Source organism: Amblyomma mixtum, chromosome 2 (assembly GCF_055824585.1).
Source record: "Amblyomma mixtum isolate Tamu chromosome 2, ASM5582458v1, whole genome shotgun sequence".
Lineage (NCBI taxonomy): Eukaryota > Metazoa > Arthropoda > Arachnida > Ixodida > Ixodidae > Amblyomma > Amblyomma mixtum.
Window position 1 is genome coordinate 283508217 of NC_143013.1, and position 239708 is coordinate 283747924.

The 239708-nt window shown below is 45.8% G+C and overlaps 17 protein-coding genes and 1 long non-coding RNA gene across 34 annotated transcripts in view; 11 read left to right on the forward strand and 7 right to left on the reverse strand.

The window, feature by feature from the left end:
* The first annotated feature begins 2302 nt into the window (after nt 1-2302).
* LOC149364266 (glutathione S-transferase-like) lies at nt 2303-7349 on the forward strand. The gene is made up of 3 exons (XM_089570062.1): nt 2303-2468; nt 5624-5898; nt 6863-7349. Exons 2-3 carry the CDS (start codon nt 5633-5635, stop codon nt 7260-7262), a joined length of 666 nt encoding a protein of 221 aa, XP_089426188.1. The 5' UTR covers nt 2303-2468; nt 5624-5632; the 3' UTR covers nt 7263-7349.
* A 3834-nt stretch (nt 7350-11183) lies between these two features.
* Nucleotides 11184-19499, forward strand: LOC149364267 (glutathione S-transferase-like). Of its 2 annotated transcripts, none has more exons than XM_089574204.1 (3): nt 11184-11282; nt 17160-17441; nt 18989-19499. In XM_089574204.1, exons 2-3 carry the CDS (start codon nt 17176-17178, stop codon nt 19386-19388), a joined length of 666 nt encoding a protein of 221 aa, XP_089430330.1. In that variant the 5' UTR covers nt 11184-11282; nt 17160-17175; the 3' UTR covers nt 19389-19499. The 2 variants fall into 2 exon arrangements, with proteins under 2 accessions (XP_089430330.1, XP_089430329.1); XM_089574203.1 differs by lacking the exon at nt 11184-11282 and adding an exon at nt 11344-11476.
* Nucleotides 19500-38167: 18668 nt separating this feature from the next.
* On the forward strand, nt 38168-39822 carry LOC149364268 (glutathione S-transferase Mu 2-like). The gene is made up of 2 exons (XM_089570063.1): nt 38168-38452; nt 39421-39822. The coding sequence occupies exons 1-2, from the start codon at nt 38184-38186 to the stop codon at nt 39806-39808; spliced, it is 657 nt and encodes a 218-aa protein (XP_089426189.1). The 5' UTR covers nt 38168-38183; the 3' UTR covers nt 39809-39822.
* Nucleotides 39823-46842: 7020 nt separating this feature from the next.
* On the forward strand, nt 46843-47585 carry ND-B17 (NADH dehydrogenase (ubiquinone) B17 subunit). Its single transcript, XM_089570064.1, has one exon. It carries the CDS (start codon nt 46982-46984, stop codon nt 47504-47506), a length of 525 nt encoding a protein of 174 aa, XP_089426190.1. The 5' UTR covers nt 46843-46981; the 3' UTR covers nt 47507-47585.
* A 369-nt stretch (nt 47586-47954) lies between these two features.
* LOC149364270 (uncharacterized) lies at nt 47955-96783 on the reverse strand. Of its 7 annotated transcripts, none has more exons than XM_089574205.1 (28): nt 96622-96783; nt 91125-92093; nt 87537-87716; nt 82813-83027; nt 81148-81241; nt 80753-80842; nt 79697-79788; nt 79498-79575; nt 79170-79349; nt 78185-78301; nt 76867-76923; nt 72059-72151; nt 70880-71050; nt 69918-69992; nt 69111-69202; nt 68654-68826; nt 68017-68129; nt 66636-66760; nt 65166-65257; nt 63642-63754; nt 61562-61839; nt 60399-60550; nt 59605-59750; nt 58034-58208; nt 57619-57872; nt 56908-57124; nt 55503-55797; nt 47955-54461 (listed from the first exon to the last, which is right to left on the reverse strand). In XM_089574205.1, exons 1-28 carry the CDS (start codon nt 96632-96634, stop codon nt 54002-54004), a joined length of 5109 nt encoding a protein of 1702 aa, XP_089430331.1. In that variant the 5' UTR covers nt 96635-96783; the 3' UTR covers nt 47955-54001. The 7 variants fall into 7 exon arrangements, with proteins under 7 accessions (XP_089430331.1, XP_089430334.1, XP_089430335.1 ...); XM_089574208.1 differs by lacking the exon at nt 96622-96783 and adding an exon at nt 95839-96091; XM_089574209.1 differs by lacking the exon at nt 96622-96783 and adding an exon at nt 95988-96065.
* PolZ2 (DNA polymerase zeta subunit 2) lies at nt 96443-108498 on the forward strand. The gene is made up of 7 exons (XM_089574212.1): nt 96443-96473; nt 96975-97093; nt 98174-98379; nt 100542-100636; nt 104804-104883; nt 106404-106496; nt 108353-108498. Exons 1-7 carry the CDS (start codon nt 96458-96460, stop codon nt 108395-108397), a joined length of 654 nt encoding a protein of 217 aa, XP_089430338.1. The 5' UTR covers nt 96443-96457; the 3' UTR covers nt 108398-108498.
* Nucleotides 108499-108842: 344 nt separating this feature from the next.
* On the reverse strand, nt 108843-111036 carry LOC149364272 (60S ribosome subunit biogenesis protein NIP7 homolog). The gene is made up of 5 exons (XM_089570065.1): nt 110901-111036; nt 110669-110755; nt 110434-110572; nt 110034-110174; nt 108843-109162 (listed from the first exon to the last, which is right to left on the reverse strand). Exons 1-5 carry the CDS (start codon nt 110954-110956, stop codon nt 109043-109045), a joined length of 543 nt encoding a protein of 180 aa, XP_089426191.1. The 5' UTR covers nt 110957-111036; the 3' UTR covers nt 108843-109042.
* A 229-nt stretch (nt 111037-111265) lies between these two features.
* Nucleotides 111266-120429, forward strand: LOC149364273 (required for meiotic nuclear division protein 1 homolog). Its single transcript, XM_089574213.1, has 13 exons — nt 111266-111364; nt 111778-111858; nt 112871-113013; nt 113488-113669; nt 114017-114056; nt 114513-114613; nt 115991-116088; nt 116523-116587; nt 117260-117336; nt 117766-117886; nt 118827-118943; nt 119427-119464; nt 120369-120429. Exons 2-13 carry the CDS (start codon nt 111780-111782, stop codon nt 120427-120429), a joined length of 1122 nt encoding a protein of 373 aa, XP_089430339.1. The 5' UTR covers nt 111266-111364; nt 111778-111779.
* Nucleotides 120430-120508: 79 nt separating this feature from the next.
* LOC149364274 (uncharacterized) lies at nt 120509-123970 on the reverse strand. The gene is made up of 3 exons (XM_089574221.1): nt 123721-123970; nt 121802-121968; nt 120509-121491 (listed from the first exon to the last, which is right to left on the reverse strand). The coding sequence occupies exons 1-3, from the start codon at nt 123925-123927 to the stop codon at nt 121359-121361; spliced, it is 507 nt and encodes a 168-aa protein (XP_089430347.1). The 5' UTR covers nt 123928-123970; the 3' UTR covers nt 120509-121358.
* A 159-nt stretch (nt 123971-124129) lies between these two features.
* Gos28 (golgi SNAP receptor complex member Gos28) lies at nt 124130-134767 on the forward strand. 3 transcript variants are annotated; one of them, XM_089574214.1, is made up of 8 exons: nt 124130-124218; nt 125433-125538; nt 126451-126529; nt 128589-128785; nt 130173-130244; nt 130341-130370; nt 132728-132810; nt 134357-134767. In XM_089574214.1, the coding sequence occupies exons 1-8, from the start codon at nt 124188-124190 to the stop codon at nt 134479-134481; spliced, it is 723 nt and encodes a 240-aa protein (XP_089430340.1). In that variant the 5' UTR covers nt 124130-124187; the 3' UTR covers nt 134482-134767. The 3 variants fall into 3 exon arrangements, with proteins under 3 accessions (XP_089430340.1, XP_089430342.1, XP_089430341.1); XM_089574216.1 differs by having other exon boundaries at nt 134379-134767; XM_089574215.1 differs by having other exon boundaries at nt 126478-126529.
* A 376-nt stretch (nt 134768-135143) lies between these two features.
* Nucleotides 135144-152725, forward strand: Arl6IP1 (ADP-ribosylation factor-like 6 interacting protein 1). 3 transcript variants are annotated; one of them, XM_089574219.1, is made up of 7 exons: nt 135144-135300; nt 138404-138534; nt 139396-139515; nt 142655-142772; nt 144979-145063; nt 147743-147901; nt 149464-152725. In XM_089574219.1, the coding sequence occupies exons 1-6, from the start codon at nt 135268-135270 to the stop codon at nt 147856-147858; spliced, it is 603 nt and encodes a 200-aa protein (XP_089430345.1). In that variant the 5' UTR covers nt 135144-135267; the 3' UTR covers nt 147859-147901; nt 149464-152725. The 3 variants fall into 3 exon arrangements, with proteins under 3 accessions (XP_089430345.1, XP_089430344.1, XP_089430346.1); XM_089574218.1 differs by having other exon boundaries at nt 149488-152725; XM_089574220.1 differs by lacking the exon at nt 149464-152725 and adding an exon at nt 148436-148586.
* Nucleotides 152726-154103: 1378 nt separating this feature from the next.
* Ttd14 (TRPL translocation defect 14) lies at nt 154104-173282 on the forward strand. Of its 2 annotated transcripts, XM_089574223.1 has the most exons (13): nt 154104-154414; nt 159655-159722; nt 160232-160269; nt 161220-161257; nt 162316-162444; nt 163094-163188; nt 163390-163494; nt 164038-164115; nt 164220-164315; nt 165176-165272; nt 165501-165592; nt 169098-169213; nt 170405-173282. In XM_089574223.1, exons 1-13 carry the CDS (start codon nt 154357-154359, stop codon nt 170691-170693), a joined length of 1299 nt encoding a protein of 432 aa, XP_089430349.1. In that variant the 5' UTR covers nt 154104-154356; the 3' UTR covers nt 170694-173282. The 2 variants fall into 2 exon arrangements, with proteins under 2 accessions (XP_089430349.1, XP_089430350.1); XM_089574224.1 differs by lacking the exon at nt 160232-160269 and having other exon boundaries at nt 154371-154414.
* A 2228-nt stretch (nt 173283-175510) lies between these two features.
* LOC149364278 (fidgetin-like protein 1) lies at nt 175511-186492 on the reverse strand. The gene is made up of 15 exons (XM_089570066.1): nt 186291-186492; nt 185269-185345; nt 185127-185180; nt 184474-184562; nt 183441-183720; nt 181956-182008; nt 181653-181720; nt 180364-180529; nt 179676-179776; nt 179469-179548; nt 178594-178664; nt 177946-178107; nt 177778-177833; nt 176277-176541; nt 175511-175717 (listed from the first exon to the last, which is right to left on the reverse strand). The coding sequence occupies exons 1-15, from the start codon at nt 186464-186466 to the stop codon at nt 175580-175582; spliced, it is 1836 nt and encodes a 611-aa protein (XP_089426192.1). The 5' UTR covers nt 186467-186492; the 3' UTR covers nt 175511-175579.
* Nucleotides 186493-190134: 3642 nt separating this feature from the next.
* LOC149364279 (serine/threonine-protein phosphatase Pgam5, mitochondrial-like) lies at nt 190135-192965 on the forward strand. Its single transcript, XM_089570067.1, has 5 exons — nt 190135-190286; nt 190667-190845; nt 191363-191577; nt 192238-192368; nt 192793-192965. The coding sequence occupies exons 1-5, from the start codon at nt 190135-190137 to the stop codon at nt 192941-192943; spliced, it is 828 nt and encodes a 275-aa protein (XP_089426193.1). The 3' UTR covers nt 192944-192965.
* Nucleotides 192966-195597: 2632 nt separating this feature from the next.
* Nucleotides 195598-204250, forward strand: LOC149364280 (uncharacterized). Its single transcript, XM_089568660.1, has 6 exons — nt 195598-195702; nt 196498-196570; nt 197362-197456; nt 200021-200074; nt 201149-201199; nt 204014-204250. Exons 1-6 carry the CDS (start codon nt 195598-195600, stop codon nt 204248-204250), a joined length of 615 nt encoding a protein of 204 aa, XP_089424786.1.
* Nucleotides 204251-207703: 3453 nt separating this feature from the next.
* On the reverse strand, nt 207704-214690 carry LOC149364281 (glutathione S-transferase-like). The gene is made up of 3 exons (XM_089574225.1): nt 214530-214690; nt 209329-209610; nt 207704-208511 (listed from the first exon to the last, which is right to left on the reverse strand). The coding sequence occupies exons 2-3, from the start codon at nt 209592-209594 to the stop codon at nt 208115-208117; spliced, it is 663 nt and encodes a 220-aa protein (XP_089430351.1). The 5' UTR covers nt 209595-209610; nt 214530-214690; the 3' UTR covers nt 207704-208114.
* Nucleotides 214691-220719: 6029 nt separating this feature from the next.
* The window catches only part of LOC149364282 (uncharacterized), a 25005-nt gene continuing 6016 nt past the window's right edge, over nt 220720-239708 (reverse strand). Inside the window, exons 4-13 of the mRNA XM_089568662.1 lie at nt 238836-239061; nt 237397-237442; nt 235310-235429; nt 233556-233666; nt 232074-232151; nt 230790-230873; nt 226141-226321; nt 223874-224041; nt 222219-222353; nt 220720-221211 (exon numbers count right to left, since the gene is read on the reverse strand). Of these exons, the coding sequence (XP_089424788.1) occupies nt 221080-221211; nt 222219-222353; nt 223874-224041; nt 226141-226321; nt 230790-230873; nt 232074-232151; nt 233556-233666; nt 235310-235429; nt 237397-237442; nt 238836-239061 (1281 nt within the window). The 3' untranslated portion in view covers nt 220720-221079. The remainder of the gene's footprint in view (nt 221212-222218; nt 222354-223873; nt 224042-226140; nt 226322-230789; nt 230874-232073; nt 232152-233555; nt 233667-235309; nt 235430-237396; nt 237443-238835; nt 239062-239708) is intronic.
* Nucleotides 227454-230314, reverse strand: LOC149364283 (uncharacterized). Of its 5 annotated transcripts, none has more exons than XR_016289166.1 (5): nt 229246-230314; nt 228618-228806; nt 228390-228505; nt 228052-228216; nt 227454-227949 (listed from the first exon to the last, which is right to left on the reverse strand). It is a non-coding gene; the product is annotated as an uncharacterized LOC149364283 (long non-coding RNA). The 5 variants fall into 5 exon arrangements; XR_016289164.1 differs by having other exon boundaries at nt 228355-228505; XR_016289165.1 differs by having other exon boundaries at nt 228052-228505; nt 228618-228765.

Below are 239708 nucleotides of genomic sequence, written 5' to 3' on the forward strand. Positions count from 1 at the left end.
GATTGGCAGAAGTAGGCGAAGGGAGGCCTGTGGACCGTCCTAACTAGCTCCGACGTCTGCATATCTGTAGGGTCGAGCAGGGTGTACAGCCCTGCGGATTACCGTGTAGGCTGTGCGCCTTTGGACGCTTTCCAGTCGTGTCATGGGACTCGATTGATGGGGCGACCGCAGACTTCAGCGCAGTATTCCAGCTGCGGTCGCATTAGGGCAGTATATAGTACGGGCAAGGCATTCGGCCTAGCGCCACGGCAACGCGTCGCGCAAACGCAAGGGCACGCCTCGCTCTGCTCACATCTTCCACATGAGCGGTGAACATAAGTGCCGGTCTAATCGAAATCCGAGCACAGTGGTTTGACAAGCTTGGATATAGGTCGATCAGAGCTACTTGTCTGGCCCGAACACACGCGTCTCATGTTGTGGGTATGGGGGGGGGGGGGGGGGGGGGGGGGGAGCGAGTACGCAGTGGAACACCTGAAACACAGTTCCACTGTTGTGCATATATCTAAAGCACTGTATTAAGCAGGCAGTAAAACATATCAAGTTAAGTTTCTCGCTTCCTCTGTTTGCGAAGCTCAGCATCTGTCAACGTATTCGGGACCACACGTGCTGCATTGTGGCCTTTTGTACCTTTCGTCAAAATGAACGAGCGCGTTAAGCGATTTAGGCAGCTTAGTTCAGGAAAGACAAAGGAGGGCGGAACTGCCGGTATTAGCGGCAGGCGCCTGCATGCTGCGCCAAGATTCAGAAACAGAGCAGAGGCAAAGTTTCTTTATTTCGAATTATTTTTCTGTCTCCGTACTCCTTACGTACCCTCTAAAAAAGGATGACATAGTTAAATGCTGAAATAACCGGTGAGTATGCAGTGTAAAAATGGCTTCGGCGAAAAAAAAAAAAATACAGAGCACTAGTGCAAAGGCTTTGAGTTCTTAGCACAGAAGTCAGGTGCATCTTAAGGTATACACGCTTTGACCGCAGACGCGAACCCTGTGAAGCTGCAAAGAAAAATAAATAAAATGCTGATTAATTTCTATTCATTGTAACTCTTTCAATGCTGACCTCCCTCAAGTTTTTTGTTTTGTCATTATTTCATCCACGTGCAGAGGGGTACTCTTGACCGGGGGTCTCAAACACGCGTCCCAGGAGGCTTTTTTGTGGAAACCCCTTGGCATCAAATATTTCAGCTTTTGCACCTAAAACGTCATCCCAGTGGCCTCTTAACCTAATATGAACATCACTGCATGTCTTCATTATTGTTTGCCGCTTTCTAACCGCCTGGATGCTTACCTTGTAGTACTTGCAAGTCATTGAGTAGAGGTCTATTAAACATACTTTCTGGGCAAATTGAGGGGTGGCCATCTTCTGTATATTTCTAGCTTTGAGTCACAGTCTGGCCTTCGTTACGTCCAAGGCAGCAGAAAATTTAAACTGGCCATAAGCTGTTCCTCCTCTTCCGGATACAGACCCGCCAGAAACAGAAGTGTGCCGATGCGGCCTCAGCTCCGAGACGAGTTTGAGACCCTTGCTTAAGATCTTCACGAGTCGATACCTCTTTCAGTATTACACATCGTAAACATTAATATAGCATCATGTGTTTCTGTGCGTTTAGTTATGCATGCACTGATGTGCGTGAATTACGGTTTCGTCTGAACATGTACACTTGTCCTCGATGTTCCAGTTCGTAATGCGCAAGACGCCTGGGTTAAATATGCTAAAAATTCTGATAAATGTCCCAAGACAGCTCCTAGAAAGTACACGGAGTATTTGCAGTTATTCCAACCACTGCGATCCACATGCATACGAATCGGAAGAATAAGCTTAGCATGAGCGGGGCGCATACTTTGTTTTATATATGAGCGAATCCCAATTACGGAGAGGCAAAAACAAAGAAAGACGTAAGATAGCCGAGCTCGACAATGCGGAAGTTAACGGCCTGTCTTAGCGCATCCGGTTTGGAACGCTCAGCCCTTTGTGCAAGGTATGTGCGAAAAGAGCAAGACAAACGGCCGCGTACACACTCCGATAAGCGCACGCGCAAGAACGGAGCGAGCCCAGTCTGAGACGCTGCACTGACTGCGAGACTGCGCCGAGGTCAAAGCACCGTCAAAGAATTGGTGGAGAGAGGGGAGCCGCGCCGCACCACAGCCCTACAGCGCGTAGTGGAGGGGGTGTTGGTAGTGTAGTGGGCTTCGTCCGGTTCCCTGTCTAGCCGCCATTCCTACGCTCTTTTTATTTCTGTTTCTTTATCTCTACTTTGGCGGGCGCTTGCTTTTCTTGTATGTTGAGTCACGTGACGCGACAAGAGAGAGAAGGTTGGACCGGCTTGTCTGGCTGCCGCGGTTTGGCTTCGGTGGCGGGAACAGTTCGCCGGCAGTTGCGTGGCGTGCCGAGGGTCGTCTGCGTAAAGGCAGCTTACAAAGGAGAATCGCCACTTCGACGGACTTCTTATTCTTTGCACGACACTTTCAGTGGTAAGTGTGGACTCCTCGTCTGAGCGAATGTATGTGGAGTGTGCGGCGAAACGTCGGGTAAGCGGCCGTGAAACATGCAAGCGTTTAGCGTGTACAGAGTCTGGAGAGCGGTTGTGGTTCATGGCATCTCAGCCGCCATCGTCACGCCCTCCCGTCTGTAGCAGCGGTCAGCCAGTGCCTGCCTCCGAGCGCTGTGAGCAGCAGCTTGCTCGCCTCGTCGACGTTCAGAACCGTGCATACTACCGACATTGAATGAAAGGTTTATTTGGACTATTGGGGCCGCAGACAGCAAGATGAGAAGATTTTAGCTGAGAGAGATTGAATACTCTATGCTTTCACACCACTTCTGATACTTTCGAAGTATTGAAACCGCTTTTGACAGGCTAACAAATCACCACGTCAGAGTGCGCGGAAAAATACTCTGACGGCGCGCCAAGCGTCGGGCGCGTCAACGGAAAGAAAATGATCTGACTTCCGAGTCAGAAGGAAGACTCTGCCAACTATAAAGACTGCGTAAATGACGTAAGCGGATGCAGATGCCCGTCTTCGTCGAAACATTTCGTGCTTAATTTCGCTTCCGGCAGCAAGATGGGCTTTGTTTTATCTTCAGTGCATCGTGGCGATGGTGCCACGCAAAACCGCGCAGGGATGTCGGCGCCGGTGATGAAAAAGAGTTCGGCCAAAGTCTGCAACGGTTGTAGACGCGTAGTTTCCTGCTTTAAAACAGTTAAGGAATTTCATTATTCCCGGTGTATGATTTATAATTTTTACCTGCGCTTCATTGCATAACTTGGAAAGGAACGTTAAAGGATCACTTTAGTTTACTGTCAGCAGTAAGGAATAATAGCATACCAGTAATTTGCTCCCTAGAAAAAGAAACAAAAAATGCAAAAGCAGCGGCACGAGGGACAGGAGCAGTGGGTGGTTAAAGTGGAGTCGCTAATGCATGCGGAAATATTCCGACGAGACCGGCCTACCTGAACTGTCCTTGAGTAGCACCTTGCTAAAAAGAGGGGTAGGTGTGCGATTTCAAGGCCGCAGAATTGCTCCTGATAGTTTGTCATTCCACCCGGCTTAGACAGTTTATACAGACCAATGCAAACGCGAGTGAAGGTATATCGGTAATACGCTGGCGGGGGTAATTTCGTTTCTCAAATGGAGAAATGTGGCAAGTACGCCATGTCTGTTTGTCGCCCATGTAAGAGAAAGGCAGGAACATCGACAGGCTACTATGGTTGTAGCCTTTTGTTCCTGTCCTAATATCCTTTTGTCCTTCCACATTTTTATAAGGACAAAATGCTTAATGAGGAATTCTGAATGAGTCGGCACGATCGGTAAAGTTTGTCCGGCCTGGGCATCAGGAGTGCCGGTAAAGCGCCTTGAAGTTCTGAATCCGCCATCTAGGATGACTTGCCCCGAAAACACTTTCTGTCTTCGCAAAATATTCGTCGTTGGTTGCCAGAACAATGACAAACTTTGTGACAATGCTGTGTCAGACCTGAGACAAAGGATAATTCAAGCAGACCGGGACCGAATTCCTGGTATAGGTTTTAACCTTGGTTCTATATAAGGTTCTCAGTAATCGGCCTCTACCTCAATGTGGCCGCTTGTTCATCACCTGCTTGGAGGCGTGAGCACGAACATGGACTCTATGCAGATAATGCTAATAACTGAACCTATTTTATCTAGACTACACTACAGTGTCGCATGTCTAGGCGAAAAGCGTTTTGTTATCTGCAACATCGGTAAATAAGTTATATTGCCAGGTTATTTGGTGATGTATGCTTAATTAGAACAAGGCGCTTGTGTTAATCGTCTGTTATTTTGTGTCGTCTATGTTGCTTCTTGTTCAAATTGGGAAACAACAGCACTATGGGCACGAATTTGGGAGCGAACAAAATATTGTCACTTGGGGTCTTTCACATCGTTCGTTGCAATATGACTGCACCGAATGCCTGTTATCTCTTCACATCCGTTACTTTTATTTGTATATGCCTATCAAGCTCGCAATTACCTGCAAACACCGTAAAAACGCCAAGGACATTTCGAGCGGGCCCGCAGACGGCGTTTCCTGTTTATCGTCCTTGCAACCTGGCACCGACGGCGCCTTTCCCTGCTTTTATCTCGTCTGACAGCTCTACGGAGAGTGGGCACTTCTTTATCTCTGAGAATAACGCCACGAATAGAAGGTAGCGCTGAACAAATAATAACGGCGAAAAAGTAAGTAAGCGAAAGCGAAGGCGGAGAGAGAACTCAAATTGCAAGAAATGAGCCCAGGATTGACGTCATTAATATTTCCGCTGCTCCCTTCTATTCGGGCTCCTTACTAGAGCATGGGAACGCACAGCGGGACGAACGAAACAAAAGCATCTCGCTGCGTGGGCAACGACCCGTGCGACGCCAAGTATACAGCTGCCGGACGTCGAGGATCACGATAGACGGAGCACGAGCCTGTTTTAGGGCACCACCCATACTGCCTGCCCAGACGGGATAACTGGTCAGGGAACTGGGTCAGCGGACCAGTTATCTATACAGCGCTCATTTCAGAGACGCGGTTCATTAGCCCCATCCGAAATTTTGAACGGCCGAGTCGAGTACGCCACCAGGATACATAGGAGAGAGACAGGCGAGGACTGTGGTGGTTGTTCTGTAATGCTTAGATGTTTGTCTTGCACGGAACACTATTACGAAGAAATGAACACATTGATACCGCTTTAAGTACTGCTCACAAAATATGTATGCAGGGCTGTGGAATTTGCCGATTCATGCAAGTTGCATCTATTTGATTTGTGGAATACTTCAACTCTCCAGCGATTAATAATCGTTCCGACATTTTAGATCCCTTTATTTAGCTTACTTTTGTTCCATTTTCATGAACCGTCCTTCTTTCTGGTCATTTTTGGGGACAGATTAGTCTCCGGCGGTTTTCGGTCAAGGTCGAACTTGGTGTTTAAAAGGACCGGAATTATGCAGGCTCCACAGACCTTACATGTTACCATAGTCCATCAATGCTTCCTTCATAGTCCTTCAAAAGCGTTGAAGGACTATGATGTTACTTTACCAAGGATCCAGACTAGTTGATCGTGTTTGCCTTCTCAATATTTGGCACATCTACATGAATGCGAAACTTTCATGACTCACTTTTTCACTTCCAGCTCAGCGAAATGGCTCCCGTCGTAGGCTACTGGGACGTCCGTGCCCTAGCTCAGTTCATCCGCAACCTCCTCGTCTACAAAGGCGTCCAGTTCCAGGACAAGCTGTACAAGTTCGGTCCGGCGCCAGACTTTGATCGCTCCGACTGGCTCAAGGAGAAGTTCACGCTGGGCCTGAAGTTTCCCAACTTGCCGTACTACATCGACGGAGACGTCAAGATCACCCAGAGCTTAGCCATCCTCCGTTACCTGGGAAGGAAGCACGACCTGGCTGGAAAGTGCGTGCCCAGTTGTGTCATATTATCATATTTTGTCAAATAGAACTTAGTAGCGAAGGGAACAGGGTAAAGGCGATTTGTAAAAAAAAGAAAAACTTGCAACAGGGTGCGATTCATATGAAAAAATGCATGTTGGGCGTTACCTCTGATGCTGCCAGCGTACGACTTATTTGCGAAGTTGATAACTAAGCGGGGTGGGTGGAAGGGAAGTCAACTACTTAGTCTGACGAATGGAATAAAGTCATCGGGGAGCAAGGGATAATATGTGGTGGTAACGCAGCGCAGTGGTAGTCGCAGTGAATTCGAAAGGGATCTTCATCGTTATTTATGTTCTTGCCGACAGTAGGACAACTTTATTTGTACCATTTAGAGGCATTATCCAATGCTAGGGATCTGCATTGGAGACCTTAGACCAACTACATGATGGAGCCGTAGGCCTCCGATCTGACAATTTTACGTAGTTCAGGGAGAATTCGTAACACTCAAGCACGAGTGCGCCTACAGGGGAATAAAAAGGGAACAAGCTGTTCTCTAGTGTTCTTCCTTTTTTTGAAAGGGAGTGCGCTAATGTACTTACAGCTTTCTCCATTTTTCTCCTTTCTGTTTAAGTGAATGGTGACACACTGTTGGGGCTGGTGGTGGTAGTATAGTTTTAGGGCGTTTAATTTCTTCTGTTACTTGAGAAGAGGCCATGAAATACGTACTAGATTGAAGCGCGCAGTTGGCTTAACATTTTAGTACGTTCAACGGCTTTGAACCATTTTAAAACAGACGGCAAACATGGACACGCGGGAGACGGCCGCAGCTTCCACCCGTTCCTGTTCGTAAGTAGCGCGGGGACTTTGCCGTGCTAAAGCATCGCACTAACTGGCCCTCACGCAACAGTCGTCATGACGGTCTAAACAGTAAAAAACTTAGAAACACCAAACATAATGTGTCTGAAGTCCTCTCTTCACTCTTCTAGGAACGAAGAGGAGACCCTGGAGCTGGACGTCCTCGAGCAGCAGGCGCGGGACCTGAACATGCGCCTCCTCTACTCCACGGCGCCCAACCCGAACCACGAGGAGGTCCTGAAGTCGTACGCCGACAACATCGACAACGTCCTCAAGCCCTGGGAAGAGCACCTGGCCAGCCGCAAGTGGGCGCTGGGAGACAGGCTGACGTACGTGGACTTCCTGCTCTACGAGGGACTCGACTGGCACCGGGAGTTCAAGGCCGAGGCCGTGCAGCGACACCCGCACGTGGTCGAGTACCTGAAGAGGTTCGAGGAGCTGCCCAACCTGAAGGAGTACTTCGCCTCGGACAAGTACCACAAGTATCCCATCCTGGGCCCGTTCAGGAAGTGGGGATACGAAAAGAAATGAATTCCAAGCGAGGCCGCTCACGCCTTGTTGCCGTTTCGTACATGCCCCTCAATAAAGATTCTATGCCGTTCATGAATGAAGGTTGAATTCAGATCTAGTTTACTGTTAATATCAAGAAGCCTCTTTAAGCATGAAGGCATGGACAGGCTCTGGACTTTGTAAGTCCGCTGGCCAATGTTTAAAGAGGAGCTTTGCAAGCTTCAAAATTCGTTGGTATTGCGGCACTGAACACTGTTTTGAATGCTAGTTGCAACGCTTGGCAAAACAAATTTGCATTTGTTTCACAGAGATAGCTACGCAAGGGGCCTCCTCCAGGGTAAGCGGCACCGGTGCAGTATACGTAGTAACCGATGTCTCTTCCGCTCTCGTGCTGTAGAAAAAGACCTTATTTAAGGGAACCAGGGCCACGACCGACTTGTAGTTCGTCGAGTCGGTGCTCAACGGCAGGTGGTAGTTAAGTTAACGATTAGTCGCGAGATGCTGCTCGGGTAGAGCAACCCGGGTCTCACAAGCCCCACCAGTGGCTGTGTTTGAAACAGCCACCTGCCAGTGCAGGGGTGCATTGCTTAACCACTAAGCCAGTAGCGGTATAAGCACCGCCTGCGATCTAGGAAAGTATACAATGACCATTTCCACTTATATAGGCATGAAGGCGGAACCTAGGCAGCAGAGAAGGAGTGTTGTGCGGGAGGGAGTAGTTGCGCACAGTACTCTTAAGTGAGGTTAATCGTTACGTGATGGTGAAAGAAAGAACAGACTGCGAATTGGTACTCAAAGAGGACCTCAGGGTGCTGAAGGGATCCATTAAAGCTATCACGTCATGCCCTCAAGACGTAGCTTAAGCGTCTTTTGAAAAATTTTTTTTTTTTCATACCTAAACGAAGCATTCTATACCAGTCGATCCAGGTGTGAAGCTTGAAGCCGCATTCCCTTTCAGCATGGCTGCTTTTCGCCCAGCCGTCTTGCGCACAGCTAAGCCAAGACGAGGGTGGTACAGTCAGACATAAGTGAAGCAGCGCGAAAGAAGAAGCCCGAAGGCGAAACGAAGAAGGGACAGGAAAGAGCGCTCTCCCTTCTTCGTTTCGCCTTCGGGCTTCTTCCTTCGCGCTTCTTAACTTACGTAAGAATGGACCAACTATCCCCCCAAAAAGTACTGATCTTATCATCACTGATAAAAGTTAGCGCAATACAAAAAAATTGCCGACGGTTACGTTACTACGTAATGGGAAATTTGAGCGCAGCTCATCTGCTGTTTCAGCTTTTCGATAGATTGAGGCAAATAATTCGAGCAAGACATGTTCGTACGATTACAACTTATTTTTCTCACATTTCAAGAAACACTATACTAACAGTTATTGATTCTCATGAGGGAAGCTTTGTGGTCGGAGAAATAGATGGATATATGCTTGACTTGCTGCACGAGTGCCTATTTCTCAAAGACGAGGTCTATGCAAGTATTTCGCGAGGTTGTCACAGCCGTCGGAGGCGTTACTAGCGAGAGGAACGGGGTGTTCTCCCGCATAAGGGTTAAGAAATTAATGTTTGTCTTTACATCTAGATTAAACTCCCCACCAACCCTGCGATGTCAGTGCGCGTTAAAGAATCCCAGGTGGTCGAAATTTCCGGATCCCTCCACTACGGCGTCTCTCATAGCCTTAGTCGCTTTGGGACGTTAAACCCCATAAACCAAACCAAACCACCCTGCCATCCTGGCAGGTGGCATTTAATGGTTGATTGCGAGAGTTCGCTCATCGATGTCAGCGCTAACGCATGCAGCCCACTTCTCTCTCTCATCACCCCACGTACCTATGAGCGCGATTCAGGCGTCCGCTGACCCAGGGCGCCAGTTATGCTTCGGAGTGTAAAACGTTGTCAACGCCAATGAACACAATGAACGTCGATGGCGTATGGCTTCAGCACCGCGTTTCTGGCACAACGTTGTCAATGCCTGCAGCCACATCTCTCTCTCTCTCTCATCACCCCACGTACCTATAAGCGCGATTCAGGTGTCCACTGACCCAGGGAGCGTTATGCGAACTCCCTTTCCTTAAAATGGCACAACATTGTCAACGCCAACGCATGCAGCGCTTATCTGTCACTACCGCCACTTGGCTTAAAGCATGATTGAGGTGTCCACTGTTCCAAGAGGGCAGTTATGCGTCTTTGCTTTGCTTTACAAGCTCCCGCTCCATTGGTTTGGCAGCTTAAAGCGCGAGGAAGGTGTCCACTGCTGGTTACGACAGACAACGGCGACGGCGACGCCGTGAAACGCAGAAACGGGCGCCAAAGAGCTGCGCTCTTAAACAATGAACGTCGACGGCATATGGCTTCAGTGCCGCGTTTCTGCCACAATGTTGTCAATGCCAACGCATTCAGCGCACATCTGTTAGTATCGACAGAGTCGTCCTTTAATACTTTGGTATCGCCATGTAACTTAAATCACGAATGAGGTGTCCACTGTCCCAGGGGGTTATGCGCCTTTCCCTCGATTTCGAAGCTCCCGCTCTTCATGGGCTTCGTAGATTAAAACGCAGCTGTGTGCACTGTCCCAGGGGGCCATGGTTATGCATCTTTATTTTCCTGTCTTTATCTGAAGGTCAAATGAAGGTGAAATCTTCAGACCCGGTTATCTTGGCTTTACCTAGCGTAGTGAAGCTTTCGCTTCAAAAGGTGCCGTAGTGTAGGGCTCCGGAACAATTTCGGCCACCTGGGGATCTTTAACGTGCACTGACCTCGCATAGCACATGGGCGCCTTTTGCGTTTCGCCTCCATCGAACCGGGCAGAGAAACCAACACAACAGGACGCACTATGCAACTGCACCACCCGGATCAACAACTCCTACAATTCCAAACCTCCATTCAAACGCTGCCGCCGCGGTCGGGTACGAACTCGGGTATACACCGGCTCAGTAGCCGAGCGCCCTAAGCACTGAGCCACCGCGGCGGGTCGGGGCTACTTGGAGTTACAGTATATGCTACCAAAGGTAGCATTTGGTAGCATGTAGTACAGTAACTCAAGGGCTACTCTATTGCGAGAGCAGCGCCCTCACGGTACAGCCCATGGCGCCACCACCACACGGGCGCAGTGACACGTTCTGTGGCGCCGTGGGCTGTACCGTGAGGGCGCTGCTCTCGATACGCAGTGACACGTTCTGTGGCGCCATATGGGCCAACGTTGATATGGGCTGTACCGTGAGGGCGCTGCTCTTGATATAGAGAAGCGCCGCGTCCATAGTCGACAGCATTCTATATTTGTCAACCAGAGGGCGCTCTCTTAGCTCTCAGTCGTGCGGTTCTTCCAAGGAAACTTCAACTCTGCGTGAGACAGTCACTGCTGACGTCGGTGTCGCTCTCAGCTGCCCGATGTCGAGAGGAGAAGCAGACGACGACAAACGACAAGAAGCGTCCATGATGGCGACGGTCGCTGTTTCCACCGCAGCTCTCTCACCCGGCGGCAGGTCCGGGCTCACCGGTGTCGGGACGGGCGGCAGCATGGACGCCGAGCTGCAGACGCCGGTGAACCTTCCAGCGAGGCTCAACAACCGGACGGGCCTTCACGTGATCGTCCGTGTGCTGGGCGTTTCCATCCTCGGCTGCGCGCGTATGCTGACCCTACTCACCCACCATCCATGGCAAGCTAAGGGTGAGCACGGACGATGTCGGCGTCGGGACGGGAGGCAGCATGGACGCCGAGCTGCAGACGCCGGTGAACCTTCCAGCGAGGCTCAACAACCGGACGGGCCTTCACGTGATCGTCGCTGTGCTGGGCGTTTACATCATCGGCTGCGCGCGTATGCTGACCTACTCGCCCACCATCCATGGCAAGCTAGAGGTGAGCGCGGACGATGTCGGCGTCGGGACGGGAGGCAGCATGGACGCCGAGCTGCAGACGCCAGTACCTTCCAGCTATAGGCTCAACACCGGGAGGGCCTTCACGTGATCGTCGCTATACTGGGAGTTTCCATCCTTGGCTGCGCGCGTATGCTGACCTACTCGCCCACCATCCATGGCAAGCTAGAGGTGAGCGCGGACGATGTTGGCGTCGGGACGGCGGCAGCATGGACGCCGAGCTGCAGAAGCCGGTGAACCTTCCAGCGATGCTAAACATCCGAGCGGGCCTCTACGTGATCGTCGCCATGCTGGGCGTTTCCATCCTGGGTTGCGCGTGTATGCTGGCCACCATCCACGTCAAGCTGAAGCGAAACGCCGATGACGTGCGTAACTACATAGCGTCCCGGGACAATATGGCCGACCATCACAGGAATGGCACCGGTGTTGGGGCAGGCACGGACGACGTCCGTCTGGATATATTTTAAGTAGAAGATTGCGACTATAGGTGCTGGCCGCGAAGAAAAACCTGTGCAGCACGCATGGTAGCGCGCCCTGGGTTGTTCAGAGAGGACGATGAACTGGTCTTTTGGCCTAAAATATCTTCGGCCAGTATTTGTAACGTGAAAATATATATTATTCGTATTCGTGTATACGGCTTCGATTATGTGATAATCTTGGCGATGGCGCCTCTCTTTTGCGGGTTGGGCAACATTATTTTTCTTTCTCTTTCTCTGCCCGCAGTAATATTTGTTGGTGCCTGTTGCGCATACGGAGTCACGGTTGGTTTCTTGTAAAAAAAAAAAAAAACGTTGCAAACAGCGAGATAACGAAGCCGGTTTGAGGTTACTGAGGACGCTATGCAGATGCAAACCAACCATGTGAGATAACGCACCAGTCCCGTGCCCTTGGCAGGTAAAGTGAAATATACCAGTGCAATATTCGCGCTTAAAAGGCATTTTTGCATAAGGCCGCGGCAGTTGAATTGCGATGGAGGCGAAATTGTAGATGCCCGTGTACTGTGCGATGTCAGTGCACGTTAAAGAACCTCAGGTGGTCGGAATTTCCGGAGCCCTTCACTACGGCGTCTCTCATAGCCTTAGTCACTTTGGGACGTTAAGCCCAATAAAAAAAATGCCGACGATTACGTTACTTCCTAATGCGAAATTTGAGCGCAGCTCATCAGCTGTTTCAGCTTTTCGATAGATTGAGGCAAAGAATTTGAGCAAGACATGTATGCAATTACAGACAACTTATTTTTCACACGTATTCCTTCAAGAAACACTCTACTAAAAGTTCTTGATTGTCATGAAGGAAGCTTTATGTTCGGAGAAATAGATGGATATATAAGCTCGACTTGCTGCACCAATGCCTGGTTCTCAAAGACGAGGTCTGCGCAAGTATTTCGCGAGGTTGTCACAGCTGTGGGAGCCGTTACGAACGAGAGGAACGGGATGTGCTCCCGCATAAGTGGTAAGAAATTCCCGCCTGTCTTTATATCTACATTAAAGTTCCCACCCACCCTGCCACCCTGGCAGGCGGCAGCGTTTCTGGCACAAGGTTGCCAATGCCAAAGCATGCAGCGCACATCTGTCACTACCGCCCGCCACGTAGCTTGAAGCATGATTGGTGTGTCCACTGTTCCAAGAGGGCAGTTAAGCGCCTTCCCTCTGGTTCAGGTGTCCACCGAGATGTGCGAGACAGATACTGCGAATTTCCTTTCCTCAAAAACCAATTTACAAATTTTACCCCCTGCTTTCCAAGCCCCCGCTCTATTGGTTTCGCAGCTGTGGGAGACAGATACTGCGCATTTCCCTTCCTCAAAAAAAATACCGAAGACACTGAAAATTCTAAAGTGTGCTTGGCGTAAGCCGTCTGGTCAACCTACTGTCGCTTCCCCGAACCGCTTGGCGCGGAATCACTGGGCCGCTTCGGAGCCATGCGTCTCACTCACTCGACTGCAACGAGACGTCTGGCGAAGGAACGATGGTGTAGCTGCCACCGCCGACGCGCGCGCGCTCGTTCTACCGCTACTGTGTGACGTCATGGTTGCTATGCACAGCTGCGCCCCCCACTGACGCGCCGGTTGCTAAGGAGGGGAGGAGGTTGCGCTTTTACTTTCTCCTTTCCAAGCACCCGCTTTATTGCTTTGGTGTCCGCTGGTTACAACGGACAACGGCGACGGCAACGGCGACGCTGCGAAACGAAGAAACGGGCGCCTAAGGGCCGTTTCACATGCTGCGACTAGAACGAAAATAGTCGGCCTAGTCGGTGACGTCGCAGTGCGATTTTCGCACAGTGCTTTCACATGCAACGCGTACCCAGCGAATTCGGTCGGAGGGACACGCAAGGTTGCTCGATGTTCGCATAGGCAACCCACGATTAAACGCGACAGAAACGCTGCACGGAATGTGTTGATGATGTTATGACCAGCGCGTTTTTAGATGCAAGGCAATATTTCGTATGTTTTGATTAGAAGAAACAGTTTTGCTTACGCCGCGGGAACAACTCTCACGTGACCCCACGCCGAGACGGCGCGTGACGTCACGTCACGTGCGAGTTGTTGCCGCGGCCGGTCTCGACGCACGTGCGCTCTCGCTCGCGCGCCTGGAGACCGGTCGTGGCCGCGGCAGCTGCTCTCGCGTGACGTCACGTCACGTGCCATCTCGGCGCTGCCCATTGGTCAGTCGCAGAGCGAACACACCGACGCTGCGACTGGATTCCAACCGGACGGAACTTGGTGGCACGCCGTCTGCGGCTAGACCGACGGCCCTCCCCAGTCGCAGACCGACAGAATTCGCAGCGTCGCAGGCGAGAATCGCATGCATGTGAAACGGGCCTAAGAGCTGCGCTCTAAAAAAGTCACGAGAAAGGAAGACGGGACGACGCGCGTCTTCCTGTCTTCCTTTCTCATGATTGTTCTTGTGTTGCGCTAACTTTTATCAGAGACTATGCACCAACTCGCCCACCAACAAGTTTAACTTGAGTGATACCATTCGCCTCACCCTTCACTGCGCAATCCTGACGGTAGCTGTAGCGCGAAATATTCTCTAGTCGTTGACCAAGGGTATATAAAGAGAGCGTACTTGTAAAATGTATAGATCCTTTGAGACTACACACGGTACGCCGCGAAATACGACTCATTATAGCATGACTTGTATTTTCCTTGCGCCTTATGCCTTGCACTTACAGATGCCATACATGCAAAAATATTGAATTTCACTTGTGTACGAATGCATTTCTGATGAGTCATCAACAATTCAACAGGAAAACAGCATCATATCTGTTTTAACATTAGATCCGCAACAGACTTTCATTTGAGTTCACTTGAAAAACTTATCAGCTTTTCGGGATAGTAGCATCACGAATAATGCAAACATTTATGGCGCTTCAACTGCTAGTACAGATGCATTGCTGAAGTTGTCGGATGAAGGCAGCAGCGTTTCGAAGACGCCCCCTAGAGGTCAAAGGATCCGACTATGTTCAATTTGACATATGTCCCGTGTGTGTCAAAAGTGACAGTGTTGCAATATTCCGTGTAACGATTAAAGTCTCTGTATGAAAGTTGTTATGATCCAAACCTCGCTTAATTACACTGCTTGCATATGAATTTTTATCGGTCAGTTTGGTGCAAGATCTCCGAAAGGGCTGTCACTACAACGACAGGCAGAAACTCGCACTATGAGCAGAGCCCTCAAAAATACACTGTTATCGTGCAAAGTGCTATCCAGGCAAGGACAAAGGATCTTACGCCTAATGCTGGGTACCAATAGATAACAGGGGCTGTTTACGGTCAGCGAACTATCTCAAGATGTCGGCAGAACAATGCGCGGTCGAAAGGAAACGCCTCGCTAAAGCGCCACCATCACTGCAGGTCAGCAACCTGCTGCGCTTTAGACGCACTGAGTGGCTGTATTGGAGGGGAAGGCTGCTATACTTGGCACCTCTGATACTGACGGCACTGCAGCAGTATATAACCACACCTGAAGCATACCACCCTCACTTCTGGGAGCACGTACCAGCTCGAAAGCACAACAAGGCTTCGAAGGCGTCCTTGAACAGCGGTTTAAAGGTACCGTAAGAATAATTGCGTCTAATCGTGGGATCTTTTCCGCTTGGGTGTGGAGAAGCTTAGCGCTCAAATAGTGGTGTTGAGTATGTCTCTGTGGCTCTTCCTTTTTCCGATGCTGGGTGGATGAGGCTTAGACGAGCATGTAGAAACTAATATGTTTCTCATTCTTTGTGCATCAAATATCTCTAATGCTCACTGCGAGATAGTGTAAGAGAAAGAACCTTCATTATAGTGACGCTGAGCGTCTATGCCTAGCTGAACGCATTTCATGTGTTCTTTGTTTCGATATTAACAGTGCGCCTGTTAATATCGATGACGTCATCGAAGGTATCGGTACATTTTTAACGCATAAACGCCTGGTACGAAGGAAAAAAACCGACACCGAAGGCAAAACCTGCCGAGCGTTGTTTGGCTGTATCCAACGAGATAAGGCACGGTGGGTCTCACGGCAGCGGTAATTTGAAATCATACCTTCGTGACGTCACCCTGAACTTTCCCGCACTCCTTCGGTGCATTGAGGAGAAGCGCAAAATTCAATCGGTTACGTAACTATTTTGAATGATAGTATAAAAACACTTGGCATGTTTTACCTACAGCCTATATTGACTTGAATCCTTGAATATCGAGAAATTCTCAGAAAGTGGTGCAGTTGCCCTTTAACTTCATACATCCCTGGGAGTCCTCATACCACTCCTGGCGCTGTGGCGCAGCAGTTAAGCAATGCGTCACTGCTCTGCGATGGCAGGTGTTGCCATTGGTTGGGCTTTTGCGAGCCAGGTTGCTCTTCGCGGGAAACCTATCATGACCAATCATTTATTTAACTACCGCCTGCCACGGTGCGCAAGTTGCGATGACGCCACAAGGTTACGTGACACAGGTGTTCCACCTGCCTCCTGCTTCTCTGTGGTTTTTTCGTGGATTTTTCGCTTATGATCAACGACGCCGACGGCGCGCCAGATTTTCTGCTACAGGAGCTCCGATAATGACCTCGCGTTGAAACTAGGAGAATGCCCCTCATGCCTCTGACCCTCAAAGGCACAGAACTGCTGGCCGGAAGCCGGCGAGACTGTGCGGAAGGGACATGGTGCACGTTCCAGTATACATGCGCTCGAGCATTGAAGGAGGCCCAGTAGTTTAGGCTAGACTAATATAAGAATTATTGGCTCTCACGCCTCTGCTAACGCTCAGTTACATTCCCGTTACACACTCGTTAAAGTCTTGTGTGTTTTTTTTTCTGATATATCTTTTTTTCCAGTGTTCGAAAACGCAGATACGATGCAGTTATCACAAAATCTTCCTCTAAATCTTCTTACAGTCCTGAGCTGCTTTTCTCTCCGGTGGATAGTAGTTGCCAGTTTTCTAGTTCATTGCTACGAGGCAGCGCACAGAGGCGACGAACAAGAAAAGACACACAACAAGGCGCTAACTATCAAGTGAATTTTATTGGCAAAAAATATCTTAAATACCGCTGTTCTGCACGTCAAGCGGTTGCAGATCACGCGGAAATGGTCAATCTGCAAACGTGTCAATGAACGCGAATTTCTGGTGTAGTTTTCTGGTGGTGCCCACATGCCTCTTTTTTTTTCCTCATTCCTTTTTGCCTTCTTTAATTCAATACCCCTTTGGTGAGAGCTTCTTAGAAGCCAATAAAAGCCACGAGCAAATTTGTAAGCAACACGTCTCAGGTAGTGACATAAATAAAGGCCGGGCTGTGTGCATGATTGACATAGCAACTGGAGTTTAGGGTCAAGTGGGGGAGGGGGGGGGGTGGAAGGACGGCATCTACACTCAGGAATCCGCCACGAAAGTGTATTCAAACTCACATAAACGGCCCGCACTTTACCTATCGATCATCTGACACCCTTTTACGAAGCCCGGGACTCTCATCTCCACCGTGCCCACCCCGTTACCAAAAAAGAAAAGGATGCTGTGGCGCTAGTGCACGGCACGCCAGTAAGCCTCCCTATACCATTCCATATGACGACCTACACTTTCAGTTTTCATCACAACGGAATGGCTCCCGTAGTGGGATACTGGGACGCCCGAGCCCTAGCTCAGTCCATCCGCAACCTCCTCGTCTACAAAGGGATCCAGTTCCAGGACAAACAGTACAAGTTCGACCCGGCACCAGGCTTTGATCGCTCCAACTGGCTCAAGGAGAAGTTCACGCTGGGCCTGAAGTTTCCCAACCTGCCGTACTACATCGACGGAGACGTCAAGATCACCCAGAGCTTGGCCATCCTCCGTTACCTCGGAAGGAAGCACGACCTGGCTGGCAAGTGCGTGCGTCGTTATGTCACGTGCTCAAATCTGTTCAACTTTGACTTAGACAGTATGGTACGGTTCATTAGGAACTTTCATACGTACCTTTCATGCACACAGTAGACTTGTGAAATACAGTAACGAAAACAATTGTAACCAACCTTACGAAGAAAGTCTTGAAGTCAAAATACACTAGGGGCCTTGTAAGCTATGTTAAAGGGTCAGTCTACTCACCGAGATGAGTGTATAAATAATGGCATATTCTAGTAGTTGGCACCCTATAACATCAATAACGAGGGAACTGCTCCCAGTTTAGGCAGGAATTTATATTTTATTTCGGCGTTAAAAGTCGCGTAAAAATGCATGGTGGCGACCCCAAACGTTCATTTTGTTCAAGCAAGTGGTAGTCTTTTTTTGTAGAAGCATAAATGAATATACTACGTACCGTTAGTATGCCCCAGTGTCACAGTACCGTACGTTTTGTTCCAGTAAACTGTAGAAGGCGTACCGCTCGCTTTTTCTGTAAATCACATGAATATTTATAGTTATACGTACGCTAAACGCAGGCAATTTCCCAGTTTTAGTTCAGCGTATGCTAGCAGAGACGCAAAAATAAACTCAGCCTATAGTGGCGCCATCTGGTTGTCAGGACGGGAACCATTGCTGTAAACAAGCCGACTCTCCACTTAAGCCTAGAAGTGGCAGAATCGTCACTCTAATTATTTAAATAAAGCGAATTTCTCACTTATACGTTTTCTTGTAGGCGAGATGAGACGAAGCGAAAGACCGGCGCCCCATTTATGTCCAGTGAACGCACTGAAAAAGGTAGCAACAACGAGGATTCAGTCCGAAGCGAGAGGTCCAGCTATAGAGGCTAGTCCAGCTTCGACGGACGCCGCCATGTTTGTCGCCGCGCGGCGGAAATCCAGTTGGTTGCCAGATGAGACTACCATCTCATACAGATGTGTTTCCACATCAATAAATTCTATTTTAAAATGTTCTACCGCACTTCTTGGCACCACAGCTGGCTAAACGGTAATTTGAGTAAAGAGCTATCGGTCACCGCAAAGAAAATATGGCCGATAAAATTCAGCCATATTTACCTCGAGTGACCGGTCCCGAACGGAACAGATGACCACTTCGTATAAAAGCCGTTCCTTGATGTCACTTCCCTGGCCGAGGTGACTCAGCAGCTATGTTTGGCTGCTGATCAAGGTCCAACGTTCCATTCCAGCCGCGGCGGCTGCATTTCGATAGAGAAAGAGTGTGCACACACTGTTATAGCAGCATTTGTTGTAGTACAGTATATACAGACGGCACAAGCTGTAGGCATGGAGCTAAAAAGATGGGAAGCAAAAAAAGAGGACTTGTCGTCAACTACGCTTGTCGATATGCGAGCTCAGCAACTTGAAGCTCCTCCTCCCTTGTTTTCTTGGTTTCGTGGTGTCAAGAAACGCAACTTCCTACCCTCTATCATTGACTACTATTAAGGATGCAGTTTCGGCACCAAAAGATGTAGGTGTAAAACAAAGCTCATAAAATGTCTTCCTCTTCACCCTTCCAGGAATGAGGAGGAGATCCTGGAGCTAGACGTCCTCGAGCAGCAGGCGCAGGATCTGTGCATGCGCCTCATCCTCTCCACGGCTCCCATCCCGAACTACGAGGAGACCCTCAAGTCGTATGCCGACAACATCGACAATGTCCTCAAGCCCTGGGAAGAGCACCTCGCCAACCGCAAGTGGGCGCTGGGAGACAGGCTTACGTACGTGGACTTCCTGCTCTACGAGGGACTCGACTGGCATCGAGAGTTCAAGCCAGACGCCATACAACGCTACCCGCACGTGGTTAAGTACCTGAAGAGGTTCGAGGAGCTGCCCAACCTGAAGGAGCACTTCGCCTCGGACAAGTACCACAAGTATCCCATCCTGTGCCCTTACAGGAAGTGGGGCTACGAGAAGAAATAAATTCGAGTAGCGCTGACTGTTGGGCAGTTAGTGAATGATCACCGCAAGGTCCTGTCTGTGTTGCGCAAAGTTTTCCTTGCAAATAAATGGATGCTGTGTGGCGCTGTTCGTTACCTGTCGTCCTTTCGTTGTACCTGTCTACATGACTAAATAAAATTTCTGTGCCGTCGGTGATGGGTGACGAAGAAAAAAACGAGAATAGATATCCCGTAATAAATTACTTGTTATTATAAGCCCGTAAGTTCTTTGTGCTTGTAGGCATGGACGGGCTGTCGATGTTATAAGCTTTCCTTGCAATGTTTAAAGAAGAGGTGTTTTGCATGCTGTATATGGGCATTGGTATCGCTGCACTGAAGTCTGTTTTTAACGTTTGTTGCTGTCAGCATTCACATTTCTTACGAGCCACCACGCGGTCCCAACACGCCAGCACACGACATTTAACGCTCCTGCTCAGCGACCACGACGCGCCCCGCATCCTAACATTCTCCTACGAGCGTCCCCCTTGACAAGCCACGATGCTGCTCCTTACGGCAGCGGAGTCGTAAGGAGAAGCATCTGCAAGTAACACGTCTGGACTTGTCACAAGAGGCCAGACAGCGAGGCGCCGTTTCCTCCTCCCCGGACGCCAGCGCGCGCGGCAAGATTTGAAGCAGTTGGCCGCGCGGTCGCTGGTTGGTCCTTTCGGAGTGCCGCCTTTGGATTGGCCAGTTCGGAGGGGCCACCGTTCCTCAGGCTATAAAAGCCCCACCGCTGCAGCATGAGAGAGAGACGACCGGGAGGCGCCGACGATACGAGACGCGTCGGCGAGGCCCTCCCAACTCTGCAGATCCGCCGAACCTCCTACGTATCAGTAATCCAGTTATCTCATTCTTCTATCCTTAAGTCCTAAAATAAACCTGGTTTTCTTAATTCGAAAAGAATCCGGCCACTTCTTGCTAACATTGCAATCCTCGGCAAAACGAATTTGCATTGTTTTCTAGGCGATAACTACGTGAGGAGCTCTCTCCGGGGTAAACCTCATCGGCATAGTATTCTTGCTGAAAAGTTTATTCCAGAGAGGCTGAGGACGAACGCCTGAAGGGAGGAAGATTCACAAAGGTTGCTGGCTCGCTCTACCATTTGTACCGTGCATTCGTCGAGTGTAGAGTCCAGTGAGCAATGCGACGCTGAATACTGTCGCGACTTACCCGCGGATTACTGAACCTGCCAGCGCGAATGAGAATGACTCTAGGAAGGAGAAAAGGGAAGCGCTGTTCTCGCAAGTGAAGTTTATTGAAGCAAATAGGGATTGCATAGCAAAACCAAGCAACCCTGCAAAACAAATAAACACCAAAGTGCCTGAAGAAATTCATATGTCATGAACGCCCCTGGAAATTGCCTTGATAAAGAAGATCAGGGCGGTTATTATTCGATATAACTAATAATTCGATATATCCGGGTTCGGCTGTAGCTGTGCACTTACTGAGACTTGGTTGTCAAGATTAGTTTTTACGCTATAAGTTTGGCGCTGCTGACGCACATCCTTCCACGATACGATTCAGAAGTTCATGGCTTGCGAGGCAAAAGCGTGAAAAGCTAACCAAACTTCGGCTCAAAAGAAAGGCAGGTCCAACGAGACAAAAATTAAGTTTACAGTGACGCTCAGGTTCTGCCAAAACTTTTGTGTCGCATTCATCGACGGCAATTTCGAACAAATTGGCTGCTAGGTGAAATATCCAACCTCTCTGTCCCCCACGGACCAACACTGACTTGTTTGACTCGTGCCACGCTTTGCAACTGAATGCATATATTTTTTTTCTCGTTCTTTTTTGTAAACTGCAAGTTGCCATGTGATTTTTCTGACTTATTCCTTCTGTACAGTGCCCGTCCTGCTTAGACCTAACCATGGTCTGCGTATGTACATAAATAAATAAATAAATAAATAAATAAACACAACGAAGTTAACCTCCGACGCCTTTTGAGTGTGCTAGGCACGTATGAATTAAAGTACACGATACAATTAATGTCATCGAAGCTGAGAATGGCACTAGGCTGTACATGTGATGCGACGAACTGATAACCTATGGTCTGTTAAAGTAACAGGGTGTCTAAATCAGACCGTGATATCAGAGCAAAACTTAATCTCAGGCATGCTTCCACAATTTTTTTGCAGTCATTTTAGCTTCCGGTACTAAGCTTAAAGGGATACTGAGGCGGTTTTCGAATCAGCTAACCTTCTAGGGTTTTGAAGTAGTGTCATTGCTGATGACGTCTGTGAAATTATTTTTTCGATTTTGGCTAAAACAGTGGCGCAATCACCAATTAAAAACGCGATGTTTAAATTTCCCGCGCCCGCGCGAGCGCAGGAGAGGGGAACAGCGGAGAGGGAAACCTCGTCCATGTCGGCCAGCGTGACGTCAAGTTGAGGAGCCGGGGATGCTCGGCGCACCCGAGCGCGCTTTCAGCGCGCGTTGTTTCTCGTGCTGCATGCGTTGTTCCTCGTACTGCGTGCGTTGTGACGTACAAAGCGTGTCAGCCGACCTTGAGAATCAGATTCAACAGGTACTACTCTGCTTGAGTGTCCACGAACAACTACGGCCGCGACTGTGTCGTCTTCCACTGTTTTCCGCAAGATCACAAGCTCGCAGCGCAACCGCTCGCTGCTGTGACGAAGAATTCAAACCGACTAAAGCAAGCTCGAAACACTTTCGTAAGAGCGGCTACAGGCAGAGCTTGTCCTAGTGTGATCTCTGGAGATTTCTGTCGAAAAGGTGCGGCTGAACCATGACACAGTTCCATCGATTTCCTCGCGCATAAGAGGCGTGTCACCATTCCGAAGAAGCGCCTCTTTTAAAAGTAGAAACATGCTCACTTAGCCCCTGGAGAAACCTTATAGAGGCTTAAGCATGTGTCGATCTCCTCAGCTTAGGTGCGGCCAGACCACCTGAGACGTGCTCAGCAAGGCTCGGTTAGTGATTTTATACTCGGTTCGACGTGTCCAAGCAAGCAAGCAAGCAAGCAAGCAAGCAAGCAAGCAAGCAAGCAAGCAAGCAAGCAAGCAAGCAAGCAAGCAAGCAGAGCAAAGCACAATAAAGCAAAGCAAGCAAGCATCGAAGCTCTTCATATGCGGCATCTCGTTTAATCCTAGCTAAGCAATTAAAATGAAAGCGTTCGACGTTGATTTCGGATGCAAATTTATGAGAGAAATGAATGCCAACCGAGGTTTTGCAAAAAAACACCGCAACCTTACTCGGTTTCTTCATCAAGTTGTGGCAGCGGGCGAGTTGCAGTAGCTTGGCTTTTAAACACACATACAGTATAGTTGGCAACTACTTCACTGAACCTAAACTGCAAATCTAGGAAGGGCGAACGTTTCCGAGGCAGCGATTAATATTTTCTGGCATCTGCTGAACGCGCCAGGAGAGAAGCGTATTTGTGCGCGTATTTGGCTTGGTTTCCAGCGCACCATGATTGCGTCACTATCTTGTGGTCACATGCCTCGCCGTGCTTGGCCACTGCGCTTCGCTAATTTTGACACCAACTTTGTGCTCCTTCATCGTTTCCTTGAAATACTTTCTTGCCCCAACCTGCAACGCCGGGTACTGAGAAGAGGATTTTTTGTACACAGTGCTTTGGGTCTTTTCTTTAGGATGACGCTCTTCCGGGCGAGCCAGGAGGCGTCCGGTAGTGGTAATTGACTTGAGTATTGTTCGCACCCCTTCCTTTCCGAGAATACGAGCCGAGGTTGTGCTGGCACCTTTTACGCATGGTCTACATCGCGTCTTTGACGCTGGCGTATGCTTGTGCTAGGCATAGAATTTTTTGCTTGTGTCTTTTTTGGTTTCAGGCGATACGTGGAATGAGCAAACTGTAGTATCCTTTTCTTCGGTGGTCAGTAAAAAAAAATAGTGGCCGTATTCGCTTTTACAACGACACGGAAAGGTGCGATCTGCCCTCAACGCAGCGCCGGATCCGCATCGGCAGCTTCTCCAGTCCTCAAAGTGACGTCACGACCTCTCTTGACCAATCACGGGCAGCGGCGCGCCGCGCGGCGTGCCCCGCGGCACAGGCCGCATATTTCGGCTAAAAAAGGCAATTCGCGCTTGTTTTTGCCTTATTTGGATGCGATATTTCAGTATACAGCATGAAGAACTATAGGATGCCGCTGCCAGCCCGATTTTCAGAAAAAGTGCTTCAGTCTCCCTTTAAGACTCGTTATGCGCATGAAAGCGGCAGTCTCGAAGAAATCCCTAGATGGCAAATGATTTCACCATGTCTAGCCTGCAAGGCGGTACTCATGCGTCTCAAATGCTCCCTGCTGTAATAATTCGCCACTTGGAAAACACATCTACACATCTTAGTTATAATGCGGAAGCCGCTTAGAGGATGCTAACATTCCAATCTTCTTGTGTTATTCTGGCCCATTTGAGACATCTGACAGTGCTTTTACTGCCACGATAGGCAGAGGTCCACATACGAGCAGTGCGCTCACAGATACCTTGTCGTTGCGTAAGGCGTTACGCAGCCGAGAACAAAAGGTACGTCTTTACGCCTACCTCTTGGTTGAAGTATTGATAACAGCGTCCGCCTACGCCCAGCGGAATTTGAAGATGCCGGCAGAACAATGTGCGGCCGAAAGGAAACGCCTCATATTCACTGCAACTCAGATATCTGCTGCGCTTTCGATGCGTAGAGGAGTCGAAATCGCGATGTTGGTGAAAAAACGCCATTTAGGCACATCCGCTATCGGCACTACGGCGGCAGTATGATAACGACGGCCGCTCTCATCACTCGCCTCTGGAAACACGTTCCAGCTAGAAGGATCAGAGGGCTGCGGCGGCGACATCGCACGGTGTTTTGAAGGTAACGTGTGAAGAACCATCTTTCAGCATGAGCCCTCTCCGTCTTTGGCTGCAGAAGCCGGATAGTACTCTAACGTACAGTAGCCTCTCAATGCGGAATTTCTCTGGGGTTCTTTGCTTCCGCAGGATGTAGAATGCAATATTCTTTCTTCATTCGTAAAAGATCCCCAAGCAATGCTGACAATGCCTTTCAGTTATTCATGACTTGGATACGGACTGAGCACTTGGTGTATGTATTGCATGAAAGGCACAGTGAGCAGCAAAACTGATGATCTCAATCTTGTGCCTTATCCTTTTTGCGCCTCGGTAACCTGAATGCTGTAGCTGTACCCTCCAGCTGTTGTCCAGTCAATCTGCGTCCACTTAAAGAAGATAACATCTCGTTACGCTGGACACGAATGCAATTTAAGGTTGGTAGTAGGCTTTCTTTTGATATCAGTTGCATACAATAGCAATGGTAGTGCAGAGTGAATGATGCAGTCTTCGTCCTAACCTCTTAATATTTATTTGCTAGACATTTATAAGTGGCACCTCACCGTCTTAGCAGATGCAATTCAGTTTCTTACAGTGGTGTCAACCCCTAGCTTCATTTAGTACGGAATTATGTTCATTGGCATTTTGTGAAGAGGCGCAAGAGGTATAGCACGATTGACCTTTATGTGCCTGCACCATGGGAAGTTCACTGGATGGCTTCAGCAGTATGCCCTGCACTCCTTAATTTTTTGATCTGCATGTACAAAGGTCAATACAAATTTTCTAGTGAGCTGTGAAATATGTCATGCTACTCCGAGTGCCTCGTACCTTTTAATGTGTTCCTGAACCTCAGCATAACGGTTGTCGTTTCGCTTCCGCCGACATGCCAAAGTCTGTGCAAAAACAGCATTGCGGGCAGTCAGAACAAACGCGGCAAGTCACCCCGTGCTTCTGAAAGTCTCGATGTGGCGTTTTCGCTTTGAAGGGACAGTAGAATTGTGCGGTGCCATCGCAGATGCTGCTAATCAGCCGAAATCCGTTTGTCTTGACCGTGGTTATCTTGCCTCTTTTATAGCTTTTTTTTTTTGTTCCGAATGCTTTCAATGGGTGCTTTGCAATATTCGCGGTCTTTTGCTAGTCCAGAAATTGTCAAAAGAGAGCAAACAAGTGGAAAAAGAAACGCCAAGTTGCATTGGTTCGGCTATCGGCCAAAAAAAAAAAACAAAACAAAACTATTTCGTTAATTTACTTGGAAAACGTAGAAAGTATTTTGTATAGAAAGCGCTAGCTACTGGCTAAGCATCTGTCGACGACCTTTTTCGTACACGAAAATCTTAGTCACCTGCATCAGGACCGGTAAACAAAGCAACCGAGGAGAATGGCTGTATGGGAAAGGTATATCCACTATATTAACGTGAGACAAAATTTAATCATCTCCCTATTGCTTGGCGTGCCTAATAATGTAACAGTTCTCCGCGTTTACACGACTCATCAGTGGATCGTTAATGGCGGGCCCGACGAATCAGTGTCTTAACAATACCCTAACTTTGCCCAGACAGCCAAAAAGCATATGCCTTAAATTTAGCGTTAACTACATTAATTCGTGATCTTTGCCGATTATCGCCTCTCAGCATGATCAGTGTATCCCTAATTTTCCATACATGACAACACCTAATTAGTAGGTCTCCGAACCATATCTTTAAATCCATTTCTGCATCTCATTAACATCCAAAAACTTCAATCGCTTTCGCATGTGACAGCGCTTTCGCGGAGATTCTGAGGTTTAATAACGTTGCTCCCATCCTCATTATGTCAATATTTTTTCTTCCTTAGTTCCTCTCCAGAAGTCTGACTACAAGCGACTAGAATTAAATTGGAGAGTCTTACTAAAGTTCGTTAACAACACATGGCCAAATCTTTCTAAGCGTCATTTAAGTGACACTATCTCAACTCATGGGTGAATTTATGTGGCACATATCCAATACCCCCTCATGCTTGCTATACGTCAAGCAAAACCGCCCCTTTTTCGACGAAGAGCACGCCTTTCGTTCAGAGATATCTTAGCAAAATCGGCGTTTTTTGGAGTCACTGTCAATTTTTATCTAAACCAATGACCGGTATCCTTCAAGTGCGACATTTATCATCTGTCGTTGAGAGGCGCTCCAAGCTGCCTTTATCGCCGCGATCAGCGGGTCGGCGTGGCGGGTGATAAGAACGAAAGAGAATGGAAATAGAACAGGCACCTCTTGACTGTGTTCTGTGTTCTGGACTTAAGTTACCCACACATACTTTCCTAGACAGCCCCAACCCCTGTGAGCGGGCTCTTCTACGATCAAATGATTGTCAATAGCCAACCAAGCAAGAAAACCCTGCAATCGTAGTTATCAATTTCCTTTTCACTTTTTCTTTTATTTATTTTATTCCTGCTATTAAAAATGGCTTTAAGAGCTGTCTCTTATCTTGTATTCTGTCTTGTATTTACCTAACCGACCACCGTTCGTTTTCTTTTGTATGCTTTTGACACGTTTATCTTCGTAACATACCAGTCATGCCTTAAGACCCGGTCGTCTCTTAGCTGACGACTTCGCAGATGATTTACCGCAGATATAGTTTTGAATAGCAAATGTTACAACCCCTAAAACGTTACCTGCTATCAATCAGCAAAGTTACCGGAATACACTCTGGTAGAATGAGTTGAATGTTTACACCAAAGAAGACTGCACTGTTGGGCGAACTGCATGACCTAAGTTAAAAAAAAAATATCGCTGATAAAATAATGTTTGAGCGAACAAATATTGTACAGAGTCGGACACACCGAGAATGCGCAATTTAGCGTTCCTGTGCTGTCATTATGCATTCGCCTATTGTTATCGACAGATTAATTAGCAGCCAACAAGTCTCGCTCGTGACCATAATAAGCTCTCACAGCGAATTCAAATGCAACCCTGAACTTTCGGTAAAAAAAAAAAAAACGCAGATTTTGCATTCACCGCGAGCGATGCATTTTTGCATTTTGTTTGCAGAGCAACGCACTATGAACGATGGCGATAGCATTCTTCTAGTTAGCATTGCAAGAGGAAGAATGAAACCTTTGGTCGCAGTAATTTCTACCTCAAGATGCGGGATTTTCGCGGTTACCAGAGCTGCTCTATAAACGACGGTAATTTAATAGTCGTTTCTATGTAAGCTAAAACTAAGCATGGTGAACAAATAGGCCTCAAATCGCGGCTTATGCTTCTCAAAAAGATTAGACAGTCGGAAAGTAACCGTTGTTCAGCTCGAAATGTCAGAATACCTATCAATAAGCTGAAAAGGCCGTATACTGCAGCCAGCTTGAATTAACGGCTCGCATTTAAAGTACTAAGAGCAGTAACCTATAAAAAGCGAAGAAAGCGCGTCTGACTACAGCTGCTTCAAATAAGCACTGCTTTTCAGTGACGCGCTTTTTTTAACTGAGCATCTGCTGAGTCCAGATTTCGAGTCTTTGCTACACGGCCCAGCACATGCGCGCATTGTAATGTCGCCGGATTCTTTCTGCTTTTTTTAGGGTATGGAATTCTTTTGCTCTGCGCTGCTGAATTAGAAAGGAATATAGCAGCCACCACGTTAGCTTTTTTTTTAACACAGCATTAACCTTCGCATCACTCCATCCCCCCCGTGTTCGCAGTTCCGTTGAAGCCGGTAGCAAAATCACTGAGCGGCAAAGCTGGTGAAGTAAACATCAAGGAATGCGTGCGGGAGCATTCGGAAGCAAACGAGCGCGGAATTTTCGTAATTCGTTTTACTAACAACACATGCATCACTGCGTGCTCTACAGGAAATAATTACACTCACAAAAAAACACCGGAACATCTCGCTTTGCATAATATTCTCGTCAGGCCCCAGCAAATGTTCGGCTTGCCAGCGCTAATGTTTTTTTTTTTTCAGCTAATCCAAATGCATTTCTAAAATCTGGGTGTTTCCATGAATGTACACAAAAATGTTCGCAGCTGTAGGTTCGACAGTTATTCCTTTAGTTTTAGTTTAGTTTTCCTTATTTTTAACACTCATGGGCCTCTGGTCCCATAAATAGTGCAACAACGTTTTATGCCGTATATTTAATTGAATACATGCACGCCAGAATTCGTATTTAAATTGAAATTACAAATTATATTGGCACGAAAAACTTGGCAGCTATTTGACCACTGGGAGCAGAAATCTGATTTAGACAAATCAACCGATTTGGGAGGCTGCTCAGACAGCCCCTATTCTTTCACTGTTCTTGAAAATCTGACTACGCGGGAGCGCACTGAGTACTGTCCGGCTTCAAGCCGTGCTTAGGCTGCAAAATGTATGTGCTTTTTTTAAATATCCCGTAAAAGTGAAACGTGCATTATAATTTACGCGGTGTTTGTTCTGTTTTTATGGCAACATTAAGCGACAGTGTTCATGTACCTTCCCAGAGCTTTTTAATGATATCATCTGCAAGTCCTCATAGCGCTTCTAATGCAAAAATCCGAATGTTCTTAATGTGCTGAACTTTGGAGTTTAGTGACCATCTAGGATAGAGGATTGTCACGTCCCCTGCGGCATTCAAGATGAACTTTTGAAATATAGTGAAAACGTAGATGCAATGAAGATCAAGAAGAGGGAGAACGACCCCAACAGCTGATTATTACACCCATAGGTGGCGCTACAAATTGATAACCTACAGACACCGGTCACAGATTCTGGACGAATTTTGATTCAGAGTTTAGTTACTGTTAGGATTTATTATTTATTATTATTTACAAAATACTGCAGCCCGAGGGCCAAGCAGAGTGGGCAATTTAACAACAGCCAAAGATCACACCAAACTTCAAAGAAGAAAGAAAGAAAACAGACAAACACTACAAAACACCTGAATGATCAACATAAAGGCAGTCAAAAGTAAAAGGTTGCTGTATGAACAACATTGTCAAAAAGAAAAAAAAAAACAGGAAGAAATATTATAAAACACCAGACGTAGGATTCCAAACAGAACTCAGATGATAGGGGACAAGCGTTCTTCAAAATCATGAACATTATGCGCGGAAAAGACGAGAGCTGGCAAGCTGTTCCACTGAGCGATAGTGCGAACAAAAAAAGAGTTTTTAAAGAGGTTTGTACGGGCAAAGAACGGCGTAAGGCTGTGGTCATGAACGTTCCTAGTATGCCGGGTTAAGCGTGGGCGCAGGTAGTCCTTGGAAGAGAAATTGAACTGTTGGTGATAAAGTGAAAAAAGAAATTTTAACCTAGCGAGTGCTCTTCTTTTTTTCAAGGATGGAATATTATTTACAGACATGATGGCGGACGGTGAAGCATTCCGATGATAACTGTTGAAAATGAACCGGATTGCTTTTCTTTGTATCATCTCTAGTGAATGCATATCTTTTTTGAGAAATGGATCAACTAGCATATTCAAGTTTAGGTCGAATGTACGTGTTGTATGCTAATAGCTTCACGGACTGTGGGGAAGACTTTAATTTGTGGCGGAGAAAGCCAAGTTTCCTTGCAGCAGCAGCGCAAATTTTGTCGACGTGACTAGTCCAACTAAGGTGCTTATTTAATGTTATTTAATGTTTAATGTTAATTTAAGGACTTCGATACCATTCAAAGGCGACGGTAGGAGTAGTGCAAGGCTGCATAACTTTAATATAAAATGCACACGTCTAAAATGAACCCAGTAAACGAAGCGCGTGACAACAAAACGGCCGTCTATATATAATGTCGCGCGGTTTGGAAGGTGCGTAGTTCTTAAATGCTAACACATGCCGTCGTCATTGCTCGTAATGGGGCTAGCAAGGTTTTCGCCTTAATACTACTTTCTTAAGTGCGTTTGAGAAAATTGGAAGTACAGAAATACAGTAGTTTCATTAAAGTTTATTTATATCGCCATGCACCTTAAAAATTACTCAAAATTTGGCGTCCTTCATCCTGCTTTATTAAAATAAAGAGAGGGAAAGACGCAAATTGAAAATAAAAGCTTGAAGCGAGGCTATAACATCGGCTGCTACTTGGTTAATTGACTTTATTTGCAGGTAACTGTGATCAAGAGTGGATGTGGACTTCAAGTTGATTAAAACAAAAGCTTTAGATTCCTAAATGCACTAATGATAGTAGAAGGTGCTACTTCACAACTTCCCGTGGCGCAAAGCCGGTGAGAAAGCTGTTAATTTTTTCTGTAAGGGAATAACCAGATAGGGCTGTACCACCGATAACTAATGACCCTAGGTTCCGGTTATTTGCCTTAATAAACACATCATTCTGGAATTTCCGCCGCTGTTTAGTATCGTTCTTGTTGTTACTCGATAGGCGTTTCTTATATATGCTTGCTTCGCTCCCCGTAATTAGTTATTCGCATTATAACGATAAGTTCTAAACAAAGTTAAATAAACAGGGCTTCGAACACAAAACGCTTCAAACAGCTTGCTGTAGCCCATCGTTTCCGTGCTTTACATGGGTAACATCGGTTTTCCAAGAGAAACGTTCATTATATATTACCGTCAACATGTTCATAAACAACTCGTAATATTAGTCAAGGTGTGAACAGTCAAAAAGAACAGAGATCCAGTCCGTGAAAAGTACAGTGTCGAAAGCGGTTGAATGTCTCACTCATGGTACACAGGTAAAAAAAATCTGACAATCAAATTTCTTAGCAGGTGTTTGCACGTAGTAAAAAACAAATATCGCACAATGGCCACTATTATCACAAGAAATTGTTCCAGTATGGTGTACAGAAGAAAAAATGTCTACAATAAAAAGATAAAGCGTGCTTGAAGAAATTATCATAAACCGAGTAGGCGGTATTAAATATAAAAGAAAAACATTTGATATGTCTATCTCGGGAAAACTATTGGAAAAGGGCTCCAAGTCTGCATGATGTTAAGGTTCAAACCATCGCCAGCAGGTGTAGGACATTTCGCTCGATAACTAAAATTAAAAAAGAAATGCATGAAACTCCAAAAACGCGTCAGGGTGTTCCTGACGGAGATGCATGAACAGTAGATGGAACCTTTATAAACTATGCTGAAAAATAAATAGTACACATAATTAAAGTGAACAAACATCAGAAACGCTGAACGAAAATTATCATTACATACACGCGAAAAAACTGGAACACATAAGAAATTCAAAAAAAATTGTTAATTATTTCATTACTTAAAACGGAATCCCGCGTTGGAAGGGTCGGTGTCTTACTGATAATTCCGATAATTATACTTAACGGCCGCAGCCATTTTGGCTTTGCGAGATGGGAAGGTTTTAGCAGTTCTTAAACTACAGCCTGCAGCAACTTTGTACAGCTGGCGAGACGATAAGGGAGCAATAACATAATTTAAGTGAAAGGTTAACTCAAGCTCTTTAAGCAGAGCCATGGGATAAAAAATGCTTGTGAGATGATCATATGTGAGGGCAACTCCGAAGAGCTCCAGCTGTCCGCGCTGTCGGTTTTGTTGGGGTAATTTTAAAAAAAAAATTATAGAGGATCAGTGTGATTGATAGGGCAAAGTGCGTTTACACTAGTGTTGCACCCGGATAAGGCAGCTGCCGCTGCTGATGGGTTCAGATCTTGCAAACGGGTGGCGTGAACCAGTCCGTCAATCACCGTGTCACACACCATAACCCCTCTCCACTCTCCCACCCTCGTCACCCGTCGCTTCCTGCCCTCTCTTTTTCTTCCCTCTCCCATTTACCTCTCCCTCCACTCATCTGCAAGTCCCTCTCTCCACATTGCCACCTGCCAACCGAGGCTTCGGTAGCATCGGACCCACCACGTGTCTCATGTTTACAATCCAAGCACCAGCCAAAGCCTGTAATAGGCTAATCTCAAACCCACTCTTAGCGAAAAAGAGATGGGCTAAAAATGCATTCCGAACATATTGTGTTGATTTTATATTTATTTCGTATTTTTTGTCCCTATGCTTAAACTGCAATGCGATGCTTTCTAAGTATACTAGGAATATTATTTTGAGCTCTCTTACAACACGTCAAAAATACATTCTTGCCCGCTTAGCGTATTTATAATGGATCAAAAATATACTAAAATATACATTAAACACATTAAATTACATTAAAAATAGACTAAAAATATACTTTTAATGCCTTAAATTTTATTTGCTTCGGCTTAAAGAAAGGTGTAGTTGACGGCGTCACCGGATGGGACGGGTTAATGTGAACAGCATGAACTAACGACCGACCCTGCTATGTGAGCATAAGGAGCCCATCCCTGAGAAGACGCGTAGTTACCATTAATTAAAGAGGCCTACGACATTGCAGAGCCACGTGACAGAATTGGGACGGGAAAGATGTCTCCACACAGCAAACGCCGGCAGAAAATGACGCAGTAAACAAGTGCTCCGACAAGTGCCATGCTTGGCTTGCCCTATACGTATATGCCCACCGAGAGACGGCGCGTTACCTTGGCAGGTGATGCATTTTTTAGTGCCGTACTGGTCGCGTTTGACTGACTGGCACGCACCCTGTGACTGGCACACACCCTGAGCTCTATAGGCTGAAGCGCTGATCTAGTTCACGGACTCAACTGAAGCGAAAACCGCTCATTAAAGCTCGGCAGAAAACAGCGCACTGAGACGAGAAGGAGACGACACACCCATCTTTTAAGCGCTGTTTTCTGCCATGTTTACTCTTCACCAATCAGCTAAAGTAGGCAAGTATACTGCAGGACCAAGTAGGCACGTAGATTAAGTCTCATTTACGAGTCTCATTTCGATAATTTATGCAAAAGTCTGGAATTCAGCTTTAGGCCGCCGCGGTGGCTCAGTGGTTACAGCGCTCGGCTGCTGTCCCGAAAGACGCGGGTCCGATCCCGGCCGCGGCGGTCGAATTTCGACGGAGGCGAAATTCTAGAGGCCCGTTTACTGTGCGATGTCAGTGCACGTTAAAGAACACCAGGGGGTCGAAATTTCTGCAGCCCTTCACTACGGCGTCCCTCGTAGCCTGAGTTTCATTGGGACGTTAAACCGCCATAAACCAAACCAATCCAGCTTTAGAAAAGGTGAGCCAGGCAGCAAACGGGCGACCTTTGCGAAAGCGGTTATTCACCCTGCCGCATAACTTCATATATTATTCACCACGTATTATATGTCACTATCAACTTTGACAAGCTTCTCGCACGCTCGGCGCACGCAGTCGTCACGACTATAAATGTTTCTCTCTGGCATATAAAAATAACTTAGGCTCCAGACTTCGAGAAAGGAAGTTTGAAACCTGTGACGACGTAGTTACATACCTGCCTGAGTCCACGCCGCCTGCCGCCACGGTTTCCGCAGCATCCTAGGAAACTGCGCTCAGGAAAGTTAACGCCTTTGAGCTGTTTAGATTTCGACGAACTTGTTTTAACGCATTTGAGGTGAGTATATCATACTGGCAGCAAAGTGCATTTCGTGCAAAAATTGGTTGGCAACGGTGCCTCTCGTATGTTAAGAAGCCAAAGGATATCGGCAGCTACCGCGGAAACTAGCCGATGTTCTATACGTCGCCACAAACTGTAACGACACAGTTGGTGTGCCTGTTTACGCTAAGTTTGCATGATGTGGCCCATATATGCCAGCTGTTGCTGTTCATGTAGTCATGTATTATCTTGGACAGAAGTGCCCAGGACATGCAAACGCCCGCAAGATATCTATCGCTGGCGGCGCTATATATTTTCTTATCGCCGGGTCCATTCCTGCCGGAAGGGGAGGTCACTTAAGATGTGCCCCGAACGATGTTTCGAACATACGTGAAGCACTGCTCACAGCGCAAGCAGCAGCGAGCTCCTGTTAAAATTCAAAAAGAAATGCAGGTTGCCGACGCCTTATCTGTGTTGAGCACACGTTGGCTCACATCAGCGCTTTTAATGAGAAAGTAAAAGCTTCATCAGGAAAAAAAAATGCGCCATTGACAATACAGTTCGCCCACTGGATGGAGGGAAGTGACGTCAGCAGACCGGAAGTGGGGTCACCTCCGCTAAAGGCATCAACAGCTTCTAATGCTATAGCGTGGCCAACACGTAAGGTAAATAGGTGTCCCTGTGAAGTTTTTGATTGTGGAATTGATGCGGTGCTAGAACGAGAACATCAGCTCACCTGGAGTGACAACAAAATAAAATGACGGACACACCGCCCCTGCACCATACCTACATCCAAACTGTTTTCATTATCTAGCTTTGCATGGTGTTAAGTTTTGCCTATGTAGACTCTCTGTTCTCGTAAGAAATATTTTAGATGATCAATCGCTTTTGCGCCTGCTTACGACTACCGCTGATGAGGAACATCGGCCCACCAAAGGAGTGCCGCACCAAATCAGGCCCTGTGCAAAATGCTGATCACACCGTCATGTTTTAAGCCATCAAATCGAACAGCGGTTTAAAACGGTGGCTGCGGAGTTGAAAATTCTAGAGGAAATTAAGCCCGTGGTAATGCGGTAGATCAGCGCTGTATAACTTGCCAACATTGCACTTTTGCAATTGCTGCGTTTGCTTTGAATACTGCTACCACGCACGAGTGGTGACGATTGTGTACTTGTCTTGACAAGGTTACGAGTGCTTCGTGTAGTGAGAAATGTGTTGGCTTAACCATCTTGCCGTGCACCACTTCTGCGGTCAGCGTCCAGACAGCATTCGTACTCTGTTCGATCCGTCTCACGTTTGTGGCCCTTGAATCCAGCATACGTGCAGCGTTCAGAGCACGGCTCTCCGCCTCGTTTTCGGCCTTGCAACGCGACCACTGCGCCACGTCATCGCTGGCGTCATCGCTGCTACTGCACAGGCTCGCATGATGCCGCGCTATGCAGCCATTTAAGTTAACGCGAGGCACCGTCTACGCGCGTGATGTGATCACGTGATCACGAACGCTTTTTGGTGAAGAACAGGACAAACACTACTATGGTTCTTCCGGGAATGTTCGCTTTAAGAGCTTGCATTGTAAAAAGCAGAATAGTGGCGCTAAAAGGGAAAAGGCAGAATTACTCTAACAGGGACATTGCCAGGAATTCGGGACACGCGTTTCTAGTCCCCTTGGATGCACCACGCGCCGAGCCGTCGCCACTTCGTTTACTTACCTTCGTTGCACCACAATTACGACGGATCCCGTTCCCGACTCCGACAACAAAGTTGTCGCAAAGAGCTACGGCCTGCACTTCAGCGACCTCAGCCCCACACAGCGTGCGATGATTTTTTGAGTGCTGAGGCGGTGGGTCTGTAAGGACAGTCGCGCAGCTGCCGACGCTGTCACTGCCACAGCCGAGCCACCGCCAAAACTGATGAGTAGCGACAGGCACGCACGGACATAATTAAACTCTGTAATGATAGTCCTCCTAGCGCTGGTTATGCAGCCCAGCGTCTTGGTACGTTTGCTAACATGGAGGCGCGTGGAACAATAGCTTTCCGCAGGCGTTTTCCTTGCCGCGGGTGCAGGCCGCTGCATGGACTTCGTCCGAGGTACACTTAGAAGGGCACTTGGAGATCCTATGCTGCTCCGCACTTGTAAATCGAGGCGCGTCAGAAACACGGTAAAACATACCGAAACTCAGCTGGCCGCCTGTTGCGCCGCCAAGTATATTTTCTTTGACTTCCAACATTCAGGTTCTCTTTTTTTTCGTCTGTGATAAAAGTGCACTAGCCGTTTCAAATCAAAGCTTGTATACTTCAATGACGATCAAACGCGTAACCTTCATGCACGTTTGTTAGCCTCAGAGATCTGTGGCTATTTTTCTTGTTTCGTCACCACGCTTGCCCTTGCGAGACTAGCCTGTGGCTGCAATACCTGTATTTAAGTTCTTGTTTTCTTCTACCTTATACATAGGCTTTGTTTTCAGTAAGAGTGGTCTTTTTATGATAAGGAGGGGGTGTTCTATCGATGCAAGAAAACTTGAATTTCTCCTCAGCACCCCTTTAAGAGAGGCAAAAAAAAAAACAAAAACAAAGGAGGAACTATCAGCTACCTGTCAGGCCCGGGTATACCTTCGCACGTTAATGAACGTGCGTTGTACTCGAGACCTCACCTATTTGCGAATAAAGTCGCGCTTTTGCGTGAGCCCAGGGCCCGTGCTATTGTAACCGCAAATGGTAAAAAACAATACTAATACTTTGTCTTGAAATTAATTGCTACTGGCAGTGAAAGCCGCATCGTTAGTGTGAGCAAATCAGAAGAGGGGGTTCCCAGTCGTATTTCGTGAACGAACGAGTTCACTCTGCCAAGCGGGCTTTTGAATGTATTCCAGTAAAGTAGAAGTTAACTGTAGCTCTGAATTTGTTGTTTCATCAGACTCGTTTCTTTCTCTAAAAGTTCTTAGCATGTTAGTAGGATGTGTAACCGATTAGCCTATTTGCTATTGCAGGCTACGACTCCCATTTCCCAAAAGAGGCAAGATGGCGGCAGATGCAGACGAATTTGCAAGAGCGCTGTCACCAGGGCAAAGCAAAGCATTGGAATGACTTTAGTTACGAGTGATTCATCCTAGCTCATGATGTATGCATACTTCCAAGGGCAAGGCGCGAGTGACGAACACTGGCAGAATGTGCCTATATATTTTTCGATCGTGAGCGCATTCCATAGCTCTGCGAAAGAGCTTAAAAGGTCGGCCGTTAGCCCGAAAGCCATCCAAAGGTCACGGGTTTTGCGGAGAACGTGACATTTCAGTTAGTGCTGCGAATCTGCATTCTGTTTCCTCCGGGCTTTTTCCGCGTCCGCTACGACGTTCGCTACGAACGGCGGCATGATGTCGGCGAAAATTGACTGCTGTTTGCCGTGCCATCGAGTTGCCGTCGCTAGCGCTGACACTGATCATACCCAACAATTCTGAACAAAAGCATTTTTGAACTGGAGAGAGTTCATGAGCTTAATTTTTTTCCTATATTGTCAGATTTCATTGTAACAATATATCCTCAGAACTCCTGTCGGCAGGCTTGAATTTTTTTTTTTTTTGCTATTAACGTTCTTGATATCCTAAAAAGCGTTCCTCATTGGTTTTCTTCTCGATGCGAACGATGGAAACACTACAAAATATTTTGCTACAAATCGAAAAAGTGGACGATTATACCTTCAAAATTTCTATTAGTACCTTAGAGTTTTCCAACATTCAAAATTTTTGTGCAAGAATGTTGGACCTGCAGCTTAAACCTAAGCGGCCTAAATATTACCAGAGTTCTCACATCTCCCGACCACCAGAAGCGTTCTGGACAGATATATCCTGTCTTTACAAACTTCGGGGTTGCAGGGCTTCGACGCAACTGCGCTCGGCCGGCCTGTTGATTAAAAGCTAATCCATAGCGTAAAACGAGTTGCCAAAATAACCCCAGAATGGGTTAATGCCCGTATATGCGGTATTGGTCATATTCTCTATCATAGATCGCTGGGAGTTCTCATACCACCCTCTCCACATCGCCAACAGATGGAAGGATGGACAGATATTAAAGCGAAAGCTCTACTCTTCGCATTACAACTCCCAAGGACAAGTTTAGTGCGCGTTTGACCTTGGGCTGGTGCTTCATACCACGTGACTCGATGTGGAGAAACTCCGCAGCTGCGCTCGCTCTGAGCCTCGCCGATCGCTCGGAGCCTCGCCGCTGCTGTACTACGCGACCAGCGGGGGTATAACAGGTGCTTCGCTGGCGCTCGGTCACTCAGTCTCGCCATGAATGAGGCGCGCGCCGGACAGACTCTGGCGCCAAACCATACGTAACCATGTTTAACAGAGCTTTCGCTCGTATCACTAGGTGTAACAAGCGCTAGTTTTTTTTTCCAACGCGGTAGTTCTAAGGCTAATGCATTCAAAAGGAAAGTCTTCTACAGGGCATAACATAATGACAAAAGCATAAATAGGTGCCTTATTTATTAAAAACACCTTATAGGGCATCGAGTAAACTTTATCACTAACGGTATCATAACTAGTGGTGTTACAAGCTGGCAGTATATTGCTAACAAATCTCAGTGCTTTTGTCTCCTTTTTCTTTTCTTGCAGCACGAATATCTAGACTCCGAGCATGGCCACTCCAACCGTAGGCTACACAAGCGCCAGGGGTCTGGCCCAGAGCATCCGCAACCTGCTCGTGTACAAGGGAGTGCATTTCCAGGACAAGCGTTACGAGTTTGGGCCCGCGCCGGCCTACGAGAAGCAGGGCTGGGCCGCTGACAAAGCATCGCTGGGACTAGCCTTCCCGAATTTGCCTTACTACATTGAAGGAGACGTCCGACTCACGCAGACCCTCGCCATTCTACGTTACCTCGGAAAGAAGCACGGTCTTGACGCAAGGTCAGTGCCGGACAACCCTTATATAGACATGGTCTATAGGCAGTCTATAGACTTCTTATAGACTCTGTTGCCTTCCTGTACATATTTATTTTGGTCTATTCATAGTCTATAGACAAAAGTCTACTAAACGTGTATGGCCCTAAATATATAGATTGTCTATAGACTGTCTATAGGAATTGCATTGCCTATAGACTGTTTTCTAGGGTTTGTCTATAGAGCGTCTATAAACTTCATAGACAGAAGTCTATGAGCAGTCAACATGACAGCAGCGAGGAGCACTGCCATCGAGCTGCATGGTTTAACAAATGTACAACTTCTGATAACGCTTCAGATGAAGCAGTCAGGCTCAGCGTTGGTGGAGTTCGTGCATAGATGTTTTCAAGGATGAGTAGTGCCAATACACAGGAGCAAGAAAAAGGGGACGGAACTTGTCAAAGCTTCGCACACATATGGAAGCTCGAACGAATGTTGTTGATAATGATGATGATTATTATGTTTGTAGTAACCAGCCGAGGGGAGTTTGCTGCAGGGCGAAGGTGTTCCCTTTAATGGTCTTCACTGCAACACCCTCCACAAATCCCATTTTCCTCCAAAGCCCATTAGCGGCTACAGAAAGCTGGAAAAATTCTAACCATAGTCCTACTGTGGCGCTCTCCAATCCTAGACTTGGTTCCCTTTTTAATCGCGTCTAAACTGCCCCTTAGTAATGGACAATGGAGAACCAGTCATCCGACCTTTCTATAAAGTAACATACATGTTGTTCATGTCCATTTTATTCTCTTAATTCCAGGTCTGATCTCGTAATGATGCTCTCCTGCCATCTCTTACGCTTATTTCTCTTCCATCGCTCACTTTCCCTTCAAACTGCATCAATGCATGCAGCCTTGCAGGATCCTACGTAACTGCTGAACCTCAGGGTCACTCTTCAAATTGCATTGCTCTTCCCCGTCCGTTGTTGACTGGTGCAGGACTGAGCGGGATGCCATAGAGCTGTCGGTTCTGGAGCAGCAGGCACACGATCTGCAGTGGCTCCTCGTGCTGACCTCCATGAATCCTAACACGACCCAGGCCCGCGAGTCGCACGAAAAGAAGTTGGCCGACTGCCTGAACCAGTGGCAGAAGCACCTGAAGACGCGCAAGTGGGCCCTCGGAGACTCGCTCACCTACGTGGACTTCCTGTTGTACGAGGCGTTTGACTGGAACCGCCACTACGCTCCCGGGATGTTCGAGGGGCGTCCCGAGATCCTGGACTACTTGAAGAGGTTCGAGGAGCTTCCCAAGCTGAAGGAGTACTTCGCTTCGGACAAATACACCAAGTGGCCCATCATGGCCCCGTACATGTTCTGGGGACACTAGTAAACACAACCACACCCATCAAGCCTCATGACATTGCCGGGAGGGAACTTTAAGTTTTATACAATAAAATTATTCTCTCCCTATGTCGTCAAGACCAGTTTGGAGTTAGCACTGTCTCCATAGTGCTACTCTCATATGCAAAGTTCGAAGTAACACTCTCCTCAACCCATAATGCCCTACAACTTTGGATGGCGTGACACAGCTCACTGTCCCAACTGTCCAGACATCAGGGCAGACAAACAACACACTATCTACTGATTTAACACTGCCATTACATCTCCTTATTTCCCATACCCCCTCCCCCTTCCTTTCTGGAGTGCCGGGCTTCAGCTACAGTGGCGGATCAAGCGCTCTTCTTCACTGTTATTGTTGAGACTGAAGGAATGATGAGAAGGAAAGTGCACGGGCCTGCCCACTGTCTTGAGCTGAGACACAATCGCTGCCACGTGCAGACAGAGGATAGTGGAAATATGTGAGTTAAAATATGCATAATTAAATATATATGGGTAAGTGTCAATTAAAGGTTCACTGCACGATACCCAGTGAAAAAAATGGCTGAGGCTTAGCTTAGTTTAAGCCTAGTCAGATGCGAAGCATATTGTCGCCGAGTTGCATATCGAGCACGCCGCTTGGCTAGACGTTCTTCACGCTCTTCATCAGTCTCTGTAGCACGCCGCAACTTTTGCTTCTCATTCCAACGAGCAGCCCTGTCTCCAGGAGGCATCTCTATCCCGTGTACACCTAGCAGAGGCAGGCGCACCCCCTTGTATACCGCCGCTCCAGCATCACGTGTTCACTACAGCGCACCTAGCGGCAGAAGCAGGAAACGCATTGGTCGCGACGCCTCGCGCGACGGCGCGAGCTGGGGCCCCGTTTCTCCTATGTCGTTACGTCACGCATCACGTGGTCCTCCTTGGTCGCGACGCCTCGCGCGACGGCGCGAGCTGGGCCCCGTTTCTCCTATGTCGTTACGTCACGCATCATGTGGTCCTCCTTGGTCGCGACGCCTCGCGCGCCGGCGAGCTGGGCCCCCGTTTCTCATCTGCTGTGACGTCACGCACCACGTGGTCATTCTTGGTCACGACGCCTCGCGCGACGGCGCAAGTTGGGCCAATGGTTGGGCCCCCGTTTTTCATCTGCTGTGACGTCAGGCATCACGTGGTATGACATGGAGGTCACGAAAGGTCAATGGTAACGACACCGCCGCGCTCGAGAAGCTGGGTTGGGCTATTTTAGTATGCTTCGCATAAAAAAAAATTGGCAGTGGTTTAGCTCTGGTTAAACCTGGAGGATTGCGAAAGCAACGAGGAGAGAGAGAGGGAGAGAGGCGACGGAGAGCACGCGGCAGCGGCGGCGGCTCCGGCACGCTAGCTATGCGCTGCTACTGCGCGTGCGCAACTGGCGAGCGCGGCGGCGGCACCTCTGCCGCGCAGCGACGGCGGCGGCGCGCCAGCTGTGCGCCGTGTGACGTCACCACTCCTCGCGCATACGCAGTATGGCCTTTCGTCAGCTCCGCGAAATGGCTCGGCGACTTGCGTAGTGTTGCTTTCGCAACAAAACATTAGCCAGTCGCGAATGGTACTTGTAGCGTAGACTTTGTCATAACAAGCTTTTTTTCCCCAGTTATTGATGGTTATTCATGCTATTCCCCCTCTCTATCTTATAATTTGATAAATTGCCGTGACATTTGCCTCACAGAGTCGATACGAAGGGACGCGTAGTGCTGATTAGTGTGCTCTCAGCATTATAGGCTGCTCTAACTGTGTTGAAACTTGGCTCACTTGGCGAGGGTGGTTGTAATGAGGCAGTGAGAAGAATGCGTTGACCTCAACGACATCAGCGCCTTGGAAACAGGCACCTCTTATTCCCTGTCGTATAATCTCGGCGGCAGCCACTGCTCCAACACGAGTATAAAGGACGCAATAGCGGAAACAAGCGGCGCAGTTCGTCGATCTCTGGCAGCATCGCATCACTGTTCGTGTAAATCAGTAAGAATATGAGTGCTTTTTTAACTTTTTGACTTCCTTTTAGTCTTTAATAGAGCATAGAGAAAATTTCAGGAGTATGTCTGCTCCGTTGTACCTTCGCAATATATACGTGAGCTCAGACGGCTTAGACTTGAGGTTTAGTATTATTCTGGCAAACTTGGCTTATGGACATCCTATGGACATCTGTTCATTAGCGTCATCTGGGGCTCATTGGTAGCGACGCCATGGACGCCTATCATTGACTGCGGATTACGCAATAATTGTTGTATATGTTAGTGCGACAGCATTAAAGTAAGCCTCATTTGAGAAAAAAAAATGCGTAGTCGGCCACGTAATTCTCAAGACCGGAAGTGACGTCAACAGACCAGAAGGGATTACTATGCATTACTATGTTTCTCGCTGTATCTTGGTTGCGACCATGTCGCCCCCTCCAGATAATTCAAGGAAACATCTAACCCACAGCGAGATGACCCGACGAGATGCCTGGTTGTGTGCAGACAGACGTAAGGGTCGGCAAACACGACCACGAAAGGATGACACAAAACTCGATATGCAGGCATCAACGTGTTATCGCATTGCCAACACATAATGTAATTAGGTATCCTTCTGAATTTTTTTTCTAATAGAAGGTCATGACCGGTCGCTGTGATCCACACTTGCTCCCTGATGCAAATGCGCTGCATATAGTTAGCACAGGTTCTAGAAGTGTTTTCGTACAACCGCACTTTAGTGTGAAAGTAAAGAGTGCCTTTCTTATTTGGCTGTGTAGTTTCACCTCAGTGTTCATTCAGTTGTCAGTGGTATGTAGAATAAAGCGTTTGTTTTGTACAGCTCAATTCCGGATGAAAATCTAAACCAACCAAGCAGTTTGGTTTGGTTTATGTGCTTTAACGTCCGTAGTGAAGGGCTCCGGAAATTTCTACCACCTGGGGTTCTTTAACGTGCACCAGGTCATTCTTGGATCTTGGTTAAAAGAAAAATGGAAGAATGGTTTATTTGGGATGGCTTATCACGAAACACTGCTTATCCTCTTCTTATCGCTATCTTGTTGATTTGTATGCATTCTGCTTTTTAAATTGCTCGATATCAGATAGCTACAGGTCAGTGAAGGTAGTCTCCAAGCACGGCACTGTATTACGTTTGTTTCGAGTGAAACTGCAGACTGCGAGTTGGCGTAGTTCTATTATTTCAGTCAGCATCCAATAGACCAGACAAACAAGAAGTTGGCAACACTACATCTTCCTGTCCGGTTATTGTTTTGCTGCTGCATGCTGGTTGGAGTTAATGTCCCTTGAGTTATTCCAACTTTTTTATATACATTACGATGAAATCAGAGTAGGAAAATGAGGGTCACCTACCTTCAGTTTATCTGAGACGAATGAAATGTATAAGAATTGGTGTGCTAATTTAAGTGATTGATCAGAGTAACTATTGCTGAACGCAAGGTCCTGGGATCGAATCTCGACCGTGGCGGCTGCCTTTCGATGGAAGCGAAATGGAAAATCGTCCGCGTACTGTGCAATTAGAAAGCTATAGCATAGCGCGATACGCGATCCGCTACCGTAAACCGCTTCCGCGGGTCGCCAATGCGCATGCGCAGATCGCCCGGAGAGCACCAGATGGCGCTAGGTGCCGGCAAGCTGCGAGCCCACCTGCCGCGCAGGAACCAATCAGAACGTGCGCACTGATGACGCGCTGTAGCTGATCACAGTAGCGGATCACGCTATGCTATAAGGCTCTATTAAACAGGAGCCCTCCATTGTGCCGTCCATCGTAGTTCACGTTAAGCTTCAGCACGTCAAACGTCAGTCGCGTTGTGAATCACTCATGCCATTCCCGAAACTCTAAATCTGTGTAAGGTAAAAAGAATCCACCTCCTTACTTTTCGAGACCTTTTTCATCTTCAGGGGAGTCGGCAATAAACAAATAAGAAGTAGACCCTCCAGACTGGATACCTTTTGCAAAGATGGTACCTTTCTGTAACGTTATTCTCTAATACGTCTGCTGAAAAATCAGCGTCTCTTTATCGCGGAAATATCGGTATGGCACTGAATGACACATCATGCTTTGTATTTGAATGACACGTAAGTAACGCGGTGAGAATCTTATAAAAAGTTTAATGCGGAGATGTTGACAGATGAACGTGTCTTCGGTCTGCTGAGCAAGTTCATGCTTGTCTTTTTCTGTAACAAACATGTTTCTCTGTCTGCATAGCCGCATTCCCTTCAAGAATTTTTTCACACCATTCCTCCTGCGCATTCAATGCGCCAAGATACAGTTCGTTGTCTTATTGTTTCGCCTCATGGCGCGCCTGCAGCTGTAGGTAGCAGGAAAATCCAGTTCTTGGCTACACCAACGCGAGAGGGCTGGCCCAGAGCATCCGCAACCTGCTTGTGTACAAAGGGGTCCAGTTTGAGGAGAAGCAGTACAAGACTGGTCCGGCGCCCGGCTTTGAGAAGATCGGCTGGGCCCAGGACAAGTTCAGCCTGGGCCTGCAGTTCCCTAATTTGCCCTACTATTCGGATGGCGAGGTGAACTTGACGCAGAGCGTCGCCATCTTGCGCTACCTGGGGAGGAAGTACGACTTGACTTCCAAGTGAGTCTTGTGAAGATCGGTGTTGCTTAGTGCGGTTCGCAAGGTTGATTTGGTTCCCGTGCCTGGAGTATTATGAATTTTAAACCCAGTCCTGCGGCAGCATATCCAGTGTTGTCGGTAACGCGTTACCGGTAACGCGTTACTTTTTTCGGTAACTTAGTAACGTACTCGTTACCATTTCGGAACTGTAACGGGTAACGTACTTGCGTTAACATTTTCCGGTAACGTGATGTGTCATGTTACTAGTTACTTTTTTATTTCAATTGTCCCCCTCCGCCTCTTTTTCAGAAAAAAAAAAACGCCGAAATTGGTGTTGCAAATAAACAAAACCTACGGGTGCTCTCGACGACGCACTCAACTAAAAAAAAAAAAGCACGAACACCGTGGGCCAAATGTGGCCTCATTCGTGTCCCTCTCGCGAGGTGGCGTTATCGACGCTGTTGGCCCGGTCTGGCCGGTCTCTCGTCACACGAACTATCGCTATCAGATGAGCGCGCCGTGTTTCAAGCCACTTTACGCCGGTAATTCCTGTTTAGCGAAGATATTTCCAAGATAGGGCACAAATATTATTCTGAATGTGCAACTACAGTGGCATTAAGGCTGCGCGAACGGTCCTGGGCGGCAGAGATGCGATCGGGATGTCTGAATCATTAGCTATTTCGATGAGACATCTGGATCTTGGTCGGGTATAGTTTTTTTGTTTCATTTACCTCCTTACAATCTAAATGACTCTTTGCTTACGGTGGGCCACGAAACGGTAGATGAGTCGCATGTTGCCGAAAATATCGAAACCTATGGCCATATATGTACGATTGGTTTGAAGCAAGATAGTCAAAGATGCATATGTGCCTTTTAAAGGGAGATGCAGCAATACCACAGTGAAACTTCAACGTTATTAAGGTCATAAAACGCGAAAAATGACGGTAATAGCAGAGGTCAGATTGAAAGTAGTTTATTCAGTTCATATAAGAAAAAAAAAACATATACATCTTAATGGGAGCCACTTTTAATGGGCCAAACAGTTACAAGAGACGTGCTTTTTTGTTTGCAACAGCCACCTTCTCCTTGCTCTCTAAACGGTGATTAACATCTCTAGGGAAAAAGTGCATTCTTGTAGCAATAACAAAGTTCAGTATCTAACAAGTGAATGCCGACATGTGTTCAGCACAACCCAAGCGAGCAAGGCTGCACTTGTCTAGCTCTTCCAGCACTTTCCAGAAAATGTTTGCAGGCGTGGCGATGGTCAGTGTGAATTGCGGTCGCACATTACGTAGAACGCTTATCTTGCCTTGGTTTGGGAGCAGACAGGTCGACAGCTCGGCCGCACCGACTCACGGACGCATAGCTCGGGTGCACCGACGCTGTTGCGCTTCTGTGTTGAGTTGCAGCCGGAGCCAACGCCGCACGAGCTACGTCGCTCGAAACGCACTTATATAAATGTGGCAAGCACACAGAGGAGCAGCGGCCAACTTGCAGCGCAGTTTAACACCAACAAAAAAACGCCTGGCAGAAAAACGCTTCGCTGTAATCTTCGCTGACATGGTCAGCGTGGCTACTCTTCCTTCATGCTCTGCCAATTGACCTTGGCTCTGCCAAGAAGCCGGTCAAACATAGAGTTCATGCTTTGGTAGCATATACAGTAACTCTAGTCAAACAGCGACGAGAGCGCCCCGCTCGGCGGTACAGGCAAGGGTGACATCCGCGGCGTCGGAGTTTGCAAACTGGAAAAGTAATCTAGTAACGTTGCTAGTTGTATCCGACTATAAGAAGAACCAACAACATTGGGCTACTTTTTATGGTGCATTTGTTGTGCCACAAACACTGATGAGTACAAAAGGTTATGGCAGTTATGGCAACATAGTAAGAGCTAAAGCGAAGCGAGAGAGAGGGAAACTTTACTTTAAGAAAGACTGGCGTCGCGAAAAGGTGTAGTTGGTGTAATCCTCCCATCTCTATGGTGGGCCGGCAGTACGCTCAAAGCGGCGTTCAAATCACGCGCGCCGGCATGTCATGTGGTCAGAGAAAGACAGAAACAGAAGCTTTGCCCTCTTAGGGCAAAGGGGCAAAGCTTCTCCATTTCCTCGCCAACCTCCTAGGGCAAAGCTCTGCTGCCACTTCCACTGTTTTTTCCGGATATACAAAAATATAACAGTTCTAAAGGCTCGTGATAAGATGAGTCATATTTTTCATCCCAAGATTACGCCTTTCGGCTGTTTTGTTTCTCATTTCTGCCTGTACTTCTGCCCCGTTTCCCGCGTGCGATCACCACACATATTACAGAATTTGTAACGTAATATTCGTGCACCTTTGGGGTCACACTTTTTGTTCAGTCCGAAATTTAAGGTTTCTGAAAATAAACTTTACGAAGTTGTACATTCTAATTTTGAAACCTCACTAGCGCCGCTATACTGGCGCACTATTAAAATACTCAGTGCGACGATTCTTGCAGGCTCGGGGCCATCGTCGTTTTCGGTACCTTCACGGGCGAGCAAGGTGAAATTGTTCTTTCGTCTTTTTCGCTGCAAAACATATCCACGCAATCGAGATACTTTCATTCGATAAGGCGCTGCGATTGTTAAGGTCGCCGCCATGGACCCTAGCCAGCTGCCACACTCGCATACGGGCGGCGTGCGGCCCATGAACGTCGAGGGACGGTTCGGCAACGAAAGGGCCCGACTGTCCGGAGAGTTCACTGACGCCGACCGCGCTTGGCGAAAGAAATGGCTCGAAGACCAGCATCTGTCACCCAACGAGCCGCGAAAGGTGCCCGAGTTGGAAAGATCCCTGAAGAACCCGTTCCGCCGATTCTACCGTTACCCGATGGACGCTCTGTTCGGCCGTCTCGAGCCGGTACTGGGTTCGCTCTGGGCTCCCACCTTGCGTTGGGTCATTCCCAAGGTATTTTTCCTGTACGTCGGCGGCCTTGTCCTGGTGTACAACTACAAGTACAACCAGCACACCTGGCAGCGCCACAGCGGATTAGTGGTGCGGTCGTCGAGATCAGCTGTGTACCCCGGAGACCCCGAGTGGCCCAAACCGACCGACAGGACCAAGCCTTCGGATTACGCAGACTACGGCTTCAAGAATAGGGAGGCCCTGCGCGATCGCGTCTAACCAACGTCCTATTCAGTCTCGTCATGTCAAGCGATGGAGAAAGATTGCTAGAATAAATGCTAGTTGAGTGTCCATCTCACTGTGCTTTATCTTTTGAGGGCAGCTCGGGGAGAACCAGCCACACTACGCACCGGCGAGTGGAGACTTCACGCCGGGATCCGACGAAGCTAACCATAACTTTAGAGATTAGCTTCACAAATATAACGCGTCGAGGAGTGCAAAAGGCAGACATTCAGTGCATCCTTGCAATTGTGGCAGACGCGTCAAAGAAAATGCACGGAGGTGCTGCGCTTTCGCTTTGCCATTGTTAGCATTATAATTAGTACCAAGGCACTCAAAACCTATTGGCAACATTGCAAGGTGAATGGCGACAACCAGAAAAGTCCCATTCGGTGCACAGATTTCATGGAAAGTTTGACTGTGTAAAAAGAAATACAATGCAAGGCTGTGTATAGACAAATTTGCTTTATTGTAGAAGTGTAATGCTTACAGAAGTAAACAAACTTTACCGAAAGAAAAATTTGTTCTAAAAGTAAAGGTGGTGGGGCAAAAATGTGCTCTTCTAACCAACTAAACAAGAACAAGGCAGGCTATTTTGTTTTTCTGCATATCAGTGTGTCAGATAAGCACTTCCATGCAATGCTTGTAAAACGATGTTGCAAAACTGTGCAATTCAAGGTGTGCAGGCATTGCAAGCTAACCGAAAGGAGACTTTTAAAGGGTTCCATATAAAAGCAATGGTAAAACCCATGGCAGTCGCATGTTTAATACCTATCTTCAAGAAAATAATACATACAAAGCTAAAGTAGATGCTGCCTTTGTTTTGAACTGACTTGGAATAGGCTGCAGTCGAGTCTGCATAGCCATGCAACAAAACTCTAAAGAAAAAAAAAGGCCATCATCAAGCTAATGTGAGCTTGTCGAGAGTATACAAAGATTGTTTCTTGCTTGTTTCTCCACAGTGTAGTACACACAAGACATGCTCACGCACATGGACGCAATATATATAATATTTATATATATAATATGTATATATTTATGTACAGAGGAGGCATTAAATTACACGCAAACAAGCTTTTCCTTTTCGCTAGAATGCTTCGTTATGCTGAGAAAAAAAACAAACACAAGATGTACATGAACAATGTAAAAATGGAGGTTGGCAAGGAATCTCGCAAGCGAAGCGGACAATGCCACACATAATGCACAAAATCACCACGACGGGAGCAGGACAGAAATTCGCCACAAATGGCGGCGGCACAGAGCAAGCTGCAAACGGCATTTTGCACAACTCTCACAAATAAACACAAACACTGTGCAGCTGTAAAGGGTATCATATATCCCGTACAAAATACTTAAAAAAAAAAGGAAGCAGCTAACCACAGTTCCGCAACGCAAATGTGGGCACGCAGCCGCTTCTGTTGGCTATCCTTGCAGTTCTAGAGAGACGGAGATTCATTGCGGCGCTATGCAAATACAGCATGCATGCACGCACACACACGTGGGCGTACATGCGTTTACTCTTTCACTGCTTGGTACTTTCTTGATGGCTTGTCCTACGACACCCTACAAGGTTCTCAGTACAATGAAACCTCGTTATAGTAGCAATAAGAGTTCCAGCTGAAGCCACTATACTGACAGGCACGAGAAGTGCCCAGTTTGTGGCATAGGACTTTGTTGTTTTTTTTGTGCACCCAACTACAAGGAGGTTTCACTGTGCTTTACGAGGTTTCATTATGTCTACGGCACACACAGAAAATGCCAAAATAATAACGAGAAGCACACCACTTAAAACATCTTCGGACAAGGTAATACTGGCGATCAAACAGGCACGCTTGCGAGCAGGAGTGAGTAATGTGAAGAATTATGCTTCTTATCTGTGTTCTTCTAGGACATGGCAATTATGCGAACACTGCTAGACTAAAACTGACAAACTTGAGGCACAAGAGCGGGTTGCTGTACATCACTTAAAAAAACTTGGCTGCCATAGGCAGGTCAATGCTTTCAGCTCTTGTACAACACCAGAAAAGGAAAGAAGAAAAAAAAAGTCTCATGCCATCAACTTCGAGCACTAACTTTCCAGCGGTGATGGCTGGCGTGATGATAAAAATGCACGCAATGATTAAAACTGGCATCTTTGCTACGCTCTGGTTCCCGCTGACACCGGCCTTCCGCTTTGCCAGTATGAATTGTTACGCAAGACGCTTCCGGCTTCCAGCTCGAAATAATCGTTGAAACTGTTTTCTGGCAGCAAACGCAGCCTGCGGTGGCTTGCCGACACAGCAAGGCCAACTTGAGCACAGAGTTGTTGGAAAAGGAAAAACTGGCAGTTTGAGGTGGGGCAGCATCTGGAGAGCATTTGGTGGCATCCGAGAACAAAGTGACCTGACCCCCCCCCCAGTGCAACCTTGAAAACCATATAAAAAAAAAAAGAATCCGGCACACAAACTGAAGGTGCTGAAGCTAAAACAGAAGTGTTCAAAATGGGGCAAGCATTTGCACTAAGTCACAAAAACTAACATATTACCCCCCTTTCGTTTTTTCCGGCACAAAATGGCACCGTGGCCAGTTTGGTCATTGTAAAGCTTTCAAACTAAGCGAAGCCACAGCGCAAATTACAAGGAAAAAAAAAAGAAAAGTAGCTCAGCGTGCAATTAAAAGCAAAAATGACTAGCAAAAAAAGCAACTCACTCCCATCAGTTTTCAGACATGGGTCAGCCTCGTCAAGCTTTGGTGGCAGTTCAACACAGCCCACAGAAAACGTGCATGCTAGAGTGCTTTGCTCTTGTATTAGAAACAAAGAGAAGCTTTCCGATAAAAGTATATAAACCGTACAAGCCGAGCAAGCTTCCAAAAGTTTTTTTTTTTAGAGGAAAGCTTGCCAAAGAACAGAGCTCACACGCAGATACGCATGCTTCCTTGACGCACAAAAATAGTGGCTGGCGTAGGCTTTGGCTATTTCAGGAACAAAGTACAAATGTGTAGAGAAATAACTAAGGAACACAAACAGGCAGAGCTACGCCAAAGGATTCAAGCCAAAGCAACATGTAAGATGAACAGATTAGTGCCTGCCTTCCCAGAAAAAGACCCGTTTTCCACATCTTGTGTGCACCCATGTTCACACCGGGGAACGTGCAGAAAATAGTCACTTGGCATCATGCCCGAAACAAATAACTAAAAGTACATCAAGTCCTGCTGCTTATACAGAAGCAACATAAAGCTTTCTCACATAAAAACTTTTTCTACTGCAGCCTTGCTAAGAAACTGCCCAAACAGTAGCGTCAAGGCCTCAGTTCACACATACACGCCTTTCCAAGTATACTGCTTGTTGTGCGTTGGCAAGGTGAATGCTTAACTGTTGTGATTACATGCTCGCAAACAGTAGTGTTCCTCCCCCAGTTTGCAACGTTCCAAAAAGCATGTTTTGACACAGCTAAGGAAGCAATGGAAAGGCGATAAGTTGTGCGAAGAAAAGACACAAGCTGCTCACTGTGTTTGCATGCTATTACACTGCCAAAGGTTCGAAACAGAAAAAGTTACAAAAAGCCTGCACACAACGCAGTAACACCTGCTTTAATTAAGGCAGTAAATGTAAACACACATCAGTTTTACACCAGGGTCTCCACCAGAAGAAAGCCGGATAATAATTGGGGGCTTTCAGCTAAACGATAGAGGATTCAAAACTTCGAACAAGCATTGCAGTACTCCTGTCACAGGGGAGAATTTTACTTCATGTGAAGTGAATGAGATTTTGTACATCGAATGTCATTTGCCTTCTTTCTGTGGTGCTATGTGGTAAAAAATAATGTCCTTCGACGATGGTAGCAATGGAAATCGGAGGACAGTATACTACTACGAATGAAGAAAGAAGAAAGCACCTAACGAAGAACTTTTTTCTTTGACGTTTGTCAGATTACACTTTTGAGATGTTTATTTTCATTCCTGACCGAGTGCAGTAAATACGCATTCATTTCAGAACTGAATGCAAGTGAGTTCGCAAAACTCGTTCGATCGTGAATATTATTTGGACCAAATGTGATTAAACAATCACGTGCAGCAGCCAATTAATGATATTACAAGCTAGTGCCATTCAATTCAAATAACAATTTTCCACTCTGACAGGAGCGCAACTTTGTGGAGGAAAATAGTAAACTGCATGCGGGCTGTGAATCCATGAACACTGCTATTCTTGCACGGAAGGCTCACCGAAAGCAGCAATAGCCTGGCTCAAAAAAAAAGAGGCAAAAACAAAATGTTAGTCACGGGAATAAACACTCGGGTTGGGTGATGAAACAAGTTCCATTACCAATAATGGTATTTGTGACAGGCGCACAGCTACCAATGATCATGACCACAGATGGCACTCTTCTGCAGAAGTTTGCTGCTATTTTTGGTACTAGCTTTGCTTCTCAGAGAAGCACACAGCGTTACAACAATTGCTGACCCCCAGCCGTTTTGCTTTCTTCCTTTGGTGTCTTTTGAGGCTGTGAAGCTTTTTATTTTGAAACAATACCCGTCTCATAACTATAAAGCTCTGATCATTTCACTTCTTAGCGAACGGCATATGGTTCACAGCCCAAAACTATCCAAGAATGTATCCTGGTTGCTTTTTTTTCAGGAAGCCGTGAGCCATGGTTAGAAGTACTAAAAAGAATGAAGTAACCTTGCAAACTGATTACGCCAAACCACGACAGAAAAGATAAAACGTGCAAGTTCCATACAACCTAGTAGTTCCCCACTTCTGCACACAACTTGGGGAATGCCTCCACAGTCCCAGTCTAACAGCAGTTGCAGAAACAGAAAATTCACTGGCTGTTCCCCACTAGCATACAGCTATAAAGACAAGCATGTAAAACAGCATGGCAGGTGTGCCTCTTTATAAAATGTATCTCTGTCTGTAAACAAACCTTGAATAATATTTACAGACTCAACCATCCACATGAACCAAGCATTCACTGAAAATGAGAATGAAACCACAAAAAAGCTGCTCTGATCATAGTCGCGGAGACTCTGAAGCAAACGAAAGCTTTCACCCAGAAAGTCTTCTTCGACAAAGCCTGTTCTTCCCGTCAAGGATGACAGAAAACAGGCGAATATACAGTAACGAGGCAGAGCCACGAGGAGTACAGAAACAAAAATTTGGCCGCCACAAGATATGTGCGAAACTGGTGAAAGGGGGCAGCACGGAAAAAGGACCACATGCTGCAAGATGTATACGTGTGCATTCCAAGAGGTTGACCTCATACTTTTGTTACCAGTGCCTCTGAACGCTCCCCATGAAAAAGGCTCCCGCGAAAGCTGGAGAGTTTATCACGAGAATGCAAGTTTGGCTGCGTACACAAGGACAGTGAACAACGTACGACCAAAATACATGCTCAATAATGTACTGTAAAATGTGAAGCTTTTAGCGCTGCTTGACCGCTGCCTTGTGTTACACACTTACATGTTGAAAACTGAACAGCACAGTGTGAAAAAAAATTAAAATTAAAATATGCAGCTTCACCCTGCCAAGAAGGTTGGGGCCCGCTAAACACTTACTTCAACCGTAAGATGGGGCCCATTAAAACAAACCCTGTGGGAACAGATGGTGCTAGCTTTCAACCAAGTTATTATGTCATTGCACAAACTCACCAGTACCAAACTCTCTTGCCAACGCGGCATGGGACTCATCGCCAGTGGGCCTGTGTCACCTACCCAGATCGTAGCAGCTCACTGAAATCTCTTCCAAAGATGGAATAGGAGTGCATGACACACAGCTTGGAGGTGAACACTGCGCCAGCACTGGCAGACTTATATTAGACGGCAAACAAATTATTGTGCGTGCCGGTTCAATGAAGCTTTCTTGAAAGGAAAGCTCAGCTTGACCCAACCACTGTCACAGCAAATGTGGAGATAGTTACGAGTGTACAATCTGCCAGGATTGTACATCTCTCTCTCTAAAACTAGCACCCGTCCTAGCAGAGCCGCTAGCTGCATGTCTTCCTTGCCCATGGCACACTTGGCAGTCCCCATCACCTCACCAGCTCAGCAGTGGCCACAAAAAGGCTTTGTCATGCAACACATGAAAAACCCCCATTTCCAACTGTTGATGAGCTGCAGAGACCATCGCTCCACTACAGCCAAGCAACGTGGTACCTCTACAGGGATGATAAGATAGACAACACTACCGTCAACATGACAGTCTCGGCCCAAAACTAGCATCGATGGCCAGCTTTTTAAAGCTGAGCGACGATGTGCCAGATTGCAATCTGTTCTCCTAGAATCATCTCTGGATTATCCCCTTCCCTCCCTCGTCCCCAACTCCAACTCACTAAACATGCACACACGCACACGACAACCTTCACAGCTGAGGAGCATCCTACAGATAAGGCTCGCACACAAGTTGCCGGAGAAGAAGCTGGCTGCACCACCACACGAGGAAAAAGCCTACGGTTTTCCGCCTGCACGCGTCGCAAGAGAGCGCCACCGAGGGAAACAAAGATCGAAGAGGCCACGGCCTCAGACCTTCATCTCCCAGATGAGCACTAGGGCATCGCCGCTGGGTGAGGTAGCCAGGTGATCGCCAGCCGCCCTGCGCCAGTTCACATAGCCGCAGCCACCCGTCAGGGTGAGCAGGGTTTTGCTCTGGGGGCCACCGTCTGCGCCACCTGCATGGTGTGCCCCCCGCGACGATGCGGGAGGGCCCCGCCGTGGCTGCCGCATGGTGCCGTAAGCTGGTCCCTCCACTGACGACAGTGATGGAGATGGTGAAGATGCGAATGACGACTTGGGCCCGGCGTCTGACGAAGATGATGAGGTGCCAGCCGCTGCTTGGATCACAGCGGTGCAGGTTGCCGCCGGAGGTTGGGTCGCAGCGTTGGCATTGTGTGGGTCGCAGGTGGCTGCGGAGGAGTCCGAGTCTCCCGACACCTCCATGGTTGAGAGGTCCCAAGAGCGGGGCCGTCCGGGACGGTGTGATCTGCGATGGAAGTACAACTAGCATGTTTGCGTGCTGCCACCAGTGTTGCAAATTTGCAAACTGAATTCCACAAGGTTCTGCGCAATTATTTTATTGTGTACTGTTTTTCTGTCGCATCTTGATGATATGAATCTCAAGGCATTGCCAAGAATATTCCTATCGCCTGAAATTCGTGTACCTTCAAAAACGAACAAAACCCACATGCCCAAGCACAAGAAATAAATTCACAGAAATCTGATAACAGCTGATGGGATTTATTTACAGTTGCAGACCATGGAGCACTGGAGGCGACTGGTAATAGTGACACTAGCAATGTGCATGCAGTGCTTCGTGCTCACAAATGAGTTGACAGGCTGCGCATTCCTATCGTCCGTAGTGGCACAGGAGAGTGTTCAGAACAGCCGAAATTGTGCACATTGTACACAGTGCACTTACAGCTGGGGAATTTCAAAGATTGGTATCAAGCCAAAATTCGTATCTACTGTGATCACACCACAGAGACTACTGTATTAATGAAGACCACAAGACAAGATATGCTTGCTCAAATCACATAACAACTGAGCGGCTCAATCCCTATACACAGGCCCAGCCATTTCCTGCTATTTTTACACTGCCACACTGCTGTGCCTCGTGGCTTCTCTGCCTCTGCACAGGATTGCAGTGATACTTGTTGGAACAATCACTGCAGTCAATGAAGCAGAGATACATTGCTGACTGATGATATAAAAGCTGCCTGTGGTATAACAAAGTCATAAACCAAGGCGAACCACGGCAACACCAGTCTCTGCAAGACATTTTTAGCAGCTGATGGTCCTTGTATGGGCCAAGTTGTGAAAATCCCTTTCTGGACCGCACCACCAAACGGATAACACAGCGAGTATTCAATCCAGTATACAAAAAAAAGAAAAAAAAAGAAAGGAAGAGGTCAGAGAGAACACGCCTGAATTCACATCAAACGCCATAAGCACAGGCTCTGAAGTCAGTGAGCAATGCATGAAATCATCTCTGGTGTGGTTCCCGAACATGCCATTCCTCTCTCACCTGCGCCCCAGGGTGGCAAAGTGGAAGTGCATGAGCTCGGGGTCACTGCGGTTGAGCTGCTCGTGGCTCTCGTAGTCCTGCACGTTCATGAGGTCGGCGTACAGGCCGTACACCTCGCTACGGCTCGCCTCGGGGCTGCTGCCGCTGTCGTTGCCACTGTCAGTGCTGACGCCACCCGCGCTGCTCAGGGTCAGCCCACTGCTGCCAGCACTGCCCCGCGCACACAGAGACAGGCCGCGTGGGAGCGTCTTGGCGCCCGACATGTGCACATTCTCCGTGGCTGTGCGGCGCAGGGCTGAGAATGCAAACGCGGCATTTGTCAGCATGTCCCGACGCCATAGCAGCACAACATGGCAGATAAAAACAGATTCTCCTCATAATGTGCTCATTTCCACACAGACAGACTCTGCTAACACACAGCATGTGCTTCTGAGCACGAAGGCAAAAGTCTTCCACTTCTGTTGGCAACCACAGCAACTTGAAATAGGGGTCAAAGGGTATTGTTGCTACAAACGGTGAGTCCCTGTCTCCTCGTCCCTACTGTCACCAAGCGTGCAGAAGAGCAACATACATGTCGTCTATCTGCCAGACGATGAACGTAGGAAGAAAGACGACTGACCAAAGAAGCCTCAAAATTTGCGGCAGTGTTTTCTGTTTGAGAATCGAGCATCGTTAAAATACACAACACAGTAAAAATGTATTTTCAATAGTGACAGTGTGATACTTTCTGTGATACCTAATACCAATACACAAAATGTATCGAAAAATAGCACTGAAGATACATATATCTTCAAGTGCACAACGCAACTGATTGTTGCCAAAAATTGCACAGCTTCATCCATGCAAGACATCAACACCATGCAAGAGAAAGTGCCTTGTCCAGATGACTGAAATTTCTTGTATGGCAGTAGAAGACGAGACCAAGAAATCTACATGACAAACTCAGCTCACTTCTGCGTAATTGCATGCTCTTTTTTTTGTTATTAAATTTGAGCACAAAAAAAATAAACTGAGACGGCAGGTGCTCCCAGCAATGGGCCTTATGGGGCCCAGGTTGCTATTCCCGAACGACCAATCATTAATTTAACTGCCACCAGCCCCGGTGGGCAGTTTGCTCACTATCCAGTGGCCTTATTGTGAGGACACTGCAAGGCCACGTGGCCTAGGGAGGCCCACCTGCCTCCTAGGTTGCTCTCTGGGCACCACCGGCCAGAGTCGTGCTCGTGACTTTTTTTTGTTTACAATGCTGATGCCGACAACACCAACAATGGATTTCCTGACAACGGGGCCTTTAGCGCCATCGCTGTAAAAATCCCGCCTCGACTCTCCTCCTCCCATTCATGCATACAGGTGCCTCAACAGCAAGCTCCCATCCAGGCAGTGGCGCACAGAGAACACTGCTCACCCCTTGTCCCCAGCTTGTGACTGGCCGGCGTTGAGGGCAGCACGGAATCAGACTTCTGCTTCGGCACGCCACTGGTGCTGGCTGCATCCAGCTCCGCCTCCTCAGCTGCAGCCTCTTCCCCTTCCCCATCCTTCACCGCTTTGCCCAGCTCCTCCTCTTCTTCTTCGCCTTCCTCTGGCAGCTGCTCCGTGCCTGCCTCCTCGGGTGCAACTGAGCCCTGCGAGTGCGTTAGCTGGTGTCAGTGTACAGTCTAAATGCCAACACACCATGAAATAAATGCAAAGGTAACATAAATTTGGCACGGCACAATAGTGCGTCTCTGTGAGCACCATCTGTACTTTCAATGATCGAAACACACCAAGAAGGGTCCTTTTTGGCAGCACGGGAAAACACGGAGCAAGACAACAGGGGCAATGCACAAATTATATGGTTGCTGGAGACAAAGTGACATGTATTTTGTGCAGTTTCCTGAAATAAACTATTGTTGAAAGTTAGTGTCGTCCCATTGTCGAGCTCTGTGTTGTCCCATACTGCCAGACAGGACAAGCTTTATGCCAGTATGAACCAATGAGCCCAGCATAAAGTTTTGCACCACCTTCACTTATAACAGCCAACGCTGTAAAAAACCAGCGCAGCAGCAGATGAAACAACCACTGGCACTAGCGACAGACATGCTAGTCAAGAGGGGGCCAGGGGGCGTCGTCCACTGACCCTGTTGTGCTGCTGGGCTCTGCTGGACGAGCGACGTGATGGGTGCACCCGAGGCTGGAGGCACAGTAGGAAGGTGACCGGCCCCCGGTGTCCGTGGTGCGCCAGGTAGGTGCGGCCACCCAGGATGGGCACGCCCTCGAGGCGCGGCAGCGGCAGTGTCAGGACCACGCCAGCACTCGTGCCAACCCACAGCAGGCCCGGGCCGGCCACCAGGGAGGTCACCGTCACTGCTGGTCGCACGCTGCCTTGCTTGGCTGTGCGCACGTTGTGGTAGTATGCGGGAAGGGAAGTGGAAAGAACGCTCATAAAATTTGCCCCCCAAGAGAAGTGGGGACCGACAGAAGCCATCAAGAACGCTACCAAGGACTCTTACTTTCGCTGGCTTAGAGAATTACGAACACAGCCCATTACTCACCCGAAAGGAAACGGTTAACGCCTTCAGCGACATCGACATCTTGCAGATGCTGGAAAGTCTCCGTGTGGTAAAGGCTAATGCGCGAGGAGTTCTTGAGTGCGATCCAAAGTCCCGTGCCCGAGTGAGCCATGAGGTAGGCTTGGCCGCCTTCCTCTTGGTCCAACGTATGCGTCCTCTGCAAGACAAGCACTCGTCAGTCACAAAATCACAGCTGCACTCACGTCTACAAGCTTGCGTCAGTCAATTTTATTGCCTTAAACAAAGATGGTATCATCGTGCAAGTCAATGAGGTCACATCACGCATCAAACAGGTCTGATCATCAAGCATGCGCAGATAACCGACTGTTTGGGGCTGAAACAAGTAATGAAAGTTTCACAGTGAACCTATGCTGTGTGCTTGTGTGTCTGCTAAGTCCTGGGAGGACTTTGCTTTCTCTACAAAAACTTCACTTGACTGTCGTGCAAAGAGTTCCAGTGTCGTTAACTCTGGACTCACTGGCTGAAAATCAAAAATGACTGGCTGTAAATTTTGCCCATATCACATTGATGGCAGCAGAACTAAGCCATATTCTTGCTGTAATAAGTGCATTCATGGTCCCTTCCTCTGCAGAAAGGTGTGCATTATAAATGGGCAATTACCATATGTTAACACTGCATGCAACCACCCCCGGTACCATAAAGCACGGTACACTCAAAGCTCCGATGACAGCACATTATACAAGATTCAGTGAAGTGTTCATTTCGAGTAATACCGCATTTACTCGCGTAATGAACCCACTTGTATTACGAACCCACCGCCCACATCTGTCAATGAGAATTAACTTTTTCTTAACCTCGCGCAAAAAAAACGGGCGCTTCACCATCAGGGCCAGTGTCCAGCATGTTCACTTACTCTCGTTGCAATTGGCCACCGCCATCAACTATCGCAAAATCATCGGATCACGTCATGACACAGCGAACACCTTGTGAAGCGAACGATGCAAAACACCAGCCACACAAGAATAAAAAACATACGGGCATACAATTTAGTCGACCGTGCACTTTTGTTGATGACGGACGGACAGGCGGGCAGTCGAGCGGGCGGCAGTAGGGTCACTGGAAAAATTTTTTAGAGTACCGCGATCCCCCTCTGCCCACCAATGAACTTGGACGGCATAAGGCTGACTCTGCCTGATGCTCCCAGCACGAAAATTACTCAGAAGTAATTGGAAGCAATTATTTTTGTAACTCATTTAATACCTCGTGCATATATGCAGGTCCTGTAGGAGATCCCACAGACTTTCTACGGTCTCTGCTCTATGCAATTCCCTGAAAATTTTTATGCTTGCTCCTCTCGCAGCATTGTGCTACGGCGGCCATATTAGTTCCTAGCCGAGCGGAGCTAGGAAAAAGAATGCGGCATTCCGAAAATTTTTCAGTTACTCTAGGTGTGAGGGCGGGCAAGCGGGTGTACAGGCGGACAGACATAATGAAATTTTGACTCTTCCACTTACCCCCAAATTGTTGTCAACTCAATACGCGAGTGAATATGGTATCTAAGTGAGAAACAACGAGAAGTTGAGGGAGCGCACCTGTATGTCTGACGTAAATGCATCGAGCACGTAGATCTTGTCTGCACACGCACAGTAGAGCAGGGTGCCGAGGGGAAGGAGGGACGTGATGGGCTCAGTGCCCAAGACGAGCACACCGGGAGAGTTCAGGTCCCAGCCACCAGTTGCTGCGTGTGCACAGGAGAATAAGAAAAGAAATCACACAAACTTCATTCCAGAGGATAGGCGTACGGCCCCCATTTTGCGGCAGTGCAGTGTGGTTACTTCACCACCTGAATGTGGTCATCTCATCCTGAAGTTGTCTGTACTCGAAGTTATCATTTTGACGTGATGCAGCACATGATGTGGTACTCGAGTGGGGCTGAAACAGCAATGAACTGATGGCATTTGCCATGTTTTCCCCGTTATTAGCTTCCCTGAATTGCCATATTTCAACCCAAAAGTTGAATTTCAATGCCTTCCTGTGCAAGCAAAAGGGGCAGATAGGCAACATAGGCCAGCATAGGTTCACTCATTGTTCACAAAAGATCACCATTTTTTTTAAACATCTTCTTTTAAGACACTACTTGTTTTTCTTCAAACTTTGTTTATCAATGTATTGGACCACTCCACAACAGTAGATGCAAGTTAAATTTCTTGTACACAGAAAAAGAAAATTTCCTTTTTCTTCCAAATTCCAGCCTGCATAGCTAACAGCCAATCAACGCAGACAGTACTAAGCTCCAGATATCGTGCAACACCTGTGCTGCAAGTGCTCAGAGGCAGGCCTCGTGGAGGCCTGCACGACAACTAGGATGAAGACAGGGTGTGCTAACCTGGGTCCCTCTGGTAGATGTTGAGGGAGCCGTTGCTCAGGGCCACATAGACGCGTTCACCATGGTACAGTATTTGAGTGACAGGTGCCAGCACTGTAGTGCTGCCCACTTCAGTCCACTTGTCCGGAGACGAGGCCAACAGGAGGATTAACCTGCAAGGAAAACAAAAACAGACATCCATCTGACACTGGACAAACCACAGTCACTGCAGGACAGAATTCTTGTCAAATACAGTTGAATCTCAATGATACAAATCTCACGTGGCATTGAAAAATAGTTCCGTCATCCAAAGCTAACAAAATCCATTTTCATAGCCAAGAGAAATGCATTCACACAGATCTGTTCACAGCTGACAGAATTTACAGTTCGCGCTGCATTCTGTGCGAATGGCGATTGTACTTCGGTGATCACTAACCCGCAGCATGAATGCATGGGCCATGGGCTGACTCTCTCTGCTCACAGTGTGTGCCATACAACTGGTGATCTGTGCGAGCAGCACGAGGGTGTGGTCGCTGCCTACAAGTTTGCATCATCCATAATGGCTTGGGAGGGTTATTAATGACAGTTATTATGGCAATTATTAATGCGTGAGTACTATTTCACTCTGTCGATGTCAGCAAAGAGTGCCCTCAATTTTGTCCGCACGGTTTTGGCGTTCTCTGATGATAAATGTCTGAAAGTGTGATTGTGACAGATAGTGTGTGATAAAATGTTTATTACCGTGAGAAAAATTTGGTTAATGAAGTAATTACTTAAACACTAAAAAAATACACTTAGACGTCAGAACAGCCATGGACGTTGACATAGTGTGCGGACGTTTCACTTTTGCATTGCTCCAATGTGGATTCCCACAGTGATTTCAAATTTATTGCAGCAGTTCTTGTGGCAGTTTTCGAGGAAGTACTCGTTGAGGTAGGCAAATGGGTAAGTACCTCATGTAAAGTCCCTTACACACCTTTCACAGCAAAAAGCCACATTCTCAAAGCATGCTTTGTTAAGGAACAAAACGAGATAACAGGAAGCCTGCATGGAACCATCAAAGCGAAACAAAAATCACCAGGGTCGTGCAAGCAATTTAGAGCCACTATTTCCATTGGCAGCAATGGCTCTGCACACACTGCGAGAGCAGGGCCAGGCTGGCTGGTGCACTAATGTGGCCGCACCTCTTGGTCTCGGTGGTGATCCAGACGGTTTCGGCAGCACCTGGCGGCGGGGGCTGGGGTGGGCTGACCTCGGGGTCTGGGGCGGGCGGCACCGCCTCCATGGCGGCAATGCGTGACTCGGGCAGGTCGAAGGCGCCCACCGACCGCAGGGCTATCTGCTGCAGCGACAGGATCACCAGGTGGCTGTTGACGCCGTCCGTGCTGCACAGCCAGAGGAACTGGCCCCGCAGGCTGCCCGGGGTGGCCGGTGCCACGCTGTAGAAACAGCCACACTTCACCTGCAGAGGTTGAACAGAGAAAGAAAAATAAATAAAAGGCAAGCTTCATCATCTCTGTCACTGATGAAACCTAAAACGTTAGCGCATACCAACACAGGATACTCTTCTCTCTATTGCCCTGGTCTACACTAGTACGCGAACAATTTTTGGTTGATCAGAATGAACAAGGAACGAAACGAACAATTCGATACAGCCGAAAGTCCTAACAGTAGACTCCCTTTAAGACGAGCTTGATGGGACCAGACAATTTGTTCATCTAATGAGCAGTTCATTTTAACAGAAGTGCCCCTAAAAAAGATATTTAAGCATGCTACATGCGTCCATATGTATTTTACATGAAAACAATGAATAAAATAGCCTTTCACAGAGGGGGTAATTGCAAATTATTCTACTTGAAAATGGCACTAGTCTAGTTCTCTTTTTTGTTCTCACTGTACCCCATAGTGGATGCTATTTGTGCTTTTATTCTGATCTGCTCCCTGTCCTGCTCTGAACACTTCGAAGGTGTCCAGCACGGTAGCCGTGCATCTATCTCTTATCTCACTCCTTTGACAGCACAGCTGTTACTAACTCCATAAAAGGCAGACCACCAGCCCTTCTGTGCGCCGCAGGCAATGCACGCAGTGCCGATAACTCGTCATCTCTGCACCAAGTTAACGGGTGTTATGGTACCATGTCAGTTGAAAATGTGGTCCCGGAGTTTTCGAGCGTCACACAAACGGATGCACTTTGCTGATACATGCAAAGCCAATTGCCAACGGGGGGCGCGTGGGAGGTAATATGCTGCACATGATGCACACACAATGCTGAGACCTCTGCGCCAGTGTAGGCGCGACGGTGCCCTGCCTTTCCCGCATTAGCAAGAAAGCTTCTCCCCCACAAGACAGCTTCCCCACCGTTTATCTGAAGGTGCGGCGAAGCCATCTTATGGGGGTGCAATTCATTGAGTAGAAGCGTTGTGCATGTACAGTTGAAACTGGATATATATCTAATTCAACGTACAAAAAATGACAATAAATAAACTTATCTCTCACCTAGAAGCGAGAAAACACTGCATTCACACTAGAGGCGCACTTACTGAAGCGACGTGTCGACCGCCGGCGTGCTGGTAGTGCACTGCTTGCTAGACTTTGCTAGGTCTAACCTGCTTCACATTGGAGTTACTGCAGACAGTGCTTTGGAGCTATCCACCATCTATCATAACTTCCCTAATCCTGTTACGAGTGCACTATAAACAGAATAACTGCTCATTATAATTAAGGTACAGTTGGTTTACATAGTGCCTTCGGCAGCGAAGCATGCCATGCAAGGGCTGCTGCTAGGCTTTAGATAGTGAGGCTAGCTTCACTGCATGATAGCCATGTGGCGCAGAAATGAGCACAGGAGACCAAAGGCAAGCCTGAAAAGCACCCTACGTTCACCTAGTCAGCGAAGTCTGCACAGAGAACCCATCTCCGAGCATGGAAAGTGATCAATGAGTGCTGTTGCCACTAAATGCCACTTGCAGGGGCACGGCGCGCAGTTCGATAAATAGAATGACTGGCGAAATTCTAGTTCAGTGAACAGCGTGACTTTTCTACACTTTCACACAGGGTTCTCAAGGGGATAATCTGCATGTATGTACAGCCAATAATTCAAAATATCCGGGCTCAATATATATATGGGCTCAACTGTATTTTTCTTTCTTTAACAGCGCTGCACAGACATCCTGCGAGTCCCCTAAAGCTACCTACAGCTTTATGGTCACTGAAGGGCGTAACAGGCAGACACTCATAAGCACACGCTAGGGAAACTGCAGTGACCTCTGTGGGTGTAGAGGCTGGGTAGAGGGGCGTCAATCGGACGAGGAGAGGTAGCTTGCTAGACGGCCGCTTGTCCTGTTCTGGCACATCCCAAGCTGGCATGTTGTTGGGGTCTGCAAGACACAGCAAGAGGCAAGGTGAAGTGCAACAACAGCGTCACCAAGACCCCTCCAGAACACGGGCACTCTGGAGTGAAAATGGTGCAATTCCTAGGCAATTGCCTGCAAATTAATTCAGGTCCTTTAGCTTGCAGTCACAAGCTACGCATTCAACACATATCTCTTCACCTCTAGCTGCAAATGGCACAGAGCAATTTCAATGACTATACATATACAGACCTCAGGAAAGCACTATCAACAAAAATGCTCTAACATAGGGATCCCAAACATGAAGAAAGTTTTATCTTACACGAGGAAAGAAGATTTTGATTTTGATTTATCAGGGATTAACGTCCCAAAGCAACTGAGGCTATGAGGGATGCCGTAGTGAAGGGCTCCGGAAATTTCGACCACCTGGGGTTCTTTAACGTGCACTGACATCGCACAGCACACGGGCCTCTAGAATTTCGCCTCCATTGAAATTCAGCTGCCGCGGCCGGGATCGAACCCGCGTCTTTGGGGCCAGCAGCCGAGCGCCGTAACCACTGAGCCACCGCGGCGGGTGAGGAAAGAAGAGAGGGCAGCATACTCTTGTTGCTGCTTATGACCTCATCAATTCTGCTGCCTGCGACATAGCCCGGGATGTTGAGGTAACGTTTAATATTTAAATAACACTTGTTTTTAATAATTTTTTTCCATGTAATTTTAATATCTCACCTGATGTTGATGGTCTAATAAACTAGTTCTTTTGAATTAAGCAAACTCAAGTTAACGAGAGTAAATTGCACAGAAAACTGGTGGCTACCCCAACAGTGACTGTTCCCTGACCTCCCTGATCCTCTCATTGACCAAGTAAAAAATAAATGCCTCCCTCTCCCCACACCATTGCATCATTCGGTACTTTTCACAACATTAATACAGCTGTGATATATGTAGAAAAAAGAAACCCAGACATTAATGGCATGGCACTTGTGGACCAAACAAAGGCTGGAAACGTTATGGCCACGGAGCTAATATGTTTGAGATCCCTATTGTAGTACGTGGATTGTCATTCACACGGCACATCTTGTGATAAACATTGCCTTTGCTGGCACAGCTAGGTCCAGCTAATCAACCGCAGCCATTTTCGCATTATGAGTAGTAATGAATTTTTATTTGCTGTGACCAACAATGCGTGATCTGAACGCTTCAGTGTTGTACACATGCTCAAAACATGCACCACACATTCACTACAGCCAACAGAAATTGTCACTGACTGCTGTCGTGCAAAAGGAGACTCAGCCTGCAACGAAATCAAATATTTGCTCCAAGATACCTGTAAAGAAACATAAAGAAATGCTGGAAATAAACAAGAACATGCCATTTGTGGCTAATGGTATGACATTTGTGATCAGCAGCGAATGCAGAAAGGAAATGCCCTGCCTACCTAGAGCCAGCTTTGCTAGGCGCAGGTCTGTCGTCCAGTCCCTCTTTACAGCAGGGCTTGAGAGCTGAAAACTGACTTGTACTTTCTGGGACCTGCATATTCAGGGTGTTGAAACAGAAATCTTTAGCGCATTATTTACTTTGTTCTTCCGCATTCGTAGCTACAGGATATGCAAGAGCACAGGCACCGACATCTCCACGTGACAGCCCTAGATCTGCTAGACAATTCAGTTCGCACACAAAGCTGCATAACAAGCACCTGTTGTACAACAGTAAAAGCTCATTAATTCGAACTTCAAAGCACTGCAAAAAACAAATGAATTATCTGAATGACCTCTAATTATGAAATCACCCTGAAAAAAAACTAACAAGAATCGTTGCATCATGGTAAATGTATTGAATGAAAGACTGGCAATGCTTGACAGCTTTTGAGATGCGTACGGCGCAACAATGACTATTTTTCACATTTTGTCGATGCTTTATTGCACGCATACTGTGCAGAGCACCGTAAGAAGAACTGCTCTGAAGTGGTACGGGTCTCCCCAGCATCCTTCATGGGGCGACACTGTGGCAGTGAAGCTCCACCACTACTGCATCTCACCCCTCACAAGTGAGAGCGTGCATGTAAGGAGGCTTCACCGCACAAACACGAATGGCTCATGACGTGTGCGCAGTTTCGGAGCAGACAGAAATCATGCAGACAAAAACGCTGAGCGGCACTGAAGATCGGAGGTGGGGTTTGAGAAGTGGATAGAAAAGACTTGTGGTGACAATTAGCTGGCTGATGTGGGCTGGTGCGAATCTCAGAGAAGCGGAACCGAAATTATGCGGTCTGAGTGTTCATGGAAACAGGGTTGTCCGTTCGTATTCACGCCAGGCACTGCACATACGTCACATGTGCGTGAGCGACTCTGCAGTATGGAATTCAGGTTTGCGTAGGGCTACTTGGACGACTGTTTGCCGTGCCAGCCATTCTTTAACACGGCCTCCCTTTGGCAGCCTGTTCAAACTGATCAGTGCAAGACCTGTGGCGTCCAAATTAACGAGCGTACAGTGCCATAGAGTTACATGGGCACTGTCCAGAACCATGCTGACATTTCAAATTATCCCGATTTTCGAATTACAGGGGTCGAATTAATGAGGTTTTACTGTAATATACCGCAGCTGCCAAAAAGTTGCTGCAAACAGATTCTATCATATGCATATCACTCCATAGAACTTAACATGACAGCAAAAATAGCACATTTTGGCTGTGATTGAAGATGAAGAATTGGCGAACTAAGTACTGTACAACACAGGTAAAAAGATCATGGCACCATTGGGCAGCAATGCATCCGCAAAAAGCACAGTGTTGCCTGGTAAGACCGCCATGGGAAGAAGGCATCAACTAAGAGCACAGGCTCTAAAACTGAGGGTAAAAAAAAAAGAAAAAAAAAGCCCACCAAAGAAAGAGTTTGAAACCAAGCCCTACTTTGACTTCTGGGGAAGAGCCAGTTGGAGGCAGCAGCTGTCAAGCAGGGTTATCTCTTCATCCTTCTGGCGCACGGCATCCTGAATACTGCGCGCCATGCTCTGCACGCTCTCCACCGAGACCTCCTGCAAGACCAGGAGGAGGGGACATGACAGGACTCAACCGGACAGGGAAACTGGCTTGTTATAATTTACCTCTCCAAAAACTCGCACCTGCGAGTATTTCAAATGGTGCCTTCAGTTAGTTCCAATGTCCTGCTCCCTTATGAAGCTCACCAGAGAAACGGCCCAAGAGAGCAGAAGTGAAATACAGTAGAATATCGATGATACGATCATGGCTGGGGTGAATTCGTAAAATTCCCTGGCCAGTGTACACTGCGTGCAATGTGGTGAATCTCGGCTGTCAAGGACACTCTCCAACCCCACTACGGACGATAGGAACATGCGAGATGCGACTGCACCCTCGAGCACTAAGCACTGCCCGGGGCTGTAATTAAATTAAATCGTGTCAGCCGTAAACAGATCTGCATGAATGCATCTGCCATGCCTCTGGATATGTATTTTATTCGTTTTGGATGATACGAATAGTAGGCTGCCTTTAAGGCGAACTTGAAGGAACCACGAAAATTGGTCAGAAGTTGGTCTCAACAGAAATGCCCCAAAAATAGGAACTTCATAGCAGCGTGTACACATTCACAATCGATTTTTCTGATTCTGCGTAGTCCAAAATTTACTGTTCAAAAAACTAAAATAGATGCTCGCTATAAGCCTGGCTTTGTTCTTCATCGTTGCCATGACACTTGAGATGCATGATGGCATGCTCTTCGTTGCCACCGAGATGGCCTACAAAGAACAGTGCGCGATCGTGCTGAAAACTGGACAGCTACAGCGTCCACCACGGTGCTTCCGCTTGCTTCTTCCAATGGGTCTCTTTTCTTGGTCTTTGTGACTGTCGTTGCCCATGGGAACAGACTGTTCTTACTTTGCACAGCATGACGTGAAGCCACGTCGGAATGTCTTGTACCAGAGTCATGGAAAGCATGACTCTAGCTCAGACACAGTCAAATATTATCCCTTGCAAACTAACATAAGGAGCGGCAAAGTTTGCGATTTTTAAGGTCAGTTTTTTGCAAAAAGCGATTATTTTTTAAGTTCACGCCTAGCGTAGCGCACAGCTCAAAGGTGTGTGAGCGATTCTTAGCACAGAAGTCAGGTTTTTGGTAGGGCTATTGACAACCTCTTGCCACTCCAGCCATATCTAGATACAGCAACCCTTTAAGAGCCTGTTTGAATTAACCAGTGCAGGTCCTCAGAAAGGGGTGCGAGGGCCCACTTGCTAGTAATCAAGCGCTGCGTCATCATATGCATCATGCTTCACTCACCGAGTAGGGTCTCCTGAGGGATTTGACTAGCACGGCAATCCTGCTCACAACTTCCAGGTCGTGAACCAGGTCGGTGAGCTCATCGTAGAGCACTTGCATGGAACCCGAGCCCTCTGCACAACCAAGGGAGAACCGTTATCAGAAAACTGCACGCATGGCCAGTGGTGTGGCCAGAAATTTCGTTCGGATCCAAGATGTGTTTCAACCAAAGAAGAAGAGGCAAAAGAGAGGATGCAACAGGGCTGTTTATACAGGTTTCACAGGTGAAAGGCTGAGCCTATACGGGACCATGTAACACTGAGTGCATCCAAGAGACTCTCTGCCTGTGCAGGTGTAATTGAATCCCAGGGACCCTCACTAAATATGATTCTGTATATGATCAAGTCCAAAAGAGATGTCAAATCTGAATCCTTGTGAGCCTCCGTGTGATTTGAGCAACTTCGCTCGAGTCCAAGTGCGTCCAAGGAAGCATTAGTCTTAGTGACAGTCCAACGAACACACAACGAGCCTTACTGAGATTGAGCAAGCTTGAGAGAGTCTGAAGTCAGTCAACTTATGTCAGTCTCTGTGTCAGCACCGGTGAATCGGTGAATAAACGTGAGCCTGCGGGACCCTGCCAAGTCGCAGCCACACCCACCAGGGTTCCCGAGGGGCACAAGACGCCCCGCAGAGTTGCGTGCCCGCCCGGAGGAGGCGAGGAGGTTGCGAGTGGCCGGGGCTACGTCCTCCTGCACGTCCACGTCTTGCAGAGGCACCGCCCACTTGAGACTCAGCCGCTCCCTGCCCCCTTGGCCTCCTCCTTCCGATGGCCTGCACGCACGCATGCAGATTCCGTCATAACAGTGCATGCCAAGACAGGTGTATGGAGATTCCATCATAACAGTGCATGCCAAGACAGGCTCAGTGAAGCAAGCTCCAGATTCTTACAGAACAGCAAACTTAAACTTCAGCGATAAATAACCATGCCCCACCCACATGAGCCACATCTAACACCCAGCAAGCCTAGATAACATTCTGATTGACAAATGAATGCAGGAGTCTTTGGTAACTAAGTGCTGCAGCCATCGCTGTAAATGTAAAATACAAAAGCTTACCTTGAGGTCACCGTGACGCAGACAAGAAGGTCATTCAGCAGGAAAATGCGACGCGCTTTCGACTTGACAACGAGCCCGCTCTGGTCGACTTCCTGCAATGGACGGAAATCATGTACAAGAAACACACAAAACAATTAAGATGTCTTGCTCATCCAAGCGTGTAATCACAAGAGACAAGCTGCAGATACAACAGAGGAAATGAAAAAACTGTAGTCCTGCACTGATCGTCCAACAAAACAGAAGCACACAAGTGTCGACTGGCACTTATAAAAGCTGGAACAACCAACAAAAGTCAAATAGACTATTAACATTGAACAGAAACAGCGTCCAATTAGTAACAGCGAGGTACGATTTTCAAAGCACCGACATTTGGGAAGAAACCCTAAATGTTCGACACAACTTATCCATACAGTTCCTAAAAATTTCTGTACGCATCAATGAATGACACAGTGGGCTGTAAATGCTTGCAATAGACTGCACCATCTACGCACTTGAATGTGCATTAAAATGCTACCAACTCCTACTGTACAAGACCAAAATCCCAAGAGAAAGTGTTCAGTTAATTAAGTTAACCATTATTAAGTTAAGAACAAGTAATTATTTTGAATAAATAAATAAGCTGCTTTTCAACAACCGGTTACAAAAATATAGCCTGCATACATACTATGCTACTTGCGTGCGCTTCTGGAACAATACATTCACCATTTTTCAACAAAACTACCAGTGGAAGTTGAGGGACTTCGCGAATTCCTTTTCTGCGTTTAGGTTTCTGTCACATTCTAATCATATCCGACAGGGTTCACTCACCAGCTGAAGTACGTCATCTTGCCGCAGAAGGAAGTGATCTGTGCTGTCCACCGTTGAGGAAGCTGCTGCTAATGCCTGGGAGACAAGAATCACACTCAGTACACACTGGCCTCTATCGACCTGACCAAATCAATATTCAGACATTACTCAAGAACTAGGTGTCAAACAAACAGCGCAGTCTCCACAAAGCTGCAGCTTTCTGGCAGTCCTTCTTGTAACAAGTTCCACGAAAAGGTTCTGAAATGTGGTTCGACTCAAACAAAAACAGAAATGTTTAACCAGGACACCACGCTGTAATGAGTAAGCAAGTGCTGAAGTGTGGGGATATAGCAAACAATAAGTTGTGTCATTACGTTTGCCCGCAGGGCAAGTTCAAACCATTTTCACATCACTTTTACACACTCAGTGCTCCGCTCTAAAACTGAGCAGATGCGTTTGCTTGAATCTGTTGTTTTCACCACTATGATGACCAGAGGTAACTAAAGATAAAACCAGACAAGGTTCTGCAATGGCTTGCAGCTTTCATTAGCACAGGTGTTCATTTCACATGTCTTTCACCAGTCCATTGTACCCTCCCTTGTTTTGTGACTGACATTCAGTCTTACAATTTGCTTAGCCACTCTCTCTAGAGGCTAGTCATACTGTAATAAATACTCATAGCAGATTGCTTCACCATAGAGTCATTCGCCATTCATTGAATTTCGGCGCCTTTTGAGGAACCATGAGTGTGCACGCTCTTTTTTACATGAATGCTGGGCAGAATGGGACAAAAGCCAGGACATGAAGGGTTCTCAGCACCTTCGTGAACGCCGCTGTGGTTCCTCCAGGACAAAAAACACTTAGAATCCCTGTATTACAGAAACAGCGGTTTGGTCAAGCACACCAAAAGCAAGGCCCATACACAGCCAGAGCCTAGACCTGCAGTAAAAACACTGTTGCCCAGCGACGGCAATGATGCCTACCTTCAGCGAGAACTTGGAGCCCAGTGATCCCAGCACCTGGAGCACAGCGTGGTGCTGCTCGGCAGCGCGCTTCCGCTCGTTCAACGCCTCCGCCAGCTGCTCCAGCTGGGTGAGGGCCAGCTGCAGGTACATCCGGTCATCGTGGCCCTTCGGTGTCTGCTTCAACAGGTCCTGCAAGGAGAGCACGCGGTGGCATATCGGATAAGTCCGTGGCAGAGCGGAGACCAGCATCGGAGGTCCCTTGAACTGCTGGTACTTCAGAAGCCCGACAAAAAACTGACTTGGCCTACTCTGACCGAACTTAACTTTCTTTTTTTCTTTCCTAGGCATTGGACCATTCCGAATCACTTCTCGCCACATCAATCAACACTTGTTCATTTTCACAAGACAGGCATTCACACTCAGTGCTGTCCGCCAGTTGACACCCACAATGGTACTGGCCAGCACACCCTTAAAATCATACATAAATCGATATAAATTGCCAGTAGTCACCAGTATCTGCACTCCATTAATATTCTCTGGCATTCATTCAAAGTCCACAAACACTGACCATTAGTCATGTTCACATCTGATCAGAGTGCTGACCCACACCTCTGTGAGGAAACAAGTGCAAGAAGGCACGAGAGAGGAATTAGCCAGGCAAGTTGGTACATGACATAAAATTAGCAGAGTAACAGACAGAACACAGAAGGAAGAAAAAGGAAGGAGGAAGGAAGACACACCAGCGCTGATGTATGTCTTCCTTCTTCTGTGTCCTGTCTGTTGCGCTGCTAATTTAAATTTAAGAAAGCATAGGAGCGCGTGCCGAGCCGATGCAACTGCCTCAAAAAAGTAAGGGTACCCATTTCATCAAGAAGTTTGTCCCATGCCGAACTAAGCAAGAACTTTGGTTGGTTGGTTTATGGGGTTTAACGTCCCAAAGCGACTAAGGCTATGAGAGACGCCGTAGTGGAGGGCTCCGGAAATTTCGACCACCTGGGGTTCTTTAACGTGCACTGACATCGTACAGTACACGGGCCTCGAATTTCTCCTCCAAAGAAATTCAGCCGCCGCGGCCGGGATCGAACCCGCGTCTTTCGGGCCAGCAGCCGAGCACCATAGCCACTGAGCCACCGCGGCGGCTGCAAGAACTTTGAGGAAGCGTTAAAACTTGCAAAAACAGCAAAGGGAAGGCCCCACCTGAAGGAGCAAGATGAACTGAGGAAACCTCTGCACGGGCTTCACCATTAGTCCAAAGAAGGATAGCCGGTCAGGACTGTAGATCTGCTTGATCTGCCATGGGGGAAAAAAAAAGGCAGGAAACAAGCATTCGCATCACTGATTTGCCTTCTGTAAATGAACAAGCACCACTTTGATATACTTCTTGACAGCAAGGCAAACTCCTGCCCAAATCTAGTTCATAAGATAAGGTTTCTATAGCATTATTGCATGGAGCCATGACAAATAGCTACATTTTATCTGATGCATTAGTAACTAGCTATGACTTGAGACACAGATCAAAAGAAGCAAAAAAGTAATTTGCAGGGGCTACCATCTCCTAAGAAAACAGCACTGAGACAAGGCCTCACAGCAAATAGAGCAAACTGTCCTCGACTACCTTCTACAATGGAAAGGGACTTTCGATTTGGTCAGGGATACTCCAATGATTTTCTTTGAATCCAACGACAAAAAGCTGATAAATTTCACTTCACATTGCAGTATACTGGAGCATATTTAAAATACAACAAAACACTTGGCCTTTACGGACATAGCTAAAGCAGTGAACCATGCAATTACCATTGCCCAACTTCCTTGGATCCAAAACTTTGTGCCTTTCACCTCTCAGAACAATCAATAACACACATGCTTAGGCGTGCTACTTTTGCAAAGCTAAGCCTTGCAGTGAGTCTTAAAGTGTAAGGGGCACAACGGCTTGGCACATGGAAACTAAACTCGTCATAGGAGAACCAAAGATGCAGATATACTATACGAGCACAAAGCTTCTATCAAACAGAAATGTGTGAATAGCATGTTCGAGTGAGCTGGAGATCATTAAGAAAGCGCAGCCTCCACAATGCATTATCATTTGGGAACAATAAAAATAAAAATGTGCATGGATGAGAAGACGATGCTACATGGGTGCAAAAGCAGGAAAAAAAAAGTGAACACGTGCACAGGTGCTGATAACTGCTGCGGCAGACAGAAATGTAATGAGTAAAAATAATTACACAGGGATAGCTCATAATCCAGAAGTTTGAAAAAAAAAAATGGTCAGCAAAAACAATAAAAGCACTTGCATGTTTAAAACAGAACACGTGATTGATGATCATGTAAAGTATATACCCAGAAAATAAACATTAATTTATAAAACTTGATGAAAAGAAAGCATAACAAAATAACTAATTCTGTGCTGACTGTTCCACTTTTTGAGTTGAAGGGCCCTAAAACATTTCTGCACCATGGCAAATAACCCACCCAATCGCTGGTGACACGACAAAGAACATCTGAGCTAAATACCGTATTTAGTTGAAAGCAACGTGACCACGATCTAATCCGATTGTCGATTTTCATGGGCGAGTAAAGGAAAACACGAAAGGACAGGAATGTGAGGAACTATGCCACAGTATACAGAAAGATGAGTACAAGTTTACAAACAAAAGTACCTAAGCAGATAGCCTTCACGCGACCTTTCTGTTTCAAGAGAGCTGCACAGAAGATGATCAGATAAGACCGATATGGAGATAAGTACAGAGACCTGCTGCACCATCACCACATATATGCCTTGTCATAAAAACGAAATCTCCCCCAGCTGCTCAACCGAGCGACAAATCATGCCTCTAAAACGTTGGTGGCTGCGTTCACGGAGCCGTTGAAAAATTGCAAGAGTTCGATGTTGGCGAAAAGTGCGTCAGATAGAGATATCGAGGTAGCGAGAGCACTTTTTCACGTGCAATAGCAGAGCCAAGCTTTAAGTGCACCTGAAGCAGATTACTGCCATTAGCGTGCTGCATCAGCTGCACTGCGAACGTTGAGGGGATCTGCTGAAATTTCAGAGAAAGAAAAGAAGGCCTTTACGATGCCTTCAAGTTGCGCGTGCTCTGTTGTATTTCTTTGTGATGATGTGTTGAAACTGCGCTTAGTATGCAAGTGCGCTGTCTCCAGCAAGGAGTTCTTAACTGCTCGGCCACTGCTCCGGCATGTGTTGGCTGCTATTTGCGGCTCGGAACTTCCGTTGGTCAACCAATGCGATTATCTAACTTTTTTTTTTTCCTGTTTCACAAAGCTGGGAGGACGACCTGTATGACACGTCAACCAAAATATGAGTAAATACAGGATAGTACGCTTTTGTCTCCGCATGAATATTTGATTAAAACGCGAGGTGCGACTTTACACTGCTCTTTTCGGTAAAAAATACTCGCGTTACATTCGAGCAAATAAGGTACAAATGTTCGCTGCATGGAAAAGAATCTGCAAGCCTGCTCTGAAACTGGCATTACATTTTCTGTGTCCACTTTAAACCCCTGCCCTCAATTAGTAGTTCTATGCTCCTATTGTGCCACAGCCCACAGGTGGCAGCGACTGGGCCGGATTCCTCCAGTATCACGAGCAGCAAGTGCCAATGGTGGCAAAGCGGCCGAGACAGCAAGCGGAGTAAATGTGGCAGGCGGCATGCCTTAAGGCCGGAATACATGGAGCGTTTTTACCGCGGCGAGTCGTCGATTTTCGCCCGACGGCGCAGATTTGACGCCCGGCGTCGAAAAAAACGCCCGCCGCCGCCGATCAGGACAGGCTAGATTTTGACGCGCGGCGTCGGTGAGACCGGAAGCGGCGGCTGAAGCGAGCCAATAGCAGCGCAGCAAGCCCGCTCTTCCGGTCCTCTGCCTGCCGCCGCCAACATGGCCGCCACGGCCGTCGAGCTACGCAGTGTTTTTGGCACGGGAATGTTATTGTCGTGAAAATAAACGCTTCATCAGGCTTGAAATGTCGCTTTTTTTGGAGTACACGGCCGAATCTTGGATAGGAATGCCTGCGCTCCCTCCCTGAAGCGAATGTGTCGAAGAAAACCGCAGCCGCTGGTGTCCGCGGCTGAGCGGGCGTCGAAAGGTACGCGACGGCATGCATTCGAGCACGAAAATCTTTATAGATACTTAAGCGCCCGTGCTAAATTTTGTACAGTGGTGTCGAAGTGAAACTTTCCTGATTTTAACAGAATGGTCAGCGTCGCTGTTCTCACAGACCTCCTTGCACAGTTGGTGTTTGCCACTTGTTGATCACATTTGCTTTCGCGTCGAGGGATGCGCAGCGGCGCGCCGCCGCTTCAACGCTCCATGTATCTCCAGCCCGGCGTCGCGCCGCCGCGACGTTTTCTGCCGCGCGAATGTCGTCGGAAAAAACGTCGCATGTATCCCGGCCTTTAAGGGGGGACACTGGTCTTGAAAAAAAAAATTTTATTAATGAAGTCACAGTTACAAAATCTTCCGGGAATATGTATTTTTGTGCGCTGATTCTAAATATCTCTAATTTCATGTAAAACAATTCCTTGAGCATTTATGCACTTTTTATGCTAGTATTTTGCGAAGAGTTTTGAAGAAAATTTGCTGTGGGAAACTCGCTGAAATATATGCCATTGGGTTCTCTTGACACCAAGGAATACAATAAGGGTGAAATTGTCTTCCTGCCTATCATAGAACTTAAGTTATAGAGTTTTGAAGTTGTCGCTTCAGAAATGAGACGGAAAGTGTGTATTCCTGTTTCTGAAGTGGAAGCTTCAGTACCCTATTACTCAAATTCTATGAGAGCCAGGATGATAATTTTAACCTTATTGTATTCCTTGGTGTCAAGAGAACCCAATGGCATACATTTCAGCAAGTTTCCCGCAGCAAATTTTCTTCAAAACTCTTCGCAAAATACTTGCATAAAAAGTGCATAAGTGCTCAAGGAATTGTTTTACATGAAATTGAATGACATATCTAGAATCAGCGCACAAAAATACATGTGCCCTGAAAATTTCATAACTATGGCTAAATTAATAAAATTTTCTTTTCAAGACCAGTGTCCCCCCTTAACCGGCCACAAGAATGTTAGGCATGTGAGCAAAGAACAAAGGAAAATATAAAGCGCATTCCCTGGGCTAACAACCTCAGGCATCTCACAGTAGCAGCACATACGTGCAGCTTAAACCATAATAAGAACAACGCAAAGCATCGAAAACTGATGGCATTTTGTGATGGCACTCACTGATGGCATTTTTCTGATTTGTAAGTTCCTTAATATAAATTGGTTTTGAAAAATTCTCAACGCAGGCAATTCCAAGCAGTGCCTTATCATAATCAAAACACTGAGCAACTCTGAAAAAAGGGTCTTGGAGCTGCTTTCAGAACATGCAAATAACACAGCAATTAAGAAGGGATGAACCACCACTATAGACAGATTCAAAAGAAGCAAGGCCAGTCAGATAATAAAAACTCCCCTACAGCCAGAATATTGCAACAGCCAGTTACAAATCAGAGCATTCGGAAAACGGTGACAAAACGTAGAATATTGCAACAGCCCGTTACAAATCAGAGCATTCGGATAACGGTGACAAAACGTAAAGGCAGTGCCATGACACGAAGGCTAGCACAGCAGGAAAGCCAGTGGTCTCGGGGACACATTTCAGCATGAGCTGTCTCTGTATGTCGTATGCTGACGCAGGAAACAACTTAAAAAATAACGGTGGGTGCCAAATAAAACGAGGAACAGTGAAAAACCAAAACTGAAAACAAGCAACAGGAAGTATGAACTGAAGGGTGACAGGATGTGCCTTGAGGGTCAGCCAGGGCGTGTCTGGTGGAGAGGGTTTGGAGAACAACTCCGCAGGCCACATGTATGGCACACACGACAGTGCAGTAGATGGGGCAGCATTCGAGTGCATTGCAGGACGGGACGATGGAGGAGCGATGCATCTCCTCCAATGTTCGCTGCATTCTCTCGTTTTTTTTTTTTTTTCTTCCCGACACACTCCTCACCTTGCAAGGATCCCTTCCCGAGCCCGATCCTTCTTCTGAAGGCGGCGGGGCGCGCGACTGAGAGCGTCACAAACGAAAACGAGAGAGAGAGAAGGCACACAGGGAACAATTTTCTTACACTCAACCAAAGTGGGCAACGGACGAGAGCAACAGCAAAACCTGCAACCACAACATGACCACCAATAAACTGGCATCTCAGCTGACACTGCATCACTCGCATGGCGCAAGGTCAAGGAATTGGTGCCTCACTGCCGCAAAGGGCATTTATGCATGTCGGGAAAACTCTCCATGCACCACATTCCACTGAAGCATTCAAACCACGCACTTGATGAACCTGAACATGATTTCGGTTGGTTTATGGTTTGGTTTATGGGGTTTAACGTCCCAAAGCGACTAAGGCTATGAGAGACGCCGTAGTGGAGGGCTCCGGAAATTTCGACCACCTGGGGTTCTTTAACGTGCACCGACATCGCACAGTACACGGGCCTCTAGAATTTCTCCTCCAAAGAAATTCTAGCCGCCGCGGCCGGGATCGAACCCGCGTCTTTCGGGACAGCAGCCGAGCACCATAACCGCTGAGCCACCGCGGCGGCCTGAACATGATTTCACAGGAGGTACTGCGAAGCATCTCTCCAACAGTTGGAAGTATCAGTGCAGGCACAGCTGTCTCCAACAGGGCTAATGTAAGAACATTTACGGTATGCAAAAAGATAGTTATTAAGGCGTTCTGAAATTAACTTGTGGCAGGCTCCTGCTCTCTTCTTCACACCTCCAAACAGCTGGCATGCAGCCAAAGTCGCATCCTCAGAGGTGCCCCATCGGCATATAACACTGCTGTAATAACTTTCCGTGACTATGCAAACTAATGCGGCATAAATTAGCGACGTGTGGCTAACCAGCACAGACTCTGCACAGGCCCACCAGATTTGTATTTAAGTGATAATTTAGGACACAGAAGGAATAAAATGCACCGTTTCCTTCTTCTGCATCAAAGGAAAGGCCTAACAAGCTTCGAAATTTTTTTTTCCCTATCATGCTGCTCGAACCGCAATGTAGTGACACAAGAATAGCATGCCTGGTAATAAGTTTAAAATGTATACAATACATGTGAATCAATAACATTATCAAAGAACCTGAAAATTCCAGCACAATTCCCATCTCCTTGGTCAACAGGCAAAGAGCCTGGGGGAGCAATGTATCTGTGCGGGAACACCTACTCAACAGACATGGCATGAAAATCTTCAGCACAGCCACAAAGCACCATTAATGTGTCTAACAGTGCACATAAAAAAAAAAGAAAAGAAAAAGCCTGACATACCTTGAGAAACTCTGCAAAGGCAGATTTGCTTTTAGCTGCCTGCTTTGCCGTCTCCATGGCTAAGCTGAAGTTGTTGATGAAGTCACTGTAGATGTCCAGTACGATGGGCTTTGAGAACTGAAAGGATCCAGATTGTACAAAAAGAAAGAACGGTGCTGTCAGCAACAGGAGTACTGTTGGTCCATCTCACCAAAGCTTATAGGCAGAAAAAAGTCGCATGATGGTTACCACTGTGTAATGCAAGATTCAGCGACAGCTGCCAAGGTATTCATAGTTGCGGTAGAGAGAACATGAGAGAGACTTCATATGTGTATATTTCTGAAGCGCACTTTTTAGTTCTCTGCATACTATATACACATTTTTCAACTAGCTCTCCAGTCCACTGCTCTAGGCAGGCAGCGCCATCGATGACCCTCTCCTTGGGCATGAGAGAAGCCAACAGCCACAGAAACCAAGGGGCACAGGGGATTTTTAATTAATTTATTTATTTTGTGGTGTTGATCAATTTATATTACTGAATATGTTATCGCTTAAAGCTAATTGATTTAGAAAAGCAGAAGAAAAAACAACCACATGCCGCCGGTGGGATCCGAACCCACGACCTAACTTGGGCAGTTAGTTTTGCCGCAGCTGCTGCGGATGGACTGTGCTGCATTCCTCCACTCTTGCCATACTCTTCCTCCTTCTTCCATGGTGAGCACCCCCCAGTTATGCATTCCTACGCTCTTGTCATACTCTCCTTTTTCCAGGGTAACTACCCTTCCGGTGGTTCTTGTGGAAACCACCCACCGGTTGCACCTACTTACGCTTTTGCTATACCTTCTTCCTTAAAACTGGTCAAGTGAACATTAAACAGCTGAATCAATCCCACTAAGAGCCATTGTACAACAACAGCTGTGCAAAGGAGGTGCACCATTTGAAAAAGAATACTGGCAGTGCAGGCCGAAGGAGAACGGGGTGGGAAAGAGCAAGAGGTGGCGCTCACCGAAGCGAGGAAGACCTCGCCGATGCGCTCCTGCTGGTCCCACTCGCAGACGCACTGCGTGAGGGCGATGCCAAAGAGCGTGTGGCACTGCAGGATCTCCTCCAGCCGGAAGAACATGGTGTCCACTTTTCGCTGGCTCACCAGCGGGGGCTGGCTGGCCATCAGCGGACGCTTGAAGTCCTGCAGTTGCAAGTCAGGCCAGTGACATCACCACTTGTGACGATTTATTGCGTACGAAACATACTCATGAACAGGATGCTGTGCCGAGTCAAAGCATCGTGCAGTCTAGGACAAGCCAAATGGCGGCAAAGCTTGGAAGTGTACTCACAAGTATGAGCCTCTGAAGAGATCCAACGTAAGAGTTTTCACTTTCAACAATGTTATTTACAATGAGTCGCCTCTTGATCTGGAAGCAAAGAATAGCACGGATACTGTAAGCATACATGTAATGGTGAACAACTAGGAGAAATATGCAGACAAGATGAAAAAAAAAAATTAAAAGAAGGAAGGTCAGAGGAGGCACTTGCCTGCTCAGGCGTAAGGCCAGGAGGCACGGCGGGTAGGGTCAGCGGTGGTCTCTGCTTTTTGGGAGCTTTCACATCACCATAGCCTTCATCCTCTGCGAAGACAAACACAAGCATTAAACATCAACTGGTGATAACCGTAGGATTCTCTCTGCACGAACACTTATGGGTGGCTGACCAAATGCTGGCATCAGTGAGAGACTGGCAAAGCAGCAAGATCCGGGATGTGATGACCACAGGAAAGGAACCTAAATCACTTGACTACTATGAATTCACCTCAACCCTCCTGTTTGTAGCACGATTTGTTGCCCTCGCGCACACCAGTAAAAAAATATATATCGGATTTAGCGTTGGTTTGGCTTATGATTACTAAAATTCAGCTGACTTGTACCTCCGGTTTATTTTGACAAATCCAAAGCAACTGAAGAGGTCAAATGCATTTAGGGGGAGAAGTCTGGAGGCAAAATGGTGGTCACGTTTCAATGGAGGTCAAACGCCAAAGGCACCCGTGTGCTGTGCGATGTCAATGCACGTTAAAGATCCCCAGGTGGTCGAAATTATTCTCAAACCCTCCACTATGGCACCTCTTTTTTATTTCACTCCCATCTCCCTCGCTACCCTTACGGGATGGTCAATGGTTGAGGTGTCCACTAAGATGTGAGACAGTTACTGCACCATTTCCTTTTCCTCAAAAAACCATAAACAATAATAAAATTCTGAATTTCTTGCTTTTTTATCTAAAGCCACACCCAGAAAAAGGAACTTTCTCAGTTGAAAGCAGCTAAGAGTGTGACATTCATAGGGTGCTGTACGGTCCGAATAAGGCCAGGTTTCGCAGCCAACATGAAGAGCACATCAAAGGTACAAGACAGTGTGGCACTGATGACCACACAGCTGCGGCAGTACACCACCAATTCCTTCCTGTCAAATTTTTTCAATCAATGGCCATTGTACCACCATGTTCGAACCAACAAACCGCCCTCACAAGTTTTTGCCAACTCTAACAATGCAACTCAGTGGGGAAAATGAGAGGCCCTGCATGAAGGCAAAGGTGGTTACCTCCATACAGATTAGTTGAGTTGGGCACAAACAGCTCAAACAGTGTAGTGGCAGCGAAGTATGGCATTGCCAGGAACCCACCATCAACAACTACGAGGCAAAAAACAATCATGTTGTTGAAGGTTAAAAACGTGCTTTTCATACGCCTTCCTTCCAATATAAATCTCAATTCTGTCTCCAATAGCTAACTTTCCAATTCCTCTTGAATCAGGGCTCTGTCCATTCAAACAAAAATCACCAGTCTCAATGTATTTCGATTAAAGTCAGTCATTAAGAGCAGCTGAACTGATAAAGGAATAATTAGATAAAGAGAATCAAAAACCATGCCGCTATATTCAAACCGGGAGATTACTATGCTGCAGATGAATGCCTGGTTTGGAAATGCTGACACTCACCTGACAACTGGCGGCTTCCCATGCGGCTCCCCAACTTGTCAGAATCAAAATCTTTCCGCCGGGTGGAGAAGAAGCGTGTGAAGCTGCTGGTCAGCTGTGCAAGATTGAATGACAAGAAGTTGTGAAAACAACTCTCAGGCATTCATAACCATGCACACCAAACATGCACTTAAAAACAACTTTATAAGCCATTTCTGGATCACTTCAATTAAATATAACACTACAGTGTTGGTCAAATGTTTAGGGGAATCCCCCAAGGTGGAGTAAATTTGTGGAGTAAAACTCCACCTCGGGGGATTCCCCTAAACATTTGACCAACACTGTTCCCACTTCGAGCCCTACCATAAGCTTGCCGTCCCGGTTAGCTCAGTTGGTAGAGCGACTGCTCCAGTGAAGCGGTGGTCTCGGGTTCGAACCCCGGACCAGGACGAATTTTTCTTTAACTATGAAGTTTCTGAGGAAGCTGTACAGCTTTCCTTTGTAGCCGTATGGCTGCGCTTGGGTGGATGCCAATGAGTAATTACTCCCTTATTATAACACTACAATGTTGGCTCATGCTTACTGCTGATCCTCGCTGCTACAGTTTGGCTGTTGAAAGCCCTTGAAGAAAATGAAGCTACGCGTGAAAGATGGGATGGCATAATCCCTAGATCTAACCATCTGGCCAGCACAAGAAAAGCACAAAGACGAGACATGTACATTCAGGACAAAGTCAATTATTTACCCCTTTCAGGACCATAAAGACACCAAAAAGGGGAAGCTCCAATTTCTTCGTGCAACTATTGCTCTTTAAGTTTGCCTGGCATAATATCTACAATTAAAATACCAGAAAATCCATTGCTTAAATGCGAGACTGAACCCAGACCTATAAGTGAGTTGGGCCTTTGTTGATGAAACTGTCACCAGAGCAGAGATCAAGGGCGCATCAAGTTGCAGGAAACTAACTTCAGCTTAAAATGATGTAAAGCACCTTCGTTAACATGGTCAAACACAAGTAAACATCACACTTCTCACAGCGTGCAAGGAACTTTCAACATCACTCCGGAAGTCTTCAATTGTATGACCTTTTGACGTAGTCAAGTGTTCGACGGCATACCGTCTGGTCAGGAATCATGGCTTGATGAGATTCACTGGTCACTGACCATGGTCAAGGGAGCCGTAGCGCTCCCGAAACGTCATTTTTGTTTTTGTTTGACCATGGTCAGTGACCAGTGACTCATCATGACCTTTTGACGAAGTGATGAAAGGCCCCTTTATGGGTGCTTTCCCGAATTAGTGAGACGGGTTTGCTCATAAATGAGTGGGCTGGGCCACAACGCATATATTTTTGCCATATGGTCCAAAACAGACTTTTTTGTATCTAAACATTTATGTGGGCAGGGCCGGAAAGGGATAAATTACGTTACAATATAAGTCAAAAATATTATGGCATGGTTATCGAGAAAAACTCAGAGAACACAATGCAAAATGAAAGATTCGCTGTACAAAATCATGAAGCACAAAGCAATAACTCCTGATAGCCTACGCCGCCTATCATTAGATGACAATACAAAAAAGAAAACAGAAAACCAGAAACAGGGCCCAGAAAAAATCTAGAAGACAGCTAAAAAGTTTCACATTAGAACCACAGTGTCCGCTGTCTTTATACCAATCTGATGTACTCACATCGGAATCCTTCCGCTTTTTTCCTGGCTTGCTGGTGCTGCCCAATCGCGAGCCTCGCCGCACTCTGCCCGTGATGTCACCCTCCTCCGAGCTCTCCGAATGGTCGAGGCCAAGTTCTGAACCAGCCGCGCTGTAGCCGTCTTCGCAGGTGATGGTGTCTCGCCGGTAGATGTCCACTTCCTCGTAGATGTTGTCCTCGGGACGCATCCCTGCATCTGGTGGGATCCAGCCTCCCTCGTTAGCCACTCCACTGCCGACTCTCTCTGGCCAGCAAAGTGGTTGCAAGATATGCACCACGCCAACAGATACTAAACCGCCACCCTTCTTTTCCAACCCACCGACCTTTAATACATACAAAGTGTTGGGACAGGTGCAACCACAGGTAATATATTTCTGTCAGCAGAACATTACGGCACCAACTAACGTACCCCCAATCATGACACACCAGATTTAATACGAATGAAGTACTGCTCGAGACTGGAACAGCCTGCTAATCGACTCCGTGCACCACTCCGATCCACTGCACTTCAAGGCTGCCATCCAATCTCTCATTAGTGGAACCTTAAGCCCATCCCTCATGTAATACCCTATTTCTGGGGCATTTGAGGTATTGATAATAAATAAATAAATTATGATTATTAAGAGACAGAGTTATACTCCATGCCGCTGCCACAAGTGAAGGTGCACGCTATTTTCCGACAGTCAAGTGATTTTGTTTTTAAAGCCGTGTCAACGCATAAAGCAGTTTACTGGAGTCCCAAAAATTCCCAATGCTGCTGTGTGAAAGATGAAATAGTGCCTCCTTTTCTCCCTCTCGATACTACACCTACTTTACTGTGCAGTCAATGCCCTTTGTGATAAGCGCCGAGTGTTTCAACTGCATACTACTTGTAATTTTTCAGAAACGGAAGCTTAGCTGTGCGCTTGTTGACATGTAGTCGTCAAAATAGGCAGGTGCCTGAATTCTAATTACTCCAGGAAAGCTAGGCTGAGAAGTGACCCTGCAAGCTGTTTCAACTTTTCTGAGAGGCACAGCACAAATGCTGCACTAGCCTTCTTTCCCTGCAGAACTGAAGACAGAAAACTGAAAATTACAAGCGACCAAGCGTTGTTAATCATGTGGTAGCCATCCCTGACCAAAGATTAATGTGAGGTTGTGTTAAAAAGAAGGTAAAATGCGACCCCAAGTGTGGTTCTGCATTTTTGCAACGGAGCAACACTTGGCAAGGCCCGCACTATAAATGACAGAGAGGGATACTCTCTAATGAAGAATAGAGATGTTTTAAATGAGCCAATAGGAGTTAATCCTTAATTGTAAGCAAGCGGAATTAATGTCTCAACCAACAGAATGACATTTATGAGGTGCATTAAAGCGTTTAGCCTCAAAAATAAAACTGGAACACAAGCGACAAAGGCTATACAACTGTTCCTTTTAGAATTTCCACCCCCAAAGGAAAAAAACAAATGCCTTTGCGTAAGTCGGGCATCACAAACTAGAGCAAGCATGACAGCTACCGTTTCGCTCGTTATGTCCTGTTGAAATGCTCAGTGCTTTGTTGACCTTTTCTTGCTCTTTCACAGCAGACTGGTGTGCAGGAATGGCCAGAAAGACAATTCAGTATCTACCGGCAGAAAGCTGTGACCCTGATAAAACAAGCATGAGTAGATTAGCATCATTTTAATGAGAACACCATCGACCCCTTTGTCTTTTAAGGCCCAATTATCACCTGGCATGTGCCCATTACAACTGTCCCCACAACTGAAACTGAAGATATCACGGGTCGATGCCAATGCACAGTACTTTTCAATCTTATCATCGCCACAATATTGCAGGCCTCGGCAACTAATGAACGCGTTAACGGAATTCTGTTGGCAACAACTCAATGAAAAGGAAGGTTCCTGCATAATGAAAAGAAAGCAAAAAAAAATTGACGTGCCACTTGATTGGATTTGAGAGTTAAAAGAAAAAAAGTGGCAATAAGTGCAGAAGAGAAATTGAAATCGTTCTGCAATTATAACCTACAATTACTGGTGTACTGAAATTTACAGTATGATACAGTTATAACACCACTGCTGCATCGAAAATTATAGAATGGCATAATTAGAGCCACTACTGAAACTAAGTCAAGCCAAAGCTACTGTCAACTGAAAAGAAAATCCTGCAGAATCAAGAAGGAGGTAATTAGCTGTTAACAACACAGGAGAACAATAACTTTTTAGTTATCTGCATTAAGTACAGCTGTCCGTTCTGAACATCAAAACATCTTTTTGATTCTGCGATAACCCTCCTCTTTTTTACGTTCCTAGATTAACATTAGGCATTAAGTGCAATGATTACGGTCTAAGCCAGCTTCCGAAGCTAGCGTTCTGCTGCTAAGTGCTTATACAAGACAAAGGGCACTGCTTTGTCACCACACGCAAGTGAGAAAAATGTACTGGCTGCCCAGCCTGTACGTTGTAACTTCACATGATAGTTAATGAAAACAATGAAAGAGTCAGACAAAAAAGTTGAAAGAGAAAAAAAAAACAGCCTTCACTGCCATAAACACTGCAGCTGAAAAACATATGCGAGCTGCGATCTCGCCCAGCTCTCGCCACTTCCCGAGGGTCTCAGACAAATGACCCTGCTCCCCTTTCTAGGTCAAGTGCCAATTGGCCACAACGGCTGGCTCTGATCAGAGGAGAGGCAACCGAGCAGTGTGAGAGCTGTTTGTGTACAACGCTTTATCTCCGGCAGCTCTCATGAAAGCTGCCACTTACACCTCCCAGTTTAATGTGTGCCCAGTGGATACGGTTTTCATTCTGTATTGGTTTCTTCCAATTTACTGCAAGAGCTCTCGCGCAACTATATATAATCACAGTCACTTGGCTGGTAGCGGAAAGAAAGCATTCATCATCATTTAAACCGTGACTTCAAAGGAAAAGAGAAGCCTATAAATTATGCAGTGCCACTACAGCTGCAAAAATTTCCAAGAAGAATGTTGCAAACCAGAAAACTCTTGCTCAAACAAAATTATTCACAGTGCAACAATATGTACACCCAACGACAATCCCCCCCCCCCCCCCTTTTTTCTTTTCTATTAAAAGAGCGAGACATGCATTAACTGTTCACCAGAGTTCATGACAGTTCCATATAACTAGAGCCAAACTTGATTAGAGATAAACTAGAAGTCCCTTCGACAAAACTGCCAGGTAAAGCTAGTTCAAAGCTGCAGCTTGCCGGACTGACGAAGACTGACTGCTAGAAGTTACATGAAAGTAAACATAACCCAACAAAAACCTGTCGCGTTTCACACTTACAGGGCACAATAATATCATACGCACCAAACCATAGGAGTTAACTTCAGAAAATGATAAAATATGAGGCCCAAACAAGAAATACAAAGTTTCAAGGTCAGCACAAGTAAGAAAAGTGGTTAAGACACTTCGCCCAAGGACACTCTGCACATAAATTTGTAGAAAAGTAGAAACAAAAACTACAAAAAAAAAAACATGCGTGCATGACAACATGCCACAAGTCCTCCTTTCTCAAAAGCTACTTACAAGTGGTTGCCTACATGCTGCAGCTGCCTGCAGCTGACTTTGAATCAGTGAACACTGGACACTTGATTTCGCACCTGATATCGTATTAGTAAAAAGTCAGCCAGAGAAAACATCAGGCAGATCTGCATGCTTCACAGAAAGTTCAAACCATGCTTGAAGCTGACAATGCGCAAGACAGGAAGAATCATGAAGCAGCATGCGCGGAGTACAGTGGCAAGATGAGAGAGGATGAAGTGCGCAGCCCAGCTCCACACTGCAACACAGTGCAACACAATCCTCAACTATAACGAAGTGCTCTAGCAGTGCTCACCGGAAAAAAAAAAAAAAACAGCCTGGCGGAAGCCGTTTAACTCTCTAGACTAGCACAAGGTCTACACTTGGCAAACCTGCTGTGGGCGATTTCAGACAGGGCATGAACATGTAATTGCCCAGAGCTAATCAGATTGTCATACCTAATACCCACTACAAGTTGGTGGGGGGGAGTGGGGTGGAGACCAGCGACATGTGCCGGCACCCAGCATCACATCATCCTACTCCCCATAGAGAAAGTCAGTTTGGGTTGTTCTGTATTTTTTTTTTTCAATTCTTCCACTCTTGTGGGCAGCAGTAATGCACAAAAACAAGCCGCCCTGTCAGAAGTAATCTGCACAGAACCTCTGCTAGCACAATACGCTACAGCCACAGTTCCGGCAGTTGCTTGAAGCACACAGATAGGACTTTATGACCACCAAAGCACAAAGCCAAAGCCAGCTCTGCGTTTAGGTTATCCGAAAGATAAAAAGACCAGACTTAGCACCCACGGTCCTAGGCGCACACTGGTTAGAACGAGTGTTCTGTGAGAGCTATCCCGCGGCTCCACATATTCTGTTCCCTCGAATACTGCAAAACTGGACGCCAACTTTGTACATGAATCAGATCTTGTCGATCCTGCTCACAGTGTCAACAAGTGCTTTACTCCACTTCTTTATTGCTGTCTTTTTGTTATGGCTTTTCTAAAAACTTAGAAAACTTTCCTTTCGTCCCTGCTTTCCACAGAACAAGGAACTGCACGCTGAGGACAAACAGGCACAGAAAAGGCAACGGTGCAAGGCAGAGAGAGAAGGGCAGAGAGAACGGGGTCTGCACAGAGGGCGAGCGAGAGAGAGAGAAGAAAGGGAGAGAGAGTGTGTCCCACCACCAACCTGCGGCAAGCAGCGGTGTGGTTCTCCGCTTGTGCGTGTCGTCGTAGAGCATGTACAGAGGCTCGGGCGTGGGCGCGGCGCCCGCTTCACTGCCACTGGGCAGCACCGCGCGCCCGTATGGGCTGGCGGACGCTGACCCAGCGGGAGGGGGCGGCGGGGCCGATTGGCAAGGCTGGAATGCTGAGGGTTGCCAATGCACAGCACACCCAACACCCCCGAGGAGGAGGAGGAAGAGCAGGAGGAGGAGGGACATTAGCAAGGACCACCACCATTCCCAGAAACAACACCCCTCGGCCAAGGACACCAAGGACACCAAACGCTTTACTCGAGAGGCCCCCGTGCAGCCGATAAGTTCAACCAAAGAACTTCACTATACGTGGAAACAGATCATGCAACAGTGCCCCCTGTTTCCATCCCTTGTCTGCCCTCTCGTAAACTATGATGACAATAAGGAAGTTAGCTGGGCCAGTTGGCTCATAACTACACAAGCAAAAACAGCACGAAGAACGCTATGAGAAAAAAAAAACAACAGACACTGCACCGACCTTAAAGCATGAGATGCAAGTTCAGTGGTGAGTCTGCAACTTGCTGTTCATCCTGTTTTTCACATTGTAGCTATGACAACAGGAGCTATGCCCATACCAGTAATGCTAAGAGCAGGTCGGTCCACATTGTCACCTAGTTAGTGATATCACCAATGCACAATTCACACGTTGTAGATGCTTAGACCCATTAGCTGCTTCAGTTGAGGCATAGAGAGTGTTTTGAGTTACAGAGCTTTACCTCCTCAAATCTGAAATATGTCTTTAAGTGGCTATACACACCAATCTCAATTATATAAACTACGCCATGTATTACAATTCTCTATAGAGAGGATACTTAACCAGTAACTATACACAGCAAGTACTGCTTGAAAGACGATTGCAACGGTAAACATTCCTGGTTGTGGTCGGCAGCTATGCTGAGGACTTCTCACATCACAAAGGAACACTGTTGTGAAATGCTTATGCTAAGCACTCAGTGAAATGCTTATCTGTCCTAGGCCCGTGTGTGTTTCAGTCCTTGAACAATGTAATAAGACCCCTGGAAGAACCTAGAGAGTTCTCCTGGGTGAAGGCCAGGGTGTTTACTAGATCAGTAAAATGCACTCTGCCTAAAAAAAACCTCCCTGGAGTCATGAGATAAACTCCTCATATTTTTAGTCTAACAAAGAAGAAATAGTTATCCCCACTGAAACCGCCTGAACTACCACAGAATTTACATACGTTTTTCTGTGAAATGCATGCAACAGTCGAAATCACTGCTAGCACTGACTAAAGGACAAAGGCCAACTTTACTACAACAATCAAGACGTGAGCAGCTAACTGCCTCAAGTGAATAAAGAATGGTGCTTGTTAACTTCCGCGCCTAATTTGCAGCCCAACTAGTCTATAAATGCGAGATAGACACAACTCAGCCCGAAAAAACAATTCCATAGCCTCGATGCGAACACCTCAACAGGCCTGACTAGACTAGGCTTTACACACCTCAGGCTAACGAATCAAAAAGGAAAGCCTGAAACAGACATGTTATTAACCCTTCCTTCGGACACAAATGTTAAAGGAGTATAGACAGTTAATTTTGGTGGCATGTTTTCCTCTCTAAAATGATGCGGAAGAAGACACTACTATGCATGATTCAGCATGCGATATTCGAATTTATAATCAAATTTTTCTGCCATGCTGTTTTGGTTTCAGTTTCGGGAGCCGAAAGATGACTGTGACGTCTAAGTGTGGTTTTATATCACATGAGGCATGGTAAAACTGCGACATGATCGCTGCTTCATCGTTTTATATCTCTACAATGCTGAAGCCAGCCTTCCTCAAGAGCCAGAATGACAAGGAATGAAGAAGGAACGATTATATTGCAGCTTTTTACACCTCACGTGACCTAAACCACACTTTGACATCACAGTCATCATTCAGCTGTTGAAACCAAAACAGCACGACAGAGAAATTTGATTATAAAATATTTAGCGGTCGTAGGAGAATGCTACTTGGTAATAATCCATGCATAATAATGCCTTATGCACCATTACAAAGAAGAAAGCACATACCCAAAAGTTAGGTGTCTATACTCCTTAACAAGGTAACCCTTAAAAAACACAGGCAACTAAAAAAAATTCCCAAGAAATTCCACAGGCTCACTATATCCTGCCATCTTCTCTTGCCAAAAAAATAATAAATAAATAAAATAAAGAAGCAGTAAAATTCTGCACAGCATTATAACCCACTCTTCCAAAACAGCAGCAACAGTATCCACAACACCACCACCACCAAAGAAAAAAAGAACAGAAAAGAAAAAAGAAGGAGACAGGCACGCATGCTGCCTAGTATGCCCGCATTATCTGCAGGAGAGTCAGATGCAAAAGTGAGCAAGGGTTTTTGGGTTAGAGACTTTATGCAGAGGTGGATAAATATGCAGCAAAGAGAAGCAATGCTTTCCAAAGTTGGAAATGAAATGTCACAACATGGTTGTAAGTGGTTGTAAAATGTCATGACCACTTAGGATGTACCTGAGAAAGTTATTGATTTACTAAAAAGCACTGCTGTCTTAAACGCGAGACACAGCAGGAGTGGTCAGAAGTTGGCTGTACTAAGAAACGCTCAGATTGCGCATAGTCACAATGAGCTTCCGCTGTACACATCTTAATGCGAGTTAATAAAAATATCAGCCGAAAACAGGTTAGCAGAAGGCTCTTCACCATTTCGCATCACAAACATGGTAGTGCATGCCACCCAACACAAGGCACAGATTCACTTCAGGCTGGTTTTTAGAACTGCAGCGAATGCTAGCAACACAAGCACGACCACTACCACGAACAATTCTTACAACACTCCAAATACAACGAATGCACCAACCAGTCATTCGAACATGTGGAAATACTCCCTCAGCTGCAGTCTGAAGGGCCTTGTACTTCAGTGCATGCAGGCGCACAAAGAATAAACTCTTTTTTTTTTTTTTTTTTAGTGAGAAAGCTCAACAACAAAAGTGTCGCTCACACGCCCTGTATATCTGGCCTTAAAAGGACACTTGAATACAAAAGCCGGCCCGCATGGATCGATTAGTGCATTCTAATGAATATGCAGCTAGTTTCAATGGAAACAGAGCTTTTATCAGATAATAAAGAATAAAAAATGAAACAAAGGTACTACCGCTACTGAGCATTTACACAGGCAAATGGCGGTGATACCAAGACTTATTTTTTCACGCGGATCTTTGAAGCTAGGCTAGTCTACCGTTCACTTCTAAACACTGATCACAGGGTCCTATTCGGCTTTGACGTCACGAGTCAAATGAGCACTTGCTGCAAAACAAACATCAGCACAGCCATTGTGAGCTAAACAATCAATTTTCACTCAGAACAGAAACTGAATGGCACTGTCCTGAGTGTCCTTTTACTAAGCGGCTAAATGAATTGCACCGCAAGCTCAGCCATAGATTTAAAAAAATGCCATCACAATCCGAGATATATTGCCACACACTGCACTGTCATCAAAGTAAGGCAAGCGACAAAACAAAAAAAGAAGAGAGAGGGTGGTGACTCACTTTTGTGACTAGCGTATGGGATGCGGTGCAACTTGGATGCCCTGGCCGGCAGCGTGCCACCCTGCAGCTCTGCCGGTGCCGACCGGTGTTCGACGTACTCGTTCATCACACGTCTCCAGGTGGTGTGCGGATGGTGGTGGTGGTGGGGGTCACCCACCGGCCGTCCCAGCTTGGTCCCCAGCGTCCCATAGTCCCCACTGCTCCCCCGCTGCTGCTCCCCCCCACACCGCACCTCGCTCTGCGGCACCGCATCCGGCATCAACATCGTCTCCACATCGAGGTTGAGGTTCTCGAGAATGTGTGCATGCGTGCGGTGCACCCGTGTCACTTCGTCACGCACGTGCGGCGGTGCACCGTCATAAGGCGGTGGCCGTGGCCGCCGCGGGATGGTCGGCGCCCCGCCAGCCCGCAAGCACTGCTCACTCCGTGCTGCCGCATACTGTTCCTCGGCGTCCGTTATCTCCTCGTAGATGTTAGGTTCGGAGCCGCGGCGATTCTTCTTGTCGTTCCCGTTATTAGACTTGCTTGAGCCGAATAGCAGCTGGCGGGCATACGCTGTGGTGGTGCCGTAGATACCATTGGATTTGCTCGGTGAACCGCCCTTCTTCTTGCCCTTTTTCTTTTTCTTGTTGTTGTTACTGCCTCCGGAGACATGCTTGGGTGGTGTGTCTGGCACTGATACATCAGGCTCAATGGACAGCAAGGGGTTGAAGAAGCCGCCGCCCTGGTCGATGATGGGCGACGTGTCTGCAGCTGCCGACTCAGAAGAGCCTGGGGGAGGGGTGCCGCCATTGTTGAGCCCCGCCGGCTCGTCAGGGGGTGGCGGCGCCCCCAGGGGGCTCTTGTCGGGCCCCAGCTCACTGTAGTAGTACGGGGCCTTGGCAGACATTGCTGCCCCAGCCAGGCTTAAGAGACGCTCCCCGGACGGGGCCGCTTCCGGAAACTCATGGCACGGCCTCCAAGCAGAAACTGCACAGAAGCCACACAAACGGCGATTACTGCGGAGTTTCTCTGATCGACACCTATGCCAAAAGCATGCATGTTGCACCTTGCACCCAAACAGTCTTCATATGCAGCCAGGTTTTTCTGGCATTTCTGGTGCTACAAAAAAACCTTCCTTCCTCACATGTGTTTTAGAACACAAGAAGGACCACTGCACCATTTCACTGAGTGCTGCCCCTGGTCTAAGCAAGCAGCCCCTAAAATTTCAACACTAGAACAAAAGCTATGCCTAAGCGGTCCCCAAAAAAAAAAAAAAAACATCAACGGTTCACATTTTCCATGGGGCCATCAAGAATGCCTGCCAAACAAAGACCAGGACTGAAAGGCACCAAGGACTAATGTGAAGTAAAACAGCTGCTGCCGAGATTTATCAAACGAGATTTGCCATCCAGGCTGTGTGATGCTGCGCACTAGCAGCAAACGTGCCAATTTTCACGTCCCAACTTGCAAAAAAAACTACTTCAGTATTACGAAAGCTACTGGCTAGTCTTCTGTGACTGTTCTAACTTTTTTCTCGCTTTTATCCACGTTACAAGCGTCTTTTCTAAAAAACCAAAGCTCAATCCTGCTGAGAGTATTCCATACAGACGAAGCCCAATTCAACAAAATAAAGCCCGTGGGGACTAGAACTTTGTTCACAAAAGCAGGAATGTTATTGAATAAAAAAGGCATGAAATTAGCTTCCATGAAAAACTATTTCTCAAAGCACTGCTTTTTAACAGTATGTCAACAATCTTCCTGTGCACTACAACGGCACTCCTCATGCAATGCCAACTGCATCGCATGACTTCGCCGTCACAATCGTGGCACACAGTCGCTACCAGCTCCAGCACATGCCTCCAGCAGTTAGGCTCTCTAGCAGCTGAAAAATTTTAACAACTCCTACTTTATACTGGCATCAGGCTTTTTCACAATGAACAAGCCAAACTTCATAGCTTCTTTAATGCCATGAATGTCTGCCTGCATCCGTAATTTGTGTAGTTATCAAAACTGATGCCTGGCACTACCACATGAAGCGCAAATTTTTCATGAGAACTAGGCATGTCTACAGGACTTTCGAAGTCCAATGCAGCTTTTGCATGGGACATCTGAATCCTAGTCAACAATCACTCAAGATGGTTTATGCTTTGTTTGTGTGACGGATGCAAGAAACCATCTCAGTGTTAATTCATGTCACTGAGAACCTTCTTAAAATAAAATTCAGCATGCAAATTTATTTCACAAATGCGAGAATCTGAACTGAAAGTGAATGACTCTAGTCAGGAGAATAAAAAAACTGAGAAATTTAAAAAAGAAAGGTTTCATGAAATGAGGCTCTATTACAACTAGCGAGGAGTGTGCCCCACTATTTTTCTATCATAATTTCCCCAAACTATATAGCTTTTTACACCCCTTTGCCTTACTGAAAATTAAAATTTCTATCCAACACAGTAGACAAGAGTTCAAAAACATAGGTGTTTGATACAATAGGCTAATTTTTGAAATCTAACTACTTCAGAAAATTATGAGGATGCAGCATGATAGCTTCTATTAAATGTGCAAGTGCAATGGTGGAACATAGGAATTATCTCGCCAAAATAGCAATTATCACCAGCAGAACTGAACCTAATGCTACATGCTAAGCACTACAGCAAACAGCAGTTGACAAAAATTTCAACAGGATGTCTCTAGATATGTGTAACCTTTTATAGGAGTGAAATGGACAGGAAGCACTAGGAAATGATAGTATGTACTTAAAACAAAACCAATAAACAGCACACATGTTTCCGTGTAATGCACGAATATGGATGTTTTGTGTGTGATAAACAAAAGTTAATAACGGCAGCTTGCAGTGCATGAAAAAATACAAACATAGAATTATTTCAAAAAGCCTCTCTATAATAACTGCAGTCATAAAACAAACACGTTTACTTAAACACGTAACCAATAAAGAAACAGTGCCATCATTTCATCCATGCAAGAAAAATTTGTCAGAGAACCAGGTTCGTAAAAACGAAAGACGATTTTTTTATTGACACATATGTTTTTGCGCAAGGTAATTTGTCAGAGAACCAGGTTAGTAAAAACGAAAGACGATTTTTTTATTGACACACATGTTTTTGCGCAAGGTCTTTCCATAGAGTGGTGGGCATTTAAAGCCAAAAAAGAGTTGCAGGGCACTTCTAGTCTGGGCTCACAATGGGAAGAAATTAGAACTAATAATGCCTTCTCCGAAGGTCCTTGCTCTCGAAGGTCCATGCTCTCAGAAGGCAAAATTACAATGCAATGTACCGGCCGCACGACATCGACCGGCGTTACGTCTTTTCACAAGTAGAAAACAAGAACTCTCAGCTGTTTTGATCCTGCACTAATCCACGCTCACTCCTTCGCCTGTTTTTTTGTTTGTTTTTTTTTCCTCACTAAATCGGATAAAATGTATTCAAGCAACAGCGTTGCTGGGAGGCCGCGAAATGAGGTGCAAAACAAAAACAAAGTTTTTGGACGGCATAATCAAAAGTAAAAAGTAAGGAAAAGGCAGAGACAGGAAGCCAGCGGGAAAACGCGTCGCGGTGCCGGCGCAAAGCGTGAAAGCTCGTTCTTCAAAGCGACGCCGCTGGCCAGGCAAGCACAGGGCCGCGAGCGCAACGCGACGCCGCCGCCGATATCACGCGCGGCAGCGGCTTCACTCCTCGGCGGAATTTTAATCGGCGTAATTGGCGTCGTCGCGGGCGGTGATCGCCTCTTTCTCTTTCTTTCTTTTCCTCGTCAGGCTAGTCCGTGAAAGTACCACTACACACGTTCCGTAAACCGCGACGAAGAGCTGCTGCTCGATATATCGATTTCCGTGCCAGACGCTTTTTAACAGTAGCCGCGGCCGAGACTTGCAACGAAAGAGAGAGAAAAAAAAACGACGCCGGAAAAGCGAAAAAAAAAAAAAGATCCTAAAGCCACGCAGCGCAAATGACGGGTGTTTCTCCCTTGTTGAGCTCATGAGTTCATTTCTTATATCGACACCTGGGACGGTTCTCTCCCGTGCCTTTCATCGGGTTTCGCCGAAAGCCGTGCGAGAGGAAGCTGTCCCAGCATCATAGCTGGGCCTCGCGTATCTTTCCGAAGATAAGAGACGGTCACATCCTTACGTTCCACGGGTATGAGTAGAGGCGAGAAGAAAACAGAGGGCAAAAAGATACACAGCAAGGCGAAATGAGGGCTTGCACTGCGCCCAGAGGTGAACCGGGCGTGCAACAAACGGGACAAACAGGCGATCATTAAAACCGGCGGCTGCCCTACTCGTCAAGGGAGGATGTATTGATTGTGTGCTAATGTCAGCGTTCTCGACAGATTTCAATCGCACATCGTTCTCGAGAAAGACGAAACACTTCAACGAAGGCGAAGTGCCAAAAGTCTCGCGCCAGGGAGACGAGGAGTAAACAAGCGCGAGGTTGCGACAGGGAGGCGAGAACAAACGCGTGAAAGCGCTCGCGGGATCGGGCACCCCGCACGAGCACAATCTTCACGCCACACAATGATGCTTTTCGCATCAGCCACAAACAAAAACGCGTCCGCTCAGACTAACCCTAAGCGCCTCAACAACGCTTAGAAACCAAAACACGAGTCTCCGTGAGGGTATCTCACATGAGTACAATACAGAGATTAAACAATGCCCTTTCGGAGACCCTGTGTGCGAGATGTCAAAATCCGCCCTTGCGACTCGGAGATGGGTAGTACTTACATTTCTAAGAGCAAGCTAAGGCCATCAGGCACTTCAAAGGCTGTCCCGGTGTCTCGTCGCTTGGCCGGCTATCATACTTTTACAAAAACGCACACACACGTAGAGAAAAAGGCACTATGAGCGTAGAAGAAAAAAAAAGCTTTGCTTACGAGATCCCAAACACAAAAATCATCGCGAAACAACACTGCCAGTACGCATGTCAACTGGAAGCAGGCTAGCAGCTCCGAAAGCGCCAGTTTCATTGGATGAATGAGACAGCGAGCGGCCAATCAGCAAGCGCGGCTCATCGCACGCTGCCCAAATACATTTTCTGGCTTCTCCGGCTTCTCCGCTTCCGTCAAATTTGAGAAATTGGTTCCGCTTTCTGCTGAACGAGTTTACGGTGAAAACAAGTCGCGACCGCGATGTAGCGCCAGTCGTAGCAGCTCGCTATCTGTGCAGTAAATATTTGCCTACGTGCGTGGCACAAGGCGCGGTTTCGAGAACCTTGCGTGTCATTTCGGGGCGTTAGTGGGGCGACGGCCAGCTGCGCTTAGAACCCGAAAACACCTGCGCTTCCACGCGCACGCAGTCTAGAAATCGCGCTCGTTGTATGCGCCGGCATACTGCCGCTGCCAGAATGACTGAACAACAAGGTTAGTGCCGTGCAACATCGACGTTCGCGTCGGTTCGGTAGGGCTCACTGGGTTCAACGTCGCGCGTTGTGCATACCGCGCAAGGAAAAACACGCTAAACGTGTCTAAACATCGCGCATGTTTAGCTGGTCCTCGCTTGAATACTTACTTGGTCCCTTCATATGCGCCTTCGTGGGATCATGCTGCTCGGTTTTCGTGAGCGGCGGCTTCGTGCATTCACACCCGACGGCGTTACGAGCGTGCGGCAATTACGTTGTTATCTCGAGTACAACCTTGGCGTGGCCCGCCTTTAACCTTGGTGAAATGCGCCCCTATTAAGTAACGCTGCTCAAGCGGTGGTTTTGGACGTCGCGCTGCTGCCACTACGAAAGACGCTCCCAAATTCACGCTGTCTGATCTTTGCGCGTATTTATGGCGGGGTTTAGGAAAGGAAGGCAGAGAATGCGTTTTAAAGTGCCAAAATGTTTTGATCTGAGTGACCAAAATTTTTTTATTTTGCAGCCTCTGCAGACATTGTTGCGGAGCTTTTGGAGCTTGCAATTCACAACATCCTGCATTCGAGGAAGCTGTACCCCGAAGAGATGTTTCAGAAGTCATGGAAGAACAATATGCCTGTACATGTAAGTGTGTTTACCCCATAATGTATGCATAAGCATGGTTTCAGTTAGTCAAGGAGAAGTATGCAGAAAGTTTTTTATCACCTACATTACATACTGTTATGAGCACAGTGATGCCTGCATTCTGAAGTTTAATAATGCCATTTTTATGTCACAGCTAATGCAGCTACAAGGTGTATTGCAGTATTGCATCGTGTTAACAACACGAAACTAGCTACAAAAGTCATTAGCCCATTGGGTATATAACAATAGATGGTGGTTAGAATTAACAGCCTGTTCTGTTGCCTGCATATACTGTAGTTGAACTCACTATGTATACAGTCTTGCTAGCAAAGGTTTCCTGGATACTGTACAGTAGATGAGAAAACAGAGGGCCTATTTGTCATGCAGCTTCATTGTGCATGTCTTCCAGAGTACAGTACTAAACGTGTACTGTGCGATGTCAGTGCAAGAACCCCAGGTGGTTGAAATTTCCAGAGCCCTTCACTACGGCGTGTCTCATAGCCTGAGCCGTTTTGGTACGTTAAACCCCAATAAACCAATAAACTGTCACATTAAGAAGATTCAATAAAAAGATATGAAAACATTTGCACGAGCCAGTTATAAATACTTGTTGAAAGTGTAGTTTAGGGTTCCTAGTCTGCATTCACCACACTTCATATGAATTTGTGTATATTTAATGAGGTCATTGCATTTTCTGCACTCTTGGCCTGATTAGTGATGTCGACATTATGAGACTTTGATAATGGATTTTGGGTGCTACAGAAACTGCCTGTCTGGCTCGGCTTATTCATATCGAGTTAGCTGACTGCATGGGCTTGATTGCATGACGAATGTGAGATGCGGTCTACTCTCACTTCAAATGAGAAGTTAATGTTAGAGCTAATCATGTCACTGGGCACTACGGGTTGGTTCTTTTTCTGCACCTTACAAGCAAATGAAACCTCTAAAGTGCACTTAAATGCTCTAGTTGTGCTATATACAGCTTAGCCAACAATATGTAGGCAAAATCAAAAAACGCTTCAGTGTCACTCTTAGTAGATAAACAGTTTATTTCAGTGCACTTTTATGCTCTGCTCACAGCTGGTGTCGCACCCGATGGTCATAGACTACATCGACAGCTGTGTGATGACAATGCACAAGCTCCTGCAGCGCAACGAGCTGCGCAAGATGGTTGTGCACATCACTGACCCCAGCCACCGGCCCCTGGAGCAGTTCGTCTTTGAGGTCACAGTTCCGGTTGAGGGGTACTCTTCGCGGAGCGGACTTTCTAGGAAGCAAAAGGAAGAGTAAGCAGTCCAGCACAGGGTCGTGTGCCGTGTTTAGCCATGCTGAAAGTGCTTTTGTTTAGATAACTGCAGCATTTCTGATACAGAGGAAAACCAGGGCATTCACGAGTGGTGCTGTGGTGGCAAGTTGTGCAGTTTTCTGAATCTGGTTGCATCACCTTCAGATTGCATCCTAGTAGGTCTTTCAAGCGTATAGTATAAAAAAGGGGATACCATCTGCCTTGCTATTGTTTCTTATTGTGAGTCGTATTATATGTTGTAATTAGATGCAATACAAGAATGCTGTGCCAAATTCTCTTAAAAGGATGTCTTCCAGCCAGCGGCATCTACCTGTTGTCATGACTCAATGGTCAAGTGCCTTGCAGAGTCCACGGACTTCAGCAGCTGCGTATAAGGCAGCTGACCACAACATCACGACAGTAGGTCGGCACTGTTAGTTGGAAGCTTTCCTTTGAGGGAAATTTCTGAGCTGTATCAAACTGTAGTGTCTTGTCGTTTCTTTTTTTGCATTGTTGAACTGGTACCATATGCGCATTGGTTTTTCAACCAAGCCTGCACTGTTTTATTTTTTTCTTCATTGCTAAACAGTAGAGGCCGTGTCATTAGCAAGTGTAATTGTCATGTGCTCTTCAGTGTACTGGTGGTGCCAAGATTTAAATGTGTTTCTGGAAGTGATACAGCAATCAGATAAGTTAGAGTAGTTCACTTTTTTAGGGGCTGTTTCAAAGGCTGTTTGGTGCAGTGTTCATAAGCGTTACAAGATATTTGCAAAGACAAAAGACATACACATTAATCATGTGGAAGTGTGGCTGACGAGCATTTCTGAAGGAGGGCCTAGCTTTGTCAAGGTGTCTTGTGGAAGATAAGCTCCACTATTGAAGCATTGGCCACTTACACTTGGTTCCGCTTTTTACTTCAAGGATACGACTGTGTTCAGAGAACGAGCTCAGAGCTGGACATAAACAGAAAATGTTGCAGTTTAAAACAGTCTTGTATCTGTGCTGTTGTTCAAATCAATATCTCATAGCTACTGGTACAACATCAAACTGTACATACCTCTCCTGCTGTCTAGCCTTCCCCCTTGGCTATGGACACTTACATGTCAGCATATATGTCACATGTATGTGGTCTTTATTTCTTTTTTTTTTAGTGTGTTGGCACTAGATGTTCTATTCCACCACTTAGCCATTGTCTGTGAGGTCTCTCTGCCCACCAGGTTGTGGGCGACCTGCTATAGGTGGCCACCTCAGATTGCAGGTGGGCCACCTAGATGAGTTGACCTTATGAAGTCATCTCAACCTGCCCACCAGACTGTGTGCAAACTGCCCTCCGTGGCTGGTGGTAGTTCAATTAATGATTTCTGGCAACGTGGGTCTCGCAAGCCCATACGATGGCAGCACCTGTCATCGCAGGGCAGTGGCACATTGCTTAACCGCTGCACCACTGTGCCAGGAGTGGTGTGAGGACTCCCAGCGATCTATAAATGTAAAATAGATAATTACCGATTCTGTGTACATGGGCAGAGTTACAATGCCCATTAAACCTATTGCATCATACAAGGCAGAGCTTATATTCAATTTCGCTAATCTTTTAGGCCTGCTTGACCTCGAAAAACTGAGCCTCGAACCGAAACTAAAGTGAAAACTAAAGTGTTAGTGCACCTAATTTGCATTTGACCTAACCACACTAAATCGCCCGCCATTTTTTTCTATGCCTGTTTGCTCTGTGATCTTCCCTTCATTTTTTGCTGCAAAAGCAGTCAATAGAAACCACTGATCACACACTAGGTGCATAAAAGGGTCGCTGTTTCAGATTGGTTTCATACTTGAAGTTATAGCATCTGTTTCCAGAGTTTATGGATGCCCGTGTGCAACATAAAGAAATAAAAAGTAGATGCATGAGATGTAGATAAGAGAGATAATGTGTCTGAGATAGTGATAACGGAGACACCTATATAGAGCTGTGCTAAATTTGTTTCTTAGCTTGTACTTGTGCAATAGTCCTTTGTTTGTTTGATTTTCTTTTGCTTTTACTATGGCCGGTACTGACTAACAGGATAATTGTTTAGGTGAAATGCTCTCTGTAACTGCATTCTAAAGCCAGTGCACAGCTGTACGACGTGTTGTAGTACAACCTCTCCGCGGCTGTATCATCTTCACCAGGGAGGACTCGTACCTGCTGGATGTGGAGGCGGCAGCGCGGGCCATTTGCCTCAAGGTGACTGCCTGCGACTCTGTCCTGCAAGATAACCCGCAAGGTTAGTGCCCCATTACTGCGCAGTGATGTCAGCCACACTCATACCTGTGCATGGCAACAGGCTATTTGCCTTTACTCTTTCCTTACCATGGGGAAAATTACCATTTTCTTAAGGTTTCTGTGCATTTTTTTTCTGTAAAAACTATTGCATTCAAAATTTATTGCAATACCCACAGAGCTGAATAAACAGAGCTGAATAAAGGCGCTTTCTATTCATTTAAGTTCAAACAACAAATTGCATGTTGCAACAAAAAATTTTATTTGCTAAAAATGAGATTTTAGGAAAAAAATTGAACAAAACATGCAAAGACAGGCTTGTATTTAAAAAAAAAAGATGTTAAAAATTTTCTGAAATATACAAAATGTTTGTCATTCTATTGGTCACTATCTACAAAAAAAATCATCTCTATCTTGAATAGTATTCTTGCTACAAAACAATAACTGAAAACCCTATAGTTGTGCATCGAAGCGCGGCTGCCTGTGTTTCAGGCTGGTTTCCATCATCACCGATGTGAAAACTGAATCATCTTTAGCATCTTGCAACATCTCCAGACTCGTTGTTGCATGGTTCGTCGATTAAATCACCCACACATGAAATGGAGGCCTGAAATTTGCTATTTTTTATGACGCGTGGCGTGCATGCGGAGGCTGCCACGTGTCTCTGATGGTACCGCATCTTCGGAGCGCGTTCAAAAAATGCTGTTCTGCAGGAAAAAAAAAGACTATATCGGAAACAAAACTTCGGTTCTCCGACTACAAGGCAGATGCGCATTGTGCCTGTAAGCAATGCGGAAGGCTCCGAAGTCGAGCTACGAAGGCGTCATTAGTGGGCAGCATGGCGGGCAATGAGTGCAGTTCCGCCTCTCCATTTCTTTGCAGCGCGTTAGAAAGTCCCCCCTTGCGGGACAAAAAAAAAAAACTACATCGGAAACCAAACTTTGGTTCCTTGCCTACAAGCTATATCTTCAGCATGGTCGCTAGCAATGTGGAAGGTTCCGAAATCGAGGCATGAAATGATGAAACTGTGTACTTGCACTATCTTAGGACAGTTAAGCAAGGCAGAGTTATGTAGGGTAAGTCAGCTTAAATGAATGCCAGCCTGCAGCTCCAGTAGTTGATGCATACAGTCATTTCTTCGGGTTTGGTTGACTGTCGTTGTTTGCCTCATAAGTACAAGATGGAATTGATGGCATCTCTATGAAATTTAGTTGAGGGCAAGAAGAAATGCTTTTTCTCATATGCTGTCGTCATGACTGTATTCAAGAACAAAGCCTTTCCATTCATTGCAGTGTCTGTCCCAGCTGTGAAATTTCTTGTCGTGCACTGAGTTTTCACTTTTCGAAACTGCTGAAGCATGTTCGGTGCATATTCGAAGGTTGAGGCCAGCTTGTAGCAGAAGCCAAAGCAGTCTTCGTATTTTCTTTTATGTAATCTTACGAACTTCACTTCGAGATTTTTTCTTAAAACTTTCGAGCTGTTGTGTGTTCTATGTCCTGATCTGGCTCACTACAGCATTTGGTCCACTGCAGCATGAGCCAGAAATTCATGAAACATGGGTAGTTTAGACACTGTATTGAATTTCAGACTACCACTCGTCTTCTATGCAAGTTCACATAAGCTGATTGAGTTTGTAAAGTGGATTTGCAGATGGTATGGGTAGTTATTATTCGGCCATGATAAATGTTCGGCAGGAGTTGAGAAAAACGAACTCAGCTTGAGATGGCCTAAGGCGTTTTTATCATACCATTTTCACACTAATGACGGTGTCAACAGACTTTTCTTAAATCACAATAAGCAAAACAAAGTTATTTACGTAATCCTGGGTTTTAAAAGAAGCTGTTGTACAATGTACAGAAATATGCAATACGCAATATCTTTTGAGGCTGGTACGTATACCTTTAACAAGTCCTTTAGCAATTTTTTTTTTTTTTTTCAAAATTATGTGCACCGGTTCTTCTCCACAGCTGATGCATTAAGCGGACAGAGGGGCGAGTACGAGGCAGTTGTGGCGTTCTGCTGCTGAATGTGTTGTACCGTCGTCACCATGCTTAACACGAACGCTCGATTGAGCGTCCTGTACAGATATGACAGCCCCTGAGCGCTTGGCGCTGAGTCCGAGACCATGCTGACTGGTGTGTTTGCAGCTGTTGGAGACAGCTCGTGTCCTGTTTTCGCCCTAATATTGCCTCAGAACCAGCGGCCGACCCCCAGTGTCGCTAAAGTCAGTGGAAGACACGCGTTCGAGCGTTCGTGTTAAGCGTGCTGACGATGGTACATGGTCGTGCGGTTCTGGTGGCTGCTGGGAATCGATGAACAGGAATTTTGTGCACTGATGTGCTGTGGATGGGAGTCAGGATGTTGGTTATGTGCAAGTTAGCAATTTTCGGCCACTAGGCCGGTTGATATTCAGGTGGGACTGACTCGTATTAAATGTTGCTGCATGGAATTCGATTCGCTCTTTCACCATTATCCAGTAAATATCATCACTAATCGAATGCCAGGAATACTTAATAGTGTATTTGTAAAAGGACAGACGTGTATTGTTACCAGAGATGTGGCATCGGAGCTGGCAGATACCACACATGCTGGACAAAATGGCACTAGAATAAAATGTTCCTTTGCCAGCCACATCGCTAATTGTTCTCAATAACTTGGAGAGAGAGAACTGACATTAACGACCAAGGCATTTGGGACACTTAGGTCCCTGGGTCCCTGCACAACCCCACTCCACATACGTTCATGAGTTCATGGAGTTCCATGACGTGGGTGGCCTGGTCAGTGGCGATCTTCTGCATGGCCGGGTCTGTCGAGCGCAGTAGGATCTCCCATTCCTCCCAAGTGGTCAGGAGCTCTGGGCCCCGCGCGGGAGGGTCCGCAGGGCATTCAAGGAGAATGTGATTAAGGGGGGACACTGGTCTTGAAAAGAAAATTTTATTAATTTAGTCATAGTTATGAAATTTTGAGGGCACATGTATTTTTGTGCGCCGATTCTAGATATGTCATTTAATTTCATGTAAAACAATTCCTTGAGCACTTATGCACTTTTTATGCAACTATTTTGCGGAGAGTTTTGAAGAAAATTTGCTGCAGGAAACTTGCTGAAATGTATGCCATTGGCTTCTCTTGACACCAAGGAATACAATAAGGGTAAAATTATCATCGTGGCTCTCATAGAACTTGAGTAATAGGGTACTGAAGCTGCCACTCCATAAACAGGAATACACACTTTCCTTCTCATTTCTGAAGCGACAACTTCAAAACTCTATAACTTAAGTTCTATGATAGGCAGAAAGACAATTTCACCCTTATTGTGTTCCTTGGTGTCAAGAGAACCCAATGGCATGCATTTCAGCCAGTTTCCCGCAGCAAATTTTCTCCAAAACTCTCCGCAAAATACTAGCATAAAAAGTGCATAAGTGCTCAAGGAATTGTTTTACATGAAATTAAATGACATATTTAGAATCGGCACACAAAAATGCATATTCCCTGAAGATTTCGTAACTGTGACTTCATTAATAAAAAATTTTTTTTCAAGACCAGTGTCCCCCCTTAAGAGTTGCGTTAGAGTGGGTGCACTGGGTACAGGAGGGAGTGTATGCTCCTGGGTGGATGCAAGAGAGCAAATAGGGGGAGGGAAGTGTGTGGATCTAAAGACGGTGCCATAATATTTGGTGATAATTGTCAAGCGATTGGTGGGGTGGAAGGTATAGCTGGAGTTCGCCGCATATGCCTGGGTCAGCTCGCTGAAGGAGTAAATGCGCTCCCGGGCAGAGCCGGACTCCGATTCTGCCACTACCCGGTTGATAAGACCTCGGACTTGGACATTGGCAGCTTCGTTGCCAGGGTTCCCAGGGTGTCCAGGCACCCATATCAGCTCCACATGGACGAGCTCAGGGTACGGAAAGTGGTCTCATAGACTCGCCCTTGAGCAAAATTTAAGAGTGCAGTTTTTGAGTTGGTAAGGACGTACCGGGCAATTGTGTGTATAAGGGCAAGCACAATTATTGCCTCTTCCAAGGATTCTGGGTGGATGTGGCAGGAAGGTGGAAAATGACGATGGGAATAACTTGGAACCGCTACAGAAAGCACGCCTGCCATGGAACATCATCCATCTGAGCAGACTATGTGTTGCAACTTGTTTCATTATTGTGTATTTGTTCTTCCGCAGGATGTTCTTTCAACATCCAGCTGCATGTTGCCGAGAGCACAGCCATGAGACTTTCCTTGAGTGATGATCCCGATGATCAGGCAAGTTTTTCTGTTGTTCTCATCGAAAACCTTTGTCATTATGTGCAGCTGGTTTATGTTGAACTTGGATATCTTTGACAGCGATAATATGGACTTTCCCATGCATGTATTGCGTTGTTGCCCATTTTTGGCATTGCAGGGTTGGATTTTAGAAAGGTGCAAAGGGGACTGCCCCTTCCTCTCCAAGGGAGAAATTTTCTATTGGAAAATTGCATTGACCCCAATTCTTGTTTTCAGGGAAAAAACTTTCATTCATTGCGGTGTAGTTTCGCAGCTTTACCTTCCTCCATTAGCTAGCATATAAAATATAGCAATGCATAGTAGTAAGTTTTTATGCCTGTCATACCATCATTTCATTGATAGTCTCTGATAGAAGAGAGTATATTACAGTAAAAGCTCGTTAATTCGAACTTCACGGGACCGGGGAAAAAGTTTGAATTATCTGATGTTCGAATTATCGAATGGCCTCGATGTTTGCCTAAGAATTTGAAGAAAAAAATTAATGCTTTCCTCCGTTTTGCACAGTCACAATCCACAACGCATTTCTTGGCAGTGCGCTAAGATGCTGAGCATCGATAACATCACGGTGTATTTACCTTTTGACGTTAGCTCTAGCTAGGGGGGAAGCGAACTTGGCAGTGCCAGCGCTTGTCTGGTTGCGCGAGCCTCGTTTTCATTATAAGTTCGCCTTATTGTGCCATGGGCAATTGGGGCAGACGCCATCTACTGCCACTCAATCATTGGAACGCACGATAGCAGCAAATGCCTTTTGCAGCGAACAATGCTAAAAGCCGACGTCATGATCGCGGCTGACTGTGTGCTTCCGTTGGCGACTAATGGGTGGAAGGATGGACGACACTCGCAAAGAAAAAAAAAGTTTTTCGCGCGTAATTTGTAGCGTCCGCCCAAAGTCACACCCTTTCATAGGCGTTGGCTGGTATCACACCGACAGTACTTATCCGTATTTCCGAATCAACAAGGCTCGAATTAACACGTATTTAGTTGCGATTTTCGGTGGTTGCATGGCGGCCGCCAACCCCTATCCTTCGGCGCCGCCGGCTGCCGTGCCGGTGATGGCGCCATTTACGCTTTACCCACTGATCCACGGTTTTATCTGGTTCCATCTTCTGTCCCCGTTTAGGATGTGCGCAGCCTCTAACTATGCGGAGGCGTTTTTTTTTGGCCACGTGCTGTGTCCCAAGCGGCCCAGACGTGGAAGCGCGTAGTTCGAATTATCCGCAGCAGAACTGACTCGCTGTCGAATTAATGGGCTTTTTTATACACGGATCTCTATGGAGCTTGGCCGCACCAAGTAGTGTAATTCGAATTATCCAAAAATTCGAATTATCGAGGTTTGAATTAACGAGCTTTCACTGTATAGGCTAATTGATCCCCAAAGCGTGAACAAAATTATAGAGCATGTTAGTGGCAGAACCCAGAAGGAAGCAAGTGTGGGGCACGATGCAGAAAAGCGGTTGTTCGTCATAGACAGCTCATTATGCTGCAATTTTGAACTGCAGTCATTCCCCTGGATAGAAGCGGATGACAAGGACATTGATATACCCGGTGGAAGCATAGTCCCTCTGAAGTGTGTCAACACAACTGTGGGAAAGGTGAGTTCAGAGTTTGAGGGTCTAATGTGTTGTTCTAGAATCTATCTTCTTCTGCCAGCATGAGCAGTTTACTTGGTCATCTGACAGCATGACTATATGATGCATTCTTGACGCATTGGTACATCGAGGCACACTTGCAGTGCATGTTGAAGCTTTACAGCATAAACAAAGTGTGCGAATAAGTGCATTGTTGGTGCTCACGACTTTTGATAATGTAGGAGAAATTGTTTTGTTGCTTTGCAATTTCGCTTTTGTTACACATGCATGTGGAGGTAATGATGGCATCATCAGTCACCACAGTGCAGGCTTGAAATGCTGTCTGTGCAAGTGTCTCGATTTCCTACCTACTGGGTGCCACCACAGTGGCTCAGTGGTTACGGCGCTCGGCTGATCCTGGGTGTGGCGTTGAATTTCTTTGGAGGAGAAATTCTAGAGGCCCGTGTACTGTGCGATGTCAGAGCACGTTAAAGAACCCCAGGTGGTCAAAATTTCCGGAGCCCTCCACTACGGCGTCCCTCATAGCCTCAGTCGCTTTGGGACGTTAAACCCCATAAACTAAACCATAAAACTAAACTCCTACCTTCTGGCCACCGCTGCACAATACCAAAGTTGCAGATCAGACAAAAAAAATGCTTTCAGAAAGCACACCACTTAATCTGCACAAGCATTGTTTGTTTTCGTAGTGTTACTGCAATGATTTTGTAGTGAAAACACATTACCTGGTGATATGTGCATTGAATGCTTGCTCTGCTTAAGTTAAGCTGTATTTGTTGCTTAGCTCAAGGGTCTTTGATATCTGGATGAAACCATAATGTGCCAGTGGTAGACAGCAAAAACTTTTGTCGAGCCGCTGGCACTAATGGTTCATTTTCTGGGTGCCAATCTGTCGGCAATCAGTATTGCATGGTATGGTTATGTACAGTGAGACCTCGTTATAGCGAACTGGTAAAAAATCATAAAATAGTTCTGTATAGCCAAAATTCGTGGTGTAAAATTTGGTCAGAAACGCACGCAATAGCTGTGCAGTTTAGTCGGTGAAAGAACAGCAATTTAGGCAATCCTTACTAGAGAAACAGACTTTTTTCCAAGTTTTAGTGGCGTTTTGAAGGCACTCGCGGCTATTCAGGAGGCTGTCAAAAACTGAGAGCTAGTTAAGTTGTCTTTTTCGCACAGCACCGAAAACGCAGGTTAAGCACCAGCTGCAGTGGCTTCCCCGCATTACAACCGTGTCACGTGGAAAGCGGTACACAAGAGCAAAAGCTATTGGCGTTTTCACCACCTCCCAACAGCCTGTATGAGTGCAGGATTGTTATTGGAAGCTTACAAGCACCTGCGCTGCCGCTTCCATGGCGCTGTTAATGGGTGCCAAAGGTGTGAATGCGTGCAAACTACTAGACTACAACCTTGCCTGCCACTGTTGGCGAGCGTGAGATAAAAGCTCAAACCTTGGCGCAAACGCTCGCCGCATCACCAGTCACTCGTGTAGTGTGGTGAAGCCTGCCGCTTGCCATCCGAACGAGTATCGTTTTGCGCTGGGAAGTTCGATATGTTCATTTCATGGCCGAGCGCATTCAGTATAAAAAGTAGAAATTGCGTGCATTTGTCAAAAATATTTATGAAGATTTTGATATAGCCACTAATTTTTAATATCCGTGTCCGTTATATCGAGGTTTTGACTGTATTCATATTTGGTGAATACTCTGGATCAATTTTGTATAAGTGAAGCTTCGCAATGTTTTAGCCATTTAGTGAAATTGCTTCATGCTTGTTCACTTCATTTATGCGCATTGTCTGCTATCTTATCGCAAAGCCACAAATTCTAAAAATATTACCATCTTCGTTACTTTTCATTGCAGGTCCAGCTGTACGTTGTTGAGAGCGATGTCAAAAAATCGTCTTGACGTGCATCTAATTTAAAAAGATTTCATGTTTCTTTCAAAAGCACCATTGTTTGTGTCACCAGATAAATTATTCTCTAAATAAAGTGTGTTCATATTCAGGCCGGCTGCCGAAGTTTTCATCTTACATGCACTGCTGAGTGTGAATTGATTGGCAGTGTCTGCATAGACCGCAGGCCTTCAGCATGCAATTTGCATGCTCCGCAGGCGTAAGTACTGCTTGAAAAAACACAGTTAAGAAATAGATAATGCAACTGGATTTTCATGGATTATTTTTTAGTGTCAAGCTGCAAGGCTCCTGCACAGAAAGGAGACATCTGCTTTCTCGGCAGTTTGAGATGGGCTGCGATAATACTCTGGAGTACTGTTATACAATGATGCATCAACTGCATTTTCTTCGCACAAGCCATGAAGAATGCGCAGAAATTAAATAAGACCAGGAAAGTGATCAGAGGGCTTCAAGACCTCTTTAATGTTACTCTCCTCTCCAAGCATATACACACTATCAAACTGGCTAGGCGTGTAGTTGGCTATGTAGATGTGGGCAGCAGCCACATGAAAATGATGAGAAGCAACACTGATGTAGAAACACAATAAGTGGACTTGTATAGTCTCAAAGATGGAGAACAATATTTTGCAGTCAACAGATCATGTGAGTGTGTCTTCAGACCGGATGTACTCTCCCACATCAGCCTGGTGAAAAACAACTATGGTCATGGGGTCGGCACGTCTGCACTCTTGCGTGGACTTGGCAGCCACACCAAAACCCTGAAAGAGCAAAGCTGATTATGCATGTTTTCATTCCAAGTATAGTAATAATGCAACAAAAAAGTGACACTAATGGCTCACTGCCAGCAATACAAATAAAGCAAGTCATATTGACAGATGTGTCAAATTCTGCACTTTTTCAGCGTTGCAGTACATAAGTAAAAAATTCAGGCATATTACAGACGCTGCTCCTTCTATTTCCTAGCCTCGCATGCTGCATGCAAAAACTCCAGAGTAATAGTGCCTCGTTTGTTACCATAATGGACTAATGCACTCGTTACAACTAGTAATCGCATCACTATGAACACATTTCAATACGGGCAACAGCATCTTGCTTCTTTGTAGACAAGCAACATCTCAGTGGTTTTCATTTTCAAAAATGAATAATCAAAGGAAAGCTATGGTAACGTCAGGTGGCTGTCTGAATAATAGCTACTTCAATTAAAGATTTGCTCTACATCGTGAAATTCTCCTATATACACTGAAGCTGGAGAGCTAATATGCATTAACTGCACCAGGAAAGATGCTACAAGCCTAAGCATGGAAAATTGTTGGCGCATTTTGGTGCCGGATTCAATATTTACAAATATCTCACAACAGAATACGCAAATTAATACACTAGCCAATGATAACTATAACTAGCCATAGCTGAAGTGAACGGCGGTTAGTAAGCTGCTTCACAGGCTACACAAAGCTTTGCAACAGTAGTTTAGAGGCTGGCAAGTGTCGGAATAGCAGAAAATAATAACATTAATAGCTCTGCAATGACTGTACATTTACACAGCCACACACACCACAACATTGAATTAGATGGTTATAACGACACATAGGGTATGTTTACAATGAGAAACTGATGAGATGAATAGCTCACCACAGGAATGTCGCTCATGGAGTAGACAACAACACCGTCGTAAGTATTTGTGTTCTCTGTGATCCTCGCCAGACCGGACTTCAACACATGGTGGCCATACAAGAACTGCTGCTCAGCACTTGGCTTCAGCCAGACCTTTTGCTGCAAATTTTTTTCCCATGTTACTGCTGTCGATACATGAATGAACACGACAACTAAAAGCAGAAAATAAAGGAACATGTCATCGCCTCAATATATATATATATATATATATATATATATATATATATATATATATATATATATATATATATATATATATATATATATATATATATATATATAAAAATGGTGCGTTGATATTTAAAAAAGTTCACAAATGCAACCCAAAGCAGCCCTCCACAACTCTTCATCGACTTGCCTTCGCGTATGGAGCGAGGTAGTCCAAAGCAGTGATGTGCAGGTGAAATTTGCCCGACTTTGTGAACTTCCCGAAGCACGTTCCCATGCTGATGAGGTTCTCCCGTGCTACGTTGCTGGCCACCTTCATAATCTTTTCACTGCGAAAGAAAATAACAATGCGGTGTCTAGTACGTGAGCTACAGAGGTTACGCGCAGATTCACCGGTGCTGACACCAACGTCCGTCCTTCCTTACCTCACGTAATACACTCGATCTTTATGCAGCCTGAAGCAGTAAGTTCCATCTGGTCTGTCGATGAGAAGCTTGACATTTTCGGATATGCTACGAAAGAAAGGTAAAAAAAAAGTATGTCACCAAGGTTTCTGATGTGTGGTTGGACACCGACTACAAACTAAGCATTACTAGCACGTGAAACATCTTTGTTAACTCAGTAAGAAATACCACACAACTTGAGGACGGCACTCACTACTTTGACAGCTTATCAAAAAATGTCCGGGTTTCCTCGTTTGTAAGGGGGCGCATTTTAAATGACACACATATACGACTGGCACAACACAACACACGTGCACTAGAATTCACCACAGCGCACCGGCTACATGTGACTTGGCTTCTCTCGGCTTGTATGCTGATATTTTGTTGCGCGTTTTGTCGTTATAGCATTTTCATAACTCCCGATTACAAAAAAATTTATATATATAGTTTTTTATTATACACAACGTGCTTTATAAAATTTAAACATAATTTTGTAAACATTTCAAGCATTCAGAAATTACCATTCAGCATTTTAGGAAACATACGAGCCAACTGGAACCAGAGTCGTGCTACAGCCGCACCGAGACCGGCGTGGTTATTAAATGCCCAGTGACGTGCTGACGGAGTTTTTTCCGCGCTGCTAGCTCCCAACCAAGAAATAAGTTCATGACAGCATTGGTGAGTATTTGCGAACCTTTATTCGCATTCAGTCACTTGAGTTGGAGCATATTTGAGCAAATAATGCGCTAAGAGTGGGAAGGAGCTATTATCAACCTTGATGAACGACGTTACAGTTGCCGATCCATGGTTGACTTAGTAGGCCCCCTGAAAACGTTCAGCAAAGGAATGGCGCATAAAAATGACGGCAAAAGAATGAAAGAACTTGTTGTCTTGTTGTGCCATTGAAGAACGGGTATTCTGCTGCAGCAGTCCTCGAGTTTCCTTTCCTCTTTAAGTTTCTAAATAGTTTCGGTTGTTGCCATGACATCAGTGATAGTCGTGACAGAAAGTTGCAAACATAACTCGAGTTGTGTATCCTTGTTCACGTTTATTAGAAGTTAAATATGCATTCATTTTCATCTGTTTTTCAGATATGGCAAGGGCTCAACTCGCACGTTTTGCAGGGCGAGCGCTTCTGTGTTTCGGGTCAAGAAATGTTGCGTCATTGCAAGGTACACCCGGCTGTCACTTCGCCTTTTGCTTGGCTGAGCATTTTGGAGCGTTTTGAAAGTAATCTTGGCATTTCCTTGGTGATATTTGCATATAGGTCTGTAAAAAAGTCAAAAAGTTAACAAGGGAGGGGAAAGCCTCAGGGTCTTGCCACAGGTGGGGACAATGGCCAGTACCCCCCTGTGTAGTACCCCCCTTGTTCAGCTTGTGAGTGTCAAGAAACTACCTGCCAATCCTCTCCCTACCATGTAAAAAATACTGTTACGTAAACACTTCTGAAACTGAGAGGTACACTTTTTAAACATCAAGTCAACAAGCCACTTGGCTGTCATTTCATTTATTTATTCGTTGGGCATTACAGAGAGTAGTGGGGGTGTGAGGAAAAAATAAGCAAAGGGGCACAACAAATACTTATACGTAGAGTACTTGCCAACTAAGGTCATATAGCTTAAACTTGGAGTTACAGTACTTGTCAACTAAGATCAGACTTGGAGTTGACATGGCCAATGGTGGAGACTGTGTAGACAGACAGCTAGTGTTAGTCCATTCTTGTTATGAAGGGATCGTGATATGCGTTAGTTGAGTAGTGTGAAGTTTGAACATTCACTCGCCTTTGGTGCCATATGATGTGTAGCTGGGAGGGGTGAATCGGTTCAAATGTTTTGTGCCCTCTCTCTCTGAGCATTTATGCAATAAAAATTTTCACTTCTACCTGGCCGTTTGTGTTCAAGAACAAATATCTCTAAAGAAATCTGGTCATTCTTCACTTGGGTATAAAATCATTCCTTATGTTGTGGCTAAAGAGGTTGCGTGTATATTTCTGAGCCTGGCAACCTCTAAAAGCTGCCTCTCTGTTCTCACTGCAACAGAGAGGTTAGCACTACTGCTTTGCACTATTTGTGGTGCAGTAATTTTTCCGATGTGGATAATTGTTAGTGCAGCATGGCTACTTTCGGTTCGAAAAACATGGCCGCATGAGTAGCAGTCATTCTTATTGTTTAACGTTGCCTCTAGGTGACCCAACAAGAGTGCACATGCTGCGGTCAGTAAGAAGTCCGTTCTCGTGGCCCTCTGCTTACACAGCTTCCCGTGGCTTGTCTTCACTGCCTGTGAAGACAAGACTCGCAAGAAAGAAGCCCACTCCCGAGCCTCCTGTGGTTAGTGCTTGATTATTCCTCTTGCCTCAGGTGGCAGGAATGCAAAGATGTCTTGCACTCCTGCGGTTTGCACAGCTGTGTTAAGTAGTGACCTACAAAACACTGCAGGCACCAGCCCCTTTCAAGAAAAAAATGCTCTGAAGAACGCCCATAGTCCATGATTAGCAAAGCAGTTGCGTTTCATGTTCATTGTGATACGACAGTTGTATTCTGAGAGTTCATTTCTATTTATGTGGGGTATGTGCTTTTCATGAGTGCAATATTCAATGCTGTACATTGTTATTTTGCCGTAATTACGATTACTTCTTTTTCCATTTTGCAAAGAGCTCTAAATTTAACGGGAGACTGTACAGATACTAAGTTGAAGATGAGACGGCCAAGCATCATCTCTTGATTGCAGTGCTTTCACCTTTCTTGTTGGCGTATTGTCTTAACTAACATCGTCTGTACGCTTTCTTCCTTTGCGCCTTGAAGAGTTCCCTGACAGCCGTGGCATACAGCACAGCCGAAGAATATGACCTGACGTCCATCTTGAAGTCATTAGAGAAGCAAGGCCTGTACAAGGAGAAAATACTCTCTGAAGATTTGACTGATGTCCTTTACGCTTCTGCCATGTACCAAGTGAATGAGGAGCCGAGAGAGATTTTCATCTTTAGGTGAGCCAGGTATGCCACCTTTGAGCCGTGTAGTGAACTGGAGCATTAATAGCATTTCAAGTCTTATACTGTATTAAACTGTGCTATAAATACTATAATACCTGTGAGACCTATTGCAGCATTTGAAAGTATTTGTAATATCCTTTGCTTATCTTGCTATTTTGTGCACTGCTTCGATGCAGTCGAGGCTACACATTCTTACTGAAATAGGTGCCTGTGAAGTATTTGCATCGAACAGATTAAGCTTGATGTAATGAGCATTGACATCCTGAATTGCTACAGTTATTAAGCACCATTGCTTGTTTGCACATGCAACATTAACGTAATGCTTCCTTTTCTGCTTTTAGGGAAGGATCAGTTGTCTTTTGGAATTTCCCAGAAATAGAGGTAATTTTATGAATTTACATAAAATTTCACATAGGGAACCCAAGGCAGCTGCTTATTTTTTTTACTCCAATATAAGCACCATATTAACAGAGTTACCCTTTCTTTACTTGTACATTAATCATTGAAAATGCAGAGCAAACATTTTATGATTTGAAGCAAATTTAAAACATCTAAAAATACATATTTTTCACAGGTTTGTTTGTCAAGGGGGTGCGGCTAAATTTTATGATAGCATAGTGCAGCTAGTCTTGGTCTTCTGTTTACCTTAATTTTTGAGATTATGTAGACAGTGGCTGCTGTGGTAATGACGCACATTGCATACTTTCGATCCAAGTTTCACCGTCTGCATTATTCATTGTTGCTGAAATCGTTTCTTAGCAGTGCATGTCACAGTTATTCCTTTATGGTGAAATCCTTTGTTTAGCAAATGTTTAATGCTTGCATGGTCGCTTTCAGAGGAAAGCTGTGCTGCAGTTTCTGAAGCCCCATGAGGAGCACTCTTACAGTCCTTCACTTGTCAATCAAGAGGTTGAAGCTTTGGAATTTGTATACCACGAGTGAGTTTTGCTTTCTCTCTTTCTGTGTTCCATAAAAAGCAGGCAGAAGTGAAAAAGCCTTGCTGAATATAGAATGTAACGTCATCGCCTGCTACATATTTTCTGATGGAAAATGCCACCTTGGGAGAACGTAACTATAGCACTGAACGCATGATATTCTGTTGTCATGCGATAAGAAGCGTGTCCGCAGAGAATCTGAACATTTCCAGAAATGGTGAAAAGGGAAAGTGTTGACTTCCAGTGTGTTGAAACCTCTTGGCCTAACTAAAACATTGGGCCTAACTTCACTTGCAACACGACATAAAATTGCACGCTTGTGTCTTGTTCACAAAATATTTCATTATGAGACCTTTCGCTACAAGTTACTTCTTCCCCCTTCATATATTTCACGCCGCACAGATCACATACATAAGGTAGGCATTTCTACATGCAAAACTAAAACATTCTCGAATTCTTTTATTCCTCGCACATCATATGACTGGAACCACCTTCCTTCTTCAGTTGCCACAATTCCTGACCCTGTATTGTTTCGGACTGCTGTTACCGCTTCTATTGAATGATATATTGTGTTTATCACTTATTCTGACTTATCTATGTTTTGACAATTTATTGTTCTCTGCTGTTGTTTGTATTTTCAGTGTTATTATGTATTATCCATTCCCCTCTGTAATGCTGTGCCCTGAGGGTAAAATAAATAAATAAATATCAGGATAGAGAGGTTTGAATGCTGCCAAACCCATACAGTAGAATCTAGATCATAGGAATCTCACAGGTTCATGAAAGATATCCGAATCATCTGAAATTTGTATCATCCAGTATGAACAAAATTCGCATGGATAACTTGTGCAAAATCTGTTTTCGATTGACTGGGTTTACTTACAGCCTCGCACCACTGCTCACTGCTTACTGTGCATACTGCATGACTAGCGTTCACGGCGTCACTCACTACTCACGGTGCACATCGTGCGACTGGTTATCCCGGTGTTGGCAATGTACAGCGAGTACGGTCGCGGCTCGCGCGTTAATGGCATCCGCAGTAGGATGGGAGATTGTTCCTAACATACAAACTTATGCCGTTGCATGGAATGCACTCTGGCCAGGGAATTTTATGAATTCGTATCATTCCGAAGTTCATATCAGCCAGGATCGTATCATCGAGATTTTACTTGCATCCTTTTTTTTTTTATGTATCCCGACCGCAGCAGCTGCATTCCAGTGGGAGTGAAATGCAAAAATGCCTATTTACTATGCGACATCGGTGCACATTAAAAGAGCTCTACATGTCTCTGGATAAATTTTGTGGCCCAGATGCAGACTTTTAATGTTTAACACCTCACATGTAACACCAGTCTTTACTTTTTCACACTCTTTCTTCAGGAACAAGACGAGATTCCATGACGGCAACATCTTTCTAAGCACAGAAGGTGAAAGTGACTTGGAGAAATATACCTTTTCAAGTGGACTTGCTCTGTCTGGTGAGGATTGCAACCTAACCTGTTGTTCCAAATCACAAATGCACAATCTACAAGTCTAGAAATGCTTTGCGCTTTACCTTAACAGAGCTCGTATTATTTAGAAATAGTTTGCAAAACAACCATAGCTGGCCTCTTGGTTACCTCAATGAGCACTGTTCTTATGAGGGTTAGTCTGATCTGTGTTAGGGGAAAGTTTGAGTACCTGAATGAAAATAACTGCGAAGAAAAATCATGCTAGTAATCATGGCTACGAAACATAAATGGAATTTCCAACATAAATGAAGAAAACAACTCAAATGGGGTATATGTGAAAATAATGTTCTAGATCTCTGGCAGAAGGATCAAGCAGTCAAGTGTGCTTTTTGTGGTCTTTCCGATCATTGGGGAAAAAAAAATACGCTAGACGCTGACTCCCAAACTTCTTTTTGTTGCAGTAAAACTGGCCATCTGGGAGGCCTCCTTGGATAGCTACGTGGACAGTATAGAAGGCATCATTGAGGTGAGAAGCATTTGACAAAGACACGAAGCTGGCTTACTTACTTGCTATGGGCTTGCATTTTACCAAATTATGAGGGAGGGTTTATTTGTCCACTTGAAGGTGGTTCTTTATCCTTGAGAAGTATTGTCCAGGTTACTTTATGATTTTTCCTAAAAGGTGCTTTTTTTTTTTCTAATCTGATTGTATTTGGCTTCATCTGGTTTGCATGAAAATGTGCGATTTCAGGTTTGTGTGGATGGTATTAAATGACGTCAAGGTTTATTTGTTTTAATTGATAAATATAGCAAACAGTTTTGCATGCACTTTCATTGGTGTTGGTAGTTGGGCTTAAAAGAACAATGGTAGTGGTGTTGGATATTTGGTGACAAGTAACGCTTGCTTTGATTGCTGACCCACGAGTGGAGTAATAGAGTGAATGAGGCTGCAGAGTTTGATTCTGGAAATAAAGTCAGTGTGTTTTGTGTCCACATTGGTTATCTCCCATCTAATGATCATGCAGTCTATTCTTCTCCTGCAGTTCATTCCATCACTTGCTCGATTTATGTTATACCTATAAGGATGTGCTTTTTTGTTGCTTGAAAAGTGTGTAGGCTCTGGTGGCTTTAGTAATGAATGAATTGTTATTTGTCCATGTTCTAGCACTTGCTTACCTTGCATTACTCTTTTTATCAGGACATGAAGGAGGGGAGAACAATCAGGATGACCAGGGAGCAGGTTTTCCGAAAGACTGGAGAGCTGTTCTCACTGAGGTCAGTAACCAAGGATGTTCTCTCATCTGATTCCAATTTTGGAGCACATGCTTGAATATTAAACCAGAACATGACTGGAATAGGTCTCAGAGTCTCTTTATTCAGATTATATCAAGCCTAATGTCAGTTCAGAAAAAAAAAACGTACATTGCTGTGGAAAGGTGCCACAGTAATCTGCATGCCATAGTGTCCTAAATTTCATTGCGTGTGCTTTCCATGGAAAGCCACTGGTAATGTCTTGGTCATTGCTCATGATGCAGTTGTGTATAAGTAAGTACTAGCCTACAGAAACAGCACTGGTATCTAGGAAAAGTTACAAGCTACTCTACCGGAAAATAAAGGGCGGTACAATTAACTACGTACTTAGTAGTTAATACCTAGGTGCAAAAGAGTATGCCTACGTGCTAAACGTGCGAACTTTTTTGGCAGGCACCTGATCAATCTCAGCTCCGACCTTTTGGACACTCCCGACTTCTACTGGGACCGACCAACTCTGGAAAGTCTCTACTTGAAAGTCATCAAGTACATGAACATTAACAGACGAACAAAGGTATGTTGTACAGTCATTATTGCAGTGTGAATGAGGAAGGGATAAAAATAAGATGCTTGCGAACTTTTTCATACTCAGGCTCACAGTGCTGTCATATACATTCCACTAGGAATACTAGTTTGGAACAAAGCAGATATATCAAATGTCTGTAGGGCTGCACCAGGCAAGACATCTAGAAGCACTGCTGCCCATTACATTGACATATATGTAATGATTTTAAGCTATATTTCTGCAGTTTGATTAGCAGCAAGCAGCTCCAACAGCTGAAGACCCTGTGTTGTGATACCATTATAGTACAGTTTTGTTCACAGGAATTAGTATGTACTTATACTCAAGGTGAAAAATTGGTGCATTAGCATTTATTTGCTAGTGCTTTCATAGCAAGCTTGCTTATACCAGTCCTTCGATGCTCTGCTTATACTTACAGTGACCTGAATGCATGTCTCAACTAAGTATTCTTTCTCCTTTATCACTGGTTAAAAGCACTCGTATTTCATGGCTGTTACATTATGTGCCCTAGTTTGCTTATAGTATCGTTACCTGTTTGGATCATGTTGTTGCCGGCATCCAAAAAATGTGAATTTTGAAGCTGTCATAGCATGTCAGAGCAAAGAAATGAGCATCTTTATTGCTTACTTTTCATGTTTCTGCCCTTTTTTTAGTTTAATCAACTTGGCTGGCTCATTTGCCTTTGTGGAGGGTGGCTTGGCTTGGAAATTGTGGGAGTCTTCAGCCTCTGATTTACACTCATGTCTGGTAGCACTCCTGAATGGAGTGCGGCCTCCTCATACAATTTTAGTGCATGCAAGCGTTAATGGCAGAAAACTTTTTGATGTCATCAAAGCAAGCAGTGCGGACAAAATTGTAATCGGGAGACGGGCAGTAAAAGCCTTTGATCTTGGCATCCCTAGTAAAGACCTGCATCTGATAACCCTTGCAGGTCATGAACGAGAAGCTAACACATTGCTGTGAGTTGATGGACCTCCTGAGTCATCATCTGGAGGATAAGCACCATGTTCGGCTGGAGGTCATGATCATTGTGCTCATTATGGTTGAGGTGAGGCACACTTTTCCCGCTTTATTTCCTTTGTGCAAAGCTCGAGACGCATTGTAGGGGAAATTGCCTGTGTAATCGGTGAAGCAGCAGCATATGCTGCGATAGCTCGCTTTTATGCAGAAACCTCAGTTCAGCATTCAAATTTGAGGTTTAAAAGACAGCAGATACTATGATTGTAAAGCTGGAATTCAAAGACCAAAGGCATCGTAACAGTGCGCTAACATGTAATATTGATATTGATGAGCAGCTGCAAACAGGAACAAAATAAAGTGTGGAACTGAGTGGGCTTTATAATACCTGGCAATTGCTGTTCATGTACTAATGATTACATGAAATTAACAAAGTGCTTTGCAGAGCTTTAGTGCTGCTTGGTTTTTCACCATTGTTTATAAGCCAATGTGGAGTGTGGCTTTAGCTGGAACATCGGCGGTCATCATGAGCATTTCTCACCTGTGTTTGCACGTTTCTTTTTTGTCTCTGCAGGTGCTGTTTGAGTGCCTCCACTATGCTGCCAAATTTGTGTAGGAGCCTTTTACGTAACCCTAGAAGTCTTAATTGTGCCTATACCTATAACCTTCCCGAATTGAGTGCAGTTTCAGTGGTCGCTCGGTAACTTTTAGGTGGTTGTACATTTCCTTTATTTTTTGGAGCCTTTTCTCCTAATTTTTATTTTCCTTTTGTAGGTTCTTTTCGTGTACGTAAATGATAGCCAGAAAAATGCCACCTCAGCATGTCTTTATTATGCTGAATTTTAGAGTGGCTTGTGTTTTGTTTTTTTTACAAAACTGTGTGAGAGTGTAGTGGACAGGTTTGCTGGATGGTGTCTCAATGAACACAAATCAAGCGGTGTTTTTTGCAGGTGCCTTTTTAGCTCAGAGCCTTGATTCTAAAGCTGTGCAGTCTCACCTATACAGCACTTTATATGAACTTTATTTACGTGTGGCGTAGTTTTCAACCATTAGGACGTTAAAACAAAGGAAAGTGTAAAAAACCTACAACTTGTACCGTTTGTTACAAAAGTTTAAAGCCCATTCATTTGAACAGCGCTGTGGACTCTAAACTTTTGCAACAGATGGTACATGTTGTGTGGACCTTGTTGCTTTTTTTTATTTTACATGCTTTTCAGTTTAAACTGTGCTTTCCATGGTTTCAGCAAATTCACGTAACAAGGTCCTCTTTATCTCTAGTGAAGATACCTGGTTATTTTGGTGTGTAGTGTTGTGTAGTGCATTGCTGGCAGTGCATGAATATTTGTAGCATGCTTTTTTTTTGCTGCTACTGCTGCTTAAATTCTGGTTTTCTTGTTGAGCAACTTTTGTCAATGTGAACTTCGTTTGTCGCGCATTATGCAAACATTTTCTTTATTGCATTTTTACATGTGGTGTGCAAGCATTGTTAATTATGCACTTTTCCACAACTCCTTAGGCCTGCATCCAGCACCAAGAGTGGGCAAAGTAAGGATTCGCTTTATTTTGCATTCCTTTGAGCTTGCAGACAGCACCTTTTTGTACCGGATGTTGTTTTAAAGGTCGCGCTGTAGTGGCCTCCAATAAAGGTTATGTGAGAATGTTACACAAGTTTTATTGTTGAGTATAAGTATGTATACAACACACAGGATTCTGACAAGCTGCCTCATAAATGCGTTTCAAGCGCGAGTATTACTACTAAAGCCAGCATGTTAGTTGCCACGTGTAAAATACATTGCTACTCTGCTCATTATAACGCAGGTACAACATAATGCTCAATACAGCAATGCATGCAGTGGAGCAAGCAGCCTTCAGTTTAAAAACCCTGCCACAATGTGCTATGCACATATTATTTATCACATCAACTCTAATAACTTGGCTGCCAAGGCTCAGTTTGTACAAATATAAAAACTTTGGCTAGTTAGTAGACTGGCTACATCGTCAGGATATTTCCCCAAAAGGGGTAAAAAGGCTTACTATTGCTTCGCAAAAGCGCAAGCAACAGCAGTGCTTATGATTAAAACATGCCCCATGGGTGAACCCAAATGCTATGAAATTGTTGCCATGAGCTTGTTCAGCAACAAGTGCATACACTTGTGCAGTTTTTTTTTTTTTTGCTGATGTTAGCTTCGGCCTGCAAAGCTCTACTGATAAAAAGCGTTGAAGCAGTATCGAATATTTGGACAGTGCACACAATTATAGCAGGCTTAGCCTACAAGCTCTGTCTTCAAGATATCTGAATGAGGACATGGGTCTAGCTTGCATTGTTCAAGTAAATAGTAGTTTACGGCAAGGTTACGTAAATAATATCAAGATGCTGCTGCCTCGACGGGACACCTACGAAAATGCGCAGGAGAAATGCATCCTTGACATCGTAGACGTGGGTCGATCAAGGCGGCTTTGGCGTACTTTGCAAATGCTACAACAGCTAGCTACAGTGCTGTGTTCTCTAGGACTTGTCAGGCTGTCGCTTGGCTGGACGCTTGCTGATCTTTTCAGCCACGGCATTCAGCTCCCCGATGCCCGTCTCGATCTCCTTCAGTTCCTCTCTGAGCTTCCTAGCAGGTGTTCCCAATGCACGTCTGCAAGAAAGAAGAGAAAGTGAGGTGTATTACTTGATGTTATGCTTACTAAAGCAGTGGCGTTTGATACAGAATTATAGCATTTACAAAAACAACTGACGTAATAGGCAGTTGGGTTAAGTGCCACTGAACCATTTGGAACCTGTTTCCATTAGAACTGCAGTATCTACTCCCAAGATATGCTTTGCAAGATGTGCATTAGGCTTATGTCTAAAATGCTGTTGAACTCGAGACGACCAGACTCATGCCTGTGACTGGTAGGAAAACCATGTCCACCCCCACCTCAGTCATCTCGTGCAAGTCCACTCACGTTTTGGGCGTTCGGCGATTTGGTGTCTTGCGCTGAGGTGTGGCAGGGCTGGGTGTTTCGATGCCAAAGGGGGAGTACAACCTCACAGGTGTCTGGCACCCGAGAGGCGAGTAGGAACCTGGTGGGAGCCTGTATTTGGTACGGCTTCGGCCTCCCTGTAGACACCTCTGCAAGTATAGCATTTTCATGTGGAGGTGGTGACAAGCAGTCCTAAAGACAGACTCGGAAGCAAGCTCAAAAACCTTATGCCGAATGAAACCTTGCAGCAGGAGCAGCAACATCATCAGTTAGCACTGCGTGAGCCGGATTGCTGTGCATTGTTTATGCATGACCTAGAACTCTCCAGGGCTTTCAAACAAAAGGTTAAAAAACGCAGAAAAATGGCTTCATGTGAGCCATAAATAGGTGCACATTCAAAACAAAGTAAGACCACATCAAACATGGTCGTTAGTACTTGATGTCGGTGGAGTACGTCTTCAAAGGAGCACTGCAGAGGCTTTTTAACTTGCTTCTACCAGTTCCAGTGTATCTTCTAGAGGCTTGTGTACTGTGCGATGTCAGTGCACGTTAAAGAACCCCAGGTAGTCGGAATTTCCGGAGCCCTCCACTACGGCGTCTCTCATAGCCTTAGTTGCTTTGGGACGTTGAACCCCATAAACCAAACCAAACCAAACCAGTGTATCTTTATCAAAGAGCTCATGGCTGCACAGTACAGTTCCATGTTGAGGATTAGGATAACAAGAGCACTAGCATTCAAGCCTACCATTAGTATAGACACCTAATTTTGGTGGCACGTCTTCTTTGCAGTGATGGTTAAGAAATTACTGTGCATGGATCACCATGTAGTATTTGCCTATGAGTGCTAAATAATTTATAATTGAATTTTTTCTCTCATGCTGTTTTGGTTTCAAGAGTTATGTGGCGTGACATTTCAGTATAGGTCACACGAGGCACGGCAGTATAATCCCAGGAGAAATACAATTTGAGTACAACATCAGACAAAAAGGATCAGGAAGCTCCAGGTAACAACATAGGGCATTATGAGGGCGAAGGAAGAAATCAGAAAAGGTCCCAGAGATATACAGGTATGACAACAGGAAGGAAAAAAAAAAACAGCGTCTTTCGCGTGACTGAAGTAATATATACTAGAAGAGATTCTGCTAGAGGCATAGCAACAGCAAATAATAACCATAATACTACCCTATGCTTTCCTTCAGTTTCAAAGGCTGTTGACTTTTCCCAGAGAGCGAGGCCCATGACCCCTCTCACCCTCTCTCTCGGGAGGGAAAGTTCAACCGGTCTTCTGTCTGGCTCCTTTGTTCGGTTCCCTTCACACTACGGGGAACTTAACATCCCCTTCCCATCCCCCCACCCCCTTCCTCCCGAGTCTCTCCGTTCGTCGGCACGCGTTCTATCAGGTTCTATGCGTACCCTCGCCACTGTACCCTCGCACAGACACACTACCTGTTGGCTTCTTCGTGGTCTGCACATGGCCTTTCGTACTAAGCGTCCTTCTGCCTATTTTTATTTTGTTCTTTTACTCCCGCACTTCGTCAGTTTTTATAATTTTTTTTTGCTCGTTTCATTTCCAATTAAATTATCGTATAAGCTTCAATGCATATTGTGATTGACACTCAGGTTGCGGACAGAAGCAGTTTCTTGCAGTGCCTGGCTGCCGGGAGTTGCTTTTCCCACGTATGCCGGTGGTTTTTTTGTGCCTTAAAAAACTTGCGCACGAAAAAATGTAAATAAAAAGAAGCGACACATGATGTGATGTAATGCGACGCCTCGGGCCAACGCCCTACAACGGTCGAAACACGTTGTTGGCGGAGTCGCGTGTACCAGAAGCTAAATCGGCCTCTCCGAGGCTATCGCACAACAATTAGCATGAAACAATGCTAAGCGAAGACGCAACTCACGTTTGAGATGTTTTCTACGGCGGACTTAACGCTTGCCAAGGTTTGACGTGCCGTACTTCGGACCTCTCTGAAAGCGCAGTACGCCGTTCCAATGGACTTGTTAATCTTAGCACGGTTCTCACTTCGGAGTTTTCTAAAGTTTTCGCGAGATTTCTCTCGCAAATTCCTTCGCGCAGTCCGCGCGTTGCTGGCACTTTGGGAAGACATAACTTCGAAAAACGCGCTAGCCGCCAATAACCGGCCTCACCCTCAACCGACTCTCAAAACCCGAAACGCGCGCTGCAAAGGCAAGAAAAGTCGCAGAAAAGTTGGAAACCAAAACCTAAATATATGTCGCATTTTACTGAACTTCTTATTGTTTTGTATTTAATTGTTTTATGCGACTAATGAAATTTAACTTACTTTTGATGCGCGACCTTGTGAGCAAATCAAGCAGCAGTGCACATTTGTTTCGTTAGATGCTTTAGATGATGGCGTCCGGTGGTTACGCGTTGGAAGGTATGAGATTGCATTCATTTCTTGCGGCCGGCGTCGAATTGATTGTGTTGCCTCGTTATTTAATACATATCGTGTTACCAGCTTCCCATCGGGTGTACATTTCTCTTGCTCTAGAGCTAAAAGCGATGGGCTGACAGGAGCCGTCAGTCATCGCACACAGCCACGGCATACGTGGTTGGTCGCTAATGTGTGTTGGCAGCGAAAGCGTTGACAGCGAAAAGGAGGCCGCGAAACCTTGCTCCTTAATTGCTTTAGATAGAGACGTTGCACATTTCGAGTTGGGTCGCCATTCAGCGACCGACGCTTCCGCGATGTGCTCAAACGCTTGTGATAGTTTCCGCGTTTTGACGTCTGGCGGTATGGGCTCATAGTAAGCACTTTCTCTGGTGTTCGTGATTAATTTCATTTTCTTTGTTCTTGTTGAAAGAATGACTCCTTAGTCGCAGCACCTGGGAGTTAGTTAATGGTTCGTTTGTTGATTGTTGGGTCTTACCAGTTTCCTCGTTTCGATTGGTTGTTGTGACATTGAACTGGAATATCCAAACTTGCTTGTTTTGCGGTTCTTACTGTGAAGTTCATAATGTTGTTCTGCGTGGATTGACAGCCCAACCCGTAAGATCATTCGTCTGTGTAGTTGCAACGGAATTAATTCCGCATCTGTGGACCGTTGCTATTTCCCCATGCCATTTGCAAATCGCGGAACTGGCAAGTGGCGCTTATCTGGCTCAAGTATGAGGATTGAATGCTAAGCAATGTTTTCCACGTTGATGGAAAAAATAAAAAAAGCGCGCAAGAATCCGGAACAGTCAGGTTTGTTCGAGCAGCGTTTCATGCGACGTTTGCCCTTCCTCGTGCTACTTTCTTTTAAATTTGCTTCATAATCTTATGAGAGCAACCAAGGATTGTTGTTAATTGCGAATGTATTTTGGCGCAAGTGGCCGAATTTGACTTCACCGCCGTGAACATTGGAGTGCTGCCTCATGTAGTGAATTTTTTTATGGCTAGATTGTTTGTTTTGATTCGCAAAATGCAGCAAACTCTAAACTGACTGGCGCAGCCTCGTCATTCTAATAGTTGGTAGCAGTGGTAGAGAGATCTCACTTGCATATAAAAAAAAATGTTGCTTATGGTGCAAATCTTTCACCCCATAAAAGTTTTCAGTTCTCGTTATCTTTGATGAGTTCGTCTATTTCCTTTTCTTTTTCTTTTTGCAGATTTACGAAAACAAGCACGTCAGCTTGAAAATGAAATTGACCTCAAGCTTGTCTCATTCAGCAAGCTCGGCACTGGCTTTGGCTCCAGAGAGCTCAGGACTGAGAGGTGAGGAGGTGGTGGCATTCATCTCTTCCTTTCTTTTTTTCCACCTGCTCGATAAAAAATCTTGAGACAATAGATAAGCGTTTAAATGCGTTCAGTTATTGACCTAGGCGATGTCGGTGACAGTTCTATTTTTCCTCTTCTTCGCTATTGCTAGCGTGCTGGAAGGTACAGGGTTAAAATGAGTGCAATACTTGCAGCGTTCACAATGCTGTGCAGACTCTAGGCCATTGTGTGGTCTTTCTTTTGTTTTTTTTCATCACTTTTTCCGACAATGTGCTCTTGAATGTACTCGTCATTTGCCCTTCTTGTACAAGTAAACTGGCCAGCGGTTTCGTTGACACAACAGATGCCTCTTTAGTGCCTGAGATGCCTTTAGAGATGGCGAAATGACAAGTGGGGCTCTTTTGGAGGGAGATGGTTATAAAAATCCAGACTCTTGAGCTGTTGCCACTTTTGTGTAAAATAAGGCTGCAAAGCTATTGAGTATGACCAGTAATGATTTGCAAAAGTTTGCAGTTGCTGCACATGAAGAGGGTGTTGAATCAAATGGGAAGGATCATTTGTAGCGACGCTGTAAGCCATACTGCATCGTTATAGGTGTTATCGCACAGTCTGATGTAGTGATTTTTTATAATAGTACTTATTGTACAGCCGGAGATGTCCACATTCTTTTCATGCTGCAGTTCTTTTGCCCTTTTACTTTTTCTGCACCTTAACTGTGAGTCGTTATCTACCAGCGCTCTTGAAATCGGAGATCTGTTGTGGTGTGCTGTTAACATGTTTGTTACTTCTCGCTACAGGAGCTTGAGGCAGCAAGTATGGTGTTTGTTGTTGACATTTGTCATCTATTGCTTTTAAATTGTGTTGGAAACTGCCTGAACACATATATATTTCTTTTTCTGGCCTGTATAGCCATGACACTGCCCCATTGCTTGGCAGGGACCACATGTTTGAGACAATGACCCTGGAAATAGAGCAGCTGCTAACCAAGGTAAGCACTTGCCAGCTTTCTTAGTTTTTTTTTTCCCACCTTGCAGCAAAGTGCACTTGTGCATGCTTGTCTCTCGTGTGCACTATCAGAGACAAATGATTGTGGACCGTGGTAAATGTAAAACAGTTTCATTCTCTATCAGGCTAAGTATGCAGGCGATAAAACTAACTTTTTGTGAAACCACTTCGCAAGGCTGAGCTTCAATTTAGAAATTCCGGTTCATATTCAGTGAAAGATTGAACTGGATTGAGTTAGTGCTGCATGAATCCCCATTCAGTTCAACATTCACTCTTACGGTAACGGAATGCTGGCTGCTGTCTTCTTCGAATTTTTTTCTTACTGTTTTGAGCTGGGAGCAGGAATGCACAGTGCATTTCTGTTAAAGGAGTATAGACACCTAATTCTGGTGGCATGTTTTACTCTCTACAATGATGTGGAAGACACTGCTATGCATGAATCAGTATGTGGTATTTCCCTAGGGCCGCTAAGTGATTTGTAATAGAATTTTTTTGTCATGTTGTTTCAGTTTCAACAGCTGAACGATGGCTGTGATGTGAAAGTTTGGTTCTATGTCGCGTGAGGCATGGAAAAACGTCGATATAATCGCTGCTTTATCGTTTTAATTCACTGCAGTGCTAAAGCCAGCCTTCCTCAGGAGACGGAATGACAATGAATGCAGGTGCAGCGATTATATTGCAGTTTTTTCATGTCTCACGTGACCTATGACCATATTTTGACGTAACACTCCTCGGTCAGCTGTTGAAACTTAAACAGAAACAACACGAGAAGGAAATTGGATTACAAAATATTTAGCGGCCTAAAGAGAATACCACGTGGTAATCTATGCATAATAATTAGGGGTGTGCGAATATCAAATTTTTCGAATACGAATACTTGGTTCCGAATATCGAATCGAATATCGAATAATCAAGGACAGACGTATTTAACCAATACAAAACATTTATTTGAGCACCCAAGAACATCACAGTTCAACTATCAGTGATGAAATGAGCACATAAGGTGTGTGTGGCTGCACAAAAAGTATCAAAGTCTCGAACATTGTTCTTAGAAGAGTGGAAATATTAGAGAAGATGGCTAGTACACAGCATTGATCGAGGCTAGCTTGCCATAAGCACAAAAGCGCGTTGCTGGGATGAACATAAAAGGTTGTCGTGAAGGAAAACCGGCTGCTCCACATGGTCAGGCAGAAGTAGTTCCCTTCTAGCTGAAACGACTTGTCCAGCCTCAGAAAATACCCTCTCAATTGGCACTCAACTGGCACGTGTTGCGAGGTATTTAGTGCTCAGCTCTGACTATACCAGCTTCGCAGGTATAGCCACAAAGAAGCTCACCAGCGCAGTCAGCTACTGCATGGCCCAACGTTACGCATTGCTCTGGGCGCCGCCATGTTGTTATGTCGCTGTCGATAGGACTTGCGGACCGAAATGAACGCCGGTGCTCGCAATAGAATATTCGGCTAGACACGAATATTCGCGTCGTGTCGAATATTCGAAACAACACGATTACTTGGATTTCGAATCGAATACGAATACTAAAAATATAATATTCGAATTATATTCGAAAATATTGAATATTCGCACACCCCTAATAATAATGTCTTACGCAATATTACAAACAAGAAAAACAACGCAGCAGAAGTTCAGCTGAGGTTCTGCTCTACTGATGAGCTTGAGAAGCCCTGCCTCATACTCATCATCATCACACCACCTCTCACAATGTTCCAAAGCTGCCGCGGTGGCTCAGTGGCTATGGTGCTCGGCTGCTGACCCAAAAGACTCAGGTTCAATCCCGGTCATGGCAGCTGAATTTCGATGGAGGCGACATTCTAGAGGCTCGAGTACTGTGCGATGTCAGTGCATGTTGAAGAACCCCAGGTGGTCGAAATTTCCTGAGCCCTTCACTACGGTGTCCCTCATAGCCTGAATCGCTTTGGGGTGTTAAACCCCATAAGCCAAACTAAGCCGGGTGTTAAACCCCATAAACCAAACCAAACCAGTCTCACGGTGTTCCTCCTTGTCACGTGATACCGTCCTTCCAGCTGGGCGAGGTGAACGACCAGATGAACCAGGTGCAGGCGGCGAGCGGGGGAGCGCCCAGTGCCACGGTGCTGCACACGCTGCAGCGCCACCGCGACATCCTGCAGGACTACGCCCGCGAGTTCCACAAGACACGCACCAACGTCCAGGCCCACCGAGAGCGGGACCTGCTGCTGGGATCCGTGCGCAGGGACATTGAGTAGGTGCTTCACCCCCGTGCCTTGTGCGTGTGCACATATTCGCTTTCTTGATGGTTTCACTTTTTTTATACATATACGTGGATTGTCTGTATGCTTTGACAGCATGTGTTCGTATCAAGGGTGCCTACACAATCATTCATTCTTGTCATGGCAGCCATGTGCAACTGAACAGTACAGAAGGTTTTTACATTCCTAAGTAGAGAAAGAGGTCCCATAGTGAACCACTGTACGGGGCCTGAGGTGTAAGATGGCAGCAACAATAAAATAGCACACACTTGTGTGGAATGCCTAATACTGTTAAGCATAGAAGCAGGTGCAGTAGTGACATTAAGGAGAACATGGAGTGGAATACGAAAAATAATTTTTTTATGTACCAGGTCTTTCAGCATAGGTGAACCAGAATTTTTAAGAATAGACTTTTTGAGGTGTGAAGGCGGCTTCTGGAGCACAATTCCTGTGTTGTGGGACTTCAGAAAACAGGGAAATAATGTTATCTAGTTGGCCACTTGGCAAATTTCTGGTTATTATTTTTGTTATTATTACAGTTAAACACTTGGTTGCAATTGGGATTTGTGGCCAGTCGTTAGTAATAGCCATATCAGTTTTAGAATTGTGAAAAATTGATTACCCTTGGTGCTGTAGATCGCCAAAGTTTGGTTATTTTGACTAGTTGGTTGCTATGCCTGCATGCTTTTCGAAAGTGCGTGTACTTTGGCACGATGTAGCAAAAATTTGTTAGACCACAGCGCCGAGGGCAATCGCGTTTTTAAAATGCTAAAAAATGATATGGGTACTGCTAATGTCCAGCTACAAATCTCTATTGCAACCAGGTGTCTATCTGTAATAGTTAAAAAGTTGTATCAGGAAATTATCAAAATATTTAATTGGCTAACTAGTTAACTTTGTTCACCTGTTTTCTGATGTCCGCCAGTGCAGGAATTACTGTGCCACAGAAGCCGCCTTCATTCCTCAGAAAGCCTGTTTTTTTTAAAATTCTGGTTCACTTTTGCCAAAACAACTGGTATATGGAAGTTAATGGCAATGCTGTAGGTGAGACTGCTTGAAGGGAGTCACAGGCCATCTACAGAGTGAACAGTATTCAGCAGTGGGAGTTCTGAACTTACAGCAAATATTTTAGGTCTGGCAGTTGCATAAAAGGCAGAGGAGAAGCATGTGCGAGCCTTGCTTGCTTTTGAAGCTATGTGCGACTCCTTATGATAACATTTATGAACGTGCAAGAGTCAAGTGTGAGCTCACAGGCCCCTTCCTGTCTTTCTTTGTCACTTTGCAGAACATTTGACTTCACCTTTACTTTTACCTTTCGTCAAACTGTGGAGCAGATTGATGTTTCTCTCGGTAACGTGTTGGCTGTTTTCTTTGCTTCAGCTCCTATAAGAATTCCTCCAGCCTGAACCGGCGGTCAGAAGGTTACCTGAAGGAACATGAGCATATCAAAAAGTAGGTGTTCATGTTACTGTTTTATTTGTTTGTTTTTCTCCTTTTTTATCTATTCAGTTATAGCTAAAAAAATTTTTTGCACTCTTTTCATTTCAGTTCAGACCGTCTCGTGCATGAGCAGATAAAGTGAGTAGAACTGTTTGTGGAGGCTTTTTTTGAACCCTCATCTGAGTAGGGCTCGTTGGCAGCATATGCTTAAAGGGGTCATGGCACCGTTTTTCAGGCTCAAGCTGTTTATTGCATTTTGTTCACTATGCATCTCCGAACAACTGGGCACAATATGAGCCTATTTGGTAAAGTGAATATTTGTATTTGAATTTTTAAAAGTTCTGTACTGCGTGTAGTCAGGCAGCACTGGTGCGCTCGCGATCCATGATGACATAAACTGATGGTCACGTGCTTGCTCGCGACTCAACTGAGCACTGTGTGCAGTGAACGTAGTGGAGTTGGCCGTTCATTGTTTTGGGGGGAGGTGCAGGGGGGGGGGGGGCAAAGGCAACAAAGGCCTGTGTCCTTCCCTTTTCTGTCCAGCTTCTGCGCAGTCTCGGCAACCTCACCACAATGTACCACGGCTGGACTCGGGTGGGCGCGCTTTGCGCCGCACCAACCATGTATGGGGCAACATTGCAGCAGATGATGGCGCTATTGGTTTATGACGTCACTCAGGCTGCTTCAATATGGCCGTCATTGCCAGGGAGAGAGGCTTAGAGCCGATAACTTTAGACAGCAATTTCTAGCTCAAATGCACGTGTAGAGCCCTACTTCTTTTTTTTTAGTATGCATAACAACATCGTGGCTAGTACCTGTAGCATAAAAACACGATTTGTTGGTAAAAATCTGGCTTATATCCCGAGTAAAAAAATTTGAGTCATTTGCTCTCAGAACGGTTACATGTGCAGTGCTGATTTCTTCAGATTTCTTTACACAGAAGAGAAATAGTTCAGGACACATAGGGTATTTTGTTGCGGGTCACGAATTGTTGTTAATTTCACAAACAAGCTGGGCATGCCAGCTAGGCCACAAAAAGGAAATGTTTACCAAGTTGCCATGTTTCCTTCCTGCTTGCTTCCAGTATCTTTGCTCTGCTTCTATTAGCGTCTGCATGTATTGCATTATCGTGTCCATTTTAGACCTAGCAGACCTCTGTGTATACCTAGAGGGTCCATGCAACGGTTTTCAAGTTGGCTATAAAATGCGTCATTACGCAGAGTAAAGGCTCTTGAGTGTTCATGTCGCCGTGTACATGTCCTACAAAGGGAGCTGATAACTTACGAATAATTTTTTCAATTTTCTTTCCTCCGCCTTACGGTGACGCCTGGTACCAGCCTGTCACGTGAATTGTTTCTTTTAACTTCATAAGGCGTCTGTGACGTTAACAGTGAGCGGTTGTCATTGAAACAAAAGAACTGCAGCATTGTGTTTGTTGACAGAGTAGGCAAAATGGGCGGCATGCATGGCCGGCTGAAGACCTTGCACCCTTCCACTTTCCGCCTTATTGTTGTACCTTTGCGGGAAAGCAAGCAGCAGAAAACAAAAACAACCGAGCTTTGTTGGCCTAGTGGTGTTTTCATGGGCGGAGCTGGGTTCAGGCCTCTAATCTTTTCTTTTTTCTAGCTTGCTCGATGTTAGGTATTGAGAGGGAATAGGCAGAGGGCTGTTTTTTAATCACCAATATCTCTGTTACTACATAAGCAAGGTTGAAAATATTTAGGGAGGGTGTTGAGCAATTCAACAGTTGTCATTATTTCATCTTTTCTTACCCTCAGCGAAAACTATTGCAGGGACCCATAACTGCAAAAGCATAACAGTTGCCATTTGCTATGCATGAAGCGAGAGCCGGTGCTTGGTACATTAATACCAGTCCTAGTTCTCGAGCCCACCAAACCAGCTTGTAAGAGGCACTGTCTGAGCTCATCCAGAAGTGAAGCCTTCCTTGCCTTGAATTTTTAGGGTCAAAAGTGAAAGAAGGCTGAAAGCAGTTAAATCACTTTAATTTTATGGAGGTAGCCTTTTGGTAGAAATGTGGCTTCGCCAGTTTTTTTTTTTTCACTTGCTTAGGATTTGGAAATTGGAAAAAGTGGGGTTTACTCAGAAATAAAGGATGCAATGCACATTGGACATAGTGGTTGCAGAATAAAGAATCAACCATTACTGAACATTTTTATTGGCAGGGCAGTCTTGCCATGCTAGAACAAATTTTCTGGCAAATATCAGTTGCATTTCCTGTGTTGTGAACAAGCGTAGGTACAAGTGGAGGCTCTGACATCGCATTCCATAAGTCCATGTGTTAATGTCACTAAATTATACAGCTTACAGTTGTCAGTCATATAGGTGCTTCATGCTGACTTGTATTTGGCACAAAGGTGCTTCGTATTTATTTGCTAATGTTCTTGCCAAATAAATGCACCACCTACACCATAGGAGGGCTGCATCACCACTGTTGGGGCTTGCGTGCGACGTCTGGCCTACTTCTTTTTTTTCAGTATTGCCATGCGAACAAAGGATGAGCTGTTGAGTCAGCGCAACGCCCTGAAGGCCATTCAGACCAAGATGACCACTCTGGCCAGTATCCTTTGGCTGCATTTTGCATTTCATTCTTGTGTTTTTCTGCTGTGTGCTGCGTATGAGTGTTAACAGCATGATTAAGCCTTTTGTAGTCAGCTATGATTTTATTGAAGGAGCAAGCACACTAGTTATCGTTTCATAAGCTTCGCTGCCAGCCTTCCTTGTTCACTAGTGTTGGTTGGGAGGGGTAACTTATAAGTTTATATCAGCTAAACAGTGTTTGATTTCAACTTTAAAACTGTTGAACCTGAGTTTTGTCGAACTGCTGAACATGTCAAAATTGTTCTTATTGCGATGTCGTTCCTGGCTACTTTAGTGCATGCGTGCGTGTGCACGAGAGAGAGAGAGAGAGAGAGAGAAAAGTAGAAGAGACTGTTGTGCAGTATAGCAAACAAGGGAAGGGGATGAGGGGCTCGTTATAAATATGACAGAAGCCAACAGCCACAGGAACCAAGGGTCACAGGGGATTTTTTTTTAAAGTTATTTATTTTGTGGTGTTGATCAATTTAGAATAATACTGAATATGTTATCGTTTAAAGATAACTGATTAGAAAAGCAGAAGAAAAAACAACCACCTGCCGCCGGTGGGATCCGAACCCACGACCTATGTATGTATGTAAGAATCACAGAGCCTGAAAATGCAATGCTGCTACTGCTTTAAAACTGAAGATCTAGTAGTCGCAAGGTGCTAATGAGAACTGCAATAGTACTTACTATGCTTTTCTGTTGGAAATGTAATGACAGCATTTGCGACTTATCTTGCAGCTGAATTAGTCATTGCCTTTTCTGAAATAGCCTCGATCAACGAATAAACAGGCACAACATAAGACGGGGATGAGAGAGAGAAGGCACAAAGCACTGTGGTAACCTCAACTGCATTTTCAAGGTGTTGTGTTCCTTCTGTCTCTTCTCCTTGTCTTTTGTTACACTGTTCTTTCACTGAACATAAGCCGGTCCCTAGCCCAAACCTTCACTTTCGCTGGCCTGATGAGCCCTCTACTGTAGTATACTATGATGACTTCTAATTAGTATCGATGGCACTTTTTATTTTACGTTTATCATCACTTACCAACAGCATCAGCTTGATGCTATTGGTTTAGCCTGTTGTTTGCTAAGCTGTGGCAGTTTTGCTGAATTTCTGTGTGGGAAGTGCTTAGGCACGCAACAAAGGTTCCAAAGAGCAAAGTTAATTAAACCATCACACTAAGAAAAGTGCTCATCTAATGTTTGTCAAGTTGGCAATGTGCGACAGAGCAATGCAGCTGCAGGAGTTTCCCAGGGAATGAATTCAATTAAATTTTTTGGTCTGCTCCAGTTCATTCTTAACCTAGTCTCACACAGACAAGGACAAAAGAAGGAACACAACATGCATGTATGTGTTCTTTGTCCTTGTCTTTTTTTGTGCAAGTATGTTCAGGTAGTTTATAGCGGAGGTCCCGTACCCAAGACCAAATTGTTTTGCACAGAGCCAGATGGCTTTAAACGGGCCTGATGGAGTGGGTAGGAATTCTTTCTGCGACAGCAGTGCTTCCTTAACAGCACCGACGACCGCTTTCCCATGATCAACAGCCTAGTGCAGAGGATCAACCTGCGCAAGCGGAGGGACTCCATCATCCTGGGCCTCGTCATTGGGACCTGCACAGTGCTGCTGTTGCTGTACATTACCCGCTGAGGCTGTTGTGGCTGCTGCTGCTACTGTTGTCCTGCTGTCAGCCGCATCTGGCTCCTCTCTTCGCGCGCGTCCAAACCCGTGCTAGAAACTTTTGTGCGTTTTTAATGAAAACAAAGGTCGTGGTTGATTCCCCATCCATGTTGGTTGTAAAATATGTATGTTATATTGACCTGTACATAGTGGACCTTTATGCTGCCGGGGGAAAAAAGAAATAAAACAAAAGACATTGCACAGCTGTAACTCACGTTTGTTTTCTAAGTGGGAATAAAGTATTTTGAATGATAAATTGCGTTTGTATCTTTTTATACATATTCGTCCTTGCATGATGTTTGGAAGAGAGCATATTGGGCATCGAGGATGAGTTTAGTTCCTCGTGGTTAGCATAGATTATGAGAAGATTCGTGTCACCGTTTTTCTAAGCAATGCAAATTGCGCAAATGAACCCCCCCCCCCCCCCCCCTCCAGGCGCTAAACCTGTCCTTGTTGGTTAGTGTGAAGCGAAATTAGGTGATAGTACACTCTCCTCCATAGATTTTGTGTCGTTTTCGACGACTGCATAAAACCCCTTAGGAACAGGCAAGCGTGTGCCTAGAGGAAATACGCAAACTTTAATTTTGTAAGGTTAGCAGTGCCCTCTATGCGTCGAAATGCTGTGACCCAACAAGCGTTAGGCTTGCCTGAATTCACAATCGAGTTTTGTCGAGAGCGGGTGAAACCGTTGCGGATCCTTTTATAGATCTTGTGAGCTAGCAATTACAGTTGCTTTGTTAATTCCGCGGAGGAATCATGGATAACGCAAAGTATACCTCTCAAGAGCAGGTAAGAACGCTAGCAAGCGTTTGCGCTCCCACTATCGACCGACGCTCTCGGGTTGCGAAGATGAGTCACTCCCCTTGCGACGGACAAAGCGTCCTGCAAAACGGAACGGAAAACTGTTTTGAAAGTTGTTGTCATTGAGATGTCAGCACTTCTCGCATTTGTGGAGATTGGCTGTGCTTACATTTATTGGTTTATCTTAACAGGGCTAATTGGAGCTTCTGTTATTCAAATAAAGCATCCTTAATGCAATCGAAACAGCCTCTTGCAAGTTCTGTTTGAGAGGAATATTTTTACTCGCCAGCGTCGCGTTTAATGTGTTTGTGGGACATATGTTTTTGGAATTTCTTAGACGTAGCATAGTCAGTCTCTCTGTTGCATATCGTTTGCATGTCAGGCGCCCGAAGTTTCACCCTGGGAAGGTGACTTTTCTGCCGAGCATGCTTCTGTACTCGGTACAGTACCTATGCGAAGCTTTATCGAATCACTGAGCAATGTTGTGTAGCCAACGGAAGCTTTTAATGACTATATTTTGATGGGGAATTCCTGCCCGAATTCACTTGAGAGACCTTTAAGACATTCGGTACCGCTTCCTCTCCACTGCCTGGTAGTCATAAGTTATGATCTCTGCGTCTGCGTGGGTAGTGTGGACTGGTGAGTGTTTAAACAATTGAGGGTAATTGAGGTGGACAAGTTAGTAGAAATGCATCAGCATAAGCTACTTCTGAAAGAGCTGCTTCTTGGTACAGCGTGCATGATATATTCACGATCTCTTGTATGAGAGCTGTCAATGATGGGTTCTGCTGAGGTGTGTAGGGGCGCATTGCGTTACATTGTTGTTGCCTTCATTAAGTGTTATTTAGATTGGCGATTTGTAAACCGCATCGTCTTGTTATGCATGTGCTATGAAAAATTTGTGGTGTCATATATTTTAGCCAAAGCTATTATAAACCATGGCCATCTAAACGAAAGTGGTTTGCTGCATGAGAAGTTTTAGGTGTGTTGATTTTGTGTTCTTACAATGAAAAGAGGTGATGTTGGAAAATTGCATTGATTACTTCCTATTAACTACAATTTAGATCCGTTCTGAATAAAACCAAGCACGCTGCTCCATAATCAGAGGCCTTTGGCCTCCAAAGAAGTGCTTAATTGGAAAGGAGACTGCTTTTCACTAATGCATGCAGTACGGTTGTGTGGTCAGCAGGCAGCATTCTAAAGATATGAGACTATTTTAATTTGTTTTTGCATGTGCCATTCAGTCAAATGATTTAAGGGTGTTGGGCGCATGTTTTGTTTTTTAAGCTTCCATACAAAAAAAAAAAAAGGTTGTAATCACATGAAATACAAGAAATTCCTTGCATAAAAATAAGCACTTCACCACAGCTTCACCTATGATTTGCAATAGTATGTGAATGATCAGTGGCATTTGTGGCTTGGCACAAGTTGTTAAAAAAAAAAAGGGCGGGGCTTTTTTGCATTTCGTGCTGATGCCGCTGCATGAATTTTTTTTTTTATATAATTCCACCCATAATTTATATCTTGGGTTTTAGTGCATCAGGAGCTTGGCATTTCAACATCTAACTTATCCAAAACTGCAGGTTTAGTGTGAAAAGTTGGCACAATGTGTATTTCATGTCTGAAGTGCTTACCGCTTCTCAAGTTTGCAAACTGCTTCAACAGCAACCTTGCAGCCTAAAAACTCAAAACATGGTGAGCAAGTTGCCCTGAAGTGATGTTTTCAAAATCTGTCTCTCTCAGTGATAGGCATGCGCAGACAGTATAGCATGCATGGTGGCCTGCATTAGCCACGAAAATGTGTCGGGAAGCACAGCGTGCCATTAAGCTGCCCCACTTTTAAGTCAGGTTTGCAGGTGCGTTGCAGTTGCTAAGTTTGAATGCCTAGGACCGCCCATGGTGGCATGCGAGCTGTTTTAAGGTCCCCCTCATTGGCAGCTCTCCAGGAGCCAAGCAGGAAGAGGCGCCTTTGCTCTTTTTGTGAGCATTGCATGCTGTGTTGCGGTTACTCACTCCATTAAATCAGAAACAAATGGGGGAAAAACGTGCAGACATTTTTATTTACATTTTTGTTTGTCTACCGTTGGCCCTGCTTTGGCTGGAGGGAAAGAGTTCTGCATCTCAGGTGCAAGCCTTGAAGATCATCTTTCTTAGTGTTCTCCTTGTTTTTTGTTCTGTCTGGCACTTGTGTTATTCCACCTTTCATTGGTGTGAAAAGGAGCACTGAGAGCTTTTTGGAGACTTTCTTTTTTCTTGTGCTCTTTAGTTTTGATTATGCAAAAAAACAGCGCGAACAAACGGGGACGAGACGAAGAATACACAGGAACAAGCGCTGACTCTCAACTAAAGTTTAATCACAGGAAACACGCTTATAAAAGGAAACAGAAAACAAACAAAACACCAAAATCAGAACGCATGTGTTACTAAGTGATGTCCAGATATGCAACCTCACAGTCACGCAGGAGCAGGGATGGTTTGCTGACACACAATCTTGCTTTCTTTGCCACGTTGTACGCCTCGATAATTTCCCTGGTCAACTGGTTTTTGCATATTGTATCTCAACTCGCCCGCTTATCTATCCTGTTTAGTTTTGATCATGACCATTCTTTTTTCGGAGGCTTCTCGAAGTGCCTAAAGTTTTATACAGCTTTGTCTATATGCTGTATGTAGTAGGATCTAATCCATACTTTTTCTTTAATTTTCTTATGCTCCAACAACATTTTCATTTGTTGGACACAGTTCTTTCTGATTTGTGTACTCTGGTAGTTCATACATTTGGCATTCACCGTGAGCTGCGTTGAATGTTGCATCGGATATTTGCTCCTCGAATAACATCTCACCTAACACACGGTATGGCTTAATCGACTGCACTTGACTGGGAAATATGTCATGGCATTTGCCACTTGAGATCCTGATCTCGCAGCAGCTATGCTTGAAGCGCATCTCCCAGCTTCAACTTGCTTTCTTGGAAATGTACATCTTATCGCTAGTGTTCACAAATGAATTGAGTACACCATGCAGTTGTGAAAAACTATGCGGATTTTTTATCCGTGGAATTATGTAATACAGTTGGCGGATACTTTCGACACAGGAACAAGCGAAAAAGCTGAGGCTCAAGTTGGAAGGATGGCGAGAGGTGGTGCTTCCCCTCAACTCAGTCCTGCTCTGGACTGAGCCCTACTACCCTGGATGCATCTTTGGGGCCGTCACAGCCGTCTTCCTGTAAGCTGTTGCTGTCAGACTTTTTGAGCATTGATATTTTCATAGGTCCCCTTGTGTGTTTTTTGGACTTGGTTTGAAGTTTTGTTTTCTGTTTTATGCATTTGAAGAGGTGCCCAGGATTCATTTGACGGGAGCTTCTGTTCTGTCCTGTTTGTTTTGTTATTCTGCTTTTAGTCTCCTCAATAGGAAAAGTTTGCATTTTTATGTACCAGTTTTTGTGGCCATGATAACATTAAATTTTTACCATGCTTGACAAGTATTCTACAAGTACAAGTATTTTTATGTGATGACTTTATATCTGTGTGCTCCCACGTCAGACTCTGGTAAGACTGGCCATTGCGTAATGGTCACAAATTGTATCAGCAGAAATAGTGTGACTAATTTAAAGATCTTGCTATTAGTTTGCCGTGTTGTAATACTTGATGGCAAAACTCAGTGAGTTGTGCCGTTGACAAAAGATTCGATGCTGTTTCATCTTCTGTGCAAAGATCTTGCATGCAGCTGAAGCTTCTACATTTGATTTGCCTTTCTCAGTTATGTTTCGAGGATGCTGTGAGCTGACACATGTGGCAGATACGAAGTTGGTTGATTGGTTGATTGGGGTTTAACGTCCCAAAGTGACTCAGGCTATGTGCCAGCAGCCGAGCGCCATAACCACTGAGCCACCGCGGCGGGGGCAGATGCGAAGTGGCAATTTAAATTTGCGCATTGCATCACATCCTGGATGTGATCATCTAACTTTGCCTTGGTAGGCTCATTTTGGTATATCCAAGGTACCAGTTTTCTGAGGGGCCGTGTTGTAGTAGTCGTTTGTGAACTTTTCCTTCGACTTAGTCCTGTGTGCATGTTCGCTATCTGCAGCATGCTGTGGTACATGGAGCCGTCTCTGCTGACCACCTTTTCGCTGATTGGCATGCTGGCGTGCCTGCTGGACTACACGGTGCCGCTGCTGCTCGCTCAGCTTTGCAGCCCGGACAAGTGGTGGGTGCATTTTTTTCCTTGCGCAGACAAGCAGAAACATTGAGCTGCGTTGGAAAACCTATTCATTTGCTAATTGGGCTCTTAGTTTTAATTTCGCCATGATGTGCACTCTTTGAAGTACCTTTCTTGCACAGGAGCAAATGGAGTGACATTTGTTGATTGCTAGTGTGCATTTTTTTGGCCTTTGAATTCAGTTTCTGTAGTATTGCTTCTGCGTTTTTTAGTATGGAGCACGGAAGTGGTTTTGGTGTGGTAGGATTGAGTGCCTTTACAAGGGACGTTGTGGATGTAGGAATGGTTTTTCTCTGCTGAAAGGTGAACTCACAAAAGCTGCAGACCAGTGCTTAAAGCTACCCATCGCCAGTTTTATAGTGGTGTTTTGCCCACCATGATATCAAATAACCCCCGTAGGTTTTGGAGCGTAATTAACCCTCATTCGCGTGCTGATTCTTTTTTGACAAATTCTAATGGTGACCAGCTGGACGATGTCCATTCTGCTCAGCTCTTCAACAATGCCTTCTCATCTGTTTTCACTCAAGAAGTCATCACTACCTCTCCAGTTCTCGACCCATTTCATGATTATTCTATGCCCCCAGTAGTCATTAGAGAAGATGGTATTCTTTCTTTGTTAAATAATCTTAAAATTACCACAAGCACGGATTCACTGGGCTTTAACAATATAATACTAAAAAACATATCTCAGTATTTTTGAAGTTTTGTCCGCACTTTTTTCTCAGTCTTTATTATCTGGCTCCATCCCTCACGACTGGCGTATAGCCAAAGTAATTCCAATTTTCAAATCTGGTGTTCGCTCTGATCCTCTAAACTATAGACCCTTTCATTGACTTGCACCTTCTCCAAGCTCCTTGAACACGTCCTACACTCTCAGATCATTCATTATCTTGAAGATCATAACATCATATTTAAATATCAGCACGGTTTTCGCAAGGGCCTTTCTTGCGGCACTCAGCTCGCCGGATTTACTAACAACTTATTTACTTCTTTGGATGCAGCAATTCAAGTCGATGCTTTGTTTTTAGATTTTTCAAAGGCATTTGATCGGGTTCCACACCATCGACTACTTCTCAAGCTATCGCATCTTAATATTCACCCTCAGGTACTAGCATGGATTAAAGACTTCCTTTCATCTCGGGTTCAGTTCACTTCTGTTAATGGTTCTAACTCTACATTGGCGCATGTCACATCTGGTGTGCCCCAGGGAAGTGTTCTTGGTCCCCTTCTCTTTCTAATATTTATTAATGAATTACCAAATTGCATTTCTTCACAAATTAGACTGTTTGCTGATGACTGTGTTGTGTACCGAACCATTACAAACGACTCTGACCGACAATCTTTACAAACTGACCTCGATTCTATTAACACTTGGTGCCAGCAGTGGCTTATGACCCTAAATCCCTCTTAAGACAAAGCTCGTCTCCTTTACTAGAAATTCTTATCGCATCCCAACCACATACTCTCTTAATGACATAACAGTTGAAACAACTTCCACTTACAAGTATCTAGGAGTTTACCTTCAATCAGACTTAACCTGGAACTATCATATTAACTTCATTCTAGCAGCTGCTAACCGTTCTCTTGGCCTTTTAAAACGTAACCTTCGACATGCTCCGGCACACGTGCGTAAACTTGCTTATATTACACTAATTCGACCTCAAATTGAGTACGCTTCCGCCATATGGGACCCAGATCAAGCCTACATCAAAGATAACATAGAATCCCTGCAAAACCGGGCTGCTCGTTTCATTTATTCCGACTACTCACGTTTTACTAGCGTCACGGCGTTAAAAGCTCGTGCTGGTCTTGACAGCCTTTCCCATCGTCGTAAACTCTCCCGATTAACTCTTTTTCACAAAATTTACCATCATCCTTTGCTTCACGACGATTTCTTTCACTTACCCACAGCAGTGTTTCCACGCCGTGACCATCCTTTCAAGATCAAACGCATCACATGTCACACTTCAAGTTTTGCCAAATCATTCATACCCAAAACCATTATTGATTGGAACCGGCTGCCTTCCACAGTCGCAACTGAAACTAACGCGACATCATTTCATGAACTTTTAAAAAATCAAAGCGATGTGTAGTTTTCTTCTAGTTCTGTTCTGTTCACTGTAATGTGTTTGAGTTTCGCTTTTCGTTCTGTTTATTTCGATGTTTTTATTTTTTTGTTTTTTTTTGCGTCTTGTTGTTCCGCCAAATTTCGATTGTTGCTGACTACCAGTTATTGCTCTTTTCTTGCTTCTTCTTTGCCCTGTTACTCATGTTAAATGTTCCTTTTATGTATACAATTTGTAATTTTTACCACCCCGATGTAATACCCTCGTGAAGAGGGCCTTTAGGGGTATCTTGAAATAAAAATAAAAATAAAATAAATCCAGTGTCTGACCGCCTTGCCTCTTTTGGGGTGTGTTTGTCACATGGATATGCTTGAGGTGCCATGCTGAGCAGTGCCTTTTGTGTGGCAGTGGAAATGTCTTCAGCTGTATATCCTAAAGCTAATGACATCTCTGTAGTTGTTGTATACCCCTACCCCATCCAGAAACCTTGAAGCAACACAGAAAGGAAGTAGAAATCTTTATTGCAAGTTTGTGTGTTGTGAGAGACCAAATGTCCATGGTACATATTCACCCCGTAGGTTTGTCTTGGTGTAGTTGGAACACCTGCTTCATGTACTTCACTCAAATTAGCTGGTCTGCTAGAGTTGTGGCTAGAATCAGCTGCCTGAGTCCAAAGGCAGGAAGACATTTCTTGTTCTTGATTTTGGCAGTGAGCTATCTTTGGTTCTAGGCAGTTCCACAATATATTTGAGGAGGAGGGTAGCTCAGCTCAGATATTGTATGTTCCGAGTTTAGTTCTGTGACAAACCACGCATTTTGTGGTTTCAGGGCAGTGCGTGTAATGTTCTTGGTCATACTCATTAAAGTAGGAAAGAATTGTAGACACGCCTCCTTTGTTATTTTCATTCTAGAAGTTTGTCTTCTCACAAGCGCTTTCAGGTAAGTGCTCCCTAAGGCACTCGCTTCATTCTGCAGCTTGTCTTGAATACGAGGGGAAATATGAATAAACAAGTCGACTGAGCATGAAACTGATGCCACAGTGCTTTTGTCATGTGTTTCAGGACCAGCCAGCATGAGCGTCAGCTGCATGACATATGCCTCGAGATGGCTCACGCATGGCATTCAGTCCAGGGAGCCTGGGCAACTGTCAAGAAGGCGAAGCAAGACAAGCCCAAGGCGGTCAGTCCTGAGGCAGCCTGTGGTCCACCTGTCGAAGCGCATTGCTACAATGCGCTTTTTTATTTCATGCATGCCTACTGCGAAAACTTCTGTTTTCAAGTCCCGGATGAAAGAGTTAGAAAGTCAGCAAATGGGAGATTGGTAAACAAGTGCTTAAATTTAATTGGGAAATGAATGAGTGAATGGATTGCACCTGAGCCTTGCAACAGCGAAGTTGAGGGGCCGGGTGCAGAAAATTTCAGTTTTACACAACTTTCCCTGTCCCAGTACTCAGCTTGCTAACTGCCATGGCACATGAGTTCATTTCAAAACCAAATTTAAATGAAAAAATAGTGACGCTGTAGCGACAGTGAGCCAGAAATAGGTACGAGCGAAAATTTGAAATTTCTAATAGTTTGCGAGTATCATTTGCTACTTGACTCACACTGCATGTTTACTTTGTGAAGTATTCTGCTCTTCCCAACACTCACACCGTGGGCTCAGTGGTTATGGTGCTTTGCTGCTGACCTGAAAGACATTGGTTCGATCCCAGCGGCTATGGTCTTATTTCAATGGGGGTGAAATGCTAGAGGCTTGTGTACTGTGCGTTGTCAGTGCATGTTAAAGAACTCCAGGTGTTCAACATTATCCGGAGCCCTCCACAGCACCCCTCATAGCCTGAGTCGCTTTGGGGCGTTAAACCCCATAAAAACCTAAAACTAAATCCTCCCAGCATTCAAGAATTGCAAATTTTTCTTTTCATCTGAACTCTAAGCCTAACATCATAGCAATGGAACTGCATCAGTTGCTGCTTGTAAATCTGTGCACAAAAACTAAATGTGCAGTGGCTCTTTGACAAGGCAGCATTCTATGTTCTGTCCTCCATCGCAGTCCTACATGAAGATCGATACTTCAATTTTTGCCCGAAAACTTTGAAAAGGATGTGGGTAATGTGAAGAAAAAGACAAAAAGAAAGTTTGCCATTGTTGCACAATGTCGCTGTGGCTTCTGCACACTCAGCTGCTCTGGTTCTGGGAAACAACCTCATGGCGGGGTAGGAGCTACACTCTCGTCGAGAGGAAGCTCTTCACATGCTAGACCCCACAAATCTTTTTACTGCTGTTCATAAAAAGAGATCTTATCGCACCTGAACAGATCAACGAAAATGAAGGCGAACTCATTCTGCGCTTGGGCGGGTTAGTCAGTTGCGCCAGGTATCGCCTGCACTGCATGCACTGATCACTGATTCCTCAGCAGGAAGATTAAGCATTGCAAGCTCCAAGCGCTTAACCACTTACTTAGTCAAATCTGCACACTTATCTGCCCGGCCAAGAACAGATAGCCGTTGCACCTCGCGGACTTTAGCGCAATGTACGAGCTTCTCGTTGAAGCTCTTTCTCTTGCAGTGCTTCTCTGCTAAGCTCACCAGCTGCATCTATGCCTTATTCGCCTCAAAAACTGACCATTTTCTGTTTGCGGTAACCGGCTGCCACCACTCCATCTGCACTCAGCTTCGGCGTGATCTGTCTTGCAGCACTTAGTGCTCAGCAAAGATAGCATTCTTACAAAACCTAAGCAGAAATTACACCTTATTTGGTGGCAAAAATTCGGTGTCTGGCTGATATATGTCTCATAGTTAAAAGCGGCCTTTCATCATGTGACGCACTATGTCTGAAAGAATGATGCCGTTCATCGCGTTGCATGAGAACGTACCAACTGACATCAAAACTTGGCCAGGGAGATGGCTACTGGTGGATACTGCGTAGACAGTGGCACAGAAGTCCGCCTTGCAGTTGTAATCTATATTATGACCAGTTTGCTTACTGCGAACATTCGGATATAACGAACAATCTGATGCATGACAATTGTGTTTGTTATAAGCAGGCACGGCTGTGTATCATAGTTCAGAGTGTCTTGTAGAGGCACTCTCCTAGAAGCCTATTTCCCCAGACCTCTCTTCCCCTTCCCCCCCAGTTGTTTTTATTTGTTTTTTTGGATGCAATCCGATCCAGTTCTTGTCTGGCAGTTCATGCTGAAGTGTGTTTTAAGGGGGTATTTTATAAGTTTGCATTTGTGTGCTTTAATTGCATATGTGTTTTGGAAAAAAAAAAAAAAAATCTGTAAATAGCCTTTTTTTTCTCTCTTCTTGTTATAAAATGGGCATGAGCAGCTGTGGGAATTAATGAATGAATGATCTTGACCCTTCGTTGTGCTTTTGAATGTGCAGTATGTGGTGGCGGTGCTCGTCTCTCTCCTTCTGGTGGCTTGGATTGGGAATGCTTTTGACAACCTCTTCCTCACCTACCTTATTGGTGAGAGTGCAGCGTGCATCTTTTTTTTTTTTTTGCGTTACTATATGATTTGCTGCGTCAGTGGTCTACACGTATCTCCACACATTCCGCTTGCCACTCAACACCCAGATAGTCCGGCTGTCCGATTTACCTGCAGTCACACTTGAACATGGGACATTTAAAAAAGCTTGTGCTGTAGAAGGCAGAGCTGGCCCCGCTAGACTGAATTCTAAGTTATTTCTTTGTAGCTGTTTTGTAATTATGTACAACTATGGCATACACTAGACTTTACTAATCTCAGTAGTTTTCATTTGCATTCAAAGAAGGACAGCAGAGCCTCAAAGTATTACTCAAGTTGCTTTTTCCTACAAGTCTTGAGAGAGAGTCTCTGTGTCAGCTACCAGCGCTGCAAAAGGCTTACTGTAAAATCACTCTGAAGAAGCTAATCCTCTAGTTAAAACAAAATGTTGACATGCAGACTGCTGGGTCAGTAGGTGATGGAATGATGTTTAATTCTGCTATTGATTTATTTTACATGCCCTAGTGTACATGTACATAATGCATTTAGGCTATGATGCTGAACCTCTTACAAAAAAAATGTCCCGAGACGCCAAATTCGTTACATTGAACACACGGGCACCAAGAACTCTCATACAGGGCTTGCTGTGCTTTCTTCATTACAGTCCTAGGTATATGAGTATCGATACTGCTCTCACTTTTCGTGTGAATACTGTGAAATGGACGCCGATTACGTGAAGAAAAAAAAGTCCACTGTTTTTGCACAACATTACCTCGGCTTCCGCGCAGAGGAAACAACCTCGTGGCAGAGGAGGAGCACTCTCATTGATCGTCAATGATACCTGTCCTGCGTTAGAGTGGATTTGTTGTTGTTGCTTCCATTTTCAGTAAGTTCAGTGGCCATAATTGGGGCACCACACTTTTGCTTCTTCTGATCTCACATATAACAAAACGTGCCTCGGTAGTTATGGGGCTCAGTTTCTGTCCCGAAAGACGCGGGTTCGACCTGGCCACAGCGGTCATATTTCGATGGAGGCGAAATGATAGAGGCCCACGTGCTGTGTAATGTCAAGTGCATTTGAAAGAACCTCATATGGTCGAAATTATCCGGACCGCTCCAATATGACGTCCCTCATAGTCTGAGTTTTTTTTTTTTGGAACGTCAAACTCTATAAAACTATAAAAAAACAATAAATTTGTCTATTTTTTTTTTTTCACTTAGAATAACATTTCTGCTGTTTAAAGGCCTAAAAAGTAGTGTGGGTCTGTTGACAAAAATGGTTCCTGTTCTAACAGCTAGATGGCACCACTAGGCTGAGCTCATATGATATCTACTTGCACATGCTGAACTAAACATGCGAATGTGACAAATGCCGTAACATTCCACAAAATGCTTGCGTTTAGTGTACATAAGCGTGCATACACTTATGGTACATGGACAGCTTTTCTAACCATATCTGTGTTCGCCACTGGCAGATGACATGTAGACAACTGTTGTATCGTAAGTAATGATAATTAATACAAGGCATGAATGAACACGTTTAATGCACTTTTCTGATTGGCTGAGGTCTCCACCTTCCGTAGTGCTGGAAGGAACTTGTGAGATAGGGTGTAGATCACCACGGTGGCTTAGTGGTTAGAGCATCCACTCTGATATATAAACTCTAATACGTCTCCATTTCTTCACGGTAGTCAGCCATATAAAGCTGGGTCATTCACATTACTGACTTGTAACCTTCCCAAGATTTTTTAGTGTGGTAGCACTACTAGGCGTATTTTCCAACTTCAGGCATACCCACGTATGTATGTCCCTGAAGCCTGCTTTGTGACAGGCCTTCACCTGGTTGAAAGCCAGGGGGAAGGGTACACCTGGATGAAGGCCTTCAAGGTAAAAGCCTTTAGGTCAAAAGCCTCTGCGGTAAATGCCTTTAGGTCAAAAGCATTGGCAAGTGCCTTCAGGTTAAAGGCCTTTAGGTCAAAAGCCTCTGTGGTAAAGGTCTTAAGGTCAAAGGACTTTAGGGTGAAGGCCTTCATGGTAGATGCCTTCTTGTTAAAGACATTTAGGCCAAAGGTCTTTATGGCAAAGCTTTAGCTCAAATGCCTTTAGCACATATGGACCTTGAGTGCCCACCGTAACTAGTGCTCCTGCACGATATTCTGTGCTTCGCTGCGCTAAACCGTCGGCTTTTTTTTTTTTTTTTTGCACATTTCTGCAGTACAGGGATCAGTAATGATGAAATGCTTGAAGTTTTATGTGGCACTTTCCTTGCCTGCCTATTACAGAGTGAAAATTGTTTGTTTTTGTCTGCTACGGTTTCCTTGTGTGTGAGGGTAAGTTGCCTATAGTTACCATTTCATGTGACAATGTGTCTGTCAGCAGAACGTCATTTGAATGCCTTTGGAGGTATGGGACTTACAGAATCTATGTGTTCAGCTCCACACAGATAAAAGCCTTCTGTTGTAAGTTTTGGGCTCACTTTGTCTTGCAGGCCAGTACATGGGCTTGTAGCGAAACCGGTTAGTGAATAGGTGTTGACAGCTTAACGCTTCTTGCCTAATTACCGCCCCTTTATTTTTTTTCACTCTGACACTTAATTTGAGCGTTATACTATTTGGCTAGCTTTGCATAACTGGTTGACTGGCTGCTTCCATGTGGTGGTTCTCTTTGCCTAATTGCTGCAGTGTTATTCCTTGCGATGACCCCTGGCATGAAGCACCATGGCATTTTCAAGAAGTACTTTTCGGCAGCCGTCCTGGCCATCAGGAATGCCATTGCTGACAAGATGAAGAAGAACTAAGCTCGTACACAGCCACCGGGAAGCCTAAGCACGGACGAGAAAGGTGAGAGAGTGTTTCGACAGTTTTGTCTACGTCGTGTCGCCCCTGCTCTTGGCAAGGTTATTTGTGTCACTATGACAATGTTTTGCACGTTTCAGCTTCTCGTCGTTTGAGGAACACTGAGCTGTATATCACCACTAATGTCATGTGACCAAATTGGTGCCAATGCACATTGTCCCTTTTGAAGTTTATGCACTTCACGTTAACCCTTCTTTGGAGTGCTTTGGACACAGTTGTGTACATTACGAATTCAGAGCTTTTTTCTGGGAGCGTGCAATAGCTAGCAGGGATTCTTAGTTTCAGGCGATTTTGCAGGCTTTATGCACAAATAGGTTGCTTTTTAGGTCAACGAGCGAACGCATTAAAGGGGCTCTGAAAGGAGCTCTTTATAAAGGTACAGTATGCCAGGGATGTTGAAGGATGTGCTTTACGAATATCGTCCAGCAAAAAATTTTTTTCATGCTCTTTGTAGACTGTGAGTTATCTTTAGTCAAAATTTGAATTTGACTCCTCTCATCACTTTCTGCACACTGGAAGGTCGGCATTGTTCCGCCAGCCCCACCCCCGGAAGCGGAGCTTCCTGACTCACCGGAGCTGCGTGACTTACTGGCTGCGGCCATGGTAGCTGCTTGACGTCTGAAAAAACCTTTCCAGTAGCCATCTCTGAACTGTTATATGCAGGTGCAGGCGATGGTGGAGGGTGCGAGTGACTGAGGAGGTTGCGAACATGAAAAATGCTTCCGGAAAGTGCTCACCAACTTTTGCGCGTGATTGGGGGTTGTCTGGTGCATGTAGAAGTGTATTATTTGGCTCAGGTATTCAGGACAACACGAAGCAGTGATTATGAGTGAGCTGATGTGTTCTCCTTGGAAGGTGTTTCAGAGCCCCTTAAAATAATATTTCTCAAAAAACTTTCTGCATGCCAGTACATCCTCCGCCATTTTTACGAAGACAAGTTATGTCATCCTTCAAAATGTTAGTTTTTTCTGCGCTTCCAGCATCTTTGAAATAAAAACTGTGTTCACATGATCCCTTGAGTAGTCATAATCATTGGACAGATGTTGGCGTTTCGATTAGATAATTTCCAACCATCGTGACATTTTGTAGGAAATTTTGTACTTGCCCATAAAACAACTGATCTTTTTGTTTTTCTTTAAAAGCCAGATTATAATTGTCTTTTTTTTGAAACCTGTGTAAGCTATTTACTTGGAAAAATAAAATTTCTGAATAGAAATACTGAGCAGTGCCTAAGAGGGTTAAACCTGCGTGGCTTCACGACAAGTTTACGTTTGTCAGTGAATTATCATTTTTTGAAACAAAAGAAAAAATGCCCTCGCAAGTGTTGTTATAAATATTGCTCTTGCAAAGTGTATTTAAAGGAACTTTTGTGTTTGGGCTTTGTTTCTTTAAAAAAAAAAAGAATGCAATCAAGCACCCTCAGCTTTCTGACAGTGCTCTTGTTGAACGCTTGACACTCAGCACTAACCGCCTTCCCTGCAAAACAAAAATCTTGGCCTCATGTTTGAATGCATTTGCTTTGGGCGCTGTTAATCTTATCAGGGCAGTGCTGGGTTTGTTGGTCATTACAGGAGCCATGTTGCAGCATATCATTCTGCTGGCGTACAGTAGAGAGCGAAAGCTGGCAAAGGCATCGAGAATCGGCTGACGAGTGCTCTGCTTCAACGTGTGAAAGCTTCAGTGCCAGTTGTCCAAATCACCGCACCTTCTGCTTACATGGTTGCCGTGCGCACGACGCCTACACGTTCAACGGGACTGAGAGTGGGCGCGAGCGTGCACTTCTGCTCACCTCTCTTCGAGGCAGAAAATGTGTTTGTTTTATTTGCATTTTTGAAGTGTTCCAGTCGCTCATGGCACTCTCCTCACTTTGACAGTATGTGTTACCTTAAAAGTCGGCTGCGTTTTAGTTCATATCCGAGAATTGTCGACAATTGCCGGGGTCCCGGTTCACTTGCGTGAGTAGTTCTTGCCGAAGTGATCAGTTTGTGTGGGCAGAATTGCATCCTTTAGCAAGGGTGCAGTATTAAAGGATCATGAAACAATGATACAGTAAAACCTCGTTAATATACCTGTTAATTTGGAAAATCGGTTGATTCAGACTGCTGCTCGAACGCCCATGCAAGTCAGTGGCATTGGAAGCTCCTTTATTCGGACACCCTAGGTTTGCCACTGATTCATTTGGACGAGCTCCCATTGTGGCATTGCGTCGAGGTATGACCTGCTCGAAAAGCGATCAACCAGATATTTGTCCTTGGGCCTGAACTTTATAGACACGCGCAATGGCAGTAGGGCCCCATTGATAGGCTGAGAGAATAGTCCTGCTGCATTGTTTCGTTTTCGGAGCATTGCCGCCAGACCGCGGCAACGGCAGATCACTGTTCAGAATGGTGAATGCCTTGTAGCTGATCTTTTTCTTTTTTTTTTTTGAAGGGGTCTTGCCGCTCCGGCGTTGGTGCACACTTCCCTTGATTCCATCCACATGGCATTTTCGTTCTAGCATGCCGAAACTATGCACTCGTTGTGCTGTTCTTTATTTGTTTGGTGAAGCCTCCTCTAGTGCTATGGCGCATGCACAGAAACGCCAATGCTTTTGCGTTGCACATTGAAGTCGCGGAGACCCTTGTCATTATGGAACAGTTCTGTTTCCGATAAGTCCAGGAGAGTGTACACAAATTAAAGCATTTGACAGAATTGTGAAAAATCTTCGTTGTCGCGCAGTTTTTCTTTTGAAAGGAGAAAATCATTGCCCAGCCTTTCACCAAATAAATTTTGCTTTCATGCTAATGATTTTTGGTTGTGTCTTAGGGGCCACTCGATAAATCAGATGTTTTCTTCCACTCCCTTGGAAGTCCGAATCAACGAGGTTTTACTGTAGTAAAGAAAGAAAATGTTACCCTTGGTTTCACTCTTAAGAGCCTAGTCAGTACTGCCCAATTCTGTGCTTCTGATGCATGGTATGAGCTCATTGCACGACCCATTTTCTGTTGCTAACAGGAAGTGTGGAAAAGCCTGAGGGTATTGAACAAGTAGTTGAAGGAATGCCTGTTTCATCTGCTACAGCAAGCATGCCACTTGATTATTTCAAGTGTATTTATTAGCTTAAGGTTGCTAAAGTTGTGGCATAAATTTCCTGATCATGCTAGGAGTACCTTATTGTTAAGGCAGCTTACACTTTGCGCCTTTCATTTCTTAGTTTTGCTGCATAAAGTTATAATGACAACTGTGTCTAATTTTGGTACCCTGCAGAGCATGTAAAAGCGGTAAAATAAGGAGCAGAGGCTATTACTATATGATCTCCTTTAGTGTGTGTGTCTTCTTATTACTATACAAACAAGTGTAGAAGCACAATTGCCCCTTTCCCTAAAAACAAGGAAAGGGGCAGTTCAAGATTTGCAAAGAAAGCAAAACTTCTCTTGTTCTATGACTTCGTTCTATGTGCGCATACAAGTTGCAACTTTAATTTGCTTTGATTATGGCCATATCGAGAGCGCATTCAATGCTTTTTGCATTTGTGGCAGCTACCTAAAATGCACTCCACAACATGCATTGAGAGTTTTTATACTGGCAAGGAAAGCTTGAGACCTGCATCTCTGTGGTATCCAACAAATAGGTCTATGTTTTACCTGTCGATCATTTAGGGCTTAATGTAGAAATCTCTGCTCACTCTTGGAAAAAAAAGGTGTTTGCATTTATTGCCACTGTCCTTGAGTCAGCTAAGTCTCTTCGGTTAGTGAAAGTGCGTGCGTTTTAGCTGTGTTATTCACATTTATTGTATTTCATTCAGCAATCGGTCGCATTTTTAATGCAGTTCATGGGCTTAAGGCGTGTAAATGGTTTACCAAGCGTGGCAAGGCATTAGCAGGTGTCTGTTCGTTTATTTCTTAATTCGCTGAAGGGCTTTTTATTTTAAATGCTACTTACTAGTGCTGTGTTCTTTGGATAGTTGAATAGCCACAAAGCAGTGCTATTTTAACAATGCTGTACCTTGCATGGAAAGCAATATTGAATAGAATATTGCAGTGTAAGGCAGTGACATTGATTGTGCGTTAGTTGATCCTTTTTGCTGTAGTAGCCTGTAAGGACAGGACTTGTTAGTTCTTTCCTTCTGCGTACCAAACGCCTCTGAGTCTGCAGAAACAAGACAGCATGAAGGTGACACACTGACCTGCTTGTTCTTAGAGATGGTTAGACAGACTTGTCGCAATCGAGTTTTGGTGAAAACCTGAATGATCATTTATGTGTTGCAAGATGATGTTGCAGTGTGTGTCCTCATAACCTGGATATAGCGGAGCAAGGGTCTTGCTTGTGGTTTTAAAGACTGCCTTCTTAAAGTGATAGCTTGTGTGCATGACTTTCAATGTCCATAGCTGCAGGGATGATGCTAGTTAGTTACATCCCATGTTCTTGCCGCATGTATGCAACTTGTGGGCTCTCAATGTACCCATGTTATCATAGCCCTTTTGCCTCGTTTGTAAGCCTTTCTTTTGCCCTGTGTGTCATTTTTGCTAGGGATTTCAGTATGAGGATTGTTTTCTTTTTTTCCATTCTTTGTTTCAGTCATGTAACTTGTTTGAAACAAGTTTGTATGTACGTTAATTGATTGAGATTGTTTTTACTCAGTGCTGTTTTGTTTGTTTCTTAGAGTGCACAGGTATTTTGAGATTTTCTGTGAGGTTGTGAAAGTTGTATGTGCGTGAATGAATAGTACAAACTTGTAGCAGTGTGTTTGTTTTTGCGCTCTGACTGCTCTCGAGATACGTGAAACAAATCCATGCCACTTGCCCGACAATAAAATGTAAACTGAACTCATTGCTTGTAGAGTCTCGTTATTCCCACTGGTATCAACAGTGGTGACCCCAAAGGCGAGAAATTCACCTTGTCATGTGTTCAGTGCTGGCATCCTGCAATCTTTTTAAATATAGTGGAATGGGAACACCTTTGCAAGCTAGTGCCTTTGGAATTCTCAAGTTTCATCATCCTAGGCACAAAGGATTATACAATGCTGGGTAAGTATCCACATGGAAAATACACAAATGTCCCTTTTATGGGTATCGTGTACATGTAAAATTTGGAGGATATTTAGTTGAATGCAACAGCGTGTTGCAGTGCCGCCAGGGAGTCGGCGATGCAAGGCCATTGGACAAATCTGAAATTGGTTTTTTGAGAAGAGGTTTGGTTTGGTTTGGTTTGGTGGAGGGCTCCGGAAATTTGGACCATCTGGTGTTCTTTAACTTATCATGCGCGGTTCGGGTGCCCACCAACTGTTTGAGGAAAGGAAATGACGCAGTAACAGTTGGTGGGCACCCAAACCGCGCATGATATGATTTTTTTTTTTTTTTACGGAGCGCCCCATTATAGATCGCCGGTTCGAATCCCTACCGCGAGCTAGTTTTTAACTTCACTAGTAAGTTGTGCTGCACGAAACGCTGAATCGTATGACGCTATTCGAAACATTCTGCGGCAATTTTTACACGGCCTCCGATTATTTCCGATACGCGGTGCCGACTGCTACTACTACGCCGACGAACTGAAAAACGTATGTTCCACCACTGCCGATTTTTTTTTCACGCCGCGATGCCTTTTTTTTTGTCTTTAGTAGAATCGCCTGTGTTCGTATGGAATGCGGCTCAGGCGTTTTACGTCGCGTCGTTGTCTACCACCGGGTAAACGACCAATTTTATCCCCCTTCTTTTTTTTCTTTTGTAAACTCGCAGTGTCTGCACGGGCCAGCGCAGCGAAGCGGAAGAGGTGAAATAAGTACAACGGGCTGCACTCATCTCGCCTGGTCCATGGCTGAAAACATGCAGCTGCAGACCTATTTTTCCGCCAGTTCCATAAATTTAATTAGGCCAGGCGGAAGCGCACAGCCGTTTCGAAACTGGAAGTTAGCCGCCATCTTTCAGATTGACGTCACGTTTCGCTTCCTGTAGGATTATAAAATAACATTAGTTGCAAAAGTTAGCGTAATCGCCGTGTCATTTACTGTGACGCAGTTTTAAATTTAACAGATATGTGGGCCCTCTTTTCGCAAAGCGACAAGTACTTTTTGCAATAATTCAAAAATAATTTGCAGTTTCATAAATTTTTTTGCTCCATAGATGACTCTACAATCTGTAAGGTGAATTTTAAGTCAGTAGTGATGTCATTTTAAAGTCTGGGTTGTACGTAGCATAGAGTTCCTGGTGTTTCATTTCATTTAGTTTTTTTTATCGCATCCCTCACGCGCTCGTGTTGCGCTCTGGCTCAGCGCTGTCTGCACTCTCCGTTCCCTCCCCCACTTGCTCTGCCGAGAGCGGCCGAATGTGGCTGTTGCAACCAAGCGGCCGGCGCTACTGTGCCTCTCCAGCTGAATGGTGCTGAGCTAGCTGAGCCATTAGCAGGACGAGCGACAGGCACTCGGCCACCATCGCCGACCGCAACAGTTCCGTCGAGCCAGCGACATGGCAAACGACTCGGAGAAGCGGGAGAGAATCGTCTACAAGCTGGTCTTGACCGGCGGTGAGTCGTACTTTATTGATCGACTACTCGTCTGGCACGCCGGCAGTAAGGGTTCAAGATCACGTGCAGCGCGTGTAGGTCATTGATGCTGTGCTCTCTGATCCGCACCCTCGCCGGGGTCGTAACGCGGCGACGAGGAAGACGTTCGCTGCGAACGCGTTAATCACTGTGCCTGGCCGCGGAAGTAACGAGACGAGTATGTTACATTCGAATAACGACCGGCTTCTTGCGTCGCGAGCATGCGCTCCACTGATATGGATGCTGCGACAGCCGCGCGCGCATGGACGCGCGGATGGTGCGCGTGCCAGCTAGGTTACGTCCTTGAAAGGATTATTCCGTACATGCGGCGTCGCACTGTTCGCCAGTATTGTCTTTCCGCGAGGAGGGGAAGCGCAGCCGCTGTCGCTTTGTTCTTGTCCTGTTTTGCGCGCGGCTTCGGCGCAGCGCGCGGAGCGAGATCACACATGCTGCGCGTGCTCATTGTGCGCGGCGCCACATGAAACGAGAGAAGTACGGCGCAGATCTCTACCGGTGTGCCTGGTAATCCGACCTTTTGCCGCAGCTAACGTGCAAACAGGAAGACGGGCGCCCGGAATCATGTTTCATTTTCCGGCAGTGCACTTCGATCGTGTCACGTTACTGGTGCGACTTCCGATCGCTACCAATGAAATAAAGAAAAAATTATAAGTAGGCCATAAATTATGACCAGATTTTTTTTATCATGTTGGCTGGCACCGAACAAGTCACGATTGTTTCCTGGAGGGGGGGCTTCATTAAAACGTCTTCAGATTGAGTACAGCTACAGCGCAACATATACTTCAGGAGCTGCGTCGCTTCTTCTGATATGGAACCTGAGTACTGTTTTAACTGGCTTTGACGCGCATAACCGTATTCTGAGGTATTTCTGATGTGACTGGCGGTGCGCAAATTCGGGGGTCTTTTATCCTGTTGTCTTGGTTTCATCCGCGTAATGGTGTCTGTAAGCGTCTTATCTCTCGTAACTCGTGGGAGCACCTTGAGCATCTTATCTTGAAAGCACTTTGTTCCAAGTCAAGACCTGGCGCAATGCAAATGATATAATATGGTAAGGGCACTCTGATAGCATTTTTAGAGGCCCTGCATGCTATCAGCCCCCCAGCTGAGACAGAGGATAAAAAAAAAAAAAAACACTTTTGAGATGTCATGGTCGTCTTGTTAAAGTTCCAAGCAGCAGATGCAACTTAATTGTCTTGGACACAGTGTAATTGTAGTACACGTCCTCGCACGGGGTTGCTCGCCATTTTACTGGGTGCCTAGCGACCTGGAAAACCCTGGAAGTCGGGGATTGTCAGGGAAATTTCGTGAACCTGGAGAAATCTAGAAATCTCGGAATTGTCAGGGATGCTATAAAAAAATTGACTAATTAAGTCAGGGAAAATGACTGGCTAAAGTTAACGTGATCATCTTCCATGAATTTTGCTTGATTTTAGCTTTCTCTTTCTTGTTAACCACTGCATATACCCTTGTGTCCTGTACTGCTTGTTGCACTGCTCACTAACTTTGGGCTTGTGCAGACCAAGGAATATAGCTACATTCAAGGATATTTTCCGCATGACAAGCCAGAGCCAGTTCTGTGCAGAATTTGCATACTTTCGCTGTGCCTCTGTGGCATCAAAATCATTGTTCTTCTGGAAGGCTTCCGTTCTTGGCCCCACCGATACTGTGCACGTGGGCCATGCAGCCACCATTTGTGGTTTGATCTATTGGGACAATGTCACAAAAAGCCGTTCCTTTTTGTGAAAATGATCTTGCACTCATCCTATTGTACTGGTGCTGTTGAAATGGTCATCTGAATGAACAATGCCGTGGCTTGTCAAAAGCTTGAATCTCTAGTAGCATAACTAGTAGTTATGGTGGGGTCATTTGGAAAATTTCCTGATCGTTTCTTGAACTTAAAGGGACACTGAGGAGAAATTGAAGTTGGCTTGCATCGACACAATACCAGCTCCTGATTACAAAAACGCCACTCATACCGACAACAACGCTCTTGTAACGTAGAAAAGAGCAAGAACCAAAATACAGGTATTGCCGCCACAGGCCAAACTCGCAAGTACAAGCGTGGTGACGTCATAGGACAAAACAATGTTGCTAGAACCAGTGGTTCTAGCAACGCTAGGACCCGTGAAGTCACGAATCACTGAGGCGCAGCCAATGCATGCGCAAATCTCCTTGACGTCGCCAGATGGCGCCACGTGCCCGGCAGCTACGCACGCGCCTGCAGCATCGGGACGAATCAGCGCCCTTTCATCGGCGGTAGGCGGGCTCCCAACAAGGTACACGGTATGCTAAAGGTGTCTATTTGCGAGAACTTCGTTGACGACTTCGACAACGGGATCGATCGTAACGCTGTCAAAACGCCGGTGCTAACGTAAGCGAAGCGACTGTAGTGACGGCCGCAATAGCCGATAGATGCCTTCAACGTGCGGCCGGCAGTAGCTTTCTTTTCGGCTGCTGCTAGGCCGCTCTGCTGGCCGCCAGAAATCACGGAGTCTGCGTTACGTCATGTACACGTCATGTTTCACGTCACTTAGTCCTGTGTCGTCATAAGAGAATCCCAAGTTTGAATCAGAGCGGCGCGAAAAACTTCTTCAACTTCGAATCCAAATTTCTTAGAAATAAATGTATCTTTCGCTGCCGGCCAAGTGGCGACAAAGCAATGAAATGCCAAACTATCTGATTTTACTATAAAAAAAAATATTGATAGTGCTCTCCTCACTGTTCCTTTAAGCTGTCCGTTGCTCTTAGGAAACCATACGTAATGCCATCGCACATGTCCACCACTCCACTTGTGTACACACATCAAAGCAGCATGAAAATTTGTAAACGCATTTTTAACAGACTTCCAAGTCTAATACCTGAAATCGCCCAGGCGCTGTTGTTTTGCTGAGAAGATAAAACCGTTGCCGTAATAACTGCGTTGATTGTTAGAATTGTGCCAGTGTTTATGAGCTATTATGGCCGGTGCTTGCAGTGTAGCGAAACTGATATTTGAGGGCAAATCATTCAATGTCCCGTCAAGATTGCTATGTTTCTGGCACCGTTTCTCAGTTGGAGTTGTGCCTTTAGGCATTGTGAGGGAGTGTGGAAAGGTTTGTCTCGCTTAAGGGCTCGCTCACATTCTAACCCAAGCTGCCACTCTTAATCCATTTTGCGAGCCATCTTGTGTTTCATAGCAATGTGCCATGCCATGACTCTCCAGTAGCAAGTTTCGCCTCATGACGCAATGGAGGTGAGGGCAGCCATATCAGCCACTATCAGGAAATATGCCTTTTTTGTGTATGGACCATGGGGAGCATCTATGCTTACGGAACATGTTGTACTGGTTACAGTGTTTCATGACAACACCCAACAGCTCTCTTGTCATATTGTCATAACTTTTTTTCTTGTGCTTTGAATGAACTGTACCCATGCTTCCCTTTATGTCATGCCTGATAGGCGTTACAAGGGATGATCAAGAGGAGTAAAATATTTGTGTGCAATAAGTCTATTTCTTTCTTGTTGTGTTTTGTAGAAATGCATTTAAAAAAAATTTAAACTACCTATGTTGGTATTTGAATGATTTGAAAATATTTGATTCTATTTCAAATTTTTATTCTAGTCTGCTTCAGAACCAAGCTTTTGTATTCACACACCATTTTTGGAAACATCCGATGCTCACTGAAAAAAAAAAAAAAAGAGAGTAGCCACTGTTATTGAAAAGCTGGAAGGGAAGAAGAAACAGTTAATATATAAATCACAGCTTGAAGCTGGACTTCATTCAGCAAAAAATAAGCTCTCTTGAGCAGAAAGCAAATCTGTTTTCAATGCAGCATTTGCAGTTTAAATAAATTGTTTTTGCTGCGACTGGTTTATGTATACTGTCCATTATCGTCAGCCAGACTACGTTGTTTTGCACCTTCGCTGGTCAGGGAATTTTGATTGACATAGTCGGGGAAAACATGGAAAAGTCAGGGAACTTGAAAAGGCTCGCTGGCCGGACACCTGTTTTATTTTGGCAAAAGTATTGCAGAAGAGAAAGACATAAACAGAGGCATGTGGCATGGTGTTGCCACATGTCATATTTGAAGCTCTGTCTGACCGGTTGACGTTTCAGTGGCCATCTGTTGGAACAAAGGTGAAATGTCGTATGAAGAAGTGCACACCTAAAAGGTCGAATACACAAATGATGCAGCTGCTTTAAGTTTTCACTTGCTGGGGTGCTGCTTCTATTTCTACTGCTCACATAGATGGGGGCTGTCGTACTCCTACTATGTGTTTTTCTATAGTATCCTTTGGGTTAATTTCTTTGGCCTTAAAAGAAATCTACTTGTTTGACGTTGTTTCTCATTATTTCTGCCTAAAGAACAGTGTGGTCATGTTCCACGTCTAAACTATTTCAGATGAGTGCTGCATATCCTTTGATAAATTTTTAACTGCAAGCTTCTTGCAAAGCAAGAACTTTGCTTAGATGTCAATTTCCAACTGTTTCCAAATTATTGATCAAGCTTGCTGTAGTCATTTCATCAGGTTGATCGTATATTACCGTCAGTCAAAGAATGTTGCTTAAACCTTTCAGATTCAATTTTTTGTTTCTATCAAAAATAAATATTCTTTCACCTAAATAGCATATTCAAGTCTCAAGAAAGATGACTTGTTAGTTTTCCAGCGCAAGATTCCATCATTTAATTTTTTACCAGGATGCATGAAATTTCGTACAAAGTGTCGTGATTGGTGAAAATAGCAGCATCAAACTGCCGGGATTTGTCAAAGGATCATGGAAACATTTTCTGTTGTGAAGATGAACTCATGGGAAACAGTTAATACCGGTGTCTAAATCTGTCTGAATGGCGGACAACATGCTACACCGCTCTCTATTTAAAGAAATATTATTTGTTGCATTGGCTGCATGGCATAAAAAACAATCCTATTTGCCACGTGAGGGATGCGAAATTTACTCACTTGGAATGTAAAAATTACTGCTAGGTGAATCACACTCGGAAGAAGCGGTGAGTTTATGAAGAGACGTAAAGGGTTTAAAGGGCTGACGTTAAAAATTGTTTCAAATGGTTATCACAGCACTGATGGTACTCACAGCTCATGGCACTCTTTTGAGGCTGCTTCATCCTGGCAGTAATCCTGCTCCATGCAATCGTAAAGATGAACTATTGTGAAATTGCATGCAGCTGCTCCTTGACATGCATTCATACGTTCATTTCCTGCAGGGCCCTGTAGCGGGAAAACAACAAGTCAAGCCAGATTATCGACGTTTTTTGAAAATATTGGCTGGAAGGTGTGTAGTTTTACACATTGTTTATGAAAACACACATCACTGTTATTGTTCACATAGCATAGTCCTTCTATAGTAGCAGCATACTTGTATTGTAAATGTTGAGAAATGTGAGAAAAGTTGTATCAGATGTAGGAACTAATATGTATTTTTGCGTTTAAAAAATTAGGCAAGCTGTTTTGCTCTGTGGTTTACATGAAATAGTTAATCTGCATGCTTTTCACTCTCATATCAACTTTCTCGTGCATTTTGTCTTGACACTAACTGGTGATAAGATTTGGCTCTTATACTCTTTGACTAATATGTGCACTGTAAAATGCAACATCGAAATGCAGCTCGGAAATAAGTTGTTTATTATATTAGTCTGTTTGATATGGCTTTTATTTAAAAGTACAACAAGCAAAATACTGGCACTTATTGCTTGGTAATAATGGAGTTCGTTTCTCCGTAAAAATTTGTTCACACACAAAAAAAAATGTGAGGGCCTAATTGCCATGCATTTTTACTGGCAGGTGTATCGTGTGCCGGAAGCTGCTACGGTTTTGTTTAGGTGAGAACCTTAACATTACAGGTGCTTCTTACTTTTCTTCTTTTTTTTATACTCATATCGATTGAACTGAACATGTTCTTTGTCATTGTTGTAGTGTTGGGCCCATACAAGCTGTGGACAACATGAAGTGTAATAGTATGCTGTCATTTCCAAGTTCACTTATTTAAACAGCTGATGTGCGTAATGTTTTAGTGGTCACGACATACATAAGCAAGTTGTTTTGCATCAATGTCACATCTAGGTCAGACTGTATAGTTTGTGTCGATGTTTAGTTTCGTTCATTTGCTTATGTGTCTGGGTATATGACATTTCAATCCAGAAGATGCGACTGTTTGCTCTGATGCATACATTAGCTGATCAGAGTGGGCTTCATCTGTCATTTGTTGGTGCTTGAATTGTTGCTGTTTTAATGAGTGATTCCTAGTAAAGCCTAGTATGCTGTTATGTAACTAAGCTTGCCTCGTCTGCTTAGCTGAAGACACATGCTGCAGAAATGCCTAAGTCCTGCTGTTGTTACGCCAACATAGTTTTCCTTTTCTTTGTTTTGTGGAGAGAGTTTAAAGGGCTATTGAGGGCAACTCTATAACTTGCGTTCAACGTGAAAATTTATAGTTTGTCTTCTTCTGGCTAAGTTGATGGTGTTCAGCAGTAAGTCTTATTTAATTATGATAAAAATGCATTTAGAAATATAAAGTTCCTCTGTTTTTCCCCCACCCGATTCAAACTCATGAGTCAGTAACGAAAAGGGCTGGTGGCAGTGATTCCTGTATTTTTTTTTTCTAGTTTATCAAAACCCTGTCTCAGGTGAAAATAGCATCTTTGTCATTAGAACGTGGTATAATACGTTGATGCAGACAAGCTTCAGTTTGTTCTCACTGTCCCTGTAAATATGTTTTTATCCATGCATTATGCTATAGGGCTCTTGTTGATATATTTTTTTTTCCTTTTAGCGGTGGTGTGCGGTTTCCTGACCTTACACCTGCTGAAGGTGAGCAAGTATTCAGATTAGTCTCTTCACTTTGCATTTATGCATAATTAATGTTCCGGAGCCCTCCACTACGGCGTCTCTCATAGCCTTAGTCGCTTTGGGACGTTAAACCCCATAAACCAAACCAAACCGATATCTAAGCCACCTTGGTGGCTCAGCAGTTGTGGTGCTCGGCTGCTGACCTGAAAGACACGGGTTCGATCTTGGCCATAGTCATCATATTTCAATGGAGGCGAAATGCTAGAGGCTTGTATACTGCGCAATTTCAGTGCACATTGGAGAATTTCAAGTGATCAAAATTATTCGGAGCCCTCCACTACGGTGCCCCTCATAGCAGGAGTTGCCTTGGGGAGTTGAACCGTATAAACCAACTAAATAACAAACAGGGATGTCTGATGGTAGCCATGCCTGCACTGAACAAGTAATTCTACAGGTGTTTTTCAGCAGCCCTGGTGCACCATCTTTTGTCGGCAGAGAGCTGCCTAATCGGATTTTCTTACGAATCTTGTTTTGTGTGAGAAATGATCTTTGATTGTACCGTGAGGCTAGCATTTCCTACTGTGCAAATTGTGCAAGTTTTGTATAGAGCTGATTGTTTAAGTAGTAGCATTATTTTAAGCATACAAATTGAAAGCACCTTTTATTTATTTATTTTTTGCTTGAAGTGTTGTTTTCTCAGTTATTTTGAGACGTAGTGGTTGCGGTATCGGTAGATTTGTGAACAGGTGCCCCATGTAAGAATTAAGCTGAAATTGGATTTCGACACAAGCATTATTTGGAAGAGTGGCACATAGCAGTAGTGCATGCAGAAAATCATAATTTTGATTGAAACCTTAAATGGCGAGAAAAGCTTTGGCCAAGTTAGCTGGTCAATTTGTTTCATGAAAGCATTTTGTGGCCGCTTATCAGTTGCTTTGCACTTGTCTCCTGAGATAAAGAGATTCATACATATCTGTTAGCTTAGCACAGCTGTTGACTGAAAATTGACTGAACGTTAAAGTGGGGGATTGTTCTTAATCCAGTCGCGGAGGTATGTAATTCCGTACATTTTGTTGCAGTTGAGAAGTTTCAAGAGAATCTCCTTATGACCATGATGTCCATGGAGGAGACCTACTTTGACTTGGCCAGGACCAGTACCAAGAACTGCCTCATTATCTGCGACCGTGGCACCATGGATGCTTCTGCATGTCAGTACCACACCTCTCTTCGAAACTGCCTTTTGGATTTCTGTCTCTGAATGAGGGGCAGAGCACTGCAGAGAATGGTTTAAAATCAGCAGCATTGCCTGTTCCAGGCATAAGTGCTTCTAAACTTAATACTATACTTGCATTGCACAAACTTGCATCATGACTGAGAGGCTTGTTCAGATCAGAACATTTCATCCATCCAGCATTTAACGTGGCTGGCAGTGTATTTACTACTAATGTAACGAGGTGATCTTAGGGGAAGAAAGTATTGCCTGTTTTATTTGCTAAGAGAAAAACTCTCATAGTAGCTGAGAATTTATTGCTTCATTGGACTGCACATTCTTCATTGTTAACTCTGGCAGCCTGTTTTGTATGTGTCACATTCTTTCACCATGAGCAGCACAACATAAATGACTGGTACACGTGTGCATATAAGTAGTTGCATAAAACCTTTCATTAATCGAATCAGTGCAAGCAGCTTTCTTTTAAAATCTTGTCTTTGGCTGCCTTTAAGTTGCTTATTTAGGTTATGTCTCTATTTACACTAATATGATCGCCCGAGTATTTTTCTGAAAACTGCACTCCAGCCATCGGTCACCACGATAGACCTGGAGAGTGTATTCTCAGTGGGAAATTTCTTATTCTGCAGTTGTCAACAAAGACATTTGGGAGAAGATTGTCAAAGCTCATGGCTGGCACACAGTTGACCTGAGGGACAATCGCTACAACCAGATTGTTCACCTGGTGAGTTAGGTGCCTGTGTGACAAAGCTCTGCTGTAACTGTCAACTTGCAAAAACAGAGAACTGGAGCCCACTTGACTCTAGGTGATATTTCTAACTGGGAGCTTTCATTAGCTTTTTTAGGCCCTCTTTCATTCCCCCCCCCCCCCCCCCTTTTTTTTTAAAAAACAATCTCTAACCTGTTTCTATGCTATGCATTACAGGTATCGGCCGCCAATGGAGCAGAGGAGTTTTACAACACGGAAGACAACAATTGTCGCACAGAAGGCATCGAGCTGGCACGGGAGCGAGACAAACTGGCAGCTCAGGTTGGCTTTGTGACTTTCCTGTCTGTTTTATCCTGGTGCATTTGTGGCTTTTCATGCTGCAGCAATACACCTGTGTGAATTGCTAGAACAGTGTCCATACACCCTAATACTACATGAAATGAAGAGTGCATTTGTTGGACTTTTTTTCTCCTTGAAAAAATGAGGTCAGAATGGTTCTCCTGTGTAAAATTTTTCTTTTTATAGCTTTTGTTTTGTGGAAGATAATTTCTTTTTTATGTTAGCTACCTGTACTGATATTTGAAAAAATTTGATCTACACATTTTTTGTATTTGCTTCACAACCAAAACTTTGATATTTGTACGCCTCTGCTCTTCCTTGTTCAGCAGACCATTCATGCTTAGTGAGACACTTTTGTGCTGTCTGAACACGAGTTAATGAGCATTTTAAATAGTCAATTCATTATGCAAGTCTCCCTCTCTCTCTCTCTCTGTTCGTACACACGCACACACACACACACTGTTGAGAATTTAATTGCAGCAGTGTGCACTTTTCGAGCGCTGGTTATCTTTTTTTGGCTTGCAGGCATGGATTGGCCACCCATACATGGACGTCATTGACAATTCCACAGACTTTAACGCCAAAGTGCGCCGGTTGATAGAGGTAATGCTTCTGCTTTGAGCGCAAGGTTGTAGCTCTGTATACCCCGCAGCGCTTGAGTTCACTCTAAGTGGATGCTTGTTCTGATTTGATTTTTTTATTCACAGTGTGTGTGCCGACGAGTTGGTGTCGAGGTTGGAGACCGGCTAGCTACCAACAGCCACAAGGTCAAGTTCCTTGTGAGCGCCATGCCACCAGACAGTGTAAGCTTGGCATGTATACCTCAGTCAGTCAACAAGTCAGTTAATCTGTATGCGCTCACAGAAAATATAGGTAGGCATAATTATAAACGGGTAACCACAGGCCATTTCTGTGGTTGCCTTGGAACTATAGATGTGCAGCACTAAAACTAGGCAAGGAGGGATCAGAGATGAAGTCCCTCATGTCGTAAAGACTTTTTCTTCCTCGTGCACCCACTTTCACGCAGTTTTAATTATGAACAGGCTACCCAAAACAGTCTTGTTGAATTTTTGAAGCTGCAAAATGTTCCTACATTACCTTGCATCTGGTTACCTAGTGGGACACCATGTTGTCATTTGTTTACTTGTTTATTTGATACTGCTTACTGCCTCTTTTCAGTCCAGGCAGGAGTGAGTACATAACCAAAATCAAGTAGTGTGCACTACAAACAAAAATTTTGGTGTCACTGCATTGAAACGGCTGCTTACCAATACTAGTTTCGTTCCTCACTGCTGGGTTTTTTATCTCCACTGAGAATTTTTTTTTTTTTTTGTAAAGTGCACCTGCAAACTTATATTTTCGACCTCCTACAAAGACCACAATTTTTACATTCTAGGAGTGTTTTAGCTTGGTGTCATTACACATTTTTAAGAAGACTGGAGTTTTGAGTACATCCTTGTTTGCAGCCAACGGAAAGCCCAGTCATGCTTGCGGTGTTGGAAAAAAACTTATACATAATGTTTGAGAATGTAATGGTTGTTAACAGGTTTCCTGGGCTGATTTGTAGCTTGCCTTGTGATGGCCTTGCATTCTGTTAGAGTAGTTTGGCATTTTTTTTTTTTTTACCCTTAAATATCGACCACCGCTGTTCTCTCTTCCTCAGGCATTTCCCTCCTATCAAGACTTTGATGTTGTCCATGACTACCTCATCACTTCGAATCCCAAAGCGCAGTCTCGCCTCCGAAAAAGGGGACAGAATAGTGAGTCCTTATTTGTTGAAACTTATGATTGATCATTGTTGAGCTTGCCAAAAATCTATCATAAAATCTTGACCCTTTGCTCCTTGTTGCAAGTCCTTTCTTGAAATGACATGTGCAGTGTGACAAAAATTGCAAGCTAGAAAGACCAATTGTTTTTGTCACCTTATATGCCCTGAGTACTTTGCTTCAGGACCTGAGCCGTCCATTTCCTTTTGTGCCTCCTTTCAGATTGCTGGAGCTACATGCATACGATACGGAAGAGTGATATTAACAGCCAGACCATCGAGCTGAAGCGTCAGATCACCCACAGGGACTACATCGTGAGCACCAGTTATTTTATTTTTCTTGCATGTGATTTGGGCAGTTCTTGTTCTGTCTTTGTCACTATATGCGCACAAAGAAAATACTGCACTGTTATTTGACAGTAGTTGATAATTACTGTAATTAATGTATGTGGTCAGATATATAATCTATTCGTGGTTAGCGACCTTTGTATTTATCTCTACAATACAAAAAAGAAAACACCTTTTCCTGTGTACGGCACGTTTGGTCACACTCAAGTTTTTCACCGGTGTTTTGCTTGCTCTGTATAGTAACTCTGTGTTGTAAAGTGTTATGTGTCATTACTTCTGCGGTTGATGCAGTATAAATGAAGAGCTTTCATTGGCTGCGCTCTGGCATTAGAACTTAACGTAGAGAACTGGTGTCGCCATCTTGTGCGAAGGGACAGAACCGGCCATGCAGGAGTACTCATTCCACTTTCACTGAATGTGGTGACACTAGTCCACCCAAGACAGCTGAGCACAGATTTGCAAGAATCAAGTTTGAGAACAATCAATTATCAAGCAGTATTGGAAACTGATATTTAGAAAGCTGTCATTACAAGCGTGCATGCTACTGCATAGGAAGGAAGACAATAAGATTGTCTCGTTTAAGCCAGACCAGTGGGATGTGCGAGAGCTGCCAGTAGTATACTGGATGGCTGACATGAAAGGACACTAAGGACAAATTGAAGTTAGCCTGTATAGGTAGAGTACTGTCTTCTAACCATACAGAGATCACTCTCTACAAAAATGGAGGTTTTATAAGCTAGAAAAGACAAAAAAACGAAATACATACATTGGTGATCATAAACGGCTGATTTGGCATGTACAGTCAAACCCCGTTACAACGAACTTCAGGGGACCGCGGGAAAACGTTCGTTATTCTGAAAGGTCGTTATAGTGAAAGCCCAAAAATTAGCCATAACAATAGCATTACAGTAACGCAAACGTCCTACCTTTGAAACGGTACCTCCTTGAACTCGTTTCTCACACAATGCACACGTGATCGTCGGACAAGGCACATTTATTTGAAATAGTCCGTGATCGTCTTCTGACGGGTGCAGCAGAGACTCTGCAGAACGAACGATTCCAGACCGTCCGCATTCTTATGCACGCCTTCGGTCGCTGTGCCGCTTTTGGCTATAAATATGCGGAGTTTTCGCAAGTAGTCCAACGCATCTGTGGCCGACACGGACTCATCGCGGTCTTCGGGTGCTGCCGTAACGTCATCGTCCATGTCGTCGCTGCATTCCTCATCTTGAGTCGCCGTGCCCTGGACGCTCTGCAGTATGTCACCAGTGGTAAGCTCCGCTGAGGTCCACGTCGCCTCGTCACACTGGACATAGTCGTCAAATGTGACTGAAGGATCGACGGCTAGCTGCTCGGCCACCTCGCTCCAAAGCTCGCTCGAACTGTCCTCCACTGCCGGTTCATCGGTTTGTGGTTGGCCATCTGTGATCGTCAGGCCGGCCTTCTTCCAGCAGTTTTGGATGGTGGTGGACGTGACGCTCCACCATGCGCCTGTCAGCATTTCCGCAGCCTGTAGGACGTTGATGGCTGTCGAGCGCTGCAGGCGCAGGTTGATGAGCAGCTGCTGAACAAGGCGCTTCCGGAAGTGCGACTTCACGCTCCTTATTATTCCTTGGTCCAGTGGCTGAAGTACTGACGTGCAGTTCGGCGGCAGATACTCGAGACGCACATTCGTGAGCCGTATGTTGACAATGTGCGCCGAGCAATTGTCGACAATCATCAAAATGTGCCTCCCCTCCTTCCTCATCTTCTCGTTTACCGTCAGCAGCCACTCGGAAAAGAGCTCGCGGGTCATCCACGCACGCTGATTCGCCCTATAATGGCACGGCAGCGACACTACATTTTTCATGCAGCGCGGCTTCGAAAACCTCCCGATCACCAGAGGCTTCAACTTTTCAGTGCCATCTGCATTGCAGCAATACAGCACGGTGACGCGAAGCTTCGACTTTTTGCCGCCTCTGCACTGTTCTCCTTTAAAATGCATTGTCTTGTCCGGGAGCAGCTGATAAAAGCAGGCAGTCTCGTCTGCATTAAAAACATTAGCTGCTGCGTAAGACTTGACCAGTTCGTGGAAGCTTTCCTCCCTCCACGTGGCTGCTGCTGCTTCATCTGCTGCCTTCTCCTCGCCAGACACAGACTGCCAGGTTACGCCGTTTCGTTGGCGAAAACGGTGGAGCCAGCCAGAAGACGCTTCGAAGCCGGTAACCTCAAGAATTGCAGCGAACTGCCGCGCCTTCTCCTGCAGCATTGGGCCTGACACGGGCACATTCTGTGCTCTCACGTCTTTAAACCAAGTCAGCACTGCTGCGTCAATATTCTGGAAATCGCCAAGCCGCAGTCGCTTCCTTGATGGGGTAAGCTGAGATTCTTGCTGGTGCCTAAAGATTTTCTCTTTATCTTTGAGAATCGTGGCGATCGTCGACCGCGCCACTCCACGTTCTTTAGCCACGACGGATTGCTTCTTCCCGTCTTCTATCTCGCGAAGAATGCCTACTTTCTCACTCAAAGAAAACTGCTTTCGCTTCTTCCGCGTGGTTGGAGTTGTTGAGCTCATGGCAACGCGATCGCCCGCACGCACTTCGAACACAATAAAAACCAGAAGAAAAACAAGATGGACAGGCCTGACACGGGTGACAGCACGCGAACAACTGAAAAAACAAGCAAGAAAAACGCGATGCGTACCGCAACGGAGAAGGAAAAAAAAAGTCTCCGCCCGCATGTTTCTCCTCCCGCGCCGTTTCAGGTTTTTGCGGGAAGCAAGTTGCAAGGCGCCTGCTCTTCGCGCTGCGTCGTCTGCTAGCTTGGAGCTCCGGCTGCCGTGACGGATACACTGAAATCTAAGAATCCTCGCATTTTGGGATATGAGTTCGTAGTACTGAGGTGTTGTTAAGATGACATGGAAATTAAATAACGATCGTTATTCTGAAATGTTCGTTATTCTGAAGTTCGTAGTAGTGAAATATTTTTACATTTGAAACTATAAGCAGTCGGCGTGGGATTTCTTAAAAGTTCGTTAATCTGAAATGTTCGTTAATGTGGTGTTCGTTGTAACGGGATTTGACTGTAAAATGCATGCATTGGCAGCAGTTTTTTGTTTGGATCCGAAAGGCTATGCTACGCCTTCTTTCACTTCAAAGCAGTAGCAACCAGTCTTTTTCGGTAAGGGTGCCACAAGTTTGAATTGACTGGTCGGAAGATTTTAACATAAAATTTTCTCTGGGATCAATGCATCTTTTGCAGCAGGGACAAGCATCAACATACCCATAAAGAGCCAAAGAACCAATTTTTACTGATAACAGTCACAGTAATTGCATGGAGTAGTCCTCGGTGCCCTTTAAAAAGCCTTGTGCTAGTAATTTCCACTGCGCCACGTGTAAGGAGATTGAGAAGTTTTTACAAGACTGTAAAAGTTCATTGCTTATTACACTCTATTTTGCATTCTCCAATGGAACCTATTCAATGTCTCTTGCAGAACATGTTGGCTCAGCGGAATGACTCTCACTACACGGTGTACAAAGTGCGCCGCTGCTTTCTGTGGAACCACATGTACTTCCAGTTGGACATCTACAAGAAGCCTTGCCACTCCAGGTATGAATTGATCACTGTGGTTTCTCATGGTGAACACGGGTTGAAAGTTTCAAGGGGCTCTGAAAGAGGCTCTGATAAAGTTGCGGTATGCCTCTGGTGTGAAAGGACGCTCCTCTAGCAAATTTTTTTTATGCGTTTTGTACCTTTCTCTATCCTCTCGTCACTTCTTGCACGCTGGAAGGTCGGCACTCCTCCGCCGGCCCCACCTCCGGGGGTGGAACTTTCTGATCCGTTGGAGCTACGTCACTTATTGGCCGCTGCCATGGTAGCTACCTGACATCTGAAAGAATCTAACCAGTAACCATCTCTGAACTGGCACACGCATGAGCGGCGCAAGGAAAGAGGGTGCAAGCATGAAAAAGTCACCAGAGAGGGTTTGCCCACTTTCACTTGTGACTGTGGGTTCTCCGCTGCACGTAGAAGTGTATCATTAAGTGTATCATTTGTCTCAGATGTTCATGACACCACGGTGCAGTGATTGAGCGAGTTGATGTGCTCTCCTCGGAAGGCATTCAGAGCCCCTTTCACAGCCTTTTTAATTTTAAGCATGCTTACTTGAAGCTATGCAGTTCCTTAACAAATTGTAGCAGTGTGGTAGACTGGAACTCGCTTTATTTGAAACATCTGGCTAAATCAAGCTTTCGCTTTGGTCCTCTCAACATCAGGTGTATCATGCATTGTGCGTTTAGATACAATGAAGCCATGCTCTGGAAAGTAGGTGTAGTGCACATTGTTCATTTATGTGTACGACTGGCACGTAACCAGTGCTGAGAAATGCTTAATTACATTGCAGTGCATGATCTAGCTTGCTGACGCTATCGAACATTACTTGACTTGAAGGTGCTTTGTATTCACTGTAAGCATTGCTCGTGGTTATAAGTGATGAGTCTGCGTGTTGTATCTGTTCACCACAATTAGTTGAAGTCGTCAAGAATATTAAGTACAGCTTAATTACATGGATTGAGTATGCAAAATAGAAGACGTCGCTTAAATTTGACAGAACTGCAGTTCGAATCGCATGCATGCTTTGCCATCAATGTCATTACTGGCTGAGTACACGTCGGCTTTGCAGTTACAAAAATGCTGACAGGAGCAGCTCTTCTGGAGCTTGGAGAGTGAAAAAGGAGCTGCAGCAGCAAACTGTGCACGCACTAAATGTGGAAATACTTTGCTCCCTTTTGTCATTGGTAGATGCGACGGGCTGATGCTGCTCGAGGCATACACGACACACAGCTCGGAGGAGCTCAAGGAACTGTTGCCGCCGTTCCTCGACATTTGCAAGGATGTGACCAGCGACCCCAACTACTCGATGTTCTGCCTCTCATACAAGGGGGACAAGCCGCCGACACCCATCTTCAACTGCATAGCTAACGGACACCGGGGACCCGTCGGCAACCCGCTGTGCTCTAACAGCGTGAGTCCCGCCACATGCTTCACCCCGAGCAATACCAGCATGGGTGGGGCGAACACTCCCTTGTAGTGGGGCAAGGGGTCGCCTTTTCAGGACTCGCGTTTTATCTTTCCCTTCCGTTCACTTCTTTTCTGTACTGGCAAGACGAACACGGGGCATTACTCGCACGACTTACATAGGTGCACCTTTTGCCGGCAGTGCGGGTGGACTTCCGGTGACTTTCTAGTTGTCCATCTTTGTAGCCGATGACTTTTGGTAATTAACCACTTCAAAGTGGAGCACTTTTATCAAAAGTTAAAGTGCCACCACTGGCTCCCGATCTCTTGGCAAATGGTGCACCAATTTGTAGATTGGACTTTGCAGCAAACTGGTATCTGTTGTATCTTCCTAGCTTGCATTGTCGCCTACTAATCATAAAGATCTTTTTTTCTTGTAGAGCACTTTCTGGCGTTTGTTTCCGATTCATAAGCATTGATACCTCTGGAACTGGGCTGATCTTGCGCAGATGTTTGGGACTGCTGCTAAAGTGAATGTTTCTCACCCTACTGCGGGAGGGGGTCCCTAATGCCTTGTATCTTCCTTGCTGCCATTATTTTTGCCACACGTGGTGGGTAGCACCTTTACTGCATGTAATTGCGCCTTCACCAAGTTTTAGTTGGTCCTTGCATTTATTGTTATACATTTAATGGTGTACTGCTTTTATGATTTAAGCACTCGTTGGGAGCTTGACGTTTTTTTCAGACTTGGATGCCTTTGCCTGCAAAGTATGGATACTGGAGAATGTGACATATTGTACTTATTGTTTCATTAGCTATTCGGTAGGTGAGTGTTGATAAGCTGGTCCCGTTGTTTTGTCTACTTAGATGCCTTTCTCAGTGCAAGCTGTTAGAAGAGTCCTGATGCGCTTTACGTGATTGTGTTTAGCAGAAAGCACTTTAGTGCTAGGGAGTTCTGGACAAAGGATGTGTCATATTGTTACTGTTATTATAATCAGAATGGCCAACGGTAGTAGCGCGCATGCTGCTCCTGTAGGGGCCCGATAGTTTAACTGCCGACATATGCTTTGCTCTGGTGCTTTGTTTCTCATCGAGTTTGCATGCGGTGTAAATGTGTTAAGCACTGTCGTTGGGCAAATGGCACTCGATTTGTGCACCTCGTTTTCACTGTATTTGCCGTGAAACACACGGGCATGTTTTGTTGCCTTTGAGACGTTAAAGTTACGTTCACCTGTGTGTATTGTTTTCCTTTTTTTGTTATATTTCTTGTTAGGACCATTGTGGAGCAACTGTGATGCAGATAGCTAGGCTTGCGTGTTTGGAAACTGTGCAGTGGTTTCTTGGGTCACTGGCTCTGAGAGACAGTTTGTCACTGGGTGTGAAACAATGCATTCCCACTTTTGTGGCTGTGTGCTTACGTTTTGAGTTCTATTGATGTATCGACCATTTTACTATAATGCTGTTCAATGCCTGGCCAGTGTGTCCAGAGCTTTCAGAGCTGGTGGATCTTTTCAGTTAGTGACAGAAAAAAGATTGTGCTGCAAAATAGCCAGCGCGTTAGGTTTTGTTCCCTAGTTGCATGGTTTCCTATTACCTTGCCTTAAGGTCTTTTTCAGAGACATGCAACTGTTGCCGTGCCTTACCTTTCATCATTAGTTTTTTGTTACATTGTTTTAGGGCAAGACTGTTGGAGAAGTGTGTGCACAGATGAACTATATTTAGACCTATATGCGCTTTACCTTGGGAAAGTGATACGAAGAGTGAGAACTAATTTTTGATGGCGAGTGTACTTGGCGCATCGAGACGTTATAGAACCTCTAGCTGCTTCTCACGTTACTTTGTTTTACCCCCACTTTTGAGTACTGTGCGGCAATTGTTGTTTCTAGTCTAACCCACCCACCGAGTATGATTGTGGCATTGAGTTGATTTTGACAAGCCAGCCAGATCTGATAGTAAGTTCCTGATCATTTGAAGTACTTTGATCTGACATGTTCATTTCTTCTTAATGGCACTAGCCATGTGTAGGGCATGATGTTTAAAATTGCTCTGAATCTTACGTTTGCTGAGTTTTCTCAGTCTGTACTCTGCCAGCCGCAGAGATCTGATCTTCGATCTGGGCGAGTTTATACACTATTGGGTCAGTGTCATTTTACCCATCGTCGTGTTCTTACCGATTGGGTGACGCTTTGTGCTGGAGCATCACACATCATGTCCGTTTCACATGTGTGAGTAGCATTTAAAGGGCGCCGGACGCTAGCCTACGTACCCTGAGAAAAGTGGTTCAATGAAATATGCTGCTCCGTGGATGCATTTAAGATCAATATTCTAATCAGTCACTTTTATTTTAATGCTTTTTTTTGTCTAGTGCAGGTCTGAGCTGTCTCAGCATTGGCTTCTGTGTTTTTTTTGTGAACCTCTTGGTTTATTGTCAGATGTTCTAGATCTCCATTTGTGCTGGGATGTGCCATGTATGACTGTCCTGTGTTGTGATAGCAAACAAAGGAGTCATTTTCCTAATTACTAGTGCACAGAATATTATTGGGCATGCCTTTGGAGTTGAACATCATTCTAATTGGTTGTGAAGTCTTCATTGGTTGTTGTCTCGAATGCCTAATTTTGTGGGCGATATGCTGGCATTGGTGAATAAATGAAGTGAACCAAGTGCGCTGTACTGTTTCGATCATTTTTTTTTTCATGCATGATTACCCGTTCCACAGGTAAGGACAGTAGTGGCTTTCAGACAATGACAAATATTCTACTACTTTACTGTATTCTTGTTTTCGGAGTTTTAGGCTTGGAAGCTCTTTTGCAGCTGTGTAGCCTCCAAACTTCTGCCCTTTTCATGCTTTCCTTGCTGCATATACAGAGCTGTGCATTATAGCTCTTGTAATATATACATTTTTTTGGTTTTCGTTTTATCTTCAAAGGGAGGCTTAAAGTCAGCCAGTGTATATTTTGGCACCATGGCCAGTTATGCTGATATTATCAGAGGCTAAGAACTCAGGCAAGTTCAGTAAAATCTTTTTGTGGAGGAGAATTATGTCCTCCTGTCAAAGACACCCTGGCCCCCGCCATGGCGAATACTTTTAGCACTGCCACGCAAGAATTGAACTGTCGTTTAAGGAGCAAACCATGCAGCAGTATTGCACACAAAGTTTTTATGAGGTGTTGGTACACGGGAGTGGTATCTCTCTGCAATCTATGAAATTTGCAGAACAGTCTATGACCACGGGCAGTAGGGTTTCAAAAATCTGCAAGTTGCGCACTGCAGAACTTGTGCTTTCATTGCATTTTTTGGTAAAACTGCATTTGTATTGAAGCAAAAATGTGTCACTCTATTAGCAGCTGTTGGAGAGTCAATTTCTCACAGGTGTGCATTAGAATAAACCTTTTAACTGTAGATTTAGCTATGAAAGAGTGTCCGTCACTTTATGACACTTGTGTGCATTTGTGTGTACGTACTCGATGCATTAGCTTTGGATATTGCTATGTGTTGTCAAAATTTATCGGAATGGCAATGTGCATTTGTGCATTTTCATGTTCAGCAGTGGATGACGTGTTTTCACTTGGGCACCAAGTTTTTGAAGATGCAGTATGTTTGACACCACAAACCTCCATTGTGCTCTCGGAAATCGTGGAAAAGGTGCCATTTATTTTGCCTGTGAAGTCTCACTATATGCCGAGAGTACACTCTATGTACTATGTAAAGTATTTGTATTTTTTGTAGTTTCATGTTTCGACCTTTGCGTGCAAATTTACATGGCAGTATATTCATGCGATCTGTATTGCTAGTAACTAGCCCATTGCACCCCAATAGCTGCATCCTGCATATGAGGAACGAATCCCTTATTTTGGCCAGGTACCGCGCAAAATGGTCTTAAATTTTCTTGGGCTGATTAGAAAGAAGTGTAGTGCACTCATGTAGTTTTGCATAGGTTGAGAGAAACTGGGAGCACACAAATGGAGTTTCTCAAGGAGCTTGTAAAAGGAATGATATTGACCCATCCGGGGAGTGTCTGGAACAACACAGTCGTCAGGTTGTGCTAAATCAGATATCTAGGTATTGAAATCTACCATGTTAATTTATTCAAATGCAGGTTGAATTTCTCTCTAATGAACTGACCAGCAGTTAATACTGTAACAAGTGAAGGCGGGCTAGTTGGTGGTTGAAAATGGAGTGCATATTGCAACCGCGCATAACGACGCAGGACGAAGAGAGGAAAGCACAGCACAAGGCGCGGAACTTCAACTAAGGTTTACTACAAGGAAAACCACATTTATACAGGAACCCGTAATCACACATGATAAACAGCAGAAACCATCAAATAACACAGGCATGTGTGGCACAAGTTAGCATCTAGATAGTTTAACTCTTTCTTAGATAAAGATATCAGTGCATCAGCTCCACTTATCTTTATCTAAGAAAGAGTTAAACTATCTAGATGCTAACTTGTGCCACACATGCCTGTGTTATTTGATGGTTTCTGCTGTTTATCAGGTGTGATTATGGTTCCTGTATAAATGTGGTTTTCCTGTAGTAAACTTTAGTTGAAGTTCCGCGTCTTGTCCTGTGCTTTCCTCTCTTCGTCCTGTGTCATTTTGCGCAGTTGCAATATGCACTCCATAGTTAATACTGTCCTGTTGCCTCTGGATAGGGCTAATAAGAGGGAAATGGGAGAAGGCCTTTGTCCTGCAGTGGATGTAGTCAGGCTGATGACATCGACGGCATTTCCCTAAATGAGAGCTCAACCTTTAGTGAAGCAGTGCAGTAGAAACAAGGTCCACTTTTTTAGTATTTGCGTATATTTCTGGCAGCTGCCATAGTGACAATATTCTGGCACATCACTGATAGAAACGGAATGCCGTTGTACACTATGCAACACTGAAACTTTATTAACATATCTACAGATTCGAGCACTTCCTCAGAGCCACATTTAAAACTGGTTTCACAAGCATGAGCTAGTCTGTGGCCGGTAGTACTGGCGTGCTTCCATATGTTGAGTTCCACTCAACATAACCGTGCAGGTCATCCGAAGACACGCTGGCTCGCACTTGGCACAACGCCTCTTCAAAGTCCTGGAATGCTACCGGACGAACCTGCAAAGTTGAGTTTTAATTAATTTCGTGAGGTCATGGCTTATCACCTCATATGCCAAAGGCACTAGTCTTTCATGGCAAATAAAAATTCGTCTTTCTCCCAATCTAAGAGGATCGGGGGAATTAATACTGGAGAAATCAAACTGAACTCGTCAGGTTTCGCTGCGAATATAATGTTGGAAATGCTAAACTGAACACCTAGCAGTTGCACTAGTCCTCTGCAGCTTTCCTCTGCTGTGCTGTAAACACATAGTACACAAAAGCTACTATTTATACTTCTGCAGCCGCAGCACATTAAAACTCACTCCCTTAAGTTGAATTAATGAGTTTTGCTTTGACAATGGTGATCAGCTGCAGTGTAAAAAAAAAATGCATTAAACCACAAAGAACACATTACAGGCCCATACATCTTGATTAGCTAAAAGTTCTGTTAACAGGTGATTCTAATGAACAGTCCAAAGAACGATGCCCAGCGAAATATCCAATGAAGTTTCCTAGCAATTTGTATTTCTTCTGTGACTAAATGGTCCGCACAGTTTTCAAATAACAGCATCCTTGCCTGCTGTGCTTCTATATGCTGGAGGGCCTCGAAGCTGAGGCTCCGGATGGGTCCCAGGGCAGCCTCTTTGCAGAGCAGTGCCATGTCTGCACCCGAGTAGCCCTGGGTCAGGGCGGCCACTCGGTCAATGTCCTCGTCACTGAGGCTGTGCTTCACCTGCGCCAGTAGCCGGCACACCATCTGACGCCGTGCCGCCTTTTCGGGCAGCGGTATGTACAGGCGCTTGGCCAAGCGTCGACGGGCTGCCTCATCCAGCTCTTTAGGCCTGCGACCAAGAACCAAATGCAGGAGACACCCTTCTAACTTTCATTCGCAAACATCAGTAGTGGTCACACTGTTTAACTGTATGGTTCTGGGTTAGGAGTTTTGCTTTGGTTTAAGTAGGCCAGCTTGAACGATGGGACATGGACAACCTGTCGGCTTCTTTATGCCTTTGTATCTGATCATGAAAGCTGGGCTACCCAGTGAAGGTCGCACTGGCAAAAGACTTCTGGAAAGAAAGAATTCGTTTCGTTTCGTTTATGGGGTTTAACGTCCCAAAGCGACTAAGGCTATGAGAGACGCCGTAGTGGAGGGCTCCGGAAATTTCGACCACCTGGGGTTCTTTAACGTGCACTGACATCGCACAGTACACGGGCCTCTAGAATTTCTCCTCCAAAGAAATTCAACCGCTGCGGCCGGGATTGAACCCGCGTCTTTCGGGTCAGCAACCGAGCACCATAACCGCTGAGCCACCGCGGCGGCGAGAAAGAATTAGGAACGGTATTGTATTTCTGCAGTGGCTGAATGGCTATGGTTACATCTGTGCATGTTAAAGGGAAACTGCATAGGTTTTAGAATTCAACAAGCTTAAGAGGGTCGAACGTGTGAAACTTGCAGGTAAAGCATGCGAAGTATTTTTGGGCTAGCACTTGAAATGGTGAAGTAATCGCCGATTAAAATCCGCACGCCCTTCAAGCTTCTCCGCAGCGCACAACGCCAAATGGGGGGGCGCATGACGACGTCATCGAAGGTATCGGTGCATTTCCAAAGCATGAACGCCTGCTTTGAAGGAAAAAAACCAACGCCACCGAAGTCAAACCCTGCAGAGAGTTGTTTGGCAGCGTCTAACGAGTCGGGGCAGGGTGTGGCTGACGACAGCGGTAATTTGAAATCATACCTTCCATGACGGCACGCTGAGTTTCTCTGCACTCCTCTGGTGCATTGAGGAAAAGCGCAAAATTCATTCGTCGATTACATCACTATTTTAAATGCTAGTGCAAAAACACTTGACATGCTTTACCTACAGCCTATATAGATTTGAATACTGCGAAATTCTAAAAAAATGTGCTGCAGTTGCCCTTTAAAGCTTAGGAGGTCTAAACTAATCCAGAACCCTCCACTACTGCAACTCTGTTTGTTACAGTTCAGTTGTTCACACAGAGCGAGGCAGTTACTGCACCTTTCCTGTTCCCTCATAGCAGGACCCACATAGCCCCACAGTCTCCAAAAAGATGCTTGCCTGTTAGTTGCTCCAACGATGAGCAGCCGTTCGTCTCCTTTTGTGCTGGCTCCGTCCTGCAGCATAGCATTGTGAGCATGCAAATCAGGTCCTTTGTAGCATCCAAGTTATTGATTTCCACACGATATAGCCACATTCGCCTGCTCTTGGTCAAGAAAATGCACGCACCAGCTGCACAAGAAACTCTGTCTTGATGCGCCGCGAAGACTCGTGTTCGGATTCGTTGCGCTGTGACAACAGAGAGTCGATCTCGTCGATGAACACCACAGCTGGCTGGCAGCTTCTCGCCACCGCAAACAGTGCGCGAACCATTTTCTCCCCTTCACCGACCTGCACAGCCAAATGCGAGACTTGGATAAATCAGCAAATTTCTCGCCAGACGTCTTGAAGAGAAACAACATAAAATATGGACATTTCTTTTCAAGGTGCCTAACCAACTTGTCCCAGTCAGTAAAAGGCAAAGCTAGTCTTTTTAGCTCATCTTTTAATTGTTACGTTCACACAGCTTACTAGTGCTGATCTCAAGAGCTTAACTGACGTCCCTCTGACCTGTGCTTTGGTTGCTAATGAGGAACACGTGAAAGTACTAAATCTGGATTCTAAGAATCTGCCTTTATTATCAGAAGATTTCACTGTGTGGCTTTACTGACCATTAGAAGGAACTAGTTTTCAGGCAAACGACTACCTGTCTTACCCAGGCAGCAAACACACGCTAGTGCATTCTTGTACTGAGCACTTAACCATGCTGGCGAAAATGTATTGTGTGAATTAAAAAAATTCACCGTCATGCACAACAGTCATCAGTTAATACTTTACCCATTTAGAAGTTAGGGATGAGGCACTGATGCAAAAGAAGGTCGCTCCCGCTTGAGAAGCAATGCATTTCCCTGCACATAGGAAAGCAGAAATTAGCAAGTGATGTCAGGTTGATGTCAGCAGGCTGTCAAACAGCTGTAAAGCTTATTTCTTTCAGGGTCCTTTGATATTTTTGTACTGCTCAGAATGCTGTGGGAGAGCTCCATATTTCACTTGAATTGACTGTCCTTTGATGCAGGTTCGATTAGAGGGTGCACAGGCTTCAGTTTGTATGGATTTCGGCACCACTGGAAGTGCACATTGCACTGTTTGAGGCTTAGCAAGGCAAACACAAAGTCCACAGAGTACACCGCAAGCATGTGTGGCTGTACTGCGGCTGTCACCATACATAGCCTGGGGCAGGTACTTGCATTTGATTTATTTGTTTTCTCTCCCTTCGCAACTAATTCGCAGATGCTAACCAAAATCGCTCTTTTCTTATAGACAGCTCTGGTATGAAGCACTTAGAAGGACTGCGGTTAGCAGCCTACTTATTGAGGGCGACACCTCTCTCAGCAGCTGGTTCTGTCTTTATATGAAGCTTTGGAGAAACTTTTGTGAGCAGTAGAAAGCTATTGAAGGACCCTGGCTATACATACACACAGCAGCCCTCCCACCAACATGGCAACTGATGTCAAACAGTCGTAAAAAGTGTAACATTAGAAGAAACCACACTTCTTGAATTGATTTTTTTTTTCTGTCAGTGGCTGTGCTTTCTACTGGCCTGGCAGTTCACTGCATGTGTGTTCCCTCATACTGCACAGGTAGCATCAGTATCTCCAGACAAGGGTGAAAAATTGTGACAGACAAGACGCAAATATTTAGATAAGACGTACCAATCAGTGTCTTGCCTGTGCCTGGGGGACCAAACAGCAGCAGCCCTTTAGGAGGTTGCCTGAGGCCTGTGAATATATCCCTACAGAAAAAGGGTCAAGTAACCTAAGGAAACCTTTCTTGGTCTCACTTCTGCAATTGCTAATGCTCGCTGTAAAGAATGCTCAATGAAAGTTCAAATACCGAAAAAAATTCTATAGCATACTTACGGCCTCAACATTGGCCAAACTACCATTTCTTTGACACTCTGCTTAGCAAACTCCAGACCAGCTATGTCATCCCAGTGAATACCAGGGCCATTGTCCATTATCTGTGAGGGCAAAAGACAAAACTCACTGAGCTTATCTTCAGCACATCAAAGCTGTCCCAATGATACAACTTTTGGGTAGGCCTTCGACTTCATGGACAGGAGGAAGGATGTGATTGCCTTGTGCACTCAATTACTTTGGTTTTCCACAGAATATGTACTGAGTAGACACCTTGCAGCATTTTCAAGACCTGGGAAGCATGTTGTGCACATGATTCCCCATGTGTGACCAATGATGAAAAAGACTGAGCAGCGTTATGCAATTAACAACAGAACAAAAAGACTGCTACCCAAGGTGTCTGCAGACAACCCACTCAGTCTATAGCAAAAATTGTTGAAACAATGCTTTTTCTGAGCACACAGCACATGCTCCTATTTTCAGTAGCATGCAAGCAGTATGCCCCCAAGCAGCTTCTGAGCATCAGTTAATAGATGTGTCTTGGTCAAAGTTTTTGTCTTAGACAGTAGTATTCAACACATTGCTTCAAAGGTACTGAAGATGTCTGTTAGAGTAAATTCAAGCCTGAAAATCACTCCACATGTGCACTTATGATCCTACAAACTGCAACAAAGGCAGTATGTTTCCTTACCTCATTTTTTATTAGCTCGACTAATTTAGCATCTATATTTTTGAGTGCTTCACAATCCTCCAAGCCACCGCATGTTTCAGCACTGGATGAACTAGCAGTAGGGGAGGCAGAATTGTTTCCATTTTGCCGAAGCAAAGGCTGCACAAACTTGCTTGTTAGACTTCTCCTGCAATGACAACACCCCACGGAACTATTTAGGAAAAAGCTTCTAACCCCATGACAAACAGACAGACAGACTTTATGGCAGGCCAGATGTTTCCAAGCAAATGTTGACGGCGAGCACATGTCTCACGTAAAGTAGCAATGCTTTTTAACATTTGCAGCGGTTCTAAGCTATGCTGACAACTACTCCTTATTCTCCTTTCTTGTTTAGGATTTTCAAACTTCTTCCAGTTAGGGCTATTTATGGAATCTTGTAGAGTTGTGCCTTTCAGGCAGCATTACCTAAACAGATGGAGCACAAGCTAAAATTTCCAGGTTCTTCAGATAAGAGCATTAACCACCTACTTAACTAGTAATCCATAGAAGTCCACTGAACACTGAAAGTTTGGTTAGCTGTTGTGAATGTGTGTTGAAATGAAAAAAGCATAAGGATACCATGAGACTGACCAATGTGAAAACTTCAGCTGTCACTGAGATCAAGATTCTGAGCAAAAAAAAAAAACATTATGACTAGTATATTATTAAAAAACACCTTAGGTATTCAGCTGTATTATGCATTAATTACTAATGGCTTCACTTGGGAAAGCCAATTGATAAGGCTCTTTAAGGCCATGTCAGTTACCCCTCAGCCATCACACTAATAGAGACAACTGAAAAGGTGTGAAATGGCATCACTCCAATCTACTATCATTCTACCACTGTCATTCTACTACTACCGATCTACTACCAATCTACTATCATACAGTTCATGCAGAGCTGTTAAACTTGCCTTTAATGGCCCCTTCTACAAATTTAATGCATTATTATGCAACAGCCAAATAGTGTCACGGTCCTTCGGGGTACCTGCAAGGTCTATTTTTAAAATCACCTCAGGAAACCTTTTCGGTTGTTTCATCGCTATGTGACAATGTTGCAGCTGTAACAAGAAAAAATTCATGCATGCAGCCTCGTCACAGCACAAAAGAGGAGTTAAGAATACTGCACTAAACCTTTGAAGAAGCCATATTCACATCAGCACGCTATTAGTGCAGAATGAATGACTCAAAGCCTTGTATGCATTATATCTGCAGAAATCTGGCACAACCTTAGTAATAACAGCGCAGGAACGTGTAAATGAAAGGACTCACTTCCCTCCCAGGGTTTTGGTACTAGAGCTGCGAGCCATTCCTCCATTGGTCTTTTGTTGTTCAACTAGCTGTGAAAAAACAGTACACCATAATTACTTAGGAACCATCTCACGGCTAATGAGCATCAAAACTTGGCCAGCAAAAGCTGCTCACGTGCTCACATTTCTAACTTCATTGCAAGCTATGCAGACAAGAGAATGTCAGCAATTTTTCTCTTTGCAAAGAAGCTAAAATGGCTCAACACAGTTTCAAACAGTTGAAATGCACTTTTCACTTCTGACACAAATTGCTAAACATGCTCACCAATTGCTCTCTGGCAGTCATAAAACCCGGAACACTGGCTGCTGTCGTGCATTCTGTAGGAAGCAACAGGAGTACACAGTATTACAACTTGGTCCAATGCTATTCAACTGACACCTCCTGCGGTGGCTCAGTTGTCAGGAGGTACGGCTAGAGCCGGAGGAAACAGCTTTAATCCTGGCTGCACTAGCCACGTTTCGATAGAGGCGAAATGCAAAAGGCACCTTTGTGCTATGCAATTTCAGCGCACAAAAAACCCCAGGTAGTCTAAATTAATCCGAAGCCCTCCACTACAGCACCCCTCGCTATAGTACATGTGTCGCTTTGGGACGTTAAACCTCGCAATTAATTTCGTTCAACTGACTGGTAGAAAGCAATAAAGAGTAAACAAATGCGCTGAAATTGCAGGAGCATATAAGTAGCAGCAACATGAAAAGCAACACTGAGATGACTTTTAAGAATGAGCTATTTTTAATTCTACTAGAACCTGGAAAAAAAAAAGAAAACATCACAGGGGTCCATGTTTGAGAAGAAAATTATGCAGTAAAAATAAAACGGTTGCTTTTCATTATTTCTTGAAGAGTAAATCTTGGTTAACTGAAAATCAAATGTTCCCTTTAGTACTGCTGGTCCTGTACAGCTGAGAACAGGTCTTCCAAAGGCTACATTAATTATCAGGTCTTTGTGTACTGTCACTGCATGTTTTGAATCAGGCACCCCTTCAGACATGTGAGATTTAGTACCGTATTTACTCGCATAATGCTCGCACTCGCGTAATGCTCGCACCCCCCACATTGCCTATCAAAAATTGGGAAAAATTTTTTCCCCGCATAATCATCGCACCCCCAAAATTACTGCCGCGAGCCGTCTGCTTGTCGTAGCGGTCGCCACCTATTGACCGCGGCTACAACTACCGTATTTAATCGATTCTAAGCACCCCCTTTTTTTCACGATCGCGATCCCAACGCAATGCCCAAACTGAGAGGGGGTGCTTAGGTTCGAAAAATCTAAACTCAGAGGCATGGGCGATGATTGATGTAGACATGGTGGCCAGAAGTTTCAAAAAAAACAGGAATTTCGAACGCCTTGGATGCGACTGAGGACCACCTGGTGTGGGACGACGAAGAAGCATCGGAAGATGAAGAAACCGCGAGTAGTGACGGGAGGTTGCGCGCGGCAAATAAAGTGCTTTAGCAGCTTGAGCTTACGTTCACCTTGTACTTTCATAATGAAGGTAAGTTCCGCTTGAAAGTAATGTTTTCGTTATATTTACAATAGCGGACCTGACAATCCCGATCTCGCACCCATTCATCTTTTCATTTAACACTCCGAAACATTTGCTTGAAAATTTTCCCCGCATAATTATCGCACCCCCAAACTTCGCGTTGATTTTCAGGGAAAAAAAGTGCGAGGATTACGCGAGTAAATACGGTAACTGTACCACAATAAAAAAAAATATATGGGAAGAACACTTGACTAGATGCACACCTGATAAGTTTGCTTTTCGTCGCTGTTGAGCATCCTTTCGAAATGAAGAATCCAAGCCATTTCTCCTAGCACCATTGGCAGCGGAACTGGAAACTGATAACACACCATTTGGAGATTTGTTTCTGCCTGGATGTTCGCCAGCGGCAACAGTCTGGAGGCCATTGTGAGGTTCGGAAGGCTCGCTCCTGCTTTCTGTGCCAGCTAACCTCTTTGCAACACAGAAATTTCGCTTCACCCTCTCAACAAAACCATCATATTCATCCTTGGCATCGTCTTCTTCCTGAAATTATAACGTAACAAGAACTGGTAAGGGTATATTAACATGGCAGTAGTCTCTAAGTATAACATATTTTTTACTTAAAAGGTTGTATTCTAAGGTCAATGACTTCACTATACACACACTTTGAGAAACGCTTGTTACAATAGCATTTGTTACAACCACAATGCTTTTGTCAATCATGTTCTTATATGAAATGTCTGGCTATTATATTAGATGATAGAGTATAGTTCGAGGCTGATACCAGTGTGGTCTCTGCATGGTGGTAATGGTGCTGCTGGTGGTGTAAATGTACAGGCGGGATTACCCTAACAACGGACTATTGGCAATTGCTCCACCTGAGTCCCTGGTTTAAGTGATTGTGTCTCTACCCCTGTTCCTTAAGGCCAGTGTCCTCTAAAAACTTCAATAGGGATGGATCGTGGCGCTAATCACCACTCAGTCCAGAAGCCCCTAGGTACACGATGTGCGAGACGTCTATGAAACGTTCAGTCCCCTCAGGTTTTCCAGGAGTGTCTCACTCTACATCACTAGCATATCACAGGTCAGAAGTTTCCAATAGTAAAATACAAGAAAAAACAGCTTAGTACTGAAAGGTGTTGGAAATATCAAATGGTAGACTAGATAAAATTAGTTTCAAAGCAGTCACAATATAAAAACTTAAAGCGCACTAAGATATTTCATATGATGTCAGCAAGCTGCAGTTGTTGCATTAAAGAAAATCACAATACAAACAAAGCAAACAAGGTGTCTCACAGTTTGGTCACTGCTGCTGCTTTTGAGCAGAAATCCTAGAAGTTCTTCATCGCTTAGGTTCACCAACTCGGAGCGCCACTCATGGGAAGCTGAAACAAATTGAAAATAATGTATTACATGGCATCTTCAAATAAAGTACACTAAAATATAACAGCTAGACTAGCCTATCCTGATGTATACTGCTTCTTGATAGCCTTCATTATGGCCTTTAAATGCATTAGTACAGAAATCGCGTGACAGTTATGGCATAGGTGGACATGTACTATCACGATCAAAAATTAACAGGATGCGTGTTCTTGGAAAATGTTTATTCTAGCTCTGCCTCGTGATCCAGTCGTGTGTACTGTTACGAGCAGATAGATCATGCACGTCCCCTCACACCTTGATACGTTTCAGATGACTGGACTATGTGACTGCCGCGAAATAAATTTTTTTTCTGCGCACTCGCACCCTGCAAAATTTTGATCACAACGGTACTAGTGCTCTCAAGCACAGCCAAACTCTCGGAGAATCAGAACTGCACAACTGGTATGTGCCCTAAATGCTGTCGAGAGCTTTCATGCACATATACCCTAGCACATGTAAAGTTAAAATTTTGTTATGCACCAAAAATAGATGAAGAGAAGATGCAAATAATCAAAACAAATACTTGCAGTTTTGAGAGCTTTGAGCAGGATGTGTGATGGCACTTGCAAAATTGTTCAGGCCTACGTATAAATAAATGTAAGGTTACATAAGAGGAGGCCACAGGCATACAGCACAAACCATTCACGCCCGATACCAGTAATTTCTTACCATCTGGACTGTCAACATGCCTGTTTCCTTTCTCAGCAAAATAATTCAACAGCAAGCTTTCACAGGTTGCAGAAATACTGGAACAGAGAACACAGTAAATCAGAAGAAAATTTTTCTGTTTATTTAGCCTCCATTTTTTTACGATCAAGTGAGCACACGACTGTTTTGGGACAAGATAGCACCCGAAACAAGAACACAAGGAATAAAAAAGGGTACACACAGTGTGCAGAACTCCGTGAGAAGAAACCATTCACAAACACACCATATAACCAAGCAGGGTCATCACATTACGCAGGAAAATTAGAACTGGTAGCAATAGCATACGCGACTTTCAAAGCACCTGGCATTGTGCTAGAGCCTGATGAGTAATACGGAGAACAGTTTAGTCTTGGAAGCAAAATAAGAAAGTACAGTAAGAAAGGTGCTAGCTAGAAAAAGTACATGTTTCGAAACCAAAGATTAACGGCAAAGTAATACAATAGCATTAAATGCAACAACGCTGTAACTAGGCGCAACTGCTACTTTCTCAAATATAATGCCTTTTAATAATCTTCCCGGCAAGTGCTAGTCGAAGTTTTTCCCTTCAGAACCTTTACGCATTCGTTACCCCTTTAAGCACATGCTTCCTTGTTTTTATTTTGTGTGTTTGCGAGTGTGAGCTGTCGCACTTTAAACCCGTGACACATTTATGACATTGAGCTGTTTGTCTTGACCTTGTCGTCCAGCAAAACATAAAGCAATAAACACATTCAGCCTGTGTACTATCTCCGCAAAGAAAGACTTTGCATGATTCTTTTACTGATTGTTGCTTTCAGCATCGGCACACTGCAGGAACTGTGCTTCCTAACGGTACCTGACTGAACAGAATCAAGTGAAATGGGGAAATGTACATTTAGTGACGCGTTGAGATTCACTATGAGTTACACACATAAAGTTCGCAAAACGCGTCGCATAGATTATCGCATCGAAGAATATGAAAGAAAAAAGAGAAGTGAATAGCGATAATTTCCGACTTTACTCACATGCCGGACGCTCTCGCGTACTGCACTTGGCGGTGCAGCTTGCGCGCCGCATCTAGGGAGAATTCGCCATCACCAAACTCTCCGATGCTCATCAGCAACCGCTTGAAGGCCGCTGATTGTGTATTGTCTTCGTCCGTTTCCGCACGCGAGTCTGAAATGCTCACGTCGGAGTTCATGCTAAACACCACTCTGCTAACACGCTTGCTCCATGAAGCTCAAATGCGCGCCAAGAACGCCTGATGCTGATGCTGATATGGCCATTGCACTTAGTAGCGTCGGTTCACAGAGTGGGACGTTGATTTTATACTTACTTATCCTAAACAAAAAACCTGAAAAATAATAATTTTTGTTACAAATAAAACAGGCTTCTGCAGCATAATAAGGGCGTAAAAAACTTTGAGACAAATTCCTTAACTACATTTGCAGTTTCGGTTTCTTTGCTTGAAGCGCTTGGTTTCACATAATCACGTTTTGATAAAGGCCATGGAGGAAGGAGAGAACTCTCCAATATGAAGGAAAATGGCAAAAGGCGCCTGCATTACCCGCGTGCTGCGCTACCGTGTTAAAGGGTCCCTGAAACGGTGTCCATGTAGGCAAAGAGAAGTCGAAGTATTGATAGACATTGAACGATCCATCATCCTACCGCAAAAATTTTTGATCTACCTTGTGCGGAACCAGAGATAATGGCTATTAAAAATGACCACCAGCCTTTTCCCTCTCAACTCGTACACCGGAGCGAACCATAAAAAAATAAAGATTACAGGCCGGGACCATGCTCCGCCCACAAATACGTCATCGACGAGATCGGTTTGTTTACTTCCGGTTGACGCGCTCGATCGCTCGCTTTCCCGCTGTCTGCAATGTTCACCTGTGTCTCGCAACCGTCGCTGCGGCTTCTCTCGTACTATAGACCCCGAGCTGAAGGAACGACTTTTGCGGATGAGTGCCGAAATGGGATTTCAGCCTTAAGGCGGGGACACATGTGCGAAAAGTGTGTGCGATTCGCTGCGGCGCGCCGTTGTGAACGACGTCGTAACAACCGATCGCAGCTCGTCGCCTGCGTCCAACCTGCTGGATGTCTACGACAAGCCGCGCGCGGAAAACGCAACGACGGGAAGCGGGAGCCAATACGAGTGCGGAGAGCGGCAGCATCATGATGCCGTACAGCGCGCTGCTCAGGGCGCTCGGGGCCGAGCCACGCCGGACCGGCCTGCCAGCCTTGATGCCGGCCACTGACGACTGAAAAACGCGCTAGTATTGTTTGTTCTCGTCCATAGCAAGCCCTTGGATAGATGCATGTCAAAAATGCATAATTTCTGACGATCGTTGGCCAATACCGAGTTGCTGGTAAAAGTGATGACTGCGATACAAGCAAATTTCATCCAACAGCCGATTTGGTGCTGCTGCTACTTGGTGCGGTTCGCCTACCGTCTGCTAGCTCCGTTGCTGAAGGCATTGTGGAAATCGAACATATCTTTTATTATGGGACGAGTTCGCAGTAAAGCGATGTGAATAGTAAGCCTTTTATTATAGTGCAGGCAACTTCCGAAGCGCCGTTAGCTGCGGTTTCAATGCGAAACCAGATAGGCCTAGCGACGACTAGGGCAGCCTGGGACCAGCGCGCAGTTCGTCGCGCGGCGTTGCCGCAGGCGGTGTCGTTACCGAAAGATCCACTTTTGCACAGACATATTTTCGTTGCTCGAATCTAGGAAGCATCCTCGCTGGTATCATGGCTGTTTTGCATTTTCTTGTGCGAACGTGATGTACGCCGAGCATGCCGGCCGGCCGGCCAGCCTGGATCCCGTCTGCCGGCGACATAAAAACGAGCTAAAGTGTGTTCGTGACGTAAATAATAAACCCTGGGATAAGAAATGTGAAAAATGTGTCATTTTTGAGGATCGCTGACCAATACTGAGCTGCTGGTAAAGGTAACGACTGTGACACGAGCAAATTTCTTGCCACAACCGTCTCGCAGCTGCCGCTGGCCCGACGTGGGGTCCGGCTCGCCTGGCGCCCGCTCGCTTCGCTGCAGAAGGAGTCGCGGAAAGTGACCATACTATTATTTTATTGTGAGATGATGCTGTTGACTGCAAAGCGATGTGTAGAGTAAGCCTTGTATTATAGCTCAGGCGACTTCCGAAGCGCCGGCCGCTGCAACTTCGATGCCGAAGAGGCAATAGGCCTAGCGACGACCACGGCAGCCAGGCAGCAGCAGAGCTCGTCGCCCTGAGCGCCCGCGAGCGGTGCCGTTGCCGAAAGCTCGCAACATAAGCAGGCGTGCTTTGTCGTTGCTCGAGAAGTATTTCTGATAACAAGGCGATCTTGCCTTGTGATATTTGTACACCATCCCAAGCAGCGCTCAGGCATTGCTGCACGGCGGCGAAGTGCGACACCGGTTGTGAGCGGAGCTTGGGTAGGGCGGCGCAGCGATGCTCACCGCTCCGTGTCTCCCTGCTTGTAGTGGGGCGGCAGTTCGCAAGCGACGATCGGTGCAGCGCGTCGGCCTAGCTTTTAAGGACACGCCGTTCAGAAATCGAGCGCTGAATCCTGACGACGACAACGGCTCGCTCACTTCCATCTTTCGGCAGACAGTGCCGAAGGGCAACATCTTGCCGAACCCTGGCTTTGCAACCAACGACACAGCACGGCCGGTCCATTTTGATTGCGCATGCGACGGAGGTCGCGACAGAAATCAGTAGTGCGGTGACTCCAAATCGCACCTCAATTCTCGATTCGGTTCGACGGCGGCGCCGGCGGAGTGACACAAGCGGCACGAGCAGACGAAAACATTGTAAACCGGAAGTGCAGTACTAATTTCTGACACCGAACACACAATAACTGCGTAAACATGCATATAAACGACAACTCTGCTTGCTGAAATGCGAAATGTTTCCGAAAAGAGTAAGAGTGTGAAGTATCTAGAGCTTCTAGTTTGTTAAATGCGTGATTTCACGTTGGCACCGCGAACCAATCATAGCCCAGCACTTGTGACGTAAAGAGTACAAACTGACGTAATGAGTACGGATTCGGGCGGAAGTTCACCGCCGCTGGTCGCCGCGAGGCTCGGGAGAGGTAGTTTTTGAAAATGTATTGTAAATTATCTACTCGCCTTTGATGTATTGTACGCGGCATGAACGTTCAGTGGCCTACGCTCTACATAATGCAAGTATTTGTTTGCCAACCTCAGACACCCCTTTCAGGGACCCTTTAAATACCTTCTAGTTCCCTGTAAATGTACGTCAAATAGCTCCAGGTGATCGAAATTATTGTGGAGCCACTACGGCCCTTTCTCTCATTCCTTGCCTTATTGCGCACTCGTTGTGTCCGCCGAGAAGTTAAGCAGGTACTGGTCTTTCCTTCTGTCGTAACCAATAATCCCCACATACACAGTGTTGATCTTGTCGAGGCCAGGGCAAGATGCATGATGTGAGAGGGAAGGATGCGTCCCATCGCGTGGCTTTCTTGTTACTGCCGCATGTGTTTTCGGAGCACGTGGTGCAGTCGGATAGCTCGATTACCAGTCATAACATCAACTACGCAAAAACTATATTGTCCATGGTAGATATATTTCTATTCGAGAGCATTGCGAGTGTCGATATGGAATGCCTGGCCAGCGCGGTTGAACAAGCGCACATACGCACAAGAAACGTCGTCTTTGTCTTCCGCTGCGGTGGTGACTTACGAGTGGCCTTGAGGCCAACCAACCAACCAACGAGTGGCCTGTTAGTGCTCTGCAGCTGCTCAGAGCACGTTCCATTGCCGTGCATGCTGTGGCTCGGCTTCTTGACTGTGAGAAGGCTTCGCTTGCTATTCTGTCCCGCCTGCGCGCTGTAAAAGCGTCTAAATGCTTGGCCACTTTGTTAAGGGCGTGGGAATTGTCAGCGGCGGCATAGCAGCGCTCGTGTTCCACGTCGGGGAAACAGGGAAACGTCGTGTGCATGCATCGTGGACGACGAATTACCAGCCGACAGCGCAATGGAACAGCAACTGGGACAGGTAGGTGCGCTTAGCGGTGTCGGGCGCACCGAGGGGTAGATTTAAAATATCTGCACCCTCTACCATGCTAGAGGTCTCAGTAGTGCAAGGTAGCAGGCGTCAGTAAAACTCCAGGATATGCTGATCTGAAGTTACTGCACATTGGCATGCTCGAGAAGGCTGCGTGCATTATTTGAGAAGCACATCTGTTCGTGTCAAATCCATAGTGCACATGGGTTAGGTTTTGTCGACTTTCGGTTTACTTATTTCGCTTTCGTAAGAAGTACCGGACTCTTAAATGTCATTTAATGATTCTTCAGACGACAATCTTGCCTTTCGTTTTTAAGAGGCCCATTCGCGTTGTGAGCCGCGTGTATAGACTGGCTCTTGTTTTCACACAGGCGGGACCCTGAACTTTGCGTGAAGCCTCCTGCGGATTCTTCGGAAGAAGAAAAGAACCGTTATAATGAAGAAGTGAAAAAAGCGAAGCCGACGGCGACTCGGTACCTCTACCTGATCCGACACGGCGAATTTAACGTTTATGAGCAAAAGGACAGTGATCGCACGTTGACTAAGCTTGGTAAGCTGTTGTTTCCGCATCACTCGGCGGCGCACTCGGAAACCGAAGGACAACATTTCTTACACCCTGACGAAACTTCAATGCTTTACTTGTTCAGTGTTCCTCAATTTTTAATCTGTAGACACCCTCGTGCGTGGCATGGTCTGTGCTTCCCTCTCTGCCTTCTTTCACTATACTTTGCCAACCGTAGTGGGTTAGTGGCTGTGGCGTTGGGACGCTGAGCCCGAGGATGCGGGATCGAATGCCGCTGCAGCGGCCACATTTCGATGGAGGCGAAATACAAAATCATCCGCTTGCTGTGCGATGTCAGCCTGAGTCGATTTGGTACGTTAAACCCCATAAATTTCCCAACCAAAAATTTTTTGCGCTACAGTGTCACTTCCTCTCATCGTCCGTTTGTGGTGATGCTGCAGTTGCTGTACAGCATACCGAACAAGGGCAACCGACCTCTTGAAGCTTTTCCGCAGCTGCAGGCTTCTCCCGCCGTCCCTCAGTCTTTCCTCCTTGTACGATGCAGGCCGCCAGCAGGCAGAGCTGACGGGCCAGAGGCTGAAGCAGCTGGGCATCCCGTTCAACAGCCTCGTCCATTCGACCATGACGCGGGCCGTCGAGACGGCCGGGCTCATCCACGAGCACCTGAAGCAGGTTCCGGTCACGTCATGTGAGCTGATCCGCGAGGGGGAACCCATGCCCCCGGAGCCCCCCTTCGGAATATGGAAACCGCAGTCTAAGGTATACGCTCTCAGCAGTTGCCGCCGTCGCGGAGACCCTGCAGACCCTGTTGGACCCTGCAGGCATTCCTGCATGAGGCGACCAGGTTTCGTTTTCAGCATAGTGGGCCAGCAGGCGATGCAGTGCACCGTGCTGGTTGATCTTAAACCGTGCCTGTGCCGTTCTATGAGTATTCAATTTATATTTTCACCTATCTGTGTTCGTATCACCTGCATAGTAGTTTTGGGTCCAAACTCACCTGACTATAGCTATAAAGACCGCGCATGTCTTTAAAAGCATATGGCGTAGATAAGGATTAAGAGGGTAGGTTACCCACTTAATCCTAGTGACCATTAAAGAAGAGGTGAAGGAAATGAATAAGCAGTGACGGGAAAAAATAATTTCTGTAGAGAACGGCAGTTTGTCTTGACAGTCGGTGCGAGCGCATCCATGTACTCAACAGCCAGCGCTTCTGAACTAGTCTTGCATAGAGGCATTTGGCTTTACGGCGATATGGCGTTCGGGTGCTGAGCCCAAGAACGCGGGATCGAATCCCCCCAGCCGCATTTCGATGGAGGTGAAATCCGGTAACGTTCGTGTGCTGTGCGATAACTTTCATTTTTTTTTTCCTGGTGACTACTTCAATCAACTGCTGACAAGGTTTGTGAAACGACGTTTCAGTTCTTCGCTGACAGCGCCCGCATCGAAGCCGGCTTCCGCAAGCACTTCCACCGTGCGCCTCCCAGCCAGAAGGAGGACTCGCACGAGATCATCGTCGGCCACGCGAATGCCATCCGCTACTTCATATGCAGGTGTGTAGCGTTCACCAGTCTGGCGATCCTTCCGGGATCGTTCTTGGGGTGTTTCAGCACGGTCTCCTTCATATCCTCCGCTCGTTTCACCGTTGCGTATGTTATATTGCTGTGGGAGATTGTGTGAGAGTGGGCAGAAGTAGAAAAAGAAAAAGGTGAAGAAGTGTTCAAGTGTCGTGACATAGGTGTCAGCGTCAGGTGTTAGGGGGTTTCAGGTGTATATGAAACAGCACTAAGCATTGCGCTGCGCATGCGCAGTCTATGACATTGACAACCTCCCGAATAACGCGCAGGAGGGTATCATCCCCAGCACGCCAACACTATTTAGGCACCACGTCTATGCGCGCTCCCATATGTTCCTGTCGGCATGTTGAAGATCTGTATGCGGGCGATGCTGCCAGCTTGTTTGGCTTGTCCCGCGCAGGGCCCTTCAGGTTCCCCCTGAGGCGTGGTCCCGCATGTCACTGGCCCACTGCAGCATCTCTGTCGTGAAGATCGCACCGTCCGGAAAGGTCTCCCTGCGGTCCTTGGGGGACGCGGGACACCTGGACAAAAAGTTCATCACAGCTGGGTAGCACGTCTGCGGCTGTGCTACACACCCGCCTACTCGATTTCCACCGTCGAAGAGGACGGTGACAGTCGTTTATAATCAGTGGTCTTGCGCATCGCTGATTATTGAAATTCTTTTCTTCGTACATCCAATAAACTACCTTATTTACGCGCCGGTTTAACAGAAAAATGAAAGCAGGCAGCATGTTGCCCCACAAAAGTAAGAGCGAGAAACACACGCAGACGACGAAGAGAATAAAACGGCACTCGAGTGCTAACTTCGACTAAACTGTTTTTTGGCGCGCAAGTGACTAAACTTACTGCAACGACTGCAAAAACTGAATTCAGGAAAGGGCAAGAAAAAAATGGTAACCGATTTAGCAGAGTTAGGCCAAATGCAAATGAGGTGCGCTAGCACTTTTTAGTCATTGTTTTGCCGGTCATGGCAAAGTTATGACAACGTTATGACAATGCACACACAAGCGTTCACAGAACGATCAGGTCCACGCGAGGCTTGATCGGTGTTATGGTACCGGTTATGCATGTCCTTAACCAAACGCAACCTTACCAAAGCTGGCCGTTGTTTCATAGTGTGTTTTGCCATAAAGTGTTCTGCATAGTGCCTGCTGGCAGGTTGCCACCCGCCCACCATGGCAGGTGAGTCACCTTCCAGCGGCTTCGGACAGACAAACGTCAGCGAAATCTGAGGTTGGACACAGTAGACCAAGCGATGCGACGCGACAAATCTGCGGCAGCAGTATTCGTTGTACATTTCGCTCTTACCTTTATCGCCTTCCCATTGCATCTTTGAATTGAATTTAGTCGCGGGTGGGTGGAGGCTTCTAGAGAGTGCAGCTGGGTGGATGGGTGGGCGAAGGCTTGTAGGCGGGAGATGTATTTTTACCAGCGGTAGTCCAGAGGTGCACTCACAAGAGGGTGCGCCAGAAGAACTTCTGGGCCCGGAGGGTGCCTGGAAGGTGTACGGTCCACACAGATAGTAGACAGACAGATTGACATTGAGTCATCGAGACATTGATCATTGGAGCTATATGGGAGAGGCCTTTGTCCTGCAGTGGGTGCAATGAGGTTGATGAGCAAAAATAAATTATAAAGTCATTGGGCACAAAAAGCTTTGGTATACCTTGGGGTGGGAGAATACAAAATATTAGGTTGGAAGCTACTCTAAAGCGAACCCACTTCCGATACAGCGGGCCCGCGGGTATTCAAAGTCACTTTCAGGATGTTTAAAACATGCAAAGAGCACTACACAAAAGCTGTTTTTGTACATGGATAATACGGCCATGCGGACGCAAATGTGAGGATAAGTGTCATCGTAATATCAGTAATTAAATAAATACAATAGTGAACTTTTCATTCACTGCAGGTAGCATGCGTGTTTATAGTGAAAACTTTGAGATAGTTGCATCTGATGGCTACTCTATTTTGTACAATTTTACTGACGTGATTGCGTCCCAGGATATGCACGTACAGTCTTTGCCAAAAGTAACCCGGCACAGGTGGTTTGTTTCTCAGCCGCGTAGCGAAGCACTCATGGCAGCCCTTAAGCTCTGATTCTGTGTAAAGAAAGGCGATACCTTGTCCTTACATTATGGCACCGTTCGGTCTTTATAGGGCTGCTGTAAATGCTCGGTTATACGTTTGAGAAGCAAGAACCTGTTGCTCGGTTACTTTTTGGCAAAGACTGTACGTCTATAGTTTCAGCCCAATCCGTCTAATTAAGCACGCGAGGGCGCGGCACTCAACACGAAGCTCCCCCCTGGTGCGATGCAGTTGTTGCCTATGGCGCTCCGTCTGACGAGAATATGGACTCGCACGTGACGGTGATTGTTTTTCGTTCTTGGCCAGCGAAACCAAAGAATGACTGTGCGGGCCACGTGAGCCAAGCCCTGCTTCTTTAAGCCATTGCTATTAGAGTGGGTGATAAGACGTGGCGCCGCTTGACTTGGCGTGCAGTCAAGAGCAACGATACCGCACTGCTGGCCAAGAGCAGAAAGTAATCACTGTCGCCTGTCACTCCACAGCTTCTTCACACCAGGAAGGGGCTTCTTGGCGACTGCCGCGGTCTCGCATGCGTAATTAGACGGATCGGGTTGAAATTTTAGACTCGAAAATCTCAGGACACAGGCGAATTAATAAAACTCTACAGAATAGAATGGTAATCAAATGCCACTAAGTTTTTAATATATTCATGCGTGCTAACTGCAGCGAATAAAAAGTTAATTATTGCAGTTAGTTAACTGATATTACGATGACAATTATGCTCACAGTTTGCGTCTGCATGGCCGCATATCCCATGTACAAAACAATTTTTGTGTAGGGCTCTTTGTATTTAAAAAAAAAATCCTGAAAGTCTTACTCTGAACACGCTGTGTAGGCATTAACACTAACTCTATCGCGCCGGGCCCTTAAGGCGGAGCTTGAGTGTCTTCTCCAATTTTGTTTTTATGCATCCGTGGCACTAATGTCGTTATCTGCGTAGTGTCGCATAGATTTTCGTCAGAATGTTGCGTAAAAAAAAGGAATTAACTACAGCTGCTGGCATGTGACCATTCCACGGGTCAACGAAGAAGATGACGTGTTGCAAATATGGCGGCTATGTTGTCGTAATCACCCATGGAAATTTCCTTGTTTATGCCACCACATCTTGGTCAATCCCCCCATGCATGTGGTATATGTGCCATGTTTTAGGGGGAAGAAGAAGAAGATGGGCTGCGTGCCGAGCAGAACCAGGAAGGGCGCCCGCAGAGTTGCATTGGTCTTCGCTGTAAGTTTGAGCGCATTTATTTTTCTTCCTCTTCAAACGTTCTTCAGGGTTTGCTGCAGTAACCATCGTTGCGAATTTTACGCAGCTGAGCCGCTCAGGTGACGCAAAAAGGGAAGGACATACTGTCCTCATGTTTGCATGCCTCCTGAACTTTATTTCTAGATGCAGCCATGAACCATGCGTAGCCAAGTACTATCGGGGACAAAAGTGGTATACTCCACGTGGCAGGAGCCGGAGCAACGGAAAACTGCATTGCAACGCCATCTACAGGTGGCATCTGGGATCAAGACAGCCAATGCGTGACCTTTATTATCAGTATAGGTATGTCGCTTGGCTCGTTTCAATGTTTATAGTGCTTTAGCTTGTCAAAATGCCGCAGTTTTCCGTTGCTCCGGTTCCCGCCACGTGGAGTATACCACTTTTGTCCCCGATAATACTCGGCTCTAGGTAACATAGTAGTGGAAACAGCGCCGAACATAATTGCGTTTTCGAAATTCTAAAAACTGGTATGGCTATTACTAATGTCTGGCTACAAATCTTTAGTTAACCACCTTACTACTTAAATCGATTCATCGGTTTTCTGGTGTTCGTTGACCCTGGTACTACTATGATGAAAAAGCCATACTTTTACCCCAAAAAGCCTATTTTTGAAAATTACTTAAAATCTTCCCTGAAACACCTGGCATATAGGCACTGCACGGTAATGTTGAACATAAATGGCTGGAGTCTGTCGGCATAACGGGAACAGTGAAGCTTCTGAAGTCCTGACACTTTTTCTCTTTTTCTTTTGTACAGCTGCTGACTGTCTTGTTTCTCGCCATAGACGTGATATTCATGGTCGTCGGAGCAATATTCTGCGAGGCAAAGCGTGAGTTGCGCTTGATCCGTAGCTGCAACAGCCTCAACCTCAACCTCTGACCGCTCTTTTCCCATCTCATGTCAGATGCCGAGGCAGTTCGCGCTTTCCGGTGCCTGAAACTGCCTGCAGGTTCAGAGCAACTACAGAAGAGCCGCGTTCGCATTTGCAGCAGCAAAACTCTTTTTTTTTTACACCGTTAGCTTTTAATGCTCATCATCATGCATCAGTTTGACTAAGTCCGCTGCAGAGCAAAAGCCTCTCCACCTGAGCTTCATTTAACCGTGTGCCGGTGTTAAAAGGACGTTGAGGACAGATAGAAAATTTTAAATCCAATTTTACCGATGATAAATGCGTCTTTCATCGCCGGAAAAAACACCGGCACGTTCAGAAAAGGCAGCTACCTGTACATATGTTAATATGTAAATAGATTTACAGTGTACCTCCCCCTATCCTTTCAAACTGTTCCTTCACCTTTTTCATTTCACTTATACACACTACCTGCTATCATTTATTACCGCTGCCCGAGCTCAGGTGCTTCCAGCAGCGATAGCAGATGCCGGGGCTAGCAAAAATCTTTTCCTTCCATTTATTATGCTTTTTATTAAAACTTCTTACTACTACTCAGAAAAGGCTAAATAATTAATTTCTACTGCGAACAATAACTGGATGGAGTTGTCCTCAGTGCTCCTTTAATGTTAAGACGGCTAACTAGAGGTCAACAAGAGATATCTGAATAAGTTGCCTATTGATGACGATTCCAAAATTTGTAAAAGTGGATATCTGCCTCGCCCTCTTGCCAGGGCGATCGTATGTCTGGCTGTGCCACGGTTACGGCTGCCTCCTGCGCACGGCCAACCTGTGCTTCATCGTCAACTGGATCGTCGCTGCCGCGCAGGTATAACGTCACTGCATCCATACGCATCCGTCCTTTGCCGTATCCTGCTCGAGAAGGGCGGGTACCCTGTAGATTGAAAGAGGGGGCCGCACTGCCACGTGCACTTACTCTCTCAAAATTTCAGCCATGCGTGATGGCAGCCATCATGGTAACGCCTCTTGATAGCCAGCCGTTGTTCTGCCGACCAAATACGGGGCATATTAATCTTGTAACAATGATCTTTTCAGGTCACGCGATTCCAACCATTACCACGAAAATAAAACTTCCAGACAGTACGCGGGCAATGCGTCTGGGTTTATGGTGCCTACAAGTACAAATGCGTTGTCTTTAGCAGATTTCATCGGTTGCGTGGATCGGTAACTGGGGATCTCTTTTTGGGCAACCGTTTTTGGCGATACCGTGATGGCTCCACGGAGGGTTAGTACAACATCCATTCATTCGGCACGCTTTTCCTGCTTTCACCAGGACAACGCGAACCACATGCATTTGAGCTCGATGGCCATGGCGACGCGTATAGTCGGCGAGGCCCTCGGCGCCGGCGTGGACATGGTCTGGGACAGATTCGAGGTGAGAGCGTGCTCTTCGCAAGAATTGGCATGTCACGATCGCAGAGCTTTATGAATAATTTGTACCTACGTTCTAGTGGCTGCCGCTTTAGCTGACCAGAAGCACGATATAAAGCTGAGCGCATTACTAATCCGCTTAGATCACCACCTGCTCCACTGTGCACTGAGGAAGCTACGCGTGGTCCACCATCATGGTACTTGTGACGTCACGTGCGCGCCTGTATACACGGATCGAGATTTCTTCCGAAACTGTCACAAGAGCGTTTGTTATCCTCCATGTAGTCAAGGGTGTGATGCCTTCCGTTTACGGACTGCCATCGCTTGAATACGGCTGCTAGTTACGCCTCTCTTCTTCCTTGCAGAGGCCTATGTTAAGTACAGGCAAGTGAACAATGGTATGGAAGGAAGGCAAAAGCTCGCAGTGTCTCGCGGGACTGCGTTCACGTTTTGCCAGAAAGTCGTAATGCATGCTATTCCGTTGACATATTGCAGGAAGTACTATGTCAAGCATACCGACAAGATGCGCTAATGACCGTGGAAGGGAACACGCGGCGTCTTTGGAATGATTGTTTGCATCACACCTTGCTCATATCATGCCAGATAATCTGTAGCAAAAATTTCAGTAGACAGACCGTATACTGTACAAAAGCTTACCTGTGGCCAGTCCACATAAGATTTTTGCAAAGGATGTCTTAGCAGAGCGCGGCTTCACGATATTGCCACCCTTGCGAAAAGCGAAGAACAGCTTGCGCGTGGAATAACGGAAGCGTTCGTCTTCACATGGCTTGCAGGTATCACTCCTAACGTCAATCTGCAGCGACAAAATTCGTAACATGACTCAGTGGCCATGGCGTCCGGCTGCTCAGCACAAGGTCGCGGTATCGAATCCCTGTCGCGGTGCGCACAGTTCTGTAGAAGTGAAATACGAAGACGCCCGAGTGTTGTGCGATGTCTGTGCACGTTAAAGAACCCTAGGTGGCCTAATTATTCCGGAGCTTTCCAGGCGTCTCCCACAGCTCATGCTCAGGGCTTAGAACCTATAGGCGTATACATACCATTGTAAGACGGTCCAGTGAGCTAATATATGTTTCATTAGCAGAGTGTTTGCCTCCCACCTGTATGCATAGGCGTCCTTTAACATTTCAGGAATACGAAAACTATGACTCCTGAAGACTTTTGACCTAGACTGGTTGGTTGGTTGGTTGGTTTATGGGGTTTAACGTCCCAAAGCGACTAAGGCTATGAGAGACGCCGTAGTGGAGGGCTCCGGAAATTTCGACCACCTGGGGTTCTTTAACGTGCACTGACATCGCACAGTACACGGACGTCTAGAATTTCTCCTGCAAAGAAATTCAACCACCGCGGCCGGGATCGAACCCGCGTCTTTCGGGTCAGCAGCCGAGCACCATAACCACTGAGCCACCGCGGCGGCTTTTGACCTAGGCTGTACGTACTGTAGTGGCCTGAAGACTTTTGACAAGTCGACTTAACTGAAGTTGTGTTGATTTCCTTTTTTTTTTCGACTGCGAAGTTTGCTATCTGGGGGTCGAGCTAGCTCACCCTTTGGTTACATGGCTGTATGCGGTTTGGTGAAGAGAGAATTTTGTTTTTGAGAAAACTTCTTCCACATTGCTGACTCCGCCCAGGTCAATTTTCGGAATGAACGGTTTCGTTTTGCTCGAACGGATGTCATCACGTAACGACGCAATACACAGAGTTAACAGCGTGTCCTAGAGGAGCTTTGTATACAAACTCAAGCCACCCCTGGTGTTGTGAGCGCACATATATATAGGTAAAAGAATCTGCGTTGATGGTTTTTTATTTATTCCTGACGGAACTGGTGGACATCCTATCGCATGACATCCGCAAGCTTGTCCCCCCCCCCCCCAAAAAAAAAAAAAAAAAACTTGTTTTGCCGGCTAACCTGTATGAAAGATTTCATTTTTTTTGTCGGTTATTTTTAACTGATGCAGTTTCTTTCGTTTCATTTTTCGGCAGGATACGGATTCCACTGTAGATCTCATCCAGCTGGCCACTCTTCACAACGAAGAGGTACGAACAACACTTGTGCTATATTTGTAACGATTTGAAACCATTTGCTCTTCACTTAACTTGTCTCATGTTCGGTAGAGAATATATTGTCTTTGTATATTAGATAAACGGAGCAGTTCGTTGTTCGCAGTACACGCGGGATGCTGCGCTGGTGTTGCGATAACAGGCTGGCAACAAGATTCCCGCTAGGGACAACTGTTTTCATGGTGAGGAGGCCGGTTGTTCTCCCAGATCAAGAATTTGATAACCCCATCGACTACCCTCGTAGTCTTCTTTGTTCGCTCGATCGCCTAGGGCACTAATGCGCATCGTAAACTTAAGTGGATTATTGATGTTCGTGCACTGGTTGTGTGCACGAACTGCTTTTTTTTTTTTACAGAAACAGGAAAGGCAACTCTTGGATCAGTGTGAACGATTGTAATCCAATCAGCTGGGACAAAATCTCTTTTTTTTATGCTTGTTGACATGATTGAAAAACTGCTGCTGAACTCCGTTTTTTGGTGATTTATGTTATGACATGAAGCTTATTTATGTGTGTTCATCGCAATAAAACTTCAGTTGACAGTTTGCGCACGAGAGTTTGTGTCGTCCCTGTTTTGTCCCGTCTTTTCAAAAGCGCAATTATGTTTGACCAAGATATCGAAGTTTTGGTTGCGTCTTTTGTTCTTTGTAATGATAAGTAAAACGTAAATAGCCTTCACGTGATAACCTCCTACGACCTCTAAATAACCTGCAATTCAATAATTCAATATCTTCTTTAATCTGTTTCGGTACTGATTTCAACAGCCTAGCGATGGCTATATGACCCCAAAGGTCAACTTAGGTCGTATGAGGCATGGGAAAAACTGCAATATAATCGCTGCTTTGTCCTGTTTAATGCACTGCAGTACTAAAGCCAGCCTGCCTAAAAAGCCGAAAACACAACGAAAGAAGAAGCAGCTATTATAAGGCAGTTTTTTTTTTCATAGGCTCCGAAACGTCGTGTTATTTTACAAGAACTTGGCTCACTAAAATTAAACGCATTATTTGCTATTGACACGTTCTGAGCCTGAGGTCTCTTTTCTGACTTTGCAGATCATCGGGCAATATTGGTCGCAATTCACTTACTTGACCATCGCCGTAGAAGTGAGTCACAACTTGTATCCTCAAGACGTGTCCCCAGAGCAGTTATCGCTAATTTGGTGCAACGTTGCTGCGTACCGCTACGGTATACCGAAATCGCTGGTCGCCAACAGCGCATGCGCGGAAGACCGCATCGGGTCTGTTGCCTGAAAGCTGACCTAAAACTCATTATTGCAAGCACCGCCTTTCTGCGTATACGAAACAATCTAACAGAAGCGAAACCAAGGAAACGCGGAGAAATATTGCTATTTCCGTTCTTTTCTTTCTGCTGTTGGTGAGGGGAAGTAACTGAAATGAATGGAAAAAGGTGACAGTTTAAACAATATGTTTCGTCATTGTCGTAACTGCAGCAAGCGCAATAAGAAATGTTCTCCGATCTTTTCCAAAACGTGTGTCCTTTTTCGTCACCTAGATCGTGTAACGCGGGAGACACTTGATGCCTATCATATAGCAGAAACGGGGATTACATGTATTAGTGACCCTTCGGTTGGCTTATCTAGTAGAGAGATAAGTTTTTGAAAGAGCGATTGAAAACCGCGAGTTAATCTTCCCTGCACATCGGTCGGCATGTTGCGTACGATTACTCGATTATATATATATATATATATATATATATATATATATATATATATATATATATATATATATATATATATATATATATATATATATATATATAAAGAAGCTTCTGAACAAAAATTTTTGTAGTTGCGAGTAAGCGCTGTGTTCCCTCTGTGTCGTTGTTTGTTAGCGCCTAGATTTTTCATAATGGAGTAACTGAGGTACGCGATAACTTGACAAAATACGCGAAAAGCAGCGTGTCGCTTGTTAGAACCAAATACATGACGTACGTTTGTCGCAAGAGATGTTCTCCCAACTGGGCTATATGGCGGCGACTGTTCCCGCTCTTATTTCCGAAGGTACTAATCATGTTCAGTAAAGTGTACACTCTGAACTTAAGCACGCCTATATAGGAGTGAAAAAGAGAACAAGCTATCCTCTAGCGCACTCCTTTCTATAAAAGGGATTGCGCCAGAGGACGTACTATCGCGCTCAATATGAGTTGCAACGTGCGGTCATCGACTGGGGTTCGTTCCGTGGTGTGCCTCCTCCAAACAGTCGCTCGGAATTCTGGGAGAAACTATTTCCTGAGCGGGGGTGCGGTTGTTTCCTGGAACAGCAGTTTCCCCCAGAATTCCGAGCGACTGTTTGGAGGAGGCACACCACGGAACGAGCCACGGTCGATGACCGCGCGTTGCAACTCATATTGAGCGCGATAGTACATCTTACTCCATTGGTCAGATGTTTGGGGGAATCCCCCAAGGTGGACTAGATTTCTAATAAGAGAGTAATCACTCATTGACATCCACCGTATGTCATCCGCCGTATGTATTGACATTCACCGTCCGTATGGCTGCGCTTGGGTGGACGTCAATGAGCAATTACTCTCTTATGACATCTTACTCCCTTTCTTACTCCCGTATAGGCGTATTCAAGTTTAGAGAACAGCTTATTCTCTTTTTACTCCTTTTTGCTTAGAGTGTAGCCTAACCTTGGTAGTGTGCTCACCATCGCCTCACTCAGTCTTAAATAATGTACTCGCACCTCTCATCTACCGTATTTGTACCTTGAAATGAAGGATAAGGCGAGTAAGTGGGCGCTGTCTTGTAGACTCGCACGGATGGGTCTGCCAAGGGCCTCCTCTGGTGGCTTCATTTCGCAAGACAGGAACTCTTTCGGTGTCCTGGAAAACCTTATTCGTGCCGACTATACGGGGTTAGTGCGCTCAGCGTGGCCGTTCCTCAGCTGACTTACTCCACACTCGAGATTGAGGTCTGGCTGGTAGATTGGGCCAGGACGGTTGCCAATTTAAACCACTGAGGCCTGTATAGGACTACGGTCCTGATCTCAGGGTTCTGGTCGGTACTACATTGCGGTAATCGACCAGTCAATCGCTGAGGTTTCAAACGAAGAAACAAAACCGATATTGACAACAGACACAGTGTTTGTTTTCAAATTTTCTGTATGTCTATAGCGACCCACAAAAGCTACGTTTTGGGTGTATTGTCTTTTCGGTAAGCATATGAACATGAAAATCACAAATGAACTGAATGGACAGCACGGAAGAATAGCAGAGGAAAGCGGTGAGCCGACTAGCGGCCAAGATACATGATGCTGTCGGTGATGGTCCATGCCGTAATTGAAAATTTCCTCAGATCCAGAAATTCCTACTTCTGGTCCTTTTTCTGTACAGACGCTTGGAAACTCCGGCAAGTTAGAAAATGTGAAACAATTTTAGATCCGCCGCGGTGGCTCAGTGGTAAGGCGCTCGTCTACCGAGCCGGAGTACCCGGTTTCGAAATCGACCGCGGCGGCCGCGTTTCGATGGAGGCGAAACGCAAGAGGCGCCCGTGTGCTGTGCGATGTCAGTGCACGTTAAAGATCCCCAGGTGGTCGAAATTATTCCGGATACCTCCACTACGCACCTCTTTCTCTCTTCCTTCTTTCACTCCTACCTTCCTCCCTTCCCTTACGGCGCGGTTCAGGTGTCCGCCGATATATGTGCGACAGGTACTGCGCCATTTCCTTTCCTCAACAACCAATTTACCAATTTACCAAACAATTTTAGTTCTTAAATTTCCCTTAAACGCTGTAAAATTGATCTTTTCGACACATTATACTCCTCAAACTTTCTGTAAAAGCAAAAGTTCCCAGAATGCAACATCTCCGGGTGCTGTTCTTGAGTTGCAGCTGGTCATGCAAGGACGGCTGCATGTAAGCGATGGTACCGTACTTCAGCGCGCCACCGCCGCGCAGTTGGTCTTCGTACAGCTCCTGGTTTACTACCAGTCGCGCTTCGTGCAAGCCTTCAGCGCTGGGTCAGCGACGATTCCGACGCAGCCACCGCCGCCGGACGCAGCCTCAAGACCCGAGCGAGCGCCGTCTGTCGCCAGGTCGTCCACCTCATTGAGCAACCGCAGTAGGACTAGTAGGACGACGAGCCCCCCGCATGCAGTGGCGGGTGCACCGGCTCAGGATCCTGTTCGAGTATAGTGTATTCGGAATAACGGCTTGTCCTTGCATAAAATTTGTCTTGCACCTGTTTGAATTGAGTACAACATGACGTGCTCTAAACGACTCCAAGGTCAAGATGACATAGCCAGACCAGGCAGGATCAGTTGAGGACCAGGGCGACAAATTTACTTCGCTGCTGGAGAATTTAAGCAGTAACAAACTGAATTATTTTTTAGCGACCCGCGTGGCCGACGATGAGAACATGCCGGAGAGGACGAAGTTGCTGGCACGCGCTAGGAAGAACGCTTGGACCTCGGCCTTGGCCGGACGCTGCAGCCGCTGCTCTGCCGCTATCTCTTCTCCGGCAGCCTTCAAATAAACGTCGCTGCGGTCGCCTCCTGGGCGACCTCTACAATTTGTTACCTAACCACATTTTTACTTCTTGGCTGTGTTTAAAACAGCGGCATTTGAAAGGACAGGGGCGTTTGAGATGCTTCATTTTTGTACTACATACCTTAGCTTCTAGGTGTTCCCGCGTGTGTACACAGTGCAGAAGTGAGATGGTGCTCGAGTACGTAAGCAATAATGCTGGCGTTTCAATGCTGACGACGATTTTTGAAAACGCCGCTGTAAAGAACATTGTTAAACACCTTCTTTCTAGTGGCTGCAGCCCTGGTGAACCATTGAGCTGCGTGCATGATGACCGGAAGCTCTAGCGAGCAAAATACAAGGTTTGATCGCTCACCGGAGTTTGCGCACTTTCAAAACAAAAGGAGTAAGGAGGGAGTAAGTTGTCCTCCAGAGCACTCTATTTAAGGGACAGGGTATGTTTCCCAAACCCTGGAGTAGAAAATACGGAATACTTAGGGTAAGCAACGGAAACAAATTCCCTCTACTAAACATGCGAAGTTCTAGAGTTACGAAGTTTTTAAACGTGGTTTCCTCGAGGTTCCAACCTCATCTATTTGCTAACCTCAAGACCTACGGCACCACTTTTAAAAGCCTCCTCCCACTGCTAATTGCATCGAGTTTCTATATGCTTTGCAGTGGGAATATATTTCCGTTGCCCTGAGTAAGAATTCCGTATGTTTAGTGATCGAAATCTACTCCGCAATTTAGGCATCATACCCTGCTCCTTAAAGGCAGCGCGCTATAGGACAGCTGACTCCTCTTTTACTACCACATATATTTATTCCTGTTTAGAGTGTAACCATATACTCTCTAACGTAAGGCTGCTGAAATTCGGCTGAGCAACACCACTTGAGTGCTAAGGGAGTGGTTCACAAGCACAAGCAAGCTGTGCTTCGACGAAAAAAAGATAAGGTGCCCTTTTCGCTTGACTTTTAGAGAGCAAAATTCTCTCTCGGACAGCGTTAAACTGAGGTCAGTTTAGAAGCATGAAGTGACAGATATGGAGCGTGTTCGAAGGCCATTAATGAGCACCGTTAACATGATATTTTAGCTGCAGCTTCTTAATCGCTGAAATGACTCGGATTGTAACGTAAAGAGTAGTGCTAAGAGAATGCAGGAAGGGAACTGAATTTTGCGCATTGGCTTCACACACATTCACATGTATTCGTGCTTACTGCGTACATATTTACAGTCAAATGGCTACTACGCCAGGAATCCTCCACATCAGTTGAGTGTCGACAAAAATTCCATCTTCCTTGGCGTTCTTCATGCAAAATCAGCTTTTTTTTGGGGGGGGAGGATTCACTTGAACTCTTTTCGTCGTACGTATCATTTAAAGCCCCTCATCTCTACTATTCTTGTCTGCTCGACAGAAATGAAAAGCATCTATCAGACAAAGAAAAAATGACGGACGGTATAACACGATTAGGCCAAATGCAGATTAGGTGCACAGCACTCCTTTTTGCACTTCGGTATCGGGTCGTGGCTAAATTTGCAAGGTCAAGCAGGCGTAGGGGGGGGGGGGGGGGGGTGCTTCAGTGTTAGCGCACCACACATAATATCTCCCTTAAAGGTACGACGCGATAGCGTTAATGCCCTTACATTCGGAATCGGTCATTCTTTTCTTTCCATTCATTGGTGGCTAAAAGAAGCGGGGGGGGGGGGGGGGGGGGGGGGTGCTTCAGTGTTTTATCGCACCACACATAATATCTCCCTTAAAGGTACGACGCGATAGCGTTAATGCCCTTACATTCGGAATCGGTCATTCTTTTCTTTCCATTCATTGGTGGCTAAAAGAAGCGGGGGGGGGGGGGGGGGGGGGGGTGCTTCAGTGTTAGCGCACCACACATAATATCTCCCTTAAAGGTACGACGCGATAGCGTTAATGCCCTTACATTCGGAATCGGTCATTCTTTTCTTTCCATTCATTGGTGGCTAAAAGAAGCGGGGGGGGGGGGGGGTGCTTCAGTGTTAGCGCACCACACATAATATCTCCCTTAAAGGTACGACGCGATAGCGTTAATGCCCTTACATTCGGAATCGGTCATTCTTTTCTTTCCATTCATTGGTGGCTAAAAGAAGCGGGGGGGGGGGGGGGGTCGTTTTTGCGATTTGAAGCCATTTGGTAGTGCGCTCCTGTTTCATCCATTTCTATACTTTGTGTTTCACGATGCGCGCTGTTTCACGATGAATCATTACCAAATGACCCAACGTACGACGTTACTAAAGTCCTCATACCACTCCCGGCGAAGTGGTGCAGCGGTTAAGCGATGTGCCACTGCCCTGCGATGGCAGGTGCTGCCACCGGTGGGTCTTGTGAGACCCAGGTTACTATTTCTGAACGACTCCTCGCGTCCAATCATTAATTGAACTGCCACATGCCACGATGAGCAGTTGGCATACAGTCCGATGAACAGGTTGTGATGACGTCACAAGGTCACGTGACCTAGGTAGCCCACCTGCTACCCAGGCGAGCTGAACCCAGCCACCCAGCCCTTCAAGGTCGCAGAGGGTCCGCACAGATAACGACTAAGCGGCTGAGTAGAAGCTCTAGCGCTATAGTGCACTAAATAATTCACAGCCATGAATGCAATTCATGCGTTAGGGTGTCCGCTGGCATAAGTGTTCCTCCCGAACGAAGCATCCGCTGCCGCTGACGTATACAGACCGTACGAGCGGGTGGCGTGGTCCAGTCAATCAGTTATCAACTCGAGCAACTCAAAGCAACGAAAACACATTTTTGGATGATGTTTCATGTGTATTTAGTAAGCAACTGCTGTGTTGCATGCTCCTGCTTTAATGACTTTTTACGTATCGACGTGATGTCGTAGAATCGGTCAATAACGCCCAAAGAATGTTGACATTTTACCCTTTCCCTAGTACGTGCGCAGACCGAAAGCACAAGAGTAAGGGAGCCATGCATCGTAGAAAGAGACACGTTTATCTGTGCAGATATCCACCAATTCCCGTTCCTCTTGCTGCCACCACGAAAGAATACCAGACCATCACACAAAACATATCTGTGCTTTAGAGTATGCTTGTGTTGAACACTCGAGGAGGAATGCCACGCTTGTTTGAAGCGCCTGAACAATAGAATTTTATAGACATTTCCATTGTTTGCGAACGACGCCACGAACTCTGTGAATAGCGTCAGCCTCGTGTGACAGGGTGCAGCATCCGGTACGTTTTCATTTTTAACAGCTCTCGTCTTCCCCGATCAGGTGCCGAAACGTATAGTGGCGGCCCACGCTCTTCGTGCAAAAGCGTATGCGTTTCGTGTCTAGTCGAGCTGCAACAGGGCCTCCAGTGAATCAGTGTCGCTTTACGCTGAGGTCAGTGACGTCACTACTTTGGTGCTCGTGTCCGCCCAGTTTTCCAGGTACTCCGTCCCGGTTGTGTCTTCTATGGCCTTGCCTTCAAGCGAAACAAAGACGTGTCCTTTTGAGCAAACAGGTCACAGGCAGACGGTGCCGAGGCTTCACCCAGCGGCCACTACTGCTTCTTGAAACCCCACTTGACCATGGGCCCCAGGATGGGGTACTTGTTGTACTGTCCCGACGCGAAGTGCTTTTTAATGTTGGGCAGCTCCTCGAAGCGCTTCAGGTATGCCATCAGGATGGGGAAGCCCTGGAATACGTTCGAGTTCAGCTCGTAGTTCCAGTCGAGCGCCTCGTAGAGCAGGAAGTCGACGTAGGTGAGCCTGTCCCCGAGCACCCACAGCTTTCCCTGCAGCAGCTCGTCCCAGGGTCGTAGCACGTTCTCCAAGTTCTCCTCGTACTTGCGCCTGGACTCCGTGTAGTTCGGGGAGTGCACGGCCATCACCAGGCCCCAGGCGAGGTCGCGAGCCTGCTGCTCCAGCGTGTCCAGCTCCTGCATCTCCGCCTCGTTCCTGCGGGAGTCATGCAGGTGAAGTGAAATACATCTGTAACTTCTTGCCTTTTATTTCATCTTATGCCTTGGCGACGGAGATGTAAATTTATGCAAACATAAAGCGAAAATTATACTACAGCTGTGTCTTACCGGTATTCATCTATGGGGCAGAAACGTGGAGGCAAACAAAGAGTGTTCAGCTTAAGTTAAGGACAACGCAGCGAGCTATGGAAAGAAAAATGATAAGTGTAACGCCAAGAGACCGGAAGCGGGCGGAGTGGGTGAGGGAAGAAACGCGTGTTAATTGCATCCTAGTTGAAATCAAGAGGAAGAAATGGGCTTGGGCAGGGCATGTAATGCGAAGGCAAGATAACCGATGGCCCTTTTTTACTAGTCACTTGTTTTCATGTAAATACTTCCTACAAAGTTTTTGCCCTTCGCGTTGACTTCGTAACAACGAATATCTGTGGTACACTCTCAGGATGTTAGGAACGGGCAAGATTAATCCAGAATCGACTCTAGGGCTATAGTTTTCAGCACTCATTCTACTAACTGAGCTGGCCAGAGTCCCGGGAAGTTTATATGCCGGGAGCCCCCGTCGAGATCGACGGTTCAAAGTGGCACGGGTGTCGTAGAGTTCCGAGGTGTTTTTGCCGGCGGTTCTAAGTGTTGTTTAACTGCGTCGGCCATTCATCCGACTGCAGCCAAACGGCTACTAGGAAGACCAAAATATGTTAACTCTCCGCTGTACAGAAGTTCATCTGGTCCCCAGACCTTTTTCAGAAGAATGACATTTATCGCGATGATACTGCTAAAACCAATTATGCACACTATACCTCGCGGCAAGGTCGTGCTTCCTGGCCAGGTAGCGCATGATGGCCATGCTCTGCGTCATCTTGACGTCGTCATCGATGTAGTAGGGCAGGTTGGGGAACCGGAGTCCCAGCGTGAACTTCTCCTTGAGCCAGTTCTCGCGGTCGAAGTCCGGCGCCGAGCCGAATTTGTAGCGCTTATCCTCGAACTGCACGCCCTTGTAGACAAGCAGGTTGCGGATGGCCTGCCCCAGGCCTCGCAGGTCCCAGTAGCCGAGAACGGGCGCCATCTTTGCTGCAGTAATGCTGGAAAAGTAGAAGGCGTTAGTCGTATACGGAGCTACCTACACACCAAGAAATTCTGGACAAGCGCATTTCAGTGCGAAAGCACTACTTCACAAGCAATCCTGGAAAAAACCGATGGGTCTCTGAAGCTTCGACCTTTGACCCTTGACCTTTGAGATGAAATGACTTGGAAGGTCACGTGGTACGAAAGCTTAAAGGAAATTGTCTTGGAGGACAGGCAATAGTCGAGAGATTTCGAAGAACAAGTTAAAATAATGTTTAAGCAATAGTCGAGCTAATTAGAAATGAAGTGCTTTCGCAAATCATACTCGGTTTAACGGCGTTAAAGCGGTGCCATTTTTCAACGCGAAGTTTTTTATGAACGGAATTTTTTTCATATATCGTACGATTCCACTATAAAAATTAATACATCTGCATATTCCCTCTAGGTAGGCTTGCACTTTTTTATGTTTTTTTTTTTCATCGTCAAAAAAGTTCCCCTTTGGTTTCCTATGGCAGTCTTAACTATATACTCGATGCGAGCCATTACAGAATTTAAAATATTTTGCAATGCATCAAAAGAATGGACCATTACCATCAATATTTCCATCATCAAAATAAAAATAGATGTAGAAGAATCCTGGACTTGTAGGACCTGTATGTGAGCTACTAAATGTTTTTCGTCGCAAAATAGTTGCATACGAAGACCTCTCGAACGTCCGTGTTAGCCGAGACGAACAGAAACAGGTTTTGATAACAACCTGATGTCATGCACGCTCGTTTACGAATGCGCCATGGTTTTTCTTACCTTGTTTCATTGCGCTACCGGCTGAGCGAGCGCCGCCGGCTCAAAGTCTGACTCTCAGCAGCCTCAAAATCTGCGGAAGATTCTTTATTTTTTTTTAGTATCGTGTATCGTAAAAATACACGATACACTAAAAATGTATTTCCGACATCGGTACTGGGATAGCTTCATTTATCGAAAGATAGCATCGACGATACATGTATCTTCGATACTGCCCGTGCCTGAAGTAGAAGTACGCGTGCCCTGATTCCCTCGTGAATGTACCCTCTCCCTCATCACTTAACGAGATTGGAGGAGGTATACCTTAGAAGGATAAGCGCTGGGCTGGGCCATAACCCGCTGTTGACGCTCCTATGGGGCTCTCAAGAGATGCAGTGCCGAGCACATGTCCCAGATTTTCCATACCGGCCGCTGAGGTAGATCTCCGCCACCTTTTGCGGGCAGCAGGATAGCCGAGTAACGAGTTCGTTTCAGTGACACCTCAAACTGCTCGCCCGTGTTCTCCGGCGTTGTCATCACCCCTTGACCCTACTGATTTCTTCTAATTTTGGTCCGCAGATTTTCTCACTTAACTGCTGTGATCATGAATATAAGGTAAGCAGCTATGAGGGAATAACGCTAGAGGTCCGGTAGTTCTTTCTTGAAATTCATTCTCTTGTAGTCGTCAACCAGATAAATGAAAACATGCTTACTACTTTGAGAATCGCTAAGCAGGGGTGATGCGATGGCTTTCGTGCATGTCCCTTCCCTGTCTAGCTTATAGATCAACGTGATCGTTAGGCCTTGGGAAATAACAATAAAAATAACGGCGATAACGACGAAGAAAACAATAAATCAAGCGTTTCGATCCCTCGTCCCAAAGAGGAAGGCTTATTTTCACGCGCATCATATCCGAGATTTTTATAGCGCTGAGAAAAAACGCGATTAATTCACCACCGAGCCCGAAAAAGACTTCCTCAATCACTCTATTCATCTGGATTTCGGTGTAAACGGCAGCATTCACTAACTGCCGTCATCGATGGCCTTGCCACTCAGCTGACGTTGCAGTCAGCCTTCGCAGTTTCAGCAGAGCGTGCCGACGCCGCTAGCGGCTACTCGGACGACGCGACACACGTAAGAACCAGTATATAATCTGGCTACAGATCTAGCATGTTGCTCGAGTATTGCAGCGAGCGTTAATAAATCGGTGTTACTTTGTTCGGCGGTCGCGCCAGGATGAGCACGCCGTAATGCCGGAAAAGAATAGCGATTCGCGCCGAACAAAGAGAGAAGGTCGCAGCGACGTATTACCGGAATGCGGGAAGCACGACGCGGCCTTGAGGATACTGCCCATCCTCCGGCGTACTATTACGGGCACCGCGGGAGATAGGCTGCCCGTTGCAAGATGGCGATCGCGGCAAAATGGTTTGTCCGCGGCTTCAAGGCGAAAAGGGCCGCCCTCCTACGTAGAGGAAATCAGTAAGGGAAGACGCATACATTTGGGAGATTATTGTTATGTGCTCTTCTTTCCTTATTCCTTATCACCTTTATGTTGGTTTCACGTTAACGTTATTGTGGACGGGCGCTTCAATCACGTCGCTGAAATTAGGGGCCTAAGTATATACGAATGCGTGCAGTCGCTAACATAGCCCGATAATAAGGATGTGGAAATAGAGAGACCTATATACTCATTCTTTATTATTATTCTTATTATTTTTTTGTTTGCGGCTTCGTTAATATCCTTAGGTCGACTTTGTGCCTGCACCACTCCGGAACGTTTTCCGAGCTACATTACATAACGGCAGTTAGGGGACTCGAGTTTGCTCAGAGCGTAAAAAAAAAAAAAAAAACCTTTATTCCTGCTCGAGGTCTGCGGCTGGACGGCTGAGGTATATGTGCTATTTCCTCCACCTGCCTCTGTGCAAGCAGACGGTCCGCTATGCTTTCAACAGGTCGCAGCTCCACACTTTTGTACCGGATTCGATCCCTTTCCTCGCGGATCGGTTCGGGTGTCCATTCAAAGTAAGACCGGGAAGGACAAATACAACAATTGAGTATTTCACTTCTTTAATGTCTTGTATACAGTAAATTTGGTGATAACTGGGAGATTTAGGTGAACTGGTACGCCGTGTCGTGTTCGTTCGCTGTTCTTGGAGTACGTGCCTCCTTGGATATTGATTAGTCAACCATGCTTGGTCGCAGTTATACATAGGAAGCCTCTCCTAATAGTTTCGCAAAACGTTGGCCAAAAAATAATTTTACTTGTATTCGGATAACTGCAATAATTTTTTTTATTTATTTATGGGAAGCAGAATTGTGTATTCCAATACTGGGGTATAGGTTCACAAATAGGGGGTCTGAAAACAAATCTCGTTTCAGGGAGAAGCTAGCCAGTACACTTACAATTTGAATGTTTAGGTACAACCCCCACCCTCACTCCCCCTGCTTCCCCAGAAGAAAAAAAAAAGACCAAACTATATATGCCGAATTATTTTATTTTAATTCTGTTTTAACTAAGAAATATCAGTATATTTCACATGTACGGCACAGTGCTTTGAGTGTGTTACACTAGGTCGCAAGAGAAAATTAGCAACATACGGAAACCAGGGGAGCAGTAATGTAACTGTGCGTTTTAGGCATTCGTCTGCGACTTAAAACACACCAGTGCAAACCAGAAGGGGGCACGTCCTAGCCAAGCGTCGTCTGCTAGCGTGGCGCCGCATATATCCTAAAAACAAGTGCCATTATACGTCATTATTTAAGGATTTTTTTTACTGTATTTAAAGACCTGACGACATTCGTAACCATAAAAGACCATCCTCAAGGCGAAACCATGCACAAGCGAAAGGTTCTGACTTCCGTAACAGTGCATCAGCAATTTCATCGCTGCCACCGTAGAAGACCACGATATGCGCAATCTTCTGGCTGCTTTGATTTATGCTGCGGTCTCCTTTAACTTCTTTTTAAACAGAAACTTCATTCTTGTGAGGGTGCCCTGCTTCGACAGTTCCTTGCGTCAGTAAGCCAGTGGCAAACGTATCACAAGCAATTAAGAAATGCACTCCGCATTTATTACAGCTATATAAACTGATTCCAAGTTGAAGGCGATTGGATGGAAGGCGTGGTTCGACTTGTCTAAGTGTGCAAGTGTTTAAAGTGTTTTCAGTTTAGCTTTCTGCGCAATAAAGTTTTGAAAAACTTAAAGTTACGCCTTTGTCTCACGGCCAGATCACTTATTCCTACATCGTTACATTTTACTGGCGATAGCACCGCCCTCAGCAACTACAGCTACAAATGCAACCATCTGCGCGTTAAATACAGGTATACTTACATCAAATGCTCCTGCTAAGCAAAAGGGCAAGATAAACTCCGCGTCACCTCTGGCAGCAAAGCGGAACCGCGTATTTTACCGAAAAGTGTGGTAATTAATTTGTAGAAAATAATTTGACAGAATGTAGATGAATCCGATAGGAGTGGGCTCCCCGCTTTACATAAGTACCGCGGGTAATATTGACAGCAAAAACCACGAAAATACTGTTCATAAATAAACGGCAAAAAAAAAAAAAAGTCGGCCGAATTTTTAAGAAACAACCGCAAAAGTTCGCCCCCTACCTATACCGCTCGAGGGAGCTCTCTGCAGGGGCATGTAGAGACTATTTCTTCGCGCTGAGAAAACAAATTTCACAATCACAAACACCAGAAGAAATTTATTCGCGCACTGTGTAGAGAGGATTGAAGCAGCTAAGTGAGAAAATGAAAAGAAGAAACATGGACGAGATAAGATGCTCGCGGCTATTTCGAGTGCACTGCAGTCGTTGTGCATGGCATGCATCTACTGACGTCAAAGATGGCTACGGTCATCTCCCAGCGTATAAACAAACATAGCGAAGCAAAAGACATTAAAGCCCGAAACCCTTTAACGCTCACGCTTCGCGTCAAGCTACACGTGACAGCCATTGCGCCATGCCACTACTGGCGAAGGTGCCGAAACAAACTCAACGCTCTCGCTGCTTTTTAATAAGTACTTCTTATAAGATCTGTACCGTTTTCGTCCATTAAGTAGACCGCATTCGAGCTCCTGCCATTCATCCATATGGAGCACCAGTCTTCAGAAATGACTGGCTGCAAAAAAACGAAAAAGCGGGCGTAGGCTCACCGCTCTGAGTCACTCCAGGTAGCTCGTGAAGGACGGCAACGACGACTGAACAGAGCGCGCTGGTCGCCTCACCACCCGTCGATGCCGACCGGAAAGTTCGCACCCTCGCCAGCTTGTGAAGGCCACAACGCGACGGTCCTGCCACCACTTTGGCGGGGAGAGAGCGCTACGCTCGTATACGACGGTGTTCGGAGGCGGAAGAACTCGCCTCCACATGTGGATTGCGTGCACATGACGCTGCTGTGGTACTACCTCTACATTACGCGCTAACCTTTTCCTGTTCGCATCCCTACGGCGGCCGCAGTTCACTCGGCGTTACGTACACCAATGAACATGCCCAAAAATTCCGGGCAAAAGCATTTTTGAGCCAGAAACCTTTTATGAACGCAATTTTTTCATATGTTTCGGCCCCTTCGCCAGTCGTCGCATGGCGCAATGGCTGTCACGTGTAGCTTGACGTGTAGTTTCGCGCTTGAGTGTCTTTTGCTCCGCTATGTTTGTTTACACGCTAGTGGATGTAAGTGGATTCCCAGGGAAGGCAAGCGTAGCAGGGGGCGGCAGAAAGTTAGGTGGGCGGATGAGATTAAGAAGTTTGCGGGGGATACGGTACGCGCTGCTGGCAAAGGACAGGGTTAATTGGAGAGACATGGGAGAGGCCTTTGCCCTGCAGTGGGCGTAGTCACGCTGATGATGATGATGATGAAGATGACCCGCAGATCATCTAACGACAGTCTTGAATTTTTTTCCCATTAACCCTTTGTTTTTGCTATCAAAAGCGTTCCGCATAGGTTTTCTATTGCAGTCTTAATTGTTCGATGCAATGGATGGAAATACTTGAAAAATATTTTGCTATATATTAAAGGAATGGGCCATTACCTTCAATATTTCGATAACAGTATCTTACAATTTTCCAATTTTCAAAATTTTTGCGTGAGAATGTTGGATAGAATTAGACTGTTTCAGCATAGCGATAGATGACATACAGTAAGGCCCTTCGTTCACTGGTTTTCTGTGTGCTAAATATCTGGCGATTTTTTCCGATCTCAAATTCGAGCGCAAGCCTGGCTATTCTGAAAAAAAAAAAAAAAAATCCATAGTTCGGGTTTTTTTCGGTATTTTTTACAGCACAAGACAGTTTAATACAACAATTCGTTTTGCTTTTTTTTGCTACATATAAGGTGCCTAATATTTTGCTTATTTCGTAAACAACATGAAAATAACTAAACAATTGTTTGCCAACTAAGGTTTGGCAAATATTAAGCTGTTACAAATATTTCTTCGCGTACCTTACTATTTCCTAAGGAGCTATCTCGCGTCTGGGAAAGACCGGTCTTCCTTTATTTGTACAGTGCGAAAGCATTCAACGTCGCAGCAACCATTATAAATGAGCCAGGTGCTTGGATCAGGGTGTCATTAGCGTGGGTAGCGCTTTATACAGTGACTCTGATGAGACGTCTGGGCGGTGGCAGTTTTTTTTTTTTTTTGCCTCTCGCTTCTGAATCGCCCGTTTCGAACTTAATCTGAAATTCCTCCTTCTCTTCATGAATAAGCACTATATATCCACAGAATTTATCGGGTTTAATCTGACGTTTAAGAAATATGTTCGGGGTGCAAGAATCGGATAAAATCGAGTTTTTCCTGAGAACGAAGGGCCCTACATATACAGGGTGATTTTTTTTTTAACGTTTACAGTTTCATTTTAAGAACTCTGAGATATACATCGGTATAGTCTCTGCAGGTGTATTGTACATCAAGGCTAGACACAATGTACGCGATAGAGCTCAATAATTAGGTAATAAGCGAACTAATCAACTTTTTTATTTTTGATTTCAGGCAGCAAGGTTCTATTGCGAAATTGAAGACCGTCAACACCGAAGGTGACAGTTTTTAAATTCTTAGTTATCGCCCACCCGGTTCGAAATATCGAGCGTCAAAATTACTATTTCAAAGCTTGCGGCCGCGTTTCGATGGAGGCGAAATCCAAGAGGCGCCCGTGTGCTGTGCGGTGTCAGTGCACGTTAAAGATCCCCAGGTGGTCGAAATTATTCCGGAGACCTCCACTACAGCATCTCTTTCTCTCTCTCTCTTCTTTCACTCCCACCTTCCTCCCTTCTCTTACGGCGCGGTTCAGGTGTCCGCCGAGATATGTGAGACAGATACTGCGCCATTTCCTTTCCTCAAAAACTAATATATCAACATATTCAAGAAAACTTTGCGCAGAATAACACAAGACGAAATGGAGAAACACGTACACACACACTAGCGCAAACTTGCAACCGTATTTTTCGGAAACGATACATCGCCTTAAAAAGCAGAAAGGGCGCCAGCGTACGATAGCCAGTGCAACACGTGTGGGAGCACAATGGTAAAGCAGAAATAACATCTGTGATAGGCACAAGACAGTTCAAACTCCGCGGAAATGCACAGAAAGTAGCAACATGAAAGCGGGTTATCGGTCACGAAGGAAATCAAATTCTTTTTTGAGAAGGGCTGTCGATGCTTTACTCACGCAGCCTGCCGTACTAGATATCTCTCGAGCCTCTACAATTTCCCGGGCCACCCTATCGGAAGCTCTCCCGATAACAACCGTAGAACGGAGGAGAGGGCGGCACTGCTGTTTCTTCTTCTTATTCCTGTCTACATAGTGTTTGCATTTAAGGCAATGCAATGACAGTTCGAGCCTCCATTTGAGCCCAATGAATTGGCATGCTCTCTGAGCCTGTCATTGAGACAGCGCCCTGTCTGGCCTATGTACACAGACCCACAGCTGAGTGGAACCTTATACACCACACCAACAGTGCAGGGCACAAACTGTGTTTGGTGTTTCGTGACACATTTGTTCTTCATTGCTCTCTTACCCTGGCACCTGCTGGTCATGGCGCACAGGCGGGACAATTTCAAAGGAGCTGTAAACACAACATCCACTCCGAACTTGTTGGCCACCCTTTTGACATTGTGCGATAGTTTGTGCACATATGGGAGAACTTGGAAAGGTCTTTTTTCTCTTGGCAGTGTGAGTTGAGGAACATCGACGGCCCTCTCAAGCCTTCTAAATTGTCTAAGCAAAGACTCGGCTACAGAAACTAATACTGAACTCGGAAAACCAGCTCGCTCCAAACGTTCAACCTGGTGGTCAAAACTGGATTTGACCCTGTGCGTGCAAGATTTCGAAAGGGCTGTTCTTAGACAAGATTATGCTATGCCACGTTTTACGAGCTTAGAATGAGATGAATCAAAAGGTAACAAAGCTTTTTTCGAACGCGGCATGTAAGCCCAACAAAGGTGTTTGTCATTAGTAAAAAACAGTTTAAGGTCTAAAAATTGTAGACAGTGGTCCTGTGGTAGTTCAAGGGTAAAATTCAGCGTCTTGGATCAAGCAAAAAACTTCCCCAAGACTGAGTCAGCAACCGTAGAAACATCATGCTTCAAATCTAGTTGTAGAAGGACTAGAAAATCGTCAACGTATCTGAAAATGCTCACAATGCTATAGTTGTCAAGATCAGCCTTCAAGTCACGGTCAAATTTAGCTAAAAATATCTCGCATAAAACAGGAGCGACACAAGACCCAATGCATATCCCGCGTTTCGGAGTGGATGTTGTGTTTACAGCTCCTTTGAAATTGTCCCGCCTGTGCGCCATGACCAGCATGCAGGTGCCAGGGTAAGAGAGCAGTGAAGAACAAATGTGTCACGAAACACCAAACACAGTTTGTGCCCTGCACTGTTGGTGTGGTGTATAAGGTTCCACTCAGCTGTGGGTCTGTGTACATAGGCCAGACAGGGCGCTGTCTCAATGACAGGCTCAGAGAGCATGCCAATTCATTGCGCTCAAATGGAGACTCGAACCTGTCATTGCATTGCCTTAAATGCAAACACTATGTAGACAGGAATAAGAAGAAGAAACAGCAGTGCCGCCCTCTCCTCCGTTCTACGGTTGTTATCGGGAGAGCTTCCGATAGGGTGGCCCGGGAAATTGTAGAGGCTCGAGAGATATCTAGTACGGCAGGCTGCGTGAGTAAAGCATCGATAGCCCTTCTCAAAAAAGAACTTGATTTCCTTCGTGACCGATAACCCGCTTTCATGTTGCTACTTTCTGAGCATTTCCGCGGAGTTTGAATTGTCTTGTGCCTATCACAGATGTTATTTCTTCTTTACCATTGTGCTCCCACACGTGTTGCACTGGCTATCGTACGCTGGCGCCCTTTCTGCTTTTTAAGGCGATGTATCGTTTCCGAAAAATACAGTTGGAAGTTTGCGCTAGTGTGTGTGTACGTTTCTCCCTTTCGTCTTGTGTTATTCTGCGCAAAGTTTTCTTGAATATGTCGCTGCACCAACTGGCCCAACATTCTGCTCTACTAATATATCAAAGCTTGCCGAGTTCAGTTTCCCGCGTTTAAAATTTATGAAATGGTGTCATTGCGCATACTGTCGCCGACGAGACCACGTTAACTGCTACTGCATCACAAAATACACAAACCGCGTGTGTATTTGGTGCTTCAGAAATGCGAGCGATACCATTGGACAATATGGGCAAGCAGACAATTTGAAGTCTGGTTATCTTCTACCAGATGGCCGTGGCCGTCCTGCTCAGGATCCCCAAAGATTGCGAAATTTAAGCAATGGTTGCTTTGTTTCACACAAAACTTGACATTGATAATTAGATGCATGCATAGCAGTTTTAGCTGTCTTCTTATAGAGGCCAGTAGGCAAGCGCCATGCTTGTCTTGCCTCGTTCTTGGTCTCGGTCTTTCGCGCTGCTGCATATGGTAAATTCAAACTCGCCCAGCTTTTGGTTCTCTAGGAGATCCGACTGCATTTCTTTTCCGATAGATGGTCTCCTACGAGTTTTCAGGTGCCTGGAGGGTGGAGTGAGTGGTGAATGATGGTGTTTGTGGGTTATCTGCTCCTTTTGTGGGATTCTAGAGGGTGTATGTGGGTAGAGCCTTCTCGAAGGTGGATGTGGGTGTCTGGGCTCCTCTCAAGGGCTTTTGGTGGGTGGTGGATTCTGGAGAGTGGTGTCGAGTGCAGGCTTTCAGCAATGAAAAGCGCTCACCATCTCCTAACAGACCCACCTCCACCTTCCAGAAAGCTTCCACTGAATCCACCCTCCAGAATCCACCAATGGGTGGTGGAGGCTTTCTGTAAATTGGAGCAGGGTGTGGAGTGGAGGCGGGTCTGTGGAGGAGATTCTGAGCTCTTCTCATTGACTTCTAGTGAGTGGTGGCTTCTCGAGGGCGGAGCTTTTACTCACTCACGTCAATACCGCTGCAGTTTGGAGAAATGAGACTGTTACTGCTCACTCAGGAACAAACTCAACAGCATGTGTTTAGTCATGCAGTTTGATTTATTGGTTTCTCAGCTGGCTGTCCCAAGCATGTCCAGGCTCAGCCTGGTCATGATCAATGCTAGAAAGAACCAAGCAGCACCCAGAAAGGTAACGACCGACACGCAGAAGCTGTCCAGGCACTCGCTTACGGGACAGTCCATGGATTCCTAAAATCAGCTCCGCTGTCGACACAGAAAGAACATGGAGGCGAGGTTTATGGGCGCGTTACTGTTCTTACGGGTGCACATGCTCCTCAGGTATCCTTAGCGGTCGTGTTGACCTGCGGAGCCCGATGCCCGTCAGAGGTTCCCGCCTTGGAAAGCTCAAGATGGTGCTGCTTTGATTTTGAAGTCCGTCCGTTACAACCTCGATGAGGCCTCCTAAGGCGATGGTCGCACTGTCGCAGCGTTGATGTAACACAATTAAGAAGTGCAGACACGGCTAGCCTAGCAACACACTCTGGCACGTCGATATGACACCAAGATGCATGAAGAAACGTCAAAAACTTCCCCAGTACGCACAAATCAAGTCTGCATCACAAAAAGTCCGCGCGCAGTCCCAAAAGCTTTTTCTTAAGAATGTTACAAAAGGTGCATTTCCTACTCAAAGTTTTGACAGTTAACAACAAGCAACATCATTGCGACAAAAAGTGCAAACTTGTAGGGAGCGCCGACGACAATACGTCACACATGACACAGAATACAATGTGTAAAACTGTCATTCAGCCACCGATATATTGATCATATAATCACAGCATACAGACGATGCCTTCAATTATATTTACGCAGTGTAAAAAAACACCGCAGCTCTCGTTCAGACAACTTTTTTTTTCTGCACTAGTCATACACGAAGATGCTCCTCTGTACCATTCTACGAAGCATGAAAATAATATGGAACACCTGGTATAAAATGTTTCAACGGTCTCGCACAGGTATTGTGCAGTCAAGTTTACGCGATAGTCGTATTTCGGTGGTATGATTTCATAGGGGTAATTTTAACAGTTTGTTAACTTAAAGAATATCGCGCGGGTGCTCAAACTACGCACATTGTCTTTTCTAAATAAAAAAAAAAGTGCATATATCGTCGATGAATGGGTAACTATAATGATAAAAAAGAAAAAGTGCACGTAAACTGAAACTGTCCTCACGCTAAGAGAAAACAGCGTTCAAAGCCTCTCCGTCGAGACGACAGCGGTCTTGCGCAAACGTCGCTTCGTCGAGTGACGTCATCCCGTGTAGCCGACGGCGGTGATGTTCCCCGGAGGCGAGGCCCAGTCGAGGAGGTAGTCGCCGTAGGTGTTCACGGAGAACACCGACGTCAGTATGATAACAGCTTTTGCCAGCGTGGCAATCAGCACCTGCAGGGAACGGTCCACGAGGAAAAAAGAACACAGCGTAAAACGCTGGAAGTAATGTTTTCACAGCTTGCTTAAGACTGAGAGTTACACTTTATGCAGTATGGAAGTAGAATAGTGTACAGCGCGATCATGTGACCAGTTTCAGAACAGCATAGCCAGTGATCCAGCCACAATGGCGGGTGCTGCCGTGTTTATGTGGAGAGAGAGATAAGAGAGAGAGGCCTTAAGTGTGGGGTATGATGTAGAGGTTAGCCAGAGTAATAGACTCTGGCCTCCTACTCCACGTAATGCCATGTGGGCAACAAGTGAAAGCTGCACACGGCTATTGTTAGGACCAGAAAAAAAAAACAAAAAAGACTGCAATTGGCTCTATGCAAGTGTAGAGAACGACTGAAGGTCCCGTTCCCAGGGACGCCGAAGTGGAGGTCAATAGTCTAAAAATACCTGCATGGATGTGTTCCTAGCTCTTCACACCATGCTGATGGTTCAAGCCTGATGAGCTCCACATTAGCGCCACCAAGAAAAGGAGACAAAATTTAACTGCATAAATGCCTGACCATAAGTTATTCAAAGATTCAGAATACAGAACTTTCGAATCTTATACCAATGAACAAACATTAAAATTCGCATTCAAGAACTCGAATACTCGCAGGCTCTTTCTCTGAACTGAGCTGTTAATTGTGTTCGCACGCAATAATTACGAAAGTTGGGCAAGGTGGTATGCACACTCATTATACCTGCAGTAGCACACTGAAGACGAGTTAAAAGAGGAGAAGCAGACGGGACTGACGCTGTGACTTGCAATCGAATTTATTTACTGCGGCACAGGTCTCACGTGCAAGGAATACCACAGGAATGTAATTGGCGCTCCTTCGATAAAAGTTCCAGCTACAGGTCAACGCTGACCCAGCTGCTTCTCGTCTCCTATAGGCTGCTACAGCAGGTATCGGCTGGCACACAGTAACAAACGGGTAAGAGGCTCAACTATAGCTCCCTCTGGTGCTCACCAGCTGTACCATGGGCACGTCCACAACCTCGTGGACCACGATCATGGGCAAGTGGATGGGCAGGATCATGTTGGTACAGGCGCCCAGCGCCGCTGGTACGATGTACCGCGACGGGTCCACCTCCGTAAGCTTGGCCTGCGATGGTAAGAGGAGTGTGTTGACCCCCCCTTGGGTCCCTGGACCACCGCACGGTCCCACTCTCCAAATCACGCGAGTGGGAGCAGAGGTAGGGTAATGAAAAAAAAAAAGAAAACTATGGCCCATCAGGTAGTCCCTGCACATGGCGAAATGATGTGAAATTAACTCATAACAGCGAGAGAATGGAGCAGACTGGCAGAGAATGTGGTGCTCGCATCGGGTATGGATGTGTTCTCTGCTGGAGTTCATGATTTGTTGGTATAGCGCCTGATATAATGCGCTTTGCATTTGTGTTGGGCATGGTCTCTTCGCATTGTTTTCTGTTTCGTTGCAGCGAGACTTTTGCGCATGTTTGTTTGTTGCGTACAGGTCAGTTCCATTTTTTGAAATGGTTTGGTTTGGTTTTCTGGGGTTTAACGTCCCAAAGCGACTAAGGCTATGAGAGACGCGTGGAGGGCTCCGGAAATTTCGACCACCTGGAGTTCTTTAACGTGTACTGACATCGCACAGTACACGGGCCTCGAATTTCTCCTCCAAAGAAATTCAGCCGCCGCGGCCGGGATCGAACCCGCCTCTTTCGGGCCAGCAGCCGAACACCATAGCCACTAAGCCACTGCGGCGGCATTTTTTGAATTGTTAAAACTGGGCACCGACTGGATGGTGCTTGTTTTTTGTTTGTTATGTTCCGCCTTTGTAATCTGTACTACCCTTGTGGCACTCCTATCTTGGTCCAGACCGGACTGATAGTATCTCTAATAAATAAATATATAACGAAACTTCAGGAATCTAAAAAATTAAAATATTTTGATATACAATGTTTATGTCGCAAAAGAATTCACCATTTCTGAGCCATCCTACCACGCAGGACACTAAGCAAAATCAATGCGCATTAAAAATGTGGTAAACGTTGAAACATTCAACATCGACTCTAATGTCAGATTTCTTATCACGCGTGGCGGTTTTCTGACGGCAATGCGCAAACCTTGTTTGATTTTCTTGCGAAATCGCAATGTAGTCGAAACGGTAGAATCTTCTGACTGCTTCCAGAGAGGAATAACGGCTCTATCTGAACGCACACAACGCAACGCTTGCACAGGAAAAGTTTATAACCACAAAGTGCGTTCCACAACCCCCTCGGCGGCCGGCCCCACTGTATCGAAAGCGTCTTTTTTTTTTACCTGGCATCGCTGCATAAGAGTTGTACTTGCGGTTAATTCTGACTGAATCAAGCAAGTTCTCCACCTAACCATAGCATAAGCCTAAAATTGCCACCAAATTCCAACTGTGTGCGAAATTTGAGTGTCAGCAAACTAGTGGTTTAGCCTAGAGGAACATTTTACGAGACGCCCTGAGCGACGCGTGTCTGTACACCAGCACCGTCTCCGAGCCATTTATCTGAAATACTATCTACTCGAACCACTGACACACTTATAAATAACGCCCTCTATCAACCCTAGACGAATGAGTTGTCATCGTGACAGACTTAGCGCCATCGCGTAGCGAAGCCGGACACTCACTATCCTGAGCACGATCGGCATGAGGTCGATGTTGAGCGCCTTGTTGTCGGTGATCTCGGCGAGCACACTGCCGATGGCGCCCAGCAGTATCTGGTTGACAAGAGGCGAGTTTTGCGTCCAGAAGTCGACGCCCAGCGTGTCGAAGCCGCTCTCCAGCAGGTTGGTGCTCTGAACGAAGCCGTCAAGATACAACCCCCGCCGATAAGGAAGCTACATATCCATCCACTCAGGAAATGACACTGCGCATTCACTGTGGTTCTTTAAGGATCAAAACAATGCCGCGCTGGCGTTATCAACGTACTGACTGAAGTAACCGATGTACAGACTTTGTCAAAAGTAACCAGGCTGCATGGTTTGCTTCTAGCTCGTACAGTGAAGCCCTTACAACATTCCTGAAGCCGGAATGTTCGTTAAAATTAAGGACTGGGGGTCTGCTTACTTTCCAACACCTTTTGATCTTTAGGAAAGCCACAAGGGCTCCACTATAGAAGCTAGAAGCAAACCATGCAGCCTGATTACTTTTGACAAAGACTGTACGTTATAGTAATGTTCTGTGAACGCAATTTGAGCCTGAACTGTTCACTGTAAGCGTTACACGAACCCATTGCACGATATGACAGCACTCGCGAGCGTCTGAACGTCTCTGCGTCAAGTGCTCGTCAAGTCTTAGCTTAAAGCTAACTCCTTAAATGCCGATAAGTTTGCCTGTGGACTTTGTACAAGACAAGCGCTGAAAACTTTGGTCACGAGACCCGTCTGCTTCTGCAGTTCCTTGCATTGCAGTCAAACATTTCTATTGTCAACCTGCCCCATCCCCTTCTCTTTCTCGTGTATATTGCTGCATAGCCATGCACAGTCCGTGTGAAAGCTGGTAATTATGTTCACTTCGATTTGCACACGAGGATCGACATATGTCAAACGATTATGTGCCCGTTTGGTTTGCCGGGAGGACCCGGCCGCCTCCTCAGATTTAAATCTGGAGTAATGTGATGGTTTTCTTTTAATTCTTTTAATTTTTTTCGCCTTAAGTCATTGTCACAGACGACTCCATTGCATTCGATGGTGCGGGGACGCGCGATCCTAAGTGACAAGGAATAAGAGTCGAATGACAAATCGTAATAATCCGTAGAAGTATGGAAAGCTGGTCGAGTTGGATAGCTGTGGGTGGTACAACGAGAAACGGACTAAAGACAGACTAGTTTGGTTTATGGGCGTTTAACGTCCCAAAGCGACTCAGGCTATGGGGACGCCGTAGTGAAGGTTTATTTCGACCCCCAGCAGTTCGTTAATGTGCACTGACATCGCACAATACACGGGCCTCTGGAATTTCACCTCCATCGAAATTCTAGACCCCTTCGGTGACGTCTTCTACTTTTGTCTCTCGTCTGTTTTGCGCGGGACAGCCCACGGTGTTATCGGGGATTTTATGCCTCGAGCGTTATTCCGTCAAGGTTCAAGCGATGACCCTGCGTGATAGTGTACAGAGGGCAAAATGCATGTCTAGAACGGCCGAACTGCGTGCTCCGGGCCGCTCGGAGCTACGTGCGCGACATCTAGCGATATGACGCCTGGTTCGAGACGACGAAGTGTGGGCATGCGTGGCCAAACTGATAGCGCTGCCTGTCTTCTCGGGGCTCGCAGGCGGCCGCGGCTTTACCTCCTGCTTTTGTCGCTTGTAGCGCTGATTTGCGCTACCGTCTGCGAAAGGACATGTGTGGCAGAGCGCACACTACTGGCTTTTTTTTTTTACTTTCTTTTTGTGCGACTACAGCCACCTCACCTGAGGCCCCAGTATGCTTTCAATAATCACATGCCTATTTTGGCATTTGCCGAAACGCAAAATTCCAAACCTCGCTCCCTTATCTAAAGCTCGTAGCCGCGATGACGATGCAGTACACCGGCGCGTATGTGATGCGGTGAATTGCTCCTCGCCAGAAATGTGCAAGTGCACAAAAAGAAAGTAAAAAAAAAGCCAGTGGTATGCGCTCTGCCGCGTATGTTCCTTCGCATACGGTAGCGAAAATCAGCGCTACAAGCGACAAAAGCAGGAGGTAAAGCCACGGCCGCCTGCGAGCCCCGAAAAGACAGGCAGCGCTATCAGTTTGGCCATGCATGCCCACACCCTGTCGTCTCGAACCAGGCGTTATATCGCTAGATGTCGCGCACGTAGCTCCGAGCGGCCCGGAGCACGCAGTTCGGCCGTTCTAGACATGCATTTTGCCCTCTGTACGTGCGTGCAAGCAGTGCCTGCCACGACGCTTATATACCTCCACTATGCGGGTGGCCAGCTGCACGGTGCTGTTGACGATGACCACCGCCCAGGGCAGGTCCCGCGACACCGTCGCCCAGACGAGCATGCGCCTGTTCAAGTCCCAGAACCGCGTCGTGGACTCCGGCATTGCGCTGCAGACCACCAGCAGGAAGCTCAGGTACGGCACCATGTTCTTGCTGCACGCAAGGACAGCATAAGCATGGCGCCAGGGGGCAATTGTTCGGACATAAACGGGCCGTGCAGAAAACGCACAGTTCGATCATTTTAATTCTGAATTCATGACTCTTAATTAAGTTCAGCTGTTAAAATATTATCCAAGAGTATGACAACAGGTGGTCACGGAGCCGTAGTTTTTGTGTTAACTAGCGATTAGCGAATTCGGCCACTCCACTGTGCTTGCAGATATGTTATTTAACACTTATTTCCTATGACTCTTGGAGTTTTATTTTCACGGAAGATTTCCAGCCAAGTCACTATTGAAGTGTACACGAAATGGCGATCGAAGCACCGTGGACCGACAGCTTCTAGGTTCGAAGCGTTTAATTGCGACCGTAGGTGTACCCTAGGTGCGACCTTACAGGGAGGGATTCGTTACTGCCAAGACGAGCTTAGTGAGACGGAAAGAAGCTCCTTTTGGGGACCACTTCTACCCGTTGAGAGCACCAAGCTAACTGCTGGCAGCTGTCCAACTACTGTTGCCTCCTCTTTGGCGCCCAACGTGGGGCGATGGAACACCGAGATCAGTAACAGGCTCGAATTTCCATACCCCACTATAGGAAGTCTGTGGGCCTCATCGAGTAAGTAGCGAAAGATCTCAAGCAGATTTCGTCAGATCGCAGTAGGTGTAGAAAGGGGTCCTCAACCGACAGCCCACGAAACACAAAAAGCGCTAATAGACGTCTAAAAAAAGTCTCGGAAAAAAAAGCTTGACATCTAGAAGAAGTTTCACCTAAGCAGTTTTTTAGACTTAGACGTTTACTAGCCCTCTATTAGCTCTGCTAACGCTACGCTTGTATACGGCTAGAAAACTTCTGAGGTAGAACTTTTCTAGAATTTTTTTAGACGTTCCTTTTTTTCCGAAATGGGTGCCTGTATTATTTTACGCATTTCAAGACTGATTTTAGTGCTGCCTTTAAACCCTCTAAAGCTTTAAAAATGTTATAGTTCATTTTTCTGGTATACACCACTCAAAAATGAACTCAAAATGAACTGAAAATGAAAAATGAACTCAAAAATGAACTCAATGAGCCCACATTACAAGGGATGTATGGCTGTAGTAATGAGCCATAAATGTATGTGCTAGCACACTTTTCAGTCACTGCGTTACTCTTTATTGAATCCAGTGCATACACCCACACAAAAAAAGAAAGGGACCAGGAAATTAATGCTAGAAGCCATGGAGCGGTAAGCACTTGGATGGCGGGATGTGGATGACACTGAAGAGCTCGCTAGGTGTTCCAAAAATCGCTTTTCTTGCAAGGAGGATGCCAACTAGACGGTAACAAGGGGAAGTCAAATCCAGCTCTGTTCAGCAGCCTGCAGGAGTGAAAAATATTAGAGTAACCAAAAGCACAGTCAGTCAGGTGCATGTAGAATGGCCAATGAGGAGTCGGAAGCAAATAAGACCAGGAAATGGCAAGGAGTGACAGCACAGGCAATAAAATAAGCTAATTAAAAACATAGATGCATATGATGTCACTGCAAGCGGCATTTCAGCAGAGTGCTACGGCTCACCATAAACTCAAGAAGTCAATCACTGTGGAGGCCTTTAACAGAAGCAAAATCCAAACAGCGTGCATGGACACTGAAAGCCAAGCAGTCAATAGCAAGTGCACTGCCTTACTGTGATGCATACTGTACTCATAGAACTTCCTAAGCGGCTTCTTGCAAACAGGCTTTCTCTTACCTGCAAGATGTGGCTGAATCAAAAGTGGTTGATGTTTGACATTTTGCACCGTCGCATGAAAACATAGCAGAGATGCTGCTGTCCTGGTAATGCCTGCATCACTTCAGTAAACACCAGAGATGTGTTAAATCTTGGACCTTAACTTGACAGCCACACAGGGCACATCTGAAAGATAAGACAAATAAAAGTGAGTGTGTATAAGGTTTCTAACACTGCATTGCCAAAGAAGCCCTTTCTAATCTGTACGATGAAGCTCAAACAGTGGGCAAGAGATTGCTTACACCACTGCAAGAGATTACTTACACCACTGCACAAGAAGCATTAGTCCAGGTTCCCACCTCAGAACTGAAACAATCTCCAGGCCAAGTCGTCTGAACAACCAGGTACAAGGTGCTGCGATTAATTTGCGTGAAACTAGACCAGGTCCTTGCTCCTCCGGCCAACAGTTGGAGTTCTAAAGGACAAACAAATAATGGGGCTTGTGGAATGAACATTAGCAATGAGCCTAGACCTATACAAGAAATCATGAAGTGAAAGAAAGGGTGTCAGCTGCAAAGTGTGCTTACCAAAACTTGAGAAGTTGAGCAGGCAAGGAGGTCCTCTGAAAACCACTGTTGAACAGCCTGTACCCAAAACGAAATGTACACAGTGAAGTAGGGACAACGCCAGCTGTGCACGGTGCAATGGTTTTCCGAAAAATAAAAGCTGCCATGCCTGCAAAGAGCCGTAGTACTTCACTGCACTGTCAAAACAGCCTGCACACATACAGAGCAGCACCACTGAGTAAACTACCTTCGTGCCGGGGCTCTCAATCGCAATGAAATAAAATCTTGACGCAGTTAAGATAACCAAAGCCTTTTTAACGCGAGTTTCACTGACGGCAATCACAGCAAGGAGAATTGGAGCACACAGGTGGCCAGATGAGAGTCCTTGGCAAGAATACCGTTCACCTTGTCATCGCCTTGGTAAAGAAAGCAACTCGCATGCGATAGCAGCCTAGTTGTATCCACTTAACAAAAGCTCAAATACATGCAAATGCCCTGTTTTAATACATTCAACGCTGCACTTTGGTATGTAAAACACTGGCTGATACTGTTTTGTGATTTGTAAACCAAAGGTTCAATCAGGCGCGTTAGTGGCTTAGCCGGCAAAGCCGACACTTTCACCACAGAAGAGATATGGAAGGTTACTTACTTTTCCGGAAAACGAGGCTCACATCTCAGGTAGTAAACGATACCGCAGAAAAAGAGGAAAATGCAAACTGCAGCGGCGTGAAGTGCCAACCAGCGCGGAAAAAAGTGCGCAGCGAAACGTACTACAACGTGCACAGCATCCGCTTCGCGCGCGTAGCTATCGCTAGCCTCTGCAACGCCAAATGACCAAATGAAGTACTAAATTTCTAAACGTAAAAATAAACAAATCATCAAAGAACCAAAAAACAAATTGAATCTAATACTTTCATGTAAAACTAAGCACTTGCAGCTTCCACTAAGATTTTTTTCTGCTTTAAACGGCTAAAACCACTTTGGCAAACTATCCTGCATCGCCACCGTGCGGAGCGACACCAAGCAGCAAGCTGCGGCGTGACTCAAGAAAGATTGGCTCCAAGATACGCCGCCACGAAAAGATAGCGCGCGGGTGATCTGCGCGATAAACCGCGCGAGCGAGCCCGGCGAAGGCGGCGGGAAGGCGGCGAAGGCAGCGTGCGCTGCGCATGTCAATCCGCATGCTGCCGCCAGCTCGCCGAGGCGTAACAGAGGCGTTCGCAACATGAAGCAAATTTTTTCACTCGCGTCGGCTTTCAGGGCAATTATATGTTACCTAAATCCAGCCTTACGAGTGGCGGGTTAGCTGCACTCGATGTGGAACGTGATTCGGGCTCCGTAGGAGAAAACGCGCTTTCTGTGTTCGAATACAAAGAGCGGTCTTTGCACCGGCGCGCCTGCTCTTCGAAACGTCAAGCAGGCGAACCATCTAATTTATGTGCCGTGATTTACAGCATGTTTAATCCACGGTGGCAACTCTCTGCTGATTACTGGCGCATCTCCTTGACGTGGTCTCAAGTTCCACGTGTTAGAAACAAGTCTAGAAAAACATCTGACTACAGATGTTTCACAGAAGTTTCACAGCAAACGTCTGACTGCAGATGTTTAAGAAACGTCGCAGAGGAAACTTCTTCTTGTCGACATCTATGAGACGTTTGAACACAGCGCAAGACGTTTGTAGTCATTTGAAGCTGTTCTGAGACGTTCGTAAGACGTTTTGTGTTTCGTGGGAGTGCCCTACCACGCCAACCAAACGTTGAGAAGAAAACAACATTAATATTCTGTAAACTGTCAAGAATTATGGACAAAAAACAAAGACTTTGGATTTAACTCATGACTGAAGGCCACATATTTTAGGCAAACATTGACCAATATACATGGACCATATTTATGCGTCTACGCCTTGACAAATCAACTTTAAATGGCTGCAGCATTCTTCTGTTGAAGCTTCAAGCCCTCTTGAGGTCACGAACGAGCAGTTCGCGAAATATAGCTAGTGTGCAAAATAACGGCTCCTGTGCTATTATATGTGATACCTGCTGCATATATCGAGCCATTAAGGGGCACATTTGATATCAGAGAGAGTGGACAGCAGCGCTGTGAGCCGTGAAGAATAGTGAAGTGATCACTCGCGCTGCCACGTGGAGTCCCCAGAGGCTGCAATAGTATCCAGCGAAGCACATCGTTTCTCACCTTGCACTGAACCCGAAAATTGCGCTGAGGACCACGTAGGCGACGTAGCTCACGATTCCCCACGCAATCAAGAGGTCGTTGTTTCTAGAGGAAACGAAAAGGCAGCAATGTTAAAGCGTTCAGAAAAACACACTTAGCAGAAGGGCGCGGAGTAAGCCACTTATCTCAATCACAGTGGACATCTAAAAAAACAGAATGATGTAATACGGAGCCCAAGGCACAAGGAAGAGTTAAATGCCACTTGAACGGACGTCGCTTGAAGAAATTTTCGAGTGCAACAAACTTTTGCGAAATTGCTAAACGAAACTTAGTTATATGCAGCGCAATTGCGCAACTTTCAGTTCAACAAACAAACGTACGAATAACTACGCTCTGCTGAAGCATTAGACGTTAGACGTTTTTAACATGCCGGAGACGTACTAGAGACGTGTACCGGTTTACCGGACGCCGGCTGCGCGTGCGGAGGAGGCGTCCGGTAAACCGGTATACGTATCCGCTAACACATCTTCGGTATGCTAAAAAAACGTCTATTACGTACGGCTGTTCATACGATCTGTACGCACGCAATAATTAACGACGCAGTGTGTACCGCTTCCGGGTAGCACTGCATCATTTTTCAGACATGCGGCAGTTTTCGTCCGCGAAACCTCGGACAATGCTATTCTGAAACAATACTCTTGGCAATGCTTGCCAGCACCATAGTCCCCTTTGAAACTGCAGGGTGACATATCTGCTTTAGGTTAGCTACGGCCGCGCATCTTGCCACTATACTGAGTGGCTGAACGTATCGGCTACAGCGCATTTGCCAAGCTGTCGGGAAGAACTCGAGCAAGAACGCGTAATTTTAGGAAGTGCGCAATGAATTGCCTATACAAGTTGAAAATTTTGTCACCCAGCAGACGTTTGCTCCAAAAAAAAAAAGTAGCACAAAAGTGTCGAGAAATTCGCCAGGTTTACAAAGTAGGTAACCTGGATACGAAATTTAAATAGAAAAAACTGCATTTTATCAAAAGCACCAGGTACGCAATACATGCAAGGAGTTTTTAGTAGTATGAAGTGTATGCTTTCAGGAAACGTCTGAATACCGTTATTTACTTCGGTTTATTAAAATAAGCGACTAGGCGCTCATTTCAATTGAATGAACTTTTACTTAAGTGAATATTTTCTTCAAGTCCTAAAATTCGTTCAAGTGGAATTTCAATGTGTAGCCTAGGGCCGCTAATCGAGCTAAATTAATAAACGACTGAACATCCGCTGTGCTGATTGGTATACGCAGGCGCGTACCTGATGGGTCCCAGTTTGCCTAGCCGGGTGGCAGCCGTGGCGCAGACTTCCTCCATTTCGTCAGCCGTCGGCCGTTTGCTGAAACGAATCCGCGACATGCAGCCCACCCGACCGTCACAATTACCGAGTCATTATTGCTGTGTAAGACTGCTCTATTGACGCCTAGGCAAAAGGCCTGCTGATTTGCGAGGCAAGAGCTTACCTCGCAGTTCGCTCCTATCTGTATTTCCCCTACCTATCATCTCCTTGCCCCATTTATTACCGCCGGCCGCAGATCGGGTGCATTAGTAGATAGCAGTTACCACAGCCAGCGCAATTCAATTTATTACTTTTTTTCATTGTGCTCGTATAACAAACCGCCACCACAACTACTACTTCCACTACTACTTCCACCATCACCACCCTCACTACTACAGAACTCGTCCAGAAGAACTGAGCCACTAAATCTTACACGTTGCAGCTCACAATGAACGCTAAAGTAAATTCCGCTGAATTGTAGTGACGTTCCGCAGTCGTCCGCTAACACTTCCATCGAGTTCACCTGCATTCATAGCGGATCACGAACCGCACGCCTTTTTACTGCGATACTGATAGTAGGGCATTACCGCAAAATGCCAGCGTCGGTATGTGACGACAGCAAAGGAGTGAAGCTTTCACCTTTTAAAAGTTCCACCCATCACCCACTTACATCCTCCATAGTCATACACCCACCGTAAGCCAATGGGAGACCACCCACACACATCTGCACTCTTCACCCACTTCCACCCCTCTACCTCCGAACCCACTGCCATCCTAAAAAAAGTCCACGCAGCCAGCGGAACCAGAAGTGACGGCGAAATGAAATGCAAAGACACAGTGAGGAGGCGACCAATGTAAAGCGAACGGCAAAAGCTCTTTCGCCGCATAAGTTCGCATGACCATACGTCAGTTTTTTTGGTTTTTTTTTATGACATCTGCAGCGTTGTCGGCTGATACAGGTTCTCACTTTAACCACGCTGAAGATAGTTTGAGAGGTTGCGTGATTTGAGACTAGTTTTAACGTCAGCTCCACGTGTAAGTGAGATGAGGAAGAAAAGTAGTTAGTGTTCAGGGGTTCATTTGATAGTTCAGTGGGTCCCATTGGCCACTGACTTGGCCAGTTAGTTTCAGCGAATGCAAATTGATCATGTGACCTTGCTTTGTGAGCACGTAATTTCATGCCAACGAAGACCTTGAGATCAGGGGGACATGCCTGACTCACAGCTCATGCTGTCAAACCATTCTTTGGCGCTTCAACACCAGCGGGGCATCATGTTCGCGACAGCCTGAACACGCGAGTGATAAAAATCGCAGAATTAAACTCGCTTTATTATCAGAAATGGCGGAAAATGCACTGTGGTCTCCCATATAGAGGTAAGGTCCGGCTACTTCTGGCCGAGCCACAAGCTCACGGGGCTTTCTTCTTGTTTACGCGGAAAGTGAACGCAGTATGCGCGCGCGTACCGTCCGCTCAGGTAGAGGAAGTAGAGCGGAGCAATGCAAGACACCGCGCACAGCATGGAGGCGGGTGTCACCAGGGCCAGCCATGCCACCAACCCCCGGAGGCCCCTCTTGCTGCGACGGGAGAGAGAGATCGGCCCACACACAGTTCACATTATGCTGACCGTGGAATGACAGCGAAGAACACACTCCCGCGCACTCTCTCACCCCATTTCTGCTAACACTACTGCAATGTCACTTACCGCCCAGATGTTACTCTGCGCAACAGACAGAGGGCGTACTAATGCTGAGCTAGAGATTCACTTTGGACAAGTCGGCACTCTTTTGAACCTTTCGCGTTAGCGCGGAAACACAGTTGTTCAAAGATCCCAAAGATGTCAAAAGGTCCCACATCGGGACCTTTGAGGTATTAATAAATAAATAAAGGTTTGGTTTGGGGGTTTAACGTCCCAAAGCAACTCAGGCTATGAGGGACGCCGTAGTGAAGGGCTCCGGGAATTTGGACCACCTGGAGTTCTTTAACGTGCACTGACATCGCACAGCACACGGGCCTCTAGAATTTCGCCTCCATCGAAATTCGGCCACCGTGGCCGGTATCAAACCCGCGTCTTTCGGGTCAGCAGCCGAGCGCCGTAACTACTGAGCCACCGCGGCGTGGCTAAATAAATAAAGTTTCCTTTTTCTTTTGTCCACTCTAAACAAAACAAGCAAATGAACAATGGAAATCCCGGTGAAGAGGTGCCTCAGTGAAGTTGGCCGACGCTACGGTAAGAAGACCTATAAAGGGGTGTTTCACCGGCAAATTTTAAAAACGGGTTTTTTGAGTTAGAAGAATGCTTTTTTCGGCATAGCATTGACAGCGGTGTAGCACATCAGAATACAGCTAAGACATGCTTACTAGCAGGCTGGTTAACTAATATTGAATAGTTAACTTTCTAGCTATTACTGTAAGGCTCTTTATTTAGAGGCGTGTAGCTCACCGCGAGTGATATCCATATCAATTTTTAGAATTTCGAAAATGCGGTTACCCTCCCCACTGTGACCTAAAATTTTGGCTATATCGACGAGTTACGTGCAGTGGAGAGGTTGCTTTGCCTGCAAGCTTCTTGAAAGCACATGTATTTTGGCGTGATGTCGGCGAAATGTAGTGCCGAGGGTAAGTACGTTTTCGAAATGCTAAAATCTGATATAGATATTACATACGGTGGGCTACACGCATCTCAATAAATGAGGAGATCAACAGTAATAGCTATGAGGTTAACTATTGAGTATTAGCTTACCAGCCTGCTAGTCTATGAATTACGTCACACGCCACTCCTCGCTGCCGGGAACCGAAACCAGCAGAAACTGACATTACCGAGTTGAAACTTTGTAAAGATAAATATTCCGCGACGCGCTGGTGCATATCACGCCCGCCTTTACGGTTGTCGAAGAGCTGTGTATCACGCAGTAAAAAAAAAAAAAAAAAAAGCAAAGATAAGTTTTCGTCTTTCGCACTTTTAAGAGGTTACGCGCTTTTCGCACGACTGTCGTTACAGGGTCACTCTGGTTTCTTTCTTTTGCTACATTATTGTACCTCTCCATTCCATTCTTCGCGGAATTCATCGCTGTGGCTTATTCGTTAAATAGTAGATGAGCACGCGCCAAATGCCCCCGTTAAACGTGCGAATCCGTTGTGTGGCGCTTCTGTTAGCGACTGCCAGCGTGAACAAAGGCGCCAAAAATGTGGCTGAGGCTCTATGCGGAGGTGCACTTACACGATGAAGTTCGTAACAAGCGCTTCCCTGGCCGCGCCGGTGATCATGCTGGATGCGCTCGCAGACATCGTCACCAGCGAACAGGTGAGCAGGCACGCTGTGCGCAGGGATTGGTGCGCTCTGCAAAAACATAAGGCAAGAAACATGTTGGCGGACCCGTATGAATGAGAGGTGTCGCCCAGAACCTCGCTAAACTAGCGTTTTAAGCAATAGAAGCATTGCCTATACCTATGTTCAAGGAACACGCTACGGGTAGCCATAGTGTTCGAAGTAAGGTGTCATCCGTCGACCATACTACGCATGCGCGAGGAGCGAGTGACGTCATTGCGCACAGCCGGCGCGCCTCGCCGCTGCCGCTGCTGCCGCCGGCGCAGAGCCACCTGACGTCACTGCTTACGCTACGTATATCTTGGCATAGCAGAGCTAAGCCACTGCCAACTTTTGTTGCAAGACGTAGTATCATAGATGAGGAAACAGTAGCGGGTGGGGCTAGAGCCCCACCCGCTACTGTTGAGTAGCATCACTGCCAGGAATTCGAGACAAGAGCTTCTAGTTTCCGTGCCTGTCACCATGTGGCGCACGGCTTTGAACATTCAAAAATCACCCGTTGACATCATCCGTAACGTAAGAAAGAAAGATAATGACTGAGTGGCTGCCATTGAAGCGCTATGGGCTGCTAGGCTTAGCGGTCTTGCTGGGTGCTGTTCCGAATTCATGTTAATGGAACATAAGGTGGACAAATTGGCGGTCGCAGTGGTTAAAGAGGAACTGATGAAAAAGACAGATTACTCGAAAAGGCCTAGGATGAGCGAAGGATATTCAAGACTAAGCGAATACTGATGCTGTCGGTCGCCGCCTTTTAGCCCGACTTCACATCCAGCACACAGAGGAGAGATGCCGCCTTCCCGTACACTGGAGACGCGCCCTCCACGTGCGGCCTCTCCCTACCAATATGTCCAAAGAGGATCATAATGGCAGGCGCCTGGCGCGGGCGGAAGCCTTGGACCGCCATTTTCGGAGCAAACCAGGAGTCTTCTACGTAGACGCGTTCGGCCCGGACTCCAGGGGATGGTACACGGCCGCGGTCGTCCACGAGGGTAAAACGGTAGACGCCCTTACTTTCAAGGCCCAGTCAGCAATTCACGCAGAAGAGGTTGCCATCGCTTTGGCAGCCTCACGAGGGGCTTGTCGAAACGTCGCGCAAGGGTGGGTTACTCCCCTAGCTTATCGCATTTACCAAAATTGTAGCCGAGACTCGGATCCCGCGCACCGATCTATCGTTTGGGCTCCAGGTCACCAACGCGTCCACGGAAATGAGGCAGCCGACGCCGCCGCCCGCGCGCTCTCTCTCCGGGCATTTCCCACGGGACCCGACGCCGACCAGGACTTCCATTTCAATCCGCTTTACACTTTTAAGGAAATATGCGATTATTACAAATCCACGCACCAAACACTTCCCACTCCATGCAAAGGGCTGGGGAAGGTCAACGAGCGGGTACTACTGCGCCTGCTCACCAACACGATGTTGTGCCCGGCAATTCTACAGCATTTCGATCCTAAATTCGACGGGCGGTGCTCACACTGTGGGGAGGTGTCTGACACCTACCACATGGTGTGGGCCTGCCAGCAGAACCCATCCCTACCCCCTATCCTGAGCCCCACCCGAGAGGACTGGGAGGCGACCCTGTCCGGTTGCTGCACCCTCGAGGCCCAAAGGGCCTTAACGCAGCGCGCCCGGGCTGCGGCAAACGCCAATGGTGTGCCTGACTAGGCATCCCACCTAGTGGTTTTAAGGGCGTGACCCTTCAGGTCACGACCCCCAACACCTCTCTCTATGATTAGATAAATGTTTTCACCACCACCAACACCAAAGAGTACGATTACTTGCGTCCTGCAAAGGATAAGACAGGAAAGATGACGATTGTGATGGTAGGCGTGGTGAGGCCATTTATTATGCACACCTGCCTGTAGGATAATTCAAGAAGAAAGAGTCAAGCGTCACCTGTGCGCTATGGATCCTCATGTATACAAAGGGATGCTCCGCTCACGCAACAAATAGACAAATTGGTATATCGAGCGATACTTACATGTCACGCTTCATCTGAGTGTCGGTCGCCGTACGGCCACTGGTATCTGTCGGAAAGAAAAATACCATTACAAAGAAATGAGTGACGTACAACTTTGAAAACAGCGTCTCTTATTCTGTCTGAAGGATTAGCGCGCGCAAGGTAGTACAAGAGGACTCGCGCAAGCGGTGGAGTAAGAGGTGGGAGTAAGGACGATGGCACAGCGCGGAGACCGAAGCCAGGCGACACATGCTCGGGAGGCGCACAGGGGAGGTACGGGACTGCTGCAGGGTGACTCCCAACGAAAGAGCCCATACGGGAGACGTATACTAGCAGAGACGTATACTGGTTTGCCAGACCCCTCCTGCACACGCGCAGTGCCCCCCCCCCCCCTGACCCCAACAATGCCACTGCGCATGCGCAGGAGGTGTCCGGTAACCAGTATAGGTCTACGGTATTTTAAATCTCTCTGGTAGAGATAGTTACTGCTTTGATATTGTTCTAATACTACTAATTTACTACTCTAATAGAGAGATTTAGCATACCGGAGTCGTACTAACCGAGACGTATACCGGTTTTACGGACGGGAGCTGCGCTTGCGCAGTGGCAGGGCATGGTCAAGTGCGACCAATGGGCGTGCGCTACAAGCGTACGTAAAACAGGCACACGTTTCCGCTAGTACGTCTCCGGTGTACTAAATCTCTCTAATAGAGCTTTTAGCATATCGCAGACGTAGACGGACAACGGCTGCGCACGCGCGGTGTCCCTGCCTGGCCTCATTCATGCTATTGCGCGTGCGCAGGAGGCGTCCTGTCAGCTGGTGTATGTTTCCGGTATGCTAAAAGACTAATACGTTCCCGTAGCAGTTCGTCCAGCAGTCGTCGACAGACTGGCCGTTTTTTTAGTTGCAATGAGAAAAAATTTGCTTCCAAATACGTTCATTGCAAGTATGTCCCCACCAGAGCGCTTGAGCATGCTATCCTATTTATTTCATGTTTCGAACGTTCGCCGAAGGGAATTTTGCACCGCAGCATAGCCCGAAGTGCATGCGTTGTCTACGTGCGTTTTGCAGCCTGTCCCAGCTGGTGATAAGTGAGCTTTAAGGAACTGTGTACCTAAAATATTGGCTGTGGTTTAGCTCTGGTTAAACCTGGAGTGACGCGGGAGCTCCGCCGAGCCGCCTACTTACACAGCTGCGACACCTCTCCCCCTCTCCACTCCCCCCCCCCCCCCCCCCCCTCGACACGTGCATGCGCACAGCTGTTGCAGCTCGGTTTCGCCGGCGCGCCGCGCCGCCGGCAGCAGAAGCTGCTCCGCCCCCCAACCAGCCCAAGGCCACGGCGCCGCACGCGGAGCTCAAGGGGTGCCACGCTGAAGGCTCGAAGAGCTGGCGTAGTGTAGCTCTCGCTACAAAATGGGGGCCGCATCGAGGAAGACTGCTGACAAGCAGAGCCTCTCACCCGAGCCTTGGGGGCCGGTGAAGGAGGTGCCGGAGGAGGCATTGCTGTGCTTGAGAGACGCCGGGGACTGCTTGCGCATCGCGGAGGGCATTTGCGCCGACGACTTTGCCGCCCCACCATCGACCTGCCCCATAGGCGTCCGCACCTCCGACGACGGGACCGTGCTGCCGGTGCGGGCTGAACCGCCGGCGCTATCGGGTGCTCCTCCGGGCGACATCAGCTCCGGCTAGAGGGAGATGGCGAATCGCTGACTCAACAGAATTATACAAATGTGAGGTCGCTCTCATATTCTCAATCACCACATATCGTAAAGTACGAATACCTCAGCTGCCGCCGAATACCGCGTTAACCAGTGCTAACTGGTCCTGTCATTTCTTTTTAATCTTTACAGGTTTTTATTTAAAAACTGTGAAAGATGTGCCGGTGCGACCTGTTGAAAAGAATTGTAATGCAAGACGGACATTATCTACTCATTCTTCGTACAAAAGTTAGCGCAAAACACGACACTCACAAGAAAGGTGGACAGGACAACGCGCTTCCAGCGGGCGACATCACCTTTCTTGTGAGTGTCGTGTTTTGCGCTAACTTTTGTACGAAGAATAATGCACCAACTAGCCCAGCAACAAGTGTTACTTGAAATATCTACTCATATGGATGAATAATTAAACGACTAATTAACATAAATAATTGTTAAGCTTTTTATTTTAGGGGCAAGGTTGTATTACGAAATTGATCGCCGTCGACATCGAAGGTGAGCAGTGTTCTAAATTTTCGTAATCGGCTATGTGTTTGGAAAGTCGAACGTTAAAGATACGCATTTCAAAAATAGATGAATTGGCTTTCCCGCACTGCATATTTATAAAATGACGTCTG

Bases quoted from the DNA above. Each gene is read 5' to 3' on its own strand.
- LOC149364266 (XM_089570062.1), top strand. From the start codon at position 5,633: ATGGCTCCCGTCGTAGGCTACTGGGACGTCCGTGCCCTAGCTCAGTTC. The intron at 5,899-6,862 runs GTGCGTGCCCAG...TCACTCTTCTAG, and splicing joins AAGCACGACCTGGCTGGAAA to GAACGAAGAGGAGACCCTGG.
- LOC149364267 (XM_089574203.1), top strand. The intron at 17,442-18,988 runs GTGCGTGCGTCG...TCACCCTTCCAG, and splicing joins AAGCACGACCTGGCTGGCAA to GAATGAGGAGGAGATCCTGG.
- LOC149364268 (XM_089570063.1), top strand. From the start codon at position 38,184: ATGGCCACTCCAACCGTAGGCTACACAAGCGCCAGGGGTCTGGCCCAG. The intron at 38,453-39,420 runs GTCAGTGCCGGA...TGACTGGTGCAG, and splicing joins AAGCACGGTCTTGACGCAAG to GACTGAGCGGGATGCCATAG.
- ND-B17 (XM_089570064.1), top strand. From the start codon at position 46,982: ATGGACCCTAGCCAGCTGCCACACTCGCATACGGGCGGCGTGCGGCCC.
- PolZ2 (XM_089574212.1), top strand. The intron at 104,884-106,403 runs GCAAGTTTTTCT...TTTGAACTGCAG, and splicing joins GTGATGATCCCGATGATCAG to TCATTCCCCTGGATAGAAGC. The intron at 106,497-108,352 runs GTGAGTTCAGAG...TTTTCATTGCAG, and splicing joins TCAACACAACTGTGGGAAAG to GTCCAGCTGTACGTTGTTGA.
- LOC149364270 (XM_089574205.1), bottom strand. The intron at 80,843-81,147 runs GTGAGTGTCAGC...TTTGCCTCGTAG, and splicing joins GGGAAGCCGCCAGTTGTCAG to TTGTTGATGGTGGGTTCCTG. The intron at 66,761-68,016 runs GTGAGTGAAGCA...CTGGTCTTGCAG, and splicing joins CCCTCAGGAGACCCTACTCG to GAGGTCTCGGTGGAGAGCGT.
- LOC149364272 (XM_089570065.1), bottom strand. From the start codon at position 110,956: ATGCGCCCCCTTACAAACGAGGAAACCCGGACATTTTTTGATAAGCTG. The intron at 110,756-110,900 runs GTGAGTGCCGTC...TTTCTTTCGTAG, and splicing joins TTTGATAAGCTGTCAAAGTA to CATATCCGAAAATGTCAAGC. The intron at 110,175-110,433 runs GCAAGTCGATGA...AAAAATTTGCAG, and splicing joins ACCTCGCTCCATACGCGAAG to CAAAAGGTCTGGCTGAAGCC.
- LOC149364273 (XM_089574213.1), top strand. From the start codon at position 111,780: ATGGCAAGGGCTCAACTCGCACGTTTTGCAGGGCGAGCGCTTCTGTGT. The intron at 113,014-113,487 runs GTTAGTGCTTGA...TGCGCCTTGAAG, and splicing joins CCACTCCCGAGCCTCCTGTG to AGTTCCCTGACAGCCGTGGC. The intron at 118,944-119,426 runs GTGAGGCACACT...TTGTCTCTGCAG, and splicing joins TTGTGCTCATTATGGTTGAG to GTGCTGTTTGAGTGCCTCCA.
- LOC149364274 (XM_089574221.1), bottom strand. From the start codon at position 123,927: ATGTCTTCCCAAAGTGCCAGCAACGCGCGGACTGCGCGAAGGAATTTG. The intron at 121,969-123,720 runs GTGAGTTGCGTC...CTATACTTGCAG, and splicing joins CCGTAGAAAACATCTCAAAC to AGGTGTCTACAGGGAGGCCG. The intron at 121,492-121,801 runs GTGAGTGGACTT...TCTTTCTTGCAG, and splicing joins AATCGCCGAACGCCCAAAAC to ACGTGCATTGGGAACACCTG.
- Gos28 (XM_089574214.1), top strand. From the start codon at position 124,188: ATGATGGCGTCCGGTGGTTACGCGTTGGAAG. The intron at 125,539-126,450 runs GTGAGGAGGTGG...TGGCCTGTATAG, and splicing joins AGAGAGCTCAGGACTGAGAG to CCATGACACTGCCCCATTGC. The intron at 130,245-130,340 runs GTAGGTGTTCAT...TTTTCATTTCAG, and splicing joins GAACATGAGCATATCAAAAA to TTCAGACCGTCTCGTGCATG.
- Arl6IP1 (XM_089574219.1), top strand. From the start codon at position 135,268: ATGGATAACGCAAAGTATACCTCTCAAGAGCAG. The intron at 139,516-142,654 runs GTGGGTGCATTT...CATGTGTTTCAG, and splicing joins CTTTGCAGCCCGGACAAGTG to GACCAGCCAGCATGAGCGTC. The intron at 145,064-147,742 runs GTGAGAGTGCAG...TAATTGCTGCAG, and splicing joins CTTCCTCACCTACCTTATTG to TGTTATTCCTTGCGATGACC.
- Ttd14 (XM_089574223.1), top strand. From the start codon at position 154,357: ATGGCAAACGACTCGGAGAAGCGGGAGAGAATCGTCTACAAGCTGGTC. The intron at 154,415-159,654 runs GTGAGTCGTACT...CATTTCCTGCAG, and splicing joins CAAGCTGGTCTTGACCGGCG to GGCCCTGTAGCGGGAAAACA. The intron at 161,258-162,315 runs GTGAGCAAGTAT...ATTTTGTTGCAG, and splicing joins TGACCTTACACCTGCTGAAG to TTGAGAAGTTTCAAGAGAAT.
- LOC149364278 (XM_089570066.1), bottom strand. From the start codon at position 186,466: ATGAACTCCGACGTGAGCATTTCAGACTCGCGTGCGGAAACGGACGAA. The intron at 181,721-181,955 runs GTGAGCATGTTT...GTTTTTTCACAG, and splicing joins TGACTGCCAGAGAGCAATTG to CTAGTTGAACAACAAAAGAC. The intron at 179,549-179,675 runs GTAAGTATGCTA...CTTTTTCTGTAG, and splicing joins GTTTGGCCAATGTTGAGGCC to GGATATATTCACAGGCCTCA.
- LOC149364279 (XM_089570067.1), top strand. From the start codon at position 190,135: ATGCTTGGCCACTTTGTTAAGGGCGTGGGAATTGTCAGCGGCGGCATA. The intron at 190,287-190,666 runs GTAGGTGCGCTT...GTTTTCACACAG, and splicing joins TGGAACAGCAACTGGGACAG to GCGGGACCCTGAACTTTGCG. The intron at 191,578-192,237 runs GTATACGCTCTC...ACGACGTTTCAG, and splicing joins TATGGAAACCGCAGTCTAAG to TTCTTCGCTGACAGCGCCCG.
- LOC149364280 (XM_089568660.1), top strand. From the start codon at position 195,598: ATGCATGTGGTATATGTGCCATGTTTTAGGGGGAAGAAGAAGAAGATG. The intron at 196,571-197,361 runs GTGAGTTGCGCT...CCCTCTTGCCAG, and splicing joins AATATTCTGCGAGGCAAAGC to GGCGATCGTATGTCTGGCTG. The intron at 197,457-200,020 runs GTATAACGTCAC...ATTTTTCGGCAG, and splicing joins GGATCGTCGCTGCCGCGCAG to GATACGGATTCCACTGTAGA.
- LOC149364281 (XM_089574225.1), bottom strand. From the start codon at position 209,594: ATGGCGCCCGTTCTCGGCTACTGGGACCTGCGAGGCCTGGGGCAGGCC. The intron at 208,512-209,328 runs GTATAGTGTGCA...TGACTCCCGCAG, and splicing joins AAGCACGACCTTGCCGCGAG to GAACGAGGCGGAGATGCAGG.